General features: G+C 38.6%; 2 protein-coding genes, 1 long non-coding RNA gene and 1 other non-coding gene across 4 annotated transcripts; 1 reads left to right on the top strand and 3 right to left on the bottom strand.

Annotated features, from left to right (window-relative positions):
• Positions 1 to 708: 708 nt before the first annotated feature.
• On the bottom strand, positions 709 to 815 carry LOC122419949. The gene has a single exon (XR_006263149.1). It is a non-coding gene; the product is annotated as a U6 spliceosomal RNA (small nuclear RNA).
• Positions 816 to 5,306: 4,491 nt separating this feature from the next.
• TTC6 (tetratricopeptide repeat domain 6) lies at positions 5,307 to 180,896 on the top strand. Its single transcript, XM_043490117.1, has 31 exons — positions 5,307 to 6,251; positions 56,331 to 56,423; positions 59,679 to 59,888; positions 65,921 to 66,054; positions 71,619 to 71,813; positions 85,736 to 85,877; positions 96,116 to 96,220; positions 102,552 to 102,644; positions 105,057 to 105,131; positions 108,349 to 108,722; positions 111,208 to 111,658; positions 111,953 to 112,082; positions 113,306 to 113,478; positions 117,366 to 117,502; positions 128,423 to 128,592; positions 131,462 to 131,582; positions 132,982 to 133,132; positions 135,858 to 135,940; positions 136,862 to 136,938; positions 137,966 to 138,126; positions 144,629 to 144,763; positions 147,661 to 147,810; positions 148,832 to 148,972; positions 150,868 to 150,981; positions 154,129 to 154,248; positions 160,692 to 160,765; positions 166,428 to 166,638; positions 169,868 to 170,020; positions 170,872 to 171,042; positions 179,369 to 179,594; positions 180,098 to 180,896. Exons 1-31 carry the CDS (start codon positions 5,307 to 5,309, stop codon positions 180,232 to 180,234), a joined length of 5,652 nt encoding a protein of 1,883 aa, XP_043346052.1. The 3' UTR covers positions 180,235 to 180,896.
• LOC122419769 (cytochrome c oxidase subunit 7C, mitochondrial-like) lies at positions 105,741 to 106,140 on the bottom strand. Its single transcript, XM_043434586.1, has 2 exons — positions 106,070 to 106,140; positions 105,741 to 105,936 (listed from the first exon to the last, which is right to left on the bottom strand). The coding sequence occupies exons 1-2, from the start codon at positions 106,138 to 106,140 to the stop codon at positions 105,741 to 105,743; spliced, it is 267 nt and encodes an 88-aa protein (XP_043290521.1).
• Positions 180,897 to 207,430: 26,534 nt separating the features above from the next.
• Positions 207,431 to 208,242, bottom strand: LOC122419743. Its single transcript, XR_006262977.1, has 2 exons — positions 208,023 to 208,242; positions 207,431 to 207,737 (listed from the first exon to the last, which is right to left on the bottom strand). It is a non-coding gene; the product is annotated as an uncharacterized LOC122419743 (long non-coding RNA).
• Between the last annotated feature and the right edge of the window lie 16,964 nt (positions 208,243 to 225,206).

Raw genomic sequence — 225,206 nt, 5'->3', positions numbered from 1 at the left:
ACTACCTTTCAGTCTTTTGTAGGAAGTAATGCAGTTGGTGTCAGGATGAGCATATTACCACCTGTGCAAACAATAAACAGCCGCAATACTATGAGGGTGGTTATACAGAATTTTTTAAATGAGGAAAGTTCCTTAAGGGCTTTAGAAGTCATTTCTTTTTTTTTTTTTTAATTCATAAAGTGTTTATTGATATAAGCTGTATACCAGGTAGAATCCAATAATGCACACAAACAATTAAAATATAATTTAATAGACACTGCCTAGAGCTCCTTAAAGGTGCTGTGGAAGCCTAGAAAGCAAAGCGGACTTTGCTGAAAGAGGATGGGGAAAAGAAATGACACGTATTTTCCTACCGTAGGAAGAACACAACAGGGCTCCTCAGCTGTCGAAGGTGGAATACACACAGGCAGAGAGGCAGGAAGCATGGAGTGTGCTTGGGGAATGGCAGGTAGTTTAGGATGGTGAAGTGTAGTGTGAGCAAAGCTTGGAAAGTGGATCAGGTGGGGAGGCAGGACATAAGACTAAAACATCTGGTTATTGCGGTTGGGGAGGGTCTACTTTGCCTTGCTTGGGAATTTGTTTTTGTTTCTTTTTTTCCCATGTCTCTTTATTTATTTATTTTTTCATTTATTTTTATTAGTTGGAAGCTAATTACTTTACAATATTGTAGTGGTTTTTGCCATACATTGACATGAATCAGCCATGGATAAAAATATGGAACACTTCATGAATTTGCATGTCATCCTTGCGCAGGGGCCATGCTAATCTTCTCTGTATCGTTCTAATTTTAGTATATGTGCTGCCGAAGCAAGCACTAGAAGTCATTTCTAATGTTCATATTCTATGGCTTGGAAAAGAGGCAACAGATTATTATTTTCATTTTTTAATAAGAAATCTTGTTACTGATAGGATTAAGTTGTCCAAGGTGTAGTCAGTGGTTGAACTGGGTGGAGAAAGAAAGCCTACTGATTCCGAAATGAGAGCTCTGTCATATAGTGGGGTCTTGGATTTGAGAACCAGCAGTGACAATTTTAGTGATTAAAAGCAATATGGCTATATTTAGAGGCTAAATAGGATGTTTTCTTCATATAACCCATTCAGTTCAGTTCAGTTGCTCAGTTTCGTCTGACCCTTTGCAACCCCATGGACTGCAGCATGCCAGGGAACCCTGTCCATCACAAACTCCCGGAGCTTGCTCAAACTCATGTCCATCACGTTGGTGATGCCATCCAACCCATCCAACCATCTCATCCTCTGTCGTCCCCTTCTCCCACCTTCAGTCTTTCCTAGCATCAGGGTTCTTTCAAATGAGTCAGTTCTTTGCATCAGGTGGCCAAAGTATTGGCGCTTCAGCTTCAGCATCAGTCCCTCCAATGAATATTCAGGATTGATTTCCTTTAGGATTGACTGGCTGGATCTCCTTGCAGTCCAAGGGACTCTCAAGAGTCTTCTCCAACACCACAGTTCAAAAGCATCAATTCTTTGGTGCTCAGCCTTCTTTATAGTCCAATTCTCACATCCATACATGACTACTGGAAAAACCATAGCTTTGACTAGATGGACCTCTGTTGGTAAAGTAACATCTCTGCTTTTTAATATGCTGTCTAGGTTGGTTATAGCTTTTCTTCCAAGGAGAAGTGTCTTTTAATTTCATGGCTGCAGTCACCATCTGCAGTGATTTTTGAGACCCCCAAGATAAAGTCTCTCACCATTTCCATTGTTTCCCCATCTATTTGCCATGATGTGATGGGACCAGATGCCATGATCTTAGTTTTCTGAATGTTGACTTTTAAGCCAACTTTTTCACTCTCCTCATTCACTTTCATCAAGAGGCTCTTTAGTTCTTCTTCCCTTTCTGCCGTAAGGGTGATGTCATCTGCATATCTGAGGTTATTGATATTCATTCTCTCGCCAATCTTGATTCTAGCTTGTGCTTCATCCAGCCCAGAATTTCACATGTATACTCTGCATACCAGTTAAATAAGCAGGGTGACAATATACAGCCTTGGCATACTCTCATATAGCCCAGACTGCATGATAAATGAAGAAATCCAATTGTAAAAATAACCCTTTTATGAGCTGATATAAAAGAAACAACCAAGAAATGTGGGTACTTGGTAAGCAAAGAAATGCACAGTAACATAAGAAAAATGTTTCTTTCCATATTTGTCTTAAGTCCATTGTGAAAAATGAAAAAGTGAAAGTGTTAGTCATGTTAGACTCTTTGGGACCACATGGACTGTACCCAGCCAGGCTCCTCTGTCCATGGAATTCTCCAGGCAAGACTACTGGAATGGGTAACCATTTCCTTCTCCAGGGGGTCTTCCTAGTCTGAGGATTGAACCCAGGTCTCCTGCATTGCAGGTGGATTCCTCACAGTCTGAGCCATCAGGGAAGCCCATTATATTTTGGCATAAAATGAGATAAACCCCCTCATCCCCCCCACCATAGTCATCCAATTGTCTTAGCACAATCTATTAAATGATTCTTTTATCATCAATATAATGCTGCCATTATATTACCCATATTATTCTTAATTATTTTGCTCACTCAGTCTACATATTGATTGTATCAGCAGTGTTTCCATTTTAATTCTTACATCCATATGAGTTTTTAATTAGGACAACACTCCCTCATTTCTCTTTCCAAAATTGTGGCCAACCTACCCTGTTTATTACTTCAAATAAATCCAGAATTAGTTTTCAAATTTCAAAATATCATGTTTCGATTTTGATTATGATGGGATTAAACCAGTACAGTATTTTGGGAAGATCTGATAAAATGAAAATATTTGGTCTTCTTACCAAGGAATATTAACTGCCTACTTAGTGGAGTCTTTCCTTTATGTCCTTCAGTTAAAATTAAAACATTTCATTCATGCAGTTTCAGCACATTCCTTATGTTTATTCCTAGACATTTACTCCTTCAAATAAATTATACATGGAATTTTGCCACCCTGATTTTGGTATAAAGGAAGATTTTTTTTATATAAATTTTAAAAATTTAAATACCTTGCAGACCTCAATTATAATTATAAATAGTTCTTTAGTGCTTAGATTTTCTATGTAAATAATCACATTTGCAAGTAATGATGGTATTCCTGAGGTATTTTTGCTTTATTATTTTATTTTCAAAGAATCTTGGCCTTGGGTTTTCTAATAAATCAATTAATTTCTTTGTTATTATTTTCTGCTTTTATTTCATTATTTTACCCTTATTTCTTGACACTCTCTTCTCCTTGGCTTCTGTGGAAACTTCTCATTCTCCCAGCTCTGTGATTGCTCTCACTTTTCCCACCTCCCAACTGTGAGTACCAAAGAATGTCATCAGCCCTTCTCTATTTGTATTTCTTGTTATCCTGGCTTTCGATAATGATCTCAGAGCTCTCAAGATCTGAAAATTCACCTGTCATCATAGATGGCTGGCTCTGCTGAATAGCATACTTTTTTTAAATTGTGATAATATACCTGACATAAAATTTACCATCTTAAACCATTTAAGTGTAAAGTTCAGTGAATAGCAACAGCTTTATTACACACTTGGTTATGACCCAGACTTTATCAAAGCGATTCAAAGTTGCTATTTTATTTATTCCCAGTCATTGGCCAGATCCTACCAGTTTTACCTTATAGAGTGTTTTCACTCTGCTGTTACCAAACCTAGGCCTCAGGCCTCACCTCCACTTACTTGCCCTCTCTACCTTTCGTCTTTCTCCCACCCCAAGCCCTAGATCCTATCAAGCCACTTTTCTGTTAAATGTTTTTGAATAGTTTCCAGTAGACCACAGAAAAAGTAAAAACATCTGACTTTCAAGGCCTCCTGATCTCACTGCAGCCTAGCTTGTGATGACTCATTTCTTTCCCTTCCTACACCTGCTCTGTTTCCTGTCAAAGGTAGAGGCAAGTGGGCTGGGTAAGAAATGGAGACACCCCGGACCAGCTGGAGGAGGGAAAGGGAAATTGTTGTCCTGCCACAAGAGTAGGGGTTGGCCCTTGCATTGCCAGAGCCTTCATTCCCGCCCCCCCCCCACCCCCAGAGAAACTGCAAATCTGAATTTTTATATGAAAATCTCTCAACTTAAAATTGTTGGCTATGAATTAATATTTCTGAAAAGCTCAGAGAAGTTGAAAAGCATGCTTGCAAGTAGGATCCAGGCTACTACTGACCTCTGATCTCTCTTCTTGGCAGGATTACTTTAGGTTTACTATGCCTATGTGGAGTGTGGTCCCTCTTGCCTGGAAATGGGACACTACAGTACAGTCGAGAGAAATACTAAAATACACTCAATAGAAGTTTCAGAAAATCTTCACCGTAAAAATTTACTGATTTAAAAGTTTTTCATTGTTACTGTGAAAAGGCCAGTTCAGTTCAGTTCAGTTAAGTCGCTTAGTCGTGTCTGACTCTTTGGGACCCCATGAATCGCAGCACGCCAGGCCTCCCTGTCCATCACCAACTCCTGGAGTTTATTCAAACTCATGTCCTTCGAGTCGGTGATGTCATTCAGTCATCTCATCCTCTGTCGTCCCCTTCTCCTCCTGCCCCCAATCCCTCCCAGCATCAGGGTCTTTTCCAGTGAGTCAGCTCTTCGCATGAGGTGGCCAAAGCATTGGAGTTTCAGCTTCAGCATCAGTCCTTCCAGTGAACACCCAGGACTGATCTCCTCTAGGATGGACTGGTTGGATCTCCTTACAGTCCAAGGGACTCTCAAGAGTCTCCTCCAACACCACAGTTCAAAAGCATCAATTCTTCGGCACTCAGCTTTCTTCACAGTCCAGCTCTCACATCCATACATGACCACTGGAAAAAACCATCACCTTGACTAGACGGACCTTTGTTGGCAAAGTAATGTCTCTGCTTTTTAATATGCTATCTAGGTTGGACATAACTTTCCTCCCAAGGAGTAAGCGTCTTTTAATTTCATGGCTGCAATCACCATCTGCAGTGATTTTGGAGCCCTCCAAAAATAAAGTCTGACACTCTTTCCACTGTTTCCCCATCTATTTCCCATGAAGTGATGGGACCAGATGCCATGATCTTAATTTTCTGAATGTTAAGCTTTAAGCCAAGTTTTTCACTCTCCTCTTTCACTTTCATCCAGTAGTTGGATTTAAAATGATATAAAATGATATAAATGAATGCTGCCCACTGGTGCCTCAGTTAAGCACAGTGAGCGTTCTACCATGAGAAGCTTTCTTGAACTGGAATTTTATTTATCAATAGAAGTTTTCATGTATGTGTGTATGTATATATATGTATATATATAAAAATATAAATTTATTGTTATTTCACAGGACAAATCAGTCAAGATGTCCACGATTTCAAAGCACTTTGGACTGAAATACAAAGAAGAATCGTACATCTTTAAAGAGCTGGAGAAGGTTCGCAAGGAGACCAAAAAGGAATTTCTCCGAATCAAGGAGAAGTTGGCCGCCAAGCCAGCTGTGGGTGAAATCCCAGTCTTTGGCCTCCGGGTCCCCAACCCGGCCCGGCATGGGGCGAAGGGGAGCGCTTCCCGCGTCGGATCCCAAAAACCATCAGGCTCCCCTCGGGTTAAAGGTCGTGTGCCCCCAACTGCGACCCTCCCGCAGCCGGCGCCCCAAGGCGCCCCCCGGCCCCCAGGCCGGAGGGAGGTGGTCGCTCCCGGGAAGGGCCGGCCCTTCCGCCCCCAGGACTTCTACTTGCGGAGCTCCGCGTTCCTCCGGCACCGGCCCCAGAAGCCGCCGGTCATCGCGCCCAGGGCCGGCACGTCCAGACCCGTGGTCCTGATGCCGCCGCGCGTGCCCACGGGGAAGGCCCGGGCGCACCGGGGCTCCAGGAGCCCCCCGCCGGCGGACTCCAAGCCCGTGCTTGATCCGGCCCGGGGGCGCGTGCCGAGCCTGGAGCCGGCTCAGCTCTCCGAGGTCGGCCAGGCCAGAGAGAGGCTGCCCGACTCCCTTTTCAGCGACGAGGGAGACGCGGAGGCGGCCGGCCGGCGGAGGAGAGTGAGGATTAACGCCCGCTTCCTGCCCGAGGACTCGGATGGCGAGTCTCGGGAAGCCCCCGTATCCGCTTCCAAAACCGACCGCGAGAGCATCCCGCCGAGCGACTCCCGGGAGGCCGCCCCGCAGGCCCCGCAGCCAGTGCGTGCGATCCCCAAGTCCATCGAGGAGATCATCGCCTCGCTGCAGTCCGAGGCCCAGCTGGCCTCCGACCAGACCATCAAAGAGCTCATCCAGAGCGTCCTTGGACAGAACTACAACATTAAAATGGAAGTAGGTGATCCAGAACGGGGGTCATATTTCTTCTGGATAAATTTCATTTCAGGATTCAGACATAAAATCGTGCATATCGTGTGTTCTAAGCTAGACAAGCTCGAAAAGCTAGACAAAGCGCTAGGCTGTTAATCAGGGTCTCTGAATTTTCCATCGAGGGAGTATATCCTTTTAAAAAAGTGAAAATAATGGAGAGGATATTTCAAAAACTAGTCCAAAGAACATTAGTTCTTTGACCTGAGTAATACATCACTGGTAACCTTTCCTTTCAAAGTCTTTGTGATTATTTAGTATTGATTTGATTGATGTTTTATATGAAAGACTCAGTCTTTGGTACAGTTTATTAACAGTGAATCTGTACCTTAAGAAGATCAATATATTACTAATAAGTTGTATTTATAAGTGTTTTGGTTCATTTTCAGTGAAAATCATTCTCTTAAAATATGTTTAAAAAATTTACTTTCTAGGTCTTCTCAGTTATATGAACTATAAGTGATAATTGGTCCCAAGGATAAGCCCATCAGGTGGATACCCATAAGAGCCCTGTTTTACATAAGAGGCTTCCTAGCCTTAGTGAGTTTAAAAGGATTGCCTCCCAGTTCAGCAGCTAAGGCGGAACAGAGCTGGGTGTCCACCCCAGCCAGTCATGCCCCAGAGAAGAGACTGGAATCATGCCAGGACCTCCTCTTTGTTGACTGTGATGTGTCCCCAGCAGGGAGCAGATTTAGATAGGGTCCTAGTTCGTTATACAGTCTTAGTTCTAGAGAAGGACATTCAAAGGAGAAATAATAATAGGGAAGTCTGAGTCCCATACACAGAGAGAGGGAAAGAGGGAAGGAGGAAAGGAAAGAAGTTTTTTTTTTTTTTTTTTGAGAATGGTAATGAGAATGACACTTAGGAGGGAAGAAGATTCTATTACTCTTCTTGGCTGCAGCGCCAAACCTCTTGTTAGTACACAGAATACGGCTGCCACGTTATGTCTTTAAAATAGTTTCAGCCCAGAATATACTCTTGGCTGTGATTTAAGGAATGTGATTCTAAAGCCCATTAGGGAAACAAAAACGTGTAAGGACAAGAGTCCCCTGTGTCGTCTTTGACCTAATGTTTGTAGGCAGAGTGGGACAAATGTTTTCAATTAAGATCCACACCTCCCTACGGTTACTGAACAAGACCAGCCTGACTGTTCAGGCCGTTTCAAAATGAGTACTTCTGGTTTTCTGTGGATCTAACAGAAATGGATCTAACAGAAAAAGGAATCAGGGATACCCACAAACGGAGAGAACAAAGGCCTTATTGCCCACCCCTGTGAGAAGGAACTCTGTAACATGGTCAAGGCGTGTGACATGAAGAGGGGTCTATACTGGAAGCAGGCTCAGAGGTCCTATACAGTTGGGGAAAGTTACACTTGAGCAAGGGCCCACAAAGAAAATGCATTTTGAAGGGTTCAAATATAATAGAATATAAGAAGGGAGCGTATCAATGATGAATCTGCCCTGGGACAGTGAATTCTGTTCTTTCTGGTATTCCATTTCTCTTGTGTATCCTTTTCTGGTGCTTCAGTTATCAGAATTGGTTTATGTAGGAGAGTGGTTTGGAGGATGAGGGTCAGAAGCCAGCGTCACTAGCTAGCCTCACATTGTAAGACTTTGTTGTTCAGTCACTAAGTCATGTCTGACTCTTTGTGACCCCATGGATTGCAGCACTCCAGGCTTCCCTGTCTTCACCATCACCCAGAGCTTGCTCAAACTCATACCCATTGATTTGGTGATGCCATCCAATCATCTAATTCTCTGTGCCCCCTTCTCCTCCTGCTCTCATTCTTTCCCACCATCAGGGTCTTTTCCAATGAGTTGGCTCTTCGCATCAGGTGGCCAAAGTATTGGAGGTTCAGGTTCAGCATCAGTCCTTCCAATGAATATTCAGAGTTGGTTTCCTTTAGGATGGACTGGTTTGATCTCTTTGCAGTTCAAGGGACTTTCAAGACTTGGCCAGTTTCAAATGCCCTAGTCCCATCCCTGCCTTCCATTGTATTGATTTTTTGTATAGCTATGTTCTTGCTTTTGCCTCTGTGTCCCATCTCCCCTTCCCCCCAACAATTCCAGAAGATGGAGCTTTGCATTATTTTGGTCTCAGAAGTTTTATTAGAGTGAGAAGAGAACAGTGGGGTATTTGTTGAAATGGATGTGACTGGGTAGGTGAGGGATAGCAATGAAAATGCAAGTAAAAGTGGTGTCTAAATTATGATTCTAAAAATCCTTAAGATTATAATAAGGCCACTTGTTTTAAACGTTTGGAGTTTATATAAACAATATTCTGTCCATAATAAGCAAGGGATATGGTTCTTCACTTTAGACATCTTAATTTGAAGCCAATCCCTTGAGGGGAAGTCAGAGGATAAGACAGTCTTGGCAAGGTGTTCTGTCTCTGTTTAGAGCTCGGGCAGGGCCCTTCCAGACCTCGCATTCAGAGTTCCACAAACAATTACATAGGCCAGAAGGTGCTCAGAATACCTGAAGATTAAACTCAGCTGTCAAATGTAGGTCAAACATCTAAATCAAGGTTTCTTAACCTTGGCACTTAACTTTTTGGTTTGAATAATTCTTCATTGTGGGTGGCTGTCCTATAATTGTAGGATGTTTAGAATTATCCTTGGCCTCTACCCAGTAGATGCCAGTAATATGATCCTCTCATCCTCCTCCCTACCACCAAGTCATAACAATTGAAATATCTCTGCTGCTGCTAAGTCACTTCAGTTGTGTCCAACTCTGTGCGACCCCATAGACGTCAGCCCATCAGGCTCTCTGGTCCCTGGGATTCTCCAGGCAAGAACACTGGAGTGGGTTGCCATTTCCTTCTCCAATGCGCGAAAGTGAAAAGTGAAAGTGAAGTCGGTAGGTCGCGTCCGACTCTTAGCGACCCCATGGACTGCAGCCTACCAAGCTCCTCCATCCATGGGATTTTCCAGGCAGGAGTACAGGAGTGGGGTGCCATTGCCTTCTCCTTGAAATATCTCTAGATGTTGCCAAATGAGACCAGGGGAAAAGGGCATAACCACCCCTCCTGCCCCCCTCATCCTCCCAACCAGCTGAGAACTGCCAGCTTAAACAGTAAGCATATACCATGGCAGGAGGGATGGAAATGTTATAAGGTCCTTTGTTTGTTTTACTGAGGAATTCAATATTATCACTCACAAAATACATTCTAATTATATGGGACTGAATAAAGTTTAGAGACTTCCTTCCAGGTGTTAATTGAGGATGAAGGAATCAACCCATCCTTGCTTCTGTCATGTGTGGTTTTTTTTGGCCATATAACTCAAAAGAAGAAATGACTTAAAATGACCCAGGTAAGAGGGAATTCATGTCCCCAGGTCTTTATAAACAAATAACTCACAAGCAAATGTTTTATCATAAAACTTATGCCTGCTGTTAACTTTAGGGAAGATGAAATAGACATACTTCTCCCTCTTCTTCCTGCTAAGTAAACTTACATAGAAACCCAAGATGTTATTTATAAATCAAACAGGGGAAGACTCCAAAAGGTAGAAAGAAGCAGGCTGGTTGGGGACTTTGGGATCCAAGGGATCACGTAGTGATAAGTTCTTAGGTTTTCTTTTTGTCTCAGATCTACTGCACCAGGAGCTGAAGAGACTGGCAACCTAAGAATGTGCCAGTGGGTACAGACAGAAAAAGCCCCAGCAAAAGCCTGCTCTCTTTAGCTAAGGATCAAGAAAGGGGCAGCCTAGCAAGACAAAATTTTTAGACAATAACTGTGCTACTCTAGTCGAGCACCACAGAAAAACCTATGACCCTGTCCTCTCCTCTGCCAGCCAGGACTGAGGAGGGAGCTAAACTTCCACTCTTGAATGACTGTAACAGGTTACCCCAATGTCTTCCCTAATGACAGTGTCAGTGGAGAGCCAAGACTTTCAACACTATCTAACAGTAAAGAGGCTACCCTACCTTCCTCCCTGCTGTATCACTGGACACCATCCGGGCTTTTCCCAGCTTCCAGGACTTTGATGACAGGAAGCTCAGATCTTCTGTTGTAGTCCCCCAAGTGCCCGAGGCTCTATTATTCCCCCAGTTTACTGTCTCTGTTACTCAGATTGATAAAATCATATTGTTTCATCTTCATGATCACTGATTCTTTCCACTGTCTCCCATACATTCAGTATTTAAGGCATTTGTACAGTTTTATTTCAATTACTATAATTTTCAGTTCTAACATTTTTCTTTGGCTCCTCTTTGTATGTTCTGTTTCTTTACTAAGACTCTATTTCTCTGCTAAGACTCTTTTTCTCATTGTTCCAAGTATGCTCATTATTATTTCTTATTGGAGTTTTATTTTTAGACTTGAAAGAAAAAAAAGACGCTACCAACATTGAGATGACCGAGATGTTAGAATTCTCTGATAAAGATTTTAAAGTGGTCCTATACATCACTCTAATTGGAAAACAACAATACCAATAGATGGAAGTAAGTTATGATATATAATGTAATATCTGGAGCAATGACCAAAAAAGCTATACAAAGAGATTCACTCAAAAACCACTATATATAAATCAACATAGAATTAAGAAATTTTAAGTAACCCATAGGAAGGCAGGTAAAAAGTAAACAGGAGCAAAAAACAGAGAAGGAAAAGAAAAGATAAAGTAACAACTTCAAACTCAAATGCATCAATAAGTACACTAAATGTAAGTGGTCTAAATGTAGTGATTAAAAGCAGAGATTGGCAAGTGGATTCTGTATAAAACCCAGTATTTTTTTTTTTTCACAAGAAATGTACTTCTGTTAGATATAGGCAGGTTTAAAGTAAAGCATGAAAAAATTATCAGGCACAAATTATTCAAAAGAAAGAAGAGTGGCTATATTAATTTCAGATAAAGTAGACTTCAGTACAAAGAAAATTATGAGAGTCACAGTTGGCATTTTAACATGATAAAAGGGTTAATCCATGAAGTCAAAGGAATCCTAAATGTGTGTTAAACAAACGACAGAGCTGAAAAAATATGTGAAGTAAAAACCAAAAGGAGAAACTGATGAATCTACAATCATAGTTGAAGATGTCAGCTCCTTTCTTTTAACAATTGATAGAAAACCTTAGACAGAAATTCCCCAAGAATATAGATGAACTCAACACGACCATCAAACATTAGAAACTAATCTACATTTATAAAACATTGCACTCAGTGGTAGCAGAATACACGTTCTTGTCACTGCCCTTGGGACATATACTAAGACCATCTCTGGTCCATAAAAGTGACCTTTAATGAACTTAAAAGAATTGACATCATATGGAGTGTGTTCTCTGATTATAGTGGAATCAAACTAGAAATTAATAACAGATTGATAATAAAATCTCCAAACGCTTGGAAACTTAAACAATGTCTAAGTAATCCATGGATCAGTGGGGAAATCTCAGAGAAATTTTAGAAACTGAACTGAATTAAAAGTACAAAATTTAGGGGACATAGGTAAAGCAGTAGTGCCTTTATCCTAGAGAATGAAAACTTACATTCAAATAGGAAACTGAGATGAATGTTCTTAGAAGCTTTTATTACTTAATAACCCCAAACTAGAAATAACTCAGATGTCTAAGGACATATTATTCAGCAATAAAAAGAAATAAAGTACTGGTATGTACAACAACTTGGATGAATCTCCAGAAAATTATGCCAAGGCAAATCCAGTCTCTAAATGTTACATACTGTATAATTACATTTTATACAACATTCTTAAAATGACTAAATTATAGGAATGGAGAAGAGATTTGTGGCTGTCAGGGGTTGAGGACAGGCTTGAAGTAGGGGAGGGTGAGAGGGAAGTATGTGTAGCTTTAGAAAGGCAACTTGAGAAATCTTTCTGGTGATGGAGATGTTTTGTACCTTGACTATATCAGTGTCAATATCCTGCCTGTGATTTTGTAATAGTTTTTCATGATATTCTCATTGGGAAAACCTAATAAAGGGTACAGGGGATAACTCTGTATTATTTATTATAAGTGAATATGTGTGTGTATGGTGTGTGTGTGTGTTAATTGCTCAGTCATGTCTGACTCTGCGACCCCATGCGCTGTAGCCTGCCAGGCTCCTCTGTCCTTGAAATTCTCTAGGCAAGAATACTGGAGCAGGTTGCCATTTCCTTTTCCAGGCGGAATCTTCCTGATCCAGGGATCGAACCCAGGTCTCCTGCATTGTAGGCAGATTCTCTACCATCTGAGCCACCAGCGAAGCCCCAAAAGTGAATATGAACCTATAATTATTTCAAAACAGAAACTTTAATGAAAATTTTATCTGATTGTTTATAAAAGTGTATGCTTCTTTTCACAAGTTGTAAGGAGGAATATAAGGAAACGATAATTTCTCTTTTAAGCCTTCCTTAACCCACCAACAGTAACCAATATTTGTTTATCCTTCTGTTGTTCATTCCCTCAGTTGTGTTTGACTCTTTGTGACCCCACAGACTGCAGCACACCAGGCTTCCCTGTCCTTCACCATCTTCAGGAGCTTGCTCAAACTCATGTCCATTGAGTCAGTGATGCCAGCCAATCATCTCATCCTCTGTCATCCCCTTCTCCTTCTGCCTTCAATCTTTCCCAGCATCAGGGTCTTTTCTAATGAGTTGGCTCTACGAATCAGGTGGCCGAAGTGTTGGAGCTTCAGTTTCAGCCTCAGTCCTTCTAATGAATATTCAGGATTGATTTCCTTTAGGATGGACTGGTTGGATCTCCTTGCAGTCCAGGGGTCTCTCAAAAGTCTTCTCCAATACCACAGTTCAAAAACATCAATTCTTTGGCTCTCAGCCTTATTTATGGTCTCACATCCATACATGACAACTGGAAAAACCATAGCTTTGACTAGACGGACCTTTGTTGGCAAAGTCATGTCTCTGTTTTTTGATATGCTGTTTAGGTTTGTCATAGCTTTTCTTCCAAGGAGCAAGCGTTTTTTAATTTCATGGCTACAGCCATCTGCAGTGATTTTGGAGCCCAAGAAAATAAAGTCTGTCATTTTTTCCATTGTCTCCCCATCTTTTTGCCATGAAGTGATGGGACCAGATGCCATTATCTTCGTTTTTTGAATGTTGAGTTTTAGGTCAGCTTTTTCACTCTCCTCTTTCACCTTCATCAAGAGGCTCTTAATTCTTCTTCGCTTTCTGCCGTAAGGGTGGTGGTGTCTGCATATCTGAGGTTATTGATATTTCTCTTGTCAATCTTGATTCCAGCTTGTGCTTCATCCAGCCCAGCATTCCACATGATGTACTCTGCATAAAAATTGAATAAGCAGGGTAACAATATACAGCCTTAGCGTACTCCTTTCCCAACTTTTAATCAGTCCATTGTTCCATGTCCAGTTCTGACTGTTGCTTCTTGACCTGCATACAGATTTCACAGGAGGCAGGTATGGTGGTCTGATATTCTCATCTCTTTATGAATTTTCCACAGTGTGTTGTGATCCACACAGTTAAAGGCTTTAGCGTTGTCAATGAAGCAGAAGTAGGTTTATCCTTCTACATTTATCTTAATTCTTTAGTATAAATATTTATACTAAATAAATTATACTAAATAAATGTGTACACATACATACATATGTAGGTTTTTTTTTTTAAGTAAAAATAAAAACCTGTGGTACACATTATTCTGCAGCTTACTTTTTGACACATATCAATGGACATGTATACTTTTTAGGTTTTTTTTTTTTAATCGCTGCATATTATTCCATAGTATTTAAATATTTCTTGGCTCTTTGCTCTTCAGATTTTATCTTTCCCTATCCTAGGAACAAAGTTTTGGTCACTGGAGTTATAAATCAAAGAACCTACCAGGATCTGGGCAAAGAAAAGCCATCTACTGTTTGACTGTCACCGGTATAATTGGGAGGGACTAGTTTGGGCAAATCTTTTCTCTTCAGAGTGACAGACGAGTTTATTATACTTTTCTGTTTATATTCTCTTTGTGCATTACTTTATTGTTCTCACAGGCGTAACAGCTTAAACTAGTACAAATGATGTAATGATTAAGAAGTTTCTTGATGTGCAGTTTTTTTTTTTTCCTGTGAAGTTTTAAAATCTCTCAGATATCATTTGGATGCCTTCAATAAATGCAAAATGTTCATGTGTTTAATTTCATTTCATTTTAAAAGATGGAAAAGAATATTTTTAATTTGTTCTTGAGAAAAAATTCTTATTCCTTTAGTTGGTTTGGTTGTAATAATGATTTTGAACCAAGCTAGAAGCTGTTCCTTTAAAATAAACTTCTTCTTTGTTGGATACAAATGTGTTTTATTTTCCATGAGCATTTTTTTTTAAGACTAAAATACAGCGTTACTTGGAAAATGAAATGTTAATTTATTGTAGAATTCAGATGTACTTTTCTTCTGATTCTTAGTACAGATACTGCCCAGCAGTGATTTTTTTTCTTTTGCCTGTTTGTGTAATAGTCTCATAATTTAGACTATAAAGGACAAATACATTTGAATATATTGAGAGTAATTCATTTTCACATATGCCACAGTTTTGAGTACATTTGAGATAAAGTGAAGAATTTTTAAATATTGGTGAAATAATTGCTTTTTTCCTGGCTACTTCAGGTACAATTATTTGGATATTTAGGACAAAGACTTTCCCCCTCTATGGATTGTTATTTCAATACATAACTCAGTTTTAACTTTGATTTCTTAAAATAGACCTTTTTAATGCTTTTACATTTTAAGGACTAGTCTAAGCCCTAGAATCTCTTTAAGTGGGTGGTGAGGTGGGCGCAGCTGATAAATAGCATATTTAAAATCCAACACTAATCACTACCTTAACATTGTGAAGTTCAAATACATTTTAAGGGTAATTTTTGTGATATCTTCAAGTCATGATTTTTATGGTCTGTATAGAATGAGAGGAAAGAGTTCATGCAGTTTAAAGAAGCTTAAAAAAACTAAAGTTGCTATTAAGGCTTAAAATAATATGGCTACCTTGAGAGCAACTGAACCAACTGAATGTCCCAGCTAGGTTACATATTGACTTATTGTACACAGTAAGTGGTTTATTTTTTATTACTGAAAACTACAGTTTTGGGTTGTGAGTTAAGTCAGTCATTCTGTAGCTGTAAACAGCTTGAAGGTAGGCAGTTGTGTTATTTAGAGTGCCTGTTTTAACACATAATACGTAAACATATGGCTTTTAAGGATGGGCAGATAACCAGTTTTGATAGCAAAATCAAAATCTTGAGAACCACAAGCATGCATCTTTCATCCCAGATGGAAGTAATTTAGCGGATGAGGCAGCACACTATCCAGTTGTGCTGACTATGTATGTCAGTCTGGGGAGAATATTATTTTACAAGTACCTGGTTTCTTTAGTCCACTGTAAAGTACACTGCATTTTTAGTCTTACTGTAATAGAGAAGGATGGCTTGACAGAATCATATTTATTATCTTTAAGAGTTTTTATGAGCACAGTAAGAATAAAGGTTAAAATCTGTTGCATTGAAACAAAAAATAGTCTGTTGCATTGAAACTAAAAGTAGCACATTCTCATTTAATAAATTTTATATATTTGTCTTAACATTTTTTTAAAAATATTTATTTATTTGGCTATGCTGGGTCTTAGTTGTGGCATGTGGGATTCTTAGTTGTGGAATTCAGTCTCTTTAGTTGTGGCATGTGGGATCTAGTTCCCTGACTAGGCATCGAACCTGGGTCCCCTGCATTGGGAACACAGAGTCAGTCACTGGACCACCAGATAAGTCCCTGCTTTTCTGTATGGAAAAGAACTCTCAGAGTTCTATGATAAATTTTTTCATAATGTTTCCTTGCGCTCATTTTTCATTACGATAGTGTCTGAAGCTGAAAGGTAACCTAATTAACTTTGTATTATAGATAACAAAACTGAGACCCAGTGAGAGATAGTGACTTTTATAAGGCCATACAGCCAATTAGCATTGTTGGGACAGAACCAATTTAGGTCTTTTGACAGCTGAACCAGAATAAAACTATTCTTACTACATGATGTTGATGGCACTTCCTTTTCCTCTTTTGCCCCATCTTCTCCCCACCCCCACCAACTGTCTTGAGACCTAGACCCCAAGACAAGTGTCCAAAATTACTTCTCAACTCAATTTTTCCCCTCTCAGATCTCTACATTAGTGAGAGGCCCATCACACTCTCCTGTGCTGGGATGGCCACCTGTAGCCTCTTGCTGGTGACTTCTAAGCCCAGGACACTTAGACCTGGGAAGGTCAGCAAGAAGCAAGGATTGGCTGCTCATAGAGTGGTGTGGTGGTGGTAGAGATGGTGTGTGTGGGCTGGGACTTGGGCTAAGATTGTGTCATAAAGTGAAAGAATACAAGTGGGATGAATTACAAGTAGTGATGACATTAGCAGTGGGTTATATGATCACTAACCGGTTACATGCAATCAAGGAACACTGATCCTGCCAACTTAGGTTGCTGTTCATATGAATAAAAGATGAAATCACCATTATCTGCCGTCTCTCATGGCAGGATACAGTCTGACCCACTTCTACTTCATCTTCTTAGCTTTATTTTATATATTTATATATATTTTAGATAAAAATCTTTTAGCTATCCTCAAAGTGAGGAAATGCCTGAACGTTTTTTTTTCCTCCTAGCCTAGTGGTATAGGTTATGGGTCCCCATCCTTTTGGGGAAGAGCTACTTAAAAAGCAGTTAATTAATTTATGTTTGTCTGCACTTGGGTCTTTGTTGCTGTGCACAGGCTTTTTCTAGTAGTGGAGAGCAGGGGCTACTCTTCATTGTGGGACTTGGGCTTCTCACTGCAGTGACTTCTCTTGTTGTGGAGCGTGGGCTCTAGAGCTCGGGCTTCCGCAGTGGTGGCACAGGGGCTGGGCGTAGTTGCGTCGGAGCATGTGCGATCTTCCTGGACCCGGGACCCAACCCATGTCCCTTGCATTGGCAGGCGGACTCTCAACCATTGGACCACCAGGGAAGCCCAAGGAGAGCAACGTTTGACATATTTGAAATCTTACTATCTGTGATGGATTGGGGTCTTGTTGAGACTCCTCGACTTGAGAGAATGGAGGGTGTCAGTGGCCAAGAATTCCCAAAAGCCAGGAGGGAGAGTCAGCACTTTGGATGTTATCTAAATGAGACTGCAGGATTGCCATGATTGCATGGTTCACTGTTAATTGGCATTCTGTTCATCAGATTGGGCCAGTCTTGATAATGAATAAAATCCCCGCCGCCCTCTACCCTTTCCTACCTTTTAAATTGGTAGTCTCTCTTCTTTTTAGATTTCACAGATAATACAGTAAATAAAATTCCTGTCCTTTGCATGACTTACTACAAATTTATTAGGCACACAGGAGAAGATTATGATAAAGCCAGACCTCATCATTTCAGCCAGATTTCCCCTCAAGAACATCTCTAGTATCAAGCTCTTCATCTCTTAATCATTGGAAATAGGTTTTTGAAGAAATGAAAGACTGAGACAGCTGAGACACTTTTCATTGTTCTGATTTCATTATGCTGTTGAGACCTGCCTAGATGTAGTTTTTGACAATCAATTATTACTCTGGAAAGTGATTATTAAACAGTTCACTGAATTATAGCTTTTTATGCATGACTCTGTTCTCTTGCTCTTTAGGGTTAAGTGAAAAAGCTTATTAAATATCCATTTACAATGGAATCTTTGAAAATGCTAAATGGAATGCATAATTCATATAGGTTGTCACTAGTACAATGCCAAATTAGTTTAGCCAAATATCAAGTAACAGGAAATAGGAGTAAGTGGCAGTCCTAATAGAACTAGCTAGGGCAGCTTATGGGTGCAGATAATCAGAAAACCCAAAATAATAGTGACTTAGACGAGATGGAAGTTTATTTTTGTCTTGTAAAAGTCAAATCAAAGCTAATGTTGGACTGATGTGGTGTTTTGCAGAGTCAGGAATCCTGCCATCTTACTGTTTCACTGACTAACCCTCATTGCCACGGTCATCTCAAGGTCAACAGTGGCTGCTGTGACCACCATATCTGTATTCTAGCCAACAGTAAGGCTTTAAGCAAGAAAAACGTGCGCCTAAAATTGCCCACCACTTTTACTTATGTGTCACTAGCCAGAACTTAACTCCATGACTACATTTACTTACAAATGACAACGGAAATGAAGTCGATATTCTGAGCAGGCTGTGTGGCAAGGTTCACATTCTGTTACTCTGAAGGAGGATAGAGATGTTGGGTCGGTTTCTGTTATTGTTCCTATGGGTCATGTACTGTCTATGGAGACTTTTGTGGCTGAAAGAGTTTTTCCCTCTTCCAGCAAAGGTTTATTGAGTACCTGCAACATTTGGTGGCTCAGTAAGTACAGAATCCATCTGCTGATGCAGGAGATGCAGATTTGATCCCTAGATCGGAAAGATCTGCTAGAGCAGGGAATGACAACCCACTCCAGTATTCTTGCCTGGAGGATCCCATGGACAGAGAGGCGTGCTACCGTCCATGGGGTCGCGAAGAGTCAGACACGACTGAGCGACTTCACTTTCTCTTTTCACTTTCATGCACTGGAGAAGGAAGTGGCAACCCACTCCAGTGTTCTTGCCTGGAGAGTCCCAGGGATGGCGGAGCCTGGTGGGCTGCAGGCTAAGGGGTCGCACAGAGTCGGACACGACTGAAGCGACTTAGCAGCAGCAGCAGCAGACCTAGCACATCAGGCACTAAGCGTTGGAAGATTTTATATGTTTAGCTTTAAGGAATTAGGTAAACTAACAGAAGTAGCAGTCAGTGGAAACCGGTGGAGAAAGGCCCGGAATTTCAGTTTGACGACCTAGATCCTTGACTTGTAATTTATTTGTTACTTAAAATTCTTGGTGCCTCACTTTTCTCATCTGTGCAGTAGAGTTAATAATGCTTAGTTTACAATACTATGAGAGTAAAATGATCTTAAATAAAACAGCACATGTTAAATATACTGCAGTTTTTAAAGGCTTTTAGTATGTATTTCCATATTACCTCCTGGTAAAATTGAGCCATCTACATTCCCACAAATAGAGAGTATCAGTCTGTTTCTCTCCATCCTCACTAGCATTGTGTGTTACTGTGCTTTTAATCTTTGCTAATTTGAAAGGTCAGTGGCTTTCCAATACTTCTCAGTTCTGGGAACCTTTCTTCAAATGAAATATTCAATGAATGTTCAGGATCTCAAACATTTAATAGCATGGCAGCTGTGTGTCAGTTGGGAATGAAGGAACCGGAACCTACCTGCACAGGATTCAGGCTCCTACCAGCACATTCTTTGGCCTTTTAGATATCCACCTCTCCATTCAGTTTTATCGGGTACCAATGATATTATATCAGGCACCACACCAGAAACTGGAAAACAGCAGTGAACAACTGAAGTCCCTGCTTTCGTGGGCCACTCTGTGTTCTAGAGACACGAGACAGAGAGTAAACAAACCAGTAATGTCTCATGGGGCAATAAGTGATGTGAAGAATACTTCAGGATAAGAGAGCGCATGATGGGATGGAGAGATGCTTAAACTGGATGGTCAGAGAAGGACCGTTAGAGAACATGGAATTTGAGCAGAGGTCTGAAGGAAGTAATGAGCAGGCCATACACTTCATGTATGGGCAGATCATTCCAGGCAAAGGGAAAAATCATTGTGAACCTCCACGGCAGGAATGTTCCTGTGGCGTTTGAGGAACAAGGTGGGAGGCTTTGAGTGGGGGGTATGATAGGAGAATACAATCAGACTTAGCATTCTCTTCTTTTTTGTTCGTTTGTTTTTCTTGGCTGTGCCACAGGCATGCGGGGACCTTAGTTCCTGGACCAGGGATCAAACCCCGTGTCTCCTACAGTGAAAGCACAGAGCCTTAACCACTGAACCTTCAGGGAAGCTCTAGCACTCACTTCTTATTACATGTACTTTGCATGTAATTTACCCCTTTTACTGTCCTGAAATAAAATCAATAGCTAATTATCATCTACCTACCTAAGTGATCTCGAAAATCAATATAATGCCCTATTTGTAATGTAAAGAAAAAATGAGTGATGAATAATTAAATTATAAATAATGACACTGGAAGACATAATAAAAGTTGTTTGCTGCTTGTATCTACTGATAATGAATGTGCTCTGGGTAGGAATATATGGGCCATAATATATAACGATGACCAGAAAATGAACACAGGTGGCACTGGAATACGTGTTAAATAATAGCAGGCTAGAATTATGTATGTATGATAAGAGAAGATGGGAAGCAACTTTAAGTGAAGTTAGGATGTATGCTGTGACCAATGAAAGACTCTTGAAATGGAGAAAATGAGCTTGGCCTCTTTATAAATATACTGTCAAAATAAATCTCTCTTGAGATATAGGACAAAGTGACAGATATCACACTGCCCACCCCCCATATTTCCCAACATGAACTTTTAGCAGATATCAGGACACATTCAGAGTCTGAAACCTAAAAATAACTTGCAAGCCATGTCTTTTGATAAATGATGAGACTACAGGATGAACTGGAAAAAAAAAAGGGTAATACAGGAAGACATGGAGAAATAGACCATTGTGAACTGTTTGACAGTAAAATAAAAACCAAACCACGCCATTCAAAAAAAAAATAACTTTGACATGTGATTTTTATGACAAATTTATTACCCTTTGCTTAAAGTATTTAAAATTATATAAATTCTTAGTGATATACAGTTAATTCCTTTAGTAAATATTTATTATTCCTGTGCTTTACAAGTCTTTGCTAAATTAATTATGTTTGGTTCTAAGTTTATAAAATGAACTTCATAATCCTCTTGTACATTTTTGTATGCAACTGCTAACAATGCAAAATGAAACAGGTGTGTTGTTCTGTTAACACAAAATAAACTGCCAGCAGAGTTGTCTTTGGTTGACCTGATATTCTGAAGTGGTAAGGAATTCTTGTTGAAATTACCAGGAAAATAAGGTATAATCTTTTTTTGATTTACAAAATAGTTGCATTCCTCGAAAATATAGTGTGGGTTAAATAAGGGGAATATTTTGTATTTTTATATATAAAATGGAGAAACCTTTATGCAGAAACCTGTATGCAGGTCAAGAAGCAACAGTTAGAACCAGACATGGAAAAAAGGACTGGTTCAAAATTGGGAAAGGAGTACATCAAAGTGTATATTGTCATCCTGCTTATTTAAATTCTGTGCAGAGTATATCATGTGAAATGCCACATGGGATGAAGCTCAAGCTAGAATCAAGACTACCAGGAGAAATATCAATGACCTCAGATATGCAGATGATACCACTCTAATGGCCGATAGTGAAGAGGAACTAAAGAGCCTTTTGATGAATGTGAAAGAGGAGAGTGAAAAATTTGGCTTAAAACTCAACATTCAAAAAACAAAGATCACGGCATCTGGTCCCATCACTTCATGGCAAATAGATGGGGAAACAATGGAAATGGTGAGAGACTTTATTTTCTTGGGTTCCAAAATCACCGCAGATGGTAACTGTAGCCACAAAATTAAAAGATGCTTGCTCCTTGGAAGAAAAACTATGACAAACCTAGATAGCATATTAAAAAGCAGAGATATGACTTTGCTGACAAAGGTCTGTCTAGTCAAAGCTATGGTTTTTCCAGTAGTCATGTATGGATGTAAGAGTTGGACCATAAATAAGGCTAAGTGCTGAAGATTTAATGCTTTCAAACTCTGGTGTTGGAGAATACTCTTGAGAGTTCCTTGAGAGGACAGCAAGGTGATCAAATAATCAAACCAGTTGTTCATGAAGGAAATCAACCCTGAATATTCATTGGAAGGACTGAAGCTGAAGCGCCAATACTTTGGCCACCTGATGTGAAGAGCCGACTCATTGGAGAAGACCCTGATGCTGGGAAAGATTGAGGGCAGGAGGAAAAGGGAGACGACAGAGGATGAGATGGTTGAATGGCATCACTGACTCTATGGACATGACTTTGAGTAAACTCTGGGAGATAGTGAAGGACAAGGAATCCTGGCGTGCTACAGTTCCTGGGCTTGCAAAGAATCAGACATAATGGAGCTACTGAGCAACAATACGGAATGCAAGACATTTTTGTTTTGTAGGACTGTCTTATGAACTGTAGGCTGTCTGGTCCATCCCCTAGTCCGTCCTTGCCCAGTAAATGCCAGTAGCTCTTTCCCATTGTAAAAACCAAAGGTGCTGCCCCCACCCTCAGGCAGTTTGTAAATGTCCCCTAGGGAGCAGTATCATCCCTAAGGAGAATCACTGATGTGCAGATAACTGTAGGCTTTTAAGAACTTTGAATTTCACTTAGCGTGACATAGGAAGATGTTGGGGGGTTTTGAGCAGAGGCATAGGGTAGCAAAGAGTTGGACACAACTGAAGCGACTTAGCACGTCATGTCATGGCATGACATGATCTGACCTTATTCTAAAATGACCAACTGACTACTGTGTGGACAGTAGTTTACAGGGGAAGCAGTGGTGGAGAAAAGATGACCAGTTAGGTGCCTCTTGCAGTAATCCACGTGAGAGATGATGGTGACTTCTTCCAACTGTGATGGTAGTGGTGGGAAGGGGGTGAGAAGTGGTCTGACTTAGCATGAATTCTGAAGGTCCCTTATGGGTTGAAAGCGTGGAGAGAGAAGAGTAGAAGATGACTCGTGATCTTTTGATGGGTGAAGTTAACTGGAAAAATAAAGTTTTCATTTTCTGAGATGGTGAAGACCAAAGGTGAGTTAGCTTGTGGGGTTGATGTAAGTTAGAGGCGCCTAATATTAATTCCAAATGGAGATGCTGAGTAGGCAATTACTTAACAGTTTTAGAGGTCAGGAGGCAGGTTAAGGCTAGAAAGGTTGGGACTCATCAGGGTCCAAATTCAAAAATTTGAATTTATTAAACTGGAAGAGATGACGAAAGGGAAGAGTGTAGTTGGAAAGGAGAAGAAATCTAAGGACTAAGAGCCTCGGGGCCACCATGTACAGGCTGACAGAAGAGGTAGAATGAAAGAAAGAGAAGAGCCAGGTGTGGGAGAAAGAACCGAGAGGAGGTGTATGGCATCAGGCCTCTACCTTTTCAGCACCAGAAACCTGTTTTGTGGAAGACAGTTTTTCCATAGACTGAGGGGCTGGAAGATGGTTTGGGGATGATTCAAGCACATTATATTTATTGTGTACTTTATTTCTATTTTGTGGCAATATGAAGATATTCTGCCTTGACTTCAGGGTCAGGGTTCATGCTTCTGTGAGAATCTAAGGCACTGTTGATCTGCCAGGGGGCAGAGCTCAGGTGGGGATTCGAGCAATGGGGAGTGGCTGCAAGGCTCTGCTCCATCCCCCTTGCTCACCTCCTGCTGTGTGGTCCGCTTCCTATCAGGGACCCCTGGTATATGGGGTCTTGGAAGCCAAGTGAAGGAAATACTTCCAGAAGGATGTGATAACTGTGTTAAATCCTATTGAGTCGAATTAGATGTGCACTGTAAGGATTAATAATAGCATTTTATCTATATCATAGAGCTATACACAGACAAATAACTATACCTACCTTATAGATCTTACTGTTCTTGTGAATGAGATTTTTTCCATTCACATTTTTAAATTGTTTATTATCATGTTGGTTTAACATGTTGATCATATATCCCAAATATCTCTGAGCTCTCTTATTTGTTCCAACAGTTTGCTTATTTATTCTTGTTGAATAAAATTTGTGTTGAATAAAAGTGGTGATAATGAGCATCCCTATTTTATTTCTGACTTTAAAACAAAGACTTGGTTCTTAGTTTCACCACTAACTATAATGTTTACCATAGCTTTTTGGTAGGTACTGTTTATGTTCTCTTATCAGCTTGTCAAAACTTTTTGTCATTAATGAGTGCTGAGTTTTGTTGAGTTCTTTTTTTGCTTCTTGAATGTTGTGATATGTTGTTCTACCTGAACTATCCTTGCATCCTGGGAAAGAGTCTTGTTTATGTCATAGTATGTTTTTATACAACGAGAATCTCTATGGGGTTTTTGCATTTATAGTTACACCTGAGATTGGTATATACTTTTTTTTTTCTTATACTATCCTTTTCCATTTTTGGTGTTAATGTTGTTCTACATGCATAAGCTGGATGCTTTCTATCTTTTTCTGTTCTATAAAAACATTTTGTATAAGAGGGGTTGTTTGTTCCTTGGAAGTTTGGTAATTTTCACTTGTAATTTTGTGGCTTTTGTCTTGGGTAAACAGATTTTTAAAAAATTATCTCAGTTTCTTTAGTGATTATTAACTTATTCAGACTTTTAATTCCCTCCCTCCCTAGTCAATTTTGTGACATATATTTCTAGATAATAATTTTTAAAATCAAGTTTTGCCATATTTATTAGTGTGAAGTTATTTATACATTATTTTTCTTATTCTGTGATTTATAGTCTTTTGATTTTATAGCTATGGAGTCTGTCTCAGCATACAGTGGGTATGAATCTCAGTCTCCAAACATGGATGTGCAAGAAATATGTTTATTTCTTTAGAACTGAATTTAGTCTCTATTTGGGGTTCCCATTCCATCAGGACCACAGAAATTTGGTCTTAGGCAATTTGGGGTTTCCCTATCCCCTTGCCTGGGATGTTTACAGAGTCTCTTAAGATTGCATCCCATTCTTTGCCTGGGACATCTCTCCATCTGGTGGTCCACTTAGGGGTTCACTTAGGTCACATTAGGAAAGAAGGCATGCAGTCTCTTGCCTATTGGAGGGTACTGCAACTCGGCCATGTAGGAATGGGCCTTTGGCTTGGAATACTTCTCTACCAGAGTCCTCATCACTTGTGTTGGACTTGTATCCTTGTATGGGAATATCTTTTCCTGTTTCCTATTCAAAATGTATGTCTTTGTTCTGCCTAAGTGTGTGTGTCATGTGGTACCTGGTGAGCCCCATTACTTTATCCGTCCATTGCAAGGAGGGGCTGAGGCCTTTCATTCTACAACACAAGAGTTCGGGACTTTATGAAGGCCTCCGGTCCTGCATTGGCTGTCAGGAGGGCCTTGCTGGCCGTGGTGGACCTTCGGCCACTAGTTAAGCTGATCTTCCTCTGCCTCTTTAAGTGACATTGTTCCCTCCACTGCTTGACTGTGCTGTGCTTTCCTTGGTGACACCAGTACCACGACGCAGTGGGCAGGAGTGTTTGGACTTCTGCTCCTGGTGACTGGCCACAGATGCCACTTGCTTGACAGATGACCTCTCCATCATAAGTCTACACAGGTCCCTCTGAGTTGCCCGTTGTTCCTGTCTTCAAGACTCCTTCCATTTCCCCAGGTTTCCCATCTGTGTTTGCCACTCATGGGCATACAGAAATCATTTTGCTATTCTCAGGCCACGCTGGGACCTGGTACACTCTGCAAGATTATACAGTGTTCCATCTGCCTTGATGTTCCCACATGGCTGTTTCCTTTCAGAGATCTTGCTGCTTTTTGGATTCCTCATTTGGGAAATGATCTCAGATCTTTTCTGCCCCTGTTCACTGTTCCTACAAACACATCTCCCTCTTGTTTCCTTTGGGCTTAGCCCTGGGGAGCTGGGTATGAGTCCCTGTCCCGGGGATCCAGCAGCATTCTGTGTTTTCATCACCTCCCCACAGATGTTTTCTGGTCCAGGAATTTAATTCTTTTCTAGCTATAGAGGTAGGATATGTTACTCAGATAAACTCATCTTGTTTGCTCCCAAATCAGTTGTTACTGTGCTATGTTCTTCTTTTCCATAAGACTCCCCGGCTTTTAAAACCTGAAAACCAGAACAGACCCTTGTTTTATCACTTTATTCTGCAGTAGCATCTTTTGCCTGAGGCCGTGGGTCCAGAATGGCCAAGTTGAATAAACGGAGAATACTGTGAATGTGGGTTGGAGGGAAATGTCAGTGGATTCTTCAAAACTGTCCCTTCAGACCCTCATTTGACAGATGAAGGGACAGAGTCTCAGAGAAGTAATGGACTTGCCAAGGTCACATACAACAGAGACCAAACTCCAGATCTCTACTACTTTTGTGTTCTTTGATGTTATATATTGTTTTAATAGTTATTTGAAACACTTATGGAGTTTAGATTCTACAACCCAATACTTATTTCACCTCAGTTTCAAATACTTTGTAACTGTCATCATGAGGATCCCTTAGCAAATGAACCATTGTAGATGCTCAATTTTCTTAATAATTATGGGTTCAGGCCAAATATTCCTTTTTTGGGGGCAGGGAAGTGCTGCAGGGCATGTGGGATCTTAGTTCCCTGAACAGGGACTGAACCCATGTCCCCTGCATCCGAAGCTTGGAGTCCCAACCATCAGACCTCCAGGCAGGTCCCAAATATGCCCTTTTAAAATGTTTTTTCTTTCAGTAGAAACACGTTCTAAAATCTGTTATACTTCTTCCCCTTTGTAAAAGTGGGCGGGACTTGTTCCCCCTTGCATTCTCGTTGCCTACTTAGGTACCCCCTAGCAGAGGTGCTAAGTTGATTCTTTTCTTGAGGACCAAGGACACCATTTTGGAAGTTGGTTCCTAATACTATGCTATAATAAAGTAATGCCCATGGTCTTATTGGGTGAATGAAGTGTTTGTCCCCCATACCCTGTATCCAACCGTGCTTTGATTCCATACACCCTGGATCCAACTGTGCTTTGAGTTCCCTTGTTTTCTTTTTGTAATTTTTGTTTCCTCCTTCCCATTATGCTGGCAAGTGTCTCTGTTTTGCAGTCAATATTTCAGTGTGTTGTAAGTATCTCCCACAGCTCTCTTCCTAATATCTTTTGTCTATTCTGCCCTAGGCTTTGAAACTAGGTAAATAAGCTTGGTGATATTGTTTGTAAAGTGAGAGTAAATAGCCTCTGAGGGAGAGCCTCCCACACCTTCCTACGGGAAAGTTTGCGAGCTTCTTTTGCACAAGCCTTTGCTGACCCCTCTTTGCCTGCTTGAAGGCCTTTTTTCTTACATCCTGCTTCCTGTCTCGGCTAGATCCGTGAAGTTGCAGGATGTCTGCACAGTGAACAGGTGAGGATCAACTGCGTTTTCCCCCCCTTCATTTTCTTATTTCGTTGACTCAGAGATACTGTAAGAATGCTTTGCATATGATTATGCCATATCCTGAGAAGAGAGCCATTAGCTAGGTAGTTGCAAATAAAAATAAAAAAAAATCACCACCCCAGAAGCACAGAACACCTTTGGGCCATTTGATGCAGACGGTACCGCTGACCTTGGGGGCTTTCTGAGCCACAGATGTCAGTTTAAACAAAACTCCAAACCCAATTAAACTTTAGTTGGATAGGGTGCTAGTTTGAGAACTGGTTGGACGGCTTTTAAAACTTAATGATGACGCTCTTCACCAGAAGATAAACAGAAGTATAAATACTTGGTACACATATTTTTTTTAAAGCTAACCTTAAGCTGGTCTTAGTTTTATCATTTTGTTGGAAAATGGAGAGCAATTTCCTGCACGCAGATTAGTTACAATGTTTGCAAGTTTTCATCTCATAGTTGTTACATTGTAAACTTGAGGTGAAACTTTTTTTTTTCCTCAAGAGGGAAGATTGTTTATTTACTAGTATTATGATTGAAATACTTGAATGATATGTATTAGTGAATTCCCTTTAGTAAGAGCGGACACTATGAGCAGACACTATGTCTGTGAAGCTGTGTTGTTTTTTTTTTCCAGACCCTTCTCCATGCCTCCCTATCCCATTCCTCTTTTCTTTTTCTTTCTCACATTCTTTCTTTCTCTCTCTCTCCCTCTTTCAGTACGACTAGTTCTTAGTTCCCCATCACCATATGTTTGAATATTTAAGTAAAACATAATCAGCCTTTTCATCATTGACTTGGCCCATAGAAGAAATTGAAATTTTTTTCATCCATGATTACTTTTGGGATCATTTAAGAAAACACTGAATGGTTAGCTTGAGTCAAGTATAGAGTGCAGGGTGGTAGTCTGTCTAGGATGGGTACAGAGAATGGAGGAAGATAGCCTGAGAGGTCGCAGTGGTCAGCCCACGGCCGTGGGAGAGTTTAGGTTTGATTCTGATGGTTTTGGGATGCATTGTAAGAAGGGGAGTGTCACAATACTGTGAGTGTTTAGAAAGCCTGTCCTGGCAGCAATGCCAGCATGGCCTGGTGGTAAGCACAAGTTGGGAGGTTAAAGCTTTAATCCAGAAAGAAATGAAGAATGTCTGAATTAAGGCAGGGCAGTGTTGCTGCAGCTCAGGGCACAAATGAAACAGCAGGGCATATTCAGGTGGTGAATTCAGAATTTGGTGGTGTTGAGAGTAAGCCATTTAGATGAATCATATGAAATGTTCTTTTTATAGGTAAAAAATTATGAGATCAGTACTTTTTCATATGATGCAATTTAATCTTTGCTGCAGGTTAGAGAATATTATGCAGTAAGATTGACTGTGATAGAAAGGAAAGAATCTGGACTATGGCTGGAAGAGGTTATATAAGGGTTTTCTTCGAAAGGATGTTTATATGCTGAGGGGAGAGTGAAGCTATAAGAAGAAATGGATTTAATGTTGTTGTTTCTTGTATTGCTTTATTTATTTATTAAGTTTATTTTTAATTGGAAGATAACTGCTTTACATTGTTGTGTTGATTTTTTCCCTGCATCGACATGGATCAACCGCAGGTATACAGATGTGCCCTCTCTCTTGGACCTCCCTCCCACCTCCCACCCCTTGACACCCCTCTAAGTTGTCACAGAGCGCAGGATTGAGCTCTCTGCATCACACAGCAAATTCCCACTGGCTACCTAGTTTACATATGATAATGTATATGTTTCATTACAAATCGAGAGTTGCTTTATTTATTTTAAAAACATATTTACTTATTTGGCTGCGTCGGGTCTTAGTTGCAGTATGCAGAATCTTTAGTTGTGGCACGTGGGATCTAGTTCCCTGACCAGGAATTGAACCTGGGCCCACTGCCTTGGGAACTTGGAGTCTTAGCCCCTGGACCATGAGGAGAAGTTCCCAAATGTTTTATTTTTTGACCACAGTTTGCAACATACGGGATCTTAGTTCCCCAACCAGGGACTGAATCTTTGCCCTCTGCAGTGGAAGCACAGAGTTTACCACTCGACCACCAGGGAAGTCCAGTATTATCATTGTTTTATTTAAATTTTTGTCAAAATAATAGGGGGATATAGTTTAAAAAGTTATATAGTACTACTTGATTTTTTTTTTTAGTTACAACAGTTCCATACCTCCCATTTCTACTCCCCATAGAAGATTACTCTTCAGCCTTTTAGCTACTCATCTTACATGTATCTTTTTTTTTTTTTCTCATTTATTTTTATTAGTTGGAGGCTAGTTACTTTACAATATTGTAGTGGTTTTTGCCATACATTGACATGAATCAGCCATGGATTTACATGTGTTCTCCATCCTGAACCCCCCTCCCACCTCCCTCCCTATCCCATCCCTCTGGGTCATTCCAGTGCACCAGCCCTGAGCACTTGTCTCATGCATCCAACCTGGACTGGTGATCTGTTTCACCATTGATAATACACATATTTCGATGCTGTTCTCTCAGATCATCCCACCCTCGCCTTCTCCCATAGAGTCTTAAAAGTCTGTTCTATACATCTGTGTCTCTTTTTCTGTCTTGCATATAGGGTTATCGTTACCGTCTTTTTAAATTCCATATATATGTGTTAGTATACTGTATTGGTATTTATCTTTCTGGCTTACTTCACTCTGTATAATGGGCTCCAGTTTCATCCACCTCATTAGAACTGATTCAAATGTATTCTTTTTAATGGCTGAGTAATATTCCATTGTGTATATATACCACAGCTTTCTTATCCATTCGTCTGCTGATGGGCATCTAGGTTACTTCCATGTCCTGGCTATTATAAATAGTGCCGTGATGAACACTGGGGTGCACGTGTCTCTTTCAGATCTGGTTTCCTCGGTGTGTATGCCCAGGAGTGGGATTGCTGGGTCATATGGCAGTTCTATTTCCAGTTTTTTAAGGAATCTCCACACTGTTCTCCATAGTGGCTGTACAAGTTTGCATTCCCACCAACAGTGTAAGAGGGTTCCCTTTTCTCCACACCCTCTCCAGCATTTATTGTTTGTAGACTTTTGGATAGCAGCCATTCTGACTGGCGTGTAATGGTACCTCATTGTGGTTTTGATTTGCATTTCTCTGATAATGAGTGATGTTGAGCATCTTTTCATGTGTTTGTTAGCCATCTGTATGTCTTCTTTGGAGAAATGTCTGTTTAGATCTTTGGCCCATTTTTTGATTGGGTCATTTACTTTCCTGGAATTGAGCTGCAGGAGTTGCTTGTATATTTTTGAGATTAATCCTTTGTCTGTTTCTTCGTTTGCTATTATTTTCTCCTATTCTGAAGGCTGTCTTTTCACCTTGCTTATAGTTTTCTTTGTTGTGCAAAAGCTTTTAAGTTTAATTAGGTCCCATTTGTTTATTTTTGCTTTTATTTCCAATATTCTGGGAGGTGTGTCATAGAGGATCTTGCTGTGATTTATGTCGGAGAGTGTTTTGCCTATGTTCTCCTCTAGGAGTTTTTTTTTTTTTTTTTTCCTCTAGGAGTTTTATAGTTTCTGTTCTTACATTTAGATCTTTAATCCATTTTGAGTTTATTTTTGCGTATGGTGTTAGAAGGTGTTCTAGTTTCATTCTTTTACAAGTGGTTGACCAGTTTTCCCAGCACCACTTGTTAAAGAGGTTGTCTTTGTTCCATTGTATATCCTTGCCTCCTTTGTTGAAGATAAGGTGTCCATAGGTACATGGATTTATCTCTGGGCTTTCTATTTTGTTCCATTGATCTATATTTCTGTCTTTGTGCCAGTACCATACTGTCTTGGTGACTGTGGCTTTGTAGTAGAGCCTGAAGTCGGGTAGGTTGATTCCTCCAGTTCCGTTCTTTCTCAAGATTGCTTGGCTATTTGAGGTTTTTTGTATTTCCATACAAATTGTGAAATTTGTTCTAGTTCTATTATTTGTTTTAGTTCTGTGAAGAATACCATAGCTTGGTAGCTTGATAGGGATTGCATTGAATCTATAGATTGCTTTGGGTAGAATAGCCATTTTGATAATATTGATTCTTCCAATCCATGAACACGGTATGTTTCTCCATCTGTTTGTGTCCTCTGATTTCTTTCGTCAGTGTTTTATAGTTTTCTATGTATAGGTCTTTTGTTTCTTTAGGTAGATATACTCCTAAGTATTTTATTCTTTTTGTTGCAATGGTGAATGGTATTGTTTCCTTAATTTCTCTTTCTGTTTTCTCATTGTTAGTGTATGGGAATGCAAGGGATTTCTGTGTGTTAATTTTATATCCTTCAACTTTACTATATTCATTGATTAGCTCTAGTAATTTTCTGGTAGAGTCTTTAGGGTTTTCTATGTAGAGGATCATGTCATCTGCAAACAGTGAGAATTTTACTTCTTCTTTTCCTATCTGGATTCCTTTTATTTCTTTTTCTGCTCTGATTGCTGTGGCCAAAACTTCCAAAACTATGTTGAATAGTAGTGGTGAGAGTGGGCACCCTTGTCTTGTTCCTGATTTTATGGGAAATGCTTTCAATTTTTCACCATTAAGGGTAATGCTTGCTGTGGGTTTGTCATATATAGCTTTTATTATGTTGAGGTATGTTCCTTTACATGTATCTTTATATTTCTAAATAATATTTTAATGCTGCTTTTTCTGATTTTTTTATATTAGCATCTGTTGATTTTCTTTATGAAATATAACAATTTAGTGCTTTTTCTACCATTTATCATCATTCCATGGCACATACGTTTTCCTATCTTCTCAACATAATCATAATTTTTGGTGTTTGCAATGTATTATTTAGGAAGATATCATAGCTAACATTTTCTTTATTGAGTAACTACTTTTTCCTAGAATTGATGATTGCAGAGTTTTTTTTGCTTCCCCTAGTTATTTAGTGTTTTGTGTAAACTTCATTAATTTCTTGCTGTGCTCTTTGATACATCGTATAATCTTTCATGTTCTTTCTTTGAGACTTTTTGGAGTTGATTTCCTGGTAAGATCTGGATTAATTGCTTTCTGGGCTACTATTATTCTTACCTGTGGCCATGGTATTTGCCTTCATCATCTGTGATTGAGCCCCATATCTTCCGGTTTCTTGACTTCCTATCTACCAAGAAAGGATACATGGGAGGTACTTTTTTTTTTTTTTTTTTAATCTCACTTGCGAAAGTTTCTGTATTTTACCTTCACTTAACAGTTTGGTCACAGAATGCTAGGTCAAAAGTTATTTTACTCAGAATTTTGGAAGTGCTATTCCATCTTCTAATGTTAATCTGTGGTTGTCGGTCAGAGCTTCAATGATGTTTTCCTTTCTGTTCCCTTCTAGTGACCTTTTCTCCTCTCTCCGAAAGCCTTTTACTCCAGGTTTCCGGCAGTTTCACAATGGCATGATGTGGTTCCTTTACCACTGGTTTATGGTGGGCCCTTGCAGCCCTTTCATTCTAATAATCCAAATCCCTCAGTTCTGGGAAATTTCCTTTTGTTACTTATAAGTCTTCACCTCTGTTTTCTCAGTCCTCTCTGGAACTCCTCTTATTTGGATGTTGGTTCTCTGGAGTGATTCTCTTATTTTTATTTATTTCTCTACTACTTGCTTCCTTGTTGTCGCCTCTTTGTTCGGGAGAATTTTCTTAGTTTTTGTTTCTTCTTTTTGTATTGATACATTCATTCTGCTGGCTTATTTTATTCTTAACCCTTTCTGTTCTCTGCTCTGGTGTGATAGTTATTTAGCTGTATGAAGGGGAGTTCTAGGGAGGCTGTCTTCCCTTGCACCCTCACTTTTGGAGATTATTGCCTCTAACCCCTGGGGCTTCCCCGATGGCTCAATGGTTGAAGAACCAGCCTGCACTGCAGGAGCTGCAGGAGTGGTGGGTTCGATCCCTGGGTCAGGAAGATCCCCTGGAGGAGGGCATGGCAACCCACTCCAATTCTTGCCTCGACAATCCCATGGACAGAGGAGCCTGACAGACTGTAGTTCATAGGGTTACAAAGAGCCTGACAGGACTGAAATGAGTTAGCACACACACTCACCTCCAATTTCTAAATCTTTCTGAGGTTATAGTTTGACTTGTTTTGCTTCTAGGCTTTCATTTTTGTAAAGCAAGTTTACATTTCACAGAGGATTTTTTATAAAATAAAATAACATTTACAAAATATTCCCATGTCTGCTTATCAATGTTTAGTATTGTTTTTAATGTGTGCCTTTATTTATTTATTTGCAACTTACTATATGTGTTACAGTAGTAAGACACCAGAATAAATAATAGTCTAACAAAACACATTTTGAGGTTCTTATTGGCTGTTAAGTCATGTCCAAAGTAAACTTCCTTTAATATATTTGCTCCCAATTAGAGGAGTATTTATTTAAAGCAGTGTCTTCTTATATTTGAAACTTGTCTAACATAATTTTTTTTTTACTCTTTTTTAAAAAATTGAAGTATCATTAATTTATAATGTTATGTTAGTTTCGTATACAGCAAAGTGAGTGTTATACATATACATATATATATATATTTATATTCTTTTTCATTATAGTTTATTACAAGCCTAGCAGGCTATAGTACATAGGGTCACAAAGAATCGAACATGACTGAAGTGACTTATCACACTTTATTACATGATATTGGACATGATTCCCTGTGCTATACAATAGGACCTTGTTGTTTATCTGCTTTATACACAGTACTTTGTATCTGCTAATACCAAACTCCTAGTTTATCTCTCTCACCCTTTCCCCTTTGGTAATCCTAAGTTTGTCTTCTACATCTGTGGGTCAATGTCTATCTTGTATTTAAGTTCATTTCTATCATTTTTTTAGATTCCACATACAAGCAATACAATCTTTCTTTGTCTGGCTTATTTAGTATGATAATCTATAGATCCATGCAAGTTGCTGCAAATGACATTATTTCATTATTGCTCATGACTGAGTAATATTCCATTTCACACACACACACACACACATATACATCAAATCTTCATTATCCAGTTATCTGTCAATGGACATTTAGCTTGCTTCCGTATCTTGGCTACTGTAAATAGTGCTGCGGTGAACACTGGGGTCATGTATCTTTTGAATTGGACCTTTTTCTGGATATATACCCAGGAGTGGGATTACTGGATCATATGGTAACTCTAATTTTAGTTTTTAAAGGGACTTCTGTACTCTTCTCCATAGTAGCTGTACCAATTGCATTCTTACCAACAGTGTAGGATGGTTTCCCTTTCTCCACACCTTCACTAGCATTTATTATTTGTAGACTTTTTGATAATGGCCATTCTGACTGGTATGAGGTGATACCTTGTTGTGGTTTTGATTTGTGTTTCTGTAATAACTAGCACATGAGCATCTTTTCTTATGCCTGTTGGCCATCTGTATATCTTCTTTGGAGAAATGTCTATGTAGATATTCTGTCTATTTTTTGTTTGTTTGTTTGTTTGTTATTGAGTTGTATGAGCTGTTTGTATGTTTTAGAAATTAATCTGCTGTTGGTAGCATTGTTTGCAAATATCTTCTCCCGTTCTGTAGGTTGTCCTTTCATTTGTGGGTTCCTTTGCTGTGCAAAAGCTTATAAGTTTGATTTGGTCCCATTTGTATATTTTTGCTTTTATTTCTAGTGCCTTCAGAGACTCGATGACCTAGGAGAACATTGCTACCATTTATGTCAGAAAATGTTTTGAGTATGTTTTATTCTAGGAGTTTGATGGTGTTTGGTCTTATATTTAAGTCTTTAAGCCATTTTGAGTTTATTTTTGTGTGTGGTGTGAGGGTATATTCTAATTTCATTGATTTACGTGTGGCTGGCCAGGTTTCCCAACACCACTTGCTGAAGAGCTTATCTTTTCTCCATTGTATATTCTTGCCTCCTTTATAAAAGTTTAATTGACTATAGGTCTGTGGCTTTATTTCCGAACTTTCTGTTCTGTTCTATTGGTCCCCATGACTGTTTTTGTGCCAGTGCCATGCTGTTTTGATTGCTGTAGTGTTGTAGTGCTGTCTGAAGTCTGGGAGGGTTCTTTTCCAGATTTGTTCTTTTTCCTCAGGATCAATTCTGGATCTTTTATTATTCCATATAAATTTTAGGATTACTTATTCTAGTTCTGTGAAAAAATGTCATGGGTAATTTGATAGAGATTGCATTAAATCTGTAGATTGCTTTGGATAGTATGGCCATTTTAGCTGTTAATTCTTCTAGTCCAAGACCACAGGATATCCTTCTATTTCTTTGACTCATCTTCAGTTTCCTTTATCAATGTTCACCTCCTTGGTCAAGTTTATTCTGAAGTACTTTTTTTTGGATGCTATTTTAAAAGTATTTTTTTTTAAAAAAACTTTCTTTCTAATATTTCATTTTGTCAGTGTAAAGAAATGCAGAAGATATCTGTCTGTCAGTTTCCTGCTACCTCACTGAATTCATTTATCAGTTCTGCTAGTTTTTGTGTGGAGTCTTTAGGATTCTTTTTCTCTATAGTATCATATCACTGGCATATAATGACAGTGTCACTTTGTCCCTTCCAATTTGGATACCTTTTATTTCTTTCTTTCTTGTCTGATAGCTGTGGCTAGGAATTCTGGAACTGTGTTGAATAGTAGAGGTGAGAACTAATATCCTTGTCTTTTTCCAGATTTTAGCACGAAGACTTTCAACTTTTCACTGTTGAGTATTATATTGGCTGTGGATTTGTCATAAATGACTTTATTAGGTTGAGATATCTTCCCTCAATACCTACTTTGATAAGATTTCTTTTTTTCATGAATGGGTGTTGAATTTAATCAGATTCTTTCTCTGCATCTGTTGAGATACTTATGTAGTTTTTGTCTTTTCTTTTGTTGATGTGGTGTATCTCATTGATTAATTTGCATATGTTGAGCCATGCTTGTGAGCTTGGAATGAATCCAACTTGATTGTGGTGTATGATCTTTTTTTAATGTGTTGTTGGATTCTATTCGCTAATATTTTGTTGAGAACTTTTGCATGTATATTCATCAAAAATATCAGCCTATAATTTTCTTTTTTAATGGTGTCTTTGTCTGGTTTTGGTATCAGGGTGATGGTGGCTTCCTGGAATAACTTTGGGAGCATCCCCTCCTCCTCAGTCTTTTGGAAGAGTTTGAGAATTGGTATATGTTCTTCCTTTATGTTTGATAGAATTCCCCAGTGAAGTCATCCAGTCCTGGATTGTTGTTTTTAGAGAATTATTTTTTAAATTAGATTTTTGAATTCAGTTCTAATAATTGTTGTATTCAAATTATATATTTCTTCTTGATTCAGTTTTGGTGGGCTGTTTATTTTCAGAAATTTGTCCACTTCTTCTAGGTTGTTCAGTTTGTTGACACTTAATTGTTCATAGTATTCTCTTACGTTTTTTTTTTTCCCTGTGGTATTGAATGTTATTTCTCTCAAATTTCTTATTTTGCTTATTTGGGTCCTCTCTCTTTTCTTCTTGGTGAGCCTGACCAGAGGTTTGTTGGTTTTGTTTACCATTTCAAAAAAAAAAAAAAAGAGATTTTGGTTTTATTGATTTTTCTATCTCTATTTTATTCATTTTCTCTCTGATCCTTATTATTTCCTTCCTTCTGCTCACTTGAGATTTTTGTTGTTTTTTTTCTAGCTCTTTTAGATGGTAGAAGTTAGGTTGTTATTTGAAATTTTTCTGGTTTAAGGAAGTCTTTATTGCTATGAACTTCCCTCTGGGGACTGCTTTTGCTACCTCCTATAGATTTTTATATGATTTTATTTTAGAAATTTTTTTTTTATTGAAAAGATAGTAAAAGCATAACTTTAAGAATATATTTGGAAGTTGGAACTGACAGAATCATTAGAGAATAAAGCAGTTCAGGGATAAGTAATTTTTCTCTTGGTTTGTCTAGTCTCATAAATTTAAGCAAAAATATATAGTGGGTACGTGGACAAAATTTAAATTAGTTTAAATAATAGCACTCTTGAAAGTATGAGTAAGTCAGGTATTTGAGTTATTAAAAATCTTTGTTTTCTAATTTATAGAGAATGAGACTAGATTTTATAGTTGATTATAATCTACTAATGCTAATCTGGAGATTATACTTTCCCATTTATCAGCTTGTTCCTTAAATAATTTCTAAATTTATATTAAGTGTGTGATTTCATTATGCTGTGGATGGGTTTGGAAACTGTGAGTTAAGTTATTTTGGCTGCTCTTTGGATGTGTCACTTACACCCTTCACTACCCCCCACCCCCACCCCTGGCCTCACTCCCCAGTTGTTTAAATCACTTGCATGTCTGGTGTAGTGGGCTTGGAGATTTTGACATAAAGACTGGAAAAATAATAATCATGACCAATGCCACCCTTGAATTTTGATACTGTAAAGATGAATGTTAGTTGCTCAGTCATGTCCAACTCTTTGTGACCCCATGGACTGTAGCCTGCCAGGCTTCTCTGTTCGTGGGATTCCCAGGCAAGAATACTGGTGTGGGTTGCCATTTCCTTCTCCAGAGGATCCCGACCCAGGGATTGAACCCAGGTCTCCTGCATTTCAGGCAGATTCTTTACCATCTGAGCCACCTGGGAAGTCCTTAAATATGAATATTTATAATGAAACAAATTGACAAAATTTTTATCTAAATAGAGAAACTGAATGGTACCCAGAAAAGCAAAGACTAAAGAAGAAAAAAATACTCTTATGTATAAAATGGATAGTTTCTCATAGTTTCTCAAATAATTCCTCTAGTTTCTGTTTAACTTTCTGCATTTTAAGCTATTTTCAGCAGTTTAAAAATAAAACCTTGTGTTTTAATTTCTATTAATATTCTACTACTTTGCTACCTTGTGATTAATTTGAATTATGATATCTTGAATTTTTAGCATATGAACCCCCAACCAGGATTACTGTTTTCTTCCAGAACTACCCTTGTGTCAATTTGAAATAACTGTCCTTTTCTTTGAACTTTTGGCTTTGTCTATAATATAGGCATATCATATCCCTGTTCTAGATTTTTATTTTTCCAACAGCTCCTCCCAGTCTTATTCAGCATGACTCAGCATCATGCAGGGGCCCAAAATACTTTGAATAGATATCAACAAAAGATAATAAAATGACTGTAGATTCCCAGAAAATGTAAAAATAAACATTAATCTGATACTACGACTACCCAGTACCTGTCATCACTCAATATTTTATTTGTGAGTATTCATAAGGGACTTTCCGGCAAAGTCTTTATTTTTTTTTAATTAAAAAATTTATGTATTTATTTTTGGTCGCTCTGGGTCTTTATTGCCGCATGAAGGCTTTCTCTAGTTGTGGTGAGCAGGGGCTACTCTTCGTTACGGTGGGAAGGCTTCTCATTGCGGTGGCTCCTTTCCTTGTGGAGCACAGGCTGGGAGTGCTAGGCCTCAGTAGTTGTGGCACGTGGGCTCAGTAGTTGTGACTCAAGGGCTTTAGAGCACAGGCTCCACGGCATGTTATTCCAGTCTAGAGATGGAACCCTTGTCCCCTGCATTGGCAGGTGGATTCTTAACTGGATCAACAGGGAAGTCCCTTCCACAAAGTCTTAACCGTGGCTCTTAATTTCAGTTCGTTGTTATTTTCTTTTAATATGTAAAGTTGGAATGTTAATAGTCATTATCACATGGATTTGTTGAATAATGTTTGTCAAGTGTTCACTGATGCTTGGACCACCATAAGTGCTAAGTCATTCTTAGCTTTCGCGGTATATTCTTTTGCCTGTCTCTTTTTAAATATCTAGCTTTTGGATGTGGGTTAGATATTTTGAAAACAATCAAATGTCATCTAAAGCAATGTCTTTCAAATACAATGGGTGAACACTTTTGGAGTAAAGCCTTTTTGGGTCAAAAATCCAGGTATGGCAATGGAAAAGAAAGACAATTTTTCTTTTGTAGAAGGCAGTGTCTCTGAATGCAGTTCCATAAGATATTCCAAAAATTACAGAATTAAGTAGGGAACTTCCAAAATGGACTCCTTTAAAGTAGTTGGCAGCATTGAGACTGCAAAGAATGAGATGTTGCCCAGGATTAATACAAACATGAAATGTCTTTGAATGAGTACTATATACACATCATTCCCTTATCTCATAGAAGGGACAGGCTTCAAATTCCCACACAATTTTGCAAGCCACATGGTGCTATGATCCCTTGTGATGTGGGTAGATGAAGTCAAGGATGCTAATGTGTGAACATGGATGAGTTTGATTTAAGATGATTACCCTATCTAGTGGGAGAATGAAATAGCTTTGGTAGGAGGTGGTTAAGTTGGTTGTAGGTTATAACAGCTAGGAGGCCAATGTGGAAATTCCAGAAATATTTAGGCAGCAACTTAAGGATTTGGTATTGAGCTGGATTTCGGAGATGAGGGAGAGGGGAAATGTCAAAAGATGGTTCCTCCTTTCTGGCATTTGTACATTGCCACCCTGGAAAACAACTAGCTGCTTCTCCTTCTTTTTTAAAAAATATTTGTTTATTTGGCTTTGTTGGGTCTTAGTGGCAGCAGGAAGAATCTTGAATCTTTGTTGCTGCATGCATGATCTTTAGTTGTGGCATGAGAACTCTTAGTTGTGGCATGTGGGGTCTAGTTTCCTGACCAGGGATTGAATCCAGGCCCCATGCTTTGGGAGCACAGAGTCTTAGCCACTGGACCACCAGGGTAGTCCCACACAACCAAGTTCTTGAAATCTATAAAGAGCTAGAGATGGATGATTCTAAAACCACATTCTGATCAGATAGAATGGCATAAATGCAAAATAGAAGTTCAGGTAATGTGTTGTGGGAGCAATGAATTCTGAGTGAGCATTCAAGGAGGAGAGACACTTCAGTAAAAAATCATTTTCAAAAGGTTTAGGTTTGGCAACTTTCCAACTGAAAAAAGAAGAAAAACAAAAAACAAAACAAAAAAACCCTCCTCCTCCCCCAAACCCCTTGAATGCCTTGTTTATCTACCTATGGCACCTGGAGAGAATCCCTGCAACAGCGTATTCAGAAAGAAAATTCCTGACAGAGGGACAAATGTGAGTAAGGGTACTGAGCCAAGAAAGGACCCAATGTATTTGGGAAACTATACCAGTATGAATGATTTGAAACAATCTATAAAGAAAAATAACACGTTTACAGTCATACCTCAGTGATATTGTGGGTTCATTCCAGACCATTGCAATAAAGTGAGTCACACGGATTTTTGAGTTTCCTATTGTGTATAAAAGTTATATTTACACTATAATGTAATCCGTTAAGTGTGCAGTGGTATTATGTCTGAAAAATGTACATACCTTAATTAAAAAATACTTTAATGCTAAAAATCATCTGAGGCTTCATGGAGTTATAATCTTTTTGCAATAGTAACATCAAGGATCCCATTTCACAGATCACCATAACAAATATAATAATGAAAAAAAGATGGAGATATTGCAAGAATTACCAAAATATGGTACAGAGACCCCAAGTAAGCCAGTGCTGTTGGAAAAATGACACCAGCAGACTTGCTGTATGTGGGGTTGCCACAAACCTTCAGTTTGTAGAAAACACATTATATACAAAGTACAATAAAGCAAAGTGCAGTAAAACAAGGCACTCCTGTATTGGTGTGCTTCATGAATTGAAAATTATCTCATAGATTGCTTATCAATATGTAGATTTTTCCACAGGTTCAATTTTATAAAACAATATTTTGATTAATAAAGTTTAAAGCAGAAGGTCAAAGTAGAGTGGTTGCTTAAATTCTTAAACTCCCAGTGAAGGTAATTTTGAGAGGAGATACCAATTTATCTTGTTTTACAGACAATATGGTATGTAGTGAGGTGATAACATCAGTTCAAGCCATGTAACTCTACATAAGGAGATAAGTTTGATTTCTTTTGTTGATATATACCAACTCTTAAAAGTATTTGTTTTGTCAGAAATTCCAGAGTGGAAAATTCATTCCTCTGGTCCTCTTTAGAAATACATTTTTCCTCACAAAGTGGTTGTTTCTTGTTATTTATCAGTCATTTACATCAGGGGTCACCAAACTTCTCTGTAAAGTAAATAGTAGATAGTAAATAGTTTAAGCTTTGTGGGCCAAGAGGTGAAATCAAGAATAATGTGTAGGTACTTATATAATAAGAGAATACAAATTTCCAAAAATATCAATGAAATTAAAATTTTCTTTTTAATGGACATTGAAATTTGAATTTCATGTGATTTTTTACGTATCACAAAATGTCATTTTTCTTTTGCTTTTTAAAAGTCGTTAAAAAATGTAAAAACCATTCTTAGCTCATGGACCAAACAAAAACAGGTGACTGGCCAGATTTGGTAGGCCATCTTTTGCCAAATCTTGATTTATATTGTATTATGAAAGACTGTCATTTTATGTGATCAAATTTTCCTCTTTTAAACAAAAGAGAGATGGAGGGGACCTTGGCCACTGTTACTTAAAAGTATGAGTTGGTGAGGCTTGCAGTTGGGGGCATTCTTGGTTTGATTAGTCTTGGCTTTTTGTTTTTAGAAAAGCCCTGGATAAATAAGATGTCTGAAAAAGTCTTCCTTTTGCCTTCACTTTAGAAATGTATATGAAGGTAAATGATTATTGAAACTCATGACATTTTTGAGAATAGATCTATGCTTCCACTCTAAAATTTGGATCTTGGTCTTACAAAGCTATAATCATTGGGTGACATAGAGTTTATTTTTCTTTGAAATATAAATTATATGATGATTAATTACCAAGACTTAGAAGTTGGTTAATCAAGGGTTACTCTTAATCATCAGTTCTCTTATTCACGTTATCAAGTTGAAACCTTTTTACTTTGTTAGTTATGCCAGTTGCTTCAGACATGATGTACATGATATTAACATAGATAAAATTTTGAGAAAACAGTGTCATTTGTTCTGCCTTTGACTGTTTGAAAAGTTACAGAATTTCCATGATGAAATTTAATGCAGAGATTTATTCTGTGAGGAGTCAGATTCCCAAATCAGCACTTAAATTGAAAATGATGAACAGTCATAACTACCCCTGAGCCTCTTAAAGGGCAAGAGGCCAGATAAGACAGCTACACAGGCTTCCCAGGTGGTGCAGTGGTAAAAAATCTGCCTGCAAATGCAGGAGACGAAAGAGATGCAGGTTCGATCCTTGGATTGGGAAGTTCCCCTGGAGAAGGAAACGGCAGCCCACTCCAGTATTCTTGCCTGGAGAATTCCATAGACAGAGGATCCTGGTGAGCTAGAGTCCATGGAGTCAAAAAGAGTCAGACACAACTGAATGACTAATCACACAGTACACACTGCAGGACAAGCTACACAGTCTCCAAGTAAGCCCAGGGGAGCTAGGCTGAGCCCAAGATGACATGGCTGGCCAATGTTTTGGGGTGGTACATCTGCTTAAAACTGAAATCACACTCCTTAGGTGAGATGTTCATACTCTGAGGCTGCATCAGGAACTGAGGCAGCAGTTGAGTCAAGCTTGTCATCTTAAGCACATGCAAGAGCCTTGATTTAAAATAGATGATTCTTTTTCTTCCTTCTACTCCCAACATGTATAGTTAAATCTCTTGGGGCCAAATGAACATGTCATTACAAAGCAGTTTACAAATGAAACGAGTTCTAAATTTAAATCTGTTTTTCGATGAGCCCATCTATATTATATTTCTGCTTAGCCAAGAGCAGTGATTTCTAGCATACCAGAGAGTCCTGGGATCATGTGGAGGTGGGCGGGAGGAATGAGTGGAGGGGGCATTGGCCGCCCCCCCAGCACTCTCTATCAGTCCTTACCCAAGTGCAACATTCCCTTTTTTTTTCTTAACTTTATTTTAAATTTATTTAAATTTATTTTTGGCTGCACTGGGTGTTTGTTGCTTTGCACAGGCTTTCTCTAGTTGCAGCGAGCAGGGGCTGCTCGCCTGTTGCTGAGCATGGACTCTAGGGCTGCAGTAGGTGTGGCTCACCAGCTCTAGAGCACAGGCTCAATAGTTGCGGCACACGGGCTTCGTCGCCCCATGGCACGTGAATCTCCCAGGACCAGGAATCGAACCTGTGTCCCCTGCACTGGCAGGTGGCTTCTTAACCACTGGGCCACCAGGGAAGTCCCAACATTCCCTTTTTAAAGAATACTTTTATTAGTGTTTGGCCGTGCTGGGTCTTCGTTGCGGCACACAGGCCTTCTCTAGTTGTGACATGTGATTGTGGTAGGTAGGCTTCTCATTGCGATGGTGTCTCTTGTCGCTGAGTACAGGCTCTAGGGCGCTCGGGCTTCAGTAGCTGCGGCACAAGGGCTCCGTGGATGTGGTTCCCAGGCTTTAGAGCGCACCTCAGTACTTGCGGTGCACAGACTTGGTTGCTGCGTGGCATGTGGGATCTTCCCAGACCAGGGATCACGCTCATGGCTCCTGTATTGCTAGGTGGATTCTTTACCACTGAGCCACCAGGGAAGCCCCCGGCATTCCCTTCTGATCTGCTTTTTTGCTGGACCTTCAAGCATGAATTTGTTTGACAAAAAAAGATCCTGCTTTTTTTTTTATTTTTTAAATTTTTGGCAGTGCCAGGTCTTCGTTAATGGGTGCCAGCTTCTCATTGCAGTGGCTTCTCTTGCTGTGGAGCACGGGCTCCAGGCTTTAGTAGTTGCAGCACGTGAGGCTCCCGGGCTCCAAAGCATAGGCTTGGTGGTTGTGGCACATGGGCTTAGTTGTTCCACGGCATGTGGGATCTTCCCGGATCAGGGATTGAACCCATCTCTCCTGCGGTGGCAGAAGGATTCTTTACCACTGAGCTACCAGGGAAGCCCAAGATCCTGCTTTGTAAAAAGTTGAAAGTTGATTTAAAGTTTATTTCCACATGTCTAAATTCTCCAGGGCCTATCACCACTGGGCCTAGCAGTTTTCCTGCTTCTCCCAGGCAGTTGCTCTCTTGTCATATGGCCTGTGGGATGCCTTATCTGGGCAGAGGCTCCCTTAGGAGAGAAGGGAGAGGAAACAAAGATACCCCCAAACTCATTTAATCTCGATCTGCTAAAACCCGCCTCTGCCTCCAGCCTTGTCATTTTCTGCTCATGTCCTCTGAGGGAGTAGGTGGAGGGGGGCACTTACCCAGCTTCCTTCCTGGTGGCAGCCACCGCAGCTCAGGGCTCTCAGAGCTCTCAGGTTATACTCTGCTGGCTCCAGGACTGCGTTTATGACTTTTGTGGGCCCAAGGCACTTTTGCCTTTGGAGTCCCTTGTACTGTAAAAAAATATTTGAAGATTACATTATTTGACTCTGTTGGTATAAAAAAGAAATAGAATTCAGGCTGGATACATTATTACATGTTCATCCTTGTATTTATCATTTTCATCTGATTGTAAAAGAAATTAGAATGAAAACATTTTTGTAGGTCTTCAAAATATCACAGGCCCCGGCACTGTATCTGCTGAGTCCACTGGACATGTTAGCCCTAGTTTGAGCAAGGGGATTAGGTTGGGGAGAAGGACTCTTTTTCATCCCTTAGAAAGACGTGTTAAGTTAATTAATTCTTTTACTCTTTACTTATAACACCCATTCTCCCCAATCATATACCTACTATGAATCAGACATGAGTTCTGTTGGATTGAACCAAGAGACAGATTTGAGAGACAGAAGTGTCACTCCTGTCAGAAGACAAAGGCTTTCTTGTGGGATTCTGCTGACCATGCCTAGCTTTTTCATTCTCTGGATTTTTAATTTTTTCCCCACAAGTGACTCCATGCAGATGAGATTTTGGGAAGTCTGTTCATAAGACTTTGCCTGGCGTGTCCAAACATATCTGAATTCCATTTAGACTCAAGGTAGCCTCCCTATATTTCAAAAATTTGAGGGTTATTTTTTATTAATATTTTCCTTTGATCTGTGAGGATATCCTTAAGGAATGGAGAATGAGAATTTTTTTTCACATTTTGATGTTGGTCTTCATTGTGGCACACAGGCCCTCCTCTCTAGCTGGGGCACTCAGGGGCTTCTCTAGCTGCAGCACATGGGTTTCTCTTGTTGCAGAGTGTGGACTCTATAGAGTGTGTGGGCTCAGTAGTTGTAGCATGTGACCTCTCTAGTTGGGTTTAGTTATTACTGCAGTGCATGAGATCTTAATTTCCCAACCAGGGGTTGAATCTGCATCCCCCCTGCATTGGAAGACAGATGCTTAACCACTGGACCACCAGGACAGACCCAAGATTGAGAATTTAAAGAGAATATTCTTTTAAATCTTCTTATTTCCACTAACTGTGTCTTAAGTTAGGCCCTCATCAGCTTTCACATGAATCCTTTCAACATCTTCAGGACCAACTGCCAGTTCTTACCCTCCCTGAAGTTTGTTTACCAGACACTTGTTATTATGTTATTTCTCACAAAAATTTGGCTGGATTCCTACTGATCACAGGATAGAGTCCAACTCCAAAACGTAGATAACCTAGAGGGTGCTTTGTGATCTAACCTTACTAGCCTCATACTTTTCTCTTGCAATCTAATGTCAGTCACCAGATATATCAGTCAGCTAATGCTGTGTAACAGCAGCTCTCCAAATCTAGTGGCTTATGACAGTATTATTATAGCTCTCACATCTCTTGGCTGGAGTTATTTGATCTAAGCTGAACTTGCATATGGGTCTGTGAGTCCAATTGTTCATGTATCAGTGGGTTGACTGGAGGCTTTAACTGGAGCAGCGCTGCTCCTGCATTTCCCCTTTGGGACCAACATGTAGAGCAGGCACATCCATGCATGTTTTCACCCTGAACCCGTTGGTTTGACCAGGCATGCCTTTCTCAAAGTGACAGCAGAAGCTCAAGAGAGTAAAATGCAGGCCCTCTTGAGCTCTGGGCTTGGAACTGGCCCATCATTACTTGTGCCAAGTAGTGGCACAAGTGGTAAAGGTTCATTCTGAGCCATTGTGTCATGAGGAAGCCAGGCAAGTCTATTCTTGCTAAAACACTATTATGATACTTCTTGCTTCTTGATCCTGTGGCTCCTTTGGTCCTTCTCCCACTGATTCTGTGAGTCTTGCCGGTCTTCCAGTGCCTCTTATATGGCAAGAGCCTGTTTTTGATGCTTCTGACTGAGAATGTTGATTGAATCACTTGATGACTTGAGTAAGCTCCTTGTTTTCCTCAACAGATGAAGTTCCTTGCTCCTAAAATTCGCAGTGGGAGGAGGGAAAGTAAGAATGTAGATAACATGGTACAAGTTCTAACAACTTCATATAAACCAGATGAATAGAATGATTTTGCTTTTGAATTGAAATCTGGCTGTCAGGAAAGCCATTTTAGAGAATCAGGTGAGCACACAGCCAAAAGACTTATTCCCATCCCTTGAAAATGGACATGGAGGGTAGGAAGTGAAGGAGCCAGTGTGCACATATCCTCCATCCTCACCCTGCTTATCTTTAATAAGTGGCATGTGTGTGCCTGCCCGTTGGGGAAGAGAAAGGACCTAAAAATCTGCCCGAAGAGTATTTTTCCACACTAAATGCCCTTTGTATTTCCCAGACACATTTAGATCCTACCTTTCTCTCATGCCTATTTTAAGGAAACACTGCCTTCTATTCTAAAAATATTTAATCTGTCCCTTCCTTGCCCTAACTCCATGGTACAAATTTACTTTCTACTTCTCTTATGGCATATATTATTATTATTTACGTACATACCAATACATTTGTCTGTCTAGGCTGTGAATACCTAAGTGATTGGAATCAAGTCTTACTTGTCTTTCTGTTTTTAGTAGGATGGATCAAATGAATGCTAAATGACCTGGAGGCAAGATTATTTATATTTTGTCTTTTTATCCCTTATATCACTCCACATAGTTCCTCAGACTTAAGAGTTAACTATAAATACATATTTGTCAAGTGTTGTAAATAAAAATATGCTTACTCTTGGAGACCTGAATTTTATTATTGAAGAATTTATGTTATTAAATCCTATGTGATATTAGAAGGCCTTAAGAATATGCTTACAGACACTGCTGAATCATTTCCACTCCTAGATCCATGTGAGAAAAGTTTGGAGGAGTTTGAATTTGCTATGGGGAATATATAACAGAAGTTGGATTATTGATTCTCCTTTATGGATGATATTAGTCATTCTTCATCTGAACTAAGGAAGACATATACATTGCCTAAAATTAAAACAGTTTGGGTATTACTTATAGATTTATGTTTCTCAGGGGACTTACAGAATTTCCAATTCCTTGGCTTTGCCTAGTAATAGGACAAAGAACCGTGTTCTTGGTGTATCCTGCTTCAAGTAAACTCTTTTTTTGTAGTTTTCAAATACTATAGCAATGGTGCTTAGCATGTGTCTTTTAAAGTTGCTGACACAGGTAATGAAATGTCAGATGATAATATTTCGTGATGTACAGGATAATCATGTGGGACAAAGAAAGGCGTATTAAGTATCACCCAGTATATATTGCTAATGCACATACTTTTTGTAAAGACCTAGCACAAAATACTTAACTTTTTATTGGACTTCCTTAAGCAATATATATCTTTTAAAAGAGCTAAGAAAAATTATGTAATTATAGGTAATAGGAAAGAAAACATATTATTACCTAAATAAAGAATGGTAATTGCTTTGAGCTCTTGAAGTCATGGGTTCTCTAGAAACTGCCATGAAATATCTGAAGAGTTAGAATTTAACCTTTAGTGCCTTTTAAAGTTATTTCTTTGTAACAAATCACCTCAAAATTTAGCAGTTTAAAACAATGAATATGTATTGTTTCACATAGTTTCTGTGGGTCAGAAGCAGCTTAGCTAGATGACTGTGACTGGAGGTCATGGGATTGTGGTTAAGATCTTACACTGTGTGTGTGTGTGTGTGTGTGTGTGTGTGTGCGTGCGCTAAGTCACTTCAGTCGTGTCAGAGTCTTTGCGACCCCGTGGACTGTAACCCGCCAGGCTTCTCTGTCCATGGGATTCTCCAGGCAAGAATACTGGAGTGGGTTGCCATACCCTCCTCCAGGGGATCTTCCCGACCCAGGGATTGAACCTGCGTCTCTTATGTCTCCTGCGTTGGCAGGCAGGTTCTTTACCACTCGTGCCACTTGGGAAGCCCCAAGACCTTGTTGGGGGCTGCTATTTGAAGACTTGATTGTTGGGGACTAAAGGATCTGGTTCCAGGATGCCTCAGTCACAAGACTGGCAGTTTGGTGCGGGCTGTTGCCAGGAGACCTCAATTCCTTACCTTGTGGACCTCACCGTAGGACTGCTTGAGTGTCCTCGTGACATGGCATCTGGCTTCCCCTAGAGCAAGTATTCTAAGAGAGAATAAGGTTGGACTTGTAGTATCTTTTATGACATGGCCACATACTGTCATTTCCACTGTAGCTTATTAATGATACAAATCTGCCATATTCACTGAGGAGGAAGACTACTCAAGGGCATGATTACCAGCAGATGGAAACCATTAGGGACCATCTTGGACATGGGATATCAGAGTCTGTTTGTAATAAGATTTGCATTTGGTACTATGGGTGTTTTTGATATTTATATTTATATGGCTGCCATTCAGGTTCTTCTCTTTTTTTTTTAATCATATTTTTTAGAAGTGACAGTTTACTGAATACAGGGGTCAGCCATCCAGAACAATCCCATAAACTGTTTAGTTTAAAAAAAAAAAAGTCAGATGTGGTTAAGAACGAGTGCAAAGCAGCTCTGGCACATTCTTGTGCCTGTGAGCAGGATTCTGCAGGCCAATGCCAGCAGGGTTTTGCCTGCGGGAAGCAAGAGAAAGTCAATGCAAATCAAGGCAGTTTCTCAAGAAAATAACCTGTGTGGACAAGTATTTGCTTAGGGCCATAAAAATGTCTTTTCTTTGCTTCTTTCTGAAACTTGAACTTCATAGTAAGTTATTTAAAGGCAGTGCACCTTGAATAAGTGCCGATGAAACCATAAATGGGTACGTGGGAGAAACGCACTTTCAGCCTCTATCTTGGCAGCCGGCATCATTTGGGGAGAGCTGGATTGCATGAGGAAGGCTAGGGGGACGTTGCTCTTCCCATCACTTTTTAAAGATGACTGGAAAACTGCTGGGCCTGCCTAACTTAAGGCCAGCAGAACACTACTGCTTCTGCTGCTGGTCATCTGCTGGAAGCAGGTTAGGGAAAAAGCCCACAGTCTCTGTCTGTTTTGGAGAAGGAAACGGCAACCCACTCCAGTGTTCTTGCCTGGAGAATCCCAGGGACGGGGCAGCCTGGTGGGCTGCCGTCTATGGGGTCGCACAGAGCCGGACATGACTGAAGCGACTTAGCAGCAGCAGCAGCAGCTGTTTGTTTTGAATACCACCCAGCACACTTTGGGGCGCAAAACTCTGATTTCAGTGTCTGACAATTGTGGGCTTCCTTCAGACTTTCTTCATCTTTCAGGTTCCCTCCAGTGCTGACGTTTTGGGTTCTAAGTTTGACACCATAGGTAGAAACTGCTCTGAGAAACACATGAAAAATGTATCTAGGATTGTGAAACTGGACTGCTCACAGCTTTAAAGCATTTGTTCAACACTGTGCCAGACCTTGTGTAAAATGAAGAACAATGCTAGTTGTTATACTTTCTGACTCAGTCGGAGAGACAAAATAGAATTAATACTGCTCTTAGGTAAAAGAGGCTTCCCTGATGGCTCAGTTGGTAAAGAATCCACCTGCAATGCTGGAAGCCCAAGTTCGATCCCTGGGTGGGGAAGATCCCCTGAAGAAGGAAAAGGCAACCCACTCCAGTATTCTTGCTTGAAAAATACCATGGACAGAGGAGCCTGGCGGGGTACAGTCCATGGGGTCACCAAGAGTTGGATGCGACTGAGCAACAAATAAACACTTAGGCAAAACACTAATCATATTTCTTTAAAAGATTATCTTTGGTTTTCTTTTTAGTCCTACATTCAAAATTTCTGATTCACGGCAATTTTTATATCTCAGTTTTTTAGTTTTCCTCACATTTGTTAAGGCACTGTTTTGGTAGCTTATATTTTTGTTGCTTTTTGTGGTTTTTTTCCTTTTCTCATTTTTTAAATTTGTTTTTGTGAATTGATTTTATGTCTAAATAATATTATTTCTAGTACTTTTGCAATAGATTCTTTCAGGGTTTCTAGCCACATAGTCACGTCCTCTTCAATGCTCAGTCATTCAGTTAAATTATTTCTTATAATTTTATGTTTATTTCATATCTGGAATTTATTTTGTTTATTTCAATGTTAACAGTAATAGGTATTATTACATATATGATATTTTTTTGTTTTCATGTATTATTTCATTTATTCCTAAGGATAAACATAAGAGATATGCACTATTATTATCTCCATTTTACAAAACCAAGGCCTGGAGAGATTAAATAACTCATTCAAGTCTGCCTTAAGGTGTTTGAGTTAAGACTTGAAGTAACTTTTGACTTCAGAGCATGTGTGCTCAACCAGCTCATCACAGTGCCTTCCAAGGGATTGTCACTTGAGACTACCATGATAGTAACTCTTTTCTGTTACCTCCACATCAGTTTATGTCACTGAAATTTAGATCTAACACTAATAAAATTGATATTAATAAATCCTTATTTTTATATTACATGTCTTTAAAAATGTCAAATGTGATTTTTATTTCTATGAATTTACTACAATACGGACAATGTCTTATTGTCGTTGGACAATGTCTTAGAACTCTCAGGTATAAATTTTATTGCTATATTAGGAAGTGTCAAAGAAGCAGGGAATATTTTCAAGTGCTCTTCAAACCCAATCCCTTTTTTTTTAAACGTTGAGGTGAAATTCACATAAAATAAACCATCGTGAAGTGTACAGTTCAGTGGCATCTAGTACATTTACGATGTTGAGTAACCATCATCCACATCTGGTTCCAAAATGATTTCATTCTCCCCGAAGGCTATGTACCACATACATTAAGCAGTCATCCCCATCAATGGCCCTCCCTCCAGCACCTGGCAGCCACAAGTTGGTTTTCTGTCTCAATGGATTTACCTCTTCTGGGCGTTTTATATAAATGGAATCATGAAATATGTGTCCTTTTGTGTCTGGTGTCTTTCCATTAGCATAATAATTTTGAGGTTCATTTTATGTTGTGACATATGTTAGTATGTTGCTTCTCTTTTTTTGGCTGAATAATATTCCATTCTATTTATAGACAGTCAGCTTATTTCTACTTTTTGGTGATTGTGAATAGTGTTACTATGAATATTGATGTACAGATATCCTTTGCCAAGATGCCTTGTTTCTAAATATGCTGACTAGTTTGATTTGCAAATATTTTAATTGGGATTTTTGCATTTATGTTTACAAGTGATGCAAGCTATGGGTTTCTTTAATATGTTTTTATCCATCTTTGACATTTTTATGCTACCTACATTAAATATGTTGAGAGATTTCTTTTTTTAATCATGAAATATTTTAATTGTAGAATAAATACTCAACACTCAGATTTTTCAAAATTTATTTATTTTTACCACATTTACTTCAGATTGTTTAAATAAATAGAAAATTGCAAGTAAAGTAGCACCCTGTTTTGTATCTCTTTCCAGTAATTCTCTTCCACCTCAGATGTGAATTTGGTATCCTGAATTTGATGTTTGTTGTTGTCATGTTTTTATATTTTAATGATGTCTTTATAACCTTAAAAGGTTGTGAAGAATTTTTTGTAGTTGTTCATATTTCAAATTAACTGTTTAGTTATTAAATTAAAAAAAAAATGTAGTCTTTGGAGCCACATAGTCTTTGTTTGAAATTTCTAACTGGAATAGTGTGTTTTTTTAATTTCTGTTTTTCGTTCTTTTAGTTTTTGTTTTATGCCCTTTGAAACTTTGTCATCAGTGCATACTATTATGTTTTCTGAGGGATTTGATTCTCTTTTATTGTGATGCAGTGGTCCTATTTTTCTTTCTAATACTTCTCGTTTTGAAGTCTGCCTTGTCTGATGTTAATGTAATCGGTTTTGTTTTATCTTAGTATTTTCATGTTTTATTTTCCTTCATCCTTTTGCCTTTAGCCTATCTGTGTCTTTATACGTAAAGTAGGTTTCCCATAACAAGCATATATTAGGATCTTGTTTTTTCTGCAATGTGACAGTCTTTGTCTTTTAATTGGAATATTTAGCAGCATTTACATGCAATTATTGAAGTGAAAGTGAAAGTGTTAGTCGCTAAGTCTACTGTGTCCATGGATTCTTCAGGCAAGAATGCTGGAGTGGGTTGCCATTTCCTTATCCAGCGAACCTTCCTGATCCAGGGATCGAACCTATGTTTCCTGCACTGCAGGCGGATTCTTTAGCATTGAGCCACCAAACAGTCATTATTGATATTTATATCTTATATACATTATATACATATAAATTATATGTTTTAAAAACTTTATATATATAAATTATAAAGATATTTATATCTTGGTATTTGGTTTCTATTTTTTGCATTTGTTGTTTGTCCCCCTTTTCTGCTTTACCTGCCTACTTTTTTTTTTTATAAGGCCTTTCATGCTATTTCATACTGTTGGCTTACTTACCTTTTTGTTTTATTGTTTTAGTGGATGCTATGTGATTTACTGGAGCAGGAAATGGCAACCCACTCCAGTGTTCTTGCCTGGAGAGTCCTGTGGATGGAGGAGCCTGGTGGGCTGCTGTCCATGGGGTCACACAGAGTTAGACACGATGAAGCGACTTAGCATGCATGCATGCATTCGAGAAGGAAATGGCAATCCACTCCAGTATTCTTGCCTGGAGAATCCCAGGGATGGAGGAGCCTGGTTGGCTGCCATCTATGGGGCTGCGCAGAGTCAGATACCAGTGAAGTGACTTAGCAGCAGCAGCAGCATGGGATTTACAATAAGTATATCTAACTTATTCCATTAAATAGTGTATGGTATAAGAAATATAGAGATGTATACTTCCTTTTCCCTTCTCCTATTATTGTTATCTCATTAGTGCATACCTCACTTCTATATATGTTATAAATCTCAAAATGTATCATTTTTAAATAGTCTATTATATTTTAAAAACTTCAAAATGGGAAAGTATATTTTTTATTTACCCACTTTTAAAATCATTTTATCATTTATTTTCACTGTATGCATTCAAGTTTTGCTCCTTCTGCTTGAAGAATTTCCTTTAACATTTCTTGTAATGCAGCTTTGATGGCAATCAAAATTTTCACCTTTCGATTGCTACAAAAGTATTTCACCTTCAGTTTTAAAAGATATTTTTGCTGGATATGGAATTCTGTGTGGACAGTTGTTTTCTTTCAGTACCAGTACTCTAATTATGTTGCTTCATTGTCTTCTGTCTTGTATTGTCCTGACAAGATGCCTGCAGTGTTACTTTGTGGTAATTCTGTCTGTCTGTCTGCCTGTATGCTCAGTTGTGTTTGATTCTTTGCAACCCCATGGACTGTAGCCCACCAGGCTCCTTTTTTCATGGAATTTCCAGGCAAGAACACTGGAGTGGGTTGCCATACCCACCTCTAGGGAATCTACCTGATTCAGGGATCGAATCCGTGTCTCTTGCATCTCCTGCATTGGCAGGCGGATTCTTTACCACTGAGCCTGCTAGGAATTAGTTGCCATAATTCTTTGTGTCTTTGTAATTAATGTATCTCTGGATGCTTCTAGGTTTTTTCCTTTATTACTTTTTTTTTCATTTTGATGATAATGTGTTTGTTGTACATTTTTGCTTACAGTTGATGGAACTTTTTGTACTGGGGGCTTATGGTGATCATCAAATTTAGAAAAAATCTGGCTATTTTTTGTACAAATATTTTCTGCTCTCTTCACACTCTGCTTTCTGTGACTCTAATTAAATATATGTTAGTGTGAGTGTTTTGTTAATTTTGTTTTGGTTTTTATTTCTCTCTGTGATTTATTTTGTGTGTCTTCTTTTGCTGTGTCTTCAGGTTAACTGATCTTTTCTTCTGCAACATTTTCTCTGATTTTCATGCCACTCAATGAAAATTTGTCTCAGGTAGTGGACATTTTATCTAGTCATTCCATTTGATTCTGTCTTTAGTATTTACATCTTTGAAAATTTATAGTATTTATATTAGAAGTTTCAAGATTCTTACCTCTTAATTTCAATGTCTCTGTCATTTCTGGGTCTTTTTCTGTTGATTTTTCTTCTGGTTATGTGTTGCACACTCATGCTTCTTCATATAAGTAGTAACTTTTGATTAGGTGTCAAACATTGTGAATTTTCCATTGTCAAGTACTGGATTTTGTTGTTTTTCCTTTAAAAAGATCTGGAGTTTGTTCTGTTAGACACTTTAGCTACTTGAAGATCAGCTTGATCTTTTAAAGTATTTATTTTAAGATTTTTTTAATGTCCAAAGAAGTTTTTACTCTAGGGCTAATATATGATCCATCTGAGGTTTGTAATGAATGTACCATATATTCAGAATATCTAATGGGAGATCTGATGATTCCTAGTATTGTATGGAGGCAACCCACTCCAGTATTCTTGCCTGAAGAATCCCATGGACAAAGGAGCCTGGTAGGCTACAGTTCATGGGATCGCAAGAGTCAGACACAGCTTAGCGATATCTTTCCCTGGTGACTCAGACAGTAAAGAGTCTACCTGCAGTGTGGGAGACCTGGGTTTGATCCCTGACTTGGGGCGATCCCCTGGAGAAGGAAATGGCAACCCACTCCAGTATTCTTGCCTGTAAAATCCCATGGGCAGAGGAACCTGGCAGGCTCGTCCATGGAGTTGCAAATAGTTGGACACGACTGAGCGAGCACGTGTGAAGTCTGGGAATTATGACTTCATCTTTTTGGTGATTGCTTTTCTTCCCCCTGGCAATTTTTCTTTGTTTGGCCTCATAGGTTTCACCATTTTACTGAGCAGATTGATATTCAGCCAAAGACTCAAGGATTCTATTGCAGATTTCTGGAGCTGTTTATCTGTGCAGCTCCCTCCTCCCCATACTGTGTCCTACAAATTCTACCCTCTTTGTCTTCCTTTTCTAACTTCTGTCTCTGCAACTCAGTGAGGTTCCTGGGATCTGTGTGATTTCTCTCTCCTTGTGTTGTGGTCTGAAAATTGTGTGAGGCAGAAATGTGGGGTGATTTAGCTCATAACGTTTTTTTGTTTCCATTCTCTTAGCCATTATAGTCTTGCATTGCCTGCTGTCCAACCCTAAAAGAGTTGCCCTTTTATTTTGTCCAGTTTTATAGTTATTTATGACAAGAGGGAAGAAGTATAAGCCAGTAACCTCAGTTGCATCTTTCTAACAAAGCAAAGGGAAGGTAGAAAAGCAGCATTTTAAAGTACAAAGACAGTTCATATTTTGCTACTGACATTACTAAAAGTCCAGAGGAGAAAGGGCATTAAAAAGTCACGAATGTCCATTTTAAGGATGATAAAACTGAGGGAAAAGGAAATAAGATGACTTGCCTGCTGTTGTCTGGTGTGTGACTTTACAGTTTGTGCAGAAGCTGGGTCTCTTGGTTTCTGTTCATTGTTAGACATTGTGTTGTGCTGTCTTCTTACCACTTCAGCTGAGTTGAGGGTATATCATAGCAGTTAGCATTAGTGATGAAAATGACACTAGCAGTTCTACCCATTGACATTTAAAGTATATTTATATTCCTTCTTGTTCTTGGTTAGGTTAAATTTTACTTTTGATTTTAAATTTCTTGTGCAGCCATTTAAGAGCAGTGATTTATAGTATCTGATTTAATATTACCTGATTGTTTTATTAAGCCTGATGATATATCTATAGGGGTCAGTAATTTAAAAAGTCTCAAATTGAAATGATAGATAAAATATTTTTACTGTGTCTTTGGTTCTGTCTTCTCACTTGCTGCATTATACTGACTAGCATTTTATTGCATTGAATAATATGCCTCAGTGATCTTTAAAACTGACATTATTAACTTCTGTTACCATATATAAAATAGATGGCCAAGGGGAATTTGCTGTATGTCTCAGGAAACTCAAACAAGGGCTCTGTATCAACGTGGAGGGGTGGGTGAGATGGGGAGGGAGATGGGAGGGAGGTTCAGAAGGGAGGGGCTATAGGTATACCTATGGTTGATTCATGTTGAGGTTTGATAGAAAACAACAAAATTCTGTAAAGCAATTATCCTTCAATTAAAAAATAAATAAAATTTAAAAATCGACATTATTTTAATTGTTTTCTTTTCCTCCTTCAAGGATATTTCTTTGATGGGAAAAATGTACTGGCAGAAAGCACCTCAAATGCAAGCAGAGCAAGGCTCACAGATAAGTATGAAGGAAACTCAAACGGTAACGTGTCTAATAAAAATCCTCCTCATCTATTTTAAAGTAATAGCCTGCTTCTGTTGCTTTAATGTTTTATCTAGAGAGTTAAAAAAATTTTCCTCTGATTTATTTTAGAGGCGTGTTTAACTATAAACACATCTAACCTAATACCATATGGAGAGTCTCGGCTATTTTGACTCACCATTTTTGCCCATCATAGATGTTCTCTGCTAAGGCTCAAAACTCTTCAGAAAGAAAAGATTTTTAACAGCTCTTCTGCTCTGAACACATTTATACCTAGAAAGTAGCTGGAGAAATTAACAGTTTTTAGTTTTTAAGAAAGCATCCCCTTATTCTTTATTTAGGTAGAAGAATTGTGAAAAACATTGACAAGGGGAGCATTTTCTAGAGAAATATGGACACTTGGTGACAGAAATTTGTTTCAGAAATAGAACTTTCTTTTCATCCATCATTGGCAAAATACTTATGGGATTCAAAGGAATCTGGAACATATTCCCTGTGAATGGGAAATGTCTCCCTGTGTGTAGAAACCCACATTTACATAAAATAAACAATGGCATGATGATCAGTCTTTTACAAAGGATTCATAAAATGATGTCATTAGATAACAAGCTCCTTTAGTTCCTGAAAATATGATTCTGCATACATAAAAATTCAGATCACAATTATTTTTAGGATAATATATCATGTTTAAAAAATATACGGACTCTTTTCACAAAAATCATGGATCTTATAACTTTAGAGTTACTGCAAGAGGTTGACTACTAGAGTTTGAGATGCTTCTGGGTTGAGATCATTCATTTTTCCCCTTTGTAGTCTCATCACGTGTCTCAATACCCAGCATGTGTGGCACTAGTATGTGGAGAAATCAATTCTGAAGCCTTACCACATATGCTATGGGCTTAAAACTGACATTTAGGGTAGCTGCCTTTAGGTGACACCACTTACAGGTAGATATCAGACCTGTAAGCTTGTAACAGGTATAGTAAAGTGGAACTGCAAGATCACTTAGGTTCAGAAAATTAGAAATATTCACTTATAGAATAAACTTGACATAATACCATTCACTGAACATTCATATAAAGTAAGAGAAAAGATTATTCCATTTTGAAGGAAGCTGTGAAAAAGGCTAGTTTCAGATATCTAGCTTATACATCATCTTGATTGTTAAAATAAAGGTTTAAACAAAAGTATCAACTGTTTTGTAATTCTGTAGGAACCATACTGTCAGCTTTGACATTTATAAGCAATCTCTGGACCTCTCCTGGCCACTCGGTTTTTCAGAGGAAGCTTACCACTTGTTTAGATCTTTTAAGTTTATCTTTTCTTTAGCTTTTATTAAGTTTATCACTTCTTTATCTTTTAAGTTGATACCTAGCCATGGTAAAAAAAAAAAAAGTTCCTCTATGGTACCTTTAATTCCTAACACATTTTTGGGGTTCCTACTCTGTGTCAGAGAACAGAACTCTATCTATTCATTCTACCTATCCCTTAGACTTACTCTTAATCTGGCCTTGGGCAGGTTACTTAACTTCGTTATGACTGTTTCTTCATCCACAAAATGGGGTTGCGGACAGTTCCTACTTCATGGAGTTGAGGTGAAGATTAAAATTTTAGGAGCTAATGCAGTTATGTGTTGACAGTTATGATGGTTACTTAGATGGATATACTATAGGATGATACGTGCTACAATAGAGCAGGTCACAGGGTAGTGATAAGATCAGTAATGGCTTTGTGGGTAGGTGAGGCAGAGTCCTGAGCCGGTCACTTGCAGTTGGGGGATGACCATTGCCCTCTCAAGCTTTTCTTCTCCATTTTCTATTTCGGAGGGTGGCACCTTCATATGTTCAATCTCCCCAGCCCGATCCTGGGAATGTATGCTGAGGAAGCCAGGAGCAGAAAGAGTAAAAAGAAAGGGAGTGATGAACAGTTCCAAAAGTTATGGAACATAAAATGAGTGAGTTTGTCCAAGGTAGACGGTATAAGCCCATAAGACATATTTCCTTTGTGTATCTATCCTGCCATTTTATGGAAGGACTTTTTTAACCCTTTTCACCAGTGAGGAAGATGATGTTAAAAAGGGTTAAATAATTTGACCGAGATTACACATCTGTTAATAGATCCAGGATTTGAATTAAGTCCTATATAGATACAAAGCTCTTACTCTTTCTCCAGTACCACTGAATAGCTTTGTAAAAACATGAGCTCCAGATTAAAGTTACGTTTCACAAAAGTACATTTCTTTGTTTAGCTATCCTTTCTTGCATAATAAAGAAACTTAAAGAGTATTTGGTACTGTTCACCATCTTTACCCCTTATTTGGATGACAGAGGATGAAATGGTTGGATGACATCACTGACTCAATGGTCATGAGTTTGAGCAGACTCCAGGAGTTGGTGGTGGACAGGGGCGCCTGGTATACTGCAGTCCATGGGGCCACAAAGAGTCAGACACGACTGAGCGACTGAGCTGAATTGAACTTACTTATCATCAATTGAGTATGCCAGAAAGAAAAGAGATACAGTTGCGTTTTCAAGTCATTCTATAAAATTCAGATTCTGTGTAAATCAGACTGGTTTTATCATCTGTTAATTTGAGGCAGTGCTCATAATCCCCAATAATCTTGGTTTAAAATTGGATAATACCCAAAATATGTCTATAGAGGTACTTTATTTGAGGCTCAGTGAGATAGATATTAAGTAAATGAGATGTTTTTAAGAAACACAAAACAGGTGTAGGAATGATATTTTGTTAAGAATTTTTCATTAGGGCTTGGCATGGAGCTGGGGTGTCTGGGTAGTCTTCTTGGGGCTCTGGGTCAGCCCTTCTCTGAGAGACTGAAGTCATGCTTCTACAAGAGCATTTGGCTAGCAAGAATCTCATTGTTTAGGATGAAAGAACCTCAGATTGGGGAGAGGTTGGATATTTCAGTGGCCTTGATTCTGTGTGAGTATGGGGAAGAATCAGGGTAAAATTAGAGTCTTGTTATTTTCTTAGAGTTGTTGCATCATACATGTGGGGTAGCAATATGTTTTGAGACAAGGGCCAAGGAAAATAATTTGCCAAGCTTCACGTTTTTCTTAAGTCCAGTGTGAGTTTCTCTTTCTCAGTCTTTCGGAGGAAGTTTATTATTTCTGCTTAATTTCAATCATGCATTTTTCATAATCAGTTTGTTGTCAGGGAGAAAACAGTGCATAACTTAAAACTTTGGAAGGACCAATAAAAAGGGCACGTTTGTGCATTTATGTTTCCCAACAGAATGTGCTTGAGAGGCTTCCTGAAACTTTATCAAGTACTTTGCAGATTGAACAAGAGGATGTATTGGAATGGGGAACCTCAGATGCAGAAAGCTCATTATTTAAACCTCAGGAAGCTTCGGAAGTTCAGTCAGCAAGTGAATCAAGTAAACCTTTGGAAGGCTCACAGCCCATAGGTGATTCAAAAATGACCAAGCGGATACCTTTAAAGGTAAAGCACTACTTAGGCTGGAAACGGTTGTGAGAGTTGAGAACGTGTGAAGATATGGCTCAGCTTGGGCCAAGGTTTGTGAGAGGGTTCATCCTGAAAAACGGCCTTTCATGTGAAGTTGCTCATCTGGGAAAAAAGGACTTCTGTTTTTTTGCAAACTTTTAGTCTCAAACCTAATTGCAGCTCTGGGGAGAGAAGAAAGATTTTTAAGGAACAAAGGAACCTTGGGGCTTTCATAAACTGACCAAATGTTGTCTTGTTACCATCTTGACAGAGTCAAGAACTATAGCCCGGGGATCAGGACTGGGTGAATTTTGTAATCTTTGCTCCATTTGGGTTTCTCCTACTCCCTGTGTCTTTTCCTACTGTGAGAATTTTATTTTATTTATAATTTTATTCTATTTTATTTATGCATAATTTTCATTATTTTACCACATTTGTTTATTGCCTTATTATTTGCTTGGTGTGTTTCCTTGAGTCATTTTTTGATTTAAATAAATGACTTATTTAGGAATTTGAGTTTATTTAAGAATAGATAATTAGTAATAAGCCTTGGACTTCCCAGGTGGTGCTTATGGGGAAGAACCTGCCTGCCAGTGCAGGAGACATGAAAGACGTGGGTTCTATCCCTGGGTCAGGAAGACCCCCTGGAGAAGGAGGTGGCAACCCATTCCAGGATTCTTGCATGGAGAATCTCATAGACAGAGGAGCCTGGCAGGCTATATAGTCTACGGGGTTTCAAAGAGTCGGACATGACTGAAGTAACTTAGCACATTTAAGAATAGATATATTATCATTAGGATTTTTTTAAAAAGCCACTTCTTCATGAATTGCAGCATATTATCTTGATCTTATCTCCTGCAGTCTTCTCTGATTCAGATGGATACCCATTCTTGGATAAACACTCCTTCTAGTCAGTTCCTCTGCTTCTGGGTTCCTCTCTCCCCACCAACGACTATGATCCTGCTACTGTGCATCACCCGAGTCACTGGCCATTGCCAGTTCTTTAACTTTTGCCCCAAACACCCAACTCTGAAACCTTAGATTTTTCTGTGACCTTACTGTCTTCTTGCCTTTCATAAAATAATCAGTCTCCAAGGCCTAGATTCCTCCTAAACATAATTGCCTATAACCATTTTCTTCTCTTTTTCCAGTTGACCTTCTCTCTGGATTAGTACCATTGCCTTTTGGCTTTTATTCATTTCTCAAGTCCTATTTTCTTAGGGTCATCTGGCATGATATTAGCATACGGATCTTCCCACAATAATAGATAATAAGGAAAATCCACAAGTAATAGGTGACCAGAGAAAATCTGCCCCTGCTGCAGGGGAAAGGGACTTACTGCTGTGATTGGTGACTGACTTTATCATACATCCTGCTGTCTTTCTAAGCTCAAACTGGATGTATGAAGTGAAGCCTGCCAAGGCTGAGTGAGCCCTCTCAATGATAACTACCCTGTGTCAGGCTGATACCTTCTAGGTGTGGAGAACCTAGGTGTGGAGAACTTAATAGGCATCTTTGAAAATGATGATGTCTTGCCGAAAAACCATTCGGCTGGTGGTCACAGGTGATGTTTTTTACCCATTCTCCCACCTGAAAATTTGGGACTTTGGAAATAAAATGTGGCATGAGGGGCAAATGGTTAATTAATAAGTGTGTCAAAGAATGAAATGGATTTTTTGGACAATGATTTCACCACCATGACCAGTGGGGAATTTAAATCTTGCATTGAGAAAAGTCCCATAATGTTCATTCTTTTGATTTCCTGTGGCTGCTATTAAATGTCTTGAAAAAGTGTGCAAAATTATTTATTTTTGGTAAAAACACTCATTTCCTAAGGTAACTAGAGCTTGTTGTTTTCCATGTTCTGGCCACTTTGCTAAGTGTTTTACACGTTATCTTTTTTCTCCTAACAACAACCCTACTACACGACTTTCCTTTTAGAGTTGAAAAAACTGAGTCGTGGAGAAGAGAAATAGCTTTCCCAGGTACAACCATATGGCTAATAAGTTGTAGAGGTGAGACTTGAGTTGAGGTGGCTGATTCTGGAACCTTCCCTCTTTGCCTCTTTGCAGTGCTGCCCATTCATAACAGCAGTTACCAGGTGCCTGGTGAAGTACGAGAACGCAGACTCATAGTGGTGAACGTGACTGTGGCCAGAGTGCTCCTCACTTAACTGGGAGGAAAGGTTTGACGAGACAGACTCAGAGAACAGGTTCAGAGGGTTCTAACCTGAAACCAGAAGTGTTTCAAAAGGAGGAGAAGAGAATGTCTGATAAGACTTTGATGGTTTATTGTTGTGGGACACATCAGAAAGTAGCCAGAGAAAAGCGAGCTGGAAGTTTTCTGACTCATCCCACCGAATCTTCACCTTGTATTCCTTTTATTTGTGATAACATCTCAAGATCAGTTAGTCTCCATGAACTTTACCGTTTGGACATCTGAGGCCGTAAAGTTAGTCTCCAGCATCTCTGGCACAGGAATGAGGAACAGTGTATTTCAGCCAGCCAGGCCAGACTGTGGACACAAGGAAACCTCTTCTGCATTGCTCAGAGAAGTAGCCTGGAGCTGTGGTTAAGAAACAATGCGGGATTTGCACTGCTCAACTACACGCCAGATGGTCTCATTCAGCCAAAAAAAAAAAAAAAAAGGAGAGAATTTAATCAGTTCTTACTTTACTGACCATTTCTGCCCTTAGAAGCTTGTTAGTGTAGTAAAGATTGAGGACTCTGATCTGAGCCATGACCAACAAAAAGAAATTAGATAATAGTGACTCTGAAGAAATGACAGACAGAAGAACCTGTGAGAGGATCGTTGAACATTTTAGGAAGGAAAAGATCAAAAGTTTGTAAAAAAAAAAAATTATATATATATATATATATATAGCTAACATGTATCTCAGAATTCTAAATAGAAGGAAGTTTCAGAGATGTGGCATACCCCAAATTCTCCCCAATTTTTACAAAACAATTTTGAGTGGTCTGTTGCATTCAGAGTTTAAAAAATACACAGAAAATGAAAGAAGAAATACATATCCATAGATAAACATAAAAGTGGCATGTGGCTATAACAATTATATCAGGAGGGCTAAGATCCAAAATGGGTTGAGGCCTGTGAATAATGCAAAGAATAAGAAAGTATTTTTTTTTTTTTTTGGTGTTAGTTTTGGAGCAAAGAGAGAAAAAAGGAAGGATAACCTTGTCATTATGGATGAATAGAGTGATGACAACAGATGACAGAGCAGTCTTAATTTATTTTTGGGAAAAGGTTGAGGTTTTAAATAAACAGAGCTATGTCAAAGAGAAAGGGAAGCTGATAAAATTGTACTTTGCTTCTCTTAAATCTGACAAGGAGAATGATCCTTAGTTTAGAAAGAAGAAAGGAAGAATTGATAAAAGAAACCTGAAGCCCAAGAGTGATAGAAAGATTTTAAGAGTTAACTTGGATATCTGATCCTGTTGGCTGAGAGAGATGGGTTTAAGCCTGCTGTGCCTCTGTCAGCAGCAGCTTTGAGGAGCTGCTGTCGTGGGAGAGGTGCTAGGAACCTGGAAACAGGCAACTGCAAATCCTGAGGTTTTTTTGTTTTAAGGATAAGAATTATGATTTCTGCAGTGTATGCACTGGTCTTGGATAAAGATCTGAAATGATTAAATGAATCATTAAAAGAATTGTGTTTGAACCCTTATGAAAAGGAGCCAGCATGGGTTCCCTAAAGGCAAGCCATGGAAGAACAACCTTATTATTATTACTATTATTTTTTGAGAATTACTAGACTGAGCACAAGAAAAGTGTCATGCCTGGGGGTCAACGCAAGAGTATCATGGGGAAGAGCCCAGCACATCAGAAAGCTCAATAAACGTTAGTTATTGTTACTATCCTTTGGATTTCAACAGTCCATTTAGCCTCCCGATGACAGTTTTGTAGACAAGACTAGAACTTGGTGAACTGCCAGGTGGACTTCTGAGTAGTTATGCAAAGGATGCACAATTAGTCATGGAAGTCCCTAGAGGACTGTCATAGGGTTGTGTGTAATTCAGCATATTTTTTAAATAATTTGCATGAGAATATGGAAGATTTACTGATTAGATTTGCAGATAATGTCCAAAATGGGACTGGTAATATTTGCTTGCTCAGATGCAATTTAATTGGGATAAATGTATGTGTGATTCTTTCCTTGACTCCACAAACTAAGTGTGTAGCTATGGGACGGCATGACTTAGAGTGAATGTGAAAAGGTTTCAGGGTTTTAAGTTACGATTCAGTTTTGTGGTAGGAAGATATGTGCAGTCATAATTCGCATTGATTGACAATTACCCTAAAAGATCATCTTCCTCCTGGTGGATCTGAGCGCGTGCACGTGCTGTACTAAGTCACTTCAGCCATGTCTCACTTTCTGCGACGCTATGGACTGCAGCCCTCCAGGCTCCTCTGTCCATGGGATTCTCCAGGGATTCTCCGGAGTGGCTTGCCATGCCCTCCTCCGGGGAACCTTTCCAACCGGAAATTGAACCCACGTCTCTTACGTCTCCTGCATCGGCAGGTGGGTTCTTTACCACTAGCGCCGCCTGGAAAGCCCTCAGATCTGATCACATCACACCTCTAATGCTGTGTTCGGACCTGGGAGTCCAACCCCAGGAGAGATACTGACACATTGGAGATCATTTGGAAAGAAAGTACTCAGGATGACAAAGAAGAGTATTTCAAAAAAAATGTCATGTGAGGTAGAGTTGGAGGGACTGGGGATGCTTATCGCGGCGGGGTGGTGGTGGTGGTGGTGAGGGGGTGGGAGGCGGGAAAGCAGGCCCAGGGGAGTCCACTGTGTTCAAATATTTGTCTGTCACGTGGAAGAGAGCCAGATTGTGCCTGTATGATCCCGAGGATTGAATTGAGACTGGTAGATGAAAGTTGTGGGCTCAATAATAATAATAAACAAAAATTCTAAAAAAACAAAACAAAAATTCTAACACCTGGAAGAATTTCAAAGAATTTCAAGAATTTCCTAATCCTCTGTTGCCAATCATGTTCGAACCAGGATGGATGGCGTTTGGTGGCGACACTGTAGATTAAATTCAGACATGAACTTGATGTGAGATAGAATACCCCATCCTCTGAGTTTTCCCTATTCATCATCATTTCCCTCCCCATTTTCAAGTCAGGATGGATGGCCTTTGGTGGAGACACTATAGAGGAAATACAAACATGAACTTGGTGGTGAGTTGGAATACCCTGTACTCTGAATTTACCCAAGACATTGCAATAGCTCTCTCCTTATGACTGCAGCGAACCCAAATCCTCTACCTAATTTATAAGGACCTCCTGTTACCTGGCCTCCTCCTACTTACTCAGTCATTCTCTGCTTTCCTCAAGGAAAACCTCCCTGCTTTCTTCCTGAAATCTAGTCTCCAGAAAGTACAGAGCAACCCACAGAGAAAAATATCTTTAAATGAACTACTGCCATGAATTCTGCGAATTTCCTGAGGAATCTAGGGAAACAACATTCCTAATATCTATAATGATTAAAAGCGAATTATTTAAGAGACAGAAATGCATTTGACTTTTCCCAAGCAGTAGAAACAGAAAACAGTATAACTATAAGAAGTATACATTGGTAAATATTGCTCAAAATAGTTCTATAAAGCATTAAAGTTCATTTTGGCTAGTGCTTACAAGCACCAGTCATACCCAACTTTGGGGCTGAAGGTAAGTTTTATTAAAAATACTAACCAAGAAGAGTAGATTTATGAAGGGAAAAATCTTATATTTTTTCTTTAATAGTTTTAAGGCAATGAAAAGACTTCTGAATAATTATGGTACTAATATTTTTATTGCTGTGAAGGTATAAAATTAAGTTATATGTTATAAAATTTAGGGGAAAATTTAGAGGAAAATATCAACACCTCCTTTAGGATTTGTATTCCAAAATATACATAGAAATTAGGAGTTGAAAAATAACATGGAACATCAAATATGAGAGAAAAATCTAACTTGTGGTTACAGCTTTCCTTAACAGCTCACTTTATGTTTTTTCCAAGGTGAAATCATCAGAATTGTTGCAAATCAAAGGAAAAGAAGTTAAGAGAAGGCGAAAAAGTAAATTTGGAGTTATACCACAGAGACCAAAAAAGATTTCAAAACCCATGTGTGATCAAAAACTACCTAAAAAAAAGTAACTTCCTTACTATACAAATTTTATTGTCTGAAGAGAAATTATTCAGTAGTACTGATACCTGAAACTGTGTTTGTAAAGGAGGATTAAATGTTTTAGAAATTCACGTATGAAATCCAACTTAAACCTTCTCACAGGAAGAGTTGGTGGCAGCTAGTATAGTAGGATATATGTATCATAGTCCACACTTCTTTCTACTTTTTTTTTTTTTGATCATTGTACTTAGTAATGACAAACAACAGCTAGAATAAAAATAATTCTTTGAGAGACAAAAAAGAATTTAATATTAATGTGAGATTTGATATTTTTTGGTCACTGAAGTGCCTAATTTGGATTAACTGCTCATTATGTTGGTTAATTTTGTTATGATAAAATAAAAGACAACCCCTCACAAAATGTCCATAGGCCAGTCAATTGGGAAATTTAGATGGCCTTACTTTCTCTACTATAATTTTATGTTTCATTCCTACCCCTCACATACTTTCAGTAGGGTTTCTTACTACACACGGGTACAACCACAATTTTGAATAATAGTGTGTAAATGCAATTTAGGTTTATGGTTTATCTTTTGCCAGTCATCTTGATGAAACTTATTTTCTCCTTATTTTTCCACTAGGTTTTTATGGGTTGGTTTGGTCTAGGTTCTTCTTCATTTAACTCTTTATGGGGGACTTAAAGAAGCTTTAATTATTAGCTTTGTTGTTGCTTAGGGCACTGAAAGGTGTGCAGGACATGGAAGACAACCTTTTTATGGCCAGCCTAAACTTCGTAAATGGATAATACTCACAGTTTAGTAGTTGAGAGTAAACTCACAGGAAAAGAATTCCAAAGTTTATGAAAGAGTCAAATTGGCATTTAAGTGACCCTGTACATGCCATTGCTTATCTGCATTGCTTTAAGCTCATTTAGTTAGCAAGATTATGTATTAAAACAAATAGTGACAGCAGACAACAAGTATGTTACCTTCAATAAATAGTTACTGTCAGATTATCAATGAAGCAGAAACTTCTTGATTTTTTTTCCCTAAAAAACCTTGCATTTAGTGCATTAGGCAAAGTAGTGTGGCCACACACAGAGGCAGAGTCTTTTCTTTTTTATGTCTTAGTGTTTCAAAGAATGACAAATAGTCCTGTTAAAGGAGAGTGTGCTATAAAAACACACAGCCTTTCTTGAGCATGCCAAAAATATTTGTAGATTTTTTATATATATATATATGTATACTGTGTTAATTCATTAAAACTGAAATTAGAAATCTCCATTATAAAGAACTAAGAATGTGATGCAGAGGAATAAAAATCTGGTATTTAAAAAGTTTACATGAATAGAAGAGAATTTTGGAAAATCTTTTATTCACTGCTCCTTTTTCAGTTTTTTACCTTAATCAGTTTTTTACCTAAATTTTCTCACCAATGACTAGCTTCCCAATTGATTTGTTTTCTTAGAAATTCAGCCATCTCTTGAAAACATAGTGTTTTTTAGCTCAATAACCAAGGGAGATTCATTTGCAGATCTATATTATTAAAAGCATGAAGGGAACATAGGAATTCAGATCGGTTCTGATGCTTTTTTAAGTAAAAAAAAAAAAAAGAATCTGTAATGTAATCTCAAGAACATTCTACTAGCCAAGACCTGCCCCAGAGAGAATGAAGATGTAGGTGAGCGTGACATCAGAGCCCACCTTTCTCTCTCTCTTTTTCCCAGTCCTTTCTTAGGAACCCTGAGTTTCTTAGGGATCCTTGGCTTCCTGGAGACCCATTTTCACTCCCTGAGTTATATTTCTTTGTCCCGGACATTTCCAAACGCTTTAGATTTACCTCTCTTTTCCTCTGCCACTTAAACATGTACACATTTCATATCCTGTTTTTGTTAGGCCCTGTACTGTTTCGGAAATAACATAAACCACTCTCTATTAGTGATTCAGTAATGTACATATGATGCCTTGCAATGGGTTAGGTGTTGTGCAGTGCAAATTAGTAACAGCAGTAAACATAAGCGAGAGTTTCTTGAGAGTTCCAGAGACCAAGAAGTGTTACTGTTATCAATTTTTTATAAGGTAGGGGTTAAGAGTTTTTGCTTTAATTTTGCAGAACACCTTCAGAGAGGCCTGTATTAGCGTTTCCAAGTGTTAGAACTAGGCTTCTGATGCAGGCCCAGCTGACTATTTATACTATGCTACTATCCAGACTCATGGAATGGTCAGTGGATAGATCTGTATTAACCCATTACATTAAGGGTCAGATTGGGTGGGACAGGAATAGGGCAATGTATGAAAAGAGATATTTGTAAGAAAGAAAAAGAAAGTAAAGTTTGCAGAGAAGTTTGTCCTTGAAGTATTACTTGAAGAATATTTGAAAAAGTGAAAGTGTTGGTTACTCAGTCATGTCCAGTTCTTTGCAACCTCTTGGACTATAGCCCACCAGCCTCCTCTGTCCATGGGATTCACCAGGCAGGAATACTGGAGTGGGTAGCAATTCCCTTCTCCAGGGGATCTTCCTGACCCAGGGATTGAACCTAGGTCTCCCATGTTGCAGGCAGATTCTTTACTGTCTGAGACACCAGGAAAGCAGATAAAAAGTTAGGCAATATATCCATAACTGAAAGAACTGAGAGGTCTTTCTGGCCCTATGAATTGTCCTGGAGACAGCATCTGCCATATGAGATGGCACATATGCTTTTTTTTTTTCTCAGATTGATTCTATTCTTTTTTTTCCCATTTATTTTTATTAGTTGGAGGCTAATTACTTTACAATATTGTAGTGGGTTTTGCCATACATTGACATGAATGAGCCATGGATTTACATGTGTTCCCCATCCCGATCCCCACTCCTGCCTCCCTCTCCATCCCATCCCTCTAGAGTCTTCCCAGTGCACCAGCCCTGAGCACTTGTCTCATGCATCCAACCTGGGCTGGTGATCTCTTTCACCCTGGATAGTATACTTGTTTCAATGCTGTTCTCTCTGAACATCCTACCCTCACCTTCTCCCATAGAGTAAAAGTCTGTTCTGTACATCTGTCTCTTTTTCTGTTTTACATATAGGGTTATCGTTACCATCTTTTTAAATTCCATATATATGTGTTAGTATACTGTATTGGTGTTTTTCTTTCTGGCTTATTTCACTCTGTATAATGGGCTCCAGTTTCATCCATCTCATTAGAACTGATTCAAATGAATTCTTTTTAATGGCTGAGTAATATTCCATTGTGTATATGTACCATAGCTTCCTTATCCATTCATCTGCTGATGGGCATCTAGGTTGCTTCCATGTCCTGGCTATTATAAACAGTGCTGTGATGAACATTGGGGTACATGTGTCTCTTTCAGATCTGGTTTCCTCGGTGTGTATGCCCAGGAGTGGGATTGCTGGGTCATATGGCAGTTCTATTTCCAGTTTTTTAAGGAATCTCCACTCTGTTCTCCATAGTGGCTGTACTAGTTTGCATTCCCACCAACAGTGTAAGAAGGTTCCCTTTTCTCCACACCCTCTCCAGCATTTATTGCTTGTAGACTTTTGGATAGCAGCCATTCTGAGTGGTGTGTAATGGTACCTCATTGTGGTTTTGATTTGCATTTCTCTGATAATGAGTGATGTTGGGCATCTCTTCATGTGTTTGTTAGGAGATGGCACATATGCTTTAAATGCATTCATTCCTTTCTTTCTTAAGGCAACTTTACTCAGGATACACTAATGTTGTAATTCTCAGCTTACCGAATATTATTCTCAACTTACTGAGGTATAATGAAATTAATTGATTTGCTTATTGCCAAGTGATAATTTGAAACAGGATTTGAACAGAGGCATTCTTAACCACTATGCTGAAAGTAGGGCCAGATGCTAGGAGCCTTGAAACTTAGAGAGAGGAAATTGGAGGCATGCAGCAAGCAACAAAAAAACCATTGTATTGGGGAGAGGAGTACTTAAAGATCAGTGTGCTAGAATTTTGCAGGATGTTTGGAAGGGGGTGGAATAGCAAATGGCAACCCACTCCAATATTCTTGCCTGGAAAATTCCATGGACAGAGGAACTTGGCAGGCTATAGTCTGTGGAGTCCCAAAGAGTCAGATATGACTGGGCAACTGAGCATGCATGCAAGCATGCATAGAAGGGGGAGGAGACAGAGTGTGCAGTGCTGAATCCAAGTGGCAGACTTTGCTCTGCAGGGGAGGTGATGAGGGCTTGGACTGGAGTGTGGTGGAAGTAAGGGGGAGAAGGAGCACACTTGAAGAGCTCTGTCCAAGGGAGAAGCTCAGTTTTTCATTGGCTGAGCAGGTGAAGGGCAGAGGAGACAAAGATGGCTCCAGTGCTTTGTATGTTGAAGATGAGGAATTTAGGTGAGAGAGTGATAGCAGAGATGGGACTTGGGAACTCTCAGTACAGAGGGAAGAGTTAAAACACTGAAGGTGATTTTTCCAGTGCAAAAAGAGTAGTTCACCTTTGGAAGCCATACCCAGTTCAGAAGATGGTGAAAGAAAAGCCAGTGACTAAGTCAAGTTACAGTGAATTTGAAAGGTAGATGGAGAGCTGGGATGGTGCAGGCTTAACAAAGCTCATGGAGGAAGAAGGGTCATCAGTATTGCCAGCTGTGGCTTGGAGGTCCATAATCTAAAGATCTAAAGTTCATTCGATTTGATGAAAAGGCCATCGTTTGGGTAATGTAAGAGTATAACGTTAGTAGGAGGTGGGGATGGAGTAGTACTAGCTATTGGCCACTTTCTCCTCAGAGGTCATTAATAGGCGTTAATAGGAAAGAAATTTGACTCATAGTTAGCAACACTGTGTTTAGATCCAGTGACCACTGACTAATTTTGCGACCTATCCAAAACAAGCCTGCTGCAAAATAAGGCTAATAATAATAATAATACCTCCCACATAGTTTCATTATAGAAGTTAGAGATGATGTGTATAGATTGCCTAGTACAATGTCTGGTACGTAATAGGTGGTCAAAGAGGATTTGTTGATTGAATGGCATGGCAAGTGAGAGTGGGTATTAAGAAATTAGATCTTCATGGCCTCTTTTCTGTTTTGGAAAGGCAGGAGAGAAGCAAGTTCTATTAACTGCATAGTGGGAAAGAAGATGCTTTGTTAACTTAGAGAGACCTAGATTTCCACTGATGCTAGTTAATGGATAATGTACTGTGTTGTTGAACTTCTTCAGCGATGTCAGCATTTGAGCAGAGTAGCAATGAAGTAATGTATGATGGCTAAAGGTTATGGTGTCACTGAGTGAGTTGCAGAATTCAGGAGAGAAGAGATTTGGGTGGAAGTGGGATAATAATAATGAGTTTGCTTTCAGACCTGTTGATTCTGAGATATCTGTAGAAAATACAGGTTGAGATCTTCGGCAGGCAGTTGGATATATGTGACTGAAGATCTGGTCAATGGCCTGAGGTTGTAATAGTAAATTTTTTATAAACCACTGTAATAGTTTTAAATGTGATCTCCCACGTGTTGACATCTTTTGTAGAACCTGAACTAAACTGACAGTGTAAGTATATTTTGTATCTAAAAAAGCAGAAAATGATAAAAAAAAAAAAAAAGGCCCACTTTCTTATCTCTGTGGCAGAATTCCAGAAGACTACTCCACTTGGACCCTTCACAACCTGTGCACCACCATCCCAGCCAAAGAGCTGCCCATTGACTTGCGCGTGGCCTCTCGAGTGTATCATACAGCCGACAAGAAAGGCCACAATACTGTGCTTGGAGTATTTGGAACCTCTTTGTTAGATGATCGCTATACAGACGAAGAGCAAAGAGATAGGTGAGAATTCCACTGTTAATTTTGTCTTAAACTAGATTGAAAAGAATTTAGCCAAAGAATTTCTGCCTTTGAGGCTTAGATTCTGAAGACCTGCTTCTGTTCTTGGGCGCTAGGAAGGAGCAGTTCAGTTTTGGTCCTTTCTGTTCCTTCCCCTTACGTACACAGTCTAGGTCAGTGTCTTCATCTCCTGCTATTATTGACGTGAACCAGAAGGTAAATTTCGTTTAATGGTTTATAGTTTCCAAAGAGTGTCACGTGCATGGCCTCATTTGTTCTTTGTAACAACCTGGTGGAGTCCAGATGTAGGAATTGAAGCTCGTAAGAACCAAGCAACTTTGCCTGGCTTATACAACTAAGAACATCGCAGATTTGAGAGTTGAAGGCAGTTTTTAGATTTCCTTATCATTGGGCATGCTTGGGTTCAGGGATCATGTAAAAAGTCATATCTTCTGGAACTTTTCCCATTTCTCCTTGTGTCTCCCTTTCCTTTGGAACATGAGTATTCTTTTATGGTAAGTATATAACTTATAGCATCCTCAAATGGGAAAAGAAAAGGGAAGGGGGCTAACATTTACTCAACATGAACTATATTCCTTGTACTATGCTCTGTGCTTTGCATTTTTTCTGTTTAAATCTTCAGTCATAAGAAGAAGTCATAATTTCCATTTTATTCATGAAGAAACTTAGGCTTTATAATATCAGGTAACTTACCTCTAGATGTACTTCCCTGGTGGCTCAGATGGTAAAGCCTCTGTCTACAATTCAGGAGACCTGGGTTTGATCCCTGGGTCGGGAAGATTCCCTGGAGAAGAAAATGGCAACCCACTCTAGTACTCTTGCCTAGAAAATCCCATGGACGGAGGAGCCTGGTGTCCATGGGGTTGCAAAGAGTCGAACATGACTGAGCGACTTCACTTTCACTTTCACTTACCTCTAGATAATGATTAGAATTCAGATTTGTTTAACCTAATTTTTCTCAAAAATGCTTTTTCATTGTCACCCCCTTAAGAAGGCTTTTAAAACTTCTCCCCACGCTAATTTCCCCTCCTCATTAAATTATAATGCTCTAGATATATTGTATATCTGTTTATGGTACTGTGTGTATATCTGTACTTTATACATAGAAGGAGTAAACTTTTATCATCCCCTGCCCTCCTTAGCCACTAATTTTCACTCCCGTGAGGATGATATCACCTGCATACAGAGAATGCATACTCTAAAGTCTCTTGTCTTTCAAAAGAGCTGGTAGGAATCCTGAAAACTCATCTGTAATGCATTTTTTTGCATTAATTTTTTTATTGGAGGATAATTGCTTTACAGTTTTGTGATGATCTCTGCTGTACATCAACATGAATCAGTCATAATTACAAGTATATCTCCTCCCTTTTGAGCCTCCCTCTGCTACCCATTCTACCCCTCTATGTTCAGTTCCCTCAAACTTTACTTTTAGTCAAGATTGTAACACTTTACTGCCTTCTTTTAAGATTTAAAGTCATCTGATTTCCCTGCGTTTAGTAATCACAGTGACATTCAGTATGAATACCCCAAGGAAGGTCATTCTCATGTTTGTTTTCTGTCTAGGCAAAAAGATTTTTTAAAAAAGGATTTATGTATTATTCATAATTTTATGAATAAAATTTTATGTGAAGATTTTGGAAATTTCAAAATTGCTCCAGTTTCTCTGATAGATAATAGCAGTTCCATATAACTTCTTTGAAATGTCTTTTATTTAAAAGCCTAAAACTGAGAGTGGACATAAAGACATAAACATAGTCTAGTGGATATGAGACAACTATATTGAATCATTTCCATTGTCACTCTGCAAGCTAAGCATCCTTTTTTGAGGACTCACAGCTTATATTATTCATGCAAAGTGTTAAAAATACTGATTTCTTTCCAATTCTAAATTTTTTTTTCCTCAAGTAGATCTCACTTTCTTTTTCCCAGAGAGTCAATAAATGTTCTATTTGATGATGATAATTCTTGGCAATTTGTTCCTAAGTACCAAATAAGAAGTTAATTTAAGTAGTGAATATTTAATTCTCTGGCATCCATTTCTTGAGGATTATCTTGCTAAACATAGCTTAACCTTTTCAAAATATATCTGCCTGCTGAGCCTACAAGTTCAGAGAAATGTATATTTTTTTCTGCACTAATAAGTTGTCTCAAGAAAGGTAATTGTGAACACAAAATGAATACCTTTTCACTTGGTGGCTTTTTGGTTTTTCTGTGCAGGGAACAGTTAACCACAAAGCATAACACTTGTGGTTATACAGTTTAATGCTTTCTTAATTTTGCACATTGTAATTGTCATTTGTGGGAAATACCAAGGATACTTTAATGGGATAGTGTGGTTACATAAGTTTAGTTAAAATAGCAATCTACTGTTCAAACTTATGTTTATTTTGTTAAATAACAATTTTGATGAGAACTGTAAAAATATTCCATATTGATCATATTTTTGCATTTAAAGTTTCTGTATTATAAAGAGAAGTTTATAGACATCTAAGAATTAGGATTCTTAGCATTGAATTTTAGTGAATAGCATGGAATTTAGGTGAAAAGCCTTGTGAACATTTCTGTGTATACATGTATTTAAACCATAGATGGCATTCTATAGACTGATATTTTTCACTCAAGGTTATGTGTGAACGTTTAAATTATTCCATAATATTTGGTAACTTAACCAATCAGTAGCTTAAGAAAATTCCTTGGTATGGAATTACTTATTACATTTTTTGGCTTAAAAATTTTGATGCATATTGCTGAAATTCTCTCTGGAAAAGTTATACCATCTTATATCCCTACCAACAATTTATGACATTGTTCATTTCCTTTCAACCTGACCAAACTATTAATTGTCAGTTTTCATGATTTTTTTTCCCTAATTTGATGTAGAAAAAAATCTCTTTATTTGTTTTATTCATTTCTAATAAGATTGAGCATATTTTTAGATGTCTCTTGGTTATTTGTTTTTATCCTTTTGAGAATTACCAATTTGTCTTCTGTTATCATTCATCTTTTTCTTATTGATTTATAAGTGATCTTTCTATATTAAAGATTTTAACTGTTTGTCATATTAATGAAGACCTTAAAAAATTTTGTTGTTTGCCTTCAGTTTTGTTTATGCTGTTTTATGCCATACGGAAGTTTTACACTAATACAGAAGCAGTGAAAACTGGCAATAGTTTCCTTTATGTGTTTCTAGTCTTGCTGTCATTCTTAGAAAGGGCTTTGCTACACTTAAATATATTTTTCATATTTTCATGAAGTAATTTTATTGCTTTCTTTAAAAAACATTTAATCTTTGATCCATCTTTAATTAATTTTATAAGATTAAGCATTATTGTTTCCTTCCCAAATGACCAATTAATTGCACAATAAATTTATTTATTCAGTAAATCCTCTTTTTCTCACTAATTTGAAATGCCAACTTTTCATACCTTACATTGCAATGTGTCATCAAATTTGTTTATAGACTTACATTCTATTTTAGTGAGTTTTCTGTGTAAAATTGCATGTATATTTCGTTGACCCACCATCAAGAAAGAGAGAATGGGTGGCAAAAATGTTGTCAATAAACATTGACTGACCCTCTCAAGTCAGGTACCCCTCATAGCCAGCTTCTGGTGGTTAGCCCTCAACTGAACTTCAAATTACAAGGGAAATTTCTAGTCATATTTTAGAAAAACATGTGTAGATGGTTAGTTCTATACATTAAAATAGCAGTCATGACTCCCACAACAAAAATTGGAAAAGCAGAGGTTAAATGTCAGAAATCAAAGTTTAATTTCATTTGTTATTTTGCTATAAAATAAGAATAAAAATACAAATATGCAAGCAAATACACAAAAGGACAACAATTATTCAAGATTTTGCCATCCAGAGATAATACTTTTCTTCAGTATATGATTCTGGACTTTGTTGTTTGCAAATAAATCATATGGAGCAAAACTTGGGTAATGCTGTGTAAATAATGTTTTGTAACCTGATTTTTAAAGCTTATTATGCCATAATTATCTTTCTATGTCATGAAATGCAGGTCTGAATAGTCATGTAAATTGATCAGTTTTAAAAAACTTTTGTGTGCTTACTGTGTGGCAGGCTTTGAGTTAGGCACTAAATAAGCATCTGTGAGGAGCTTCCCTGGTAGCTCAGATGGGAAAGAACCTGCCCGCAGTGCAGGAGACCCAGGTTCGATCCCTGGGTCAGGAAGATCCCTGGAGAAGGGAATGGCTACCTACTCCAGTATTCTTGGCTGGAGAATGCCATGGACAGAGGAGCCTGGAAGGCTACAACCTATGGGGTTGCAAACAGTTGGACACAACTGAGTGACTGACACAGTTAAGAATCTGTGAACACAAGAAACAATCTCTGCCCACAGGGAAGTTGGAGATTAGCAGAGAAGAAAGGTGGTGAATTAATTATTGTGAGTTTGACAGTTAATATGCAGATGGGCAGTGTATAGAAGCAGGTTTTCAATTTATCTGGGGAAGATTGAGGAAATGATACTTAAATTGAAATCTAGGAATGAACAGAAGATAGCTTGGAAGAGGGGAAAGAAATTTTTTAGTTTCTTGCTACTCCAAAGTATAGTTCACAGATTAGCAGCATCACCATCACCTGGAAGCTTGTTAAAAATACAGATGATGTGTATGCAAGCTGAGGTTTGAGAGTCTGTGCTGTGGACAGTTGGAACCCATTTGAGAATTAGAAAGATGTCCATCAGTAGAGGGTAGCAGGAGCAGTGATGCCGTTGATTCTGGAGAGGACACAGGGTCAAGATTATGTAGGACTTACAGATGCTCTCTGTGTGTCTATGAGAGCATGTGTGTGGGGACTTGGGGGAGAGATTCTTATTCACAGTGTATTGAGAAGCCACTGATAGGATTATTTGAGGGGAAATGACATGATCAGATTTGCTTTAAGATAGCACAGTCCTCATCATGACTTCTCAGTAGCACCTGGCACAGTTGGGCACGTGCTATTCCTTACAGCACCTTATCGCTTGGCCTTCAGGACTGCAGTCTCTCTTGGTTCCTGCCTCCTTTGCTGTGTCTTCTTAGTCTCCCATGCTGGTATCTCCTCCTCTCTTGATTTCAAAGCATTGGAGTACCCAAAGCTTATCCTTGGATCTATTTTCTCTTCTGCCTGTACTCTCAAGGTGATCTTATTCAGGACCATGGCTTTACATATGATCTATATGCTGATAACTATTATTAACTAAGATAAATGATTAAAGACTGTAATTGTCCTTATAATAACCAAAAGCTGGAAACAACCTAAGTGTCCATCAATGGAAGACTTTTTATAGTGCATCCAATGATGGGCTGTATTAGAATTGTGGCAGAATAAGTTAGCGCTCTGCGTACTGAGAGGAGTTAGAACCAAGTATATAAACAGATGTGTGATTATACACAAACATTTTTAGCATGGAAGAAGATTCAGGAAACTGTTAACTGTGATCCTTCTATTTTCCTTTTATATTTTACACTAAATTGATAAAAAGTGAAATTATACTTTGTCTTATTTTTGCTTTATTTATATGATAAATGAAAGTGAAAGTCGCTCAGTCGTGTCCAACTTTTTGGGACCCCATGGACTATACAGTCCATGGACTTCTCCAGGCCAGAATACTGGAGTGGGTAGGCTTTCCCTTCTCCAGGGGATCTTCCCAACCCAGGGATCAAACCCAGGTCTCCTGCATTGTAGGCGGATCCTTTACCAGATGAGCTATAAGGGAATATATTTGTCCTTTACTTTTTAATTTTTTCTAAGTTATTTCCCTTATAGATTGCATAGTATTGAATATTTGTTAAGCCAATCAGAAATTAATTTTCTTATAGTCGGCTGGATCATCCCATATTCATTTATTGTCATTATCAGATACACTTGGTAGTATTCTTGAAAGGTGTTGGAGGTGGGAGAGGACAGGATTGGAAAATTTTGCCTCTATGGTTTCATTTGTGATTGTTGAAACTATTGTACTAGAAGCCAACCTTTTCCTATTGAGTTTTCTATGTGGAGAGATTACTCTTGACTTTTTTTCTGTGCATGCACGTATATTACTTATACATACATTTTACAGAAAAGACATTAAAGATGTTATCTTGACATTTATAATCCTTAGAGGATTTTTATTTTAAAACCGAAGGACAGACATATGAGTAATTATTTTGACTTATTATCTTTACTACTTACAGCGTACAAATCAACTATACAAAATGTACTTCCATTAGGAAGATTTTATCTGGCCCCCCCCATCTTGAGTAGGGTAGCAATATCTGAAATGGAAAACAGAATTTTATCTAGTAGAAAGTCTGTTGAGGTGCATTTATTGCATAGTTTATTATTAACAACCGCTCTACGCAGTAGATGAAATCATTCTGTTTCCCAGACGGAGAAAAGGAGGTTCAGAGATTGACCAGTTCATATTTATAGAGCTGGTGAAAGCTGGGACTCAGACCCAAGTCTCTCTGATCCTAAATGTGGTTTCCATTATATCACACTGTTTTTTTAAAATTAATTTTCTTTGGAGTATTGTTGACTTACAATGTTGTGTTAGTTTCTTCTTAGTTCCCCTGGTCCAGGATCGAACCTGTGCCCCCTGCATTGGGAGTACAGAGTCTTAACCACTGGACAACCAGGGAATTGATGTATATATTCATATACACACACATATATATGTATATATAAGTTCACTGTTTTGTGAATTTATAAAAATCCCTCTAACTTTTTTTCTGTTTCAATTCCAAATACTGATTCTCATCTTGTTTTCAGAACCAATCCTGATATAAACTAGGAAGGATCATATTTTACTCACCCTTGATGCTTTGTATTTGGTCTGTTATAACCCAATTTTGAAAGTAGGGTTTATGCTTATTAGGGTGGGGATTTTATCTTGTATCATTTGTTCCTTCTTAGGAACTGAAGTTCTGTTTCTGAGTCCTGGGCCAAAGCTGGCGCCTTGCGCACTGAGGGGACTTTTCTGGTATTAATTGCTTAATTATGGAAAGCTCTCACCAGCTACTACCTGTATTTGTACTCCGTGTCACTGGCTGCTCCCGTCCCCACACTGGAATGTGCCATCATCCCATGTTAGACCTTTCCAATGTCACTTGCAGTGCTGTGGTCAGTAGCTCTGCATTTGGGATAGTATGTTTGTCTTCTGCTCCACATTTCCTTCCAGTGTGGGTATCTGGGACTGACTTTCCCCACCATCCCCGTGTCCTGCATTGTCTGCCATTCCCCACCCCTTACTTGGCCTTGTTCCTTGCCACATAATCCAGACAATGACCCAAGGTATTATACTGAAGAATATAAGACCTAAGCCCCATTTGAGGTCTCGTTGGTGATATGTGTGACAGAAGCACATATATAAGAGCTGTAAGAGACCTTGGCCTTCCCCTTGCCTCACCATCTCATGTTATAGATGAGGAAACAGAGGCAAAATTTTGCACCCCAAATCACAGTAGGTGGCAGTTAGGACTAGCATCATCAGTAACCTCATTTAGGTTTTTGTTAATTCATTTTCAACAAGTAGCCCCCATACCTAAGTTAGCCTAAAGCATACTTTAAAAAATAAATTGGGATGACAAACTTATGTTAGTACACATTATCAATATTTGATAAGATTAGTATGTTTTTGTTTTTGTATGAAAACGCCAAAAAATTTATTTGGAAATTTGCCTGATTTCTTATCTGCCAACATTTAGTAGCTCAGCTGGTAAAGAATCTGCCTGCAATGCAGGAGACTTCGGTTCAATTCCTGAGTTGGGAAGATCCGCTGGAGAAGGGATAGTCTACCCACTCCAGTGTTCTTGGGTTTCCTTGGTGGCTCAGCTGGTAAAGAATCTGCCTGCAATGCGGGAGACCTGGGTTCAATCCCTGGGCTGGGAAGATCCCCTGGAGAAAGAAATGGCTACCCACTCCAGTATTCTGGCCTGGAGAATTCCATGGACTGTGTAGTCCATGGGGTCACACTCCATGGGGTCGCAGAGTCGGACACAATTGAGCAACTTTCACACAAAAATGTCTGAAAGTAAAGCAATGTCATTCCACCAGATGTCACTGTTTGCATGTAGCAATGAAGTTATAATGATTAAAATAAAATTCCCCCTTCCCTAATTATATTTGTATAAAAGATTCTGCATAGTTGTACTCTTATTCTTCTTTGGCTTATTCTTCTTTAGATTTATTATTTTATTGAAGACTCTGTTTCCTGAATTTTCTAAAGTATCGGAAGTATTCATTATCTCTGCTATAGATTTTAAAGACTACTAAGCAAAATTATTTGTAGATTAGTATCTTCAAGAAGGTGAGCTCTTAAAGTCTTTTCTAGACTTAGAAGTTTGCTTTTCAAACAACATTCTTTTAAGTTACTGTTTTCTAAGTTGTGGATTGTGACCCAGTAAGTGGGTTGTGCAATCAACTTAATGGCTTGCTATGAGCCCCTTAAAGAAATGGGTGGGTGGGATAGAATATTGCATGTAAGTATTACTTTGACAAGACTTTTTACATGAACGCTAAAACTATCTCTGAACACATCACTGAGCTGCATAAAAGTGGCTGTGAGCTTTATCCTGTGAATGCTCCCCAGGCTTAGTACCCCAAGGAGCACAATGAATTTCCTGAGGAAGGGACAGGGAGGATGTGATGTGTAACTTCTCCGTTGTTAGAGTCGCACCAGGGAGGGGAGAGGGTCGCTGGAGGGAGAACCCTCCATGCATCACCGGATGGAGCCTGCAGTCACTTTTATGTAAGTCACAAAAGATGTGGGTGAAGATTTTTAAGAGTGCTCACAGCCTAGAGCAAATGTTCTCCAAACTTCTTTTAACTTGTAATAAGAAAACCATTTTATATCTCTGGCCCCATGGGAGATCAGTGTTGACCGGGAACGAGCTTTAACTCGCTCTGAGAGAGATAGGCTTGTTTGCTTCATTCAGTCCTCTCGGTCATAATAACAAAAATGATTGTAATATCAACTACTTAATGTATTTTTCTGAACTTAGTGCAAACTTGTCACATATATTATTTTTAAGCATTAGATGCTGAAAGATCCCATCACTGTTGCCATTCACAGATGAGGAAACGGAGCCTTAAGAAGAAAATGACTTACCCAACACAGCACATCAAGTGGCCAAACTAAAGCTAAAATCCTGGTTTTTAACTTCATTCCAAAGGCTAGCTCTTCTCACTGTAACAGTGCTTTCTAGGCTTCTCCTGAGGATAAGGACCACCTGAAGTGTTTAAGTGATCTTGGACTCTATCCCAAACCAACTGAACTAGAATCTCCAGAGGAGGTATCTGGGGAACTATAGATCTGACTAGCATCCCAGAATATTCTTGTGATGAGACTGTTGGGAAAGACTGCAGTTTATCAGTGCTCCTCAGACTTCACCGTGCATCAGAATTAACTGTAGGGCTGGTTAAAACACAGAAGGCAGGGCTTCTCCCCAGACCTTTTGATGGGACTCAAGAATTTTAATTTCTAACAAGTTCCTATGTGGTGCTAATGATGCTGGTTAGCGAATACCCCTTGAGAATCAGTGGAGTACATCATGCCAACCCATGATTCTCAGTTTCTCAGGACAGGGTCTGGGCTGGCTTTGGCTGTGGGATTTTTCAAGCCCAGTGTTAAACAGTACGTATTCAGTATCTACTATATTCATGGGAGACAGGAAATGAATAAGAATCAGTCTTCCCCTACCCCAGCTATCCTGTAATCTGCTGTGAAAAACACACAGAACAAAATGCAGCATATTCTATAATGAAATTGCAGATCAAATGCACCGGGAAACTAGGGAGGCAGAGATGAATTTTTGCTGGGCAGAGGGACATTTGTAAAGGCCCCATGGAATAGTTGAGACCTCAGTCTTATTTTCAGTGTTTTCATAGCCGCATTGTATTGTAGTTATTGTAGTTCAGTTTTCCTGCTTCTCCTGCAACACCTAGAGTAATCTAGAGCATCTTTTTCACAGTGAAAGATTGGGCTGGGTATTGGGGAGGGAAGTAGAATTGGTAAAGTAGGTGATGCCCAGGTGTGGAGGACCCTAACAGCCAGGCCCAGAAGCTTGTGTGTGTGTGTAGCCATTAAAATATTTGGAAGAGGGTAACTGACAATAACTTTGGTACCAGTCTGTAGCATGGATTAGAGGAGGGAAAGTTTGGAGGTGAGGGACAGCAAAGATGTTATCACAGGACTCAGTTGAGAGAAGAATGCAACAGGATGGAGAAACACTGGAGGGAGAAGAGTCAGGACTAGTGATTACTGCTGGGATGAGGGAGAGGTTGGAGATGAAGAGGTTTTCAGTCTGAACCACTGAGATAGTGGTGATCTCCAAAGGGGGGATCTCTCAGAAAGATTGGTTCTTTTCTCTGGAAATTAAGAAGGAAGCAAGGAAAATTCAGACAAAAATTTCAAAACAAATGATTCATTTTTGTCAGACAGGAATAATTGCTAACCTTGGGTAGACTTTCCACTAAGATCCCAAGTTCATAATTACCAGAGCTAACTATGCACTCTAAAATGCCCAATGACCTCTTTCACTTTCCTTCCAACTAATCAGAATTTCGTTCGTTCTTCTTTTTTTTTTTTTTTTGATGCACATTTGGGATATGAAAAGACAGTAATATGTAAATGATCCTGACCACTTTGTTTTTGGCTTCAGTTCAGTTCGGTTTAATCGCTCAGTTGTGTCCGACTCTTTGTGACCTCATGGACTGCAGCACGCCAGGCCTCCCTGTCCATCGCAACTCCCGGAGTTTACTCAAACTCATGTCCATTGAGTCAGTGATGCCATCCAACCATCTCATCCTCTGTCATCTGCTTCTCCTCCTGCCTTCAATCTTTCCCAGCATTCAGGGTCTTTTCAGATGAGTCAGTTCTTCACATCAGGTGGCCAAAGTATTGGAGTTTCAGCTTTAGCATTTGTCCTTCCAAAGAATACTCAGGACTGATTTCCTTTAGGATGGACTGGTTGGATCTCCTTGCAGTCCAAGGGACTCTTAGGAGTCTTTTCCAACACCACAGTTCAAAAGCATCAATTCTTTGGTGCTCAGCTTTCTTTATAGTCCAACTCTCACATCTGTACATGACTACTGGAAAAACCATAGCTTTGACTAGTTGGACCTTTGTTGGCAAACTAATATCTCTGCTTTTTAATATGCTGTCTTGGTTGGTCATAACTTTTCTTCCAAGGAGCAAGCATCTTTTAATTTCATGGCTGCAGTCACCATCTACAGTGATTTTGGAGCCCCCCAAAATAAGTCTGTCACTGTTTGCACTGTTTTCCCATCTATTTCCCATGAAGTGATGGGACCAGATGCCATGATCTTAGTTTTCTGAATGTTGAGCTTTAAGCCAACTTTTTCACTCTCCTCTTTCACTTTCATCAAGAGGCTCTTTAGTACTTTGCTTTCTGCCATAAGGATGGTGTCATCTGCATATCTGAGGTTATTAATATTTCTCCCTGCAATCTTGATTCCAGCTTGTGCTTCATTCAGCCCAGTGTTTCTCATGATGTACTCTGCATATAAGTTAAATAAGCAGGGTGACAATATATAGCCTTGACATACTTGTTTCCCGATTTGGAACCAGTCTGTTGCTCCATGTCCAGTTCTAACTGCATACAGATTTCTTAAGAGGCAGGTCAGGTGGTCTGGTATTCCCAACTCTTTAAGAATTTTCCAGAGTTGTTTTGGTCCACACAGTCAAAAGCTTTGGCTTAGGGCCAGATAAAAATATAGCAGTGCCTCAAGGTAGCTTCTTAAGTCACCCCTCTCCTCCCTGATCTTCATGCATGTACTCTCTTGGCTCATTATTCTAGACAAGGCAATATCCCACTCTTTTGTTTTTGCTGGATATATCAGTGAGGATCCAGTTGCAGAAAATAGGAACATTTTTAGCTATTTTAAGCATAAAGGAATCTGGTAATGGGAATATGATGCTTGAAAAATCAATGGAAAGATTGGAAGAATGGGCTGTCGGCAGGCTGGACTTTCCAGAGATGACTCATGTAGCACGTTTAACTGGCTTCCGTGCCTGCTGCTCCTTCTGGTAAGAGTCAGGAAGGTGGGAAAGCTGGAGGCCAACCTTGGCAACATACCACTTTAGCTGAGACTCAGCGATCATGTGGCTTCTCCTGCCACAGCTTTTGACTCTGGAGATACGCCATGTCTGTTTGAAACATTCACTGGCAAAAAAGTCTACGCATAAAAGATGTAACCGGAAGGCTGCTACAGAAGAACTCAGTGTTGCCACGACTGCTTGCCAGTGGGAACATGAGAGCCTTCTTCTAGATTGTGTGTGAGTGCATCTGGTTAGTAGATCCTAAGACATATCTCAGACACTGGCTGCAGGAGAGTCGTCACCTCTCCATCCTCAGCAGTTTGGGAAAGCATATTGGATTGGATGTTGAATGACAGAGTGCCGTAAGCCACTGTGCTGGGACTTGAGCTTTATCTTCTCTTTGAATTCAGATATTTAACTGGGTGAGATAGGAAGCTTTTTTCCCCATGAACCTATTTTGGCAAAGCTCTGTCTCCTCCAGCCTAGCTTTGGGTGGGCCTGATTTTTAAGAGCTGGTTTAATATGATAGAATCCGAGGATTTCAGCATATTGTTAAGTGCAGTCAGTGTGGTGTGTGTATGCTTTGTTTTCACATTTGGTGGCTCTGAAGTGATTGTTCATGTAATGGTATACCAAAACATTTGGGGAACATTGGCTCCACTTTCAAGTGAAATTGAAATATGGCTATAGTCAGTGTAGTTCCACTTTATATTCATTTTACATATTTTGCACAGTGTTACAATACAAAAATTAATGTTATTTCAAGCCATCTGTAAGTCAGTCATTAATGACACATTTTGCCTTCAGATTTTGATTTCCCTCATCTCTTGGTTTAATTCAGGCTTTTGTTGATAAGTTTTAAACCTCCTATGTATATTCTTCTTACATATATATAGTTAGTTGTTGTTAAGTTGCTAAGTTGTGCCTGACTCTTTTGCGACCCCATGGACTGTAGTCTACCAGGCTCCTCTGTCCATAGGATTCTCCGGGCAAGATTACTGGAGTGGGTTGCCATTTATTTCTCCAGGGGATCTTCCCAACCCAAGGATCGAGCCCACATTTCCTTCATTGGCAGGCAGATTCTTTACCTTTTGAGCTACAGGGAAGACATTCTGAGCTGCTATGGAAGCCCTATATATAGTTGGTAGCCCAGAAGTAAAGACCTAATGCCATAACAGTTTTCTGTTCATCCTGGCAAGATATGAATCAAGAAAGAAAAACGTTAATGTGAGCAGGCAGTTCTGCTTAGGCTGATGCTTTGCCTTGGGCTAAGAAATGAAACCATTTCCCATGAGCTTGGAGTGGGGAGCAGGTTAGGAATCAGAAGGTAGAGAACTTTTAACCTCTCTTGTAATGAGACTTTCATAGAGTGAATTTATTATTACTATATTATAAAACAAAACCACCAAAATGTTACTACTAAAATACATTCAGAAGCAAACATAAGTTATTTTTGAGTCATTACCCATTTTGAATTATCTGACTTCTGCACAATATCTATTTAGCATAGATGCATGCATGCATGTGCACTCAGTTGTGTCCAACTGATTGTGACCTCATGGACTGTAGCCCTCCAGGCTCCTCTGTCCATGGAATTCTATAGGCAAAAATACTGGAGTGAGTAGCCATTCCCTTCTCCAGGGGATCTTTCTGACCCAGGAATCGAATCTGTATCTCTTGCATCTCTTGTGTCTTCTGCATTGGCAGGTGGATTCTTTACCAGCTGAGCCACCAGGGAAGTCTCATTTAGTGTAGATATCAAATGTCACTGTGTTTATTTCATAGAGATATAAAGTGAGAGTAAATACCTGTTGCTTTATCAATGACTTAAAAAATTTTTTTCACACTGTAGAATACTGCACGGAGCTCCTGTTAAGGATGTCAGTCAGGAACATGTTGCTGTTGTTCCAACAAGACCAGGGATACTACCTGAACTGATACCAGGAACTGGCCAGAGTGCTCACAAACCACAGTTACAACTCTTTGGAGAGGAAGTAAGAGCTTCCTTTAATATTAGTTTTCTCTATCTCATAGACTGTCAATCTTTTTGGTTTCAGGACCCTTTTTTACATTCTTAAAAATTATTGAGGACTTCAATAATTATTTATGTGGCTTATCTATTGACATTTGCAGTGTTGGAAGTTAAAACTGGGAAAATGCTAAAATGTTTATTTTCTAAATGAAAAATAATAGTACTAAAATCATACATGTTAACATGCTATATTTTTTATGAAAAATGGTTATATTTTTTAAAGCAAAGAAGTAGTGTAAAACTGGAGTTGTATTTTTTGCAAATCTCTAATGCTTGGCTTAATAGATGACAGCTGGATTCTTATGCTTGCTTCTGCATTCAATTTTGTGATAAGTTGTTTTGACTGAACTATATGAGGAAAATTCTGGCTTCATGCAGATATGTAGTTGAAAAAGGAGAGATTATTTTAATAGCCTTTAAACATAATTATGGATATTCTTGTTTGATAATATGCTTCCTAGGTGGCACAGTTGGTAAAGAACCTGCCTGGCAATGCAGGAGACATAAGAGACATGGGTTTGAGCTCTAGGTTGGGAAGATCCACTGGTGGAGGAAATGGCAGCCCACTCCAGTATTCTTGCCTGGAGAATCTGATGGACAGAGGAGCCTGGTAGACTACAGTCCATGGAGTTGCAAAGAGTTGTACATGACTGAGCAACTTAACACACATACAAGAGGTAGTTTCTTGAAACTTAGTTGTGAGACTTCCACTTCTGTGAATGATGCAGTGGGAAGTTCTTTTTCCTATTGTTCCTGCGAAGTACAAGTAAAAACCTGGGTGTTACAAACAGGACAGATCTGAAAGGTGGAGAGACTGAGACTCTAATTAGGAACTTTGGGATCCAAGAAATGACACGGTGGCAAGTTAGTTCCTTGAGTTTCCTTTTTTGCCTTGTGTATCCTTTGATAAATCCTTTTTATAATTTCAAGTTAAAAAAACCTGGTAACCTGGAAAGAAAATTAGGTAAAGACACAAAAAAGTCCAAACAAAGCCTACTCTTTCTAGCCGAAGAACCGGGAAAGGGGCAGCCTAGCACAACACAATAGTTATTTAAACAATAACTATAACAAAATTTAAACAATAACAAAATATTTAAACAATAACTACCCCAGCCAAACATCACAGAAAAAATGGTGGCTCTGGTCCTTCCCTCACTTCTAGCAGCAAAGGTCTTGTAGGAAAACTAGACTTTTACTCTTGCCAAAGTATGTAGTGTGTATGCTCAGTTGTGTCTGACTCTTTGGGACCCCAGGGACTGTAGCCTGCCCGTTTCCTCTGTCCTTGGGATGCTCCAGGCAAGAATACTGGAGTGGGTTGCCATTCCCTTTTCCAGGGGATCCTCCCAACCCAGAGATTGAACCAGCATCTCTTGCATCTCCTGCATTGGCAGACAGATTCTTTACCACTAGTGCCACAGAGTACGAGAAGGCACTGTCACGCCTCTGACCGTGTGGTGTTGAGGAAGGCCATGTGGGGCTCGGACTTTCGTTTTGGTAGAGTGGTCATGAGGTTTCCCTTCTATGGTGTCAGTTGAGACCACATGGGGATCCTGGACTTGCATCCCCACCTAGTAGTAATGAGCCACTTCTCTCTCTCCCCACTGCGGTGGTATCAGAGGAGGCCCAGCAGAGTGTCGGCTGGAACGGAAGGTTTAAATAAGATCCAGAATTTCATAGCAAAGTATCCAAATTTCAATTGAAAATTACTAATCCACCCCAAGAACTAGGAAAGTCTCAAACTGAATATAAGAAGGTAATCAATAGATGCTATCATTTAGATGACAGAATTGTTAGAATTGTCTGACAATGATTTTAAAGCCATCATCCTAAAAATGCTTCAGTGATAATTATGAACACACTTGAAAAAAATTTTTTTTCAATAGGAAGATTTAGAAAGGAAATAGAAGATCTTAGTAAAAAACATTGAAGATACTTAGTAAAGAAACTGAAGATATTCTAAGAATTGAAAAAATTTAATAACCAAAGTAAAATGCTTGGCAGATGGGCTCAAAAGTAGAATGGAGGAGATAGGAAGTGAAGTTGAAGATAAAACAGTAGAATTTATCTAATCTGAGCAACCAAGAGAAATAGATAAAGAAAAAAAAATTAACAGATCCTCAGGAGTCTGTTAATTGTGGGACTAAAGTAAAAGATCTAACATTTGTGTTATCACAGTCCTGGAAGGAGAAGAAAAAGAAGAGGGGTGCCTGAAAATGTTTAGGAAGAAATAATGACTGGACACTTCCCCATTTTAGTGAGACTTAAACCTGCATATTGAGGAATCTGAGCAAACTCCAAGCAGGAGAAGTCCAAAGAAATATGAACCAAGTCACTTAATAGTCAAACTTCTGAAACCTAATGACAAAGAAAAGAATCTTGAAAGCAGCAAGAGAGAAACCATATGTTACCTACAGGAGAAAAACAGTTTGAGTGATAATGGATTTCTCATCAGAAACCATGGAGGCCAGAAGTAAGTGGCAGAACATTTTTCAAATGCTGAAAGGAAAGAACGGTATGCCCTGAGTCCTATATATCCAGAGAAGATATCCTTCAGGAATGAAGGGGAATCCAGACATTTCCAGATGAAAGGAAAGTAAGGGAATTAGTCACCCAACAGACTTACCCTGAAAGAAAGTCTGGAGGATGTTCTTAAATGATGAAAGATGAAATCTTGGAATATCTGGAAGGAACAAAAACAAGTAAAGCAAAAATGTAAGTAAATGCAATAAAGGATTTTCCTCCTCCTTTTGAGTTTTCTAAATTATGTCTGTCGGTTAAAGCAAAAATTACCATGCCATTAAATGTATACAGAGGAAATGTTTAAGACAACTCTATTATAAATGGAGAAAGGAGACGTAAAAGAAGGTAGGTTTACATACCCTTGAACTGGTAAGTGCAGACATCAGTAGACTTTGATAAGTTATGTTTATATAACATAACACCTAGAGCAAAACTAAAAATCTATACAGAGACATATTCATAAACACCACAGATTAATAAAAGTGGAATTCTAAAATATGTCCATGTAAAAGGAAAGCAGGGAAAAGAAAACAGAGAAACAAGAGAAACCAGAGAGAACAAGCAGAAAACAAAAAATGAAATGACAGATGAAATTCCTAACTTAAATATATTATTGGTCTAAATACACCAATTAAGTGACAGGGAATTCAGAGTAGATTAAAAGAAATGACCCAACTATTTACTATCTGCAAGTAACTGACTTCATATGTAATGATTTAGAGAGGCTGCAAGTAAAAGAATAAAACAGATAAGCCATACAAACATTAATCAAAGAGAAGTAGGAGTGACTATGGTTTTTTTTTTTGACTATGTTAATATCAGATAAAGTAGACCTCCCAGCAAAGACAGCTAGAGACAGAGAAGGGGATTACATTATGACAAAAATGTCAACCTGCCAGGAAGACATAGTACTCTTAAAAAGCATGTGCACAAAACAGCAGAATTGTAAAATATGTGAAGCAAAAGCTGGTGAACTGAAAGGAGAAATAGGCAATTCCACAATTACAATTGGAAACTTCAATGCCCCTCTCTAAATAGTTGGTGGAACACTAGAAAATCAGCAGGGATACAGAAAAATCAATGACTGTTATCAACTAACAGGATCTAATTGAAATGTACAGAACACTACACCAAATCAGAGCAGAATACTTATTCTTTTTGAGTTCCTGCAGAAGATATACCAAGATAAATCCATAATAAAATCAAACTAGATATCAATAACATAGATAACAGAAAAATCTCCAAACTGTTGGAGTTTAAACAATAGAGGTATAATCAATTCATGGGTTAAAGAGGACATCTCAAGGGATTTTAAAAAGTACTTTGAAAACCAATTAAACTGAATTAAAATAAAAATACAACATACCATAATTTATGGAACGGAGATAATGCCAAGAGGGAAAATTATAACGCTAAATGCTTACGATTAAAAAAGAGAGGTCTCCAATCAATAATTTAAGCTCCCACTGCAAGAACGTAGAAAAAGAGCGAAATAAACCCAAAGCAAGCAGTGGGAAAGAATAAGAGCAGAAATCACTGAAGTTGAAAACATGAAAACAATAGAGAAAAATCACTGAGACAAAATAGTTTTACAAAAAATTGATCTCTACAAAACTGACACGAAAGAGAAAAGACACAAATTACTAATATTAAAAATGAAACAGATATCACTACAGACCCTACAGACTTCAAAAGACTAGTAAGGTGATACTATAAGCAACTCTAGTTGTTAATATAAGCAATTTATATAAGCAATTCCAGTATTCTTGCCTCAAGAACCCTATAAACAGTATAAACAACTCTACACACATAAATTTGACAACTTAGACAAAATAGAGCAGTTCCTCAAAAAAACACAAACTACCACAACTCACTCAATATGAAATATTAATAGATAATTTGAATAGCTCTATCATGTTAAGGAAAGTAAAGGCCTACAAAACTCCCTTCTCAGACCCCTGAAATAGTTTGACAGTTAAAAAATCAAAATAAACATGCAGCTATCAATACTATTAAGCATGTTGCAGAATGAATACATAAACTATAAGGATAAATCTTCAGAGAATTATGCTGGAAAAAACCAATTCCAAAACATTACACACTGGATGATATTCTTATATAACATTTATGAAATTACAAAATTACAGAAATGCAGAACAGATTAGGGCTTTCCAGGGTTTCAGGATTGGGGGGTGGGAATGAGTGGAGTGTGTCTATAAAAGACAACATGGGATCACTTATGGTGATGAAAATGTTCTATATCTTAACTATATCAATGTCAGTGTTTTGTTTGTGATTCTGTACCACAGTTTTGCAAGTTTACCTTTGAGGTAAACTGGGTAAAAGATAGTCTCTGTATTATTTCTTAATAAAAATTATGGTTGTTGGATCAGTGCTAAAAAATTAAACTTAGTTAAAAGGAATATGTATTAAATGATCATTTGTACAGCTAAAAATGTTTGTTGCATTTGAAATCTGAAACCATTGGGTCTTTAGTACAAACGTGGTTATTGAATTGGGTTGTAATATACATAGTAACCTTAGAGGCTGTGCAGGTGCTGTTAAACTAATTAACCTAGCTTGCTTTATAGTTGTGTGTGTGTATGTATGTTAGTCACTCAGTCGTGTCTGACTCTTTGCGACCCCATGGACTGTAGTCCACCGGGCTCGTCTGTCCATGGAATTCTCCAGGCTAGCATATTGGAATGGGTTGCCATTCCTGTCTCCAGGGATCTTCCCAACCCAGGGACTGAACCTGGGTCTTCTAAAGTGTAGGCAGATTATTTACCATCTGAGCTACCAGGGAAGCCCTGCTCTATAATTACTAAATTATAGTTAGTAATTCAGTTTGCTGTGCAGTCAAGTTCTAACAGCCACCAATCTGGCTGCTTCTGTTGTCCTGATTTCCTCTTAGAAAGTTCTGAGGATTGTTGGGGAAACCAGTATATCATGATGAGTGTTTCTTTGCTAGTTTAATTTGACAAATCTCTCCTGAAAGTGCATGGGTGCTTTTCCTTGAGAACAAAATAGTGCTGTTTAGTGATAGATTTTTCTTTCTTTCCATTTAGAGGCTTGTATATTACTTTCTTCTAGGGGAATAATTTTATTCTAGATGCTCAAGCTGCTGAAAGTCTATCTACTACAAGGAAAGGTTTACCACATTGTATGTGATATATCATTTGAATATCTGAAATCTTAATTTCTAGGTGATCTTTGGAAGAAGAATTTTCAACTGATTTTGGAAGAGTTTTTTCATCTTTTATCAAGGAATTCCTGGCTCTAGGTCTATACAGAATAAAGGGATGCAGTGTGTCCACCAAACAGAGGATGAGTGAGATGGAAACAATTTTGAATTTCTATGGTAGACAAATGAACCTAGCATCTGAAACCATCTACCTTTCTCTAAATAAATACTCTGTTCGTAGAGAAGAAATGTGATCTAGTTGAGAAATAAAAGTGGTGAAGACTCAGTATCAGCTTATAATTGTGAATCTTTGTTTACTGTGTTTGGGTCTTTGGATATTACTCTCAAAGTCTGTGTAACAGCCATGCTCAGGAGATGGCGACTGGTAAGGTCTCATGCTGCTGCTCCTTATCGCTTCAGACGTGTCTGACTGCAGCCTAGCAAGCTCCTCTGTCCATGGGGTTCTCTAGGCAAGAGTACTAGAGTGGGTTGCCATGTCCTCCTCCAGGGGATCTTCCTGACCCAGGGATCGAACCCGAGTCTCCTGCATTGCAGGCAGGGTCTTCACTGCTGAGCCACCAGGGAATTCTGTTAAGATTTCATGGGTGTGTGCATGCTTAGTCGCTCAGTTGTGTCCAATTCTTTGTGACTCCACGGACTGTAGCCCGCCAGTCTCCTCTGTCCATGGAATTCTCCAGGCGAGAGTACTGGAGTGGGTAACCATTCCCTTCTCCAGGGGATTTTCCTGACCCGGGGATTGAACTGTGGTCTCCTGTATTGCAGGCAAATTCTTTACCACCTGAGCTACCAGGGAAGCCACTATTCTTGTTGGGGAAAATGTTTGGTCCAATTAAGTATTACTCAGAGTTAGTGAAAGTTAAGGAAAACATAATTACCAGGAATACCATGGACTCAAAACAGCTATAATTTAAAAAACTCACAATTCTTCAAACTTGTCATGAATGCCTGATTAGTTTTTTCACTTCCAACTATTTAAAAATTTTTTTCTTTTATTGTTTGTTTTATTATTATTATTTTATTGATAGTAGACTCTATTTTTTAGAATAGTTTTAGACTTCCAGAAAAATTACAAAGACAGTATGGAGATTTCCCATAGGCTGTTCCCCTATTATTATATTAATACAATAATGATGGGTAAATAGTGGCCCCCAAGAGATATGTGCTCAGTCGCTCAGTTGTGTCTGACTCTCTGCGACACCATAGACTGTAGCCCACCAGGCTTCTCTGTCCATGGAATTCTCCAGGCAAGAATCCTGGAGTGGGTTGCCATTTCCCTCTCCACACGCAGAAGATATATCCAGATCCTAACCCACAATACCTGTGAATGTGACCTTATTTGGAAATAGAGTCTTTGCAGATATAATTAAGAATCTTGTGATGAGATCATCTTGGATTTAGGGTAAGCTCTACATATCTAAATTCAATATGACTGTCCTTATAAGAGGAGAAAACCCTGTGAACACATAGACACACAGGGAAGAACGCCACGAGCTGCTAGAAGCAAATTGGAGCAATGCCGCTGCAAGTCAAGGAATGCCAGGGGTGGCTGGCAACCACTAGAAGCTAGGAAGCAGCAAGACAGAATTCTCTATGGCATTCAGAGGGAGCATGGCCCTCTCAACATTTTGATTTTGGACTTTGTTTCCAGAACTCAGAGAATTAATTTCTGTTGTTTTAAGCCATCCAATGGTAATTTGCTACAGTAGCCCTAGAAAACTACCAGTACATCTGACAGCAGTATGATACATTTGTTAAAACCAATGAACCAATATTTATACTTTGTGATTAATTAAGATCCATGCTTCATTTGGATTTCCTTAGTTTAAGGTAATGTCCTTTTTCTATTCCAGGATAGAAGTGGATACCACATTACATGTAGTTGCCATGTCTCCTTAGGCTTCTCTCAGCTGTGATAGTTTCTGGGGCTTCCTTGTTTTGACGACCTTGACAGTTTGGGGGAGTACTGTCAGGTATTTTGTAGACTATTCCCCAAATATCTATAATTTTATTTGGCCGCCTCTGGTCTTAGTGATAGCGTATGGACTTAGTTGCTCTGTGGCATGTGGGATCTTAGTTCCTCAGCCAGCATCCCCTGCATTGCAAGATGATCCTTAACCACTGGACCACTAGGAAAGTCTCACATGATGTTATTTTGATTTGATTGTGTGTTATGTGATTTTGGGAGGAAGACCACTGAAGTAAGGTGCCATTTTCATCATATCATATCCAGAGTACATATTACCAGTGTGACTTAGCATTGTTGATGCTGACCTTAATTGTCTGGCTGAGGCAGTGTCTGCCAGATTTCTTCACTGTGACGTTTTTCTTTTTTGCTCCCTTTCCACACTGTAGTCTGGAAAGAAGTTGCTATATATATAGCCAAAACTTAAGAAATGAAGAGCTATGCTCCATCTCCTTGAGGGCAGATTATCTGTAAAAACTAATTTGGTTTCACCGGGACAGGATGCCTCTTCTTCCCATTTATTTATTCAGTCACGTGCTTGTATCAGTAAGACTCATAGATGTTTGTACTTGGAGTTGTGCTCAGTCGCTTCGGTCGTGTCTGACCCTTTGTGACTCTATGGATCGTAGCCCATCAGGCTCCTCTGTTCATGGGGTTCACCAGGCAAGAGTGCTGAAGTGGGTTACCATGCCATTCTGCAGGAGATCTCCACTCAAGGACTGAACTGGTGTCTCCTAAGTCTCCTCCATTGCAGGCAAATTCTTTACTGCTGAGCCACCTGGGAAGCCCGAGTTTAATACTATTTATTATTATTTTGCTAAGACTGTTTGAGCTTTGGTCACTGAGAGCTCTTTCAGTTGTCTCCTATGTCCCTTTGACAGACCCTATCACTGTGGAATTTTTTTTAACATTTAATTACTGGCAGTACAGATGTTCCAGGCTCATCTTGCTTATTTCCTGTGCCAGTCCACAGAATCAGCCATTTCCACAGGAAGCCTCAGTTCCCTTAATTGGAGAATGTAATTAGAAACTAAAATCTGGCCTTTGCATGTGCTTATTACCACCAGGTCTTTGCTGCTTCTAGGCCTTCTCAGCTCACACAAATACATGTCTGTATTCTAACTCCTTCCTATAAATACACATATTTTAATGTGCATAATAAATATAATAAATGCACATAGTGATAGTTCTATATGTAACCATCTCTGTCTAACTTAAGCTATTCATGAGTTCATACTGATGTCTCCACCTCTAATTCACAACCGCATAGGTCATTCTAACCTCCTCCCCTGCTGATCTTTAAACTCCCAATAGTTAGTGACAAACCTGGTTGCCCCCACACTCCATCCATTTACCTGATTATTCAATTCCAGTATAGAAATATCAGAATTATTTACCCATATTCTTATGGAAAATAACCTTATCAACTAAAGTGTAGCACTATGTACAGTTTCTTTTGCCTTTAGTGTTATATACTTTACTCATTTCCAAAGTTACTAAGGTCAGCAATTTTTTTCTTCCCCCATTCATTGAGATTGTTTCATATATTTATAATAGAATTAGCTTGTTTCATTATATTCCACATTTCATTGTGGGATTCCTCTTGACCTCCCAAATAATTTTTTAAAAATTTCAACTTTTATTTGGAAAGAGTTAAAAGAAACAAATACAGAAACCAAACTAATGAACACAAGACTACATGTGTGTTTGTAATTAACATTTTGTCATACTTGTTTCAGTTTTTTAAAAAGACATTTAAAGAACAGATTAAGTCCTCTTGTACTTCTTAATTCCATTTCTCTTCCTTTTTACCCAAGGACGGTTACTGTTACAATTGTGTTTTGTTCCCCACTCCATGATTTTTTACTTTCTTAGGTGTACTTGTGACCCTAAACAATAAATCCTGTAGTTCTGTGTGTTCTAGGAACATTTATATAAATGATGTGACTTTGTAGGTATCTTTCTAAATCATGCTTATTTTATTGTTAAATAGTATGCTATTAAGATCCATCTATGGTTGATAATGTTTGTGTTAGAATGTCTTTACAGTGTTTAGTTAAATGAATATACTACATTTTATTCATCTGTTTATTAATTGACATTTAGATTGGGCTATGTTTTTGCTATTTCATGTGCTGTATTAACATCCTTGTATATATCTCCTCATGCATATGTGAAAGAATTTCCTTAGACTGTATAGCTAGAAGTGAAATTGTTGGATTGTGTGGCATGTACATTTTCTATTCTACATTTGCTCTTATTTTAGAAATGACCAGTTTGCCTCTGGTGTGATTTTACTAGTTTCCCACATCCTCGGCATCACTTGAAACAGCTGACTTTTTATTTTTGCTAATCTTATAGGTATGATCAATTGTCTTTCCCAGGTTTTCAGAGACTGTGGAACCAATCACCTCATTTTCTCAGGAACTAGAACTAATTTTGATAGGAGCTTGAGTGTTTATCCTTGGGGCTATTTATTAGCTTCTAACAGCTTTTTATGTTATTTTCAAAGGTGTCTGCTTATCCAGGAGTTACAAAGTTGTTTTGGAATCTAACTTCACCCAAATTCTCTGTTCCAATATCTGTCATGAAGGAAACTGTATATCCAAAATATGAGGTAAAATGCAGAATGACTTTTCTCTATTGTTGTTTACTAATTAAACTGTATAATTAATTATGATATTAAATTTTACTGGAAGTTATTATGTAAATTGTCAGTAAAGACTGCAATAACTGAATGATTGGATGGCACTATAGAAAGTATGCATATAATAAATAATTATTATATATATATTGTATGTGTGTACATATATACGCATATACTTATAAGCTTATGACTATGTGTACACTTATACATGTACATTATAGGTATATTTCTAAGAAAATGATTGGACTTATCCATGTTACTTTAGCTAGTCAAGAAGAATATTCTCTTTTCTTTCTGAAAGAATTATTTGACTGACCAGGTATAAAGCATCTTGGGCTGTTTAGAAGATCTTTATGATATGCTCATTTGCTTTTAAAAGTGAATTTTTAGTTATTGTTTAAAAAAGTTTAAAACTACCTAATAAAATTATTAGTCTATTTTCTTCTTCCCTAAAGGTGTTTAACATTTTATGTTACACTGCTTATTTTAAAGGGCTTCCCTGGTGGCTCAAGTGGTAAAGAATCTGCCTGCAATGCAGGATACCCGGGTTCAGTCCCTGGGTTGGGAAGATCCCCTGAAGAAGCAAATGGCAACCCACTCCAGTGTTCTTGCCTGGAGAATTCCATGGACAGAGGAGCCTGGTGGGCTACAGTCCATGGAGTCTCAAAGTAGAAAAATCAAGAGAGGAAAACCAAAAGAGTCTATTATTTTTCTCCCTCAAGACAATTACTGTCCACTGTTTGGTCCACTCTCTTTCATTGTTAAAAGTTCTTTTTCTTCTTCCTCCTCTTCCTTTTTTTCTCCTTTCCCCCTTTTCTTCTTCCTACTTATATTTTCCTCTTAAAATAATTCTGTGATGAACATTGTTGTACATAAAGTTTTAATGGTATTTAGAATCATTTTATTTGCATAGGATCCTAGATAGATTACTGATAACACATATACGAGAAAAGAATACAAAAAAATTAATCATAGGGAAAGAACAACCAGGGTAATAGGATAAGTCAGACATAAAATTAAAGAAATTCTGTTCATTTATGCCTTTGCTTGAAATGGGGTCATCAACATCAGTGTTGATATTGAAACATCTTTACATTCCTTGCATTACTTAATTATGATGTATTATTCTTAAATATTATATTGAATTCTGTTAGGCAATATTTTAATTGTTTTTTAAAAACATATGCTAATGAGTGAAATATGTATGTAGGATTTTTTTTTTGGACTCTTATCATGGTTATTTTTGCTTTATAAAGTTAATTGGTTAGCATTTCATTTTTTTAATACTCTGGAATTAAAAGAACATAGGAATAATCTTGAAAGTGTGGAAGAATTCACTGTCTAGGAACATTTGAGCTATTTGGGAAGGTAATTTTTGACAATTAAAGCCTTTTATTTTTTAATTCTTGGGTTACTCTTGCTTAATATTTTTTCTCAAGTCCATTGGTAACATATATTCTTACAAAAAGCCATCTATTCAGTTGAAATTTATAAGTTTATATGCAGAGTTTGTATGGAGTCTCTCTTTAGTTTTAATCTCCATTTCTAAATTTCCATTATTTTCTTTACCATTTCTAATGATACTTGGGGAATTTTTTTTCCCCGAGAATAAATTTTCTAGAAGTGAATTTAGTATTTTTTTTCAGGGATCTTTTTCCATTTATTTTCAAGTACAGATGCTTTATTTTCTACTCATCAAATTACTTATACTAGTGTAAAACCATCCATTTAATATTTTTTTAGCAAGGTTTTTGATGTATGATTATGGGCTTCTCTGGTGGCTCAATGGTAAAGAAAGAATCTGCCTGACAGTGCAGGAGACATGTGTTCAGTCCCTGGCTAGGGAAGATTCCCTGGAGAAAGAAATGGCAACCCACTCCATTATCCTTGCCTGGAAAATCCCATGAACTGAGGAGCCTGGTGGGCTACAGTCCATGGGGTCAGACATGACTTAGTGATTAAACAACAGTATCTGAGTCACTGTGCTATACATCTGAAACTAACACAACATTGTAAATCTACACATCAATTTAAGAATAAAAATCTCTCTTCCCCTTCCACAGTTGTTGGATCATGATCTGAAGGCAAACGCTGCCTACTGCTCCTTCTCTCTTAATCCTCCATTGGTAGCATCTGCTTCTAAATGAACTGACAGAATAGAGGAATCTATGATATTAGTATAGTGTTATCTAAACTGTGTGTTTATAAAGCATGGACACATATTTTTCTGTCTTTATGTGTATAAAAGTGTGGATATAAGGAATTGAGAGTAGGCAGAATTGTCTGAACAGAAATAAAAATAGCAGCAATTTTAAGAAGTTTGGTTAGAACTGTTGAAAATGGAGTGACACATTACAAAGCTAGTTCAAAAATAAATTGCTCTTGGTGATTGTTCAAACCAGTGACCAAAGGACAAAGATCCAGCAGGACTTTCTGGTACAGAAGGAGGGCCCAGGACACTTTCCATTCACTAGAACTGGAATCAGACCTTTGTTCAAAGACTGGTGTTTCCTTTGAATGGGAAATTCATTTAGATACAAAGATCTGTGTGCCTCATTTTTAAAAAGCAAATGTTACCTATTTACATATATTATGATTATTGGTGTTTTTTGTTTTATCCTGCCATTTGATTTTTGTTTTTTGTAGATGCTGCCTTTTTTTTTAAAATTTGGACAAACTAAGCAATTTACTCAATTGTTCTAAAAAACAGATACTTCCATTATAAAATGAAGAATTTACAAAGTTTTAATTGTTAGCAGTAGCCCAGAGATCAAAATGAAACTTAATTGTACAATGATAGATTTAGTACTAATTACATAGCAAATTTGCCAAAATGTTGCAGTCCCCTTCTTCGCCTGCAAATTCATAAGCTAGATATTGCCTTTTGTTTGTTTTATATTCTTTTTATTTCTTTTCTTAAATTTGTCTTTTTTGTTATTCCTTTTAAAAAAATTTCAGTAGTCTGAGTATAATATATTCTGATTTTATTTTTATTTTAACTATTTGGATAAATTGTATTTTATCATCCCTGTTTTGGAAGTTATGTATACTGTTTCTTATTCCTATGGTGGTCTCCCTAGAACATACATGTTTAACTTATCAATATCTAATATTAATCAATACCTTTATACTCTTCCAGGAAACTGCAATTATTTGAAAACTTGTTATTCCATTTACTCTTTCTTGATTTAATGTGCTCTTACTTTGATACATTTTTAGATCCTTATCTTTTAAAATTCAGAAGACGTTGTTCTTATCATTTTATGCAATAATCCTTAGATTTTACCCATGAATTTATCTCTCTCTTTTTTCCTTTCTACTTTTCAAGCATCTCAGACCTTTCTGTCTGGAATCATTTTGCCTTCTGCTAGAATATATCTTTTAGAATTTGCTTTAAGGGAAATAGGAGGTCTACAGTTGGTAAAAATTCTGTTTTTTCTTTGTTTTAAATGCCTTTATATTACTTCATGCTTGAGGGATATTTTACTTTGTGATAATATTATTGCAGATACTTATTTTTAGCACACAAATGATGTCTCACAGTTTTCTGGTGTCCACTATTGCTGTTGAGAATTGATTGTTAAATATGAACCCTCTGAAGGTTCTTTGATAACAAATCAAAGAACCCTTTGAGAATAAATTCTCTGCCTCTCCCCTTTTACTTTTAAGCTGTTCTTTTTTCTTCCATGCAATTTCAGTATGGTGTGTCTAGTTGTAGATTTCTTCTTATTTATTATATTTTGGAATGATTGGGATCTTTGAATCTGTGGTTTGCTATCTTTCATCAGCTATGGAAATTTTTTAGTTACTGTTTCTTCACATTTTGCCTCTGTCTATTCTGTCCTTTGTTTTCTGGGCCTTTAATAACGTGTTTGATACTGGATCCTGTACAATTTCTTCTGATCTGTCTTATAGTTCAGGTTCATAAATTCTTCAGTTGTGTCTAATAATACTGTTTAACTTGTTTTCTGCATGTTTCAATTTGGTTTTATATTCTTTTTAGAAGTTATCTGTTTTCTCTATTACATTCTGGTGTTTTGTATCTTTGTGTACTTGTCTTTAAATGTTTATCATTGTATTTAGAACATTATTTTTAGTAAATATTTGAGACCTAGGATGGCTGTTCTTCCTCTAGAAAAAACTTTTTGTCAGAACCTGAGATCTGTATCATTCAACCTAAAATTGAGGTTGAGGCTTGAGTTTCTTTGAACATATACAGAGCCTATGCTGCAAGTCTACACAAATGTTGATTTACATCCATTCATTCCTAATCTTAGGGTATAACCCTGTAATATCCTTGTAGCCTTGGATACCTGTGTATTATATATATATAAAATCAGTTTCCATACTTCAGGGAGACTCTGGGCTTGCCTGTCTGTCATCCTTGACCCTTAAAGTTGCAAATATGAAGCTCAGATTTGCAACTGTTTTGGCAAACATTTTGCGAACAAAAGCACCTTTGATACTGGGTTTACCTTTTCAGGTTTTTTGATTTTCCTATATTTTTTTGCCCAGTATCTCTTCATCATATTATTAGCTCTGATGCTTTGAAGATTTTTTTTTCCTTTATTTATTTATTTATTTACTTTTTCAGTGGGTTTTGTCATACAGCTTTGAAGATTATCTTTGTCATAATACATGCTTTCTAGTTCTCAGAAGAATTGCTTGTTGCTGTTCATTGTTCAGTCGCTAAATTGTGTTCAACTCTTTGCGACTCCATGGACTGTAGTGTGTCAGGCTTCCCTGTCCTTCACTGTCTCCCAGAGTTTGCTGAAACTCATGTCCATTGAGTCAGTGATGCCATCCAACCATCCTCTGTTGCACCCTTCTCCTCCTGCCCTCAATCTTTCCCAGCATCAGGGTCTTTTCCAATGAGTCAGCTTTTCAAATCAGATAGCCAAAGTATTGGAGCTTCAGCATCAGTCCTTCCAATGAATATTCAGGGCTGATTTCCTTTAGAATTGACTGGTTTGATCTCCTAGAATTACCTAGCCTGCCATAACTAAAAGTGGAAGTCATAACTGACTTTTAAGGTAGCAAAACTGTTTCCATTTCCACCTACATCCCAGCTTTTATTGCACCATACTAATTTTAGCAATATTCCTGTAATAGAGCAGAATTTTTACATCATATATATGTAAGCACTACTGTAATTGCCCTCTCAAAGCATGCTAGTATGAGCAATATACTGATAGGTTCCAACATATGAACCACGTTGTCTTTATACAAAGCAGCCATTGATTGTTAGTTCTGCTGTTTTGATATAAAATACAGTGTTAGGGTTTTTGTCTTTGTTATTGTTAAAAGCATTCTTTTAAAGTGTAATAGCTGCTATTCCACCATATTTGAATATTTTGTGTAAGCATATGGCCAAATAATTCCAAAATACTTGTGCATCAGATAATTTATCTTTGAAGAATAATGATGAAAGTGACCAGGTGTCTTTCTGCAATGTCCAGTAATTCTCTTACATGGCATTGTGCTATAACTGTTTTCCAACAATACAGCAGAGAGGATGACCAAAAATTCAATACTGATGATAACTAAAATAGTCATTGCCTTCTCCGTATCTGTTTCATTCTCAGTAATAATTATATCATACTTTTAAAAGTTCATTTTCTACTGAATAAATATTTAAAATTTTTAAAATGCTAGTTGAGATATAAAAATTTCATCAAACAAAGCAGCAGCATGATTTATTTCACCATGAATCCTATGGAACTTAGATCTTCGAGTTGTTTCTTTATAGCCAAATCACTGGTTACAAGATAGAGAAGTAGCACATTTAATAATAATCATAACTGTTGCAGCAGTTTACGTTGCAGCAGTAAATAGATATATCATCTAACTGACTGATACAATTCAAACTCTAAAGCATTTAAGGAAATTTTCATTCCAGTTAATATTTAGAATGTTTGCTTGTATTTGTCAGTGAATAGTCACATATTGATAATAACTCTAAATGGCATGTTTTGTTCATAATCCTGAGGTTGATATGCTGAAGAGATTCAACAACACTCTATGAGGTCACAGGATCATTGATTGTCCTGAGTCCAAGAATATCAGAAATAATGTAGATTTATCAGTTTGGCTAAGGTCCAACACCAAAGCCATATTGTGGGTTTTAGCCAAATACTAAGGCTGCAGCTGGACTTTGATCTATGGTTTTTTTTCCTAGAATTATACTTTCCTGTGTATTGCTGTTTTGGTAATAACATTTTAGTATGTAGCAACAGTAATCATAGGCTCTGAATTAAAAGTATTCTACTATATAGTTTAAAACTGTTATCTTTTATCACAGAGTGCACAAACAAGCAGAATTTTAATTGAGAAATTTGTGTCTGAAAGCAAGGAAAGTATCATTACTTTAAATCAGTATAGGAAAAGTTCCAGGGTAAGTATAATTTTTAGTCTGAATTATGGGTTGGTGTCCCTGTCTTCCTAGAGTTTAGATATTATTTCTAGTGATTTCAGAAGTAATTTCTTGACGCTTTCTCATTCTGGGAAATGCCTCAGTGCATTCGCCAGAATGTTTGTGAAGGACATATTTCCTCTTTTTCCAATATGCTGTCTTTATGACACTCAGAATATGTTATTTACTAATCAGTAGTAGGATATCTGCTGTGAGTTTTACTGAAATTCCTAAAATGTCTGGTTTTTCCATCATTCGTCACTGCTTGCCCAGGTCTTAAGTGATCAAAGGAACATGTTTATGAATCTTTTTACCAAATGAGGGGAGGTGATTGTTTATGGCTATGAAACAGAGTAACACTGAATTCTCTAAGTGGTGACTGGACTTGTGCCCATGATTTTATAGTCACTAAAGTGTATCTAAGTAAAATAAATAATAAGCACAGTTGGAGAGAAAAGAGATAGCGATTGAGGGAAGAAGACAAGTATGAAATTTATATCACTGGCTTAATAAATATCCTGAACTTTATGAGGGACTAAGAGGAAATGGTTTTATTTTTCTTTCCTTTAGGCCTCCAGCCCTTTACTCCCCTTGATGATATCTTAGGATGCTGAGTGCCACAGAGTAGAGAGTCTTATTAACCTGGGATAAATCAGATCCCTATTCTAGTCAATTACACTAGGTTTAATATGGTTGTATGCCTCTTTCTGTATTCCCCATACAGTCAGGTGATATATTTTTTGGGGGTAATGTTTCTATTTAATGTAGGTCACTTTTGCTATTTTAATATATATAACTATTTCTTATTAAATATTTGTCCTCATGTATGTTTGAGCATTTTATTTCTCATCAGTCTGAATGATATGGTTGTCATATTGTTCTTGTTTTTTATCAACAGCACCTAGAACAGTGACCATCACATAAAAATTAATTGAACCAATAAATAACACTTTCTAGTTTGGAATGTATGGACTATTGTAGTAGCATTACTGGTACCTAACCTGTCAGGTATTCCTGTTTTTAATAGCTGTTTCTAATCTAACCTCCCTGTTGCCCCTTGCAATATTCTTAAAACACAGGTATAATTACACCACTCAATCTCAACAAACTGAATAACATCACCTATCAAAGTCAGAGTGCTTATCTAAGCCTCGTAATGTGGCCTCGGCTATGTTTTCTGTCTTACCACCCCTTGTGCCTCTGCTTCCATGTAACGTCCATGTACTCTGTTCTCTGCTTGCACCAGAGTCCTTGAGGACTAACATCCCAGCACTTAGACACTTCTCTGTGCTTGTTTAGGCTATTCCGTTGGCCTGGCATGTGCTCAACCCATTCTCAGTCTCGCAGTGAAAATGTCACTACCTTTCACAGCCTGGCCCTAATGGTACCTCTTCTAGCTGGACAATCCAGGTTCCTTCTCATTCTGAACTGACCTCCGCCTCTCCTGTGCTCTCTTTACACCTGATTCATGCTATCCTTACAGTCATTGTTACAGCTGCTGTGAATTATAGTTACTACTTTATGCCTTTTTCCACCATCATACCTGAAACATGTCCGTTTTTTGTACTTTCCACCCTATCTGATGTGGTAGTACTTCCCAACTCTTTTAGTGTAATAGTTCTCATGGTAAGTAGTATTTGTGTGAATGCAGCCATGAAATTAAAAGATGCTTGCTCCTTGGAAGAAAAGTTATGACCAATCTAGACAGCGTATTAAAAAGCAGAGAGATTACTTTGCCAACAAAGATCCATCTAGTCAGAGCTATGGTTTTTCCAGTAGTCATGTATGCATGTGAGAGTTGGACTATAAAGAAAGCTGAGTGCCAAAGAATTGATGCTTTTGAACTGTGGTGTTGGAGAAGACTCTTGAGAGTCCCTTAGACAGAAAGGAGATCCAGCCAGTCCCTCAGGAAATCAGTCCTGAATATTCATTGGAAGGACTGATGCTGAAGCTGAAACTCCAATATTTTGGCCAGTTGATGTGAAGAACTGACTCATTTGAAAAGACCCTGTTGCTGGGAAAGATCGAAGGTGGGAGGAGAAGGGGATGACAGAGGATGAGATGGTTGGATTCAATGGACATGAATTTGGATAAACTCTGGGAGTTGGTGATGGACAGGGAAGCCTGGCATGCTGTAGTCCATGGGGCTGCAAAGAGTCAGACATGACTGAGCAACTGAAATACTGAACTACTACTAAATTGATGGATTTTAAGTTCTGACCCTATGTTTGAACATAGTGATTTCAAAATCAGTAAGAACCTGTATTTTAATTAATATTTCTGCATTTCATGAATTTACTCAGGTATCACTAGCCAATTGTCATCTGATATTTTAGTTTACCAAATAGCATGTAGAGTCAATCAATGTATATTTGTCATTTGACTATTTTACAGCTTTTTTTCCTGAGAAAAGCTGCATCATTTGAAAATGTCCAAAAACATTTCAGCACACAGTCTACTCAATTAAAGGTACGATAATTTTTCAGTTTTTGTTATTGAAAGGAAATGTTCACATTTCTAGTAATAATCACCACCTATGCTTTTTGTTTGCTTTCCTAAAATAGCGTGATCACTTGATTCCTACAGAGTTGATTGAAATTTTGGATTTCACTGAGAATTTGGTAGCCTCTGTAAGATTGTTGTGGTTAGTACCAATTTAAGGTTTTCCACATCTCTTGGAAGTGTCTTATAATCACACTTTGACTTTACTTGAAAGTGAAAAGTCGCTCAGTCCTGTCCGACTCTTTGCGACCCCATTGGAGTTCTCCAGGCCAAAATACTGGAGTGGGTAGCCTTTCCCTTCCCCAGGAGATCTTCCCAACCCAGGGGTCGTACCCAGGTCTCCCACATTGCAGGTGGATTCTTTACCAGCTGAGCCACGAGGGAAACCCTGACTTTACTTGGTATATTATAAGTCAAGTCACTTATATATTGATCTGCCACTTGCGTTGAGCTCACAGTTTGTTTTACTCTGTCAGTTTATTTACAAACATATCTAGGATGCTGAGTTCGAGTGTTTAATCCTTTTTTCCGAGATTGCACCTCTTAATATGCTCCTCTTCATGTCTGTCTCATGGATTACTTCTTAAGCAGTTGGTGTCTTACTGTAAAGAAAGGTGCAGCAAATCCAGACCCAAAGAGCAAAGTCATCATAGTTAGTAACCTCCACTTGTTTTCCGCTGAAAATGGAATATTCTTCCATGGGCCCTCCTCATAGTGGCTCCAGGTCGTGAACTTCCAGATGTTCTGTCCCAACGTAGCACTGTTGGAAGCTCTGCAAAAGGCAAAGAGACTGAAGGTGGAAGAAATGGTGGGAGTACATGAAGCGCTCCCTTCCTCGTGACCTGGTTCCCTGGTGTGCCAGGCTCACTGTTTTAAGGCATCGATCATAAGTGAGGGACACCTACTTACTGATCTTATAGCAGCTGCTGGAGAGGCAGAAACCTGTTGGGACTTCAGATGTGCTGGTGGGCACCATTTTTAAATCTCATTCTAGTTTACTGATGAGGGAGCTGGTGGGTGCCATTTTTGGTGTTCTCCCTATAACCTGTTAGTGCCAACGGGCATGGTCCAGCACACACCTCCTACAGCAGCTATATTGGAACTGGGTTGGGTGAGTGCACCAAACTCTGCAAACCCTGTCACACAGCTGTGTTGTGCAGGGCAAGCGCCCGAAGTCCCCCCGCCTGTGCTCCAGCAGCTGGGCCCCAGCTGGGCTGGGTGAGCAAGTGCACCAGGCCTTGCTGTCTCTCTGCATCCGGCTGCAGCCTTGCAGTACCTGGCAGGTGATCACAGCACCCACCGGAGCACCCTCAGAGAACCTGGCTCAGGTGCCAGGGGAGATTGTGCTTCTGGGTCCCATGGATCATTTCCTACTCAAGACTCCTTCAAGCCTGGGAGAGGTGCTGGTTTGCCTCATTCGTATAGAACACAGAGAATCAGGCCATGTGCAGAGACAGGAATGTGTTCCTAAAGAGTTCAACGCCACGGTCAAAAGATGCTCACCAAATCTGGGACATGATTGGATGAACACAGTGGGAACAGCAAAGAGACAGAAAATATAAGAAAATACGGAACACAAGTTATAACTGAATTGAAAAATATACTTAAAGAGTTAAAACAGCAAACTGGATGAAGGAGAAGCATGAAGGACAAGCAAGAGGGAAAAGCAACAGAGATCACTGTTAGGCAGAAAAACGAAAAAAGAATTTTAAAAAGTGAGGATACCTTAAAGGACCTCTGGTACAACATCAGGCAGAATAGCATTCACATTATAGAGGTCCCAGAAGGAGAAGAGGGAAAGGGCCAGAAAAATTATTTGAAGAATAATTTTATGTTTTACTTTTTTCAGGCATGTTCTACTTTTTCTTGGTACATACATATGTGTTTATTTTTTGATATATATATGTACACGTATATATATTCTATAGTCGGTATTTCTCTGTTCTCTGTTCTAAGTCCATATTGAGTTAAATACAGTTTCTTGACATGGGGAAAGTATATATAGTAAGTCACAGAGAAGGTCAATATCTCTATTACATTTTAGTACATCTTAAAATATACAACTAGCTTGTATGGAATTGTTATTTGGGTTTGGAATTTGGGTCTATATTCACTGTTAAGAAAAATATTTCTGTAATGAATTATTTACTAGCAAAATTAAATGCAATTATTTATTGACAGTAGCTCAATAGGCAAGAAATGCTATATCAAAGGATTGGAGCTAATCTCTCTTTTATTTGTAATGAATGTTGTTAGAGTTTCAACTACTAATGCATAATTATTATAAATTATTCATTAATGTATTATAATATTAATATTATTATTGAAAATTAAGTTGATTCTCTAATGATTAGATAAAATGAATATTAGGTTGAAATTCTGTTATGTAAGCATATAAATATTAAATTGAAAATAATTGAATACTAAGTATAGGAATTCAGTGTTATTAAGGTGCTTTTGAAAATAGACTTACAAATTGATTTAATAAGGTGAGGCATTTTAATAATTTTTGCTCTGCCTGCAATGCAGGAGACCCCGGTTTGATTCCTGGGTTGGGAGGATCTGCTGGAGAAGGGATAGGCTATCCATTTCAGTATTCTTGGGCTTCTCTGGTGGCTCAGCAGGTAAAGAATACACCTGCAACGTGGGAGACCTGGGTTCAATCCCTGGGTTGGAAAGACCCCCCTGGGGAAGGGAACGGCTACCCACTCCAGTATTCTGGCCTGGAGAATTCCATGGACTATATAGTCCATGGGGTAGCAAAGAGTTGGATATGACTTAGCAACTTCCACTTCACTCACCATTTTTTTGCATTAAACTACAAGTAGAGCACATACTTTATTTGGATATGTAAAGAGCATTCTCTTTAAGAATATATAAAATCACAATTCATATATACTTTATGGTGTTATTTTTATATAGCTAATGAAATGTCATGTGACCAAATTATTGTACTTTGCTTTAACTAACCCACTGTTAACTTATAAGCTCACTTGCTTTCTCTATCTCCTTTATACTTTAATAAAACTTTATTACACACACACAAAAAAAAAAGAATAGATGATTTGAAATTTTTCAATAGTGACCAAATTCCATTAACAGTAATTATAATTGGATTAATTTAAAATGTATAGCAACTAAATTGATTTTATATTTTTCAATTTTTTGTTTCCTTATGAATAAGAGAGTAAAATCTGCAGTTGAGTTGATTAAGGAGGAGACCACAGTTCTATCAGGGATTCAGGATGACATGCAAAGCAATATAAAAGAGGTGATGCTTCAAAAAGCAAAGGAGTTGGAGCGTTGGATGACTGAGCAAAATGAAACTAAGGAATCTGTCTCTGAGAAAGAAAATATAGATTCTATCTTAGACTACATGCGTAGCAGATATGGTTCAAGAGACCTGTCTTTCACTCTCATTGAAGCATCTCGACAAGCTGGCATTACTTACATTGTTTATCCCAAGAAAAAGAAGATGAGACGGAGGAGAGGACTGAGGCTCAGTAAACTTACACTTGTGTATGATGAGTTATCCAAGCCTCCAAAAATTCTTAAAAGGTCTCGTTTAATCAACATTTGTTATAGTTTAAGAAATATATTATGGTTTGGGCCTTAGTTTTATAATTCAATCATTGAAGGATCCTTTTGTATGTATATTTCCTGGGTCTGTCTCTGGTTGTTGTTCAGTTGCTCAGTCATGTCTGACTCTTTGTGACCCCATGGACTGCAGCACACCAGGCTTCCCTGTCCTTCACCATCTCCCGGAGCTTGCGCAAACTCATGTCCCTTGAGTTGGTGATGCCATCCAACCATCTTGTCCTCTGTTGTCCCCTTATCCTCCTGCCTTCAATCTTTCCCAGCCACAGGGTCTTTTCTAATGAGTCAGCACTTCACATCAGGTGGCCAAAGTAATGGAACTTCAGCTTTAGCATCTGTCCTTCCAATGAGTATTCAGGACTGATTTCCTTCTGGATGGACTGGTTGAATCTCCTTGCAGTCCAAGGGACTCTCAAGAATCTTCCCCCATGCCACAGTTGAAAAACATCAATTCTTCAGTGCTCAGCCTTCTTTATGGTCCAACTCTCACACCCATACATGACTACTGGAAAAACCATAGCTTTGACTATAAACCATAGCTTTTCCTGGGCCCATCTCTGGTGCCAATTAATTTATCAGTCAGGGTCCCAGGAGTAAACAGATAGCACTCTCAATTTAGAATAATTCTAGAGAGGGATACCAAATGGCAGTTTACAAAGATGTGGGCATAGGAAAATCACAAATGATAGAGTGCTATCCTGGGGCTAGAAATAATAGAGCCAGTTTCTATCCCTCAGTATGAGAGGACAAAAAGAGAGGATGATTACTAGAACCTGGAAGAAAGGAATTTTATGGAAAGGATTTCCTTGAAAGAAGTAGTGAACTTTGGTCAAAGATCATGGCTAGTTTGAGGCAACCTTTCAGGAGGGGCCCGGAGGAATACTTTGGCCTCACTTGAACTCCCTTTTTAGGACTCCTAATTGAACATACTTGATTAGAAGAAAGAAAGTATTCCTATGCATATAGTCTGTACAGACTAGTACTCTAGGGCAAAGGACAAGGTAGAGAATAGAGATAAATGTGGAGGTGGAAAGGAGATCTGTTTGTCACAGATGGTCTTTCCAGGGTGACCTTTGACCAGAAATACGAATTGAGAAGGAGTCAGCCACTCAGAAGGACTGGAAAATGCAATGGCTTTGAGGCTTGCCCTAAGCCTGGAACAGTGGGAGGCGAGAGAGTAGTGTTATTAGAGATATTTGCTGGGGTCTCATCGTGTTGTCTTGTAGGCTATGATGAAAAGTTTGATTTGTGTTCGAGGTACTAGGGAACGCTCTTGAAGGGACTGACATGATCTGATTTACATTTGTTTAAAAAAAAATAAAAACTTGCTGGCTGCTGTGTGGAGAATGGATGAAACCAAGCGTACAAGCAGGGATTTAAGATGTTATTATACTCTAGACCGGAGAAGGCAATGGCACCCCACTCCAGTACTCTTGCCAGGAAAAGCCCATGGACGGAGGAGCCTGGTAGGCTATAGTCCATGGGGTCACGAAGAGTCGGACACGACTGAGCGACTTCACTTTCACTTTTCACTTTCATGCATTGGAGAAGGAAATGGCAGCCCACTCCAGTATTCTTACCTGGAGAATCCCAGGGACGGGAGCCTGGTGGGCTGCCGTCTATGGGGTCACACAGAGTTGGACACGACTGACGTGACTTAGCAGCATACTCTAGACTGAAGAGATGATGGAGGCTTGCACTGGAGTGTAGAGAGGAGTGGAGTGTCACCGAATAAGGAAGCAGAAGGATACTGACTTTTCTCACTTTTATTCTTCTTTTAGCACAGGCCTTTCTCATAGTACACACTTGGTAAATATTTATGAAATTATGGGGTTTAATTTTTTTTCCTTTCAATAGAGCATGTTTGTTCTCTCACGTGGCTATAACAGCACCAGCATACAATGAATGCTACTGAATGAAAACTGTGTGGGAAATGGAGAGTTTGCGGAGATGATCCTAGAAACATAGCATTTGAAAGCATATTAGATGTCATCTAATTTGATAGCCTAGGAAGTTTGGGATGAAGTCTGGGATGTCTTTTTTTGCCGTGGAGTAAAATCTTTGCTTCTTCCTGCTTCCTCAAGTTCATGTCCTTGCCAACCATTTGGATACATTTTCTTTTGCACATCAAGTTTTAACTCCTCAATTCTCCTGAGATTATATTTCCTCTGGTTGGGGGTGGGGATGTAAATTAAGCCTGGAAGGAGCACTGACCCCTTATTCAGTTCTTTACAGAGGCTGTAACTTTAATAACAGTCTTCTGCTTTCATAACCTCAACATAGATTCTTCACACGATCTAAATGAATGAACAGAAGGACTTGATTTGCATAAAAGTACCATGTAATTTTATTTTGATAACAGAGAAATAGTAATTGTGACTGAGTTGATTTATTGGTTATAAAAATTATATTTCTGTAATTTAAGAATCACCCTTTTGCATACTAGATCAGTGTCCCACGGAATCCTTCCTGGACAGAAGAAATATTTGCTCAGAGTTCCACTATATGAACGTGTACTTCGGTGTCCCAGTGCACCTTTGGGTTTAAATTCTGACAAATGTGCCCAAATTAAGAGAATTCTGGAACATAGTGATCCTCAAACATGGTCTCCTGAAATGGTCTCTCAGCCTAAGCAAAAGAAGACAACCCCGAGAGTTAAAATATCTGTTGACGAAGACTCATCTGAAGGAGTGAAACAATCACCAAAGCTAGAATTGAGTGATTCTTTGACCTGTGGTCTTCCTCCAGCAGTCATTAAACATTATGAGTCTGAAGTGGAGATCTTGACTGAAGAAATAAATAGTAAGAAGAAATATCCTGCATTTTTATATTGTAGGCGTGGAGCTCTTTATAGGAAACTGGGAAAGTTACAGAGTGCCATGAATGATCTACAGGAAGTAAGTTTTATGTGATCAAAATAATAATGCTAACAATTTACCCTTGCTTATAATTGTATATTAACTTTTACTAGAATTTTGAATAATGAATATTTGTATTATGTATATAGGATTAAAAAATTCTGGCATTTTCAAATAATTAGCCTTAAAAACACTGGATTTTGTCAGATTCAGAGGCATCATATTATACTATACAGATATAAAGCTGTTGAAGTCAGCAATGTGTGAAAGTTTATTTGCTAGTCTGTCTTCCCTTAGGTCAATTTAAATAGAATTTATACATCTATTTTCTAGGCTATATTCTTGGAGCCGTTGTTCCTCAATGCCTATTGGCACCGACATTTCATTTATCTTTTCCAAGACAAAATTAATGAAGCTTTGGATGACTTGAATTTTATAAATAAATACAATAAAAATAATGCAGGTGGGTTTTCTGTGCAGTCATATTTTAAACTAAGCTTTGGTCATTTAGTGGTAAAAAGATACATAATTCAAGACATATAAGTCTCCACAAATGGTTGTAACTTTCCTAAGTTAAATTTATTCTTGATTCCCTGGTAGCTCAGATGGTAAAGCGTCTGCCTACAATACCAGAGACCCGGGTTTGATCCCTGGGTCGGGAAGATCCCCTGGAGAAGGAAATGGCAACCCACTCCAGTACTATTGCCTGGAAAATCCCATGGATGGAGGAGCCTGGTAGGCTACAGTCCATGGGGTGGCAAAGAGTTGGACACGACTGAGCGACTTCACTTCACTTCACTTCATTGTAAATATAGGACTCTTTTGTGATCCTGTTGTTTTAAAAAATATTTATCATAGTTTGAAATGTTAATGTCCTTGGTATACATTATAATAAATTGGTTTCTTACTGCTTATTTTGTAAGATAAGCTTACAATTTTTGTAGAAGTAATTCACAAATTTAGTCTGAATTAGAGCTGTAGTGATTTTGCATGTGTGAGCGCTCAATTGCTCAGTTGTGTCCAGTTCTTTGTGACCCCATAGACTACAGCCCACCAAGCTCCTCTGTCCATAGGATTCTCCAGGCAAGAATACTGGAGTGGGTTGTCATTTCTTCCTCTAGGGGATCTTCCCGAAACAGGGAATGAACTGGTGTCTCCTGAATCTCCAGTATTGGCAGGCAGATTCTTTACCATTCTTAAGACTTCTCAGTTGGATGAAATATATAGCTTTGTGTTTATGTACTATTCTCTAATCAACTTGAATGACTAGGCATGGAACTTTTGAGAAATGAGAAAATGTCATATTCATCTTTGTATCTCCAACACTCACAACATACCCCTAAAATATAACATGAGCTTAATAAATGTTTTTTTTTAAATCTATGCTGATCTCTGCTAAAAGTCCATAACTTTTTACTGTGAACATTAAAAGATTATGAAATGTTTTAGATATATAAAAAGCAAAAAGGTAATTTTTGTTATTGAAATGGAAACTTTTAACATAAGTATTTATCTAGTCTGTGAGAATGAATTTTGCATTGTTGAACAAAAGAACAAATATTAAATGACAAAGAGAGTAAAATAGAGATACATTTTTGTAAGACTACATTTTTTTGGAGGGTGAAGGATTAATCTCTTAAAATTTAGGACTGTAGCACTAAATTTTACCCTATTAATTTTCTTTAGATGCATATTTTTCAAGAGCAGAAATTTTCAGAGAAAAAAATGAAATTACTTTGGCAATTCTAAATTATACTCAGGCAATCAAGTGCAGACCCATGGATGCTGACATGTACTTCAGGAGGGGTGAGATGTATGAAATAGATAACAAAATGCTGGCCATTGATGACTTTTCTAAAGTAAGCTGTATTACATATAATGCTGCCATTTATATATTTGTATATTTTAGAACATGATATACTAATTATATAAATACAAATCATCTAATTATATATTTATTTATATATTTTAGAGCATGATATCCTAATTTATAACAAATTGTTGAAATTCTTTCATGCATTATATAGTCAAAATTAATTTATTTTAGATTAGATCATAGAATATTCATTAGTGGAATTGATATTAACAGGACATCAATGATATTTTTGAATGAATGGATTTCCATCAGAGTTGGGTATGGGAGCATTCAGGCAACTTTGATGGAGCCTTGACTTTCCAGCTGTCTTCTTTTGGACTATGAGGCACTGAATAAGGAAACCTTTGAAGGGTGCTTCTTTCTTTCAAACAGTGGAGAAAATAATTTTCCACTTTTTGACACAGATCTGGCGATTTACTTCTGCAGCAAACCTATCTGCTTTCAAAGACTGCTTACTGGCTCATTCATTCATTCACTCACAAATATTTATTGCCTAAGGCACTGGGTAATAAAATGGATAAATCCTGGTGAATAAAACAGAAATGTTTCATGCTTACATGGAGCCTATAGTATAAAGAACAAATATTAAATAAATAAATATATATACTAATATATAATTACTAATTGATGAATGCTGTGATGGAAATAAAGATGATCAGTTCTGTTCAGTTGCTTAGTCGTGTTTGATTCTTTGTGACCCCATGGACTGCAGCACACCAGGCTTCCCTGTCTATCACCAACCTCCCAGAGCTTATTCAAACTCATGCCCATTGAGTCAGTGATGTCATCCAAGCATCTCATCCTCTGTCAAACCCTTCTCCTTCCGCCCTCAATCTTTCCTAGCATCAGGGTCTTTTCTCATGAGTCAGTTCTTTGCATCAAGTGGCCAAAGTATTGGAGTTTCAGCTTCAGCATCAGTCCTTCCAATGAATATCAGGACTGATTTCCTTTAGGATAGACTGGTTCGACCTCCTTGCAGTCCAAGGGACTCTCAAGAATCTTCTCCAACACCACAGTTCAAAAGCATCAATTCTTTGGCACTCAGCTTTCTTTATAGTCCAACTCTCACATCCATAACATGACTACCGGAAAAACCATAGCTTTGACTAGACAGACCTTTGTTGGCAAAGTAGTGTCTCTGCTTTTTAACATGCTGTCTAGGTTGATCATAGCTTTTTTTCCAAGGAGCAAGCGTCTTTTCATTTCATGGCTGCAGTCACCATCTGCAGTGATTTTGGAGCCCCTAAAATTAAACTCTGTCACTGTTTCCATTGCTTCCCTGTCTATTTGCCATGAAGTGATGGGACCAGATGCCATGATCTGAGTTTTCTGGATGTTGAGCTTTAAGCCAACTCTTTCACTCTCCTCTTTCACTTTCATCAAGAGGCTTTTTAGTTCTTCTTCACTTTCTGCCAGAAGGGTGGTGTTGTCTGCATATCTGAGGTTATTGATATTTCTCCCAGCAATCTTGATTCCAGCTTGTGCTTCATCCAGCCCAGCGTTTCTCATGATGTACTCTGCATACCAGTTAAATAAGCAGGGTGACAATATACAGCCTTGATTTACTCGCTTCCTGATTTGGAACCAGTCTGTTGTTCCATGTCCAGTTCTAACTGTTGCTTCTTGACCTGCATATAGATTTCTCAGGAGGCAGGTAAGGTGGTCTGGTATTCCCATCTCTTTCAGAATTTTCCACAGTTTATTGTGATCCACACAGTCAAAGGCTTTGGCATAGTCAATAAAGCAGAAGTATGTTTTTCTGGAACTCGCTTGCTTTATCGATGATACAATGGATGTTGGCAATTTGATCTCTGGTTCCTCTTGTCTTTTCTAAATCCAGCTTGAACATCTGGAAGTTCACAGTTCACATACTGTTGAAGCCTGGCTTGGAGAATTTTGAGCATTAATTTGCTAGTGTGTGAAATAAGTGCAATTGTGTGGTAGTTTGAGCATTCTTTGGCATTGCCTTTCTTTGGGATTGGAATGAAAAACTGAATTTTCCAGTCCTGTCGCCACTGCTGAGTTTTCCAAATTCACTGGCATATTGAGTGCAGCACTTTCACAGCATCATCTTTTCGGATTTGAAATAGCTCAACTGGAATTCCATCACCTCCACTAGCTTTGTTCATAGTGATGCTTCCTAAGGCCCACTTGACTTCACATTCCAGAATGTCTAGCTCTAGGTGAGCGATCACACCATCATGCTTATCTGGGTTGTGAAGATCTTTTTTGCACAGTTCTTCTGTATATTCTTGCCACTTCTTAATATCTTCTGCTTCTGTTAGGTTCATACCATTTCTGTCCTTTATCAAGCCCATCTTTGCATGAAATGTCCCCTATTTATCTCTGATTTTCTTGAAGAAACCTCTAGTCCTTCACATTCTATTGTTTTCCTCTATTTCTTTGCATTGATCCCTGAGGAAGGCTTTCTTATCTCTCCTTGTTATTCTTTGGAACTCTGCATTTGATTGGGTATATCTTCCCTCTTTTCCTTTGCCTTTAGCTTAATAAATGAAATATTTATTGATGATGGGGCAATTTATATTTGATTGGGAGATATCAGAGAATCCCTTGAGGGAGTGAATTTTTGTTAGCCTGTGTATTGAGTCTATGCTGCTGCTGCTGCTGCTGCTAAGTCGCTTCAGTCGTGTCCGACTCTGTGCGACCCCTTAGACAGCAGCCCACCAGGCTCGCCCATCCCTGGGATTCTCCCGGCAAGAACACTGGAGTGGGTTGCCATTTCCTTCTCCAATGCATGAAAGTGAAAAGTGAAAGTGAAGTCGCTCAGTCGTGTCTGACTCTTCGCCACCCCATGGACTGCAGCCCACGAGGCTTCTCTGCCCATGGGATTTTCCAGGCAAGAGTACTGGAGTGGGGTGCCATTGCCTTCTCCAATGGAGTCTGTAGTCAGGCAGATATTCCACTGATTGCAGCAGAATTGTAACCTTGAACGTCTGAGTTTTAATTCTAAATTCTAGTTCTTAGTACAACTGAGAAGTTATTTAAACAGTTTAACTTTTCATGTTCTTAATTTATAATAGTTAGCCACATATTTGACGTTCTTTTGCTTCAAGAGAATATTGTTATAACTTGGTAACTTCTTGTCTAGAAGTGAACACAAATCTCTTTTGAAGATATTAAAGTTGTTAAAAATATCTTTTCTGATCATTTCCTCTATCTAGCACTGATATTAATAGTTTAAAAATTGACTCTTGCAGCAACTTGAGGTCAAACATCAAAATCTTTAGTGTTTTTTTTTCCTATTTTAAAAATACTTCATAATTGCTTTGCTTCAATTTCCCGTCTACTATCAATAGGCAAGGAACTTTACAACTGAGTTTACAATGATTTAGTCTGTTTATTGCCTTCTTTGTCAATGTGAAATGAATGAGCCATGCCAATACCAATTCATTTCTTTTCTCCATTTTAGGGGCTAAATAAATCCATATTTGATTTCATTGAGTCAGCCTTAATGTGGTCTAGTATGTGTCACCTTTGATTAGAATAAAATGCTATGATAGATCCAATATAATACAATCCTACTCTAGTTGAATAATTACTTATGAGGTTTTATTAATAAAAACTTTGGTGGGAAGAAACCTTGGCTTCTTATATATGCTGGATTTTGTTTTTGTTTTTAATAAAACCTCCCCTTTCTAGAATTTGATGACAAATGGATTTCCTTAAAGGCGTGGTCTTTACATGCAAATCTGAAACTTTTGGCATCTTAGTTTGCTTTTATGTAATCTGAAGTTAAAAACATGGTTGTAGTTATTTAATTTCCTGTGGGATTATATACTTTTCTTGCTTATTTTTTTTTCATAATGTGATGTGTTTCTGTGACTTCCCTCCTCCCCCTGCCCCATGTAGTGTATCTTTTATGATCCCAAAAGAACAGATGCATTATTTAAACGTGGGATGTTCTACTATGAAAATGAAAACTGGATTGCAGCTGAACAAGATTTTACAGCCTTGTTGAATATAGATCCCCAAAATTCTCAAGCAAGGTAAGAATTATTTTAGATATGGTTTTTGAAAAAAAATTTGAAATATGCTCTCAGGAAAGAAAATTGCTTGAAATACATCAGACAGCCCTTTAAAATAGTGAATCAATTTTTAGAGCTACTAGTGTATGAAGATCTTTACCTATACCCTAAGAGTAGTGAGTATTTCAACCTAAAAGTCATAAAAGTGATAATTTAGAGTTGTTTCATTTGCATTTTCTAAAGACTAGTTACATTATCAATTTTTTAAAATAGTGACCTGTATTTTGTTTCTTTGGATTTCTTTTCATATCTGTATTTATTCAGTACAGAGAACTGTTGACATAGATTTCCGTTCTTTCTTATTGTAACTTGGATTTTAAACTTTGTTCGTCCAACCTTATTGTGCATAATTCATTTCCATTTTGTTGCTTTTCTTTTAATAAAAATTTAGTTTTGAAGAAGCTTAAAACATATATATGGTCATACCTATTTGTCTTCTATTAGCATTGTTATAGTAAAATAAAGTATGCATTCAAAAATATGCAAAGTATATTGACATCACAATGTAAATGCTTATGTAACCGCCACCAGCTCAAGAAACATTTCTAGCACACCTCCTTTTGCCTTTGCCTTTCTGAGAAGGTAACCCTGTCCTGACTTACATTTCTTTATAGTTTCAACACACAAGTATACGTCCCTAAACATTCTTAGTTTAGTTTTGCTGTTTTCTTGAACTTTATATAAATAAAATTGTAAGGTAGTACTCTTTCATCTCTAGCTTTATTTCACTGAATATTATGTATTATTGCATGTGGCTCCAGTTTGTTCATTTTAATTTTTGTATAATATTCAGTGACATGAATATATTACAGTTTATTTATCCATTCTACTGATGAATTCAAGTATGGTTTCATTCAGCATTATTGTACATGACGCACATATGTGCGTATCTGTTGGATATACAAGTAGGAGTGGATACTTGCATTCCTATACCTGATTCATAGGGTATGCAATTGTTCAGCTGTAGTGCCAAACTAATTTTGCAAACTGGTTGTACTACCAATAGTTATGCAGGCTCCACACCAGCACTGGGCACTATTATAGCTTTCAAATTTTAGCCATCCTAGTGGGTATGAAGTATCATCTTATTTAGTTTGAATATTCATTTTCTTCATTACAAACATGATTATTCAGTTTCAAATGTTTACTAACCATTTGGATTTTCTTTGTCTTGTTATCCATAACTTTTGTGTTGTTGGTCTTTTTTCTTTATTAATTTGTATGAACTAAAACATATTCTTGATATGAGCCCTTTGGTTATATTTATAGCAATTATTTTTTTCTAGCTCTGGATTGTCATTGTACTCCTTAAATATTGTCTTTTGGTAAATAGTTTTTAGATGTAATACAATATAATCTGATTGAATAACATTTTTTTCTTTAAGATTAGTGCTTTACCTGTCTTTATTATAAGTAAGTTTTTCCTTCATTTATGTCATGCAGATATTCTCCTGTCTGATCTTCTAGAAAGTTTATTATTTTGCCTTTAAAGTTAGATTTACAGTATACCTAGAATCAATTTTTGTATATGCTGTGAAGCAGAGAACAAATTTCATTTTTTTCTGTATGCATATTCAATTTTCCCAGCAACATTTAGTAAAATGCCTGTCACTTTCCCATTGCTCTATAGTGTAAGCTTTGTAGGAAATGAAGATCCAGGTATGGGTGGATCTCTTTCTTAGTCCTTTTTCTATTTTGAGGTTTTCTTTTTTTTTTTGATATGGACCATTTTTAAAGGTTTATTGAATTTGTTACAATATTGCTTCTGTTTTTTTATATTTTGAGTTTTTGGCCACAAGGCATGAGGGATCTTAGCTCCCTGACCAGGAATTGAACCCCCACCCCCTACATTGGAAGGTGAAGTCTTAACCACTGGATTGCTAGGGAAGTCCCTATTTTGGGGAGTTTTAAAAATTCTATCTTTGCACCAATACTATACTGTCTTAAATACTATAGTTTCATAATAAGTCATGAAATCCAGTAGAACAGTTCTTTTGATCTTTTAAAATTGTCAGAGCTTCCCTTGGCTATTTTGCATTTCCAAACACATTGAATGGGGTTAAACTATATGAAGGGCTTCCCTGATAGCTCAGCTGGTAAAGAATCTGCCTGAAAAAAAAAAAAAAAGAATCTGCCTGCAGTGTAGGAGACCCTGGTTCAACTCCTAGGTTGGGAAATTCCCCTGGAGAAGGGATAGACTATTCTTGGACTTCCCTGGTGGCTCAGATGTTACAGAATTTGCCTGTAATGCAGGAGACCTGAGTCTGACCCCTGGGTTGGGAAGATCCCCTGGAGGAGGGCATGGCAACCCACTTCAGTATTCTTGCCTGGAGAATCCCCATGCAGAGAAGCCTGGTGTGGGCTATAATCATGAGGTTGCAAAGAATCGGACATGACTGAATAACTAAGCAGGCATGCAAATTATATGAAAACTGACTTCTTTATTGATCAGAATAGTAAAATTTCACAATTTTGTATGGTTTAAGTTAGTAGAATCAGCATGTTAACTTCCATGGTAGTTCATTTGTATTTTGATTGGGGTTGCAATGAATTTATAGAACAGTAGGGGAAAATTTGACGTCCTAACAATATTGAATCTTCTCATGTATGCCTACGATACATACATTTTCTTTAGGTCTTCATTTCCTTTTACTTAATAATGTTTCATAATTTCTGTAAAGAAGCCTTATGTATATCTTTTTCTTTATTCCTATATATTCAATATTGCTTAGTTTTATTTTAGGTACTACTTTAGTATAATTTTATTTTAAACGTTTTGTTGCTGGTATATAGAAGTGCAGTTGATAAATGTATACTGACCTTGCGATATAGCAATCTAGCTAAACTTTAAAAAAAATATATTTAAAAAAACTTACTTCTATTTAACTGGAGTATAATTACTCTGCAGTGTTGTGTTGGTTTCTGCCATACATCAATGTGAATCAGCCATAGGTATACATATATCCTCTCCCTCTTGAACCTCCCTTCCACCTCCCATCCCATCCTACCCTTCTAGGCTGTCACACTGGATTTGAGCTCCCTGCCTCATACAGTACAGCACATTCCCATTGGCTCTCTATTTCTTTGCATCTTTCCAAACATAGAAAAGTGCTAAATTCCTTAACTTGAGATATCTGGTTTTCCTTTAATTTACAATAATCTTTTGGCATTCAGACTACCTGCTCTTTGTTGCAAAACTTCTATATAACCTGCCCCCAACCCTCGCCTCCTCAGAGCACTTCTCTCAAGGTTACTTGAGCTTGAATAAACCTTAAAGTCCTAAAAAATCCCACTAAATAAAACATAACTGTCAACTTAGGTTGTGAATATTTTTTAAGTCAACAATCAGTTCAGTTCAGTTCAGTCGCTCAGTCGTGTCCAACTCTTTGCGACCCTGTGAATCACAGCCAGACCTCCCTGTCCATAACCAACTCCCGGAGTCTACCCAAACCCACGTCCATCGAGTCGATGATGGCATCCAGCCATCTCATTCTCTGTCATCCCCTTCTCCTCCTGCCCCCAATCCTTCCCAGCATCAGGGTCTTTTCAAATGAGTCAACTCTTCACATCAGGTGGCCAAAATATTGGAGTTTCAGCTTCAACATCAGTCCTTCCAATGAACACCCAGGACTGATCTCCTTTAGGATGGACTGGTTGGATCTCCTTGCAGTCGAAGGGACTCTCAAGAGTCTTCTCCAATGCCACAGTTCAAAAGCATCAATTCTTCTGTGCTCAGCTTTCTTATAGTCCAATTCTCACATCCATACATGACTACTGGAAAAACCAGCCTTGACTAGACAGACTTTGTTGGCAAAGTAATGTCTCTGCTTTTTAATATGCTGTCTAGGTTGGTCATAACTTTCCTTCTAAGGAGTAAGCGTCTTTTAATTTCATGACTGCAGTCACCATCTGCAGTGATTTTGGAGCCCCCCCAAAAATAAAGTCTGACACTGTTTCCACTGTTTCCCCATCTATTTCCCATGAAGTGATGGGACCAGATGCCATGATCTTAGTTTTCTGAATGTTGAGCTTTAAGCAAACTTTTTCACTCTCCTCTTTCACTTTCATCAAGAGGCTCTTTAGTTCCTCTTCACTTTCTGCCAGAAGGGTGGTGTCGTCTGCATATCTGAGGTTATTGATATTTCTCCCAGCAATCTTGATTCCAGCTTGTGCTTCACCCATCCCAGCATTTCTCATGATGTACTCTGCATATACGTTAAATAAGCAGGTGACAATATACAGCCTTGACGTACTCCTTTTCCTATTTGGAACCACTCTGTTGTTCCATGTCCAGTTCTGACTGTTGCTTCCTGACCCGCATACAGGTTTCTCAAGAGACAGGTCAGATGGTCTGGTATTCCATTCTCTTTCAGAATTTTCCAGAGTTTATTGTGATCCACACAGTCAAAGGCTTTGGCATAGTCAATAAAGCAGAAATAGATGTTTTTCTGGAACTCTCTTGCTTTTTTGATGATCTAGCGGATGTTGGCAATTTGATCTCTGGTTCCTCTGCCTTTTCTAAAACCAGCTTGAACATCTGGAAGTTCATGGTTCACGTATTGTTGAAGCCTGAGTAGGAGAATTTTGAGCATTACTTTACTAGCCTGTGAGATGAGTGCAACTGTGTAGTAGTTTGAGCATTCTTTGGCATTGCCTTTCTTAGGGATTGGAATGAAAAACTGACCTTTTCCAGTCCTGTGGCCACTGCTGAGTTTTCCAAATTTGTTGACATATTGAGTGCAGCACTTTCACAGCATCATCTTTTAGAATTTGAAATAGCTCAACTGGAATTCCATCACCTCCACTAGCTTTGTTCATAGTGATGCTTTCTAAGGCCCACTTGACTTCACATTCCAGGATGTCTGGCTCTAGATGAGTGATCACACCATCATGCTTATCTGGGTCGTGAAGATCTTTTTTTTGTACAGTTCTTCTGTGTATTCTTGCCACCTCTTCTTAATATCTTCTGCTTTTATTAGGTCCATACCATTTCTGTCCTTTATCAATCCCATCTCTGCATGAAATTTTCCCTCGGTATCTCTAATTTTCTTGAAGAGATCTCGTCTTTCTCATTCTGTTGTTTTCATCTATTTCTTTGCATTGATCGCTGAGAAAGGCTTTCTTATCTCTCCTTGCTTTTCTTTGGAACTCTGCATTCAGATGGGAATATCTTTCCTTTTCTCCTTTGCTTTTCACTTCTCTTCTTTTCACAGCTATTTGTAAGGCCTCATCAGACAGCCATTTTGTTTTTTTGCATTTCTTTTCCATGGGGATGGTCTTCATCCCTGTCTCCTATACAATTTAACGAACCACCGTCCATAGTACATCAGGCCTCTGTCTATCAGATCTAGTCCCTTAAATCTATTTGTCACTTTCACTGTATAGTCATAAGGGATTTGATTTAGGTCATACCTGAATGGTCTAGTGGTTTTCCCTACTTTCTTCAATTTAAGTCTGAATTTGGCAATAAGGAGTTCATGATCTGAGCCACAGTCAGCTCCCGGTCTTGTTTTTGCTGACTGTATAGAGCTTCTCCATCTTTGGCTGCAAAGAATATAATCAATCTGATTTCGGTGTTGACCATCTGGTGATGTCCATGTGTAGAGCCTTTTCTTGTGTTGTTGGAAGAGGGTGTTTGCTATGACCAGTGCGTTCTCTTGGCAAAACTCTATTAGCCTTTGCCCTGCTTCATTCTGTACTCCAAGGCCAAGTTTTCCTGTTACTCCAGGTGTTTCTTGACTTCCTACTTTTGCATTCCAGTCCCCTATAATGAAAAGGACATCTTTTTTGGGTGTTAGTTCTAAAAGGTTTTGTAGGGCTTCATAGAACCATTCAACTTCAGCTTCTTCAGTATTACTGGTCGGGGCATAGACTTGGAATACCGTGATGTTGAATGGTTTGCCTTGGATGAACAGAGATCATTCTGTCATTGCATCCAGTACTGCATTTGCAGATCCAGATTGCATCCCAGTACTGCATTTCAGACTCTTTTGTTGACTATGGTGGCTACTCCATTTCTTCTAAGGAGATCCTGCCCACAGTAGTAGATATAATGGTCATCTGAGTTAAATTCACCCTTTCCAGTCCATCTTAGTTCGCAGATTCCTAGACTGTTGACGTTTACTCTTGCCATCTCTTGTTTGATCACTTCTAATTTGCCTTGATTCATGGACCTAATATTCCAGGTTCCTATGCAATATTGCTCTTTACAGCATCGGACCTTGCTTCTATCACCAGTCACATCTACAACTGGGTGTTGTTTTTGCTTTGGCTCCATCCCTTCATTCTTTCTGGAGTTATTTCTCCACTGATCTCCTTTAGCATATTGGGTACCTACCGACCTGGAGAGTTCATCTTTCAGTGTCCTGTCTTTTTGCCTTTTCATACTGTTCATGGGGTTCTCAAGGCAAGAATACTGAAGTGGTTTGCCATTCCCTTCTCCAGTGGACCACATTCTGTCAGACCTCTCCACCATGACCCACCGTCTTGGGTGGCCCTGCATGGCATGGCTTAGTTTCATTGAGTTAGACAAGCTGTGGTCCATGTGATCAGATTGGCTAGTTGTCTGTGATTGTGGTTTCAGTCTGTCTGCCCTCTGATGCTCTCTCTCAGTGCCTACCGCCTTACTTGTGTTTCTCTTACCTTGGACACGAGGTATCTCTTCACGGCTGCTCCAGCAAAGTGCAGCCACTGCACGCTAGTAAAGTAATGCTCAAAATTCTCCAAGCCCGGCACTAGTAATATGTGAACTGTGAACTTACAGATGTTCAAGCTGGTTTTAGAAAAGGCAGAGATCAAATTGCCAACATCCGCTGGATCATTGAAAAAGCAAGAGAGTTCCAGAAAAGCATCTATTTCTGCTTTATTGACTATGCCAAAGCCTTTGACTGTGTGGATCACAATAAACTCTGGAAAATTCTGAAAGAGATGGGAATACCAGACCATCTGACCCACCTCTTGAGAAATCTATATGCAGGTCAAGAAGCAACAGTTAGAACTGGATATAAAACAGCAGACTGGTTCCAGATAGGAAAAGGAGTACGTCAAGGCTGTATATTGTCACCTGCTTATTTAACGTATATGCAGAGTACATCATGAGAAATGCTGGGATGGGTGAAGCACAAGCTGGAATCAAGATTGCCGGGAGAAATATCAATAACCTCAGATATGCAGACGACACCACCCTTCTGGCAGAAAGTGAAGAGGAACTAAAGAGCCTCTTGATGAAAGTGAAAGAGGAGAGTGAAAAAGTTTGCTTAAAGCTCAACATTCAGAAAACTAAGATCATGGCATCTGGTCCCATCACTTCATGGGAAATAGATGGGGAAACAGTGGAAACAGTGTCAGACTTTATTTTTGGGGGGGCTCCAAAATCACTGCAGATGGTGACTGCAGTCATGAAATTAAAAGACGCTTACTCCTTAGAAGGAAAGTTATGACCAACCTAGACAGCATATTAAAAAGCAGAGACATTACTTTGCCAACAAAGTCTGTCTAGTCAAGGCTGGTTTTTCCAGTAGTCATGTATGGATGTGAGAATTGGACTATAAGAAAGCTGAGCACAGAAGAATTGATGCTTTTGAACTGTGGCATTGGAGAAGACTCTTGAGAGTCCCTTCGACTGCAAGGAGATCCAACCAGTCCATCCTAAAGGAGATCAGTCCTGGGTGTTCATTGGAAGGACTGATGTTGAAGCTGAAACTCCAATATTTTGGCCACCTGATGTGAAGAGTTGACTCATTTGAAAAGACCCTGATGTTGGGAAAGATTGAAGGCAGGAGGAGAAGGGGACGACAGAGGATGAGATGGTTAGATGGCATCACTGACTCAATGGATATGAATTTGGGTAAACTCCAGGAGTTGGTGGTGGACAGGGAGGCCTGGCCGGCTGAGGTTCATGGTCGCAAAGAGTTGGACACGACTGAGCAACTTAATTGACTGACTGACTAAGATAGTTGAATATGTCTGTCTGATGTCTGGACTCCCTCAGGGGTTATGTCTATTAATTTCTTTTTATACTGTGGATAGGTCATTTTTGTTTGCTTTACTTGTAATTTTTTGTTGAAAAGTAGTCCCTTTGAATATTATAATATAGCACTTTAGGATATCATTTTCATCCACTCATCTTCCAGGGTTTATTGTTGCTGCTTCTTGTCATTCATATGGTTTGTTTAGTGACTTTACTGAACAGATTTTTAAAAGTTTGTATTCTTTGTCATGGGTGGCTACTGAAGTCTCTATTCTGTTAGCTTGATTGTCAGCTGTGATTTGACTGAGATTTTCTTAATCTCCTGGAGCAAACCAACCAACCAAATAAAAGAAGTCTCTCAATCTTTGCAGATTGGCTCTGTTGAGGCACTCTTTCAGTACTTGTCCAGACAACTTCAGTGACTCAACTTTTGTGTCCTACTTGCACAGAGCCTGAATTAATCAGAGGTGAGAGGGTCTTTGCAGGTCTTTTCTGTGCATGCTTCCAGCCTTGGGTTTGCATGTGGCTTTTAGATTTTCTCAGTATGTAGAAACTTTCTAAAGCCCCCACCCCCCTGGTATCTTCTTTTCCAGCTTCTTTCATCCCAGAGTTTTTGGTTAGTTTGTTGCTTGTCCCGATTGTTATCCCTTGCCTCAAGTGGCAACTGCTAATACATTTGCCTTTAAGTGCTTTTGATAAGTACAATCCAGGAAGTCACATCAGCCCCCAGAAAGCTCTAAGGCAGTCAAAACAGAGGGAAACATTTGAGCCAGTCTTTCAGTGATCCATTCAGCAGACAGGTCAAAACACATAACTACAGTTCTTTGAGAATAAGATTTGTGTTGTTCCCTCTGGTACTAGTAACCTGCACCAGGAAGGCAGGTGATTGTCCTGAAGGCCACCATGGGTCTGGGAAATTGGGGAGGGAAATACAGGGTGAGTTAGAACACACCATAGAGTTCCCTTACCAAAATGCAGCAGTTTGGCCTCCTTTATTAAGCATTTCCCTGGTTGTTCTGTTTTTAATTAGATTTCAGAGTTCCAAAAAAAACGGATTCTGATGGTTTTTGCCATTTTATTCATTGCTTTTGTGGAGAAGTGGAGTTTTAGAGTTCCTGTTCTACCTGTTTTGGTCTACTCCAATCTCCCAACTCTTTTTATGATTGCATCAACTTTAACCTTATTATAACATTAGTAATAAAATAGTCTTTATTCCTTTAAAGTAATGAAAGTGCCTTTGGCTTTTGCCAACAAACATTGCAGTTTTAATTTTTGAGCCATTTATTCTTTATTTCAAGGGAATATCTTTTTTTCCTGTTTAAAATTTTTCCTATGATCTACTTGTAAGAGTTTCACAGTAATAGGCCTTATAATTTTGAAATCTCTTGGCTGTCATATGTTTTTATATTGAATGTTATTAAACTATACCGAATTTGTCTTTTAAATTTTTAAAAATTTTCATCTATACTCATAGTAAAATTGTTCACTGATTTCATATAGTCAGATTTTGACTTCAGGAATTGGCTACTTTCTCAAAATGAATTAAGTCTTTTATCTTTTTCTTTTCTTAGAAATATGTCCTTTAGGATTAGATAATTTTTGTTCTTTGAAAGTTTGAAATAATTTACTTCTAAAACTATCCCAGCTTGCAGCCATTTGAAGGGAGGGCAAAGTTTTTTGAAGCTCTTTAAAAATTCTTCCCTAGTTATTGCTCTATTCTGGTTGTCTACTTCTTGACTTGAAGGGGATTGCTTACAGGAAGAACTTTCCTGGTGGCTCACTGGTAAAAAATCTGCCCTGCAGTGCAAGAGATGCAGGAGACGCAGGTTCCATCCCTGGGTCGGGAAGATCCCCTTGATCTTTATTATTTGATGATTAAATCTTACCACTATAGAGACAGGAATGGGATAAAATAGTAGCCTAGGTGTGATCTGATGAGAATCTTCAGTATTGAGGCAGTGGAAATGAAAGAAGGAACAGATGCGAATGTCAGTGTTTTTGAAAAATTGACACGACTTAATGCTTCAAACACATTGTAGATGACACCCTACGAAAAATATTGCTAAAGATTTATTCTGTAAGATTTTAAGTTCAGAATTATATGTAGGCTTAAAAGTTAATTAATATTCTTTAACAAATAGAAATTATTAAAAATAAATGTAAGATTTTATGTTCGTTAGAAGATACATAAGACATTTCTTATGTGTGGTGTAAAAAATATTTTGCTCCAATATAAAATATCCTGAGTCTTGGTGCTTTTGAAAGACCTCTGTTAGTGGCTGCACTCTTTATTTCAAATTACCATTGTTTTCATATTATAACCTTCCTGAGCATCTCTTTTCCTCCCCCTGGGTTTAATTTCTTCAGAGCAGGCAGCCTAGTAGCTTATTCCTGTTTTTCCTTAATTGTCATTTTTATTTTAGTTGTAAAAACTGATTTGCTTTACATTATTAATTGAAGATTGGATTTTCAGAGTTGATCTAGGTCAATGAAAATTTAGGAACTGAAGTCAGAAATTAATGGAGATAGAATTCAACTCATGAAACTGATGCAATATCTTTTATGCATGTAGATAGAGAAATCTCCCATTTATATGGGTGTATTTTATTGACACACATCTCTGATAAATATAAGAGATATAATAAATTCATAAGCATACAATTAATATATAACATTAATAAGCATAAAATATTTTATTGTATATTTATAATGAAAACATTTTATTATATATATTTATTTATAAAAAGTTTATATCTCTTTTGCTGTTAACATTATGACTAAGCTTTCCTGGGAAGCAAAGAGAAATAACCACCAATTGTTATTCAAATATAAAATTAGTTGTATAGGTTTGCCAAAAAGAGAAAATTTATATTTTTCTGTACATGTTAAAATGAACCTTTCTCTTTTTCTAGGATGTACCGAGGGAGAACATATTTTCAACGGCACTTTTATAAGCAAGCAGTTCAAGATCTTTCTATTGCAGTTCACTTAGAGCCTAATAACTGGTTAGCATTGTATTATAGAGCCTGCTTATTTAGGAAGAGTAACCCTCTTAGGGCGCTGCAGGATTATAGTGTTTCAGGTACTTCACCTTCAATGGCACATATATGGGGATTTAATCTGAGGTTCAGCAGCTCACTTTCATGGAGTGGGATACTAATGTGGGATAACTAATGTAATATGTGTATTATTGTATGGTTTTATATATATATACACACTAATGTATATTTATATAGCACATATATTTTATACTTGTAAGCTATAATAGTTTAGCTAAAAGTGTTTCTAATAGTCCCTTTTAGTGTGTGTAATTGTGTGTGTGTTTACGTGTGTATAACAGTGGCAAAGAGAGAATATCATATCAAAGAAATCTCTTTCTATATGTGAACTTCTGAGGCTATTTCTGGAAATCTAGGCCCATTTCCTAGTCATCTTGCTAAAATGATAGTGAATTTTCCTGGTGGGATGAGTCCCACTCCATAGGCCCAGCCGATGGATTAGTCAAATTCTGAGTTTTGTAACCCTTAAACTAAAAATGCGAATCCTCGGTAAGAGGATGCCAACAGGTAAAAGTGGCCATTTCTACCTATGTGCCAGTACATTCTTGGTCCCCAAGTATGTCCAGCACAATTCTGGATAGAGAATAAGTGCTCAGTAAACAGTGTCCAGCTGAGTAAATTAGCCCATCCTTACTGGCAAATTCCAGCCAGGGTTCAACACTCCAGACATGGCTGTGTTCACCTGGGTGCAAAGTGTTAGAATCCCGACATCCTTGATGAGGCAGAATCTAGAGCTTAAGGAAACCCCTAGACCCTTAGGAAGAGAATAGAACGCTGTTCAGGGAAGTCAATAACAGGTGATCATTTATTGATATCTCTAAGTCCATCTGACTTCTGAAGTCACCCTTCCCACGAATATGCAAATAAAATAACTCAGAGCCCATCCTGTGTGCCGAGAGGAGTCTAGTGTCCTCCTTTCTATTGCCAACGATTCCTGGAACTGAGGATTCTTGTTCACTTCTCTTGTAATCTTTGTATCGAATTACTCCTCTCTGATTGATTCTCCATTTTGGTTCACCAGTTCACTTCTCATGGTTACCATCTGTTACTGAATGTTTTAGGGGTCGTTGGATAAAGTTAGCACAGATAATTCAAAACTGAAGGTTAAAGACCCTTATTTCTGAAGGTTCATCTTTTATTAGTCTCTGTCAGCCCTGTACATCTGCCATCTGGCCAAACCCCTTTCTTCCTGTTCTTCCTAAAAGCCGCTTTCTCATATTTCCCTCTTCTCCATGTCTTGGGTTCCTTATCCCCTCTTTTCTATGCCATCACAATAATACAAATCCTTGTCAGTTGATTATTCAGAGCTGACCAACTTTATTTTGGCCTCAGTCCTTTCCTATAGGTTAGCCTAAGGAGTTTTATCTTTCATTAAATGGGCCCTCAAGATATTTCTCTAAGCTAATAATAATATCTAACATTCATTAGACATTTCACAACTTTCCAGGCAGCACTATTCTAAATGCTATGTAGGGAGTGTCTCAATTACTCTTCAGAATAATGCTATGAGGTAGGTACTATTATCATCTCCATTTTACTGATGAGAAAACCGATGCACAGAGGGGTTAAGTAATTCTAATACATTTCCCCCGCCCCGCCCCGAAGAGAATGTTTCTGTTTTCTAGAGCAACCACCCAAACTGCAGCTAACTTTCTCCTTGTTAGACAGTCATACTGTAAACTGAGCAGTCAAATAACCTTCAAGTGATTACTTAATCTGTGTGATCATTGCTTATACTCGGTATACTTCCCAGAATATAGTACTGTGAATATTTGTGTCCCAGCCTGTGAACATTATGTATCTTTTTTTGTTGAAAACTTTCCCTTTTTAGCTAGAATGTGCTCAAGAAACTTGGAAGATGTAGATTATATGTTGTGTAAATCTCATCTAATTCACTGCATGTTTTTGAAAGTTGAGGGGGAAACGTGAGATGACCTCTAGACTGACTGGTTGTTGTTCAGTCGCTAAGTCGTGTCTGATTCTTTGTGATCCCATGGACTGCAGCACACCAGGCTTCCCTGTCCTTCAGTGTCGTCTGGAGTTTGCTCAGACTGCTGCCCATTGAGTTGGTGATGCCATCCAACTATCTCATTCTCTGTGACCCTCTTCTCTTCTGCCTTCAATCTTTCTCAGCCTCAGGATCTTTTCCAGTGAGTTGTCTCTTTGCGTCAGGTGGCCAAAGTATTGGAGCTTCAGCTTCAGCATCAGTCCTTCCAATGAGTATTCAGGGTTGATTTCCTTTAGGACTGACTGACTAGACTGGTCACTGATGAGGACCACACACCCGGAGTCCTGAGAGGAGATTACTTGTGCCCTATGCTTCTGTTATTTGGACATGCATAGCCAACTTGCCTGCCTTAACTCCAAGGTCTGTATGCACTGGAGTGGTCTCTTTGAGCTGCCTTCCTGGTTTATGTGTATAAGCCTGGCCTCTGCTGTCTGTCCCAGTCTGGGCTTGTACCTGTTGTTTGGCCAGTAATGATGCCTTCCTGTGTACCTGATAATAACAGGCCATCAAGGGTAACAGCACCTTTCTGACTGCAATTCACTGAAGTGAATCAGAGGTCAGATTCTAGGCCCATCTTTGACATTGGTTTGCATGGGCAATGTGGACCTTAATCTTTTCATTTGTAGATTACCTGGATTACCACCAGGATGTCTTCCAGCTCTAATGAATTTGTGAACCAGGATAATCACATTATTATTTATAAACAAATATACTTTTATATGTGAGTACTATCTTTTACTCACCAAGGAGTTACACCCATAGATATGTTTTATTTTATATAATAATAAAAAATAAAAATAATCTGTAGGAAGGAGTATAGGATAAAATATAACTCAGATATGTTTGCTCACAACCTGAATAAGATATATACCTTTATTTTTAAGCTCTCATAAATGATGGCTACGAGAATCTTAGTTGTTTCCTACATCGCGGCATACTCTATGCAGATCTAAAACTTTGGTGGCTAGCTATTTGTGACTTTGAAGCCGTTATTTGTCTAGAAAGGTATGTTTTCTTTTTCGTTTTGACTGATTTCACTTTTGTATAAAATTAAGAAAGTACCAAAAATGCAAGAAAAAGCTTTCTCCCCTCATCACTAGTAACTTTGTAAAAATGAGACAAATATAAAGTCATCCTAGAATTATAATACTACTTCCAAAAATAAGATTACTTCCAAAATAAGGACTGTTCTCAACATCTGTTTGCCTCAGCTGCTTCTGCAAATTTTAGGGATTGAATGGGTTTCAGGGAAGTTTATATGCATGGATAACAAAATCAACCAGTAATTAAGAGCAGTTTGGGGATGACCAGGTTAGAACTTTTTGAAGTTAAGTTCATGGAATTGTCATCAAGTTCTAAAATAATGGCAAAATATTCTGTTTGATATATCATTACAATGTTCAATATATGACTCAATGGAAGGAAATCCTCTGTTTAGAACTTCTGACTGCATTTTGTTCAGTAATGCAGAAGAAAAAATCAAATACCATTAGAATATAGGTTCAGGAAGAAACAGACTGAAGGTTATATACACTAGTCAGAAAACCAGACTGTAAAAACAGAATTTAATTAAGTAATTCTCCTTCTTTCCAAAGAAGCATTCATTAAAATGGAGGTTGTCAGAAAGGTAACAAATTATGCCATTTTTGTGCCATCTGACAGACTGCTTACTTAGCTTCTTTGGGGTAAACATGGAACTTGACTTAGGAACGTCATGGAGCATGGCTTCATAGTGGCCACAGTGGTTTTCTTTGGGATATTTTTGAGTCAGGAAGTGAAAGAAGTGAGTTTCACTTGCAGAAAGCCAGAAGAAAGTGGGCAGTAGGCAAAGGATCAGGACTTCTACAAAGTTGGGCTAAAGATGTACAGTTTCTTCATTTTGAAATAGAGGCATGGAACACAATTTCTAAAGTTCTACATTTTAAATTGCTTCGAAGAGAGAAAAACAGTATTTATTTGATATGGAAAAGCAGCTGGGTTAATAACTCTGTGGAGAGGATTTTTAACCCTAAGCCTTGCTGTTTCTTACTGTTCCACACCCTTTCTCAGGGAAAATATAACATAGACTGAGGCAAAAGCTTTTGAGGAAAACTAAGCTTGTTATTCAAAATAAGTCAAGATTAAGTAAAGAAGAGTGAAGTACTGCTAAGAGTCAAGAAGGCTTTAGGAAATCTATTCCTAGGACAAACCCTATGGATGTTTATTCCTTACTAAGGATTTTATGAAGGTGTTTGTAATTTTTAATAGAAAGTAGTTAACTGATTTACTTTGCTTTAGTAAAACCCTGAGAATGAACCCTTGAATAAATTGCTGTATGTATTTTATTAGGTTCATTTATAATTGGAAAACATTTGGAATAGTTAAAATGTCTAAGAATATTTTGCTTTGCCTTTTTTTTTTGAAGAACCATTACTTTGGCTTATATAAATATTGGCCTCATATATCTGCTACATCTGGATAACTACATTGAAGCCACTTCATATTTTTCTGAGGCTATTAGACATGACCCTATGTATATTCAAAGCTATATTTGTCGAGCAGAAGCCTATAGTAAGGTATCTAAAGTTTGAGATGCTTGATTTTTTTTTTTTAAAGTTTTCATGTTCTGAATAGTTGTTCAATAGTATAATTTAAAATATATCTGTGTATTCTTTTTCAGCTAATTACAGAGCCCAGTGCATTTATAAGCAATGCATTTTAGGTATTAAGTAGATTCAGTTAATTAGAATTGCCCACTTATAAAGCCTCTCCTGATTCAGTGTGAATTTCTGTCTTTCATTTTCTTTTCTTTTTTTTAAAATAATGCCTTTTTTTCTTATTACAAAAGCAATATATATATATATATATATGTAATATATGTATGCAAATAATAAATTAAAAACTATCCACAATCTTATTCTCTATAATGAGACCTATGCACTGGATGGGATCCAAATCATTCACATTTTCCTTTAAATTTGGTTTAAATTTTAAAAGTTATTTAAATTAAAAAACTATGCTTAGTGTAAAATTCAATCAATGCAGTGAATAATAAAAGTTCTTCCTGACTCCAACCAAATTTTACTTTCCAGAGATATACAGTGTTATCTGGTTGTGTCTACTTTTCAAAGCAGATATTCCTTTCTACTGCTCCACCACTAACCACCCTGTCCAAGATACTGTCATTTCTCACTGGTTATTGCAGTAGCCTCCTGGTCTTGCTGCTTCTGTTCTTTATTCCTTTTTGATGGATTTTCAAAACAACAGCATAATGATCCTGTTAAAACATAAATCAGATTATTTTCCTTTTTTGCCTGGAACCCTTCCATAGCTTCCCTTATGTGATCAGCATAAAAGCCAAATATCCTGCGGAAGCCAAAGGTCTGCAAGAGTTCATGTGAACCGGCTTCTCGTTACCTTTTGGCCCTCATCTCCTCCAAGTCCTCTTCTCACGTAGGTTTCAGTCAAGATAGGCTGTTATGCTATGGAAAAACAACAACAACAGACAAAACTCCAAAGTCACCATTTAAAAATAACCAAAGTTTATTTCTTGCCCACACAACATGTCCATTGGGAGTTTGCTAGAGGCTCTGTTCTCATTGTCAGCATCTCAGAAGCCAGTGTGACTAGAGTCCCACTGGAGTCCTTACCTTCCCGATGGTGGAGGGGGATGACCCTCGGCCAGTTTGGTGGTGTCCCCAGGGAGAGTTTGCTCTTGATCCCTTTGGGAAGGGATGGGGGTGGAGTGTGACCCTTTTGTGTCACTCCCTGTAGATGGAGCTGAGGCCTCATGCAGAAGTTTCCTCTGAGCATGCTTAGAAACCAAAGCACTAGCATAATACCAAGGTGTAAGGACATATATTCAAAGACTCATTGTGAGGGGGCACATATCTCTTCACAGTAATGGTTGAGTAAATTACATTGTATTTATACTCTAGAGCATTATGTAGTCAGTAAAAAGAATAATTAGAACTATACCAGCTGATTTGGAAGGATTTCCGAGATACTCTAGAGCAAGATTTAGAAGAGTATAAAGTGTGTACAGTAAGATCCCATGTAGATGAAACAGTGACAAACCAAACCCTGTGTATGTATATAGAAGAATACCTTTGCCTACAGTGTGGATTCAGCCTCTAGGGTAAATCTGATTTCATGCTGCCTGGAGAAGTTCAATCTCAGGAAAGTTTGTGAAAACCAGAGAATGAGCCTCCATCATTCCCAGTCAAGGTTTTCTCAGTGTATAGATACGTCCATTGTTGGAACCAGGTGGATCAATGTAAACATATGATGAGGTGGTTTATTAATTACACCAACCTGGTCAGTCAGTTTGAGAAGCAGCAGGCCGAAGTTGCACAGTTAAACACATCTCAAACTCCTTTCTTTTGAATTCCCTCTTGACATGACCCACTCTGTATGTTTACTTCCATGTACAAATATGTTTTGATCAGCATGTCAGCATAGTAAGAGGAGTCATTTGTTGTCCCAGGTTGATTTTGCTGGAATCTGTTTAGTTCCTCCTTTTGTAACATACCTAATGCTGGGAAAGATTGAGGGCAGGAGGAGAAGGGGATGACAGAGGATGAGATGGTTGGATGGCATCACCGATTCAATGGACAAGAGTTTGGGTAGACTTTGGGAGTTGGTGATGGACAGGGAGGCCTGGCGTGCTGTGGTTCATGGGGTCACAAAGAGTCAGACACGACTGAGCAACTGAACTGAACTGAATGTTGTAAAAATTTGTACAAATCCAGATTATGCTATGTGACCTGTATTAAGAAAAGAATCAATGTTTACTTTTCACTGTATATTTATTTTAAAACATATCTTTTTTTTTTTAGCATTGTTGTAGTTTGTTTTACTCATTCATTTTACCCTTTAAGTGCAAGCTTGTTTTTCCTCTCTTATTTTTAAGTGGAATTGACTTTTTATTTTACCTTCCTTTGTGATCTAGTTTATTAACATGAGTAATGTTTGGTGTAAAAGATGCTATGGTTGAGGGAGAAAAACTGAAAAGCTAGAGAAAAAGCTAAACAAAAGAAACTAGAATACCTGATATAATCATATTTATCTAAAACTATGTATTTGTGGGTCTGTGTAATCATTCTTCAAACTTAAAAGATAATTTAAAAAAACAGAAGACTTAGCATCTTTCTGTTTGTTTGTTTGTTTTTACTTCACTGTATCCCACGTTCATTGAGGAATTCCTGCACAATTTCTGTATTGAAGAATGGGAGAAAATAAATATCAGAAAGGAAGCAATTAGTATTATTATGAGCTAAATTCCTGTTTATCACTCAACAGTTGCATAAACTTAAAAAGGCGGTAAGAGAGCTATCTTATGCGATCCACCTTCAGCCAGATGGAATCCAGTTATATATAATAAGGTATGAGCATAGAAATAGAATTCTTTTTGGGATAACTTAGAATCTGAGCTAGCTGTTGGAATCCTTAGTTCTTTCTTAATCCTCCTGACCTCTTTGTTTTACATTTAATCTCCCAGGAATGGCCATCTCTCAACCAGCAAGTCAAATATAGTTACTGTTTTCATTGAATTTTAAGATAATTTATGCAATAAGCAGATCTTTCCCTTTGTTCTATCCTTGTTTCAAAACACAACTATCTCGTGTTTAAGTTCTTTGAGACCTCTCTAGATTACTGGTTAGATAGTTACCCCAGATCTCATGAAAGTGAGGCAATATATTTTTATTGTGTCTACAGAGGTACCAAGTATAAACCTCGGATAATTCGGTGAAAAAAAAAAAAAAAAAACACAATACTTTGAACTGTATTTCAGATCCAGTAGAGTTTGCTATGAAAGGACCCATTGCAAATTATGAGTTATCACTACCAAAAATATAATTACTAACATGGGAAATGGATTTACAGATGTGGGAAAATGGACTGGAACAGTGCTTTCTGATAAGAGCTTGCTTTATGTTTTAACTCTTGAACCACATTTTAACAATTTATGTAAACACTTCTCCCTTTTTATGTCCCCTTGACCTGTGTTTAGCGTTAAAATTTCTCAGCAGCAGAGTGTAACATTTTAAATACTGATAATTAAAAAAAGACGTGAGTATTTTCCTTTCAGCTTCACATTTGCTAAATTGTTTTGTTCTCACATCTCTATGCTAATTGGCTTACTTAGACTTACACAAATATTCATATGTTTCACATTGTTTTTGTCATATATATGTAAGTATGAATAAACATAATTTAAGATCTTAAGTAATATAAAATATTTATCTTAGAAAAATACAGATTATTTTTAGCTGCTTAGATTTAAAGAGTGTTATTTCTTTCAGAGGACAGTATCTTCTTAGGATGAGATGCTATGATCTTGCAAAGTTTACTATTTATCAAGTAGCAGAAATGAACAAAGGTAAATATAATCAATGCAAAATTATAACATTGCCTTAATTTTAAAATACTTCTTTAATCTTTTTATACTATTTGCTATGCTTCTGAACTATGGTGTTGGAGAAGACTCTTGAGAGTCCCTTGAACTTCAAGGAGATCCAACCAGTCCATCCTAAAGGAGATCAGTCTGGATGTTCATTGGAAGGACTGATGCTGAAGCTGAAACTCCAATACTTTGGCCACCTCATGAGAAGAGTTGACTCATTGGAAAAGACCCTGATGCTGGGAAGGATTGGGGGCAGGAGGAGAAGGGGACGACAGAGGATGAGATGGTTGGAAGGCATCAGCGACTCAATGGACATGGGTTTGTGTAGACTCCAGGAGTTGGTGATGGACAGGGAGGCCTGGTGTGCTGCGATTCATGGGGTTGCAAAGAGTCGGACACGATGAGTGACTGAACTGAACTGAACTGATAGCTATGTATAGCTAGCACAAAGAGTTCACTTGAAAGTCAGAGTTGGATTTTGAAACTTTAAAACATCAATTTTGCATGTATATAATCAATTTGTAAAATGCCTCATAACCTGGTGAATTTTGTGAGAGATTATTATGTGTGTGTGTGTGTGTGTGTGTGTGCTCAGTCATGTTTGATTCTTTGCAACCCCATGAACCATAGCCCATCAGGCTCCTCTGTTCATGTAGTTTTCCAGGCAAGAATACTGGAATGGGTGCCATTTCCTACTCCAGGGGATCTTTCTGTCCCAGGGATCGAATCCACATCTCTTGTATCTCCTGCATTGGCAGGTGGATTCTTTACCACCTGGAAAGCCCCGAGATTATTGCAGGCTATATCAAACTTACACTATTATTTTTTTGTTTGTAATTGGAATGTCTTATTGTCTGTTGATAATAAATAGATTTTAGTATCATATTGATTTATTAAATTCATATTGTAAACAGAATATTGAATTGCTTGACTGCCTAGAAACAGTTAGATCGAAGTCCTAGATATTTGGCAAAGTTACTGATAAACGTTCTTTTCCTTTCAGGTCTCATTGAGTTGAGTCCTATTCAGCAGGCACTCATTTATTCCTTTTGTGAGAACCATGACAAGGCCGTCCAGGTCTTGGATGGGATCATGGTAAACAAGCCTGATGTCCCCATGTATATTCTGTTAGCAAAAGCTCAAATGAAGGCCAAGAGAAACAAGGTGAAAAACGTTTCAGTCATGTTTACTAAACCTATTCATGGAATTGTTATATTGTGCTTAGAATTACAGCTTATATATATGTTTTTTAACAAAATAAATCATGCCATTCATTTCTTGATTCTTCTGTTAGTTAACATTTAGGTTATTCCCTTTTATTTTTTTTTCCTCTTAAGAGTAAGGTTGCTCCAAGCACTCTTTTTCATGTCTTCTGTTAACATTGCTGGAACATAGAAGATGTAAATGTTTGACTTTCAAGAAAATGGCACATAGTTCCATAGGCTTCTACCAATTTATTCTTGCACCTGTGGTGTATGAGTATTATTGCTTATCTCCATCCTATGATAACTGGTATTGTCAACTTTATTTTTGTCAATTTGGTGCATAAAACTGTCTCATTGTGGTCTTAATTCACATTTTTCAGTTTGAGTGAAAGATCGAGGCATCATTTTATAGGTTAATAGCCACTCATATTTCCTGTTCTATCCATTTCCTGTACACATTTTTGTTTGTCTTGTTCATATTCATTTTTGGCGTTGAAAAAATAAGTTCTGTGTATTAGTCCTTGGTTGGTGGCATGTGTGTCATATATTCTCTTAAAATTTGTGCCTGCTTTTTAAATTTTCTTTATGATGTCTTTTAATGAGCAGAGGGTCTTAATTGTAATGTACTTGACTATATCTACTTTTTGTTTCATTGTCACAGCCTTAAAAAAATTCTCGTTTGGACTTTCCTGGTGGTTCAGTGGCTAAGACTCTGCGCTCCCAATGCAGGGGGCCTGGGTTCGATTCCTGGTCAGCTAACTAGATCCCACATGCCACAATCTGACACAGTCAAATAAATAAATAAAAAATATTAAAAAAAATTATTGTTTAAAAATTCCCTTTCTACACCAGGGTCGTAAGATGTTTCCCCATATTTTCTTCTAAGAGTTTAAAAGCTTTGCTTTTCAAATTTAAGATCTCAGTTCAGTTCGGTTCAGTCACTCAGTCATGTCCGACTCTTTGCAACCCCATGAACTGCAATATGTCAGGCTTCCCTGTCCCTCACCAACACCTGGAGGTTGCTCAAACTCATGTCCAACAAATTGGTGATGCCATCCAATCATCTCATCCTCTGTTGCCCCCTTCTCCTCCTGCCTTCAATCTTTGCCAGCATCAGGGTCTTTTCTAATGAGTCAGTTCTTCGCATCAGGTGGCCAGAGTATTGCAGTTTCAGCTTCAGCATCAGTCCTTCCAATGAACACCCAGGACTGATTTCCTTTAGGATGGACTGGTTGGATCTCCTTGAAGTCCAAGGGACTCTCAAGAGTCTTCTCCAACACCACAGTTCAAAAGCATCAATTCTTTGACATTTCAGGTTTCCCAACTCTCACATCCATACATGACTACTGGAAAAGCTGTAGCTATGACTTAAAAGACCTTTGTTGGCAAAGTAATGTCTCTGCTTTTCAATATGCTATCAAGGATGGTCATAGCTTTTCTTCCAAGGAGCAAGTGTCTTTTAATTTCATGGCTGCAGTCACCATCTGCAGTGATTTTGGAGCCCCCCAAAATAAAGTCTCTCACTGTTTCCATTGTTTCCCCATCTAGTTGCCATGAAGTGATGGGACCAGATGTCATGATCTTAGTTTTCTGAACGTTGAGCTTTAAGTCAACTTTTTCAGTCTCCTCTTTCATCAAGAGGCTCTTTAGTTCTTTTTCACTTTCTGCCTTAAGGGTGGTTTCATCTGCATATCTGAGGTTATTGTTATTTCTCACAGCAATCTTGATTCCAGCTTGTGCTTCATCCAGACTGAGCATTTCTCATGATGTACTCTGCATATAAGTTAAATAAGCAGGGTGACAATATACACCCTTGACGTACTCCTTTTCCTATCTGGAACCAGTCTGTAGTTCCATGTCCAGTTCTGACTGTTGCTTTCTGACCTGCATACAGGTTTCTCAAGAGGTGGTCTGGTCTCAGGTCAGGTAGTCTGGTATTCCCATCTCTTTCAGAATTTTCCAGAGTTTATTGTGATCCACACAGTCAAAGGCTTTGGCGTAGTCAGTAAAGCAGAAAAAGATGTTTCTCTGGAACTCTCTTGCTTTTTCGATGATCCAGTGGATGTTGGCAATTTGATCTCTGGTTCCTCTGCCTTTTCTAAATCCAGCTTGAAGAACGTCTGGAAGTTCACGTTTCATGTACTGTTGAAGCCTGCTTGGAGAATTTTGAGCATTCCTTTGCTAGCATAAGAGATGAGAGCAATTGTGCAGTAGTTTGAGCATTCTTTGGCATTGTCGTTCTTTGGGATTGGAATGAAAACTGATCTTTTTCAGTCCTGTCGCCACTGCTGAGTTTTCCAAATTCACTGGCATGTTGTGTGCAGCACTTTCACAGCATCATCTTTTCAGATTTGAAATAGCTCAACTGGAATTCCATCACCTCCACTAGCTTTGTTCATAGTGATGCTTCCTAAGGCCCACTTGACTTCACATTCCAGGATATCTGGCTCTAGGTGAGTGATCATACCATTGTGGTTATCTGGATCTTTTGTGAAGATCTTTTTTGTATAGTTCTGTGTATTCTTGCCACTTCTTCTTAATATCTTCTGCTTTTATTAGGTCCATACCATTTCTCTCCTTTATGGTGCCCATCTTTGCATGAAAAGTTCCCTTGGTATCTAATTTTCTTGAAGAGATCCCTAGTTTCACATTCTATTGTTTTCCTCTATTTCTTTGCATTGATCACTGAGGAAGGCTTTCTTATCTCTCCTTGCTATTCTTTGGAACTCTGCATTCAGATGCTTATATCTTTCCTTTTCTCCTTTGCCTTTCACTTCTCTTCTTTTCTCAGCTATTTATAAGGCCTCCTTAGACAACCATTTTGCCTTTTTGCATTTCTTTTTCTTTGGGTTGGTCTTTATCACTACCTCCTGTACAAAGTCATGAACCTCCGTCCATAGTTCTTCAGGCACTCTGTCTATCAGATCTAATCCCTTGAATCTATTTGTCACTTCCAGTATAATCAAGAGGGATTTGATTTAGGTTATACCTGAATGGCCTAGTGGTTTTCCCCACTTTCTTCAATTTAAGTCTGTATTTGGCAATAAGGAGTTCATGATCTGAGCCACAGTCAGCTCCTGGTTTTGTTTTTGCTGAGTGTATAGAGCTTCTCCATCTTTGGCTGCAAAGAATATAATTAGTCTGATGTCGGTGTTGGCCATCTGGTGATGTTCATGTGTAGAGTTGTCTCTTGTGTTGTTGGAAAAGGGTGTTTGCTATATCCAGTGTGTTCTCTTAGCAAAACTCTGCTAGCCTTTACCCTGCTTCATTTGTATTCCAAGGCCAAATTTCCTGTTACTCTAGGTGTCTCTTGACTTCCTACTTTTGCACTCCATTCCCCTATGATGAAAAGGATATCTTTTTTGGGTGTTTGTTCTGAAAGGTCTTGTAGGTCTTCATAGAACCATTTAATTTCAGCTTCTTCAGCATTACTGGTTGGGGCATAGACTTGGATCACTGTGATATTGAATGGTTTGCCTTGGAAACGAACAGAGTTCATTCTGTCATTTTTGAGTTTGCACCCAAGTACTGCATTTCGGACTCTTTTGTTAACTATGATGGCTACTCCATCTCTTCTAAAGGAATCTTGGCCATAGTAGTAGATGTAATGGTCTTCTGAGTTAAATTAGCCCATTCCAGTCCATTTTAGTTCACTGATTCCTAAATTGTTGATGTTCACTCTTGCCATTTCCTGTCTGGCCACTTCCCGTTTATCATGATTCATGGACCTAACATTTCAGGTCCCTATGCAATATTGTTCTTTACAGCATTGGACTTTACTTCTATGACCAGAGGACGTTGTTTTTGCTTTGGCTCCATCTCTTCATTCTTTCTGGAGTTATTTCTCCACTCTTTTCCAGTAGCATATTTGGCACCTACCGACCTGGGGAGTTTATCTTTCAATGTCCTATCTTTTTGCCTTTTCATACTGTTCATGGGGTTCTCAAGGCAAGAATACTAAAGTGGTTTGCCATTCCCTTCTCCAGTTTAAGATCTCCCTCTACCTTAAATAGATATTTTTGAATGTGTGATATTGATAAAATTTCAATTTTCCCCATATGGATACTCAGATGTTCCAGTATCATTTACTGAAGTGTTCTCCTCAATCAAAGATTTAAGTAGTACATCTGTCCTGTTGTAGCTTTTCATGTATGTGTGGGACTGATTTTGGGTTTTCTATTCTGTTCCTTTGGTCAATATTTCTACCCCTGACTTAATAATACAATGTCTTAATTACTGTTGCTTTATTGTAATTCTTGACATCCAGTAGAGCAAGTCATCACAGCATATTTTCTCAGGAAATCCCTGGTTATTTTTCATCCTTTTATCTTCCATACACATTTTAAATTCAGCTTGTCAAGAGTCATTAAAAACCCTAGTGGGAGCCTGCTCTATAGCACAGGGAGCTCAGCTCAGTGCTCTAAGATGATCCAGATGGGTGGGATGGGGTGGCAGGGAGGGAGGTCCGAGAAGGAAGGTATATGTGTATGCATATAGCTGATTCACTTCTTTGTACAGCAGAAACTAACACTGTTGTAAATATCTATGCTCAGTCATTCAGTTGTGTCTGACTCTTTGCAATCACATGAACTGTAGCCCTCCAGACTCCTGTCTGTGGGATTTTCCAGGCAAGAATACTGTAGTGGGTTGCCACTATGCCTCAATAAAAAGAACAGCAGCAAGAAATCCTGCTGGAATTTCGACTGAATTGCATTGACTCTCTAGGTTATTTTAGGGATCATTGATACTTTTATGATATTGAATTCCTTCTTGGGAATAACCCTAAATTTCCTTTAACCTCCCTGCCTCCCTGACATTGCTCTGTTAGAAATCTGAGGTCACTTTTGGTTGCCCTTTATACCAAATCAATAGTCATGTTCTCTTGGTTCTACTTTCTAAATATATCTCTCAAATCCACTTCCTTTCTCTGTTTCTCTGGTCATTAGTCCTAATTCAGAACATATTTTTAGTTTGCTTGACTTAATATGATAGTCTTATAAGTCTTCAAAGTTTTTATCCCCATGGCCACCAGAATATTGTGTTTAGAATGTAAATATGCCTTCCCTGCAAACCTCACAAGGACAACCACTACTTTCTATAGTAGTGAAGGAAAGAGAGGTGGGACAGCAGCTGAAGGAGAAAGCAAGAGGAAGTGAAGATGCGTTCATTTTAAAGTAAATGTGGTGGAAGACTGTAGGGAGTCAAGGAGACAATGAAGGGGCAGAGATTCAGAAGTGGAAGGAACTAGCAGATTCTGTGGGGATGAGTTGGGGTCAAAGGCACAGCTTAAGGAGTTAGCTCTGAGAAGAAGAAAGGAAACCATCCAAAGACAGGAGAGAAACAGATGGAAATGAAGAAGATAGAGGGACTTTGAAAATTAAAAAGGAGGAAAACTGAGAATTTGATTGGTGTATTTTCTGTAGCAAGGTCTTGCCTTTAATGTTGAAAGTGAAATTCTGTCAGTCATGTCCGACTCTGTACGATCCCATGAACTATACAGTCCATGGAATTCTCCAGGTCAGAATAGTGGAGTGGATAGCTGTTACCTTCTCCAGGGGATCTTCCCAACCCAGGGATCGAACCCAGGTCTTCCCTCATTGCAGGCAGATTCTTGACCAGCTGAGCCACTGAATGTTGAGATGGACTGTAAATATGTGGCGGAAACCAAGGGTGGGCACAAGGACGCCGCATATCCGAGTTAAAACTCATCGTTTCTTTAGCAATTTCATGGAAATTTCATGTAATTAAGTAGGCTAAAGAGTCATAAGCATCTGCATTTCTACATAGATTAATATACAGAGACACTAATTATGAAAAGCTGTCTTTATCTGGGAAACTGAATTTTTTCATTAATGAATTTCAACTCTTTTGGCAAAATAGTTTAAATGGGTAATTTTTGATGTTAGTTTATTCTCTCGTGTCAGTGGAACCCTGTTGAGAGCACAGCAGAACAAAGTAAAGGGTGATTCAAACCGCCTCAGAGATTGTCAGTAGAGAACTTTTACTACATAACAGCCGGCCAGCATTCCCTTCAGGAGACTTACTAGGCAACTGGTCATAAACTGGTCTATAAATTGAAGTCTGATTTAAGACTATGAGAAAATACCCTTTAGAATTTAGAAATTAGTCTTGTATGGCTCTATTTCATAGATTAAACTCACATAAATTTTCACAAAAAAGAAAAGAATTTAGAAATTACAGTTCCAAAAGTCCATTTGTGTAAGCCTACTTATATACCTCCTTATAGGCCAGGCACATGGATAGGTCAGACTCCCCACCCGGGTCCTCTCTCACTGTGCTCTGACAAGATCCATGTCTTTACCAGATCTGTGTGTCCTCATGTGAAATGAGTGTAAGGCTGTGCACTCAGGATTCCCTTTACTATGTAGCCTGTCATGTTAAATAAACATTATAGAGAAACGTTATCTTCCCTCACTCTCTCTTTTTTAAAATCTTTATAGGAAGCCATGAGAATGTTTAAAAAGGCGTTGGATCTCATTTCTTATTCTGATAAAGGACTGAATCCCTTAGCAGCTTCTGCAGACTGTCTGTATCACTTGGGTCTTTGTTACATGGAGGAAGGCAGCTTACAACTGGTATTTTGTGTATTTAGGCACATAAGTTTTTCATGGTTTTAGAAATTATTTCCTTACATTCAGTTCCATTTCCAAAGGCCACCTAAGCAGTGAGGGACTAGACCAAAGCTTCTCGTAAAGCTTGGCTTACTATAGTCAGTCTGCAAACTTAAAACCTACTACGTTGTTTTATTTATTCAACACGTTTTATTAATGCTTGTTTGTCGACAATATCCTAAAGACTAATGTGTGTTTCCCGCCAAAACAGTAAATCTAATTGTAAGAAATTATTATAGCAAAATAATTTAATCACTTAGTATAAATTTACTTACCACAGTAAATTTGTCAGTACTTTGAGTGCATCAATGTCATGCAGGATAAATGGAAAACAATTAGGACACTGATTTCCCTTATTGACAACTGAACAATTAAAATCAGAGTAAATTGGCTGTTAAGATGACCAGGTTCATTGAAAAACAGTTGATTCAATTATTAAGTATTTATCTATTAGGTTGGTGCAAAAGTAATTGCAGTTTTGGACCTTGAACTTTAAATCATTATTAGCTAGGCTCAAACAAATCCTTATTTTTTTTGAATTTTATTTTATTTTTAATTAGAGGATAATTACTCTACAATATTGTGACAGTTTCTGCCATACATCAAACATGAATCAGCTGTAGGTATATACATGTCCCCTCACTCTTAAACCTCCCTCTCACCTGCTTCCCCATCCTACCCCTCTAGGTTGTCACAGAGCACAGCTTTGGGTTCCCTATCAAACACATCTTTATTAATCTTTATTAATTAATTTAATTTATTTATTTAATATTTATTAATTAATTATTTTAATTAAAATAGGAGCCATTATAATCAACATATTTTTGCCAACGAGAAATAAGTTTATTTATTCCTGTAGTGTAAAAATCTGTGCTTCAGGATTCGGTGAACTGTTGGAAAGCATTTTCTGCATCCTGCTGGCTGTGGAAGCGTTTTCCCTGCAAAAAGTTGTCAAGATGCTTGAAGAAGTGGTAGTCGGTTGGCAAGAGATGAAGTGAATATGGTGGATGAGGCAAAACCATAGCCCAACTCATTCAACTTTTGAAGTGTTGGTTGTGCGACATGCAATCGGGCATTGTTATGGAGAAAAATTGGGCCCTTTCTGTTGACCGATGCCAGCTTGTAGGCGTTGCAGTTTTCGGTGCATCTCATTGATTTGCTGAGCATATTTCTCAGCTGTAACGGTTTCACTGGGATTTAAAAAGCTGTAGTGGATCAGACCAGCAGAACACCAAACAGTGAGCATGACCTTTTTTTGGTGCAAGTTTGGCTTTGGGAAGTGCTTTGGACCTTCTTCTTTGTCCAGCCACTGAGCAGGTCATGGCCAGTTGTATAAAATCCACTTTTTGTCACACCCTGATTGAGAAATGGTTCATTGTTGTGTAGAATCAAGGGAAGACAACACTTCAGAACGACAATGTTTTTCATTTCCAGTCAGCTTACGAAGCACTGACTTATCAAACTTTTTCACCTTTCCAATTTGCTTCAAATGAAGAATGATTGTAGAATGGTTGACATTGAGTTCTTCGGCAACTTCTCATGTAGTTGTAAGGGGATCAGCTTTGATGATGGTTCTCAGTTTTCGTTGTCAACTTCCAAAGGCCAGCCACTGCGCTCCTCGTCTTCAAGGCTCTTGTCTCCTTTGCAAAACTTTTTGAACCACCGCTGTGCTGTACATTCATTAGCAGTTCTTGGGCCGAAAGCGTTGTTGATGTTGTGAGTTGTCTCCGCTGCTTAATGACCTATTTTGAACTCCAATAAGAAAATCGCTCAAATTTGCTTTTTTGTCTAACATCATTTCCATAATCTAAAATAAATATAAAATAAACAGCAATAAGTCATTAGCAAAAAAACATAAAGTGAGAAATGTGTATTAAAATAACATATAATGTAACCACATTTATTTAAGAATGTATTCTAATATCAAATGGCAAATTTCAACAGTGCAAAAACCAAAATTATGTTTGCACCAACCTAATAATATTTGGCTATTTTATACAATTCTCCATTTCAAAATTTTCACTGATATGATAAATATGTAAATAACATATCATTGGCTCTTTTTGAATATTTCACAACTACACAGACACACACACAGACAGACACACCCACACACCATTCCAGTCCTTATATTCATAGGGGTGGATGGTGTCTGAGACCTGTATCTTCATAACGTTAAAAGAGAATTGCACTTGATTAGTTTTCCATTAAGAAATTACAATACATATGAGATTAATTACAAATATTTTGTATGCTCTTAGTCCTTTGGACAAGCAGGGGAAACCTAGTTTTGCTTTAAATGTTAGAAAAAATTTTGGAGTTCTTTTGTTTTGAAATTTTGTAACTATGTATCTGCTGGTCTTCATGGGAAATAATAAATAAGAATTGTGATTTCTTTGAAGAAACACAATAAGACACATAATGATTAAAGTCTTTTTAGGGTCTTCCCTGGTGGCCCAGTGGCTGAGACTCAGTGCTCCCAATGCAGGGGACCTAGGTTGGATCCCTAGTCAGGGATCTAGATCCCACATGCGGCAACTAAAGATCCTGCATACCACAGCTAAGACCCGGTGCAGCCAAATATATACATAAATTAATTTTTTTAAAAAAATTACACCTCCAAATGTATTGTAACAACCTGAATTATGTAGACATTAGTCTGTGAATAAGGGAACCTGTAAATTATAATAAACCTGGGTCATTCATATATTTTGGCTTCACAGGTTTCACTGGGAAAAACATATTTAAAATGACCAAAAAATAAAAATTTTTCAATAATAGTTATACTGTAATGTATTAACTTTTTAACTAATATGTTCTACCCACTGAATGATTTGCTTTTTACCAATATGCTCTTCTAGGCTTTTGATTCCTTTACAAAAGCTGTGAAAGCAAATCCTGATTTTCCAGAAGTCTTTTATCACCGTGGGCTTTGTAAAGTCAAACTCCACAAGAGTGGCTCGATCCTGGATTTCAATCGTGCAATTACCCTTGATCCAAAACATTACCAGGTATTTAAACAGGTGATCGCTCTGGTTTGGAGAGTGTGTTAAATTTGCTAATACTATTAAATCTTTAAGTGTTATTGTTATTAGTTAGCAACAGTTACTTTTATCTACTTTTCAGTTGTTTTAATAATCTATATATTATCTGTATTTTCCATTGAACTGAAAATATGATTTCCGATAGGGATATTATATAGGTAAAAGTGCTTTGTGAATTTTAACGTATATAAATTTGTTAATATTTTAATGTACCTATTAATCGTTATGATTTTATATACTATATAAATAAATTTATTTACTTCTTGTTTTGCTGTTACATTGTATCCTGCCTTTTAAGAGACTATAGAGACAATATAAAATCCAATAGATGAAACTCCATTGGATCTTGATTTTAAAAGCATATGAAATTTGAATATGGATGAAATATCAGATGATTTTAGGGAAATACTATTAATTTTTTTAGATAAACAGTGGTAACGCTGTTGTGTAGGAGAATGTCTTCTTCGAAGAAGATGTATACTGAAAGACTTGGGGTGAATTTTTATTTATTTATTTATTTTTTTTAAACATTTATTTATTTATTTGGCTGAATCAGGTCTTTGGCGGCATGCGAACTCTTAGTTGCGGCATATGGGATCTAGCTCCCTGACCAGGGATCAAACCCAGGCCCCCTGCATTGGGAACACACAGACTTATCCACTGGACCACCAGGGAAGTCCCTTGGGGTGAATTTTTAAAATGTCTACAATTTATTTTCAAATTGTTCAGAAAAAATTAGATAACAACAAAATTACAAAATGTTAATAATTATTGAATCCAGGTGGTAGGTGTATGGGTGTTCACTGTACTATTCTTTCAATATTCTGCGAGTTTGAAATTTTCTTAATAAAAGAGAGTGACAAAAAGTCTGATTTATATCATATTTGGATGGCATAAATTTGTTCCAACTACCATATATATTTTGGCAGAACTGATGCTTTTACTGAAATAATCTGTTTCTGCTTTCTTCCTATCTTTCTCTGAAAAGGCATATTTAAGTCGAGTAGCCTACTATGGTTTGAAAGGCAGATACTCCAAAGCAATCTTGAGTTGTAATGAGGCCATTAAAATTTACCCTCAGAGTGTGCGTGCCTATGTCTACAGAGGAGTTCTGAAATACTACAGCAGGGTAAGGAATTTCCTACCTTAACCTCTAGTATTTTAGAGTGTGTGGCTGCTCGGATGCCAAGGAGGGACTCACTTCCCCTTTCTCTCTGTGAAAGGAGAATTGCCATGGAATGAAGGCAGAACTACATAGAAGGTGTTACACTTTGACAGTACATCAAAAGAGATTTCATAATGATTTTTCATAAAATAGTGATATTTATTTTTGACATTTATATTTTAAATGGCATTAATTATATATATTTTATTAAGGAAATAGTATTCATTATAGAGAATTTGGAAAATATAATGAGGAAGAAAGAAGATTAAAATCACCTGATTCCCTACCATCAGATGGTAATTCCTGAGAGCACTTTGGTGTATTTCATTTGGCCTTTTTTTCCTAATAAAATATATACTTCCAAAAACTGGGACTGTGCTAGTTAAATAATCTGTGTTGTACCCTGCTTCTTATATTTAATCTTTGAAGATGATACCAGTTTTAATGACTGCATATTATTCCATCATAGTATATTTTAACCACTTTATTGTTGGGCATTTGGATTGTTTGATTTTTTTTTTACTATTTTAAATAATGCACATAGAACAAAATCAAAGGTTATGGTTCCTAAATGGATATTACTGAATTAAAAGGTGTGAGCAACACTACTGATGTCTAATGCTTCTTGGCATATTTTTTTTCTATTTTTCTTTTCTGACATTTCTTTGTAGATATTTCATATGAAATATTTTGCAAATAATACCATAAAACAAAGGTAAGACCTTGCATTACCTTTTAATTCTGTGAAAATTACTGTCTATTTGAATCAGTCCTAATGAGATGGATGAAACTGGAGCCCCTTATACAGAGTGAAGTAAGCCAGAAAGATAAAGAACATTACAGCATACTAACACATATATATGGAATTTAGAAAGATGGTAACGATAACCCTATATGCAAAACGGAAAAAGAGACACAGAAATACAGAACAGACTTTTGAACTCTGTGGGAGAATGCGAGGGTGGGATATTTCAAAAGAACAGCATGTATACTATTTATGGTGAAACAGATCACCAGCCCAGGTGGGATGCATGAGACAAGTGCTCCAGGCCTGGTGCACTGGGAAGACCCAGAGGAATCGGGTGGAGAGGGAGGTGGGAGGGGGGATCGGGATGGGGAATACGTGTAAATCTATGGCTGATTCATATCAATGTATGACAAAAAAATTTAAAAAAAAAATGGATGATCTAAGTTATCAGGGAAGCATCCAAGAGAAGCAAAAGAGAACCTGGGTAGAAAACATGACAATTATGTGATATCACAGTACTAGTGAGAGAAGCAAGCCAGCTCTGGTGAATGTTTGTTGGGTGAATTAGCTTTCTTCTCTTTTATCCATAAGAAATTTTTTTTTTTCCTTGCTATATAGTAATAGGGGTCTTCCCAGGTGGCATTAGTGGTAAAGAATCTGCCTGTCAATGCAGGAGACGCAGGTTTGATCCCTTGGTAGGGAAGATCCCTTGGAGTAGGAAATGGCAATCCACTCCAGTATTCTTGCCTAAAAAATTTCACGGACAGAGGAGTCTGGCAGGCTATAGTCCATAGAGTTGCAGAGTCGGACACAACAGAGCAAATGAGCACACACACACATATAGCAACAATGGAAAAAAGATAATCATTAATAGTTGTTTGTATGTTGAATTTTATTTGCAAGTGAGAAAAACTAGAATAACAGTTCCTACCAAGGGACCTTCTTAATTAATTCTGTAAAAGATTACTTTGATTTTCTTAATTTCACAGATGATACACAGAATGATTAAATGAATAGTCCCCAAACTCCGATAGAATCAAGAATTTATTTTACAACTAAATTTAAGTCTATTATGATTAACCCTCCTCACTTAATTATGTTTTCTTTGTAGACTTATAAACTAGCGATTACAGATTTAACTACAGCTATCAACATGGATAAAAACAGTTATATAGCATTTTATAATAGAGCATTATGTTACACCAAGATAAATGAACTTCAAATGGTAAGATTTATAAATATGTTTAAAGCATATTTTCTTTCTTATTTCTATTTCTTTCATGTTTCTTATTTCTGTTACAATTTTGGAAAAATAATTCCTGTGGAAATACACACAAAACTTGAGAAGCCAAAGAACCATTTTAAAGAATATTTAATTTTTTGTTAGTGCTTACCAAATTTTCTTATGCAGTCTCTGTGACGTCAAATGAAAATTAATTTTATAATGCTTCTAAAAGCATTTAAGGGCTGTGTAAATTAACACGTGTTATATGTTTCTCATTTGAGAAAAACGTTTCCACTGATAAATTGTGTGTAGAATTTTTAAGCAGTGATCACTAGCGATATTGTTTGCTTCACAACCTCAACATTAACTAGAACAGCCTGTGGAGGTATTTTGTTACAGGGCTCAGACCATGGATGAGCAGGCAGTTTTGAGTGATGGTTTCCAGCTCAGAGACCGTTTTGAAGCCTAACTGATGGTTGAAGCAAACTTTTTTTCTCTATTTATCCTGCTCCTGATTCTGCCTATGCAAGCTCTTTTTTATATTTTTGAACCTTACTTCATTCTCCAGTTTCCCCTTATCAATTTTGTCCTTTTCCAATCAATTTCCTCACTGGGAAGCAGATCAGTAGTTTCTTAGTGTTCTGCCCAATTTCTTGCTTCCTTTTCTGCTACCCACCTATCTCCTCTTCCCTGTTTCTATCCACTTCATTGTTGATGATGCCTTCTTTTAAAAGACTGCATCATGTTCCTGCTGTTGTGTGTGGACACACTCCCTCAATTTCCTCAAAACCTGGAAAGTTAAATCTGTTTAAAACATTTAGAAATTTAGTGATTTATTTCCTATGGATGGAAGAAGTTGAGAAATATTGTTTCTGTCTAAATGGATATCAAATTGCCGATAACTGGATTTTCAGGTTTCCTTCAGAAATGTTGACAAATGAATAACTAATTTTAACACAGGTTGTTGTTACCATTCTAGGAGCCAATTAAAGGATCATTTATTAGAGTAACTTGCACAGCAGGTATCTTTGACAGCTTCCTCCCCACCCTGACCCCTGCCTTTTCTGGGTAACCCTGAACTTGCAAACAATGGTCGGGGTCTGGGCAGGGAAGTACTATTTTTGTTATGTCTGATTGGTATCAGAGTTGGTGCTCTATGAATAAGGAAAACGAAAATCTATGTAAATGGGAACCTAACTAGAATAAGAATATATTGGCTATTTTAGAGCGGCCTGGTACCCAATGCTTTTCATCCAATGGACTTGTTTTACAGATGAGGAAATGGAAACAGGGAGAGGTTAGAAGCACATCCAAGTCACACAGGGAATAGGGACCTGTATTGGCGTCCACGGGTTTGTTTGCTTCTGGCTAACAGTCGTTAGGTGGCTTTGTGAAACCATCTGACCTCCAGCACGTGGACCGGATGTCACTTTATAGTGTCACCTCCTCCCTTTTGTCTCCCTCCACCTGTTTCTCAGCATTCCTGCCATAACAGGACCAAGCAAACCCAAGTCATTTTGCACAAAAAATGCACTCTCAAGATACAGTTTCATAAAAACTAAGAAAAGGTGAAGTCTGGTTCCTACCCCCTTATGTTAATAAAAGTAGTAACTGTTACCATCCATTTTGGGCTTATCGTGTGATAGGCACTGGGCTAAATGCTTTACCAACATTCAATCAAAATATTTTAAGGACTTCCCTGGAGGTCCAGTGATTAAGACTTCACCTTCCAATGTAGGGGGTGGAGGTTTGATCCCTGATTAGGGAGCTAAGATCCCACATGCCTTGGGGCCAGAAAACTGAAACATAAAACAAAAGCAATATTGTAGTAAATTCTATAAATGGTCCATATAAAAAATCTAAAAAAACAATATTTTAAAGTGGACTTCTATAACAATATGATGTTATTAATATTCCATTTTTGTGGATAAGAAAACTGAGGCTTAATGTTAAGTAACTTTCCCAAGACTGAAAGCTTAGTGACAATAGCAGAGACAAAGCCCAAAGCCTGCTCACTGTGACCTTCATGAAATCTCATTTCCAAGCTTTTGTTTCCTCTTTTGTTACATATTCAGTTGCTTAGTAGATTTCTAAGGCATCATGATATATACACAGGTTTTAATTATGTGATTCTGTGAAAGGAAAATTGCAAACATTCTAGTTTTGTTTTACAAGTGTTACAAATTATTTCTACAGCCTGTCAGTGTTTATTTATAGTTATTCCACAATATACATATAGGATGTTTAATTGTACAATTCTTTTAGATGTCAAGTTCCCCATCACAAAACACTAGAGGAGAACCACTAACTAAGCAAATAGTAAAATACTATTTATTCACATTTTCATTTAGCACATGCTACAGGCATATATGATTTGGCCCTTTTCTGATGAAACCATATGGCTCTTTTGGGGAAAATGTTCAGAAGGAAAATGAGTTAAGCGATTCAGCTCCAACTGATGTTTGGGATACTCCTAGTACCTGGTACAGTAAAAACCTATTTATTGAATGAAAAAAAAAAGATAAGAAATGGAAAAAGGTCCTCTGAGTTGATTCTCAGCTTAGACTATCTTTAAAAGGGAGAATACTGAAGTAATTTTCCAACAAGTGCTCATTTGTTAGTTTTATTAAGATTTGTTTTCATTGCTTTATGATTTATTCACGCAACAAAAATTTATCAAATGCCTAGTAAGTGCAGGCATGGTGCTAGTTACTGGCTTTACAATGTGTGAACAAAATGAATAATCTCTGCCTCAGTAAAACTTAGGTTTCAGTGACAAAAACAATAAAACACTATAAAGCAGTTAAACTTCAAAAGGTTAACAAGTGCTCTGCTTTAATGTCAGTAGTCATTTTGTGAAACTGTTGAGCTGGGGAAGGGTGTTGTGTGCCCCCTTCAATCCATGCACAATAAAAATGCTTAGGATAGCATGTGAAGTATAAGCACAGTGCACCCCATTTGTTAGAAAGTAGCAGCATCCATAGTATTTAATTAAGTGGACCTATTAAATCTAACAAATGATTATTTTCAGCCTTAAATTTTAAGTCACATTGAAGAACTAATTATGAGGTTCTAGTTTTTCCGTGGTCAATGTAGTAACGCTTTAAAGAGTTGACTCTAGCTTGTAAGTGATTATTTCATTTTTAGGCATTAACAGATTATGGAATTGTGCTTCTTCTTAATGCTGGAGAAACTGTGACATTGAACACCTTCATTAATCGTGGACTCATCTATGCAGAATTAGAACAGTTCAGTTTTGCTTTAGAGGTAAACTTTTCTGTTTGCTTGTAAAAATGAACCCATTTGATTTTGCATGTTCACTTCTGAAAACCTGTGAAAAAGTTTTTCTTGATAATTAATGGCACTATTAATGAACAATAATTCAACTTTAGTGAGAATTGTGATGAAGTACTTTGAATGATAGAATCTTTGCAAAAATATGTTTTTTACTTTTTAAATACAAATGAATGGATAATATGTAAAAAAATTCTAAATTGATGAAATATCAAGACTGTCATCTCTCCTAAGGGAGTGTCTTAGCTGTAGACAAAAATTAAAGTGATTTAAGTATCATTTACTTTGCTGCTCAGTGCTCTTCCTCGTTCATAGTTTTCCTCATTCCACATTGAAAATATGTCAGAATAAATCTGTTTGCTTCTCATGGGTAGAAAATAGCAGCTCAGAATAGGTTACTGGGAACAGGCTTTTAAGTTAGTGGGAACAGGCACTCAGAATTGCAATAGAAGACAGCATCTGCAATATATGGATAAGAAACAGGTGGATTTCTTTATAGAAAAATGAAACAAAGTTCACTGTTCTCATTTTTATCTGTATTGTCTGTATAGAGTTAAATTAGGAATTAAGAGATACAGACAAAAATCAAATAGTAATTTGAAGTTTGCCATTAAATAATGGTAACTTTTCTTCTGTGTTTTTCAGGAACCACAACAGACCATTATGTAGGAGAGTGTTTCCTATTTTTTCACCTCCAAATATAACTTGTATTATTTTTCAACTTCTGGAGCCATCTTTTGAGATTCTGTCCCACAAAATTACTTATTATTAAAGAAGTGACTAAGATACTGTATTCTAGGCAGTTTACATAATCGTGTTGGTGCTCAGTTACAAGTTATGTCTGACTCTGTGACCGCATGCACTGCAGCCTACCAGGCTTTTCTGTCTGTGAGATTTCTCAAGCAAGGATACTGGAGGGGGTTGCCATTTCTTTCCCAGGGAATCTTGCAGACCCAGAAACCGAACTTGGCAGGCAGCAGGTGGATTCCTGCTTGGCAGGCAGATTCTTTACCACTGGGCCACCAGGGAAGCCAGTTTACACTATGGTGAAATGTGATTTCAAGAGTTGAACTCCCTTAGGTTTTGGCTTTGAGATGTGCCCTTTGGAATTCCCTCAGGTAGGGAAAGCTAAAGAATGTCTTTGGAATAGGCAAAAAAGCTATGAGACTCTGGGCAATGGTGTTGGGTGGAGAAAGTGAGGAAAATGAGGTTTGGAAGCAAAAGACGTCAGCTGTTGGAGAATTAAATGCAGGGCCCATGTTACTACCCACCTAAGTATTCCTTTAGTACTTAACAGAACAGTAACTCGAGTTATTGCACAGTTATACCTGCTGTGTTCGCAACAATACTGCGTGATTTACAATTGTCACTTATGGATGAGGAAGCTGATATTCTAAAGAGGTTATTGAAAGAGTGAGAGAGTTCCAGAAAAACATCTGTTTCTGCTTTATTGACTATGCCAAAGCCTTTGACTGTGTGGATCACAATAAACTGTGGAAAATTCTGAAAGAGATGGGAATACCAGACCACCTGACCTGCCTCTTGAGAAACCTGTATGCAGGTCAGGAAGCAACAGTTAGAACTGGACATGGAACAACAGACTGGTTCCAAATAGGAAAAGGAGTACGTCAAGGCTGCTTATTTAACTTATATGCAGAGTACATCATGAGAAATGCTGGGCTGGAGGAAGCACAAGCTGGAATCAAGATTGCTGGGAGAAATATCAATAACCTTAGATATGCAGATGACACCACCCTTCTGGCAGAAAGTGAAGAGGAACTAAAGAGCCTCTTGATGAAGGTGAAAGAGGAGAGTGAAAAAGTTGGCTTAAAGCTTAACATCCAGAAAACTCAGATCATGGCATCCGGTCCCATCACTTCATGGCAAGTAGATGGGGAGACAGTGGCAACAGTGTCTGACTGTATTTTTCTGGGCTCCAAAATCACTGCAGATGGTGATTGCAGCCATGAAATTAGAAGACACCTACTCCTTGGAAGGAAAGTTATGACCACCCTAGACAGCATATTAAAAAGCAGAGACATTACTTTGCCAACAAAGGTCCATCTAGTCAAGGCTATGGTTTTTCTAGTAGTCATGTATAGATGTGAGAGCTGGACTATAAAGAAAGCTGAGTGCTAAAGAAATTGATGCTTTTGAACTGTGGTGTTGGAGAAGACTCTTGAGAGTCCCTTGGACTGCAAGGAGGTCGAACCAATCCATCCTAAAGGAGATCAGTCCTGGGTGTTCATTGGAAGGACTGATTTTGAAGCTGAAACTCCAATACTTTGGCCACCTGATGCGAAGAGCTGACTCATTTGAAAAGAAAAGATTGAGGGCAGGAGGAGAAGCGGACAACAGAAGATAAGATGGTTGGATGGCATCACCGACTCAATGGACATGGGTTTTTGTGGACTCCGGGAGTTGGTGATGGCCAGGGCGGCCTGGTGTGCTGTGGTTCATGGGGTCACAAAGAGTTGGACATGACTGAGTGACTGAACTGAACTGAACTGAGTCAACCAGGAAGTACTGGGGCAAGATATGAACTTAGGTCTCTCCTGATTCCAAATCCTGTATTCCTTCAGACATTGAAGATATGGAGACAAATAAGACAGATTTCCAGGCCTTGAGGAGCTCATGGTGGGAATCATTCTTGACCTCTCTCTTTTATCACACCCCGTGTCTAAATCATGAGCCAGTGTGGTCAGCTCTGCCATCAAAACGTATCTTGAGTTCAGTCATTTCTCATTTTTTCACCCTGCTCTCCTCCTCCTTCCAGCCTCTACCTTCTCCTGCCTGGGTTCCTGCAGTAGCTTTCCATCTGGACTCGCTGCTTCTGCTGTCGTCCCTCTAGGTGCTATTCACACTTAGCAGCCAGAGATGCCTCTGACAAACATAAAGCAGTTCAAGCTTCTCCTCGGCTCAGAACCCTCCAGTGGCTTCCCATCACACTCAGGCCAAAATCTGAACTCTTGATTGTAGCCAACCAAGACCCCAGTGACCTGACTGCCGCTCACTGATCTGACTTCATTGTCAATGTTCTTCTTTTCTCCACTCAGGTTACTCCGCTGTGGCCTTTGGCTACGCCTCGGAAATCCCAGGCTCCCTTCCTGCCTCAGGGTCCTCACACAGCTATTCCCTATTTGGAAAACACTCCTCCTATTGATCTGTATATGGTTCACGACCTCCTTTTATTCCATGTTTCTTCTCAAATGTGACCTCCGCAGTCAAAAAGAGTAGATTAATTAAAATGGAATATGAAAAAATTAAAATAATCCCAGATAAGTCTGGAAAGAGAAGACAAAGGAACAGAAACAGAGGAGACCAGCAGAAAACAGACAATAAATGGTAGACCTAAATCCAACCTTACCAGCAGTTACATTAAATGGAAATTCTCCAAATACCCCAATTGAAATAGTGATGATGTTATATTAGAATTTTTTAAAAGTCCCAACAATATTCTGGCTGCAAGAAACAGACTTTAGATATAAGATATAGTAGGGTAAAAGTAAAAAGACTGCGGAAAAAAACATGCCCTGCAAACACTGCAGGCTTGCCTTGGAGATATTGTAGGTTTGGTTCCAGACCATAGCAATAAAGCGAACATAGCAATAAAGTGACTCACATTAATTGTTTTGTTTCATGTAAAAGTGCATATAAAAGTTATGTTTGTACAATGCTGTAGTCTATTGAGTGTGCAATAGCATTATGTCTTAAAAATGGACCTATCTTAGTTAAAAAGTACTTTATTGATAAAAAATGTTAACCATCATCTGAGCCTTCAGTTAGTTGTAATCTTTTTGCAGTAGTAACATCAAGGATCATTGGAGGATCACAAACTACCATAACAACTATAATAATAATGAAAATGTTTGAAATATTATGAGAATTACCAGAATATGATACAGAGACACGAACTGAGCAAATGTTGTTGAAAAAATGGTGCCAATAGACTTGCTTGAGGCAAGATTGCACAATTTGTACAAAGTGCAATATCTGCGAAGCTCAATAAAACAAGATATGCCTGCAATAAAAGGCAAAAAAAGTTTTTCCCCTGTGTAAATTTTAAAAAGTAATTAGAAAAATTAAAGAAAGATGATTGCTGAGGCAGACCAATGAAGAAATACATGACTGAATAATAAGAGGGCTAAATGCAGAACCTAGAGAGAGCAGAGTCTGAAAACCTACGCAGGGAAACATTATTAGTGGGAATGATTGATTAACAGAGAGATCAAGTAGGATGAGAGCTGAAAATGTATTAGTTAACTGATAGTTGTGTGCGCTTCGTAAGAACACAGGAAATAAGAGTGTGGCATTTGAACTGGACTTGTTAGGCTGAATTAATGGGAAAGTTTGTAATGAAATCTCAGTTACAGTTGTAAGTTTGACCTCATTTCAGCAAAAAAGGAAAAGAAAATCCTCTTGGGGGAAATACCTGGTAGCATATTTCATTAGATTATATTTGTCTGGATAATAAATTTCTTATTTTCTTCCAAATAATTCCATGTAGCATCAAAACGTGCTTCAGAAGTCTAAGTGGGGAGTTCATATTCTCAGACGGGTCTGGACTGATACCCTTCTCCTATAGTAGCGCCCCAGAGGGTTCAGTTTGACATTACTGCTCCCTCTTCCACCCCTGGTATTAGCAGAGAACTTATTCTACCCCCGTTAAACAGCCAGCTTTGTGGAAGGAGAAGGGAGAGGGGAAGATGATGGAGAAACAGAGGGAGGAGGGAGACCATCCTCATGGTTGAGTTCTCTCTAGTGGAGTGGAAACCAGAAATCTGACGCTTAGCTTTTAAGACTGTAGAGCGCTCTTACCCAGCCTTCTGGAAGTGGGAAGGGAGTCTGGAAACTAAAGTTCCCTTTAGCCACTCCACAGGAGGTTAGGATCCTCCCCACTGTCTAGTTTGGTCAAGTGAGTTCATAACCAAAACGGCCCAAAAGATTCTTGCTGAAGCAGTCCTCTGGGAAAAAAGCAGTCATTTTTATTTTTTATTCCTTTGTTTATTCCATTTTTATTCCTTTACAGGCGTTGAACTCTTATTTTTTGAGTTCCCAAATTATGGGATATAATTCCATAATCCCACATTATGGCAAACATTGAAATCAATCTGTATCTCACATTATTTACGTATATATGTACACAATACCTGTGGACATACCTAGGACTTCCCTGGTGGCTCAGACGGTAAAGCATCTGCCTACAATGCAGGAGACCTGGGTTCAATCCCTGGGTCGGGAAGATCCCCTGGAGAAGGACATGGCAACCCACTCTAGTACTCTTGCCTGGGAAATCCCATTGATGGAGGATCCTGGTAGGCTACAGTCCATGGGGTTGCAAAGAGTCAGACACAAGAACAACTTCACTTTCACTTTCACACATACCTATACATATAAGTCTCATTGCTGTTGACGTGGTCTTTCGATATGTAGACATTTATTTAAACATTTTATTTGTTTCAGTTTAGTGGTATTCTTATTTTGCTTCAGGTTTCAGTTGTTTTTGTAGGGCTTTGAAAAGCTTAAGAACTTCAGACAGCATGTCTTTGGTGTCCAATAGAGAACAGTGTTCAGGTCACAGCATCAGGATCTCGGGCAGAGTTAGTGCTTTTAATTCTTTTAGCCTCTTCCCCAGTACCATTTGGGCTTCCCTGGTGGCTCAGACGGTAAAGAACCTGCTTGCAGTGCAGGAGACAAGGGTTTGACTCTTGGGTTGGGAAGATCCCCTGGAGGAGGGCATGGCAACCCCATCAGTGTTCTTGCCTGGAGAATCCCCATGGTTAGAAGAGCCTGGCAGGCTACAGTCCATGGGGTCACAAAGAGTTGGACACGACTGAGGGACTAAGCCCAACCACTACCATTCAGGTCTATTCCAACTGACTGCCCTGACTTTACCTGTTGCAGTTAGCATTTCCACTGCTCCTTCTCTGGAGGCTTCTGGGATCCCTGGACAAAATGACACATTTTCCCCTAAGTGTGGGCTGCCCAGGTAGGAGCTATATTAGCTAATCCACACAAAAGTTGTGGTTATAGTGCCTGGCCCGAGTGCTTATCTGTCCTGTAGTCCTAAGAGTCTCTGCCAGCAAATTTCTATTTCTGTCTGGATAGAGAAGTCTCTGGTGGTGGTCACTGGGGGAAAAAAGCAATAAAAAAGAAAGTAAGTGTGATACCTCATTACAATACCAGGCAAAACCACAAGAAGAGTGGAGATAGGAGTGAGTTTTTGGTTGTGGTATTCTGTATTGGGTTATAGTATTCTCATGTGATACTAAAAGGAAAACATAAAGTTTAAAGAAAATGTATATTTTAAGGCTTGTGTAAAATTTATTTGTGGTAGAATCAAAGTTAGGAGGAAGTTTATGAAAACCCAAAAGATAATGTGGTAAAACTAACCAAAATTTGTAAAACTCTTTCAGGATTTTAAACAAGCGGCACTGATAAGCAAGACTAACGTGAACCTATGTCAAGCTACTGCCATATGCTATCACAGGTATGGAGGGTGGTTCATGAAGTGAGAGCAAGTGGGACCAGCAGATTTATAACAGGAGAGACAGAGGAGAATATTGTGGAAGTGGCAGAGTACAAAAATGGGGAGAGACACAGAGAATCACTGTATGGAAGTGGGAACCACACCTAAGTTTCTCAAACTATTTTAGCCAAATCAGCAAGTAAATGCCTGCTGATAGCATTGGGGGTATCCATATGATTCAGGTCCACTTATTGGAAAGGACCTTGGTAATACACAGAATGAAGTCATCAATAGCTTGAAATATCTAAGAATAGAATAATTAACTTTGTTCATTAAATGGAGCTAACTTTTAAAAAGTCTGTTTCCTAGAAGAGAGGTTGATTTAGTAAAATATTTTCAAGAAAATTTTACCTTTAAAAAGCATTTCTAAAACTAAAACTAATTAAAATATACCAGTAAAAATCTATAAAATACAATGAAATCTACAAAAAATACATTACTTAAAATTACTTAAAATACATTACTTGTTTCTGGTATTATTGTAAAAAATAGGTAAATTATAGAAGAGGAGAAAAGAATAGTAACATAAGGCTAAAATATAGAAGATTACTTTAAAATTTACTCTGAAATAATATTAGATTGATTTTGCTAGCTATAATTTATAGTATACATTTCTACCCATACATTTGATATCAAAAAATTAATTTCTGGACATTTTACTTTTAAAAGCATAGAAATTCAGCACATGAATTTCACATTTTAATGTGAAACAGAATGTATTTAGTTAAGTAATAATTTACAGCATTTTTCATGAGTGAAATAATAGCAGTTACTTGGATGAGAAAATTAGGATAGCAAGTAGACTCTGTAAATATACAATTTAGGCAATAGAACATAGTTTGAATTATTTAGAAAACTGACATTCTTTTTTCCCCTCTTTTAGGACATAACTATTACAGGTATGGTTTCTCTCTGAGAGTTATATTTTTTCAATTTTATGAATATGGTAGTATAATTACTGGAGCTTGTAAAGGTATATTTGGTTAAAAGGCCCAAACTGGTCTCAGACCTTTTAATTTATTATTTTTTTTCTTTTGTTTTTTTTTTAGACCTTTAGATTTATACAGGCAAAAAACATAGTCCCATCATTGTCTATTTTAATACAGCATCTTTGTGCAATTCATCTCTTTAAGTAATTGCCATTCTTAAAAAGAAATGGAATAATAATGACTGATGTGTTTGTTTTGGTGGGCGAGTGGAGACCAGAAATGTCTGAGGTCACTGAATTATCTTAAAACCAAAACCAGACACCAAAATTTTCTCAGCCTCATTCCTGTGTTTTGCAACTCTTAGAGTCAGTAAACTTTTCTATGTGTCAGGTCCTAATCTCTTTTATGAAATGTAATCACTGGGTATATATGGCGGGGTCTCCTTAAGCTGAAACTGCTTTGCAATTCCAAATAACCAACTTTCATCATCCCACCAGAATCTCTATTGTCTTTTAATAAAAATAGAATTAAATCAACAGTAAAATTCTGATAACTCAGCGTCCCAATTCCATGTATTTTAACAGTTTTACTAAATTTAACAATAAGGAATGTTTAGTGATTGGTTATATTTATTTCAAGAAAAATATTTTTGCTTTTCAAGTTGAGCTATAACATACTTTTTACTTCAGCAGCATGGTTTGTAAATAATGAGATTCACTATTGATGTTTCATAGTAGAGAAAGTAAAAATTCTTCCGTTTGGAAAATTTTTAAAAAGGAATAAATCTGTAAATTTTAGGACTTTGATCTTTGAACTCGTGGGGTTGCAGACTTTTGAAGTGTGCCTTTGTATATCTCTGGTTCTCTCTCTTGTGGTTGCTAGGAGACAACATTCCTTAGGCTGAATATCCTACTTGTTGCCCAATTGGGTCACTAAGAGTATTATGGTAGAGTTAATTTTTAGATCTCTTTGAGAAAGCCACCTTAAGATTAAAAAAAAAAGTCACAGAGGGGGAGCCTGATGGCTCAGAGTTACATATTCTATCCACTTTTTACTTCAGCACATTTATTTCACTCTTCTTATATTTGCATAAAATATTTCTGAATCTTCGACTCTGCAGGCCACATTCTTTAGTTTGGGGAGGTATTTATGATTTATTTGTACAACCCAGTAGGGCACATCTGGTCATGTACATGATTCATTTGGAAAATGCGGTGGGCCTTGGTGTCTGTGGCCTAACCTGCAAGCTCAGCAGCTGGTCCTTAGTTAATAGACACCATAATGAGAGTCACACACCTTCCTTCGGTGATCGCGTTATTTTAGATTTATAGAGACACTTTTTATTTTAGAAAAACTAACAGACTTTTGTGTTTGTGTAATTGATGTTTTAACAGTTTATGTGCCAGTTGAACGTGTACCCTGATATAACAGACACTTTGCCATGTTTTTCCATTTCTAAACTGCCACGTGGTTATTTAACAGGAGCCCTAAGCTATAGGACATTGTGTGACATACCCATCTTCAGAAAAATGAAGTTGCTGTGTCTATATTTTTTCCTACTGGTGTAGGGGGCTGGGGGTGGTGTCTCTGGCTTTGGCTCCACAACCTCCTCTGGATTTGATTTTTAGATATTATCAGCTTTGAAGAGGTTGCTAGGTGCCTTTCAAGCTCCCTCCCCAGGTTTAAGGTTTAATGATTGTTTACTTAGTCTGAATAGACTAGATGTTTGTTAAACATTCGTGCTGATAGCTAGATGTGTGTCGAAAAATAACTTCAATTCATTGCCTCATTTTTTCTTTTAAAATTGGTTTGACGATTCAAAGGGTGAAATTATGTTTTGTAAACTACATATTGGCATATGTATTCACAAAAGATTTTAAATTTCCCTCTGGGTAAGAGGGAAGCAATGTGTATGATACAATTTGGAGGTAAGCATACTAGAAACATTTCAGTGCTTTGTGGGAAGAATATGAGAGAACTGGGTTGCCCTGGAAATTTCCATTTACATGGTCACCGTAGGTGTGCATCATAAATAAGTAGCTCACTACCTAGAGATAGAAATGAAAGTGAAGAGTTCAAGTGTTAGTTGCTCAAACGTGTCTGAGCGACCCCATGTACTGTGGCCGACCAGACTCCCCTGTCCATGGGGATTCTCCAGGCAAGAATACTGGAGTTGGTTGCCTTGCCCTCCTTCAGGGGATCTTCCCCACCCGGGAATTGAACACGGATCTCCTGCCTTCAAGGCAGGAGAAGCAGTGGCCGTTAAAAACCTATCAGCTTTTATATATATAAATGCAGTTTATATAGAAATGCAAATTTTATATAGAAATGCATTTTATATAGAAATGCAAATTACTACTGTGTAATTATTCTTGATAAAAAGTTCATTATCTAGGCTAGGGTTATTTCTGTAATACAGTGAGAAAGTGGCTACAAGCATTGTAACCTTGTATTCAGTGAACTTATACTTCTCAGATAGTGCCAGTTACCAGGAAAGAGGAGGACAGTTTCACTCTAAACTGCTTGAGGGAGGGGAGCCGTGTTTTCTCTGTGAGAATCCCCAGAGTAAACTCAGGAGATACCAGCTGTCTCATATACGTGAGTGCTCACCGTCTCCTGTTTGTAATGTCAAGCTCTCCTGTGCTTTCCTGTTGACTCTTTTGTCACCTTCTGGCACAACACTTGGCGCACACTTTTGGGCAGTGTTTGCCAAAACGTGGGGGAAATAGCAGCAGCACCTCTATTACTTTTTCACGGCATGCACAAGCATTCAAAAAAATTGAATCACGTTATGGGAAACTGGATTGCTTTTCAGTTTCAAAGTGAATTCTTTCTCAAGACCCTCTGAACACATGAAGGAGAAAGTCTCAGCTAAGAGTTGGTCTTCAGCATCTTCTCCACACTTGGTGATGGATGGTGCCGCTGTCAGGTTTAGTTTTCTGCAAACTGTGCTATCCAACTCCAATATTTATTTATCTTTATGGTTGCCTTCGGCTTATGACATGAGAAATTGATTTTGTGCTTGTGGTATTGAAATTAAGTTTTTTTAAAAAAATAGTTTTACTTAAATAAAAAAGTGACTTAAAGAGAAATACTCAATAAATGATAGGTATAGTTGGGACACGGGGCAACTGTCATGAAGGAAGGGCTGAGGTTTGGGAAACTATATTTTAAGAGATAATGCTGAGTGATATCTAAAAGATGATAGTGTCTAAAACAGTTACCCTGGGTTCCATGATTATTTTCATAAAGGAAAAGTTAGAAAAGCAAGTGATGCATCTTGTTAAAGTTTGAAAGCTTTTTGAGAAGTAATGAAAAGAATGGAAAGAGGATAATAATCTTTATTGGGTGAGGGTCTCTGTGCTAAGGGTTTTTTTCACATGCTGTCATTTGATCCTTCTAGCAGTTTTGAAAAATTAGTGTTAATTTGTATGTTCAGGCTTAGTCTTGAACGCCAAGCCTTTCTTCTGACTACACTGTTGAGAGGTCAGCACACCAGCTCTTGTGAACTGGCTACAAGTATGTTAAAGGTGAAGAATGTGGGTAGGGATGACTTGTGGGAAAGCATGGATTTTGGAGTCTGACTCACCTGGGTTTGAACCCCACATATTTGCTCTGTGCAATCTTAGCATGCTCTCTACTGTGTTATTTAATATGTGCAAACTTTTCTGAGTCATGATATTCTTTTAATCTATAAAATATAAAAAAAATTATAGCAAGCTTACAGAAGTGTTGGAAGAATTAAGTGAAATAGTATATGTAAAGCACTCAGCATAGTACCTGGTAAGAAAGTAGTTACTCAGTGTTAGCTCCTTCATTCTGTTAAAAAATTCTAAACTTTCCGTATTAATTGAAATTAAAAATACTTATTAGATTTACATGTGAAATGGCAAAGTGACTTTATATACCCGTGGATAAATGTTCGATTACGTCAACAACCACAGGAGACTAATCAAGGAAGATAGACAGAGTTATCATTTAGTCACATATATTCACAAGTTAATAATAAAATGCATTTCACTTCTTTTTCTCCCCTCCTATTTTGGTGTCCAAAATGAAATGGGCTGCCTTTATAGAAGTTCTGAAGTAAGAATTCCCGTGTGATGAAAAATTGAGCTCCTTTCATGATAAAGGACATATTAAATATTTAACAATGAGTTTATTTTAATCTGATTTAAATGGTGTACTTTATTAATAATAGTATGTTTTTCTATGCTGTCCACTGATAACTCTTATAAGTGTGTTCAAGAATGCCATTCAGATTTTTAAAATTCTGAAAAAAGAACTCTAGAATATCATTTCAATATATTCTGCTATAAAGAAGGCTCGCTCTTCCCCTCTTTCCTTCTACCACTATCTTCAAAGAACCCCATCAGGCTGCCTTAGGTCGTATGATAATAGTTCTTGGTGGTGGTGGTGGTTGTGGTTTAATCACTAAGTCATGTCCGACTCTTGAGTCCCATGGACTCTTGAGACCCCCCGCCAGGCTCCTCTGTCCATGGGATTCTCCAGGCAAGACTACTGGAGTGGGTTGCCATTCCCTTCTCCATGGCAATAGTTCTTATGATAGTTCATAGTTAATAAAAATTAAAGTTTTTTTTTAAGGGTTAATGCATTCCTTTATGTAAAGGTTATATACAGAAAAGCACTTAGATAATTCACCAGAAAGCATTAATATTTTCATTTCTTTTCAGGAATAAAGAGTTTGAAGAAGCTGTCAACTTCTTCACCTGGGCTGTTAAGATTGATCCACGTTTTCTGGATGCTTACATTGGACGGGGAAATTCTTACATGGAATATGGGCATGATGAGGCCACCAAACAAGCACAGAAGGACTTTCTGAAAGCACTGCATTTTAATCCAGTCTATACAAAAGCCAGAATTTGTTTAGGCTATAATTTGCAGGTAATATCATATGACAACATTTTGGACCATGAAAGCACCTTTTAGACAAGAAAGAGGTTATATTTGACCTTTCAGTGGTGATGGGTATACACAATGCTTCTTTCACTGTGAACATTTTACCTTTATCTTCTTACTAGTATTCACAATGTCAGTGGAAAGCAGGGATTTGATGAGTTACAGGGAGCCTGCCTGGGGAGCATACCCAGGAACCTAGTGTGATAGTGAGATGAGGATCTTGTGAACTTGAGTTTCCTTATTGCCTGCACCCCTTTCTACCTCACCCCGTTATACATACCACTCCTATAGACAACTTTTAAGACTTTCCCGGTGAGTTTCACATAAAAAATCTGGTTAAAATTTATTTCACTAATTATACCTAGGCTCCATAGGTTTTATCCTATTAAATTAGTGAAAAGCTAAAGGGAATAGACAATGTAATGACATGACCTATGCAATGGACCAGACAACCACTATATAGGGACTTCTGAATTCAGGTCATCTTCCAAATGGCAGTGAATTAGAACACACTGGAAGCCAAGAGAATAGGCATGTGTCCTTCCAGCTAGTTGGAAGAGTGTTGTTCTTTGTGTTATCAAGTGTGTCTCTGAGTGATTTCTGGGACCCATATGCTCACTGAGTTAGGTGCACTACAAAATATGGAGTGATTTTCTTGGAAGAAAGTGCTAGATGTGTTATATTTTCCATGAAAAGGAAAGGAGTAATCTTTTTGTACCTTTTATTATTAAAAAAAGATTAAACAATGGGCAAAAGTATGTTTAAATTATGGTAATTTGTAGAAATTCCTATTAACAATGTCTTTTAAAGTTGAGGGTTTTTTTTTTTTTCATTTAAAAAATAAATGAATTTGGCTGATCTAAGACTAGAAGGTGTCTGTGGGTTGGTTGTAGTGAGGTATGCCCAAAAACTGATTAATAAGGGAAATAAGATTGCCTTCTGAGAGTTAAGCATGAAATTAGCCATTATTTGACCACAATAGAAATTTGCAAAGTCATTTTAGAGACAGGGTGACTCCCAGAACAGCTAGAACTGACTGCAAGTCAAAAGAAATATGTTAATGTCATCGTTCATTGCATTTTCTGGGCACCTAGTATAGGACAGGGACTGATCTAGGCCTAGGGCTACAGCGGTGACCAAAAGACACTGGGTTCTTCTTGTAGACTTTACTACCTATTGAAGGGATAAGCGTCAAGCTGGCACATGAATAATTACTTAATTATACTCAGGATAAGTACAAAAAAAAAAAAAAAGGATGGGTTTTAGGACAGTTTATATGAAGGAAACCTAGCTTTGTTTGAGGGGGTGAGGGAAGACTTTTTGAGAAATTAACATTTAAATTGAGATATGAAAAACTAGTAATTAGGAGTAGGAGTTGGGGCTTAGAACACGGTGCTCCACAGAAAGGGACCAGCTCATTTGGTGAGAAAGAGACAGAGGGCTTAAGGAGATGGAATGTTATGGACAAGGGGAGAGTGATGTGGGATAAGACTACAGAACTGAGTAATGACTGGAGGTGGAGGTCATTTTAACTGGTCTAGGTCAGTTAAAAACGTGAATGTCACTCACCAGAGCACTGACATCAGATTTGTATTTTATGACGATCTCAGGGTGTATGTCAACCTGAACGAGAATTGAAAAACTCGTCAGTATGAGGAAGAATTGAATCAGGAAAGGAAGGACTGAAAAATGAGAGCTAGAAAAACCCATCAAATCCTGTTTAGGGCCAAGAGTGACCGTTTTTTAGATAAATACGAAACACTTTCCCCTTCTATGTGCCTAGCGCTAGAGATGGGAAGTGAGCAAAACAGATGTTGTCAGGATCAAACAAGTTCAATTCCTTGTTTATCAAATGAACACATGATGGTGATGTTGATTCTCACATAATTTATTGTGAGGGAGAAGTTTACTGGTTAAAGACAGTGTCTAGTTAACTCTAAGTTCTATTTTGTATTAGTTTTATTCAAGAGTCAATTGGTTTATGTGAGAGTCAGCTTCTGAGACTGGCAAGTTGGGTTTTTGAGCCCACAGGAATAAAGGACAGGCCTTGGACTGTGCTGAATTTATCAACTCACTGCCTTTCTGTGATGGTTTATTTGGTTGCCAACTGGTCTTCTCTAGGAAATACTCTGACATCTTTCTGCTAACAGTGTCCCCTTCCTAACCTTCTCTCTTTTTTTCCAGTTGGTGGTAAGGTTGGTGTAAATACCTGCTTGGTTGATTTGTATGCATTTTTCATGGAATATGTATAGTGATCCTAAAACGCCAGACACTGGTGCAATTTAACAGTTAGGTTTTATACCATTATGGGCTTCCCTTGTGGCTCAGCTGATAAAGAATCCACCTGCAATGCTGGAGACTTGGGTTCGATCCCTGCGTTGGGAAGATCCCCTGGAGAAGGGAAAGGCTACCCACTCCAGTATTCTGGCCTGGAGAATTCCATGGGCTGTATAGTTTATACACTTTCACTTTATACCATTAGTTTATTTGCTTAATTATTGAGCACATATTTATTTTGTTATGTATAATACATATAACTAGAGTTTCAGTGCCAAGAAAATAAATGACTCCTGCCTGTGTGTGCAGTGAAAGTGAAAGTTGCTCAGTCGTGTCCACCTCTTTGCTACGCCATGGATTATACAGTCCATGGAATTCTCCAGGCCAGAATACTGGAGTGGGTAGCCATTCCCTTCTCCAGGGGATCTTCCCAAACCAGGGATCAAACCCAACTCTCCCGCTTTGCAGGCAGATTCTTTACCAGCTGAATCACAAGGGAAGCCCAAGAATACTGGAGTGGGTAGCCTATCCCTTCTCCAGCAGATCTTCCCGACCCAGGAATCAAACCGAGGTCCCCTGCATTGCAGATGGATTCTTTACCAACTGAGCTTGCAGAGCTCAGTGTAAATTTTGTAGTGATTGTCAAAAGCATTGATGTTTCCCATGGTGGTCAAGATTTTATGTTATTAAAGACCAGTATAAGAGATGCCTCTGACAATCAGATATATTTCAGCTAATTAAAATTTCAGCATAAATACTCAGGGGAATTAGTCATTTGAATGTACTCACGGTACAGCCTACTTCCTTGTTTAAAATAGCTTAGATTTAGCACAGTACAAATATACCCTTACGAAAAGACTTTATTTAAGTTAGAATCATAAACATTTGTCATGATATGGGCAATTTCTTACTTAGTATAAATGGAAAATTATTTTAGGCCCAAGGAAAATTCCAGAAAGCTTGGAACCACTTTACCATTGCTATGGAAGTTGATCCAAAGAGCTACCTAGCCTATGAAGGAAGAGCTGTGGTCTGTCTTCAGATGGGTGATAATTTTGCTGCATTTCAGGATATAAATGCTGCCATAAAGGTAAAAATCCACTTAGATTATATTATCATTAGTGTAAATTAATGTCATCAGTGAATAAGATGAAGTAAGAAGTCCTCTGTTGCCTGTTAAAAGTGACTTGTAGAAAGAATAATATTTGTATTTTTTCCCCAGGAGTTTCCCAGAATAAAGAGTTATTATAGCTCGCCAATTTTATAACCTAAATGTATTTAAAATTTTAAAAATACATTTCTAATAAATGTTGATTCCTCTTAGTACATGCAAATTTATAGCTTCATGATACATCAATATTATTTTATAATTAAAAAAATAAAATAATGTTCTGGCTTTGAAGGAACTAAAGAAAGAATAATGTAAATCCATAGCTTTTTCTGTAGTGAAATGGCAAATAAATTCAGTGACAGAAAATCTGCCTTTTGTCTTCTCAATTTTGGATTCTTTTTTATTTTATTTTTTTGTATATTTGGGTAGATATTGTAATCTTTGAGATCAGAAAAAGGAAAGACCTGAAAGGTAATTGCTATACTGCATAGAACAAATAAACATGTTAACTTTTTAATTTCTGGCTCCAGTTTAACAGAGCTGAACAGACAAGCTTTTCCTCATGCATCTATTCTTAAGCCCCATTCTTTGCAAAGGAACTGAGTAAAGCACTAAGATTATTTGTTTTATTGCAACCAAATCAACAAAATGTTGGCATTGAACCAACTTCATGCCGAGTCATTTCTCAAAATGTTTGCTCTAGTGGGGTTTCACCTGCCCTATACAATCACTAGCTTTCCACAAAGAGATTTCATGTCCATTTTTGCAGACATGAAATTGGAGATAAATACTATTCCCAGACGCTAACTACTCTTACTGTTATATTGCAGATCAATGCTACAGCAGAGTTCTTAACAAATCGTGGTGTGATTCACGAGTTTATGGGTCAAAAACAGAACGCAATGAGAGACTATCAAGAAGCAATTTCTTTAAACCCCACCTACTCACTGGCTTACTTTAATGCAGGAAATATCTACTTTCATCACAGGCAATTTTCCCAGGTAATATGAGTTTTCCTTCTCATTTTCTTTTTGACACTAAGTGCTTTCTTCATTACATATAGTTTCAAAATGCAATCCTTATGTCTCAGGCATTCATTAGCCCTTTAGGAGATCTTCTCTTTCCTGAGAATGCTTATAATTCTGTATTAAGTGTTTGCACCTCTGTGGGTTTATTCTTCTCATTATTATCAGCCACTCAGCACTTGTCCAGTCAACATTGTCTTGGACTTCTGCAGGTGCCTGCAGTCTCCTTGCTGTCCATTGTTGCCGGAATTCTCTGCTTTTTGCCCCCATTTAGCAAAATCTCAGACTTTCTCCCAGACTATCTTTCATGGTGTGATTGTCTAGCTCATCGTAATTTCTACCTTAAGTTTCAGTCACATGAGCACTTGACTGGGGGTGAGGAGATATGTATGTTACTTCTGGTTTTATGGCAACAATCCTTTTTTCAGCATCAGTTCATAACGTCTGAAATGAAAGTGTTGGGTTAATAGATGATATTTTTATATTTTGAATTTATTATATTTGAATTGTAATGCATTACATGAGTCAAACTACTTTTTGTGTTTTTTAAATCTTTATTTACTCTTTTGTTCTTTATCTTCAATTTTATTATATTCTTTGTCTAATTCTTTGAGTCAGAGCTTAATCTATTTATTCACTCTTTCATTGATATTGTGGTAAGTTGTTAAGGGTTATGCCTTTCCCCCAAGTAATGTTTTCAGCAGTATCCCCTGAATTTTGGTCTTTAATGCTTTTATTTTTGTTTTCCCAAAATGTTGCACTTGAAATTTTAGCCAAATTTCCCCTTTGATTAAAGGATAAATTGATGGAACACTTAAAATGTTCAGGAGGGAGGATTTTTGTCTTTTCAAATATTGGAATTTATTTTGGGTTTTAATGTGGTCTATTACATGATAACTTTTTTTTCTTTAATATTCCAGGGGCCTTCCCAAAAAGAGTTTCTATCATTAGCATATAGTGTTGAAATATATAAGATCTACCTTATTAATTATATTTTTTAATTAATCTTTATTCATACTATTTTGTTCATTTGGTTTATCTTATACAGAGAAAGATTTATTCAAGTATCCTATAATTAGTGTAACCCTATGTAGGTTTCTTTATATCTCTTTCATTCTTGTTTAGTGGCTGAGTTGTGTCCAACTCTTTGTGACCCCATGTACTATGGCCCTCCAGGCTCCTTTGTCCATGGGATTTCTCAGGCAAGAATACTGGAGTGGGTTGCTGTTTCCTTCTCCAGTTATATCTGTTTAATTCCCACCTTATGAAATACAGTATTTCATGTATAGATATTCATGCATATTATATATGCATTGTGAATTGTAGTCTTCAGCATTACAAATGCTCTTCTCTCTTTGTAATAAATTCTCTTTTATCTGTTATGAAGATCCTGACCTCTGATTTCATTTGATTTGCTTCTGCTTAGTATTCCTTTGTCCTTCCTTTTATTTTCAATGTTTAAAATTCTTTGTTTTAGTTTTGTCTCTTTCCTACAGTGTAGAGTTGGATTTTATTTTAGATGACAAAATTTGAAAATATTTATCTTTTAATAAGTGGGTTATATCCCTTTTACATTTTGGCATAGTTCAGTATATTTGGTCTTAGTTCTGTTATTTTATGTCCTATTTTCTGTTTACATGTATTTAAATTTTTATTCTGTGGTTTGTTTTATTTAAAAATTTAGAATTTTTCCTAATATTTAGGAAGGTTTACAGTTTTGCTTTGTTGTTCAGTCATTGAGTCAGGTCCAACTCTTTGCAACCCCAGGAACTGCAGCACACCAGGCTCCTCTGTCCTTCACTATCTCCTGGAGTTTGCTCAAATTCATATCCATTGAGTTGGTGATGCTATTTAAACATCTCAGCTTCAGCCACCCCTTCTCCTTTTGTCTTCAACCTTTCCCAGTGTCAGAGTCTTTTCCATTGAATAGTCTTTTCACATCAGGTGGCCAAAGTATGGGAGCTTCAGCTTCAGCATCAGTCCTTCCAATGCATAGTCAGTGTTGATTTCCAACCCAAGGATCAAACCCAGGTTTCCCACATCGCAGGCAGATTTTATACTGTCTGAGCCACCACGGAAGTTCTTTGCTATGAAGAACAATAAAAGGACCCTTTAGTATCTTTCCCTCTTACTTCTCCCTCTCACACATTATCTACAGTCCTTTGCATTTTGCTGGAAAAGTTGAGCAAGTACTTCCTGATTCCACTTGGCTCTTCATTCTTTCAAACTCCTTATGTTTATAATGTACCTGCCATCTGCTAGGAGTTAATGAAGACCCTCAGGGTACAGAGCTAAACGAGACAAGGAAGACTTCTTTTATGATGTAGTTTACATTTTATTGGAGGAAGAAATCAAAAATAATATAATATTAGTAGTGATAAACATCTAATACCACCTCATATAAGCAGTACTATATCAGTATTAGCTTGTGTGTGGGACTATAGGAGGTTACCTGGGTGGATAATGTAGGTGGAGAGGAGGGGTTTAAGGAGCAAGCCCTGGGGCAACATCAGTGTTTAGAAGTGAGGCAGAGAGGAGATGCCAGAGTGTAGACTGAGAAGGGAGTATCCAGCCAGGGTGATGGGAAGAAAAGCAGGAGAGCACATATCACCTCCGGATTAAAGTGCTTTAAGAAATATGTCCTGTGTCAAATGCTGCTGAGAAGTCCAGGAAAGAGAGGTTGGAGAGAATCCTGGATGACTTTGGTAAGAACATCATTGGAGTAGCAATGGCACCAGAGCCTTAAGTGGAAAGGATTTTGGAAAAAACATGAGGTGAAGAATTAGACAGTTCAACTAGTTCAAGAAATTCTCCTGTGAAGAGAAGTAGTGAAATGGGGGTGATGGCTGGAGTGGAGTAAAGTGTTGTTATTTTTAATTTTTTAATTGATTCATGCTCCTATGTTAATGAAAGGATCTGGTGGAAAAGGAGAAATTGTTGGTTCAGAAGAGAGTGATAGGGATAATTAGAATCAAAATCTTTGAGGATTTGATGGGGCTAAAGTTTGGAAGTTCCAGGGGTGGCCTTTGAAGAGAGCAGGTCACACTATCCATTATGTCGTGAAGGAACGCAGAGAGTACAGAAGAGAGTACCGCTTCTGTAGTTGGATAGATTTTTTTTTTTAAGTTGCTTTTTATTTATTTTTTATTGCACTGGATTTTTGTTGCTTTGTGCAGACTTTCTCTGGTTGAGGTGTTCAATTCAGTCACTCAGTCGTGTCCGACTCTTTGCAACCCCATGGACTGCCCCATGCCAGGCCTCCCTGTCCATCACCAACTCCTGGAGCTTACTCAAGCTCATGTCCACCGAGTCGGTGATGCCATCCAACCATCTCATCCTCTGTCATCCCCTTCTCCTCCTGCCTTCAATCTTTCCCAGCATCAGGGTCTTTTCAAATGAGTCAGTTCTTCACATCAGGTGGCCAAAATATTGGAGTTTCAGCTTCAGCATCAGTCCTCCCAATGAATATTCAGGACTGATTTCCTTTAGGATGGACTGGTTGGATCTCCTTGAAGTCCAAGGGACTCTCAAGAGTCTTCTCCAACACCACAGTTCAAAGGCATCAATTCTTACGCGCTCAGCTAGTTGCAGTGAGTGGGGGCAGATCTTCATTGTGGTTTGCAGTCTTCTCACTGCCATGGCTTCTCTTGTTGTGGAGCATGGGCTCTAGGTGTGGGGAATTCAGTAGTTGTGGCGTGTGGGCTCCACAGTTGTGGCTCGCTGGCCCTAGAGCGCAGGCTCAGTGGTTGTGGCACACAGGCTTAGGTTCTCCTTGGCATGTGGAATCTTCCCAGACCAGTGATGGAACTTGTGTCTGCTGTCTTGGACAGTGGACTCTTATCCACTGCACCACCAGGGAAGTCTGATAGGTAGATTTTGATAGTAGGCATTTCTATTTATTGATTATAGTTTTTCCATGAGATATGAGTATCATTTACCAGTTAAGAGTGAGGATGGATAGGTGAAAAGGGGGACGTGTAGCTAGGAGTTTTGAAGAGGAAAGAGAACATGTGAAATAATTATTCTAGAAAGTGGTAGTGTGAACATTCCAGGGAGGTATAGTAGGACTACCAGGCAACTTTAAGCTCTCATTTGAAGTTTGTGGTTAAATTTAAACTGAGATCTTGACTCTGTACTGCTTTGTATATGATTCTTTCTATATAAATTCAGTATGGCTTTGTGTCACTCCACAACCATTTCTCTGAGTTAGTCTCTTATCTCCTCATTCCAGTTAAGCTCTTTAATGCCAGGAATCACACTCATGTCTCTTCTCCTATATTTCCTTACTCAGAAAGCCCATCTATACCCATGGCTTATGCTGCATGTCAGCCTCTACCTTTCTTCTGAGCTCCTAACCCATACTTATCAGTTGCTAAAACTGGATGCTTTATAAGTGCATTAGAGTCAAAACCGAATCAATCTCTGTATCTTCTACACCCCATCCAGCTCTTCTTCCTAAAAACCCTGTCTCAATTCAAGATGTCATTCCTTAGAGTTACCTGAGTAAACATATTGCATCAATCATAATTTTTCTTCCTCAGCTTCATCTAATCAGTCATCTAATTCTGTCAGTTTTGCTTCTTAGTTTTTTTTTCACACATGCCATTTCCATTCTATTTCTACTGCAATTGCATTAGTTTCATTCTTTCCCAAGTTAGATCAGTTAGCTTGCTGACCCCTATGATGAGGCTGGTTGACCTCAGAGGTGAAGTTAGATGCTGAGACAGAGAATTATCAAAGATATTATTGTGTAGGGCATGAATGAGATTGTCATAGCTCAGACCTCAGATAGCTGGGAGTCTAATGTCTTCTGAGGCTGACAGTCAGGGTAAGTTACCTTAAACTTTGTCAAGCTGAGACTACTCTCAAGCTGGGTTTTGGCAATGTTTCTGTGTGCTAGCGAGTTAGTTAATGAGATTAAGACATACACAATGCCCAGGGCAATTTTCTGTTTCCATAACTGTTTATGGTCCATCTGAGAAGGAAGCACTCACATTTTAAGCTTATTCGTCCTTAATAACTCTATGGATATCACGTATAAGACTGCTTGGTTAGATCTAAAGTGTAGTTTGAACTTTTGATCATTTTTTTAAGTATGGCTCTTTTTCCTCCAAACTGGGGGCACATCAGCTGGGCAAATATTTGATCTAAGGTATATTCTGTCCTCTGTCTTGATATACTGGATACCTGGGCTTTATAGTGTGTGCTCCCTTCAAAAACAAGCAGACTTTGAGAGTGGTTTATTCAGCTATTTTTGTATGCTCTGTTTTTTTGTGGAGAAAATTCTTATATTTGCTATACACCTTCCTCCCCATTTTATTTCTGACTATGGATAGAAGATTTAGGGCCAGGAGAAAGGGTCTTTCAATAAACCAAATAATCTCTAGAGGGTTAAGACATGTATGTGTTCTGGCTTCTTTTGTGATTACTTAGTAGCTTAATGGTTTTAAACCACATTTGGATGCATCATGGACTACATACAGGTGATTTTTCAATAATAACTGAGTCAGCCTTCTAATTAATTACAGGTATGAGGGAATTTACAGGTATGGTTCTGAACTAATTTTAGTTTTGGGGATAGAGTCTTTTGAAATTCGAGAAACCCAATTTGAATCAGAAAGCATCTAGAAGCTAACAAGTAAACAAGCCCTGGCTTCCCAGGTGGCACTAGTGGTAAAGAACCCTTCTGCCAGTGCAGGAGACAGAAGAGATGTAGGTTCAATCCCTGGATCAGGAAGATCTCTGGAGAAGGAAATGGCAGCCCACTCCAGTATTCTTGCCTGGAGAATCCCATGAACAGGAGCCTGGCAAGTTACAGTCCATGGAGTCGCAGAGTTGGACATGACTGAAGTGACTTCAGTCAGTCCTAAAGGAAATCAGTCCTGAATTTTCACTGGAAGGACTGATGCTGACGCTCCAATACTTTGGCCACTTGATTTGAAGAACTGACTCATTGGAAAAGACCCTGATGCTGGGAAAGATTGAAGGCAGGAGGAGAAGGGGATGACAGAGGATGAGATGGTTGGATGGCATCACCAACTTGATGGACATGAGTTTGAGCAGGCTCTGGGAGTTGATGGACAGGGAAGCCTGGCGTGCTGCAGTCCATGGGGCTGCAAAGAGTCGGACATTACTGACTGACTTATCATGCACACACACGTGCATGAGGAAATTAGACAAGTTGTTAAATCAAGGCCATCCACTGTGGTAGGCATCTTTGTCCTCTAACTACTCCATGGGTGATAATACTCCTGTTCTAGTAACCTCATTAAATATATAGGCTTTCACTTCCTAAGTAGTATATATTTAAAGCTGTAATAGAAAGTTATATTGTTCACAGTTAGCCATACTATAGTGTTTTACTAAGTTCATTTATTTTAGCTGAGGTAGGTGTTAGCTCCTACCTGACTGAAGTCATCCTTTTGTGATTTTGAATTGTGTAGTTTTTATTGATGACTTATTGGTTAGTTAAAATGAAACTTAAATTACTTTTTGAAGGAAGTCTTGGCCCTGCTTTGAGTCATTTCCTTGCCTCATTTGTAATGACTGTGAGTCCAGCCTCCTGTTCAGGAGTGAATTCTTTAAGCTTTTCACAGAGGAATGTCAATTCTGCTGCCTTTTTCAGGGATCCTTAAATTGCACTTAGCCACAGCACAGAACAGCTCCCATTCTGGGATGAGATGGATTACACAATCTTGATCTAATTGCTTCTCAAAAGTCACAAACAGTAAAATTCATGGTGTATTGCCTGAGGGCTATGATCTCTCCATTTGCAGATACTGGCAAAAAAAAAAAAAGATGTATCAGTATAATTGAGTCTTTACTATATTCTACATATTGTTCTCAGTACTTTACCTGTTAGCTCACTTAGCTGTCATAGCAGCACTGAAAGTAGAGTTCGATTTTTTGCTTCCATTTTACAGGTGTGAAAAATCTAGTCAAAGAGTTGAGGGCATAGAGCTAATATGGGGTAGAGCCTGGACGTCTGGCCCTGAGGCCTGGGCGCCTGGCCACCGTGCTCTCAATGTTTGACTTCACCCACAGTGGAAGTGAGCTGAGAAAATCCCTGGGAAATATAAAGAAAAATAGTTCAGTGAAGAAGACTGATAGAAAATGATCAGAGAGGGAGGAGAAAAACTAGGGAGACTCCCTGTTTCAAAGACAGAGAGTTTTAAGGGGGAAGGAAAGAACAAGGGCATCTGTGCCACAGAAATGCCGTGGGAGGAAAGGTCTAGAAAACGTCTGCTGGACTTCACAACACCCTTAGCCTTTCCAAAAACTGACCTCATGGTAAGAGGGAGATGGACAGAAGCCAGACTGTGGTGTGCTGGGGGAAAATTGAGTGCTAAAGGAATTGGATTCAGCAAGCTGCATTGTTAAAAATGATTTTTCCTAATTTAGAGAGGTTTCAAATTTTTTTTGAAACTGTGGTGCGCTGAGGGAAAATTGAGTGGTAAAGGAACTGGACTCAGCAAGCTGTATTGTTAAAAATGACTTTTCCTAATTTAGGGAGGTTTCAAACTCCTTTGAATTCAAATTCAAAGCAGTCAAATTTTTATCCATTCTCTAACTAGAGGAGAGATTCCTACCTTGAGTAGTAGCATGTCTAATCAGCATCTCAGGCTATCTGTGGTGAAGGAGCAGTTTTTAAGATTTTTCTAACTTACCTAAGACCTCAACACCGGTCTATGGACCACACTTTGCAGGGTCCTTTCCAGCTTTAGAATTTGTTGTGAAGCATCTGGAGTCTCGGATCTTCTTGAAAAGCTGATTTTTATCTTCTCTCTTCTTTCCTTATAGCTTTTCATAGTATAACTGTGTTTTTAAACCTTTTTAGTGTGGTTTAGAACTTTATTTTCAAAGTTCATTTCTGTCTTTAGCCCTTACTCTACTTTTATATGAAAAGTGTTTGTTTTCTAACTTATGTTTTATTTTCCTGTTGTGACCTTTTCCCCTAACTTATAGTGTTGTACAGGGATATGGGATTTGTGTGTGTGTGTGTGTGTGTGTGTGGTGGGGGCATAGACAGCAGGGGGAGGTCGTAGGAGAACATTTCACTTCAGCAGAGAGGAGTATTTTATCTCTGACACTATCTAAAACTGCTGACACAGGATGATAATACAAAACAGACCAACTATTGGTTGGTTTTATATTATCTTTGACATTCTCTGCAAATACTGTACCCTCTTATCATCTGTATCTGATACAGATGGCCTGAGTTTTATAGTAAAAGTGTTTTAAATTGTTGTATTGCTGCCAGTTAAAATATATTCAGATTATCATTGTCTTCACATTTCTATAGGCTAGTGACTACTTCTCAAAGGCTTTAAAGTTTGATCCAGAAAATGAGTGTGCTGCCATGAATCGAGCTATTGCAAATACAGTATTAAAGAGATATGAAGAAGCAAAAGAAGATTTTGCATATGTAGTTGAAAGCTGTCCATCGTGGGCTGCGGTATATTTTAACAGAGCATACTTCTACTGTTGTTTAAAGCAATATGAACTGGCTGAAGAAGACCTAAGTAAAGGTATATTTTTTTGGTAATTTTTTGAGTAAGATTACAATGTTTGAATTGTTTTTAGATGACAAAAAAAGAAAGGCATCAGGTCTGTTTGCTTAGATAAATTTTCATTAGAATTAATGGTTTTATATATCTTCTCTTTAATCAATATAGATTTGTTTATGTAATAACTTACAGCATTAGTATGCTAAAATGTAGAAAATTATTAGGGAAACCACACACAAATATTGCTTGACTTTCAAAAAAGACATTGTACTGTGTTTCCCGAGTTAATTTTTGTAGAAAGATTCAAATGTAACTAAATAATGTACGTATGAGGAAAAATGTTTTCAAATAGGTAATACTAAAGTATTATTTTATTTTTATATTATATACTATTATTTACTAATAATAACTTATAGTAATAATAAAGTATTATTATAATTTATTATAAAATTTGTATTTAAAAAATGAGAGTCTTTTTGAGTGCTCACATAAAACATACCTTGAAAAATTTTTTTCTTTTACAGCATTGTCTTTGAAACCTAATGATGCCCTAATATATAATCTTAGAGCAGAAGTTCGTGGTAAGATAGGTCTGATTGAAGAAGCTATGGCTGACTATAACAAAGCGCTTGATCTTCAAGAACATGCCTCGGTGGTATGAGTACATAGACCATGGATTCTGTAGCAATTTACAGTTGTCTTCCAGAAATTGAAACCTGTTTGTTGCTTTTAAAAAAGTTTCCACTATCTTCATTGTTGTATTCTTTGTGTTAGTCTTTTATATAATCCTTTAATGCATTTTAACATCTTCTTTATATATTAACTATAAAACTTTTAGGTAATTTTCTGCAGATTTGTAACAACTCTAAAATGAATTTTTTTCACAAGATTAGAATTTAAATGAGAATGTTTCTCAAGGGTCCTAGAAACACAAAATATTTTCTTTAAAGTAAAATAATTCCTTTAAAAATAATACTGCATGATTTTAGAAAAAGGATCATTGACCTTTTCATCAGTACCTAGATGTATTCAACAATATCCAGATTAAAAAAAATAGAGAGCTGATGACTATAAAGAAATTAAAGTCAAGCACATTTCCTTTGAACAATATCTACACAGGTCTGAATTCTTCCTAGTACTTATATTGTTCCAACACATAAACACGTTTCTCTTTTTCATGTAGCCTCCCTCCCAGGACGGCGCCTAAGAAGATTTTGAGCATCTGCCTCTTTAATGCAAATTTTATAAACATATATAAAAATCTGTATATACTTAATAATTAGTGCATCATACAATTTGACAAGCAAGAATACATTAAAACAGGTGCTGCTGCTAAGTCACTTCAGTTGTGTCTGACTCTGTGCGACCCCATAGACGGCAGCCCACCAGGCTCCCCTGATCCTGGGATTCTCCAGGCAGGAACACTGGAGTGGGTTGCCATTTCCTTCTCCAATGCAGGAAAGTGAAAAGTGAAAGTAAAGTCGCTCAGTCGTGTCCCGACTCTTCGTGACCCCATGGACCGCAGCCTACCAGGCTCCTCCCTCCATGGGATTTTCCAGGCAGGAGTACCGGAGTGGGTTGCCATTGCCTACTCCTTAAAACAGCTAAAATTTCTTAATAGAATATTTCTTCAGTGAAGCAGAGAACCCTTTTCCTTTATCTCACTGGTAGTAACAAGGTTTCCTGACTTACACACTCCCTTGGATTTGCTCCACTCAGTTTGTTTCCTTCTGTGTCTCATTCTTCCAGTATGTCTCCAGCTCCTCAGAGACTTGTTTTCACTGTGATGAAACTTTATGGCAAAAAAAAAAAACACCCCCATCTACTCAATTGCCTTTGTTTTCCATTTGAGGTACCAGAGTTTCACAGTAGAAAGTTGATTTTAAGTCAGAAGCCACTGTGAGGCTGCTTCACACCCTTTCAGGATAGTTTCCTTGGCGTGGTACGTGGGTTCATGTGAGGACTGGGCCACGCCTAGTATTTCAGTGGATGACTCAGCCACCTTTAATAAGCCTCTTCACATCCTCTTGTGCTCACTTGTCTCCAGAACCTTTAGTCCCAGCCCGGCCGCTGATGAGATCAGAACAACCTCATGCACCCCACTGACAGACCCTCATCTCATGCCCCAGCCACACATCTCTCACCTACGGCCCTGGGGCATCTCTGTTAAAAGCTGAGGAGTGGCCTGCTAGCAGTGATAGTGCTGGGCCACATGCCCAGCGGATGTGCAGGGGACCCAAGTCCCTGTCAAATGAACTTTCGATGATGAGAGAGAAAAAACTAGTAAATCAGCTCCTTTCCATCTCTTGGTGAAGTGTTCTGAGATACTCCGTCTATACAGCCTCCTATATCACTCACCTGGGAGACTAAGCTGGTACCCAGCTTCCAGACGTATCCTGCACTGGTGCTTTTGACTTCCCTGGCTTGCATGTTTCTGTTTCTCCCCCTGCTTTTCTGGGTTTGCACTTCTTGATAAAGTCATTGCCCAGAAACATTTGCCTCTGGCTCTGCTTTCTGAGACAACCCAGGCTGAGACTATTAGCAATTTTTTTTTTCTGATTACACACAAATCCTTATAACATGAGGCAAGAATGATAAAAACCAAGGAGCATGATAGTATAATGGAGCAAATCATATCTAATGTGCCAAAATGCTGCAGGTCCTGGGTCCATATCCCCTGCGGACCCAGAGTTTCTGTCTGTACCGACCTCCAACCTCTTGCACAAACCTACAGTTTTCCACCTGAGGCCTTTCTCTCAGTCTACACCTCAGTTAAGCCACTGGGCCAGGCTAGGTAGAGTGTTCTATGCCTCACAGTCATTGTTTTGCTTTTTCACCTATGCCTTGTAAGGTAGCAGGTTTCATTGCATGAGGAAACTGAGGCTCGGAAGGATGAAATTATGTGACCAGCTAGTAAATGGTGGAGCTGAGAGTCAGCCTCTGTTCTAGTTTAAAAGTCTCTACTCCTCCTGCTCCTTTTCACCTAGAGAGAAATAAAACAAGATAAACTCACCCAGAAAATAACCTTTATCATTGTGACATTAAAGCTCTCTGTCTGCCTAATGATTATTAGTACACAAAAAGGATTTCCAGTCTTTCAGTTCAGTTCAGTCACTCAGTCATGTCCAACTCTTTTGCGACCCCATGAACCGCAACACGCCAGGCCTCCCTGTCCATCACCAACTCCCGGAATTTACTCAAACTCATGTTCATCAAGTTGGTGATTCCATCCAGCCATCTTATCCTCTGTTGTCCCCTTCTCCTCCTGCCCCCAATCCTTCCCAGCATCAGGGTCTTTTCCAATGAGTCAACTCTTCACATGAGGTGGCCAAAGTATTGGAGTTTCAGCTTCAGCATCAGTCCTTCCAATGAACACCCAGGACTGATCTCCTTTAGGATGGACTGGTTGGATCTCCTTGCAGTCCAAGGGACTCTCAAGAGTCTTCTCTAACACCACAGTTCAAAAGCATCAATTTTTCGGTGCTCAGCTTTCTTCACAGTTCAACTCTCACATCCATACATGACCACTGGAAAAACCATAGCCTTGACTAGATGGACCTTTGTTGGCAAAGTAATGTCTCTGCTTTTTAATATGCTATCTACAGAGGATGAGATGGCTGGATGGCATCACCGACTCGATGGGCATGAGTTTGAGTAAACTCTGGGAGTTTGTGATGGACAGGGAGGCCTGGGGTGCTGCGATTCACGGGGTTGCAAAGAGTCGGACATGACTGAGCGACTGAACTGAACTGAACTGATGTTGGTCATAACTTTCCTTCCAAGGAGTAAGCGTCTTTTAATTTCATGGCTGCAATCACCATCTGCAGTGATTTTGGAGCCCCCAAAAATAAAGTCTGACACTGTTTCCCCATCTATTTCCCATGAAAGTGATGGGACCAGATGCCATGATCTTAGTTTTCTATCCAGTCTTTAAGAACACTTACTTTTTATTTTAAGAACATTTCTTTTGGACTGGCATATATGTGTATTTATTTTTGTCTTTGATAGTAGTAAGTATGATGAGAGTAGTAAGATTATCTAGAACTTTTAATTTGAAATACAGTCAGTGGGCAGCATGTCACATTTTGCCTTTGATGATACAGGCCAAATAAGAATGACAGTAGAAAGGTCAGCATGTAGGCAACAAGAAAGGGGGGAAAAAAAGGAAACCTTTGTTTGCTAAAAACCTACTAAGTACCAGAAACTCATCTATGGCTTAAGGACATTTTCATTTCACCATTATAAATGAGGCAAGTCTTATTATTCCCATTTTACAGGAGAAAAATATGAGGTAGAGAAATTAATTGGTTTAGAACACCCTTGGTGTAATGTTGTTAACCAAACTTAGTTTTGTTTTTATTTATGTAATATATTCCTTTAAGTTGACTTGCTAGAATCAATTTAATTTATTTAGCAATAAGGAATTTGTAAAAAAAAAAAAAAGCATATTTATTAATGTTTGTTCCTTGTTCTACCCACAGAAATCTTTTTGCACCCGTGTTCCTTGTATCACATTATAAGAAACATTGTCCTCTATTTCTAGGTGGGTGTAGCTGGAAGAGACATCACAGTGAGGGAGGGAAAAACATCTAATGCCTCTGCATGAACAACAGCAGAAGTTGATTTGTGCCTGGACAGACAGATCGGAGCTATAAGCAATAACCTTTGAGAGCCTGTCTACCTGCTTAGTGGGAAGATCTCACTCTCTGAGGTTCCCCAGTGGCTTAGAAATGTTTTGATAGTTAATGTTTAAGAATCACTGATTCCCAAAAATAGCAGGCACTTTGACCATCTACTGTGAGATTCCAGTGTTCGACATCTCTTCTCCTCATCCATCTTTGCCTGGGGAATTTATTCTCAAGAAGAGATTTCCTCTCCCCAGGAGCGTGGTTTAGATCTTTTTTCTCTGCACTTCCACAGCACTGCTACCTACTCTTTTAGAGCACCCTTCATATCTGTAGATCCGTGTTTAATGATTATCTTCCCCACTAGACTAGAAACTCTGCGATGGCAAGGATTAGGCCTATCTCATTCACCATGGTGTCGCCAATGGTTTTCACAGTTCCTGGCACATAGCTGGTGCTTCATAAATATTTGATGAATTTCCCTAAATAAAATGCAAGTCTGGATGCTCACATTGCAAGCCATTATGACCCAACACCATACTATTCATTTCTATAATAAAGTGGACATCTGTGAGATTCTAGGCATAGCCTCTTAAAGGTCAAAGCAGTGACTGCATTCATCTTCAGTGCAACATATTTAACATCTGTGAGTAGAAGAACTGTAAGATGAATACCTTAGAAAATGAATTAGGAAAAACTAAGATGTAGTGAATGAGCTCAGTCTGTTGTAAAAATAACAAGTGGGTAGCTTAAAAACAATGCTGTCAAGGTGATAAGGGTGAAACGTCTGAAATTATGATGTATTAACATCTTAAGCTAATCACTGTAATTTTTATAATTGGATGATGCTATGATATAATCAAGCTGTAACCCAATCAAGTAAAGTGAATAAGAGCTATAACAAATTTTAAATTTCCTTTTAATAAAAAGAAATCTTGCAGTAATCAAAGGGAGTATGGTGGATATTGAACCTAAAATTGGGGCAGGGAATGGTCAGAGGGCAAACATTTATTTGCTTGTTCCTGGCTCTATCTGCTGAACTAGTGCTCCAAAGAGTTGATAGGAACAGTCTTTTGACTTCTTGTTAGTTAATCCCCATAAAGTAAATGGATTGTACCATTGTCATAGTTTTAATCCACTAAACCGTTAAGGTAATTCAACTACTTATTTTCTTTCTGATTCTATGCTAGTCTAGAAACTTCAGTGATAATTTGACTTTCATTATGTATAAAAATATTTATAGTATAATTCCACTTTATTGTAACATATAAAGAATATACCTCTTAAATATATTTTAAAAGCCTTAAATTATTTGAATACACCAGGCTTTAACAGTGAGTACCTGTGGAGAATGGGATTGCTGGTGTAGGGTTTTTGGTCAAGGGTGTGTGGGAGGTTTAAAAGAAGCTCAGTTTGAATATTTAGTGGACGCTTCTGTGTTTTCTGATTTGTTTAAATCATTGAGTGTGTCTTGGCTTTAGAATAGGAACAATATAAAATAATGTCCGCCACCCACTAAATTAAGTAGCTTATTTGCAGCAACATTTATGACTGTAAAAGATGCATGTTGCCTTTTCCCCTGGTTGTCTATAGTGAACTTCAAGCTAGAGCTGGCCTGCAGGCTCCCTTTAGAGTTCAGCTGGTTGAGGCAGGTCCTGCTCAGGGAGCAGCTTAGGTCCCTGTTTCGCCATCACCATCTCTTTGGAAGAACTTAGTCTTGAAAAAAATCTTTTTCTGCTATACAGATGGTGTGATCATAGTCACTTATATTTCCAAGGAAACTATAAAATTTGCTGTTCAAACCTGTGAGTCAATTGAGGTCTCTTATCTTCCCAGCAACTACAATTTTAATTTACTTGCAAAAGTGGAAGATATTAGTTGTCAGGTATTCATGTAGTGATTTTGCTTTTACTTTAGAGCTCTTCTCTGAAAGTAAAAAGATCTCCAAAGCCTGTGATGAGAAGAAAAAAAAAAAAAAACACTTAACTTTTCTTTAATATATCTATCAAACTTCATGACACAAATTATAATAGAGAAAGGAATCTTAAGAGGCCAGTGGTTTATGCTGATAATACTTGTAATTTTATAGCCATCACTTAATAGAAAGAAATCTCTAAGTGGAAAAAGAATCATTTACATTCCAAATATAAAAATGTTCTTTAATCTTACTTCAATTGGTTAATAGGTTAGACAATTCCATTTATTGTTACAATATATGTATTTTATTATTTGATACTTTAAAGTATGATTTTTTTTCTTGTGTGGTTCAGAGACCTAAGGGATAGATCCATACTTACGTTTTAGGAAACATATCTTTTTTTTTTTTATAACCTTCCCATAGATGACCCATATAAGTCTATAGATCAACTTGACTTACACTTAAAAAAAGAAAAGGTAACTGGGAGTTTAACTTAATATTTTATATGACTGTTGCATAGTAGAAAGTGTTTTATTAAGACAGTTACAAATAACAATATTCTGAAGTTATTAGACCGGGAGACTGCCATTTGAGTATATTTGCTTTATAAGTTAGGAACAAATCTGTCTTTTTAATCTGCAGACCATGATAAGAATTTTAGTGTCTAAGTTAAGGTGATTTATTATATTACACAAAAAACTAGAGATGAGGTCTTCTTCCTTAAAAATGATAGAGCAATGATTTTATTAAAGTCCTGGAGCCCTATTCAGGAAATTTCCAAATTCTGTAGTACAACTCTGTGCCTTTGAAATGTGGGAGACATCTCACCACACTTTTTCAGGGTATAATTTACCCTGAATAATGTATGAGTTGTGTAATAGCTCTGCAATGTACTCTCATCTGCGCTGAATGCTGGCTTCTCTAGTATTGCATCTCCTGCTTTCAATTCCCATGCCATGTGTTTACTATATTGGATCCCTGATGGTGAGTAGACAAGGTGAGGCGGGGCGGAAATGTTGGAGAACTGAAAGTCCTTGGCAACCCAGCAAATAGTTTCTATACACTAAACTTTTTTAGTGTGGTTTGGTTTTGGAAGTGTGACTTTTGTATAGAGCTTTCCTCTAGGGTTTCTGAACCTGGGATGTTTTTACCATTAGGAAATTAGTGGGTAGCCAATGCATATTAATTTTACTGGAGGAGTGTCAGAGGGAGAGAGGAGGGAGAAAGTTAAGCCATTTAACTGGAAAGTAATTTATTTTTATTATTATTATTTTTAAAAAATGTTTATTGACTTATTTATTACTCGGTTGCATTGGGTCTTAGTTGCGGCATGTTGTGGTGCTTGGACTTCTCTAGTTGTGGCTGGCAGACTCAGTAGTTGTGGCATGTGGGCTTAGTTGCCCTGTGGCAGGTGCAATCTTAGTTCCCTGACCTGGGGTCAAACCTGCATCCCCTGGACTAGAAGGCAAATCAGGGAAGTCCCCTGGAAAGCAATTTAGACATGAAAAGATACAGCAAAGTCATGGAATAGAACTTGAAAAATTCACACGAATCTTTACAGTAAAACATAAGACTTTGGAGACATCTCTCCCTGTGGGGTGGCTGCTCTGGGATGTGCCATAGACCCACAGGGGTTAGCACCTAGCCTCCTCTGTTGCTGGGCACTGGGAGACGCAGCAGCCTCCAGTAGCGCAGGGATGCAGCATCCGAGGCTCCCTTCATAGTGGGTGTCCGTGAGCCCATTTTACAGATGGGGAAACTTGGGTCCAGAAAGGTTAGATGGCCCACAGAGGCTTCACACTTAAGGGAGGAGCCATAAAACAAACCCTGGCAACCAGAGGAATTTGAGAAACACTGTTTCTGGAATACCTTAAAATGAAAATAGCTATACAGTCAGATATAAAAGGCTGAAGTTCCTCTTGTTTGAGTTTTGTTTGTTTTTTTTAATTTTGATGTAATGCACATTTGACTAACCTGATGAGTTAGTCATAACCTGATGACATTTCTCAAAGTCCTTTCAACGTTACGTGTATTTTTATTTGATGTTTTAAGTGCCATCTTCATATCTACTTGGATCCATCCTGTGCTATATAAACTATGTGGAATAATAAAAACACATAAGTGCTTACTCAGGTGTCAAGACCGCTTCTAAACGGTCTACATGTATTAGCTCTTTAATTATGACAACCACCCCATAAAATTATTATGATTAACACGCCCATTTTATAGATGGGAAAACGGAAGCAGAGGGAGATGAGGTAATTTGGTTAAAGTCACATCAATTAAGCGGTTGAACAATCTGACTCCAGGGCATCTGCTTTTCCCTCCGACTTTAAACCATGTTAGGGAGGACAGATACTGAGGCCCTGCCCTCTTCAGAGGAGTTGCCTGTCAGCAGCCTGCAGGTTTTGGGGAGATCTGTGCCCCAGAAACACAGTCTCATGGCACCCAGAAATAATATGGTTTCTTGAGGAACTCCATGTTTTATCTTCTGTGTGGAATACCCTAGACCCAAAGTAAGCATCTCAATTTTGTTTTAAAATAAGGAAGACTAAAGGATAAAATTCAACCTTAAAACCTAGTCATTTTCCTCACTATGCTCTAGGGCTGTACCTTCTTTGGAGCCATAACTTTTATTTTCTGGAGATTAAGTCTCTCTCAGATTTATCCCTGGAAGTTTACAGGAAAACGGAAGGACCCTCTGAGAGGAAATGGCTCTTGTGACCTAATTCTCTAAACAGGACAAGGCTTTCAAGAGTAATTTCTGCCATTCAGCTCTCCTGTGATCCACAAGCAATAAATGACAGTCTTTTTAAAATGGCAATGGCTTATCGAATTCTTGGGCGTCAGGCAAAGAACTTGAGCGATTTCTCTACACTTGTAATGTCAAGAGGAGTCATACTTGGAGACCTCTGTTATAAAAGAGGAATTGTTTATGGCTATTGAAAAATCCCGGTGGAACTGTCCATCACACTTTATGAAATGTGCGAGTTACGTAGGTATCAGCTTTCTGGATCTCATTTTCTTTCCAGAGCATTCAGAATCAAACGCTTTGCTGACTGGCTGCTTTCATACTGATAGACACAGAGCTGTTTCCCTTTTCTTCCTTTCCTGTTTTTGTTGACACTTTCCACATACTTTTTTTCATCTCCTGTTCTGAGATCATACTCTAACTCACAGCTTCTCAAAGTGGGGTGTATAGTCCACCTGGGTCAGAATAGGCTTGAATGCTTATTAAAAACGCATATTTCAGGCCATTCCTCAATTGTACTAAAGCACATTCTCTAGGCAGCACCCAAGGACTCTGCATTTCAATAAGCGCCTGAGAGATTCCTATCTACACTGAAACAAAGACCATCTAGTCCAGTGAGTTTCCAGTTTAATTATGGAAGGCTTATTACAACAGATTTCTAGGGCCTGGTCTGGCGTTTCTGATTCAGGAGGTCCTGGGTGGGGACTGAGCACTTGCATTTCTGTGGAGTTTCTGGGGGTGCTAGTGCTGCTGGTTTGGAAACCCCACTTTGTGAACTCCAGAGGTTGAGAAGCTGTAGTCTAATCTCTGAATCTTTTGATAAAACTTGCTCTCACGTGTTAAATATGAAGCATTTTGGTTGTAGAAATTAAAATGTTAACCAAACCCCCGAAATGTCTGTCTCTACCTCTGTGGGGACCATTCCTCACTTTCCACATCTGCCTGTTCCACTCAGCTGATCCTTCAGAGGGTGACTCCCACCTGCTTAGGAAGGCCTGAGTCACACAACTGTGTCATCTCTCCGGCCCCTCTCCAGTACCTGCTTTTCATTTGTTCAAGGACACCGCCTCCTTTCTCCATGGGTATACAGTTTGTGCTTGAGGGAAGATGTTTCATCTTTCCTACTGTACAGTTAACTCCTTAAATACAAAGTCTGTGCCCTTCCTTATTTTGTTTTGCTTCACAGGGGGTGCTTTCTTGACACGCAACAGATGTTTGATTAATGAATGAATGTTTCAGTGGGAGAACGATACATTTAATTCCTTTAAGTTAGAGCCAGAATGGTTTATGTTTTATATTTTCCACTTGAAGGATCTGTCTTCACAACGATGACAGTTATTCTTTAATTTAACTCAGAAGGTAGGTCGTGTTTGGGATAAGCATCTTTATAGTAAGATATTAAAATTCAAGGAACACTTTAGTAAGGTGCTGAGGCTTTTTTTACTGGTTTCCTAGAAATAATCCTCTACTCTGGCTACAAAAACTGCGGTTCCTGGACCAACAGCATCAGTCTCACCTGGGAATGTATTAGAAACCCAGGATCTTGGGGTTCACCCCAGAATCAGAATCTATAGGTGTTTTGTCTATGCATTCAAATTTGAGAAGACAAGTCAGTGCTGGAATTTTTGTTATTAGTGATTGTAAGTTTGTTTAAAAAGCTTTTTTTTTTTTTTTTTAAAACTAGATGCCCTTGTGGTAACTGGGAACTCTGCTGTGGGTTTGTAACCATCATCAAAGGTTCTTATTAAATGGACTTCATGTTGTGCTAGATACTATTAAACAAAGGTAATGAATCTGAGATTTACCACAAAATGACACATCATTGATGTGGGTAAGCACCTATTGAGACACAATTAAACACATGACCCATATAGATGCAACATCAATTCAACATGAGTGAATTTGGTTTTGAAGTTTTTGTTATTATTCACCCCCTATTAGCCAATGTCTTTGATTTGAGAGTTTTCAGAGCAAGCTTTTTTTTTTTTTAGCTATTTGGATATAGAGATTTGGTATTAAACAGTCAGCTGCCATAATAATAAAGGCATCTTCTCTTTGACTTTCATTTATAGTATAACTCGTGTAAATGAGTCAGGCATCAAAGGCATAAAAACAGTCTTAAATAAATTGTCAAAAGTAAGGAAAAGTGTTTAGGTCCTTTGTATTAAAATGTTTACTCATAATTTAGGGTTCAAAGTTTGTCATTATTATCCAAATACAAAAACATTCATTTAGCTTATTTGAGATTACTAGACTTACAATATTGATTTTCCTGCTCCCTCGTGAATAGATTGTGCAATATTTAATGTGCAAGGCTTCTGTGGGATATGAACTTCCTTGGTTAACAAGATCTCTTTCCTTTTATGACAGTTGTGATTCTCAAAAGATGCTCGTTAGTAAGGTCAGAGCTGCTCTGAAAACATGCTCAGTGATGGGCAGATCAGCAAGGCTATTGAACGAGTTTCTGAGCTTTATATGTCTTGTTCATTACTGTGCTCTTTTTCATTTCTCTGGGAGGTTTTGTGTGACATAATTTAACAAAGAACAGTGTCATCAAAAAGCTATTTAGGATATGGGTTACAATGCTGGTTGTAAACATTCTGCCCTCCCAGGCCTGAGAATATTAGAACAAGGGAATATAGCAGTTAATTATAAAAATATCTTTTTCCATTTTACATATTATAGTATTTGGATGAATTATTTCTTTACCATTGAAGACTTTACTTTTAAAGTCTACTTACTAGTTATATCATCACTGTTAAACTTCTAGCACATAAATAATTAATATATTATTCATAAAAATTTTGTTTCACTGATGTTGTTTTTATTGGAGACTGTGGGGTTGAAAACACCCAGTGGGTGATACTATTTCAAAATACAGTATGACCATGGTCATTATGAGCAGAACGTGATAATACCCATCTCTTCTTAATGGGAGAATTAAAACATCTCCAAATCCCATATGTGCTTTTCTCAGCTACATGAAAATCAGCATTGTAAACAGTCAAGTCTCTTGTAAGCTATATTTCCCCATGGGGAACCCTGCTTTCTCTCTCTGCTTCCTCTCCTCAACATAAAAAAAATTAGTCCTGAATTCAGTAGTAGACAGCATAGCATAGAAAAGGCATTTGATACATCGTTATAGAAATAAGTAACTTAATATTGGGGGGGAAATTTGACCTCTCAAAAGAAAAAAATGGAATTTAAAACATGAACATAGATGTCGGTAAATTCACAGCAAAAAGTCAGAACTTACTGCCAGGATATAGAAGGTAGTCATGTATGTTTCATATCAGTAATAGTGATGAGCATTTCACACTAATATTAATGTGGTTTAATATTCATAATAATAAACTTCTGCATAAATACATATAAGTTCCTTGATCTCACCCTGTGTCAATTTTCTAAATCAAAGCAAATTTGAAGTAAGATACGTTTGTTCCCAGAGATGAAATAATTTAAAAGACTAGGGCAGTTTTTTTTTTTCTGAAGTGCATATCTGGACTAAGGTTTAGAATTGCATGTCTGGAAATACTATTCATAATCTGCTTTTCTCTCCTTTTCTTTCCTTTTTGCACGTATTTATTTTGGCCAGCTGGCGAGACAGATCTTTTTCAGGGGCTCAGCCTTCCAGTCTGAGTGTGATTCTCCAAAACCAATCTTTGGATCAAATTCCCGTCTTACTCGCTCTGGTGTCTGAACAGTGTTGATGTCACGGGGGCATGGCGATCTAGTTGTCTGTCCCAAATGCCTGGTGATGTGCCAAGTAAAGAGCTTAGCTAAGAGGCCACAGGCTACCCTCCCTCATGAGGGGAAAGAGGTTGCAGTACAGTCCTTGGGCAACCTGTCTCACTTTTGTGACTCCTATGTCAGCTGATTACTATGAAAGTGGACACAGGGGTCCCCGGAAGAAAAAATGGTTCCCTTTCCTAGCATGGTTGTCACCTTGTCTGGTTTTGTCCATCCATCTATGGGCTCACAAAAGGTTAGTTCAGGGAGGCAGGGCTGGAAAGTTATTCTTGCTCTGGCTTTGTTATTTCCCCATGGCATTGGTTCTGGGGGAAATGTAAAATTTGGTTCCATTAAAGGTGGAATTTGTTCTAATGAGGTTTCAAGATTTGGGGCTAACTTTGGGCCCTGTTCATCCTAGTCAGTCTTAGAGATGACCCTCCTTCTCAGAGATTCTGAAATTCCAGACCTAGGCATCCCCTGAGAAAGCCAGGTGGGATCCACTGCCTGGGAAGCAATGCCCCCTTGGAGTTGGAGAGGCTGAATGTGGGGCTTCTCACTTCTGTGTCAACTGTAGCTTTGGAACACGAGCCACAGGAGGTTTACCAGGTTCTGTAGATAACATCATGGACCTGAATTCGAGCAAACTTTGGGAGATAGTAGAGGACAGAGGAGCCTGGTGGGCCACAGTCCATGGGGTTGCAGAGTTGGACACAACTTAGTGATTGAACTACACAAATACCTCACTCTCTTGTAATCTTGAATGTGGGGATCTCAGGTAATGTGGTCATAAAATATTCTACTATCAAATCCCTTGAGCACCTTGCTCTCCTTCCTTCCATTGTGGTCCTTTACAGACTAAATGACCACTTTCATCTTTCCCTACTTGAGATAGATGAGGCATCATGGTTAGTAGAAAGGCATTGGATCTGGTTGTCAGAACTAGGTTTTCTAGTCTCGTCCCTACCAGTTGTGTCAGCTCGGCTGCTCTGAGCTTGTTTTTAGGATTGGGTCTTCAAGTCCCGTCTAGCCTTTGAAGGTCTATGGATTTGACGAGAATAGAATTACCTGCTCAGCCTACCCAACTGGGTTGTTGTGGGAATTAAAGGAGATCATATTTATGAAACCACTTTGTAAATCCTCTACAAAAGATTAAGGAATGTGATACTATTAATTCCTTCTGAAGAATCAAAATAGCTTGCAATTTATTTCTAATCTTCAGGACTGTGTATATATCTTTTGTATTGTCTTTAATGATGTGCACCATAATGCAAGACAAATGAACAGACTAATCTCTTTCCCCCTAGATGTTACTCCAAGTCATTCTAAAGCAAGAGGTTGGAGGGAGGAACTTTTTTTTGAAAACAGAGGTCAAATTAATCCCAGGTACACAGGGTTCTGGATTTTTTTTCCTACTCCTTTCAAAGTTCTGAGAAGCAGGTGAGTTTACTGTTTCACTCCAGAGAGCTTAAACAGAGCTGGGGACTCAACATAGCATCTCCCCTAGGTGGGGAGAAAAGTGCTGTAGTTCAGGACAACCCATAACTGGGGGCCAGTGCGTGGCAATGGCAGGAAGTACACATCAGAGACCCCAGAAAAATAATGATATGGTTTGTACCTGACTGTCACTGTTGAGACACAGCACCGTTAAACTAGGTCATCTCTCCAGTTGTGATAGTAAAAGAATATTTCCCATTGTTCCAACTCACAGGGTGGTGTAGAAGCTAAAATACCCCCAAGTATTTTATATATCTCTAGCTTATCTATCTGTCCCTATAATTGGATGCAGCTTTAGAGTACTATAGAAAAAATGAGAGTCCTCTTTAAGGGTACTGAACTGAATTCTTCATGCACAGTGGTTCTCTTTCCAGTTAGCCTGTATGCTCTTTGAGGACAGAACTATGTCTTAGGCTCTTTTCATATTATCTCCCCTTCTTTAACAGCGTCAGACCCAACCCTTGATCTATAGCAGGTACTTGATAACTTCTATAGATGAAGAGATGGATGCTCAGACAGAGAGGGAGGAGCCTTGGGATAGGAGGCCCCGTTCTTACTCCTACCTTCCTTTATGTCCTTTAGTTTTAAGCATATGGTTAAAGTTAAAGCTTAACCTTGGTAAGGTTAAGCACTGTCCTTCCAACTACTAATGAAACCTGGTAAGGTGTGCAAAGTGCTCCAGGCAGGTGAATCCCAAAGACATTGCCTACCTTCTGCCCACTCTTCCATGTGGTGAATTCCAGATCACTTCAAGATACTAGCCTATTAGAAGGAGGAGTCATCAAAAGTGACTTTTAAAAAATCAGGCTTCTGGAGAGTGGTGCAGATCAAAGGAAGGGGACCAGCAGTGTTTATAATGGTATTGAAATTTAATTTCAATGCTGACCTTTTATTTGACATTTTAGATGATGCTATGGATATGCTCAGTTATTTGTTCTTAACATATTTTCCATCTTTTGAGGGCACTAATCTACTTATATTCAAAGTCAGTAAAAGAATAAAGTAAACTTTGGGCTTAAAAATACCTTTTGGAAAAAAGAGTTCATTCACAATAGCAACAAAATATGCAATGCATGTGAATTATCTTAAGCAATATTCAAGACTATGAAAAGGCATAAAACTACAAAGAGGCAAAAGAAAATATGGGAAAGAAAAATCATGTTCCTAGATGAGAAGAGTTCTGTGTGTATGTGCACACGTGCTAATTTCCCCAAATATATGAAGTTACAAATTCTATTAGGACTTAATAACACACATCTAAAGTTCATCTGGGACTTCCCTGGTGGCGATGATAAAGAATCTGCCTGCAATGCAGGAGACCAGGGTTTGATCCCTGGGTCAGGAAGATCCCCTAGAGAAGGGAATGGCAACCCTGTCCAATATTCTGGCCTGGAGAATTCCATGGACAGAGGAGACTGGTGGGCTACAATCCATGGGGTCACAAAGAGTCAGACACAGAGGAAAACAACAGAATGGTAAAGACTAAAGAGCTCTTCAAGAAAATTGGAGATATCTAGGGAACATTTCATGCACAATAAAGGATATAAATGGGCACAATAAAGGATATAAATGGCAAGGACCTAACAGAAGCAGAAGAGATTAAGAAGAGGGCAAGAATACCCAGAAGAACTATACAAAAAAGGTCTTAATGACCTGGATAACCATGATGGTGTGGTCATTCACCTAGAGCCAGACATTGTGGAGTGTGAAGTCAGCTGGGCCTGAGGAAGCATTACTACGAACAAACTAGTGGAGGTGATGGAATTCCAACAGAGCTATTTCAAATCCTAAAAGATAATTCTATTAAAATGCTGCACTCAATATGCCAGCATATTTAGAGAAAACAACAGTGGCCACAGAACTGGAAAAGGTCAGTTTTCATTCCAATTCCAAAGAAGGGCAATACCAAAGAATGTTCTAACTACTGTACAATTGCCCTCATTTCATATGCTAGCAAGGTAATGCTCAAAATCCTTCAAGCTAGACTTCAACGGTATGTGAACCAGATGTACAAGCTGGATTTAGAAAAGGCAGAGGAACCAGAGATCAAATTGCTAACATCTCTTGGATCATAGAGAAAGCAAGGAAATTCCAGAAAATCATCTACTTCTGCTTCATTGACTATGCTAAAGCCTTTGACTGTGTGAATTACAACAAGCTGTGGAAAATTCTTAAAGAGATGGGAATAACAGACTACCTTACCTGTCTCTTGACAAACCTGTATGCAGGTCAAGAAGTAGCAGTTAGAACTAAACATGTAACAATAGACTGGTTCCAAACTGGGAAAGGAATATGTCAATCCTGTATATTGTCACCCTGCTTATTTAACTTATATGTAAAGTACATCATGTGAAATGCCCAGTCTGGATGAACCACAAGCTGGAATCAAGATTGCCAGGAGAAATATCAACAACCCCAGATATGTAGATGATACTACTCTAATGTAAGAAAGTGAAGAACTAAAGAGCTTCTTGAAGAGGGTGAAAGAGGAGAATTAAAAAGCTGGCTTAAAACTCAACATTCAAAAAAGCTAAGATCATGGCATCTGGTCCCATCACTTCGTGGCAAATAGATGGGGAAACAGTGGAAACAGTCAAAGACTTTATTTTCTTGGGCTCCAAAATCACTGTGGATGGTGACTGCAGCCATGAAATTAAAAGACGCTTGCTCCTTGGAAGAAAAGCTATGACAAATCTAGACAGCATATTAAAAAGCAGAGACATTGCTTTGTCAACAGAGGTTGTTATAGTCAAAGCTGTGGTTTTTCCAGTATGGATATGAGAGTTGGACCATAAAGAAGGCTGTTTGCCAAAGAATTGATGCTTTTGAACTGTGCTGTTGGATAAGACTCTTGAGAGTTCCTTAGACAGCAAGGAGATCAAATTAGTTAATCCTGAAGGACATCAACCCTGAATATTCATTGGAAGGACTCATGCTGAAGCTGAAGCTCCAATACTTTGGCCCCCTGATTCGAAGAGCTGACTCACTGGAAAAAAAAAAAAAAAAAAACCCTGATGCTAGGAAAGACTGAGGGCAGGAGGAGAAGGGGAGACAGAGGATGAGATGGTTGGATGGCATCGCCAACTCAATGGACATGAGTTTAAGCAAACTCCAGAAAATAGTGAAGGACAGGGAAGCCTGGCATGCTGCAGTTCATGGAATTGCAGAGTCATACATGACTTAGTGACTGAACAACAAAGTTCATCTGGAAGAATAAATTGATCACGTTGGTGGAAGTTTGAAAACTTGAAAAGACTAAAATCTATGAGGCTGTGGAGCAATGGAAACTCTTATACACTACTAGTAGCAAAGTAAATCTGTTACCACTCTGGAGAGCAGCATGAGGACACTCAATATAAAGTTGAAGAGTATAAATCCCCAAGAAATCCTCAAGAAATACCACATATATATCTGTAACAGGACAAGAATGTTCATAGCAAAAGAAACCACATAAAACTTCATTCAAAAAATAATGGGTAAATAATTTGAATGATACATCCCATTCATACCATGGAGTATTTGGAAATAATGAAAATGAAAGACTACAGCCACACATATCAGTTGCACAAACTTCACCAACATATTGTTGAATGCTATCAATGTTAAACAAGTTTATACATGGGTATACATAGTAAGGATATATGCCTTATATAGATATAAATATTCTATATGCCTTCTAAAGTGAAGTGAAGTGAAAGTTGTTCAGTCATGTCCGACTCTTTGCGACCCCATGGACTATACAGCCCATGGAATTCTCTAGGCCAGAATACTGGAGTTGTTAGCCTTTCCCTCCTCCAGGGGATCTTCCCAACCCAGGGATCAAACCCAGGTCTCCCACATTGCAGGTGGATTCTTACCAGCTGAGCCACAAGGGAAGCCCAAGAATACTGGAGTGAGTAGCCTATCCCTTCTCTAGAGGATCTTCCCAACCGAGGAATCAAACCGGGGTCTCTTTATCAACTGAGCTATGAGGGAAGCCCATATGCCTTCTAAAATGGCTTAAAATTTCCTAATGCCTTGAAAAATGTTGAAGGATAAACAGGCAGAACTAGCACAAATTTTATTGGAACAAAACAAACTGATCATGAGGCCCTCACCACACTATATCTGACATTACGAGGTGTTATACAATGCTAAACTAAAATAGGAAAAATAGAAAAGGACAACTAGAAAGTCCTCATACTGGTTTATCTATTAAAAAAAATGAGTGCATAATTAAATAGGGGAAACAGTGAAAAGAGAATGAACTTTTTACCAAACAGTGCGGGACATCGAGACTGCTTGCAAAACACACAAGGACAAACGACTACTTTACCACCACATGCCAAAATAAATTCCAAATAGATTAAAAAAAATTGAAAATTCAAACGTAAATTCATAAAAAGAGTATAAAGTTTTGAATATTTATGTAATTTTGAGTGTGCTAGATTTTCTAAATCTGACAAGTCCAGAAATCATGAAAGAGAAAGATGGATAGATATGCCCATGTGAAAATTTAAACTGTATATAAAAAATACTATAAAAATGATAAAATAGAACATATTAAAATATATTTGTAAAATACATAAATATTTGTTAAACATAAAATGAGCCCCATCCCCCATAAAAAAACCCCAAACATATGAATTTTAAAATGGGCAAAGAATATAACTCAAAAGGAAGAAAATGCATGAATAATATGCATTATAAATAAATACTCAAATAATAAAATTAATATTACTATCTAGTATTCAAGAAAATGGCCACTTTCATTCATTGTGTGAGGGCAGTTAAATTGGTCTAAATTTTTGGGATTATTTATTATTATTATATCAAAGCCCTTTAAAATATGCCTATCCTTTGAGCTAGAAATTAGACTTTTATAAATGTGTCAGAAATGATTAGAAATGTAAGCAGATATTTAGACAGCATACCCATAAACATTCTACTTTTAAAATGAAAAAATAGGAAACATTTTAAATCTATAAAAGCATATAGATTAAATGAATTATCGTCTATACAATCAAATGTTATTTCTCTATTAAAAACTATATCATAGCTTAATTTCATAACTATCTGTAAGAATATATACAACATCATATTAATAATAGTCATCATCAATGGTGGGTTTAAGGGATTAAGTGGTTTTCTTTACATTTCTTAAATTTTTTTTCTACATTTTTATAGAAAAAAGATGTACTTTCTTCATTTCTGAAAAGAGAGAACAAATTACATTGAATTTTTAAGTCTCTTCAAAATTTTGAAACTATAAAGCAATTCTGAAACTAAAAGCAAATGTTCATAAACTGCAGCAGGAGTCATAGAAGCATTTTCTATAAATAGAGGTTATTCTTTTTGATTGCAACTAACAGGTCCTGGGTAGATTTCATGGAGTTATGACCATCATTCCCATTTCATATTTTAAAATGTGTAAAATAAAGTATGTTGAGCTTATCACATATTTAATGCCTCATAATAGACTCTCAATATCTATGGGCTATTACTATTATTTTTACATAGTAAGGAAAATACTCCTGTAGAAAAAGATGTTTTCACCAGTTTTCAGGAATGAGGGTGTGCATTAACAACTTTATAAATTACTTGAGGAAATTAAGAATACTTGCCTGGGGACCGTGGGCTATGAAAGAAGCTCCCCCCTCCCAGAGGCGAGGAGAGACTGGGGCAGCCAGAAGGCCTTCCTGGAGGACAGGCCTCTTGTTGGTAAGGCTGGCTGAGAACCATTTCTACATAATAATTATTCACTGTGCCGGCCCTACCCCTCCTTCCAGCCGATGGACGTTCCTAATTATGATTGACATAAGCTATTATTCAAGAGCTTTTACCAACCTACAGAAAGTTGGTAGCCTGAAACGGTGTTCTGGGCAGTACAAAAAAAAATTTAGGACTGAAAGCTGATGAACCATCTTCTTGCTTGTATATACTATTGAATATTATTGTAACAGGAATGACTGTAAAGTTTCATAATAAACCTGGCCCTGTATTCAAGTTTTCTTGGCTACTAAAATAAATATTAATTTTCCTGAAGTAATCATCAAACCTCTCTTGCTAAGGAATCTTTGGTGACTTCTCATCACTTTGTACAGAAAATCTGACTCCTTGACTTGGGGCACTCAGCCCTCCATTTCCTGACAATCCCACTTTTCTGACCACAATTTCCTCTATTTCCTTTCCTGTACACTACTGCCCAGACAATGGAACTACCTGCTTTTATTTTTAAGCATGTGCACCCTTTCCCTTCTTAATACCATCACTCAGGTTATTTGTCTTTGAGAATATGTTCTGCATTGCCTTTGCACACCCTAATTTCACCTCAACCCTTAGCTCCTATACAACATCTTTCCAAATTCTTCCAGCACAGAAATCATCTCTCTCTACCACCTGGCCTGTTCAGACTTTATCTGTGACTATATAATGACCCATTTCTAATCTGTATGATGGAGATTTGTGTGCTTATAGCAGTGATTAGTGAAAGCTTTTAGATGGCAAAACTAAAGTCTAATTATTTTTGTTTTACAAAGCACTTAACCCAGTGCCTTGAAATATAAACATTTGTTGAGTGAATGAATGAAATGCCTAAACATGGCCCAAAAGGCACTATATGTAGCAGAGGTAACAACCTGGTGATTAACAGGATAGCACGTACTTTTGGTCCTGGTCTCCACCGCTGTTGTGGGCTTCTACTTAGGTTCCCTTACGGTCTCACAGCAGGGCTTCCCAGTTGGTGCTAGTGGCAAAGAACCCACCTGCCAATGCAGGAGATGTTAGAGACAGGGGTCCGATCCCTGGGTTGGGAAGATCCCCTGGAGGAAGGCATGGCAATCCACTCCAGTATTCTTGCCTGGAGAATCCTATGGACAGAGGAGACTGGCAGACTACAGTCCATAGGATTACAAAGAGTCAGACAACTGAAGCGACTTAGCGCACACACAGAGTCCCACAGTCAGTTCTGGGGGTCCTTGGGTACTGTGTCAGGGGGATTCATGAACAAACTTAGGTGACTGTTATTTCAGTGGCTGCCATCTATTTCTCTAAAGCTCTGCCTTTGGTAACTTCTCTGCCAGAAGCTTCTGTTGCTGACTGAAGCTCTTTGGGGGAACCTCACCAATGCAGGCCCTGCAATGAGTCTCCATAATGTATCTCATCGTGGGCTTGACCGCAGCCAGGGCTGGCCTTCTCCTCTTCTCTACCCCAGCAACATGGTATCCCACCTGACGGCTCCTTTCATTTATCCTTTATTATTATTATTTATCCTTCTCTTTTTATTATGAGATTTTTTTTGTGCTCACAGTAAGGAGTCTGAAAAATAGAAAATCCATCAGTCATCTATTTCACTAATCCCTGCAGCATTTTAGAAACAAGTGGAGAATTCTACAATGTGCAGTTTCATTGAAAAATGTCTGAGGAAGGAGGTTTACTATAAACCATGCAAAGTGTGGCCGTCCTCTCCATGACGAAAACACCGACAGGGCCATCACGGGCCTCCACTGTGGTTTAACCTGTTGTTTCGTGTCTCTCCTGCACTGTCGATGGCCACCTTCGGCACATTTTGGAAACCATGCCTTCAGGGCAGGCCCACAACTTCACTGAGCTGAATATAGGCCTTGTCTTCTTCAACACCGCAGTGGAGAAGTAACGAGCTATCATGGTGGTTGGGGGGTGATGGTAATGGGGAGACAGGAGTCTGCCCTCTGCAGGTCGGTCACCACCAAAAGGCTTCGTTCTCCTCTACGACAGACAGTGGATCTTTTACCGTTTGCACTTCATCTCCTTTGAGCTGCTGCCCTCTCTCCTACGCTGGCAAGTGTATGTGTTTGGCAGGGAGGTTGGCAAGCATTTCACAAGACAGTAAAGGTTAAGGTACGGTGGAGGTTGTTTAGTGCAGAATTGTAAATATTTGGTAAGGGTTTGTGGAGCTGCTTCTTTTGATACCTCTAATCCACCGAGACAGAAATAACTTCAAAGCCATGCCTGGTCTGACTTGGTCCTCAACCAAAGGAAAAGATCAGCTACTGCTTAAGTATGTTTTCACTCACAGCCAGGCAGCCTGCCTTAGCAGGCGTCCTGGAGGATGAATCATCAGTTAATTGTCTCTGGGCACTTGTACCTCAACAGGGCAGGAGTGGAGCTGCATGAACAAATGTGAAGGAGCCTTTAGTTTACACCGTTCCATGCCATCAACAGCTGAACAAGAAGTGAGGTTTGCAGTCTGTTCAGAAGGGCGGGCTGAGCCAGCTCCCCTGCCCAGAGCGCGGCAGGCTTCACTCGGTGTGGCTGAAGTGACTGGAGAGCAGGGAGGTCACTCTACCTTTTGGGCTTCTCCAGAGATTTCAGAACCTCGGGATGTCCAAATATTCCTGTGAGATATGGGTGTCTGAGGATGAGAGGAGAGGAGAGGGAATGGGAAGCTATCCTACAAGTGGGTTTTGGGAGTTGTGCTATGTATTTTTTTCATATTTTAAATTTCTGTAAGCAACTACTGTGGAATCAAGCTCCTTTATTTTCTTCCATCTCCAAATTTTACCCTCATTTTCATCTTATAGAGTCTTATTTGTTCCCCAAAGCAACATCACCAACAGTCAGGAGTGAAAAGAACACATATTGCCATCTCTAGGGAGAAAATGGAATACATGACCGTGTCTGACTAGTGAACACTCAAAAGTGATCAGAGACATTTTTACCTCTTCTACTCTTCCCAACATCACCTAACAATTTAACTCCTATTATTACTGCTAATCTCTGTAGCCAATACAAGGGTGTGTGCATGCTAAGTTGCTCCAGTCATGTCCAACTCTTTGAGACCCCATGGATTCTAGCTCACCAGGCTCCTCTGTCCATGGGATTCTCCAGACAAGAATACTGGAGTGGGTTCCCATTTCCTCCTCCAGGGAATCTTCCCCACCCAGGAATCGAGCCTGCATGTTATGTCTCCTGCATTGGCAGGCTGGTTCTTTACCACTAGCACAACCTGGGAAGCCCGTCCAGAAGAAGTACCCGACACTAGGTACTTCTTACCATGTATTCTTGATGACAAGCAAGTATAAATTCTAATCTATCATGTTTTATGTCTTAATTGTTAACATCAGATAACTTGGCAGCTAAAAAGGCTTTAGAAACTTTGGAAGCTCGTGGGTTGAGGTGAGCTTTCTTCCCCAGGCAGTGCTTCCTGGATCTGAAGTTGAAGTTTGAGGCCTGACTGCAGCCTCCCAGCCACTTTCCGAGAAGAACCATTACTTGGGGGACTCTCACAGTTACTCAGTGGAAAGAGCACTGAGCCTGCACTGGAGCTCACAGGAGACAGTGGGAAGCGTGAAATTATGGATGTTGGTGCAAGAAATGTTTCATCAAGGAGGATGGGACCAGGTTTATATCTCTGAGTTTAAGAAGGAAAAGATCTGATGTCAGTTTGTGTGATTTAACAAAAGAGGCAAATGGGTCAAATCTGGTATAATCAATGTATGCTAGGAGTTTGAGTTCAGAGCATAAAATCATCAGTCAGATTGCTCCAAAAGGACTTCATGAATTAAAAATTAGACTTGAGCTGATTTTCGAAGGATGTATCTGGGGAATACAGTCTGGGAAATATATATATGTCTGTGGGGGTGGCACAGAGTAGCCAGCTGTTCACCAACTGCGTGTCCTCTTGTTTCCGGACATGCTACTGGATTATATCAGATGCTGTTATGTGACTCAGTTCTGCTCTGTGCTCCTCCATGCCTGACCTGTAATAACCTCCACTCATGAATCTCCCTGTTCTCTCTTCCTCTGGAATCACCCTAGAAACCACGTGTAAAGGGTTGTAGGGCCACAAGATGGAAAGATCCCAAATCCCGGAATTATCACCTGGAGGAGAATCACCTGCCAAGTAGGAATACATGTTTTGGATTTTAACTGAGCAAGGAATAAAGTTCTCTTGTATTAAGCCACTGACATTTTGTTTTATCTATGACAGCGAACCGTGTTATCTAGAAGTGAAAGACACATTTGTAGGGCAAGAAACAGATGCAAAAGTCCAGCAAGAAGGTCTGGAAATGGCAGAAATAGCAAAGGGTGAAAAAGTGAGTGGTGGCCAGTTTATGGAGGACTTTATTTCCAAGAGGAAGTGCTTGCATTTTCATAACATTATTCTTCAAGTTTGTATTTTCACATTAAAAAAAAAAACACTTTACCTTATTTAATTTTTCCTTACAATAGCCCTAAAAGTGAACGTCTTAGTCACTCAGTTGTGTCTAGGTGTAGCCCACCAGGCTCCTCTGTCCATGGACTTCTCCAGGCAAGAATAACTGGAGTGGGTAGCCATCCCCTTCTCCAGGAGATCTTCCCAACCAAGGGATCGAGCCTGGGTCTCCTGAATTGTAGGCAGGTTCTTTACCATCTGAGCCACCAGGGAAGCCCAGAGTAGCCCTCTGAAGCCTATATTAATATCACATTTTATAGATGATGAAATTTAGGCTTAAAGCAATTAAAGTTACAAAAGTTATTCAAGCATAGAACTAAGATCGGAAGCGTGGTGATTGATTCCAAGGCCGCACTCTTTCTGTAACAGGCTTGATTCACACGGCCAATCAAACTTCAGAAACTGCCGAAAGCAGTTGATGTGCTCAAGACAGCATCTAAGGATTTTTGTTTCCAAAGCAGCTGTTAGGATGAATTAACAGAGGAGTGATTCCAATTAGTGAACTTCTGAGTTCAGCCAGGGGCAAAGAAATATGAAGCTGGAATGAAGATGATGGCAGATGAGAAGGAAGGGAAGGTCAGGGTGAAGCTTTAGAGGGAAAAGTCCATTTGCAGGACCTGGTGCCTGGGTGTGAGAGACAGGTGGGATTCGACACCGTCCTCTTGATATTCAGGTGTATCTTGGCATGTGTGTCAAATGGAGGGAAGGCCCTGGAGGAGTGAATTTGCATAGGGACGTTAATGTTTCTTGGGAGGAGGACACCTGTGCTCCTTTGGGTGATGGAGGAGGGGCATTTATTCCATTCCCAGGCTGTGGTCTATATCCCAGGTGGAGGGAGAGGCAGAAAGTAGAAGCAGTGACGATGTTTTCATGAAAGATTTTGTGAAATGAGGGGCACAAGTCAGGCAGTTTCTTTTTTTTCTCCCAATAAGGCATTTTATTCAAGACAGGCTAAGGATTAACAAGGATTAACACTGGTGCTGCTTTGCTAAAATTCTTGAGTTCTTGATTTGAGTCCTCTTCTTTTTTTTCTTCATGAGTCTGGCTAAAGGGTTATCAATATTGTTTATCTTTTCAAAGAACCGGGTTTTAGTTCTGTTGATTTTTGCTATAAATGCATATTTTTGGTCTCTATTTCATTTATTACTGCTCTTATCTTTACGATTTCTTTCCTTCTTACTTCAGCTTTTGTTTGCTCTTCTTTCTCCAGTTGCTTGAGGTGTAAGGTCAGGCTGCTTCAAGGCCCAAGAAACAAAGTGGGACAGGGAGCTGGCATGAGTGGACCTCTGGCATTTTGTTGTAGAACCAGCATGGTTCAGACCTGAGAGGGCTGGGTGGGAGGGTGGGGGGCCGGTGGTGGAATGTGCGTCTTTTAGTAGCTGGTGTGTTTTGCAGATTTGGGAGCCTGGGGATAGTCCTGGGACAAGAACACCACCCTCTCAGAAAGTGCCAGTAGTGGGGCAGGATCTGCGCTCACGTGGAGGGAACAGGTGCAGACTTCCCATCTCCAAGAGAGAGGAGCCCAGGGCATCTCAGGAGCACCTGGTTGGGGTGAGGGGCCGTCCCTGCAGGTGGGGACAATGGGCAAGCGAACTCTGAGTGAGTGCTATTGATGTGGTTCTTACCAAAGATTGGTGAGCCCTGGGGACATGTTGGGTCTCACTGGGACCCACACTGAGAATAGTAATGTATAATTTAACGAGGAGGCACCTTAGTGCAGGAGATAGGATCATTTAAAGATTGAGACCAGAACAACAAAAATGAGCTTATTCATACAAATGTAACTTAATCCTTACCTTTTTTAAGCTTCTTATTGTGCCTTGTTACTTGATGGGACTTGGTCTGGCAGCGTTCTGGGTGTTTAAGAGGTTATATTTTCAGAAAATAAGGACTTTTTTTTTTCCTACTTGAATGTTTCAAAATGCTTTCACGGTATGCGAAGAAAGCCACTTGATTAAAGCGTTTGCAGTTTACATTAAATCCTTTTCTTCTTTGCAAAGAATTCAAGGTCCTGGCACAAACTAAAAGGGTTAAACTACACCTGGCCCTTTCATTGTGCTGTTTCACAAGCAACGAATATTCTGAGTAAAGTCCAAAATGTGAGTCTTCATGCGAGTATTTGGTAATTTCTGCCCTCCGCACTTCTCTGCACCGTGTCCCACTCCATGCATCTCACGATGCAAACATGTTACTCATTTATTAAGCACTGCGTGGTGATGAAGCAAATTAGTGCTTTTGTCATACCTCCATTAGTAGAAGAAGGAGAAAACCTGTAGAGACTAAACTTTGGCTCATTCATCTGTTCTTCGTTACCTCCCCTGTTCCTGCAAAACCCAGGGACCAGAAGCTGCCTGTAAAGCTTCTGCACTCTTCTGCTCCTGGGCGGGGGTGTTTGAGATGCAAATAGAAGGGGCTGGTTCTTTAAACACACGAAAGCCGTATATACATCGAGTGAAGATGAGCCCATCCTAAGCCACACGCTATTATTTTTCTTGCTTTGAGTGTCATTACCGCAGGCTTCTGCCTCGCTCCCATTTGTCATCCTCAAATAAACAGCTCCCACGGGAGACGGAAGCGGGGCTGCACCCTCCCCCCACCCCCCCACGCCCTTGCAGCTCGGCTTATTTTGACAGATTGCTCCATTAAAGCAAGTCTGTTTGCTTAAAAACAGACAGCCAGGCTTCCTTCCATAAACGCCAGCGAGAGAGGGACAGAGCTGTCCCTTGTTCTCAGCCCGGCTACTCTGCGCATTGTTTCAGGCTGGAGGCTGGAGGCTGGGTGACCGACGCGGCCGCCTTTCGCAGGAGTCCTTCCTGGCCGCTGCCCGGCGGGGGGCGGGGGTTGCCTCATCCCGGCTCCACAGCAGGGGCCAATGTTATTTTTTTGGCAGGGATGCAAAGCAAACGGAGATGCGGAAGGAAAAGTTTGGCAGAGCATGTTACACAGGTCCAGTTCAACAACTGCCTGATCAGAATTTATGTTTTGCTCATTCGTTTTATCTTTCACAATATGCTTTAAGGCAGCGTTAGCCCAAGTCATTCACTCATTCATCAAGTCATTCTGGAGTGCTTACCCGGTGTGCGAGGCACCAGATTCGACAGTGAGGAAATGGCACGGGAAGAAGCCAGATAAAAATCTTCACTCTTTAAAAATACATTTTAAAAATTTTATTTTTATTTTTGTCTGTGCTTGGTCTTCCTTGCTACCTGAGGGCTTTCTCTGGTTGCAGGGAGCCAGGCTCTCTGTTGTGGCGCAGGGGCTTCTCAATGCGGATGCTTTTGTTGACAGCAAGCAGGCTCTAAGCCAGGCAGGCTTCAGTAGCTGTGGCTCACCAGCTTAGTTGCTCTGAAGCCTGTGGAATCTTTCCCAACCAGGGATCAAACCTGTGTCCCCTGCATGGGCAGGCAGATTCTTAACCACTGGACCACCAGGGAAATCCAAAAATCATGGCTGTTTTGGAAGCAATATTCTGTTGCAAGAGGCAGGAAAAAAAAAGCATATTTGGCACAATGTGGTTAAACATAAAATTACAGGTTTCCACATATTTCATAAATCGAGTTTGAAATAACTAACAATAGCATATGATTTTACAGTTTATAATTTTTTTTGCATGTCAGGTTAAATCATAGGCAATTTCATAAGTTTAAACTTCCATGTCATCGCATCTGATTTTGATAACTCTGTGGTATTATTCTTAATCTTATTTACAAATGATGAAAGCGTGGATTATGTAAGCCAGAGATCATAGACTCACCTCAAACTCGGGTCTCAGGCAGAACAGCAAGGAGAGCAAAACCAAAACCATGGATCCAGTGAGTTGCCATTATTTAAAATAACACTGGAAAAACAAAAACTCAAGGTTAATGGTTGTTCTGGCAGCTCTCGTGTGGAGAGGGATTCAAGGGGTTTCATAAATGTCGCTGTTGTCACTTTCCCCCAGTCCTTTCAAACTTTGCCTCTTAAAGTGACACATGCTCAAGGAAACCCTGGGACTGGAATGTGGCACAGCAGTGTGGAGCCAGCATACACGTCCTGGCTGACAGGGAGATGTGGTCAAAAGACCACAATGTTTAAAATCCCCATACCAGACTCTGAGTTAAATCTGTGACTAACGCCGGAGACTACGGTTAATGAGAGAGAACTTGGGGTGATCTGGGTGCTGCCAACTCTAGAAATGAGAAACCAAAAGTTCCCTTCTTATTCCAGGCAAAGTTCTGCACTGCGGAGAAACTGCTGGGAGTAGAATCCAAACTATGAATAGAAATAATGAAGAAAAAGGAGTGAGAAGTTCTGATGAAAACGGGAGAGGGGAAACAGAGAAAGTATGTCTCAGAAAGCTCAAGGTTGTATATTGATATTTATCTCTTCAAAAATAACACCAGAGGGAATCCTAGCGCTATGAAATTAGAAAAGCTATCCATTCAACCCTCCTTACTAAAAGTAGGGTAAAACCTCTGAAAAATGAGCAGCAGAAAAAGGTTGGGAGTGAATCAATACAGAGTTATTAAAAGCAGGGAAATAAGTAGAATAACATCCCTACTCAATGAAAGATAGTATAGAAAAATATTCCTACAAAGCAGATGACAATTGTAAACTAATATTAAAAAAAAAAAGCTAAACATAAATAAATAAATAAAAATTTAAAAAATTTAAAAAAAAAGCTAAAAGAAATGGGTAGAAATTATGAGAGAACAACAGGAATCAGAATTAGGGAAACTCAGGAAACACTGGAGAAAGTGACATTTAAATGTGAAACAACAGGATTCACAAAAGTAAAGATAAAAGAAAAAATTTCAGAGCTAGAGAAACTAGGGGGAAAACAAAAGAAAATAACCACCATGGATATTGCTTAGAGAAACAGAAGAGGGGAAAGGGAAAAATTTTTTAAATCAAGCAGAAATGAAGAAATGGAATTTGAGACTGATAGGATTAGCAAAGAAGATCCAATATACAGGTGGTAGGTATCCTCAAAGAAGAAAACCAAAGAAGTAGAGTACAGCAAATGCTAAAGTTTATAATTCAAGAAAGCTTTCCTGAAACCAAAGATGATTTCAAGCCTCAGATTAAAAGCAAAAATTAGGGAAACTGACCTCTAAAAGATCAACCTTGATACATAGTCTAGTAGGCATATGGGACTTGAAGGAAAGGAAAAAATCTTCAAGGTGTCTAAGGCTAAAAGACAATTCATGTGTTAGGGAAAGGAAATAAATTTTCATCAGGTGGTTTGAGAGCAATGTGTTGTGCCAGAAAAACAATGAACTAACAATTAGGATACTGAAGGAAGGAAAATGTAAGCTAAGGAGTTTATATCCAGCCAAACAAAATACAGAGTTCAGACCTGCTGTCACGACCAGGTCAAAAATGAGGAAGCAATGGTTCTGTGAGTTCTTTTTGAGGAATCTACTAGAGAATGTTTTAGACAACCACAGTGACTAAAGAGGCATTGACACAAGGGTATTGGTTGTTACTGGATGGATGATATGGTCCACTAAAATGAGGAAATACAAGAAAAAGAATGGATGGGAGCCAGGAAGCAGGATCTAATACCAAAATGTGGAACAGAACAATCTGACAAATTCTCCTTTGTGGAAAACTGTCTTCAGAATTCAGAAGGGACATTTTATAGAGGTCCTGGGGTATGCTTAGTCAGATGGTCAAAGTAAAGTAAGTAAAGTAAAAAAAAAAAAAAAAGGACAGTTATTAATTCTGGAATAAATAGAAGGTTGTTCAGTTCAGTTTCTCAGTTGTGTCTGACTCTGCGCCCCCATGGACTGCTGCACACCAGGCTTCCCCGCCCCTCGTCAAATCCTGGAGTTTACTCAAACGCTCGGAGGGCTCAAACAAACCTTGTGTGCACCAGGACCCAGAGACCCCACAGACTAAGAATTGTGTTTGCGTGTCTCCTGTGGAGATACGGGTCAGCTGTGGACTGCCACAGGGGCAAGGGCTCTGGGTGCAGCAGATGTGGATATGACATAAGCCCTCTTGGAGGAGGTCGCCATTAACCCCACATAGAGCTGCCAGAACTTACAGAGGACTGAGGAACAGACTCTTGGCGGGCACAAACAACCTTGTGTGCACCAGGACTCAGGAGAAAGGAGCAGTGACCCCACAAGAGACTGATCCAGACTTGCCCATAAGAGTCCAGGAGTCTCCGGCAGAGGCGTGGGTCAGTGGCGGCCTGCTGCAGGGCTGGGGGCACTGAGTGGAGCAGTGCATGCACGGGACCTTTTGCAGGAGGTCGCCATTATCTTCATCACCTCCACCATGGTTTGGCCCAGGTAAATAGCAGGGAGGGAACACAGCTCCACCCACCAACAGAAAATTGGATTAAAGATTTACTGAACAGGCCCGCCCATCAGAACAAGACCCAATTTCCCAGTCAGTTTCTCCCATCTGGAAGCTTCCATAAGCCTCTCATCCTTCTCCATCAGAGGGCATACAGACTGAAAACCACAGTCAGGGGAAACTAACCAATCTGATGATATGGACCACAGCCTTGTCTAACTCACCGAAACTATGAGCCATGCTGTGTAGGGCCACCCAAGACGGACAGGTCGTGGTGGAGAGTTCTGACAAAATGTGGTCCAGCGGAGAAGGGAATGGCAAACCACTTCAGTATTCTTGCCTTGAGCATGCGATGAACAGTATGAAAAGGCAAAAAGGCAGGACACGGAAAGATGAACTCCTCAGGTCAGTAGGTGCCCAATAGGCTACTGGAGATCAGTGGAGAAATAACTCCAGAAAGAATGAAGAAGTTTGTACAAGAAACGAAGTGTAATCACAGTATATTACTTGACATAGTATGTTACCTAAATAATATTTATAGTCCTAATAAAAAGTGATTATGTTACCAACACTTTCGAGTCTGGCCCTAACAAGGGTCCTCCTGCAAGGCGTCATTAGAGCCAATGGAATGAGACCAGGTTTGATTCCGAAGCAAAGGAAAGCTTTATTTTTTCCTAAGAGAGCGGAGGTGGCTCAGCAGGTAGAGAATCGGCCTGCCAGTGCAGAAGAGATAAGGGTTCCATCCCTGGGTTGGAAAAGATCCCCTAAAGAAGGTAATGGCAACTGGCTCCAGTATTCTTGCCTGGAAAATTCCACGGACAGAGGAAGCCTGGTGGGCTACCATCCTTGGGGTTGCAAAGAGTCGGAGACACCGCGCGCATGCACAGAACAGGAAGAGAATGGAGAGGCCTGTGTTTGGGCTCTGGAGGGCACGCTCTCCATAGGCCCGAGCTGGGGCTGCTCAGCTGGCTTCTCGGCAGGCGCCAGGAATGGGGCGGAGCCCTCCTGGGTCTGGGGCAGGCGTCCTGCTCCGGCTTTAGGTCACAGCGCAGGCGCAGCATCTCTGCAGACGCCCTGCCGCCGCCATCTTGAACTGAGTCCCGTGGCTGGTCCTCGGCAGGCGTTTGGCTGTGTCAGCTGCCGCCTGCGGACTTGGGAACTCTGGTTTGAAGGGCTGGATGCGAGGCCCCTGTGTGGCCCTCTATGAACAAGTGAAACGCATCGCAAAGGAAAACAAAAAGGTTATAGCCTGTGTTTTATTACCCGGATTCTACTTTAATTTCCCAGGAATTGCTAATGGTCTTTCTTTGCTGATGACAAATGTAGATATGATTCAAAAAATAAGACAGATAATTTTTGGAGAATAATGAAGGGAAGAGATGGTGTGACTGAATTAGTATCTAATCTGCCAGAGTAAAAAGCCAATAGTAGTAGTAGTGCTCAGTCATGTCCGATTCTTTGTGACCCCACGGACTGTAGCCCGCCAGGCTCCTCTGTCCATGGGATTTTCCAGGCAAGAATACTGGAGTGGATTGCCAGTTCCTTCTCCAGGGGATCTTCCTGACCCAGGGATTGAACCAGAGTCACCTGCGTTGGCAGGTGGATTCTTTACTACTAGAGCCACCTGGAAATCCCAGCTGGCTCAAGTAATAGGATTTTTTTTTTTTTTTTAAAGAGGATTATATCATATATTATTTGGAAGTATGGAGGCAAATTGGAGAAGAAACGAAAAGAATTCTGAGACATTGCTTCTGAGGAAAAGGATGAGGAGGATAAGAGGAAGAGAGACTTGTTTCGGTTATAAGCCTTTTAGTCCTATTTACGTTTTAACTATTTGCATGCAATTTTTAACAGAGTAAAGAACAAAACAAAACAGAAAACCCCCACAGCCACCAAGGAACCCCAACTTTCAGAGCAAACTGAAGCCTTGTTGGGCTTCACCCAGCAGACGGACCAGCCACCTCACCATGGGCTCTGTCCTCCCTCCGACTCCCCACTCATTGCCTATAGAATAGGGATCCTTCCAGTTTTCTCAAACCCAGAACCAGGTGCACTGATCATAGGATGTGAAGGTTGAAAATGCCCATTAGAGATCACTCTTTGCATTTTTTCCCTGATTTACCGCGGAGGGAATCAAGGGAATCAAGACTGTTGGTGAGAGAGTGGCTGGCCCAAAGGCGCTGCTCCCTTTTCCTGTCTGAACTGGAGCTTGGGTCTCCCGACCAGGTGCCACTGCTACAGTGTTCCCTCCTTCGAGTTAATTCTGGCCTGTGTGAACATTCTCTCCTTGCTGCTGATTTTATCAGCGTCTTGCTTTTCCAATTGCTCTCTTAACCTCTGTTCTATTTTGAGCTCAATTAGATTTACTTTCAGGGGTGTTTGGGCTGTTGTGGGGGTGGGAGGAGTCCTGAGGAATTTACCCTGCCCTCTGCTGCCCTCTGCTGGCTGCAGATGGTGTTTACTGTTCGCCCTTTAGATCTGAGTTCCACCAGCCTCATAATGAAATAGTTATTTTTAGCACTTTGGGCTCTAGCTCAGTGAAGAAAATCTTTTCTTTCAGGGAAATAATGTGCCCTCTGACCTGTGCCAGTCTGTGTTGCCCAGTCCAGTTGTTCTAAGCTTCCTTACTTCTTTAACTGTGATCTTTGAAATAATAGTGTACACATTGCCTAGGAGATTGTTAGAAATGCAGAATCTTGGACCTCACTGAACATTTACTGAAGAAGAATCTGCAGTTTAATCTGAAGTGATTCATGTGCACATGAACTCTGGAGAAGCACTGCTCTAGATCAAACTCAACTAGTCTTCAGGAAAAAATTGAGATCAATCTTGTGTTGGTGCAGTGCCTACTAAGTTGCCTCATGTTCATGAGTCATGTTCAACCTCAGGTTGCTTCATGAGTCATGTTTGACTCTTTGTGATCCCATGGACTCTAGCCCACCAGGCTCCTCTGTCCATGGAATTCTCCAGGCAAGAATACTGGAGTGGGTTGCCACTTCCTTCTCCAGGGGATCTTCCCGATCTAGGGATTGAACCCATGTTTCCTGTGTCTCCTGTATTGGCAAGTGGATTCTTTACCATTAGTGCCACCGAGATAAATCTTACTGCTTGGCAATTATCTCTGATCACTCTAATACCTTTTCCAGTCCTGTTACCTGGTGATAATCAATTCTTGCCCAGATACATTTTTCTGCTCTGTTTATGCCAGAACAACTGCCTACAATAACAGAGAGGAGAAAGTAGCATAATTTGTGTTCTAAGCTTTAAAATTCACTAAATTAAAATTAGTCCATTAAATCAAATGGTAGAAAGGCAGAGCACATGGATTGTGCTAGAGTATTTTAATCCTTCTGCATATTTTCTCCTTTCCTCTCACTGTTATTAATAAAAATGTCATATTTTGGCTCTGAAGATAGACTAAAATTATTCAACAAGTTTTTAAAAGCTCTATCTTGGTTATAATTTATAAAATCTCTGTGTATAGCTGAATTAGGAAACATTAATCTGGGGGGTTTTCAGAATGCCAGAAACAGAACATGTTATTAACTGAAGTCTCTCCCATGTTCTCCTGCACAACTTCGTTCGTTCGCAGGTATTCAGTCAGCAGACATTTAGCTGATGTCTAGCGAGCACTCACTATGAGTCTGACACTGTGTTGGTGCTGAGACTTTATGGCAGGTATGGTTCTTGCTTTCATGGATCTTCCAGTCTAAGTCAAGCCATTAAAGACATTGCTGCTGCTGCTGCTAAGTCACGTCAGTCGTGTCCGACTCTGTGTGATCCCATAGATGGCAGCCCATCAGGCTCCCCCGTCCCTGGGATTCTCCAGGCAAGAACACATTTCCTTCTCCAATGCATGAAAGTGAAAAGTGAAAGTGAAGTCGCTCAGTCGTGTCTGACTCTTGGCGACCCCATGGACCGCAGCCTACCAGGCTCTTCCGTCCATGGGATTTTCCAGGCAAGAGTACTGGAGTGGGGTGCCATGGCCTTCTCCAATTAAAGACTTTAGGATTTAATAAAATTGTATCAAGTGCTAAAAGAGAATGTTAGGGTGATGGAAGATAGGCTGGTTGGTGTCCATGAAATGAATGACACTTAATGGATTTTGGAGTTGGTGAAGAGTAGAGGTAAGAGCATTTTAGGGGAGCAGGAGCAGGGTGGGAGCACTAGGAAGGTGACCGTGGCTCTAGCACAAGGATGGAGGTAAAGTCTCCTGAGAGGGGACCTGTGATGTATATGCAGGTCAGATCTGCAGGGCTTCATAGGACCTGGAACTTAGCTGGGGATTTATCATTAGAACAGTGGGAGACACTGGGGAGTTAAACTCAGGGGAATCACATGATATGATCTTCTTGTTCTCCCCAGCGTGCTGTTGTTTATATAGACTGAAGCTGACCTTGGATCTCTGGGCCATGGCACATTTTGGGGAGGACACGTCTTTGGGTTGAGTGCAGGCGCTGTGTCCTTGGGATGGCTCGTCACAGTCTTTCCTTCTCCATGTCTGAGTGTGTGAGGACTCAGGGAGTAGACTGCTCTGACCCAGGTTCTAGGATAGCGTTTCCCACTGCATCGGTGAGATGGGCAGGAGACCCCGTCTCCTCCTTCCACACCCTTCCTATACCCTGTGTCTGTCTGTTTCTGTCAACTCCCTGAAATAGGTCCTTGCTTTTTCTCTCCTAGCCAGCTCTCTGCTCCAAAGTGTCATAGCCTCTCTGAAGTTTTTCTCCCCATGATATATTCTGACTCCGTATGAAGTGATGCTTTTTCTTTGAAAATAAGCCTCCAGTGTTTCAAGGTTAAGGATATCTTTCTTTAGGGTTAAAGCAGGCACTGATGTCAGTTCATCCCTGGATATAATCACTGGAAAGGGAAATTCAAAAGCAGAGTTCTACTTTGGCAAGAAGTGTCTCAGAAGACACATTTTGCTCAAAAAGATTTCCTTCCGGAGGAAGTACTTACACTGTTCTAGAAGGAGCAGGTGGATTGTTTAGAATCTCTGAAAACTTAGTAGGAGGCATTTATAATTTTATAGCTTTCAGCAGAGTAAGAAGAAAGATACTTTTGTACTGGAATATAATTGCTTTACAAAGTTGTATTAGTGATAATGTTAGTCTATTATTGAAAAATTGTTGAATGAAATACACTGTCTAAGGTTTCTTAACAGAACTATCTATTTTACATAAATCATATTTCATACAGTACTTTAAAAAATATTTATTTATTTTTGGCTGTGCTGGGTCTTCCTTGCTGCATAGGTTTTTCTCTAGTTGTGGCGAGCAGACTGCTCATTGCAGTGGCTTCTCTTGTTGTGGAACATGGGTCCTAGGGTATATGGACTCAGGAGTTGTGGCTCTAGAGCATGGGCTTAATAGTAGTGGCACGTGGGCTTAGTTGTTCCACGGCACGTGGAATCTTCCCAGACCAGAGATCAAACCTGTGTCTCCTGCATTGGCAGGTGGATTCTTTACCACCGAGTCACCAGGGAACATAAAGTACTTAATGTCTGTCTTTGTCATAAGCTCCATGGACAGTCAAGCCCATGGGCCATATTAACTGGCCATATTAATTGAGTTCACAGCTGAGGGTAGCAGATGTAGTCTTCAGAAATGTCCCAGGAAGCCCAGGAAAACCAGTGTTAGTGCAAGAACCAAAGTGGGTATGTGGTTTTGAAAAGAAGTTTCTCTAAACTCACACTGAGCACTGCCCTGGCCATAGTAGCACTGATTGCATTGGGCTGAAGCCAAGAATCTGATTTTGCAGTCTTAGTGTGCTACCAGTATTTCAAAGGAAGCTGTAAAATCCTCAGTCCTGGCCAGTTGTACACTGATTTGTATATTTCTATTTGTGCCAACATAAGCTCATGCCATATAACACACTGAAGGATTCTGTTGCAAAATCATACAATAACGGGTTGTAATGCCAAGAATTCTGAGCATCCACTGGGTGTCCAGTCTCTTCTAGAACTTTGTATGAGCCCTCTTTGCAGGTAGAGTTTGAGGGTGATTTACCCCTCTGCCAAAGCCTATTCAAGTCACATTCTAGGAAATAAAAAATGCCACTTCCCAAGGAGCTGTCATTTCTCTCCCTGTTTCCTCTTTCCCCATCAGTCTTCCTTGAACAAGACCAGCAAACACAGGAGCGGGTGTGTGGATACAAACCACGTCCTGAGGATCAGCATTTACCAGATGAAGTTCAAGAAGGGAGACCAGTGCTGAGGTGCCATCAAAATCAGTAAGGGCATGTCTAGTGGAACAGAAGGGTCCTTGCAGCAGACATCTAAGGGCTCTCACACTTTCACTTCTCGGGAAAGATAATAAATACCATAAAATGTGTGATTTTCTTTAGATTGTCTGGATGATTCTCTTCTGTGTGGTTTCTCTCTGTGCCTTTTGTGTGCGTGTGTGTTGTTTTGGGTTTCTGTGTACAGGAGAAAAATGTGTTTTTGTTACGACTGGTGGTAAAGGTCAAGCAGGCTGGAGGTCTTTGCCTTTCCTTCAGCCGTCTCTTCTTTACTGCAGAGTATTTCTGGTGGGGGCAGGAGTTTTGCAGAATGAACAAAACTGGGTGAGCTTAAAAAGAAAACCAGGGACAAAGAAAGGGGCTACATTGAGTGTGTTTAAAATGTCCTATTTTCTGAAGAGGTGCATATAACAAACTAACCTCTGAGAGTCACATTCACATGTTCATTCATTAAATGCCCAGAGCTGGAAAAAATGTGCAGAATTACTTGGCCTATTTCTCACTCTACCCTTGTTCTGGTTGGGCTTAGGAACTTAGACTGTTCCAGTGAAGGAGGAAAGAAAGGGAAGTGAGAGAGAGAATCATATTTAGAATGACAGCATTAAATTTGAAGAGACTAAGTAAACTTAAGTGCAAATAAAAGCTCAAAAATTAAAATGACAACAGTTTTAGAAAAAGAAATGTAAAATTCTGTATATCTCAGTATGTAATCTATGAAATTTATATCTGCTTAGTCATTAAACTTCCCTTGTGACTCAGCTGGTAAAGAATCCGCCTGCAAAACAGGGACCTGGGTTCGATCCCTGGGTTGGGAAGATCCCCTGGAGAAGGGAAAGGCTACCCACTCCAGTATTCTGGCCTGGAGAATTCCATGGGCTGTATAGCTGTAACGTCTATGGGGTCACAAAGAGTTGTACAAGTGAGTGACTTTCAGTCATTAAACAGAGCACAGAGCCACATCTATGTCACAGAAGTCCTCAGGAACACTTCTGTGTGTGGAACTGAAAAACCATCCTAGAGAGTTTCCCAAAACAAAATTGTCTCCCAAGGTAACAAATATTTACCTTCAGGGGACTTACCTGTCGGGCCAGTGGTTAAGATGTTGGTTTCCAGTGCAAAGGCTGTGGGTTTGATCTCTGGTTGGGGAACTAAAATCCCACACACTACGCATTGGGGCTTTACCTTCAGAAAAGTGAAGGCTAGCAGGTCCTCATCAGTTGCTCCCTTGCTTAAAAAAAAAAAAAAAAAAAAAAAATTCATCGTCTGGCATCGTCCAGTTTTGTAATGCCTAAATCTGATATTTATTAAATGTGTACCTGGTATTGAATAGCTGTAAATTTAAATGTGGTACATCTTGCCCAGGAAGAGTTTGCATTCTAGTCAAAGAAATAAAATACATACATATTCGGTAAATAATTAAGGGATAGGACAGGATATGATGAAGTCTCATTGTGGTACAAGTGAATAATAGTGACATTTATTAAGCACCTACTGTGTATGACAGAGGATGAGATGGTTGGATGGCATCACCGAGTCAATGGACATGAGTTTGAACAAACTCTGGGTGATAGTGAAGGACACGGAAGCCTGGTGTGCTGCAGTCCATGGGGTTGCAAAGAGTCGGACATGACTGAGTGACTGAACAACAAACGGACTAGATTCTATACTGGTTACTCTATATCTGTTAACTCATTTATCCTTGTAGCAATTCTCTGGGTGGGTAGGAGCGTTATTATCTTCATTTTCAGAAAAGGCAATGGGAACACAGAAGATTTCCACCATCACCAGACTCTAAGTGACTGAACTAAGGAAACTCACAGTCTGGGTCCTATGTTCCCCCTCTAACCTCTGAGTTTTTCTGCCTCCCAAAGTGAGAAGGAAGGAGAACAAGGGCCAGCACCATCTGGGTAGATTTTTGGTAAAAGCATGGTTTGAACTGGGTCCAGAAATACTAGCAGGCTCATGTGAGTTGCCAGAAACAGGCTGGAAGGACCTTCCAGCTAGGGGAACAGCGTGAACATGAGCCGGTGCCAGGCAGGCTACGTGGAGGGACAGAGAGAAGCCATGCTCACTTGGAGCCAACATATTTCTTTGGAAAAAGAAGGGGCTCAGGGGAACAGTTCACTTCTAGCTCAGTCACTTACTTGTTTGATCAACTTCTCTAAGGAGCAGTTTCTTCATCTGTCTAATGGAAGGAAATCAGTCCTCTCATCACTATTGCTAATAACTAACATCTCTACTATAATATCTCTGTTACTAACAACTCATCTCTACTGTAATATCTCTATTACTACAATATCTCTGTTAGTAGTAGAGATATTGTACACACAGTCTCTAGTACAGAAACTGTCACATTATAGGTACACAATAAAAGTAAGCTATTGTATTATTTTAAAAGCTGTGTTAGCAGAAATGGGAACAAGATACAGAGACGGGATTGGATGGTGGAAGGCTTTGCAAACAGACATGTCATAGTAGCAACTTGGGAAGTGAGATCACAAGTTTTCGTGTTTTTCAAACAGGGTTAGGGACTCACTAATGGGCAGTGGCCAATTACAGTGGGCAGCAATGAACTTGTTTTATTTTTGGATGAAATAGACCATGGATTGATATTTCAGAGAGCACCAAGGGTATTTAGAAATTGTTTTGTAATTCTCTTGATTCAGTTTATGTATATTTTTGTGTATTTATGTGTGCACGCGCTGGGTCACAATATCAAAATTATTTTGTACTGTGGGTCGAGCTTGAAAAAAAAAGGTTTAAAAGCCACTGCTTTAGGTGGTGCCTTCCTCTGCTAATTCCAGATGTCCTGATAGATAATAGCTTGCCAACAAGACCCAGAGCAATTTCGAAATGCTTGACACTGTAGTTAAGCGCAGATTTTAGTCCTCGGCAGAATGAGGCTACGTGGAGAGTTTATCTTGGCTTTATCCCGTGTGGCTGCAGAGGCACCAAACTGGCCAAACAATGTGAGGAGAGAGGAGTTCCTTGGTAAGAGTCACACTTTACTGCTTTTGACCTCAAGAAGCGATGTGGTGAAACTTGTTCTGAACCTGGCTAACAACTTTTATGAGTCTTTTGGAAAATTTGTGTCAGTCGCAAACCTCCTAAAGAAAAAAAAAAAAAAAAAAGCGTGGGAAATGATCATCCTTACAGAAGTACTGTTTTCAATTTTGTTAAAAATATTTTTTTTTCCAAAATGTCTTTTTTCCTCACCAGCAGTACCTTCTCACCTAACCACTTGATAGGTTAGGAAATCCTACAGACCCAACTCAGTGGACATGAGCAAACTCTGGGAGATAGTGAAGGATGGGGAAGCCTGGCGGGCTGTAGTCCATGGAGTTGCAAAGAGTCAGACACGGCTGAGCAACTGAATGACCACAAGAGGCAAGGGCAGGTTCTTCTTGAATTTCTGTCAATGGCAGTCTTAAAGACAAAAACAGCAATGACAAAAAACCAGGTAAAGGGTGGAAAGCTGGAGGCAGGGGGGAATGTAAAAGATGGTTAATGATTACTAGTTAACGATGTCAGCCTAAAAGAATGCTGTCCTAAATAGCTTCACAACTGAGATTCCTCTCTGCTTCCTACCACACAGGATGTCTTTCTGTCCCCACAGCCCCAGTGTGCCCTGCCCTGACCTCTCTAAGGGCGGCAGGGACTTTGACCCAGCTTCTTACTGGTGCCTCCCTGAAGTTATGTGCTGTGCTAAAAGGAGAAATTATTCTTGTCTTCCAATTATTCTTGCGCTCCAGGAAGTCACTCTGGCATCTTCCCTCTAGTTTCATTTTCCTACCTTGCTGCTGTGCTCGTCCATCAAAGACCATTCCCTTTTCCTCCAGTGCAGTGACTTGAGACATTGCCCCCCCACACCCTGTGTCTTTACTTTATAATATATATTCTTCCCTAGGGCTCTCTAGTAATTATTTTGACCTTAGAATTTTCTGGAGGAGAGTGAATATCTCTCAAGCTCCACTTCTACTTACCTAACTGATCCTATTCTTCTTTTGCTTAAGGCCAGGAAATTGCCTCTTCACAGTTTGTCTCTTGACAATCTTTTTTTTTTCCACTAAAATTATGCAAAACAACTCTGCTTCTAGAACAACTTCCTACTTCCTGAATGTCTAACCTCTTTTCCCCTTCTGAGATATTTTCTAATACTTCTTGTTAAAACAGCAAAAATGTAGACTGGATTCCCAAGACTCCAGCTACACCCACTGATGTCACAAGAGAAAAGGATAGTTAAGGACATGAGATGCTAAATTCTATAATGACCTGGGCTCCAAGAAGTCTGAACATTTTCAGGTACCTATTGGGTTGGCCAACAAGTTCATTTGGGTTTTTCTGAAAAACTCAGATGAACTCGTTGGCTGACCCAATACTTAGCTATTTGACACTAGCCACTTTCTTTTGCATTTTTTTTTTGAAAATTTTTTATTAGTGGAAGCTAATTACTTCACAACATTTCAGTGGGTTTTGTCATACATTGATATGAATCAGCCATAGATTTACACGTATTCCCAATCCCGATCCCCCCTCCCACCTCCCTCTCCACCCGATTCCTCTGTGTCTTCCCAGTGCACCAGGCCCGAGCACTTGTCTCATGCATCCCTCCTGGGCTGGGGATCTGTTTCACCATAGATAGTATACATGCTGTTCTTTTGAAATATCCCACCCTCACATTCTCCCACAGAGTTCAAAAGTCTGTTCTGTATTTCTGTGTCTCTTTTTCTGGTTTGCATATAGGGTTATCGTTACCATCTTTCTAATTCCATATATATGTGTTAGTATGCTGTAATGTTCTTTATCTTTCTGGCTTACTTCACTCTGTATAAGGGGCTCCAGTTTCATCCATCTCATTAGGACTGATTCAAATGAATTCTTTTTAATGGCTGAGTAATATTCCATGGTGTATATGTACCACAGCTTCCTTATCCATTCATCTGCTGATGGGCATCTAGGTTGCTTCCATGTCCTGGCTATTATAAACAGTGCTGCGATGAACATTGGGGTGCACGTGTCTCTTTCAGATCTGGTTTCCTCAGTGTGTATGCCCAGAAGTGGGATTGCTGGGTCATATGGCAGTTCTATTTCCAGTTTTTTAAGAAATCTCCACACTGTTTTCCATTGTGGCTGTACTAGTTTGCATTCCCACCAACAGTGTAAGAGGGTTCCCTTTTCTCCACACCCTCTCCAGCATTTATTGCTTGTAGACTTTTGGATAGCAGCCATCCTGACTGGCGTGTAATGGTACCTCATTGTGGTTTTGATTTGCATTTCTCTGATAATGAGTGATGTTGAGCATCTTTTCATGTGTTTGTTAGCCATCTGTATGTCTTCTTTGGAGAAATGTCTGTTTAGTTCTTTGGCCCATTTTTTGATTGGGTCATTTATTTTTCTGGAATTGAGCTGCAGGAGTTGCTTGTATATTTTTGAGATAATCCTTTGTCTGTTTCTTCATTTGCTATTATTTTCTCCCAATCTGAGGGCTGTCTTTTCACCTTACTTATAGTTTCCTTTGTAGTGCAAAAGCTTTTAAGTTTCATTAGGTCCCATTTGTTTAGTTTTGCTTTTATTTCCAATATTCTGGGAGGTGGGTCATAGAGGATCTTGCTGTGATTTATGTCGGAGAGTGTTTTGCCTATGTTCTCCTCTAGGAGTTTTATAGTTTCTGGTCTTACATTTAGATCTTTAATCCATTTTGAGTTTATTTTTGTGTATGGTGTTAGAAAGTGTTCTAGTTTCATTCTTTTGCAAGTGGTTGACCAGTTTTCCCAGCACCACTTGTTAAAGAGGTTGTCTTTTTTCCATTGTATATCCTTGCCTCCTTTGTCAAAGATAAGGTGTCCATAGGTTCGTGGATTTATCTCTGGGCTTTCTATTCTGTTCCATTGGTCTATATTTCTGTCTTTGTGCCAGTACCACACTGTCTTGATGACTGTGGCTTTGTAGTAGAGTCTGAAGTCAGGCAGGTTAATTCCTCCAGTTCCATTCTTCTTTTTCAAGATTACTTTGGCTATTCGAGGTTTTTTGTTTTTCCGTACAAATTGTGAAATTCTTTGGTCTAGTTCTGTGAAAAATACCGTTGGTAGCTTGATAGGGATTGCATTGAATCTATAGACTGCTTTGGGTAGAATAGCCATTTTGACAATATTGATTCTTCCAATCCATGAACACGGTATGTTTCTCCATCTGTTTGTGTCCTCTTTGATTTCTTTCATCAGTGTTTTATAGTTTTCTATGTATAGGTCTTTTGTTTCTTTAGGTAGATATACTCCTAAGTATTTTATTCTTTTTGTTGCAATGGTGAATGGTATTGTTTCCTTAATTTCTCTTTCTGTTTTTTCATTGTTAGTATATAGGAATGCAAGGGATTTCTGTGTGTTAATTTTATATCCTGCAACTTTACTATATTCGTTGATTAGCTCTAGTAATTTTCTGGTAGAGTCTTTAGGGTTTTCTATGTAGAGGATCATGTCATCTGCAAACAGTGAGAGTTTCACTTCTTCTTTTCCTATCTGGATTCCTTTTACTTCTTTTTCTGCTCTGATTGCTGTGGCCAAAACTTCCAACACTATGTTGAATAGTAGTGGTGAGAGTGGGCACCCTTGTCTTGTTCCTGATTTCAGGGGAAATGCTTTCAATTTTTCACCATTGAGGGTGATGCTTGCTGTGGGTTTGTCATATATAGCTTTTATTATGTTGAGGTATGTTCCTTCTATTCCTGCTTTTTGGAGAGTTTTAATCATAAATGAGTGTTGAATTTTGTCAAAGGCTTTCTCTGCATCTATTGAGATAATCATATGGTTTTTATCTTTCAATTTGTTAATGTGGTGTATTACATTGATTGATTTGCGGATATTGAAGAATCCTTGCATTCCTGGGATAAAGCCCACTTGGTCGTGGTGTATGATTTTTTTAATATGTTGTTGGATTCTGTTTGCTAGAATTTTGTTAAGGATTTTTGCATCTATGTTCATCAGTGATATTGGCCTGTAGTTTTCTTTTTTTTGTGGCATCTTTGTCTGGTTTTGGAATTAGGGTGATGGTGGCCTCATAGAATGAGTTTGGAAGTTTACCTTCTTCTGCAATTTTCTGGAAGAGTTTGAGTAAGGTAGGTGTTAGCTCTTCTCTAAATTTTTGGTAGAATTCAGCTGTGAAGCCATCTGGTCCTGGGCTTTTGTTTGCTGGAAGATTTTGATTACAGTTTCGATTTCCTTGCTTGTGATGGGTCTGTTAAGATCTTCTATTTCTTCCTGGTTCAGTTTTGGAAAGTTATACTTTTCTAAGAATTTTGTCTCATTTCATACAAAGTTGTTCCATTTTATTGGCATAGAGCTTGCTGGTAGTAGTCTCTTATGATCCTTTGTATTTCAGTGTTGTCTGTGTGATCTCTCCATTTTCATTTCTAATTTTGTTAATTTGGTTCTTCTCTCTTTTGTTTCTTAATGAGTCTTGCTAATGGTTTGTCAATTTTGTTTATTTTTTCAAAAACCAGCTTTTAGCTTTTGTTGATTTTTGCTATGGTCTCTTTAGTTTCTATTGCATTTATTTCTGCCTTAATTTTTTGAAGATTTTCTTTCCTTCTACTAACCCTGGGGTTCTTCATTTCTTCCTTCTCTAATTGCTTTAGGTGTAGAGTTAGGTTATTTATTTGCTTTTTTCTTGTTTCTTGATGTAAGCCTGTAATGCTATGAACCTTCCCCTTAGCACTGCTTTTACAGTGTCCCATAGGTTTTGGGTTGTTGTGTTTTCATTTTCATTCATTTCTATACATATTTTGATTTCTTTTTTGATTTCTTCTATGATTTGTTGGTTATTCAGAAGCGTGTTCTTTAGCCTCCAGGTGTTTGAATTTTTAACAATTTTTTTCCTGTAATTGAGATCTAATCTTACTGCACTGTGGTCAGAAAAGATGACTGGAATGATTTCAATTTTTTTGAATTTTCCAAGACCAGATTTATGGCCCAGGATGTGATCTATTCTGGAGAAGGTTCCGTGTGCACTTGAGGAAAAGGTGAAGTTGATTGTTTTGGGGTGAAATGTCCTATAGATATCAATTAGGTCTAGCTGGTCCATTGTGTCATTTAAAGTTTGTGTTTCCTTGTTAATTTTCTGTTTAGTTGATCTACCCATAGTTGTGAGTGGGGTATTAAAGTCTCCCACTATTATTGTGTTACTATTAATTTCCTCTTTCATACTCCTTAGTGTTTGCCGTACATATTGCGGTGCTCCTATGTTGGGTGCATATATATTTATAATTGTTATATCTTCTTCTTGGATTGATCCTTTGATCATTATGTAGTGTCCTTCTTTGTCTCTTTTCACAGCTTTTATTTGAAAGTCTATTTTATCTGATATGAGTATTGCGACTCCTGCTTTCTTTCCAAAATGTATTTTATATTATGGTTTT

Source organism: Cervus canadensis, chromosome 17 (assembly GCF_019320065.1).
Source record: "Cervus canadensis isolate Bull #8, Minnesota chromosome 17, ASM1932006v1, whole genome shotgun sequence".
Lineage (NCBI taxonomy): Eukaryota > Metazoa > Chordata > Mammalia > Artiodactyla > Cervidae > Cervus > Cervus canadensis.
This window is presented reverse-complemented; position numbering and strand designations above follow the sequence as displayed.

Coding starts and splice junctions, on each gene's coding strand:
- TTC6 (XM_043490117.1), top strand. CDS start 5,307: ATGTCCACGATTTCAAAGCACTTTGGACTGAAATACAAAGAAGAATCG. Junction 111,659..111,952: donor CCATGAATGATCTACAGGAA/GTAAGTTTTATG, acceptor TCTATTTTCTAG/GCTATATTCTTGGAGCCGTT. Junction 160,766..166,427: donor ACTGCCATATGCTATCACAG/GTATGGAGGGTG, acceptor ATTTCTTTTCAG/GAATAAAGAGTTTGAAGAAG.
- LOC122419769 (XM_043434586.1), bottom strand. CDS start 106,140: ATGGTGCCCACCAGCACATCTGAAGTCCCAACAGGTTTCTGCCTCTCC. Junction 105,937..106,069: donor AGCTGCTATAAGATCAGTAA/GTAGGTGTCCCT, acceptor TGCCTTTTGCAG/AGCTTCCAACAGTGCTACGT.